Source organism: Canis aureus, chromosome 1, assembly GCF_053574225.1.
Source record: "Canis aureus isolate CA01 chromosome 1, VMU_Caureus_v.1.0, whole genome shotgun sequence".
Classification (NCBI taxonomy): domain Eukaryota; kingdom Metazoa; phylum Chordata; class Mammalia; order Carnivora; family Canidae; genus Canis; species Canis aureus.
The window spans coordinates 118270409-118503384 of NC_135611.1; the positions used below are offsets into that span (position 1 = coordinate 118270409).

General features: G+C 45.0%; 5 protein-coding genes, 5 long non-coding RNA genes and 2 pseudogenes across 55 annotated transcripts; 6 read left to right on the top strand and 6 right to left on the bottom strand.

The window, feature by feature from the left end:
- Positions 1–10360: 10360 nt before the first annotated feature.
- On the bottom strand, positions 10361–11591 carry LOC144293319 (uncharacterized). The gene is made up of 2 exons (XR_013360655.1): positions 11257–11591; positions 10361–10607 (listed from the first exon to the last, which is right to left on the bottom strand). It is a non-coding gene; the product is annotated as an uncharacterized LOC144293319 (long non-coding RNA).
- A 1007-nt stretch (positions 11592–12598) lies between these two features.
- Positions 12599–22305, top strand: LOC144287864 (uncharacterized). 3 transcript variants are annotated; one of them, XR_013355680.1, is made up of 4 exons: positions 12599–12881; positions 12973–13069; positions 13571–13691; positions 20396–22305. It is a non-coding gene; the product is annotated as an uncharacterized LOC144287864 (long non-coding RNA). The 3 variants fall into 3 exon arrangements; XR_013355672.1 differs by having other exon boundaries at positions 12599–12863; XR_013355669.1 differs by having other exon boundaries at positions 12601–12859.
- Positions 22306–29763: 7458 nt separating this feature from the next.
- Positions 29764–74651, bottom strand: ZNF599 (zinc finger protein 599). 9 transcript variants are annotated; one of them, XM_077855253.1, is made up of 7 exons: positions 74587–74645; positions 73952–74063; positions 52058–52158; positions 40483–40609; positions 38435–38530; positions 36109–36269; positions 29764–31931 (listed from the first exon to the last, which is right to left on the bottom strand). In XM_077855253.1, exons 3-7 carry the CDS (start codon positions 52109–52111, stop codon positions 30675–30677), a joined length of 1695 nt encoding a protein of 564 aa, XP_077711379.1. In that variant the 5' UTR covers positions 52112–52158; positions 73952–74063; positions 74587–74645; the 3' UTR covers positions 29764–30674. The 9 variants fall into 9 exon arrangements, with proteins under 9 accessions (XP_077711379.1, XP_077711370.1, XP_077711345.1 ...); XM_077855244.1 differs by lacking the exons at positions 36109–36269; positions 52058–52158 and adding an exon at positions 43331–43785 and having other exon boundaries at positions 29764–32197; positions 74587–74651; XM_077855219.1 differs by lacking the exon at positions 36109–36269 and having other exon boundaries at positions 29764–32197.
- Positions 42024–42916, bottom strand: LOC144287877 (uncharacterized). The gene is made up of 2 exons (XR_013355683.1): positions 42590–42916; positions 42024–42273 (listed from the first exon to the last, which is right to left on the bottom strand). It is a non-coding gene; the product is annotated as an uncharacterized LOC144287877 (long non-coding RNA).
- Positions 74652–76663: 2012 nt separating the features above from the next.
- LOC144287917 (histo-blood group ABO system transferase-like) lies at positions 76664–95113 on the top strand. Of its 21 annotated transcripts, XM_077855483.1 has the most exons (7): positions 76678–76938; positions 77598–77759; positions 78084–78220; positions 79231–79269; positions 79833–79914; positions 92737–93089; positions 93353–94445. In XM_077855483.1, exons 6-7 carry the CDS (start codon positions 93043–93045, stop codon positions 94344–94346), a joined length of 1041 nt encoding a protein of 346 aa, XP_077711609.1. In that variant the 5' UTR covers positions 76678–76938; positions 77598–77759; positions 78084–78220; positions 79231–79269; positions 79833–79914; positions 92737–93042; the 3' UTR covers positions 94347–94445. The 21 variants fall into 21 exon arrangements, 17 of the variants coding, with proteins under 17 accessions (XP_077711609.1, XP_077711551.1, XP_077711544.1 ...); XR_013355908.1 differs by lacking the exons at positions 92737–93089; positions 93353–94445 and adding an exon at positions 94650–95113 and having other exon boundaries at positions 76664–76938; positions 79830–79914; XR_013355909.1 differs by lacking the exons at positions 92737–93089; positions 93353–94445 and adding an exon at positions 94650–95112 and having other exon boundaries at positions 76664–76938.
- LOC144287982 (histo-blood group ABO system transferase pseudogene) lies at positions 79093–85305 on the bottom strand (annotated as a pseudogene). Its single transcript, XR_013355914.1, has 3 exons — positions 83753–85305; positions 81461–81568; positions 79093–80068 (listed from the first exon to the last, which is right to left on the bottom strand). The product of XR_013355914.1 is annotated as a histo-blood group ABO system transferase pseudogene (transcript).
- A 2744-nt stretch (positions 95114–97857) lies between the features above and the next one.
- On the top strand, positions 97858–120050 carry LOC144287993 (uncharacterized). 2 transcript variants are annotated; one of them, XR_013355925.1, is made up of 3 exons: positions 97858–98108; positions 98631–98742; positions 119791–120050. It is a non-coding gene; the product is annotated as an uncharacterized LOC144287993 (long non-coding RNA). The 2 variants fall into 2 exon arrangements; XR_013355922.1 differs by lacking the exon at positions 119791–120050 and adding an exon at positions 105943–106473.
- On the bottom strand, positions 112561–187350 carry LOC144287879 (uncharacterized). 14 transcript variants are annotated; one of them, XM_077855315.1, is made up of 7 exons: positions 187194–187350; positions 179671–179740; positions 154723–154877; positions 121451–121593; positions 116176–116296; positions 115836–115922; positions 112561–114785 (listed from the first exon to the last, which is right to left on the bottom strand). In XM_077855315.1, exons 4-7 carry the CDS (start codon positions 121457–121459, stop codon positions 113305–113307), a joined length of 1698 nt encoding a protein of 565 aa, XP_077711441.1. In that variant the 5' UTR covers positions 121460–121593; positions 154723–154877; positions 179671–179740; positions 187194–187350; the 3' UTR covers positions 112561–113304. The 14 variants fall into 14 exon arrangements, with proteins under 14 accessions (XP_077711441.1, XP_077711458.1, XP_077711500.1 ...); XM_077855332.1 differs by lacking the exon at positions 154723–154877; XM_077855374.1 differs by lacking the exons at positions 154723–154877; positions 179671–179740; positions 187194–187350 and adding exons at positions 121622–121837; positions 122283–122355 and having other exon boundaries at positions 121451–121514.
- LOC144287985 (uncharacterized) lies at positions 122119–191137 on the top strand. Its single transcript, XM_077855520.1, has 3 exons — positions 122119–122804; positions 189442–189558; positions 190949–191137. The coding sequence occupies exons 1-3, from the start codon at positions 122370–122372 to the stop codon at positions 190982–190984; spliced, it is 588 nt and encodes a 195-aa protein (XP_077711646.1). The 5' UTR covers positions 122119–122369; the 3' UTR covers positions 190985–191137.
- A 4353-nt stretch (positions 191138–195490) lies between these two features.
- LOC144288000 (uncharacterized) lies at positions 195491–201448 on the top strand. Its single transcript, XR_013355928.1, has 2 exons — positions 195491–196498; positions 199713–201448. It is a non-coding gene; the product is annotated as an uncharacterized LOC144288000 (long non-coding RNA).
- On the top strand, positions 196510–197231 carry LOC144295984 (glutaredoxin-3 pseudogene; annotated as a pseudogene).
- On the bottom strand, positions 199682–225906 carry WTIP (WT1 interacting protein). Its single transcript, XM_077855410.1, has 8 exons — positions 225207–225906; positions 219872–219973; positions 210636–210703; positions 210417–210479; positions 210125–210255; positions 209274–209325; positions 208524–208592; positions 199682–205558 (listed from the first exon to the last, which is right to left on the bottom strand). The coding sequence occupies exons 1-8, from the start codon at positions 225889–225891 to the stop codon at positions 205421–205423; spliced, it is 1308 nt and encodes a 435-aa protein (XP_077711536.1). The 5' UTR covers positions 225892–225906; the 3' UTR covers positions 199682–205420.
- Positions 225907–232976: the final 7070 nt, after the last annotated feature.

Genomic DNA, 232976 nt, shown 5'->3' on the forward strand with positions numbered 1-232976 from the left:
CACAATGTTTCTCTACAGAAAAATACACATAAAAACTATAACTCTGTATGCAATTATAAGTGGTTTGTGGTCACTTGGAAGCCCTAGTTAGTCTTCAGTTTAATAATTTGTTTAAAAAAAAAAAGAATTTGTTTTTAACAACTTAAGTTTATTTCTATTGCTACTGAACTCTAAAAGGAATGACCCAGCATCACCAAATGAACAGTTAATACTTCCTGAGCACTCATTATGTTCAGACCTGGTTTTAAAAGACATTACATACACTAATACTTCTTATCCTTATTTTATCCCTATGAAGCAAAAACTATTGCTACCCCCATTTAAAAAATTAGAAAAAGGAGTGTGCAGAGTAAGGAAATAGTCAACAAAACCAAAAGGCAACCTACAGAATAGGAGAAGATATTTGCAAATGACACATCAGATAGGGGCTTGTATCGAAAAATCTATAAAGAACTACTCAAACTCTACACCAAAAGAACAAATAATCCAGTCAAGTAGTGGGCAGAAGACGTGAACAGGCATTTCTCCAAAGAAGACCTACACAAGGCCAACAGACTCATGAAAAAAATGTTCATCACTTGACATCTGGGAAATACAAATCAAAACCACAATGAGATACCACCTCACACCAGTCAGAACTGCTAAAATCAACAAGTCAGAAAACAGATGCTGGTGAGGATGCAGAGAAAGGAACCCTCGTTCCACGCATGGGAATGCAAGCTGGTGCAGCCACTCTGGAAAACAGTATAGAGGCTCTTCAAAAAGTTGAAAATAGAGCTACCCCTACCACCAAGCAATTGTACTACTAGGTATTTACTCCCAAAGACACAAATGTAGTGATCCAAAGGGGCACCTGCACCCCATGCTTATAGCAGAAATGTCCACATAACTAAATTATGGAAAGAGCTCAGAAGTCCATTGGCAGATGAATGGTTAAAGAAGATATATATACACAATGGACTACTACTCAGCCAAAAAATATGAAATCTTGCCATTTGCAACAATGTGGATGGACTAGAGGGTATTATACTATATGAAACAAATCAATCAGAGAAAAACTATTATCATATGATCTCACTCATATGTGGAATTTAAGAAACAGGATCATGGGGGAAGAGGAAAAAATAAAATAAGACAAAATCAGAGAGGGAGACAAACTATAAGAGACTCTTAATCACAGGAAACAAACGGAGTGCCACTGGTGGGGAGGCGGATGGGAGGACAAGGTAATTGGCTGATGAACATTAAAGGAAGGCATGGGATGTAATGAGCACTGGGTGTCATGTAAGACTAATGAATCACTGACCTCTGCCTCTGAAACCAATAGTACATTATATGTTAATTGAATTTAACTAAAATTTAAAATAAAATTAAAAAGGGAATGTGCAGAGTATGCAGATTGTAAACATTTAGTAGTGGCAAAGCCCGAATTGAAAGCCAGATATTTAAGACTCAGAACTCCTATTCTTCAACAGCAGTGTGGTAATACTGCCCCTCACTGTTCAACGACATGTGTAAACAAACTCTGCTGTCAAATCTGAAACAAGGGCTAACAAATAACATGAAATTTAAAAATTAAAATAGAGGTCAGCCCTGGTGGCGCAGAGGTTTAGCGCCACCTGCAGCCCAGGTTGTGATTCTAGAGACCCGGGATAGAGTCCCACGTCGGGCTTCCTGCGTGGAGCCTGCTTCTCCCTCTGCCTGTGTCTCTGCCTCTCTCTCGCTCTCTCTGAATGAATAAATAAATAAATCATAAATAAATAAATAAATAAATATATATATATATATTAAAAATTAAAATAGAAAAATTGAGTACAGGACACAGACCTATCGACATGTTCAAACCTACAGTCTCGTTCCCACTTCTAAAAGCTTCCCGTAGAAGACGACTGTTATATGCCACCGAAATTATTACGCCAATGCCTATCCTGCTAAACCTGACAATGAAGCCTCAGGAGAAGGTGAATTATCTAGTATAGTAGCATCCAGTACGCCAACCCAATATCAACGCTCATCTTTTTACTCCATCAAAGGCTAAAATACAGCCCCAAGAACAAACATCAGGAGTTGTGTTCCCACAACACATTATCGAAATTCTTAGAAAAGGGATCACAGAATAAGATTTAAATGATTTGTAATCAGCAGTGAGAAATAACAACTAAAACGGTAATGAGAATATTGGGTAAAAAAAAGGGGGGGGTGATGAGAGGGACTCCATCTGTAAGGACCCCATCATTCCCTGGAAAGAAGATGCAGAGTAGGTCACAGTTGCGTGGAGTACTCTGTGCAAAGGAAAACACACGTCCTCCTGAAACAATTCAGTGAACGAAAAGGAAACACCAAGACCCGCCTAAATCTTAACTTTTAGATATGCAACTTTTAGATATTTCTCGTCTTCTGGGGTTTTTCTTTTGGAGACCACCACAATCGGAGAGGAGACCTGTGCGGCGACAGCTGTTCTTTGTGTTTTGGGGTTCGGAGTGACTCAGAAAACCACGCTGCAGGGCTCAGCGCCGCCTTCGGCCCGGGGCGTGATCCTGGGGTCCCGGGATCGAGTCCCACGTCGGGCTCCCTGCGTGGAGCCTGCTTCTCCCTCTGCCTGTGTCTCAGCCTCTCTGGGTGTGTCTCTCATGAGTAAATAAATAAAATATTTAAAAAAAAGAAAACACCGTGCAGGCCAGATCCACCGCGACCGCAGCCCCCACGCAGAGGGAAGGGAGAGCAAGGCGGGTGTCTGCGGTCCGCGCTCTGGGGCGGCCGCGCTTCCCAAAGTTGTGAAGAGCGCCCCACCCCCACCCCGAGGTTCCCCACCGGGGTGCGCTCTCGGGGGAAGGTCACGCCGGGGCTGTCCCAGCCTGTCCTCTCGCGAGCTTCTCTGGGAGGAACTCGAGGCTCTAAAGGCCCGTCCCCAGGTCAGTTCCCGGCCTTCCCGCTCGGAAGCTCCCGTTCAAAGGCTCCACTCCCGACCTCCTCCCCCCGGGACCGTCAGTCTCGGGCAGGCCGGCTGGCTGCGCGGGGAAAGGCGCAGGACCGCGCAGGAGCTCGCCGAGGCAGTCGGCCACCCGCGTCGCCCCCGCAGCCCCCTCGCCCGGGCCGCACCATCACCGCCCCGCATCCCCGCTGCGCACGCGCACGCGCGCGTCCCCGCCCACGCCCCGCACTCACTGCCTTCCTCCGCCGGAGCCCGCGCCGCCCCGTGGGCGGGCCTGAGGCCGCAGAGCTCTCCCCTGGAGGCTGACGGGGGACCGACTCCTCCGGCTTCCAGGTCCGCAGCCGCGCCCACAATCACGAGAAACAGGCTGGGAAACGCAGAGGTCCCCGTTGCCCCGGTGGCCTTTGGGAAATGTAGTCCCAAGGCTGAGTCGGCCTCGTCGCAGTTTCCTGTGGGAAATGTAGTCTAGGGCTGTAAAACCGTAGAACCTACGCGGCCCACGGACCGCCCCTTCCGCGCCCGGAGACTTCTGGGAGTTCCCGTCGGCCCTGGGATTACGCAGGCGCAGGCGTGGCTGAAGGGACGCCCCGACCCGCTTCCGCCCGCTTTAGGGCTGGGCGAGTGTGATGGGGCGCGAGGCGAGTGAGTACCTGACCCTACCGGGCGAGGCGGGCTTGGGGGCCCCTGAAGCCCCAGAACAGGGAGCCAACCCGGGGGGCACTGACCGAAGCAGCCGTCCCCAGGCCACAGTAGTGACATTTCTCGGTTGTGTTACTACTTTCACATAAAAATAGGGGGAAATAGGTATTTGGAAGTATTTCTGTAGGGTTTCGTTTTCTATTACGGAAATGTCATTAGGTAGAGCTAATAGTGGCAACTAATAATAGGAAGACAAACACGTTTGAGGAAAATGTTTCCATCCTCTGACACGGCAGCTTCTTACGAGATGTTTAAATTGTGTACGTTCAAAAAATAAAAAAATATAAAATAAAATAAATTGTGTACGTTCTATTACTGTGTGTTAAGATACGTGAACGCAAGAACCTTAAAAAGGAGAATGTAAGTACTGAAGGACTAATTAAACATACATATATTTTTTTTAGTTAAAATTTTTTTACAAAAAGAGAAAGAAAACTGATAGTTATACTGACTTACAATTGTTCTGTTTCCTTTTTTTAAAAAGTGACATGAAACACAAGTAAAAATATAAACATATATTTTAAAGAAATGTTTCTGTGTCATACATCAGGATATTTCTACTCTTTCTTCTTCCTCTTCCAATAATTCTTGTCTGAACGATCTGTAGGCTTTGTGACATTCCTATCTTATCTTTTTTTATTTCTTTTTTTTCTTTTTTAACGTAGTGGTGAACCTGAATACAGTCAAAATTCACTTCGACTTGCAGATCTGGTCATTTTTTAAGATTTATTTATTTAGGGGCAGCTGAGTGGGTCAATGGTTGAGTATCTGCCTTCCGCCTGGGGTGTGATCCTGGAGTCCTGGGATCGAGTCCCGTGTCCAGCTTCTTGCATGGAGCCTGCTTCTCCCTGTAGCTGTCTCTGTGTATGTGTGTGTGTGTGTGTGTGTGTGTGTGTGTCTCATGAATAAAGAAATAAAATCTTTTTTTAAAAAAAGTCAGATCTGCTCTTCTCTCTCTTAAAAAAAAAAGATTTATTTCGTTTAAGTATTTTATTTATTTATTTATTTATTTATTTATTTATTCATTCATGATAGAGAGAGAGAGGCAGAGACACAGGCAGAGGGAGAAGCAGCCTCCATGCGGGGAGCCTGACGTGGGACTTGATCCCGGGTCTCCAGCATCACGCCCTGGGCCAAAGGCAGGCGCTAAACCGCTGAGCCACCCAGGGATCCCCGATTTATTTATTTTTTTGAGAGAGAGAATGAGCGGGGAAGGGGTAAAGGGAGAGGAAAAGAATCTCAAGCCGACTCCCCTTTAAGCCCATTGCTGAACTGGATCTCACTACCCTGAGATCATGACCTGAGCTGAAATCAAGAATTGGACGCTTAACTGACTGAGCCCCCCAGGTACCCTTACATCTGCCATTTTTAAACACTTTGAAACACATTGGATGTCATCATAAGTTATACCTTTTTCTCAGGGAAAATGGCATTAAATCACAGAGGCAATATCAACTTGTGAAACTGGTTTCCACACAAGCAGCATCATGCATTCTTCATCCACTTAGTGAACACTGGCTGGGGTAGGCCCAGTCTGTTCTAATCTTGGGGATAGAGTGGTGAAGGGTAGCTCATGTTCCAGGGCTAAAGGCAGATCCACAAAAAGGAACTAAATGAGGAAGATGATATTAGTTCAACCAAATAGAAGTAAAGAAATTAAAGAGATTTGGGGTAACTTACATGGGATAACTGGGCAAGATGTCTTTAGGATGGGATGCTAGTACAAGGCAGGGCTGAAGTGAAGGAGCCAAATGGAAATAAATAAATAGAAAGGAAAGGTCCTGACAATGATCATGGCTATAATGAATGTCAACAGGACTACATGTTAGAGAGTAAGAGTGTCCACAGGACACGCTAGAAAAGAACCCAGGTCCTATTGCATGTTTACACCCTAAGGGACACAACACTCCTACACACTATCATTACTGAGTATTCTAAAAGGCTCCCTTTTCAAATGTAAATAAATGACTTATAATAAATGTAGATTCCCTGTCAATAGAAAACCATCTACACTTGCCATGAACAAATGGCAACTACAAAGATAAATCCAGTGAACTTCCAGACTGCCCAGGGGCCCTTGTGCTCTAGCAGGGAAGCAACAATGCTAAAGATGCTGCTCTCCCCACCTATGTTCTTGAGGGTTTTCCCTATTCTCCCAGTCCAAGAAGGCTCCAGGATTGTCCCAAAGATGAGCCCTCAGAAAAGCTGTCTCCTTGAAAAAGCATGCGGAGCCTTGCTCCCTGGGATTGGGATGCCCTGGGCACAGGGGACACACATCACACACATGTTTTCATCAGGTCCCCACAACCCAGAAGGACTTGTCATGATTTCCTTGCTAGACCAAAGGAAATGGCATCTAAAGGCAGTGAGGGGATTTACTTAAGGTTAGAATAAATAAATAAATAGAAACCCTTCCATAAACCCCCTAGATTCAGGCCCCTGGGCAGAAGTGATGGGATTCTTCCAGGATCTCCAAACCCACTAAGTGTTTTCGATTGCCCTGTTTCTTATCTTCTGCTTTATTTGGACCAAACTCTAGTCAGGCTTCTCCTCTCCCCTTTGTTTTGAGATAGGGAAGCTAAAGGAACTCTGTTCTAGAGGATCAACCTCTGCTATTTTTTCTATTAGGCCCCAGTTACTCATGTTCCATATTTTGCCTCTGAATAAGCCAAAGAAGCTATGTTCCCACTTCAAGGAGGAAGAAAGCCATTCTCTGAGTTTTGTCCTAGGCGCCAAACACCTAATAACATCTAAGAAGAACCAGATCCCATACATGTTCCAGGACACTAGCTTTAAACAAACCTCGGTTGACACTGGTATCAACACCCCAACCTTCCGTAACTTACGCACTAACGCCTACTGTTCACTGGACACTTGCCTTTGACCCAACCCTACCTGGATTCCCAAAGGAACACACAGACCTCTTTCCAATATAAATCCCTAACCCTAAGCAACCAGGCTCATTCTCCTTTCCTTTCTGAGTCTCCCAGACACTGTCTGCTGTTGTCTCACAAACAATTAAACTCTGCCTTCACTTTGGGTCCTGTTTGATTTCTAACCCATGTGAAGCCAAGGACTCTCTTGGCTGGTCCTATGGGTCATGTCCATCTGGGTCCCCAAGCTTTGAACAAGCACTAAAGGGCAGCACATGACCCCCCCTCCTCTCCATCAGCTTATCCAGAGAATTGGCTGAGGAGAACAAGACAACTTTCCTATCAAACTGGCAGTGATCATGCTTCCTCTTGCCGGTCCAACTTCCCCTTAAAAGTTTCTGCTTTTACATGAGAAAATGCTCCGCATCACTGGCCATCAGGGAAATACAAATCAAAACCACAATGAGATCCCACCTCACACCAGTGAGAATGGTGAACATTACCAAGGCAGGAAACCACAAATGTTAGAGAGGATGTGGAGAAAGGGGAACCCTCTTGCACTGTCGGTGGGAATGTGAACTGGTGCAGCCACTCTGGAAAACTGTGTGGAGGTTCCTCAAAGAGTTAAAAATAGACCTGCCCTACGACCCAGCAATTGCACTTCTGGGGATTTACCCCAAAGATACAGATGCAATGAAACGCCGGGACACCTGCACCCCGATGTTTACAGCAGCAATGTCCACAATAGCCAAACTGTGGAAGGAGCCTCGGTGTCCATCGAAAGATGAATGGATAAAGAAGCTGTGGTCTATGTAGACAGTGGAATATTCCTCAGCCATTAGAAATGACAAATACCCACCATTTGCTTCAACGTGGATGGAACTGGAGGGTATTATGCTGAGTTAAATAAGTCAATCGGAGAAGGACAAACATTATATGGTCTCATTCATTTGGGGAATATAAAAAATAGTGAAAGGGAATAAAGGGGAAAGGAGAAAAGATGAGTGGGAAATATCAGAAAGGGAGACAGAACATGAGAGACTCCTAACTCTGGGAAACAAACACGAGGTGGCAGAAAGGGAGGTGGGTGGGGAGTGGGGGTGACTGGGTGACGGCACTGAGGGGGGCACTTGGCGGGATGAGCACTGGGTGTTATGCTATATGTTGGCAAATTGAACTCCAAAAAAAAAAAGTTTCTGCTTTTGCTTATCACTCGCTATTAAAAAAACAAAGGCAGCCTTTTTCTGTAATTGAGATGCTTGCAGATGTCAGAGATCAGAGTTCTCTCTATTGCAATAGTATTTTTGAATAATCTCTCTTTATTGAAGTCTAGATTTGTTTTTATTTGACAGAAACAGGGAGAGGGGAAGAGTCCCAGACACCACACATGCCCCCTAAGTGGGAGTCTGAGAAGGTGAGGGACGATGTAGGCAGAGTGAGGCAATGAGAGGTGGGCAAATGGGGAGGGGGTGTCTGCAGCCTCGCTAGACCTCTTCCTCCCAGCTCTGGGTGGGGTGGGACCTCCACGGATTGCCAGTCTCGGTGAAACCCGAGTGAAATGCACACAAGGGACAGGGTGCCACGCCCAGGGCCCGGAGGACATCTGTCCAGTCCTACTGTCAGGGACACAGAATCTCAGAAAGGCAAAGATGTCCTTGAGGCAGCACTGTTTGCACAAGGGCGTGGTGATGGGACTCATTGCAGACGCATCCCATCTGGGCTGTGATTGGCCCAATGGCCCATGTAATATAGGATATCCAGTGATGTCGTTTTTTTCTTTTTCTTTTTCTTTTTTTTTAAGATTTTATTTATTCATGAGAGACACACAGAGAGAGTCAGAGACACAGGCAGAGGGAGAAACAGGCTCCCTGCCAGGAACCTGATGCAGGACTAAATCCCAGGACCCCAGGACCATGACTTGAACAGAAAGCAGACAGTTCAACCACTGAGCCGCCCAGGCTGCCTGAGTGATGCAGTGTTTGTGCGGATTCCTGCCAAGCTAGGAGAAAGCTTCTAGCTCCTGGGAAAGGCCAACATGCACCACCACCAGGGTCGCTGTTTTTTTTTTTTAAACAGCACATGCAGGAGGTTTCATAAACTAAAGACAGACCAATTACCCAGGGGATGATTCAGGCTACATGATTTAGGCTACATGACTCAACCCTTGGAACATCTGGGTTTATTCCCTCAGGCAAGAGTGGAGAGTGTAGTTGACATGGTTTCATGTTTGTGACATAAGGTGACAGGCTGTTATTCATGCCTTATTCTCAGGAATCAGGACAACACCTGCCCTTGCCTCAGTGTCTAGCCAGTTTCTAAGACAATCCATCAATTTGGTTATCAGATATGTACTTTATTTTTCCTCCAATACGTCCTCTCGACTATGTTCTCTGCTTTCTCTCCTAATGTCCATAGTTTTACAAACTTTAAAGGAGTCTTTCCTTTACCTTATCCTAATGCCAAAAAGGATTTGAGTAGGGAAAACACACAATAACCTATGTAGCCCACATAAATGAAATATAAATCAGAATGTTAATCCTTTTCCTAATAGCAGTTATGTTTATGATACATCTTTTTAAATGGAGAAAAATATACGGGACAAGTGCATTTTTTTCTAATTGAACCAAACAGCTGACATCTCCATTTTGGCCTTTCCTACCTCTTGCCTTTGTTCACAAATTTACATAAAATCACATCACACTTTCTCACTGAGGTGATGGTATAATATAGACTGTAGCCTTCTGCTTTTTTGACAAACTTTTAGTTTGAGCCACATGAAATTGCCATCCCTCTAAGTCAAAAGAGGTCAAATGTTTGCAATTTAATTTCGTCCAATTTAATAAAGTAAGCACTACTCAATTTAACTCAGTCACCATAATTAGGAAATTTGGGTGTTTACAAATTATTTTGTTTTATAATAAAATAATATTTTACTTATTTTTCTCTTAAGAGCCAGATATCTCAAGAGTTTCCAATTATTTGAAGCTCAAGTAATATATAATACAATAAGTCATCTGCACATACATAGTGTTTTTCTTCTTTGGATTCTTTTTAAAATATATATTAGGCTCAAGTCATACCCATGTCAATTATATTTCTAATTAAGATGGATCTGTTGCCTATTGCAGGTTGATTGTATATAATTAAGTTGAAACAAAAGTCCATGATTAGGGGATCCCTGGGTGGCGCAGCGGTTTGGCGCCTGCCTTTGGACCAGGGCGCGATCCTGGAGACCCGGGATCGAGTCCCAAGTCGGGCTCCCGGTGCATGGAGCCTGCTTCTCCCTCTGCCTGTGTCTCTGCCTCTCTCTCTCTCTCTCTCTCTCACTGTGTGCCTATCATAAATAAATAAAAATTAAAAAAAAAAAAAAACACAAAATAGAAGGGGATTAGATTTAGTCTTCTTACAACAAAGGTGGGGGGGTGCTGCCTTAAACTTAGGATGTTGCTTCTTTGCTGAAATGTAAATGGGAGCGAGAACAGCAACAAGGTTGGTTCGAATCCTGGTTTAATCATTCCCCCTGGCTCACTCTGAGAGCAACCTGGATCCATGATTAGGTCCTTCCTTAGGTTCCTCTGAGAGGGGGAAATGTGGAGGCCGAGAAAATTAAGGCCATTCCACTTTAAGTTCAGCGTTAGCACAAGTCCAGCCATCCGAGGCCCCTGGGAATAAGAGCTGAAATTTACATTATTTCAGTTACAGGAAAAAACAAAACAAAACAAAAACAAAAAAACAGCTTACAGATTAAGGTCCTAGAAAGCCCCATATTAGAATGAGAACAGAGCTCAATGCCCTTGAAAGCCCCATATCAGAATGTAAACAGAACTTAAAAAAAAAAAAAAAAGAACTTAAGAAATTCCTCCAGCCCTTCTGGAGGTCCCCTAGACCAGCCCTTAAAACCCAGCTGCAACCCACCTCGGGGTCCAAGTCCCTGCTCCGCTGTGTCGGGTGTACTTGGACCCGAGCTCGAGCTTGTAAATAAACCCTCGTGTGTTTGCATCGGTGTCGGCTCCTTGGTGGTTTCTCGGATTCGCAATCTTGGGCACAACAACACAAAGGAACGAGGATTAAGGAGCAACTTGGGTGAACCTCACATTTATTTCCTGAAAGAAGAGCAATCACTTGCAAAGCCCATAATTGATATTAGAAAAAATATGTTTTTAGATTTTTTTATGCAGTAGGGAAAGTTATTTACAAAACAACAACAACACGGGACGCTGGGTGGCTCAGGGGTTGAGCATCTATCAGCCTTCGGCTCAGGGCCTGATCCTGGGGTCTGGGGATTGGTTCCCGATCCAGCTCCCCTGGGGAGCCTGCTTCTCCCTCTGCCTGTGTCTCTGCCTCCCTCACTGTCTCTCTCGTGAATAAATAAAATCTTTAAAGCAACGATGACGACGACAACAACAGGACCTGCTGATTTAAAAATCAAGATGTTGGGTCCCTCTTGGGAAGGGGCTGTGACAGGGATGGAGCATTCAGGACTCTGCGGCACTAATATTCTTTGTATTGCCCTCAGGGTGGGATCGCTACATAGGCAGGACTTCAGTCCTTAAACTTGTGGAGGCGGAGAAAATTAAGGCCCTTCCACCGCAAGTTCAGCAGTAGCACAAGTACAGCCATCTCAGGCCCCTGTGACTAAGAGCTTAACGCCCTTGAAAGCCCCATATCAGAATGAGAACAGAGCTTAAGAAATTCCTCCACCCCTTCTGGAAATGTCCTAGACCAGCCCATAAAAACCCAGCTGGAACCCACCTCGGGGTCCAAGTCCCTGCTCCGCAGTGTCGGGTGTACTTGGACCCGAGCTCGAGCTTGTAAATAAACTCTCGTGTGTTTGCATCAGTGTCGGCTTCTTGGTGGTTTCTCAGATTCGCAATCTCGGGCACCAAACTGTATATACGTATAAAGCAATTTTCTATACTAATGACTTGTTTCTCATCTTGGTGTCCAAATGAACCTAAAGGTAGGATTCTCAAGAAATAGAATCAAACACGGGGATTATCGAGCTGCACTACACAGCACTTGTACAAAATGCTTGGGTCTCTTATTAAAATCAAAAGGTTAAGTTTAAGTCCTTAAAGACAATATGAGGGACAATTTTCTATACTAATGACGTGTTTCTCATCTTGGTGTCCAAATGAACCTAAAGGTAGGATTCTCAAGAAATAGAATCAAACACGGGGATTATCGAGCTGCACTACACAGCACTTGTACAAAATGCTTGGGTCTCTTATTAAAATCAAAAGGTTAAGTTTAAGTCCTTAAAGACAATATGAGGGACAGCAGGGGGGCTCAGCGGTTGACCGTCTGCCTTGCTAGGGCTGGGGCTGTGATCCCAGACCCCACAGCCGGCTGCTGCATGGACCCTGCTTCTCCCTCCGCCTGTGTCAGCCTCTCTCTGTGTGTCTCTCATGAACAAATAAATATCTGTAAAAAAAAAAAAAAAGAAAGAAAAAAAAAAGACAATATATGAGCAGCCCCAATCAAATAGCCAAAAATAGATCATTGAAAAGAATTAGGAGACGCCTGGGTGGCTCAGCGGTTTAGCGCAGCCTTCGGCCCAGGGCGCGATCCTGGAGTCCCCGGATCGAGTCCCGCGTGGGGCTCCCTGCATGGAGCCTGCTTCTCCCTCCGCCTGTGTCTCTGCCTCTCTCTGTGTCTCATGAATGAATAAATAAAACTTTTTTAAAAGCAAGCAAGCGAGCAAACTAAGGGGCCGTAAGACACGGGACTGCATCAGAGCAGCCCGCGGAGACACGCGGGGCGCAGGGTGAGCGAGGCGGTGCCAGCCCCGAGGGAGACGCTGCTGGGGGCGGGGGGCGGCGCTGGCGGAGGAGGCGGCGCGGGGCGCGGGGCGCTGGGCGCGCGGCGGCCGGGGTTGGGGGCTGCGGCCTGGGGCGCAGGGGACCGTCCCGCCCCCCGCTCGGCCACCCGGCAGCGCCGCCCAGCGGCTGTCCTGCGCCACGGCCGCATCGGGTGGCGGAGCCGGCGAGCGCGAGCCCGGGGCGCGAGGGCCCAACGGCCGGCGGCCAGCCGAGCCCCGGGCGCCCCCCGCCCCGTGCCCCGCCTGCGGGCGTCGGGCCCCAGAGCGCCCCCCGGGCCGAGACTGCCGAGCACGGCGGAGGCGCGCCCGGAGCGGGACCCCCGCGCGACCCTCGGGGCAGCCCCGGGGAGGACAGGGTTTCCCTCCGTCCCGCACACAGGCAGCGCGGAGCCCCCGCCGCGCCCCCCCCCCGCCACGAGCCTCTCCTGTCCCGGCGCCGGGAGGGGCCCCCGCTCTGGCCAGGGACGTCGCCCGAGGTGGAAGCCAGATGCCCCCAGCGGCCTGGACGCTGCTGTCCACGCCTCGTCCCAGCGGGCAGGTTCTCCTCACTGCTGCTGTGTGTGCGTGTGCGTGTGCGTGTGTGTGTGTGTGTGTGTGCATTCGGTAAAACCGCATTTAAGCCTTAGAACTTTGCTCCCCTTATTCAGGTGGTCGTGGCGGAGCAGCCCTGGAACCCAGCCTGGCTGGCAGAGCTCCTGAATGTAGCCACTCGGCTGTGGTGCCTCTTCATCCTGTAGGCCTCAGGTATTACCATTTTTTTAAAATAATTTTTAAAGATTTTATGTATTTATTCATGAGAGATACAGAGAGAGAGGCTGAGACACAGGCAGAGGGCAGCCCAATGCGGGACTCGATTCCAGGATCACGCCCTGGGCTGAAGGCGGAGCTAAACTGCTGAGCCCTCCAGGCTGCCCCTAAATGGTGTCTCTTAAATAGGTAATTAGTAGTACATGGGAAATACACTTTCCTCCCTCTTTCCTTCCCTCCCTCCCCCCCTAGATATATGTGGAGATATAATATATACATATATATACACACACATACATACATCGGCCCAGGGCGCGATGTGTAGTGGGTGTGTACCTCGCTAAATTTTTTACTTCTGGTAGTTTCTTTGCAGATTCCTTTGAGTTTTCTCCATACACATAGTATTTTCTGTAGATCATACATCTCTGAATAAAGTCAGCTTTACTTGTGTTTAATCTGCCTTTCTTTTTTTTTCTTTCTTACCTCCTACATTTGCAGGGACCAACAATTGTCAGCACAGCAATTTGGGGCATTTCTCTTCTAGTCGAGCCTGCAGCTGACTACATAGCTGGCTATCAGGGATCTTCTCCCACAGGCAAGGAGAGGAGATGTATTTCAGGTGGGTGAAGTATCCACCCCGGCTTAAAAGCCAAGAACTGCAACATATCTTTTTTTTTTTTTTATGTAGATCTTATAATAATTCCATAACCGGCTTTTAGGGTCCTGGCTGAAAATTACTACTTAACAATATTCACTTTTCTAGTCCACTCCTGTGGTATATAGAGAAATAGGTACAGATAAAGATGGACACAAAGATACAGACGATATATAGACATAGATATCTGTTATCTGTATGTATATATGGTTTTGGCAATGATTTTTTAGATTTGACACCCAAAGCAAAGGCAACAAAAGTAAAAATAAGTGGGACTACATCAAACCAAAAGGCTTCTGCACAAAAAAAAAAAGAAAAAAGAAAAAAATCAATGAAATGAAAAGCCAACCTGAGTGAGAAAAAATATTTGCAAATCCTATATCTGATAAAAAGTTAATATCTAAAACAGAAATAACTCATATAACACAATAGCAAAAAAACTAAATAACCTGATTTCAAAATGAGCAGAGTAATATTCCATTGTATACCACATCTTCTTCTTTTTTTTTTTTTTTTCCACATCTTCTTTATCCATTCATCTGTCCATGAACATCTGAGCTCTTTCCATAGTTTGGCTATTGCTGCTATAAACTTAAGGGTACAGGTGCCCCTTCAAATCACTATGTTTATATCCTTTGGATAAATACCTAGTAGTGCAACTGCTGGATCGTAGGATAGATTTATTTTTTAACTTTTTGAGCTAACTCCATACTGTTTTCCAGACATATATGGAAATTAAGAAACAAATAGAGGATCATAGATGAAGGGAGGGAAAAATAAGATGGAATCAGAGAAGGAGACAAACCATAAGAGACTCTTAGCTATAAGAAACAAACTAAGGGTTGCTGGAGGGGAGGTGGGTGGAGAGATGGGGTAATTGGGTGATGGTCATTAAGGAGAGCAAGGGACGCCTGGGTGGCTCAGTGGTTTAGCACCTGCTTTCGGCCCAGGGCGTGATCCCAAGTACCGGGATCGAGTCCCACATTGGGCTCCCTGCATGGAGCCTGCTTCTCCCTCTGCCTGTGTCTCTGCCTCTCTCTCTGTCTCATGAGTAAATAAATAAAATCTTTTTAAAAAATAAGAAATTGAGAGGAAAACCCACAGAATGGGAGAAAATGGGTATACTTCATATATCTCATTAGGGACTTGTATCTATATGTATTGTAAGTAACACAACTCAATAATAGAAAGATATAAACAAAAAAATAGAAAAATCGGCAAAGTATCTGAATAGACATTCCTTAGTAAGACATATAAGTGGCCAATTTGCAAATGAAAAGATGTTCAACAGTATTAGTCATCAGGGAAATGCAAATCAAAACCACAATGATATGCCGGTTCATACCAACTAGGATGACTAGAATCAAAAAGTAAGATAACAAATAAGGGTGAGAATATGGAAAAATTGGAAGCCTCAAACACTGTTAAGTAGGAATGTAGAAGGGTGCAGACACTTTGGAAAACAGTGTGTCAGTTCCTCAAAATATTAAACATAGAGTTACCCTATGTCCCAGCAATTCTACTTCAAGGCATATGTACATGAGAAGTGAAAACATATGACCACATGGAAACTGCATATGAATGATTATAGCATTATTCAGCAAGGCCAAAAGGTAAAAATAATCTAAATGTCCGTCAGCTGATAAATGGATAAACAAATTAGTGTATCCACACACTGAATAATGGGACATTATTCAGTCATAAAAAGCAGTGAAACACTGATTTATGCTACAACATGGATAAAACTCTGAAAACATTACACTAAGTGAAAGAAGACAATCACAAAAGACCACATATTATATGATTTCATTTAAATGAAATGTCCAGAATATAGACTGTGTTGACATAAAAATAGATTCGTGGTTGCCTAGGGCTTGAAAAGGTTGGGAGATAGAGTTGTGGCTGAACAGGAGGGGGTTTCTTTTCGAGGTGATTAACTGATTTTGGTGGTGATGGTTGCTGAACTTTGGGATTTCCTAAGTAACAAGAGGGATAGTTATTTTTTGTTATGTTAATAAGGGACCAACTATATCAATAAAGGGTTGGAACATCCGGTCCTTCTACCTACCTTTGGGAAGAGGGACTGGAGAAAATTGAGTTCAATCACCAATAGCCAGTGACTAAATCAGCTGTGCCTATGTAACAAAAACCCAAAAGGACAGGGTTCAGACAACTTGCATGTTTGTGAATCAGAATGCATGCTGATAAGGTGGTGTACCCGAACTCCACAGGGAAAGAGGCTCCCATGTTTGGGACCTTTCCCAACCTTGGCCTGTGTATCTCTTCATCTAGCTATTCATTTATATCCTTTAAACCCTCTACTGTAAGCTAGCGGTTTAGTAGGTAAACTGGTTTCCTGAGTTCTGTAAGCTGCACTAGCAAATTAATTGAACCTGTGGAGAAAGTCATGGGAACCCCTAATATATAGCCAATCAGAAGCACGAGTAACAACCTGAGACTTGTGGTTGGCACCTGAAATGGGGGTGGTCTTGTGGGACTCGGCCCTTAACCTAAGGGATCTGACACTATCTCCAGATAGACCATGTCAGAATTGAGCTAAATTTGTAGGACTCTGCTGAGAATTGGAGAATTGCTTGATACGTAGAAAACCTACATGTTTGGTATCAGAAGTGAAGTGGTGTGGTAGTGTAAGAGTAGGCAAGAGACACAAGAGTGTGAGTCTCCATTACAGTTGCACGTATCTGTGAATATACTGCAAGCCATTGAATTGTACACTTTAATTGGGTAAACTGTATGAGTATCTGAACCATATCTCAATAAAGCTGTAAAAAAACACTCCAAACAACTAGAAATATGAATAAGACAGAGTGAATACAGATATGAAACATATTGAACAAGTAACAGAACTAAAAACACTTTCCAGGAAAAGGACTGCAGGTCCAAATGATTTTACTGGTGAATTCTATCAAACATATAAGAAAGAAATTTTGCCAGTGTTCTGCACACTCTTTCAAAAAAACAGAAGGAAAATTTCCCTAATTTGTTCTATGTGGCCAGCATTACCCTAATACCAGACCTTAACAAAAAAGAACACAATGGATTAATAACTCTCATGACCATTGACATTAAAAATTCTTTCACAATATTTTAGAGATTTATTATTATTATTTTTAAAGATTTTATTTATTCATTTATGAGAGACACAGAGAGAGGCAGAGACATAGGAGAGGGAGAAGCAGGCTCCCCACAGGAAACCTGACACAGACGGAACTCGATCCCAGGACCCTGGGATCACGACCTGAGCCAAAGGCAGATGCTCAACCACTGAGCCACCCAGGTGCCCCTATTATTATTATTTTTTAAAGATTTTATTTATTTATTTGAGAGAGAGAGCATGAGCTGGGGGCGGGGGAGGGGGGGACAGAGGAAGGGGTAGAGAGCAGCAGACTCCCTGCTGATCAGGGGATCAAATTGCAACTTGGGGTACACAGATTTGGGTAGCAATCCAAATAGTGTCCCACTAGGAAGCAAAAATTGATTTTTTTTAAGACAAAAAGGAATGCGTGTACACATTGTTTACAAAGAATTTTGATTGGTGTTGGCAGCAGAAAACTAATCTCGGCGAAACATAACTGGTTGCTACAGCTATCACTAAGCAAAAATAGGTCCATTACTGTAGGAAATTGCAGGCGTTTGTGCAGAATCCTTGGGGGGTATTTGTGGTTTGGTTCAATTCAAGAGTTCAAGGTTCTACCTGGAGAGGACCTGCATTAAAGCCCATCTCCTTAGGGTGCCTGGGTGGCTCAGTTCATGATCTTGGGGTCCTGCAATAAAGCCCCAGGTCTGGCTCCCTGCTCAGCTGGGACCCTGCTTCTCCCTCTCCCTCTGCCCCTCCCCCTTGCTTGTGCATGCTCTCTCTCTCTGTCTCAAATAAATACAATCTTAAAACAAAACAAAAAATCCCATCTTTTGGGCTTCCTGGCTCCATTTAAAAACCCCTTGACATAAGTGACTCCATTTTATTTCACCGTTCATAGATATAGTTGGATTAATATTTCTTATTTTTTTGTTTGTTGCTTTCTTCTATGTTCCTATTTTTTGTCTTCTGCTTTTTCTGTCACAATTGAGTGTTTTATTCCATTTTCTTTCCTTTTTTTAAACATATCAGGCATATTTCACTTTTTCCCTCTTAGTGGTTGCCCTAGAGTTTACAATATACATTTACAACTGACACAAGTCTACCTTTAGGTAATACTATACCACCTCACAGGTGAGTACCTTAAAATAATAAAATAATCCAAATACTCCCTCCCATCCCTTGTATCATTGCTGTCACTCATTTCACCTATATCTAAGCATATATAACCATAGACAGATAACCACACATAATATTATTTTATTTCATTTTAATTTTTTAGAAGATTTTATTTATTTATTCATGAGAGACACAGAGAGAGAGGCAGAGACACAGGCAGGGGGAGGAGCAGGCTCCCTGCAAGGACGATGCAGGACTCCATCCCAGGACCCCGGGATCATGACCCACCCAGGTGTCCCTAGAAGGGCCAGTTCTGATCCAGAGGCCAGCACTGTCAATAACCGGGCTTCCAAAGTCACTTATGTAGCACAAATCTCATAAACAATACTCTTTAGCCTGCCTGTGTACGTGCAGGTCAGGGTGATCAGTTATGCGGGACAAATCACAGAAACCTCCAGCCATACAATATAGTTTTCCAACCTTGGCACTGGTTCCCACAGTGGTTTTTCCACTCATGAGTCTCTGGTAAACCATGATGCCCTATATTCACCTGTCTTTCCAATCCTAGGAGTAGTGTCCTTAACTCTCACAGATCTAAGAAGAGTAGTTGACTTTTCAGTCTGTTCAGCTTCTCTCCTGTGACTTTCCAGCTCCTTCAATGTGGAATTGAAAGTCCCCTCTTCTTTTTGGATGGAGTTTCTGAGGAATTGGTATTCTTAGTTTTATGTCTTTCTTACCTGCTCCCATATCCCTACCAACAACCCCTCCAGTTTTAACCTTGATATATTCGTCTGTCCTCTCCTACTATATTGTAAATTCCTTTCGGGCAAGAGAGGTCTCTCAACTCTGTTATTAGGCTCTAGCAGCACGATGTCTAGTGTAAAATCATCAACGGATAAATAATAAAATAATATGTAAAAGATGAGGGAACTGCTTATATTTTCTTTTTTTCCCAGCTTCAGTTAGTTCTTTTTTTTTTTAATTTTTATTTATTTATGATAGTCACACACAGAGAGAGAGAGGCAGAGACACAGGCAGAAGGAGAAGCAGGCTCCATACACCAGGAGTCTGACGTGGGATTCGATCCCGGGTCTCCAGGATCGCGCCCTGGGCCAAAGGCAGGCGCTAAACCACTGCACCACCCAGGGATCCCTAGTTAGTTCTTATAGTATATGAATTGTCTTAGAAAGCAGAATATTTTCAAGAGTTAAGTAGTGGAGATACAGCGGGACTCTACAGCCTGCCAGAACTGGGTGAAATTATAACTGTTGTGATTTGCTATTTTAGAGATTTAGAGCAATGCCAGATCAGTTATTTTTCCAAACAGGCTATATCTAGTAGTTCTCTTGAAGAAGGAATCTTTTCCGAATTCTTATGGAGCATGAAAACACTGCTATATGAAGCATTCTAAACCTAAAATTTCCAATAATTACAAAGCAGTGGTGAGCTTTTCTCCCCTTTGTTCTTTAAGGCAAGAGAGCCTAGATGCCACATCCATCCTCTCTAGTTGAATTATGGGTGGAGATGGTTGCCTAAATTCAAATTAAAGAGAAAGACACAAACAATGGGTGCCTGGGTGGCTCAATTGGTTAAACACCTGCCTTTGGTCATGATCCTAGGATCCTGAGATCAAGCCCCAGATTGGGAATCTCTGCTCAGCAGGGAGCCTGCTTCTCCCTCTCCCTCTGCCATTCCCCACCCCTGCTTGAGCTGTCTCTTTCTCTTTCTGTTAAATAAATCTTTTTTTTTTAAGACACAAATGACACATTTATTTTTAAAAATTATTAAGTGTGTTTTGCTAATGCACATTAGGGATGATCTGACCTATAGTGAAATCAGAGTGATGGGAGAGGGCCACCCATCTCTCTCGCCTCTGAACTTCACTTCCTCATGATTGTCATCCCTTACATTTAAAAGAGAGGTTTCAGACATCAGCATGTGCAGTTGTAAAGTGTGGCTATACCATAACCATATACATATATTTTTTCTTGTTCTCATTAATTTATCTGCTGTTCATACATCTTTGTTCTTTTATTCAACTGCGGAGGAAAATTTGACTTGTGTGAATGGTAATGTGTGGAGTCAGCCTTAACTTTTTAAAGTTCTGTGGTTCGGCAAATAGGATGTGGTATATCCTAATATATTGTAATATATAATATTATATATTTTTATATAATAATGTATATGTGTTACATGTATATTACATAATATAGTACATTATGATGTATAATTTGTCATATTATATATTATCTAATCTGGGTAAGAAAGAAAAGAGCCTGCTGAGGCAAATGGGTAATGCAAATGCAGTAGGGGACAGCTTTAGGTAGTAGCAGGAGGTCCTGCACACCCAAGAATAGAGGAAAACTGGCCTATAGCTTGAGTCTGCTAGGTTAGCAGTTGCAACCAGGTATGACATGGTTGATACTTACTGATCTCTTTCTTCTTGCCACAGGGGAACTTCTCATGGCCAGTCAGTGTGTTGACTTCGGATTCAGCCTCATCTGAAACTACACCATTTTACACATATACAAACGCCCTGAGGTATTGGGCTTCAGCTTGCTCTAAGAGGACAGAGTGTAGGTTAAGTTTGTTTGACATAACTAGAGGGGTTGAGCCTCTTCCTGTTAATGGCAATTAGTGGTCACCCACCATTTCTAGAAAGCTTTTGCTGAGACATTGTTTCTTTCAGTAGAAGAAAATGAAAGGGCTGGTGATCCAACACTTCTGTCTCCAAAGAAAACTGGGCAGGTGATAATGGTGACCCAAAGTGAGAGCGTTGCTTGCCATGCCCATGCCAGAGCTACATTTGCTCTGAAAGACAGCAACAAAAGTGCTGAAATTTGGACATATCCTTGGTGTGGTGTTCACTATTCCACATCAAAGAGAGTACTGTAAGTAGACTCCAAATGTTCTGAGTGAAGATGTGAATAGAAAATTCCTGAATTCCTATTTTCCTGTGAATTAAGATTTCCTGTGAATAGAGAATCTTCCTAAAAGTGTATGATGTTCTCATGAGACTGCAACAGATGTGCTCTGACTGTGAGTGCTGCTGCTCTGAATGAGAGAACAAAAATATCCAGAAGGGCAGCTATGGTGCTGCCTTTTCCTACAGTATCACCTGTGTTTTGGACCACATCCATCAAGTACCCTGACATAGCATTTCCAATCACAGGTATGATGCTAGCCCTTCAGACAGCAACAGATGTGCTCTGGCCTGGTGGACACTAGGTGTCTGATGGAGGACAGGAACAGATGTATCATGACATACATCTTTTAGTGGTGGAGGCTTCTCCAGTAGTAACAGGTTTCCTGTGACTAGATGGGCCCCAAGTGCTCAGACCAGATACAGGAAAAAAATCCTCCAAACAGAGTTATGGGGTCAGCCCTTCCCATTGTAAAACATGTGCTCCTTCCAGTGGGACCCAGGAGCTCTGACTGCAGATAGGAACATAAAGCCCCCCAGACACAGGTATGATGTTGTCCTCTTGGCTACAATAGATGTACCCTGGTTGGATGGATTCCAGGTGATCTGACCACAGGAAGAACAAAAGTGTCTTATGGCATGTGTTCCTTCTCATTGACGCTCTCTTGACCAGTAGTAGTAGGCATGTGATAGCTGGGTTGGCTCTGGGTGATCTGATTATAGGTAGGAAGGAAAGTGTTTCCATGGACCGATTTGCTCTCAGCAGTACTGGCCTTTCCAATTGCAACAGGGATACAACAGGCGGACAGCACCTCCCAACATGAGCTGTGGTGCTGGTGTCACACTTGGCCTTGCTCCAAAACTGAGTATTCCAGACATGAAGCTAAAGTCTGGGACATCCACAATGACCCCAAAGCTTCCACTACCCATAAGGTAGCAAATCCCATAAACCCAAATGGCTCTGTAGTAGTACCAGCAAAAGTGAGCAGTGATCTTCAGTGCTATGCATGCTGGTGGCAGCTCCAGAGCAGGAAAGAGTGGCCATACCATTGGGGAAAACAACTGAAGTGCCACCAAAAGCTGGCTGGGTGCTGACAGAGATGCCAAATTTGAAACATAGGGGTGTCAAAACACTCAAAAGCTGACTGCTTGGGTTCCAGGACTGCTATAGTATAGGCTAGGTATGTAGGTTCTGCTGGGGCTGCCGGCTTTCCCAAAGGGGAAGAGCTGTTAAAGCTGGCAAAAAGAGGCAGGAAGATAGCAGGCTGGGAATTGAGCATGGTATCCACATCGATTTCATCAGAGTCGAAGGCAGGCTTGGTTGGCGAGTCTGAAGAGTCTTGGAGTGAGGCTACTGCAGAAGCAGTGGTAGATGGACCAGAAAAAAAAAACAAAACCAGGGGCATTGAAGAGAGTGGCTTCCTGCTGCTGTCCACATAGACTCCCAACTTGCAGCTAATGGGTGATTCCTGCCCTAAAGGGAAGGGTGAAAGTGCCAGTGGGGCTGCTAGCCATAAAAGCAGGTGGGCTGGTGGCAACTGGGGCCTTTGCAGGGGTTATTTGTTCCACACTGGGAGAAGCTGGTCCCATGGGATGGAGCTCATGCAGGATCCTGGTGGAAATCTGAAAATGAAAGCCTGGCAAGGCAGAGTGGTGTTGTGTCTACGCCAGTCACACCAAGTCCAAAGCACCCGCTGAGGTCCATCCAATCCGCAGATGGTGCCCGCTGGGATGTTGAGGGTGATTGAGGAGGCAGTGATGGGCTGGCTGGTGAAGACAGGGACACTGGCGAAAGGGACTTGAAGAGGAGTCTGTAAGAAAAAGGGAGGAGAATCTACACACACAGGTGTAGGTGACTTGATTCTATGGAAGGGAGACAGAGGGATGAGGTGTTTAGGAGCTATGGTAAGAGAAGCAGAAGATCCTGCAAACATGACTGAGGGATTGGAATGCAAAGGGCCTCTATTTTTCATCGTTAAGAGGAACCTCAAAAATGGGTCAGAATCTAAAGTGAGCAATGATGGCAGCGGCAGCAAAAGGAGAGTTAGAAATTGTGCATCCCATTTCATGATCAGTATCTGGTGTGGGGGTTAAGTAAAGGGGTAGACAGGATTGGGCCCCCATAGACAAGTCAGTCAAGTCCATGACTGCTGATTTGGCAATTTCTGGAATCTGCGAGGGGAGAGTGGCCAATGGCAAAGTAACTATTCCCTGCAAGAGACAGAGGAAGGAACAGGCAGGCTGAGTGGCACTGCTGTCTAAAGTGGTCTGAGTTTTAGCCTCCAACCTTGTGGTTCCATTGGTGCTCTTTTTCTCCAAGCTGAGGTCTTCAGCAATGACCATACAAGGAAGGTAGGAGGTGGGAGCAGGCTCCCTCTGACCCCACAACAATGACAGTAGCAGCAGCAGTGGCAGCAGTTGTGGCACTGAAAATTACTGTTTAGAGAGCCCACGACTGACAGGTGTGGATGGAGAATTTCTCCTTGACAGGGTATCTGAAAGCTTTTCTCTCTTGAGATTTCTTCTTTGACTTCAATTAGGGTAGAGAGCTGAGTCAGGGGCTTTCACCATGCTCTTCCTTTCTCAACCTCTCTAGCAGCTGGGAAGAGAATATGGCTGGGCCAGAACCCCACTGCACCTGGACCACCCCTGCAGAGGCAATGAAGCCTCCAGCAGGGCTGTATGAGCTGCTGAAGGCATGGCCTTTGGGGAAGGAGCTCATGGGACGTGTGTGTGATATCTTACCTACGCTATCGTCTCCGAATAGAGATTTCCCTTCTGAGGCTCAGAATACTCCCAAAAATGTGACAACTCCACTTGTCACCAGGAGCCTAGATGCTGATGGTACATACCCACTGCTATGGGAACCCCCTTCGGGGTAGTCCTGCCCTTTGCACACTTTTCTTTGACAATCCCCTTCCTTCACACTCCTGGTGACTTCAGCTCAGTCTCCTTTAAGCAAGGATCTGGAGGGTGATTGGCTGGCCCTCGCCTTATAGAGGGGACTACCTGATTAGGTGACAAAGGAAGGAGAGTCATTGTGTGCCCTAGGAAGGATCTTTACCATTCCAGAGTGGACACACACTTTGAGGTACATGCAGAGAGCAGCAGCTTCTTCGGGGAGTCAGTCCCCTCAAGACCTTTAGAGGGTTGCTGAGGCTGCCTCATCGGATACTACCCGTTAGGGGGATGGGACACGGAGAGGCAAAGGCAGTGGATCCGGGCAGAACTGTCTAGGAAAGGGGCCAAGGGGAGGGGTAGCAGAGGCAGCAGGGCAATCTCTGCCAGAAGAGGGACACATGTGTGCTGAGGGCCAGGGACAGCACAAGCGAGAAGCTTGCTGAGGAAGTTGCCCATGAAGAAGAGTTCATGCTATTGGGTCTTGGAAGAGTCGTGTGACATTTGGAGAGCTCTCCTAGCTACCTGCTCCTCCGTGGCAAACCGTGCACTCTCCAGCCTGATGCTGTGGCATGGCACTGGAACACGGGACACCCAGCTGAGCCTACATCAGCAAAGGGCATGAGGAAAAAGTGCCAAATGGCAAGGCCCAGGGGCCAAATCCCAGCAGGACTTTCTAGCACTTCTGTTCCTGCTGCTGGTTGCAGGTGTTTGACACCAGCTGGGCCTGGCAGTTTAGTGAGACCGTTAAAGACGATAAATTCCAAGACCCTGAATGGCTGTCACCTCAGCGCCTAAATGGAGGGCAGAAACAGAGGCAACCTGTGGTTGGGGGTCACTAGCCCTCCCCCCAGTGATCACTAGAGGGCAGAGCCTGCTCAATGCCTTGGGCATGGCTTATGGGAGGTTGGGGTAAAAAAACTAAAGGTGGGGAGACTGGGGGTTGGCTGTGTCTCACTCACATGGTGTATCAGACAGTAGGGGATGGCTGCAGCAGGGTATGTGCTAAGGTGGGAGGGCAGTAAATTTACCCCAGTCTCTTCCTTTCAGGTAATGAGCACAGGAGCCACCAGTTAATTCTCACAACCTATCCCCTACCCCTTCTGTTGCCAGTAGGTCATGACTCAGAACACCACCTCCTCCAGAGGCCACTCTAGCTCCTCCCTAGTTCCTGGAGCCAGGGGCACCTTTTCTGTGGTCACTCTGGAAAGGCAAGTGTCATGAGCATCACCAGCTGGACTACTAGGTTTCCGAATGCCAGTGGAGACATGGATACTACACCACAGCACATCCTTTTCTGACAGACAGGTTCTCTTCGCTTGTTTTCACAAATTTGGTGAAAGCCTTAGAACTTTCAAGTCACACAGGTGTAATGCAGCAAGAATTTTAACCCAGGCTGTCTGATTCCAGGGCTCACGCATTTAGCCACCAGACTGTGGTATGCACCTGTATTACCATTTTTTGATACTTAGTACAGTTACATACCCTTAATGAGTAGTCACTGCCTTTGAGATCTTTTTTGGCTCAACTCGTAAGTCTACCATTGGCCACATGAGGCTTCAGTCTCAGAAAATGTACTGCAGGGATTGTGAGTTGGTAACTCATCCGTATCAAACATTTCTCAGTATGAGCCTTGCAGCAAATCATGCAGCTATGAGAGGTCTTTCAGGTTCATGAACAGGCGCATACCAGTTGTGCACTGGATCTATCCTGGCTTATAAGCCTTTTGCCCCAAGGGCACCAATATCTCTTGTAATAATTCCACAGACCAGCTTTCAAGGTCACGGCCAAGAGGAACAACTCACCAATATTAACTTTGCTAGTTCATTAGTTGGTACTTTTCCTTTAAGTCTTTAAAATTTTTTTCTCATTATTTTGTAGCAGAGTTCTAGAAATGTCAGATCATAGATCGTGGGTCAAATTTGGCCCATGGCTTGTTATTGTAATGCCAATTAGCTTGAAATGGTGTTAACACTTTTTAAATTTTTTTTTCACTTTTTAAATTTAAATTCAATTTACTAATAGTGTAACACCCAATGCTCATCTCATCATATGCCCTCTTTAATGCCTGTCATGCAGTTCCCCTATCCTATTCAGATGTTAACATTTAAAAAAAAACACCAGAATATGTGACAGACACCACTTCTGCAAAGCCTGAATTATTTCCTATTGTGCTTTATAGTGAAAGCTTGCCAACCCCTGCTGTGTACTTTTTAGTGTGCAGGCCTTACACAGAATCTCCTAATTTATTCTAGTACTTTATGAGATTTAAAAAATGCTATTGTTGGGCAACCTGGGTGGCTCATGTTTAGTGCTGCCTTCAGCCTAGGGCATGATCCTGAAGACCCAGGATCGAGTCCCGCGTCAGGATCCCTGCATGGAGCCTGCTTCTCCCTCTGCCTGTGTCTCTCTCATGAATAAATAAAAAAATCTTAAAAAAATAAAAATAAAAAATGCTATTGTAAATGTTATCTTTCAAATTTTAGTTTTCAAATCTTTGCTGGTAGCATATAAAATATACAATTGGTTTTTATATATTGACCTTGTATCCTGGAAGCATGCTAAATTCACTCCATGCTTCTGGTTATTTCTTGTAGATTTCTTAGGACTTCTTAAAAATATATTCATGTTTTCTGTAAATAGAGTTTTACATAATCCTTTTTAATCAATATGCCTTTTACTACTTCTTTTTACCTTTACATTTGCTCTGACGCTCTGTAAAATATTGAATCCAGTGAAGATAAGGAACATCCTTTCTAGGATCCAGATCTTAAGAGAAGTGTTTGGTATGCTATTAGCTGAAGGCTTTTTGTATATGTTTCATCATATCAAGGAATGCCCTCCAATCTCTATTTTGGTGGAGGTTACTTTGAAGTAATCTTTGAGCATGAAGCATTGAATTTTGTCAATTACTTCACTTAGAGATTTCAGATAATAATATGGCTTCTCTCCTTTATTCTGTAAATATAAATTACATTGACTGGATTCTTTAAATGTTAAAACATTAATTCTTGGGACAAACCCGACCCAAAATTATCTTTGTATTTGGCTGGATTATTTCCTGAAATGGTCATTGAAGAGGTTTATGTCGGGACACCTGGGTGGCTCAGTGGTTGAGCATCTGCCTTTGGCTCAGGGTGTGATCCTGGGGTCCTGGGATCAAGTCCTGTCATTGAGCTTATTACGGGGAGCCTGTTTCTCCATCTGCCTGTGTCTCTGCCTCTGTGTGTCTCTCATGAATAAAATCCTAAAAAAAAAAAAAATGTTTATGTCCATGTTCCTGAGGGATACTAATCTTTAAATTTCATTTTTAAAAATTTCATTGTTTTAACTAGGGTAATGAGAGCTTCTTTATAGAATGAATTAAAGTTTCCATCTTTGTTTTCAGAAAGTTGTGGAACCTTAGTAAAATAGCTTATACTTTTAATAATTTATAGGAAAACCACATGGATGTGCAATTTTCCTCATACAATGGTTTATGGTCATTTGTTATCCTGTTATTTTTTTTCAATCCTGCTAATTTCTATCAAATCTGCAGTGATGATTCCTGATGATTCCCTTCATTCCTGACACTGGAAATTTTTCTTTTTTTATTTCCTGGTCAATTTTTCTAGGGGTTTGTCAATTTCATTAAAACCCATTTTTAGTGTATTAATTTTTGTTTATTTTCAATTTCTGCTATTAGCTTTATCATTTATTTCTCTCTAATTTGCATATACTTTCTTTTTTTAAAAAGATTATTTGAGAGATGAGCAGAATGGGGGGAGAGGGAGAGAATCTTAAGCAGACTCTGCACTGAGTGTGGAACCCAACACGGGACTTGGGATCCCATGGCCCAGAGATCATGGACCAGAGCCAAAACCAAGAGTTGGGCACTCAATTGTGCCATGCAGGCATCCAGGGCTGTCCAGTGTTTTTAAGTGCAAAAGGCTTTCATGGACCATAAAGAAAATACGTTAAGTTAGCTGGGCTACCTTCAGTCAGGAGTTGTGCTGCTGTTGGCTCAGAGTTCAGTGTGAGTGAATCAACAATACAGCATATCCAAAAGTAGGAAGAAGAAATTCACTGGTCTGTACATGAAGCCACTCCAGAAAATGTTAAAAGTAACTTTTATAATTTGTGGTGAAGCTACAAAAAAGATGGAAAAGCAGGTAAAGCTGTGGATTTGCAAAATGAAGACCAATTTAAAAAGTTTGGGAAGGCATTGTTATGAGGCAGAAAGCCAAAATTTAGTCATGTTACGGAGATAGGGAAAATGTTAAACCTGGATCAGCTAGTGTTAGCTGGCTTGCACATTTTCAAGAGGCAATAGAATATAAACAGTGTGCAGAGAAGGCAGGTCCTGCAGATCAAGATGTGTGGAATCTTTAAAATACCTGCTAAATGTTCATACAGTGTTATGTTGAAAGCAGATTTTGATGCCAATGAGACTGACTTGCTTTACTAGGCTCTTGGCAAATAAAACCTATATAATGCAAATGGCCTCCAAACCCTGAGTCTTCAAATTATCCAGATACCATGCAATCTTGCTATTGTGTGTCAATACCAACAGCAACAGACTTTAAGTACAAACCCCTCGAGGTGTACAGAACTCCAAATTCACAAGAACTTAAAAGGAAACTCTGGTTCAGGAGTTTGACATGTAACATATGAGATGTCAGAAACATTCCAGGATTGCTTCCACAATTGCTCATCCAAGAAGTGGACTATCTCCAGGGCAAAAACCTTGCCTCCAAGTTGTATTGATTTTGAATAATGCCCCGGTCCATCGCCACAAAGAGCTTGCAAATACCCACCCCAACCTAGATGTACTTTCCATACCCCTACACAGCAAGTCTGTCATTTAACCTCTCCATCAGGACGTAATAAAGCTTTCATGGTGCACAGCATGAGGGAACTTTACAGTAAAGCACACAACACCTACAAGGACACCATCATGAGGACTATTGGAAGTCCGTCACTACATGAACTGTCAGTGATTGCGGTGCACAGCCTGGGATCATATCAAGCAGACTACTATCAGTAATGTCTGGGAAAATGGCCAGACTGCCTGTAAAACCTAAAATTTCAAAGGTTTTGGGCAGCCCCGGTGGCTCAGCAGTTTAGTGCCTGCCTTCAGCCCAGGGCGTGGTCCTGGAGACCCGGGATCAAGTCCCACGTCGGACTCCCTGCATGGAGCCTGCTTCTCCCTCTGCCTTTGTCTCTGCCTCTCTCTCTCTCTCATGAATAAAATCTTTAAAAAATAAAATTTCAAAGGTTTTGAAAGTATTACAAGAAATATAAAGGAGAGTGTCAAACATATAATGCATATCACGTGGCAAATAGTGGGAAAAGCTTCAGTGACATGAGGGAAGGTGTGGAAGAAGTTTTGGCAGAAGGGGTAGTAGAGCCCACAAAGACCTAGAAAAGATGGCAAAACAAGGCACCGAAGTCGGTGATGAGGATGGTGCTGAAAAACCAGTCTACCACTCAGTGAATAAGCCCTCTCAGAGCAGCCATAATATCAGAATGAAAGTCTGCCTTGGAAGAATTTTCCATGATGTGAAACAATGTGACCCTATCATTGAATGCAGCCTCATGCAATTTTTCAAGCCACTTCAGGAAAGAGCACTGCCAGTGTCACCAACAAGTGGCAAAAGTCAAACTCCTGAGGTAGAACTGCTAGATGTTGGTCTTCTGGACTCATCATCTTCCTCTTCTGCACGAGTACCATCAGCTACAACATTGGTTTTCTCAGGGCAAGCCACGGTCAAGAGGTTTATCCAGAGTGCACTGCCCCCACCACACAGCCCACAGCGCTATCAAAACTAGTTTTATTAAATGTTAATCTTTGATTAATTTTAACCTTTTTTTTCCTGGACTTTCTTTGCATGACTATAGCATAGTGTAGGTGTTCATATTACTCTACGGTTTACTGTGTTTATTGTGGGTACTAAACTGTGGTAACTGTATGACTAAGTTAAAGTAGTAGTGTAATAACAATACACTACACAAAATGATGTAATTGAAGTGTTTTTATAATCCTGCATATAATTTATATGAAACATTTATTAAATTCAGATGCCTATAAACAGAAAAAAAATTCCATGACAGATAATGCATTAATTGGTTGATGAAAATGTGAACCTAAATTTGTATTTCCTCTAGGAGCAGTGGTTCAGTATTCATGAATTCACTGTTTGTGATGAATTTATAGAATATGACTACAATGAGTAACAAGAATTGACTAAATATACATGTCTGTGTGTGTCTAAGTATTTCATGACTCAGGCTTCTAAACCTCTCACGAACATTTATGCTCCTAAAACTTAAAAATGACAATGTTTTAGAATAAGGAATATTCTCAAAAAATGTTGGCAGCACAGCTGCCTTCAGTGCTCCAACTCTCCAGATAATGGATATATAAAAAACACGATGCGGGTGAGGTCTTTTTATCCTCCATACACCCAATACCCCCCACTACAGCCGTAATGACAAATTATCACAACCTTGGCAGGGAAACTGGAAAGAAGCCATGTATGCTTTTCTTTTTCCTTTCTCTTCTACATCCCCTCCTCTACCACTCATTGCCCTTTTAACATACTCTTGAGATGGGTTTATAGTATAAACATAGGATTCTTGCTGACACTTTTCCCAGAGATACAACCACTGGGTCTCACTTGTGGATGATTCTCAGGGGTAGTGTAAGGGTCTAGACTGGGTCAATTTCTAATTTGACCCTTGAGATGCCCTGCCACAAAAAGCTCTCACGGGGGTGACAATTAGGTTTCCCTTCAGTATGAATTATCAGTAACAAGCAAGATATTTCTCTGGCCGAAAGATTTTCCTGAATAATTATATTCAAAAGAAAAGATATTTCACCAGTATGAGGTCACTAAAATTGACTGAAGTAAACAACCTGAAGAGGCCTTTAAACTCTGGTGTGAATTTTTCGATGGTGAGTGAAGGATGAACTGTGGCTAAAGGTTTTTCCACATTCACCACATTCAAAGGGTTTCTCCCCAGTGTGAGTTCTCATGTGTTGAGTTAAGGCAAAGTTGTCACAAAAAGCCTTCTTACAGTCTTTGCATTCATATGGTTTTTCTCCAGTGTGGATCCTATTATGACGAACAAAATTTGCAGGCTGGGTAAAGGCCTTTCCACATTCTCTGCATACATAGGGCTTCTCGCCAGTGTGAATCCTCATGTGTCGAGTAAAGGAAGAGCTGTAGTAGAAGGCTTTTGCACATTGTTTACACTCCAAAGGTTTTTCTCCACTGTGGGTCCTATTATGTCGGATAAAAACAGAGTGGTGTGTAAAGGCTTTTCCACATTCACTGCACTTATAGGGCCTCTCACCAGTGTGAATTCTCAGGTGCTGAATTAAGGAAGAGCTGTCACAAAAGGCTTTCCCACATTCCTTGCACTCAAAGGGTTTCTCTCCAGTATGAGTCCTCTTGTGCCGGATAAAAGTAGAGCGATGAGTGAAGGCCTTTCCACAGTCATTGCACTCATAGGGTTTCTCTCCAGTGTGAATCCTCATGTGTTGAGTGAAGGATGAGCTGAGGCAAAAAGCTTTTCCACATTCTTTGCACAAAAAGGGTTTCTCTCCTGTGTGGGTCATATTATGCTGGATAAAAGTGGAGCGGTGAGTAAAGGCCTTCCCACATTCACTGCACTCATAGAGTTTCTTTCCCGTGTGAATCCTCATGTGTTGAGCAAAGGAAGAGCTGTAGTAAAAAGCTTTCCCACATTCTTTGCACAAAAAAGGCTTTTCCCTAGTGTGAGTCATATTATGCTGGTTAAAAGAGGAGCGGTGGGTAAAAGTTTTACCACATTCTTTGCACTCATAGGGCTTATCTCCAGTGTGAATGCGCTGGTGCTCTGTGAGGTGAGACCTGCGTTTGAAGGCCTTCTCACACTCAATACACTTGTATGGTTTTTCCCCAGTATGCAACCTCATATGTCGAATGAAGTCTGCCATATAACGACAGGCTTTCCCACATTCACTGCATTTATAAGGCTTGACTCCAGCATGAATCTGTTGATGACGAACGAGGGCCCAATTCTTGCTAAATCTTTTCCCACATTCTCTGCATTTATACAAGTTATTCCTTGCATCTATCACAGGGTCTTTTCCTAGTCCTTGTTCATGTTCTTGTAGATCACCTTGTGCAGTGACTCGCTCCTGTAAAACCGTTAAACACAAACGATCATCTGTTTCCAAATCATCATGTTTACGGGCCAATTTCCTAGTGCATGTCTCCTTGTGGGGGTCTGTTCCTGTCCTCAAGCTCCCTTCCTGCATTTCTGATAGTTTTTCCTGATCCCTTGCTTGCCCCAACCTGGAATCCCTTGCGACTCCCTGTGTCACTTGTTCCTCAAAAGGGGCTTCCTCAGTGAAGGCCAGCTGAGAAGCAGTAAGCTCTGTGGTCTCAGGTTTTGCTTTTTCACCTGAAGGAAATCCAATACAGAAAGGTGTCTATTAGTGATAATAACAGAACAATTACTATTTGAGTGGTAGAATGAAGATGAAAATTATCCCTCTAATGCTTATGGCATTTATATACATCTTAGCCCACATTTACAATTTCTTTCTTCACTAATCCTTGGACTCTTGACATCTTTCAAAGGTAACCCAGGAAGAAAAGCTGGGGCAGGGCACAGAGAATCTGCAATGGGGATGAGTCCTCACTCTCCAGAATGGAGGAGGGTGGGCAGAGTAATGACTACACAGTGTGTAAAGACTGTGCTCTAACATCTCATGGTATGACAGCACGGGGAAGGTGCACCTAACTTGGCCACATGGGAGACAGAAAGAGGTCAGTGCCGGCTACCTGGAAAAGGTGCTATGGGAGCTTCTCTCTAAAGGAGAGTAGGAATTCCCTGATAGAGGAATTAAAAGAAAGAAACTGCAGATGACAGCAAGTACATCGTGCGGTGTCTTGAGAGAATGCTGGATGCCAGGCAAAGTGAAGAGGAGTGAGAAACTACTGGGTGGACGTACTGAGTCTAGTTCGTCTGAGTGAAGACCCCACCTAAGTAAAGACTGAGGTGAACAGACACCAAATGGATATCATCTAGATGAAGAGAATTATAAACTTACCATATTAATGAAGATCTATATGAAAAGGAAGGTTGGTAATATACAGTTGTTCTTAAATTCATCTATGCAAATAAAATCCGAACAGAGTTTTTCAAGAATACGGACAATGTGATTGTGAAATTTATATAAAAGAACAAACAGACCAGGCTACCTTCTCAGAAGAATAAAGAAGAGAATCTTGCCTTTTGAGGAATTCGGATTATGATGATTATACACATCAAGGCAGTACAATGTAGAAATAGATTTGAGATAAACTATCAAACTGTCAAAGGGAAAAACAGAATTAGGAGCTCAGAAATGGGGGTGCCTGGGTTGGCTCAGTGGTTGAGTGTCCGCCTTTGGCTCAGGTCGTGATCCCGGGGTCCCACAAGGAGCCTGCTTCTCCCTCTGCCTATGTCTCTGCCTCTCTCTCTGTGTGTCTCTCATGAATAAATAAAATCTTAAAAAAAAAAGCTCAGAAATGTATGAATTTTGGAATATGACAGAAGTAGCAGAGAGGCCCAATGAGAAAAGGAGGGGCTATTCAATAAATGGATCCAGAGAAGTGATTTCCCATACGGGGGAAAATGAAATTGCATTCCTAACCTCACCCCACACAAAAATGAACTCCAGACTGATTAAGACCTAGCTGGGATCCCTGGGTGGCGCAGCGGTTTAGCGCCTGCCTTTGGCCCACGGCGCGATCCTGGAGACCCGGGATCGAATCCCACGTCGGGCTCCCGGTGCATGGAGCCTGCTTCTCCCTCTGCCTATATCTCTGCCTCTCTCTCTCTCTCTCTCTCTCTCTGTGACTATCATAAATAAATAAAAATTAAAAAAAGAAAAGACCTAGCTGTCAAAAGCTCAACATTAACATTTAGTAAATCATAAAAATGACTATCTTTTTGAAAGTGAAAGATTTCATAAACAAGATACAAAAGCATTATCTATAAAAGAAAAGACTAGTCAATTTGACTAAACTATAACTTTTAAAAAGGCAAATAAGGGTAAGTTAATATCAGATACTATAGACTACAGAGCAAAGTAAAGAGTGAGAAAAAGAGTGACATTATAGAATGATAAAAAGAGCAATCCACCAGGAAAACCTAACAAACCTAAATCTATATGCAACAAATATCAGAGCCAAAACTGAGTTCAAAGGAAAAACAGACAAAACCACAATTACAATTGGGAACTTCAACGTTCCACATCCAAAATGAAAACTAAGCATATGTGTATGAGCTAACATTTCACAGAAGATATACATCAGCCAATCAACAAAGGAAGAGGTGCTCAGCTTTCTTGGGTATATGGGGAGGGCAAAAAGACCACAGTGAGATATCAAATTATATTCACCCAACTGAAAAAAACTTAAGAACATGACAATATCAAGTATTGGAAAAGACACAGATCCACAGAATTGTTAGTATAATGCAGGTGAAGTATAAACAGGTAAGATACCATTTGAGAAAACAGCAGGGCAGTACCTAGTGAAGTTCTCCTTTTGCTCACTTATAATAATAAAAAAATTCTAGCCCTAGGAACCCTATTAAGAGAAATTCCTACACATTTGCATGAGGACATCTGTACATGAATTTTCACAACAGCACTCTGTGGGTATTAAAAACTGGAAACATGAAAATACATGAGCACACTGTGTTATAATCATGAAAATGACTATAGAAGAAAAAAAATGAATGAAGTATACTACATGCACAGTCGATCTTAATATACTGTTGAATGAAAAATACAAACAACATAAGACAATATAAACTATAATATACTTTTTGTAAAGTTCAAAAAAAAGCATGTGTACACGAGTACAATGAAGTAATTTTTATTTTTTTGTTTTTTTTTATTTTTTAAATTTTTATTTATTTATGATAGTCACACACAGATAGAGAGAGAGAGGCAGAGACACAGGCAGAGGGAGAAGCAGGCTCCATGCACCGGGAGCCCGACGTGGGATTCGATCCCGGGTCTCCAGGATCGCGCCCTGGGCCAAAGGCAGGCGCCAAACCGCTGCGCCACCCTGAAGTAATTTTTAAAGTCCGTTTTCAGAATGTCAGTTATAATGCCATTATAAAATCACATACATAGGTTACAGGCACCTCTGTGTTTATTGCAGCATTATTTACAATAACCAAGATATGCCCTTGGGCTCAGGTCATGATCCTGAGGACCTGGGATCAAGTCCTGCATCAGGCTTCCTACAGGGAACCTGCTTCTCCCTCTGCCTATGTCTCCGCCTTTCTTTCTGTGTCTTACATGAATAAATAAAATCTTAAAACAATACAAAAACCTCTTTCGTGGTTTCTACTGAAGTTAATCATGTACCGACACCATGATCCAGCCAGTCCACGTATTTGCATATTCCCAAGAGAAATGTGCTTACATTCAACAAAAAATATAATCAAGAATATTCAACTCTGGAAAATGAACAAGGGGTAGTAGAAGAGGTGGGTGGGGGGTTGGGGTGACTGGGTGATGGGCACGAAGGGGGGCACTTGGTGGGATGAGCACTGGGTGTTATGCTATATGTTGGCAAATTGAACTCCAATTAAAAAAATACTCATAGCTGCATTCTTCACAATATTCTGAAAAATTCCCATATACCAGGAAAATGGATACACATAATCTATTCATTCACTGAGACACTGCAGGATTAAGAAATAACTCATTTTGCAACCACAGGAGGGAGCCTCAGAGCCATAATGATTATCAAAAGACAGCTGTAACAGTATTATGTATCATGAGGCTCCATGTATAAGTCTTTAAAATTAATCTACAGTGATTGAGTTGAATGCCAGCTACTTTTATAAAAGGGAATATTAACAAGGAGCAAAAGAAACCTGTGAAGTGCTGGAAGTATTTCTTGACCTGTGTGGTGGATACTTGGGTTTATTTATGTAATATTTCATAAAGATGAACCTTTAAGATTTGTATATTCACTATGTATAAGTTATACCTTAGTACAGCAATTAAAAGAAAATAGTAAAATAGAAGGGGAAGCGCAGAAGTCCTGCAGAGCTGACTCTTCCGAGAATGAGAAAACTGCTCCCAGAAGCTTGGTTGTTCAGATCAAATAGTCGTCAACAATTATGTGTTGGAGAGCCAAGACTGTTTTTTTTTTGTTTCATGCTTCCCCCAAGCGTCAGAAACTTCTATGTTTTTCTATATTGAGTAGAGAGAAAGTGAAGATACAGAAGAGGTAGGAAATAAGTGAAGACCCAAGGTCCCAGGTGCAACAGAGTCATGTACAGCTTCTTGTAATTCCTACCTCATGGTGCTTACACCCTGTTATGATGCCCTCTGGCAGAATGCTGCAGGCTCTTGATATGCTTCTAAAGAATAGGATATGGCAAAGCAGTGGAATGTAACAGATGAGGTTGTGTGTTGGTTGCATCCCTCTCGCTGGAGTCTCTCCCACCATCACTTGATCTGAAGAAGGAAGCGGACATGTCGCAAGGTGTCTCTGACGGTGGCTTGTAGTGGATCCCACCAAATTGAGCCTAGACCTCTGACCCACAGGTGAGAAACAGTAAATGAGTGATATTTTAAGCTATGTTTGTGGTAATATTAGATGGACAGATAATTAAGGCAGACAAAGTGTGACCTAGACTCTCCTGGTGGAATTTGCCATGAGAACCCTTCCACAGGGATGAGAAGGAAGCTACAGGATGAGTCTGTAAGGGTTAAAAGGCAAGAAAGCCACGTGTGAGACTCTTCTCAACGTGAAGTAGGTCACGGGCTAAATTATTGGTAGCTAGGTGTGGGGATATCTGGAAGAAGGGTGAGTGGATGGGGAAGAGGATCAAAGACAAAGAATGGACCAGAGACACAGACCAGATATGGGGACAGCAGTCAGAAATCTGTTAGCAACATTGCAGGCAAGAGACGAGTACAGCTTGGACTAGGGTGTAATGTGGAACTGACAGACCTGGTGAAGGTGACAGAGTCAGGACATACATCAGATAGAACACGATAAGAGTCAGGAATGGCTGGAGAGAGGGTATGAAAAAGATGGAGGTGTTGTGGGATCGTCCTTTTGTTCCTGGCTTTCTTGACTTGCTGAATGGTAAGACTAGTAATTGAAAATGGGAAGATGGGAGGAGTGGGCCAAATCAAGTGAAGATATAGAACTGCAGAGGGGGGAGAAGGTGTGAGACAGACATGGATGTGTAGATAAATAAATGATTGGATGAAAGTGGAAGAGGGTGGGATGCAAAGTTAGAGATAGTAATCTGCAGAAACAGAAAGGACTGTCTTTTCTGAATTGGGAAAGGAAGTTTGAGATATCATGATTCATTATGACTAACAATGCATGAATATTACAAACATAACTTTTGTTATTTTGTCATTTACTCTGGGTCAGGCAGTGTGCTATAAGCAGTTTCCTGTTATCTAATTACATTCCCAAATAATCCGACAATGCAGAAACTATCATTACTTTTTCTAATGTAGGCTAGTTTAGCAGACCGAGGACTTGTTCATATCCCTGGCTCCTTCTCCTTGAGCACAAAGCTAAGCCACATTTCCCAGTTTGATGTAACAAGTAGCCTAATGCCCAGGTCTTGTCAATGGAATGTGAATGGAAGTGATGTACGTGTGCAAGTGGATATGATTATGGATCTTCCTCAACTCATGATGGGGTTATAGCCCAATAAACCCATCTAAATGCATTTAATACAACTAACCCACCGCACATCATAGCTTAGCTTGGACTACCTTAAATGTGCTCAGTACACTTACATTAGCCTATAGTTGGGCAAAATGATCAAATACAAAGATTATGTTATATTAAAGTGCTGAATGTCTCATGCATTTATGGACTATTGTACTGAATGTGAAGAACAGAATGGCTATAAGTGTACTGGTTGTTTACCCACACGATTGCATGGCTGACTGGGAGCTGCAACTCGCTGTTGCTGCCCAGTACCGGAAGAGAGTATCGCTAGCCTAGGAAAAGATACAAATTCAAAATTCGAAGTCCAGTTTCTACTGAATATACACAGCTTTCACACCATTGCAAACTGGAAAAATCCTAATTTGAACCACTCTAAGTTGGGGGCCATCTGTATTCCCCTTCCCGCCTATTCCTCTTAGCCAGGTGGATGATGCCAGGGCATCATACTGTCAACAGAATGCACCTGGACCCCTAGAATAACTATGTGGTATGGAGTTCCCCTGCAGATCCACATTAACCATGTTGTGAATGAAAAAAAAAAAAAAACTCTTTATCTGTTGACCCACCCAGATTTTGGAGTTTATCTTTTACAGCAGAGAATTAACTTAGCTTGACTTGTATATCAAAGGTACAGCGAGATCATGCAACTTCCCCAGGGTCATGAGGCTGGTGAGTGGCCAAGCACTTAGAGCCTGATCTTACTCAGTATATTGAATCCTAACCCTAATAAAGGCAAGAGTTTGATGGGATAGAAAAACAGGGCAAACAAAGCTGGAGTACTACATCATGAACCAAGACCACAGGAAGGCCATAAATGAAGTTGCCAATGGAATTTCAGACAGTGTTCCCCTGGGTAGTCTGTCAGTTGCCATGAAACCCTCTGCCATGACACCCATCTGCCAGACTCTGAGCCACCCACCTGTATGGGTGCTTTTGGAGAGGCCTCTGTTCACTGACCACAGTTCTTGCCCATGCTCCAGTAGGTAGATCAGCTCTGGTTTGGGAACAGGATGCCCTGTGCATGGAGAAACAAATGGGGCATGGGTACACAGGTAAGGATAAAAGGTAAAGTCTCAAGTATACAGGAGTACACACCTTTCACATGCCACCATGAAACTCCAGAAAGGAAACTTCACACCTTCCAGAAGGCTGTTCCCTAATTAAGCCAGATGGATTCAACCTCTCCGTGGATCAGGACTACCTAAAGATGTCTGGTTCTGAACACAGAACGAATTAAGTCAAATCTCTGGGCATAAGGACAAAACACAGCAAGTTTGTAAAAGCTCCCCAGGTGATTCTGGTGCCCAAGGATGGCTAAACACATTGGACAAAGTCGACTGCTGGGTCGATTTACTGGTACTCAGTTGTCTGAGGTTGGCCATGACCTAAACCTGCTACCCATTCTGAAGAGAAAGCCTTTAACCCAAGTTGGGAAGACAGAGCTGAAGGTGGGGACCTGCTGCCCTACTTGCTGCTGTAGCATCCTATGGCTACTTAGAGGACAATGGCCTGATGACCTAGACCAAGGGGAGAAAGCAAACAAACACAACCAGGTTGGCATCTACCAGGCCAGGAGCCAGCATCATCTCAGGGCTTCTCACCAGGTGAAGTCATTATATTTTCCAGGTGTGAAATCAGTAGGAGGTTTTCTGGCACCTGCACCCAAAAGCATTTTGCAAAATGAAAAGGTTTGAGGACAGGAAGACTCCGAGGAGAATCCAGCGACTAAGGCACCGGGACCCACAGAAACTCCAACTGGAAAATCCTGTATTGCAGGCCAGAATGCATCCAGTTGTCATGTAGCAAATGTCCACCGATGTTTGCTAGAAACCTGGCACTGAGCTCAGTGCTGGGGCAGTGTCAAAGTCCAATCAGACCTTCCTTCATCTCTGTTATGGGACTTGGCTTCTCCTCCACCTGGAATGCTATTTCCTGTGCATCTCCTTTCAACAACCTATCACAACGGTCACAAACTAACACCACTTACTGTACTGGAGAGACCAGGTGGACACAAACCTGGGAGAGCCCTGTCATGGTAACCATTTGGATGTCTGGGAAAAGAGGGACCGTGGGCCTCCATTCAATTAATATTCAGACCGATTTCTGGGTAAACTGGCCATTTAAAATTTCAGTGGGAATATATGAATATTGAATATATGAGATTTACTGATTTAGTACATATAATAAGCACATGTGTCACATTTGCTTATGTTCCCAGTTGTATTCTAAACACTTCACAGATATTAGGTCACTTGGGCTAGGTGAAAGGTTACTACAAAAATACAATAAAATCAAAAGAACTGTATTAGTCCCAGGAAGTTCATGCTGCCTCCACAAGGCTGTGTTTTCTGAAGGGGAAATTAGCTAACAGACCCAACATCAAGCCCAGACTCTTGCAGCAACAATCGGAAGGCAAGAAAGGAGGGGATAAGGAAGTGCATTCTTAGGTGCCCATCAACGCCATTTGATGATGTGTCTGTACACCCTCTAAAATTATATCCCTTAGCAGCAGAGAAGGAAAGCATAGGCCTTGGGAAATAAGGGACAATTGTGCAGGCATCAGGGGCCAAAGAAGCCATTTAGCCAAAACTGCTGCTTAGACACCAGGAGCACTGATGTCAAATATCTGTCTGTCTGTCACCCACTTTTTGGAGAATTCACAGGTCCTGCCAACTGGGCTATGAGGACATTTGATCCAATCAAGCTGAACCAATCACCTTACCTATTATAGGAATCTGGAATAAGGACGTCAGATTGAGGCCAGCTTTTATTAAGAATGTATTTCTTATACAACAATCCCTGTTGCAGACACAGGGATATCAATGAAAAGCTTAGTCCAGAATATGCTGAGGCTGTAGAGAGACAGGAAGGTAGGTCCCAGACGCCTTCTCAATCGGCCATGCTTATATAGAAAGAAGGTGGAATGAAAGCCTGGGGGTACCAATCAGGAGAGTGTGGAGTCCTTACCCAGTGAGACCAGGAGCCCACAAGTCTCCAGCATCACCTCCCGGTATAAGGTCCTCTGGGCCAGGTCCAGATGTCTCCATTCCTCCCCAGTGAAGGTCACAGCCACATCTTTAAATGATACCAATGCCTGGAACATCAAACAGAGGTGATGAGTGGCTGTGCATCTACTAGATGAGATGAGGGCCTATTGCTTGGCCCCCAAGGGAAGTCCAGAAAGACTTGAGGCCTGAACCCCTGAGTATCTCCTGAGAACCTAGCTCTGTGCTGGGCTCAGGAGGGAAAAAGATGGTGCCTCTGACAGAATAAAGGTTGTGGGAGAGAAAAGCCTCCTGTTTAGGAAGCCAATGGAGAAAGATACGAAACCATGATAATCTTACATAGGTGGTAGGAGCAGATAGTAAGCGCTCTGGGATGTTAGTCTTAAGAGTAGAGAAAAATAATTCAAATAACAGATCCAGACATTGTGACCTATATGCACTGCTTGCCTGCATCTGGGGTTTCAGATGCTGTGTTAAAGCAACTTAAAGTCTGTAGGTCTGAAGCTAGACTCGTGGAGTTTAAATCCAGCCTCAAGGATCATGCTCCTGAAACACACATTAACTTCTCCGTCTCAACTTCCACATCAATACAATAACAGTTGAACGCTTCACTAGGCTGGTGTAGGAATTACAATATATTTTTTAAGGATTTTATTTATGAGAGACAGAGAGAGAGAGAGAGAGGCAAAGGGAGAAGCAGGCTCCATGCAGGGAGCCCGATGTGGGACTTGATCCCGGGTCTACAGGATCACGCCCTGGGCTGAAGGCAGCACTAAACCGCTGAGCTACCCAAGCTGCCCGGGAATTACAATATTCTTAAAGCCCCTCCATGCGCCCAGCACACTCAGTGCTCAATGCATGTTCACAAATTTCCTTCACTGTTCACAGCCCAGCCCATGAGGGAAGCGCCATCACCTCTAGGCTCACAAGCAGCAAACTGAGGCTCAAAACCAAGTGAGCCAGAGGTGTACATCTAATGAGAAGGGGCAGGATTTGAACCCAGGTCCCTCAGGTCCAGCCATCGTGGGCAGGCAGGGGGTGTGTGTGTCAGATTTAATCTAAGTATGACAGAGTCACAGAGGTAAATATCTTTCATTCACCAATCACATATTGGGCACAGGTATAGGCCCAGCACCGTTCTGAAGAACAGTGCCTGGAGATGGAGCAGAGAACAGGAGCTCACACTCTGGGGATATGGAAAGATCTCCAACAAGAAATTAAAGAAATGAGCAAGATTAAGTCATATGGAGCGAAGGGCTCTGAAAACAACAAAAGAGAATGAATTGACTGCAAACACAAGGGGGCTTTAGCTGGAGCAACTAGGGAAGGCCTCACTGAGAGGACACTGAAATGAGGCAGGCCAGGTGAAGAAAGATTAGTAACTAAGGTAGGTCCCGAAGGTGGTCAGGGCTAGGATAAGAGTAAACACGGTGTCATGCTGGAGAGTAACTTAAGGCCTACTGTGTGTTTACAACCCAAGAAACACAGCATTCCTGTACACTATCATTTTTTTTAAAGATTTATTTATGTACTCATGAGAAACGGAGAGGCAGAGACACAGGCAGAGGGAGAAGCAGGCTCCATGCAGGGAGCCCAACGTGGGACTAGATTCCGGGTGCCCAGGATCACGCCCTGGGCTGAAGGCGGTGCTAAACCACTGAGCCACCCGGGCTGCCCCTTGTACACCATCATTAACGAAAATCGTAATGGGAGTCACTCTTCAAGTACACTTCTTGATAGTCTTCCACAGCATCTGAAAGCACAGTGTTCCTATGAAAACTTTCCTAAGCCAAAACGGCAGTAAAGTGAAAAGTGTTGGGGCACCTGGGGGGCTCAGTCGGTTAAGCATCTGCCTTCAGCTCAGGTCATGATCCCAGGGTCCTGGGATGGAGCCCCACATATGGTTCCCTGGCCAGGGTGGGGGAGCCTGCTTCTCCCTCTTCCACTCCCCCTGCTTGTGTTCTCTCTCTCTCAAATGAATCAATAAAATCTTTAAGAGAAAAAAAAAAAGTATCCCCCACTTTCTCAAAGTTCCCCTAACTTCCATTTTACTTTTAGGAAGAACTTACATCATCACCTGTTTCTGCCAACCAAAAGGAATCCCAAGAGGATTCTTGTTTTTGCCTTACTAATGTTGTCTCTCCCAGAGGCCGGTGGCAAAATCCAAACCTTTGGAAAGTGGGGGGGGCCTGAATAAGAAAATGTGTTTAACAGGAAAACGGATTCACAGCTGCAAGCTGCAAACCAGCTTCACTTGTAAAACGCAGGCGGCATCTGCAGAGTTCAACCTGGCGACTGTCCTGCCTCCCCCGCCTGCCCAGGGACCTTCTATTCCCACCAGAGAAGCAGCAATTAAAAAAAAAACAAAAGCAAAAACAAGAAAACCACAAAAAAAATAAAAACAAACCCCGCGGCTCCCTTCTCCTCTCCGGCCGGGTAGAGGCCCGAAGGCCGCGCTGTCCCTGGGGTGAGCCCCGGAGCAGAGGAACCAGGCGAGTCCGTCCGGAGTGATGCGCTCCGGGTCACACACACGGAGCCTCTCCGGTTCGCTCACCCGAGGCTCAATAGTCGTCAGCACCCGGTATTCCGATTTTAGACCCGAGGGAACGGAGACCCAGGGCAGGGAAGGGGCAAGCCGAGGTCGGAGGCGGAAGGGGGCCTCCCCTTAGAGCCCCGGGCCCGGACGCAGAACCCGCGCGCCCCGCCGCGTGCCTCCAGGGCCTCCAGGTCCAAGGGCACGAACGAGGGGCGGCGAAGACCGAGAGGGCGGCGACCCCAGCGCGCGTGGGCCCGCGCGACCCTCCACTCACCGGCGCCGCCATGAGGCCCACGGGCCGAGCGGGACTGCGGGGAGCGGCGCCCGGCCGACCCCTCCGCCCAGCCCGCAGCCGGAGCCGGGGCCCTCGGTGTCCGCTGTGCGGACTCCCCCGCGAGCGCCGAGGCTCCCCGGCACAGGCGGCGTCGCGGCGCACACAGCAGCGCGGAGGCGGGGCCTGGGCCCCTCCGTGTCCTTTGCTCGGTCAGGACGACCCCTCCGGGAAGCGGCCTCGCCTCGGCGCCCCGACGCGGACCCGCGGCAACCGACCCGCGTCCAGGGGGAAGACGCCAGAAGTCCCGCCCACGGCGCGGCAGGAACGCCCCTCTCCGCTCGCTCTCATTGGCTGAGCGCCCGCCGTCGACGTCACAGGCACTGCCTTCTGGGTGATGTAGTTCCGGACCGCATCTCGAGCATCTCGGTAGCGCGCTTTCTGGTCTCAGGAGATACCTGGTGGTGAAGTTCCAAACACAGATGTATGGCTTGTTGTTGTTGTTGCTGTTAAAGATTTGATTTATTTATTCATGAGAGAGAGGGAGGGAGAGAGGCAGAGACACAGGCAGAGGGAGAAGCAGGCTCCATGCAGGGAGCTCCACGTGCGACTCAATCCACGGACTCCAGGGTCACGCCCTGGGCTGCAGGCGGCGCTAAACCGCTGAGCCACCGGGGCTGCCAGGCATATGGTTGGAGAACGAGCACACAGATTTCTGTGGCTAGGGGATCCCTGGGTGGCTCAGCTTTGGCCCAGGGCGTGATCCTGGACACCCGGGATCGAGTCCCACTTCGCGCTCCCTGCAGGGAGCCTGCTTCTCCCTCTCCCTGTGTCTCTGCCTCTCTCTCTCTCTCTCTCTGTCTCTCATGAATAAATAAAATCTTAAAAAAAAAAAAAAAATCCAGTGGTTCTTCAGCAGTGCTTCACCTGAAATAGGTGACGCCTTGACCTTCCTCCCTGTGCCCAGCAGTGGGATCACTTCTTCTTTCTGAACCAGTATTTACAATGAAAACTGAAGATAATTCTTGAATAGTAAGTTTATGTATTCCTCTAATTAGCTGTTTCCAACCCTGGGAATCTGTTACAAAGAAAGACCCCACTTGACTCCTACTGAGTGAAATTGTAGATGAACCATGTAGCCTAGGAGTATTTTTTTAAAAAAGAAAAAAAAAGTTATATATATATTGAGTGCATAAAATATACATAGATATTGATGACAGAGTAGAAGGCAAGCTGAAGACAAAGCACAAGCTAACACCTCCCACCCCCCCACCCCACCCCCAACCACGGCCACCCCCCACTGGCCTCCCACCACCCCACTCCTGGGTAGGATATGTGTGATGTTCCCCCAGGAAACTCTCAATTGTCCTAAAGTTAATGCTTTGCTATAGGGAAAAATAACCTTAGTTTAATAATAGCAAGGCCTGCAGTATCCTGAGGGTCTTCTTTAGGATATGAAAGTCCTTTTGGATACCTCTCTTTTTCCTTACCCCCCTCCCAACTCCCAAGTATATAATCAGCCATTCCTTACAACCCCAGGGCAGCTCTTTCTGCCCACGGGTCCTGTTCCTTGTGCTTTAATAAAATCACCTTTTTTTTTTTTTTTTTTTTTTAATTGCACCAGAGACACCACAAGAATTCTTTCTTAGCTGCTGGCCCTGGACGTCACCAATATCCCAAAACTACATCAGATCCCAGTTTATTTTATCACATACTACCATAAAATATATACAAATCTATCATAAAATGTTAAAATTTATCATACAAACTTACCCATACAAACACAGACCATACATCATCGTGCCATTTGCAGTCAAGAGAAATACAAACAAATGTAAAGATGGAATATTAAATCATAACTGCATAAAATTTACTGTAGTCCATACTGAACTGTAATAATTTCCTATCCACCTCCTGTTGTTACCGCAGTAAGCTCAAGTATAGCGAATATCCACTCAAAACACTGTGTGATGCTAATCGTTTCCATGGGAGAGTTCATGTCTCCAGTAAATTATGTATCACAATAAAAAGTGATCAGGGTTCTTGATCACTTTTCATATTTTGTGCCATACTGTAAAACTTGAAAAACACCATAAAACCCACAGAAAGTGCCACTACTAATGCTGGAAGTGCTCCCAAGAAGCAGAGAAAAGTCATTGATAAGAGAGCAGAAGGCAAGCTGAGGACAAAGCACAAGCTGAAACCCCGACAAAACCCCACCACTACCACCACCACTCTCAGGCAGGATATATGTGACATTCCTCAGGCATTCTTGGCTGCCCTAAAGCTAAGAGAAGAAAAAACAAATGGTTATTTATAGAGATTACAGTCCTGCAAGACATGAATCTCAGTCTTACATATATATTAGTGATTTACAAGAAAAAAAGCATTCTTATCAATAACCTAACTTCCAGAAGGAAGTGTAGATAAAATGTCCTTGTAACGTGCAGCCCGTTGACAAATACTTGAGGCAGACAGAGTATCCTGTTCTTTCCAGAAGCTCCCAACTGTCTTAATGTTAATGCTTTATTAGAGTGAGAAACAACCTTAACTTGACCTTATAAGGCCTCTGGGATCTTGTAAGGTCCTCTTTAGCATATAAAAGTTCTTTTGAAAACCTCCCTTTTCCTTACCTCCCCTAACTCCCAAATATAGAATCAGTCACCCCTCACAACCATGGTGCAGCAGCTCTTTCTACCCATAGGTCCTGTCCAATTTTGCACCAGACATCTCAAGAATTCTTTCTTGGCCATCGGCTCCAGACCCCTCCAACCTCACGTACATTTCAAAACTACATCATCATGACATTACAAGAAAAAGTTGAATTGCTTGATATGTATGGTAGATTGGGGTCTGTCGCTGTGGTTGCCTGCCATTTCAAGATAATTGAATCCAGTTTAAGGGCCACTGTAAAAAAAAAGAAAAGGAAATTCATGAAGTCATCACCACAGCTACACCAGCAGGTGTGAAAACCTTGCACTTTTTGTGAAATACCTTTTTAATATCAAATTGAAAATGCAGCTTATAAGTGAGTGCAGGATTGCTATAAGGAATACAAGTAGACTCTAATATGATTCAAGAAAAAGCAAAGTCATTATATAACAACTTAAGCAAAAGGATGGTGAAGGATCTACATCAAAAGGCCAGCAAAGAGTAGTTTGATAATTTGAGAAAAGTTTGGCTTTAAAAATGTCAAGATAGGGGCACCTGGGTGGCTCAGTCAGTTAAGCATCTGTCTTCAGCTCAGGTCATGATCCCGGGGTCCTGGAATCAAGCTCTGCATCTGGCTCGCTGCTCAGATGAAAAGTCTGCTTCCCACTCTCACTCTCCCTCTACCCTTCCCGCTGCCTCTTGCTCTCTCTCAAATAAATAAAAATCTTTTTTAAAAAATGTCAAGATAACAGGAGAAACAGCCAACCAAAAGGCAGCAGCTGAATTCACACCTACCATTAAGAAAATCACTGAGGGGGAAAGGTATCTGCTTGAACCAGTTTTTAACAGAGATCAAAGTGCCCTATTCTGGAAAAAAGAAATGCCACAAAGGAGAGAAGCAAGCATCAGGATTTAAGACAGGAAGGGATAGGCTAACTCAACTGTTCTGTGCAAATGCAGTCCAGTTTATGATCAGGACTGCTGTTATCTATAAAGCTGCTTACCTCAAGCCTGGAAGGGAAAAAGATAAACACCAACTGTCAGTCTTTTGGTTGTATAATGAGAAGGAAGGCCTGAGCCACTAGAACTCTTTTTCTGGATTTGTTCCATTGGTGCTCTGTCTCTGAAGTCGGGAAGTACCTTGCCAGTAAGGGGCTGCCTTTTAAAGTTCTTTAGATATTGGACAATGTCCCTGGACACCTAGAATCCCATGAGTTCAACACCGAAGGCATCAGAGTGGTCTACTTGGCCCCAAACTTAATGTCTTTAATTCAGCCCCTAGATCAGGGGCTCATAAGGATCTTTAAGGCTCTCATTACACATGGTACTTTATTTTTTTTAAGATTTTATTTATTTATTCATGAGAGACACAGAGAGAAAGAGAGGCAGAGACATAGGCAAAGGGAGAAGCAGGCTCCGTGCAGGGAGCCTGACATGGGACTCGATCCTGGGTCTCCAGGTCAGGCCCTGGGCTGAAGGTGACACTAAACTGCTGAGCCACCTGGGCTGCCCTACACATGGTACTTTATGAAAAAGATTGTTAACATTATGGAAGAGAACCACAATAGACAGAACATCAAGAAAATCTGGAAGGATTACACAATTGAAGATGCTATCGTTGTTACAGAAAAGGCCTTGAAAGCCATTCATCCCAAAACAATATATTCTTGCTGTGGGAGGGAGAAACTGTGTCCAGATGTGCATGGTCTTATGGGATTTCTGACAGAGTCAATCAAGAAAATAATGAAAATGATTGTAGATATGGCAAAAAAAAAAAAAAGGTGTGGAGGGGTGAAGGGTTTCAAGATATGAATCTTGAAGAAATTCAAGAGCTAATAGGCGCCATGCCAGAGGAATGAACAGATGACTTGATGGAGATGAGGGCTTCCAAACCAGTGCCAGAGGATGAAGAAAAAAGATGTAAAAGAAGCAGTGCCAGAAAACAAATTGACATGAGATAATTGGGCAGAAGCATTATTCAAGACTGCTTTTGACTTCCTTTATGACAAGGACTCTTCTATGATATGAGCACTGAAAATAAAGCAAATGAGAAGAAGGATTGGTAAGGTACAGAAACATTTTTAGAGAAAGGAAAAAGCAAAAAAGGCAAAAATTGTGATGTATTTCTACAAAGTTACATCAAGTATACCTGCCTCTCCTGCCTCCGCTTCCACCTTTTCCACCTCTTCTACCTCTCCACCCCTGGAACAGCAAGACCTTCCCCTCCTCTTCCTCCTCCTTTCCTCATCCATTCAACATGAAGACAATAAGGATGAAGACCTTTATGATGATCCAATTCCACTTAGTGAAGAGTAAATAATCATCATACTTTATAGTTAATAAACTTATCTGTTGTGTATGTATGTGAAAAGCTAATAACTACATGGCAAGAACCGTATGAGACATGTCATCATCATGATCATGATCATGATCATCATCTAAGTCTTTATTCTGTAGAACTTTAGGATCACCTGAGAATTTGTGAAAAAATGCAAGTTCTCTGGCCCCATCAAAATTTAGTGAATCAGAAACCCTAGGGGTGAGGTCCAGTGATCTGGGCTCCCACAAACCCCCCAGGGTATTCTATACTGACTCCAGTTTGAGAAGAAAGGATACTTTAATTCAAACCCAGTGAATAAAACTGGAAAAATAGCAATATACATCTCACTGGAAGTAATATAAAAAGTGCTTTACACAGGGTTTAGTACAGTTACTGCTCCTGACATACATAATGGCTGTTATTATCATTATCATCATCACAAAACTCTTATAAACATTTTGTGGAAGGGCAAGTCAGGGAAGTCAGGGATGGCCCTTTATAGCATCATTTGGGATATTTGTAAAAGTGTAAAATACAACCATTCTCTAGTCCAGCAAGTAGTTGCAGAGGTAATCATTAATATAGTCACGTGAGAGCACACCTTCATACTACTTGTCTCCTTTAAAAATTTTTATTCTTAAAAATAGATCTTGCAGAGGGGTTTCAGAAATTATAGGTAGGTGTACTGATTTCATAACTCAACACCCAAAAAACAAAAAAAAACACTCAAGAAATAGGCAGAAGGCACGAACAGACATTTCTTCAACATACAAATGGTCAACAGACACATGAAAAAATGCTCAACATCACTTGGCATCAGGGAAATACAAATTAAAACCACAATGAGATACCACCTCACACCAGCCAGAATGGCTAAGAAAACAACACAGGAAACAACTTATGTTGGTGAGGATGTGGAGAAAGCGGGACTCTCTTACACTGTTGGTGGGAATGCAAATTGGTGCAACTACTCTAGAAAACAGGATGGAGTTTCCTCAAAAAGTCAAAAATAGAGCTACCCCAGCAATTGCACTACTAGCTATTTATCCAAAGGATACAAACATACCGATTCAAAGGGGCACATGCACCCCAATGTTTATAGCAGCAATGTCCACAATAGCCAAAATATGGAAAGAGCCCAGATGTCCACTGACAGATGAATGGATAAAGAAGATGAAAGTAGGGGATCTCTGGGTGGCTCAGTGGTTTAGCGCCTTCCTTTGGCCCAGGGTGTGATCCTGGAGTCCTGGGATGGAGTCCCACATCAAGCTCCCAGCATGGAGCCTGCTTCTCTCTCTGCCTGTGTCTCTGCCTCTCTCTCTGTGTCTCCCAGGAATAAATAAATAAAATCTTCAAAGAAAGATGGAAGTTATTATATATATACATATATGATATATATTACTCATCCATCAAAAAGAATGAAATCTTGCCATTTGCAATGATGTGGATGGAACCAGACAATATTACACTAAGCAAAATAAGTCAGAGAAAGACAAATACCATTATGATTTCACACATATGTGGAATTTAAGAAACAAATCATACAGACATATAGGAAGGAGAGGAAAGATAACATAGGATGAAAATTGAGAGGGAGGTAAACCATAAAAGATGCTGAACTCTAGGAAACAAACTGAGGGTTGCTAGAGGGGGTTGGGCAAAAGGATAATTGGGTGATGGGCATTAAGGAGGGTATGTGATGTAATGAACACTGGGTGTTATATGCAACTGATGAATCACTAAATTCTACCTCTGAAACTAATAAAAAAAAGTTAATAAATTAGGGACGCCTGGGTGGCTCAGCAGTTTAGAGCCTGCTTTAGGCCCAGGGCGTGATCCCGTGATCCCAGGATTGAGTCCTGCGTTGGGCTCCCTGTATGGAGCCTGCTTCTCCCTCTGCCTGTGGCTCTGCCTCTCTCTGTGTCCCTCATGAATAAATAAAATCTTAAAAAATAATAATAATAAATAAATTTTAAAAAGAATCTTCCATGTCTTTTGTGCCTTGATACCTTATTTCTTTCATCACATTATCAATGAATTCCATTGTGTGTGTGTGTGTGTGTGTGTGTACATATATATATATATATATACACACACAGTTTTGTTTTGCTTTTTTGTCCATTCATATGTAAAATGACATCTGGGTTGCTTTCAGTTTAGGGCAATTATGCAATAAACATTTATGTGCAAGTTTCTGTGTAGCTATAGGTTTTCAACTCAATAAACACATAGGCTTTCAGGATCATATGGTAAAACTATGTTTAACTTTTCAGAAATTGCCAAGCTATTTTTGCAAAGTGACTGCATTCGTCAGATCGGGCTGCCATGACAAAATACCACAGACTGAGTCCTTAAACAACCAAATTTATTTTCTCACAGTTCTGGAGGCTGTAAGTCTAAAATCAAGACGCTGACAAATTTGATTTCTGGTAGAGCTTTCCTCCTGGCTTGCAGACAGCTGCCCTCTTGCTGTGTTATCCCTTGGCCCTTCCTCTTTGCTCACACAGAGAAGGAGAAAGAGCTCTCGGGTGTCTCCTCCTCTTCTTATATGGACACCAGCCCTATCAGATTAGGGCCCCACTCTTCCGACTCCATTTAACCTTGATTAGTTCCTTAAAGACCCTACTCCCAAATAGAGTCATATTAGGGCTTCAATATATGAAATTTGGCAAGGGGGTGGGGGTTCTTCCATAACTGATGATACATTTTGCATTCCTAGCAGCAACAAATGAAAGTTCTTATTGCTCCACAGACTGACCAGAATTTTGTTTTGTCAACTTTGTTTGTTTTTTTAATTGCAGCCATTCTAATAGGGCTATGGGGATAACTCATTAATGTCCTAATTTGCAATTCCCTAATGAGATACGATGTGTATCTTTTCCTGTGCTACTTGCCCTATGTGTATCTTCTTTGGCAAGGCATTTGTTCAGATATTTTGCCAATTTTTAACTGGGTTGTTTGTTTTCTTACCATTAAATATCCTTTACCTCACATATTTTGATGCTCTATTGTTAAGAACAACCCACATTAAAGATTATTGTATTTGCTTGGAGAATTGTCTCTTTTATCATTATGTAATGCCCCCTCTTTATCTCTAAAAAATTTCTTACTCTGAAGTCTGATATTAATATTGCTATTCTTTTCTTTCTTTTAGTGCTAGCATAGCATATCTTTCCTTATCCTTAACTGCTGACCTCTCAATGTCTTTATATTTAAAGTGTGTTTCTTTTTTTTTAAGTTTTTTAAAGATTTTATTTATTTATTCATGATAGACAGAGAGAGAGAGAGAGAGAGGCAGAGCCACAGGCAGAGGGAGAAGCAGGCTCCACACAAGGAGCCCCATGTGGGACTCGACCCCAGGACTCCAGGATCACACCTGGGCCGAAGGCAGGCGCTAAACCACTGAGGCACCCAGGGATCCCCCTAAAGTGCATTTCTTGTAGATAATATAGAGTTGAGTCTTGTTCTTTTTAACCCACTCTAAGAGTTTGTCTCTAATTGATATATTTTGATATTTCACATTTATTTTTTTTAAGATTTTATTTATTTATTTGACAGAGAAAAAGAGAGAGCACAAGTAGGGGGTGCAGCAGGAGAGGGAGAATCAGGCTCCGTGCTGAGCAGAGAGTCTGATGTGGGGCTCAATTCCAGGACTCTGGGATCATGACCTGAGCCAAAGGCAGACACTTAACTGACTGAGCCACCCAGGCACCACACTCCCCTCTCTCCCTCCGATAATTCACATTTAAAGTACTTACTGGGGACACCTGGCTCAGGTCGTGGTCCTGAGGTCCTGGGATCGAATCCCACATCAGGTTCACAGCCGGGAGCCTTCTTCTTCCTCTATGTGTCTGCCTCTCTGTCTCTCACGAATAAATTTAAAAAATATTTTTTTAAAAAAATAAAGTGCTTATTGATAGTTGAATTAATATCTATCATGTTTATAACTGTTTCCCAATTGTCATACTTACTCTTTGTTTCTTTTTTTATATTCCCCCTTATTCTGTCTTCTCTGGTTTTCATTGAGCATTTTTTAAAAATTTTTATTTATTTATGATAGTCACACAGAGAGAGAGAGAGAGAGGCAGAGACACAGGCAGAGGGAGAAGCAGGCTCCATGCACCGGGAGCCCGACGTGGGATTCGATCCCAGGTCTCCAGGATCATGCCCTGGGCCAAAGGCAGGCGCTAAACCGCTGCACCACCCAGGGATACCTCATTAAGCATTTTGTGTGATTCCCTTTTTTTTCTCCTCTCTTTGCACGTCTGTTATAGCTCTTTAAAAAATATTTTTTTGGTGGCTGCTCCAGAGTTCACAATTTATATTTACTACCAATCTAAGCCTACTTTCAAATGACACTGTACTGCTTCGTGGGTAGTGCTGTGACCCATTAACAGAGTATTTTCCTTTCTCCTTCCCAGCCCTTAAGACACTGCTAATGTTTATTCCATTCTGTCCCTATGCTGTAACACCCGAGACATTGTTATTATTACTTTGAACAAATTTATTAGAACACCTAAAAATAAGAAAAATAAGGGATCCCTGGGTGGCGGAGTGGTTTAGCGCCTGCCTTTGGCCCAGGGCGCGATCCTGGAGACCCGGGATCAAATCCCACGTCGGGCTCCCGGTGCATGGGGCCTGCTTCTCCCTCTGCCTGTGTCTCTGCCCCTCTCTCTCTCTCTCTCTCTGTGACTATCATAAATAAGTAAAGAAAAATAAAAGATTTTATATTGCTTTCATTTATTCTTTCTCTGACTCTTTCTTTATGGAGATAGGAGTTTCTGACCCCTACATACCATTTTCCTTTTTTCTTGGGAGAATGTTTTTTAACGTTTCTTGCAAATCAGGTTCCCCCCAATTTTGTTTATCTGAGAAAGTCGTTACTTTCCTTTTACTTTTGAAGAATAATTTTACCAGATACAAAACTCTCAGTTGGTGGGATGTTTTTCTTTCAACATTAAATATTTCACTTCACTATCTTTTCATTTGAATGGTTTCTGAAATGAAGTCTGATGTGGTTCTTATTCTTGTTTCTCTACAGATAAGTTGTTTTTCTTACCCATTCCCTGGCTTCTTTCAAGATTTTCTTTCTTTCTTGGATTTCTGAAGTTTGAATATGATATACCTAGGTGTAGTTTTTTGGTATTTATTCTGCTTTTGGTATTTATTCTATTTTTTCTCAGCTTCCTGGATATGGGGTTTGATGTAAGTGGTTAATTTTGGAAAATTCTCAGCCATTTCTATTTTAAATATTTCTTCTCCTCTTCCCTCTTTCTTCTCCTTCTGGTATTTCTATTATGCATCTATTCCATCTTTGGTAATTGTCCACAGCTCTTGGATATTCTGTACCATGTTTTTCATTCTTTATTTTCTTTGCACTTCCATTTGGGAAGTTTCTATTGACTTATCTCCAAGCTCATGGATTCTTTCTTCAGCCATGTCTGGTCTACTGATGAACCTATCAAATGCATTCTTCATGTTTTTTTCATTTTTAGCACTTCATTTTGATTCTTAGCATTTCCATCTCTTTGCTTATATTACTCATTTGTTTTTATAGATTGTCAACATTTTCCAATACAGCCTATAACATATTAGTTAATTCAATTCATTGTGTTTTATTACTTTTATCCATTCTTCACAGCTGTCTTCTCCATATCACAGTTAGTGATCTTAGCAAGTTGCCCAGTGTCATTAGTCTGATAAGGAGAGGCTGAATGTGAACCCAGATCTTCTGGTCCATGGTCTATGTGTGTTAAGCCCAGTAACAAGGCTGTGAAGCACTTCCTTTTTTTAAAGATTTTATTTATTTATTCATGAGAGACAGAGAGAGAGAGAGAGAGAGAGAGGCAGAGACACAGGCAGAGGGAGAAGCAGGCTCCATGCAGGGAGCCCAAAACAGGACTCGATCCTGGGATTCCAGGATCTGAAGGCAGGCACCAAACCACTGAGCCACCCAGGGATCCCCTGTGAAGCACTTCCATTATGTGTTGCTCTTATATTAATTTCAGCCACCCTCAAACATGTATCTGTGGACATGGGCAAAGAAGCAGAGTTATCATCATGCCCCTCATAGAAAAGGCATCTGATGAGGCTTGAAACCTGACTGGGCACTAGGGGATGCACAGCACACACGTGACCTCTCTGATCTCCCCAACCTAGGGGAGGAATTATTGATATCCCTGTTTAGACTTGAGGCCAACTGCAGAGAGAAGAATTGTATAAGGTCACAGTCCAGAAAAGGAGTACACCCGGAATCTACACTGAGTTTTGCAGACTCTACAGCCTGTGCTCATACCTGTAGTTCATTCCCTGCAGACTGTTTGGTCAGAGGATTCTGAGAAGCCCCTTTATTACTAGCACACTGGGCATGGAGGGATCCAGAAAAGTGAGGGACTGAGGCTGTGCAGAGGACAAAGGGCAATGCCAAATAATAGCTGCTAACCTATTATAAGGAAGAACATTCCCTACCTCCTCCAGAACCACCTTTGATCAATCATTCCTAAATTGGCTGGACACGGGTTGACCCCTCCTGGAAAACACATAAAGCCCCTGTCCTCCTGCCCTAATTGGATTACTACTTAAAAGCCTTCTCTCACGGGCATTGCAATGTAAAGGCTTCTGCCACCTGGTTCAAACCAGTCTCTTTCCACCATGTATCTTCATGTGCTCACATTCAATCATCATATATGAGTCTCTAGAGTGAATCTCTAGGTTGTGGTAAGATATACCTCCTAGCTCCCTGTTCTGACCCCCATCAGTGCATCAATAAACCCTCAGGGTTGGTGGAAGTGCTGTTTTCTCAAGCCAGGAGTTTCCTGCCTCAGCATACTTGACCCATGGGAACTGTGTGGTTGTGTGCATGTGGCCTATACACCAGGCATTGTGGCACTCCTATCACATTCCTATCACATTCCTATCTCACAGTCTCCATGGAGCATTTGTGTCACCATACTTGCTGTGTGGTGTGTCAGTTCCTCCATCCTCAGAGGTCCCAATGTGTCTTGCATATGTCAGCTTTATGTGTATCATATCTGTCACACATCATTCCTCTTTTGGATGTGCCATGTATGGGTTCAGGCCACTCCTTGTGTTGAAGAGTGTGAGCATCCCAATCCCCTATCGCACAGTATCCCAAGGTATATTTGGGAGGATCACAAGGCTGTACTTCGGTTTATTACAAACCTATCATACAGGGTCTCCCAAATATTCATGTATGACTCTAGGTTGTGCTGCACTGTCACTATGCTAGCAAAACACACTGTCATATCATGTGTTTCCAGGTGTGCCACCATTACACACCTGTTATATCTACGTATCTCCAAGTATTATCAATACATACCTGTCTGCCAGGAGTGGACCCGAATTATCCATCTCATCAATATTTTTTTAATTTTTATTTATTTATGATAGTCCCAGAGAGAGAGAGAGAGAGAGAGAGAGAGGCAGAGACATAGGCAGAGGGAGAAGCAGGCTCCATGCACTGGGAGCCCGAAGTGGGATTCGATCCCAGGTGTCCAGGATTGCGCCCTGGGCCAAAGGCAGGCACTAAACCACTGCACCACCTAAACTCATCAATATTTAGTTTACAGGAAAGATGGGAGAAGGATCAGCATGCTAAATCAGAAAGGTGCAAGAAGCCAAATCAAGAATGAGATCAGTTCTAATGGACAAGTAACTCAGCAACTTCAACCAATAAATAAGAATAAAAAGGAAGTAGTGGTAGCTGCCCCACACTCAATGCCACTATGTGGCTTTCCTCTTGTAGGTGGCCTGGGCCAGAGAAGGTCTGAACTGGCCAGCAAGCACCCCTCAATCTTGCCACAGGCAAAGGACTTCCTTAGCACATGGAGTTTGCAGTTCACAAACAAGGCCTGTCCCCAACCCTTCTCAATAGTTTCTCTCTACTGAACTGGTTCTGGTGAAGGTTTATCCCAGAAGACTTGTTCCCCATGTGTTCTCCAAGTGTATGATTTCTGCCTGGGATGTGTTCCTTGTCTTTCAGCTAAGAGTGAATTATCTTTTGAGACTGAGACACAATTCTCACAGGGATGGGATTTCTGGAGAAAGGATCTGTAACACTCTTCTACAGAAACACTGCTCAGAAAATGCCTCCTCAATGCCAATAACCCAAAAGCAAAGAAATGTAGGTGAAGTGCATGTTGACTTTCATGGGAGAAGGTAACCTCATCACAAATGTGTGTCTAATGTACCAATGGATGTGTTTATGTGAGTCTGCAGAATTGTCAGGAGGAGGGAGTTGGGGTCAGGCCAAGGAAGAAGCCACTGTGCAGCAATGGTCCTCTAAAGTCACAGCATGGGGATCCCTGGGTGGCGCAGCGGTTTGGCGCCTGCCTTTGGCCCAGGGCGCGATCCTGGAGACCCGGGATCGAATCCCACGTCGGGCTCCCGGTGCTTGGAGCCTGCTTCTCCCTCTGCCTATGTCTCTGCCTCTCTCTCTCTCTCTCTGTGACTATCATAAATAAATTTTAAAAAAAAAATTAAAAAAAAAAAAAAGCCCAAATTAAAAAAAAAAAAAAAAATAAAGTCACAGCATGGGAGAAATGAAGGACATAGTGAAAGACCAGATGAAGGACAAAAGGATGGGAGGGGCTACCACAAAGAGGAGAGGCATAGTCTAAAGGGTGTTTAGCACTTGTCTTGTCTGGTAGCACACAAGTGCTGTGCAGTGAGTGTGTCCTGGACCAAGAAAATCGATTTGTGTTAGAGTAGCTCATGTTCCAAGATGGCCTGGGGATATCCACATAATCTCACAACACAGTGTGCATGGGGCGATGGTGGAGAACACCACGAGGGGGCAGGGGAGAAGAATGGGAGAGACGTGGAATCCAGAGAGTTGAGGCTTCACCCTGGGTTGAAGTGTAGAAATGACAAGTGGGCAGGTGTTGAGAAGGGGGAAGGAAAAACAATAGTGACAGTAGAACAGATTCGTAGTATGACTTGAACACAGCCCTGATGTCACATCCTCTGACTTGCCACTCAGTACGGCTAGGGTCCCCTTGAGCTCAGTTTGGGTAGCTAGAGTCATGTCCACTTCAAGAAGCACCCCAGCCCTCCCCTAACCCCAGCCCAACAGAGTATCTGGGTGATGCAAGTTCTAAGGCAGGGAGGCAGTGTGTTCTCTGAAATATCTCAGATTCTTGACATGGCCAAAACAAAACTGATATTCCCACTGAAAATTATTGCCAACTTTCCTTTCTTTTTCCCAAAACCTTAGTGATAATCCCTAACTCCTTTTCTTCTCTGATCCTCAATGTTAGGAAAATCTAGCCAGCCATGCTTAAAAACCATATCCAGAATCCAACCACTTCTCTCACTTCCACAGCCTTCCTACTGGCCCAGTCACCACCACAACATAACTGGACTAATGTAGTAGCCTCAGCCCTGGTCTCCCTGTAGCCTCCCTCACTCCCAAAATCTGTTCTCCATTCTGCAGCCAGAGAGGCTGTTAAGGCCTGGGCCACATAACTTCATTGTGCCTATCCCATTGCTCCCAACACACTCAGGAAAACATTTAACCAACATCTCAAGCTGTCACTCCAGGCCTGAATTTTATTCTCCTGATCTACCAGAAGGCAAAGAGACCTGTGGTTCTCTGAACACTCTCAGCTCAGCCTCATCTTCAAGCATTTGGACATGCTGGCACTTATGCCAGGGATAACTTTCTATACCTGACTCTACTGGTGGCCAGATATAGGAACCATTCCATATAAACCCTGGCCTAGACTCAGGATCTTGGATTGGGGTTTCCATAAGCATGCTCTTAGCTGAGGCTGAAAAAGGCAACACTCTGCCTTCCTCTTTCAGCTCAGTACTGTAAATAAGGGTCCTGTGTGTGATATAATTTACTGCCATGTTTTTTTTTAGCAAGTTTGAACTTCTGCTTGGTGATTTTTATCTTTAAAATGGCCCCCCAAAAAATAAAATAATAAAATAAAATAAAATGACTCCTAGACACAGTACTGAAGTGTTGTTCCGTCTCTACGCATAAGAAGGCTGTGATGGGCCTTGTGGAAAAAACAGGTGTATAAGATAAGCTTTGTTCAGGCATGAGTTACCGAGCTGTTGGCCATGAGTTCAATGTTAACAAATCAACAATATATATTAAATAAGGAGTCTTTTTTTTTTTTTTTAAATAAGGAGTCTTTAAACAGAAACACACACAAAAGGACATTAAATAATGATCTGTTGACGAAAATGTTGTGCAAAGGCTTACAAGAACTTAATCCCTTAATTCCCCTGGGGCAGTGATTCCATATTCACTAACTAAGTGTGTGGGGTGACTTTACAGAACATAAACTATAGCACACAATGAGAATAGACGGTAGCTGATTTCCAAGGACTATTTAGGGATATGTGTACATGTCATATCATGTGTAGGTCAATGCCGGAAAGTGCTGCAGAGAGAGTAGTAGAGAAAAATAGGTGAGATGTGGAGGCTGATAACTAGGGGACTCAGCAAGAACCAGAGCTCAGAGTAAAAACGACAAGTCTACAAATGGAGAAACAAAGGTAGAAATTTGGTGTGACAAGTGGCTTTGGTATGAAATAAATGGTAAACATGGGGCAGTTTGCCAGTTCATTTGAACTAAGCCCTAACATCATGCCCTCCCCAGTTCCCCACAAGGCCTGGCCCATTGTGAGCTCCCCTAGCTGCAGCTGCACTCCTGTCTGACTAGTCAGGCACTGAGGTCTTCCCCCACTACTTATACCTGTCAGGAAACTAAATAGGACCTGGAAGACACAAGTCTTAAGGAAATACAGGGAAGGTGAGCAACTTAACATGCACAGAACATGGGAACTAAAAGTAAGTTTCACATAAAGAACTACTGAGGAAGTATCTTGCAAGCATAGCCTGGTGGTTCCTAAAAGCATTGATCATGTCAATGTCCAAACTCCTGGCACAGGCAGGCCTCAGAAATATCAGGTAAGGGGAGAAGGAAGAGCTTGGGGTAGAGAGGTGCCATGCATCTGTACATAGTCACCTGACTAGAGAGAGGCCAAGCTGGGTAGGAATCATTGGACAGACTGTAAGAGTCCTGAATCCTGAATCCTTTTCTACTAGGCTTCCAGGCAGCAGTTGTTGGGGCTGCTTGGAAGAGAAGAGTGTGAACAGCCCATTCCCGACACAACACCCAGTATAGGAAATCTAAGAATGAAGCAGTGCTCGTGCCCATGGTCTGGCCATGGGAAGGATAGAATGGTACCTGAGTAAATTGGGAAGGGAAGAGCACAGGCCAGGATGGGTTGAGAGTGAGGGCCTTGGCAGGTAAGACTATAAGTACAAAGTTCTCCAGCATCATGTCATGGTAGGGGAGTCTCTGAGCCTCATCAAGGAATACCCACTCTTCTGGGAGAAGTACACAAACACATTCTCAAACATCACATGGTCCTGCCATGACGGAGACAACCAAGCCAGTGGTCAGCCTCTCTCCTAAGGAAGCTTTGTATTACCGTCCACATCCACCCCCTACTCATGCTTCTTCCCATATCACCAACTCAGAGGAACAACAGACCCATGTGTCACTGGCATCCACTTTCTCATCGTGATGAATTGATCACAGCCCCCAAAGGCATGGGGGAGATGGTTGCTATCTAAGCTCTGGACCCTCCCTTCCTGAAAAGAACTAAATTGCCAGGTCCAATGTTGAAGATTTATCCCTATGTTTCCTTCTAAGAGTTTTGTAGTTTTATCTCATTATTACATCTATGATCCATTTAAAGTTGAAAACTTTATATGGAGTAAGGTAAGGTTCCAAATTTATATCTTTCATGTAGATATTCAGTTGTCCCATCTCCATTTGTTGAAGAGACTATTCTTTCCCCATGAAATGGCCTTGGAACTCTTGTCAAAAATCAATTGAGTGGGTTCATTCCTGGACTCTCTTATTTTGTTGCCAGTACCATACTATTTAATTACTACAGATTTTGTAGTAAGTTATTTTTTTTAAGATTTTATATTTTATTTGAGAGACAGGGAGAGAGAAGAAGCAGGGGAAAGGGGCAGAGAAAGGGACAAGTAGGGAGCCTGACTCAGGGCTTGATCTCAGGGCTTGATCATGACCTTAGCCAAAGGCAGATGCTTAACCATCTGAGCCACCCAGGTGCCTCCAATTTATAGTAAGTTTTAAATCACAAAATATGAGTCCTCCAGCTTTGTTCTTCATTTTCTAAGATAGATTAGGCAATTCTTGGCCCCTTGATTTACACATGAATTTGAAAATCAGCTTGTCAATTTCTACAAAGAAGCACTGCATGGAGATGTCCTATCAGTGTTTAAGGAGTATTGCTATCTTAACAGCATTGTCATATGAGCATGAATATCTTTCCATTTATTCAGGTCTCCATAGTTGCTTTCAACAACATGTGGGATTCCATATATAAGTCTTGCATAATGTTGGTTAAGTTTATTTCCAGGTATTTTATCCTTTTTGATGATTTTATAAATGGAATTGTTCTCTTCATTTCCATTATAAGTTGTTCATTGTTAGTGTTAAAATAAGTTGGTTGATGACAGATTGATATCTTTTCCATCAGCACTGTTAAGATGCATCCATGATTTCTTTTTTCTTATTTTTTTTTTTGCATCCATGTTTTCTGATGAAAATTGAATGTTGGTCATATTAAGAATCTCTTCAACACAATAATCGCTCCTTTCTTGGCTTGCAAGATTCTCTGCCTTGGGTTTATGGCAATTTCATTATAATGTTCTTTGGTGTGAATCTGACTTCAACCCACTTGGAGTTTTGTTGAACTTCTTGATGTATATAGATTCCTGTCTCTCATCAAGTCAGGGGAATTTTCAGCCTTATTCTTCAGATGCATAATTCTCACTCTGTCTTCTCTCCTTCTAGGATTCCCATTATGTGTCTGTTAGTATTTTTCAGATTGTCCCACATATCCACTAGGCTCTCTTGATTTTTCTTCATTCCTTTTTCTTTCTTCTCCCTAGACTGTTTAATTTCGATTGACCTGTCTTTAAGTTCACCAATGATTTCTTCTGTCTTCTCAAATATGCTATTGAAGCCCTCTGGTGAAATTTTCACTTGTTATTATACATTTTTGCTCTGGATTTCTATTTGTTTCCTCTTTATAATTTTTTATCTCTTTATTGATCTTTTATGTTTTGGGAGACATTATTCCCCTGGTATCCTCAGTTCTTAGTGCACAGTTGCCCTTAGTCCTTGAGTATGTTTCAGGGTGATGACTTAAAAAACTTTGGTTTTGATCTTCCTCAAGGACAGTTTATTTCTATATTCCTATGAATGAGCCACACTTGTTTTATTTTTGTATTCCTTGTATTTTTTGGTGGATAATGGGACATTTCAAATGTAGTAACTCTGGAAATCAGATTCTCGGTCCCTACCTTATGGTTGATTGTTGTTTTTGTTGTGGGTTTTAGTTGTATGTTTAGTGACTTTTCTAAATTATTTTTAATAGATGGTATCATTTATTGTGAGTGGTCACTGAAATCTCTGTTTCATTAGCTTAATGGTAAGATAACTATTTGATAGGGACTTCTTTAAATGCCTGAAGACTAAGACAAAAATATATTCCCTTTATCCCTTACAAATTTGCTCTGAGATGGGCTGCTCCTTCACTGCTTAGCCAGGTCTTTACATTCCTGCCTTAGCCTTCAATTCCTTTGTGTGAAGCCTAACAATCATCCAGAGAAATTTTGGGGTCTTTTCAGGTGTTTTCTAAGCATGCACTTGCCCTAGAAACGTACAAGTTCTTCTAGGTTTCCTGGTATATATGGGAACTTTGCAAAGCCCTATTGCTCCATAGATCTCCTTATTCAACTTGCTTCTTCCTAGACATTTTGCTCTGTCTACTGCATGTGATGTCTGTTCTCCCTATTCCCTGGCAGTTGTGGCTAGTATATGTTTTTAATTGTTTTTTGGCAAATGTTGCTTGGGAGGCTGCTCCCTGAGAAAATTGCAACGCTGCCAAGAAAAAGGCAAATAAATCCCTGTGTCAGTCCCTCAAAAGCTGCAGAGTGGTCAAAACACACAACCATAATTCTTTGAGAATGTGTCCATATTGCCTCCTTCCTAGAAAAGACATCCCATCTTTCTCTATCAATAGAAGACAAGGTGACATCAACCAGAAATGTTTCAACCCTAAAATTTCCATTGTCTAAAAGATCCCAGTGAAGAAAAGCCAAGACTACTTGGATAAGAATATGGTCTGTGGGTCTGAGGTTGTCTCTATTGAATAAACTCACGTTATTTAAAAAAAAAAAAAAGGAGTTTCTCAGGATTTCAACTTTCATCCAAATAAAGAATATAATCCACATTTCGAAATTGGTCAAATCCATCAAATTAATACCTACGGGATATGGATTTTAGTTGGATTCATTAAAATCTAGAGGAAAACCAAAATATACATATTAACATTTCATTATCTTTTAATGCTTGACTCACATTTCCCATTTAAAATTAACATTGAGGGCAGCCCGGGTGACTCAGCAGTTTAGCGCCACTTCAGCCCGGGCGTGATCCCGGAGACCTAGGATGGAGTCTCACCTCAGGCTCCTTGCATAGAGCCTGCTTCTTCCTCTATCTGTGTCCCTGCCTCTCTCCCTCTCTGTGTCTCTCATGAATAAATAAAATCTAAAAAAATAAAAATAAAAAATAATAAAATTAGCATTGATAATATATCCTTAGTCATGCAAATGCTTGTTCATTAAAGTAATATTTTTTAAAAATTTTATTTATTTATTCATGAGAGACACACAGAAATAGGTAGAGACACAGGAAGAGGTAGAGAGAGAAGCAGGCTCAGCGCAAGGAGCCCCACGTGGGACTCGATCCGGGGTCTCCAGGATCACGCCCTGGGCTGAAGGCGGTGCTAAACCACTGAGCCACTCGGGCTGCCCTAAAGTAATATTTCTAAAGTAAAATAAACTGGAAACCACTGCAATGTTCCATGATGGGGAATTTGCTGAGTAAACAAAGCCTTATTCACACAGTAGACTGCTCAGTGCAATAGCTTCAAGCCATTATGAAAGGAGGAGAAGGGCAGGGTGGGGGGAAGAAGAAAAAGATGAAGAATGAGAAGGAGGAAGAGGAGGAGTTGGTAATATGCTCCAGTACAATCTCTGCATTTTGCAACTTCTTTTCCAAGGAAGCAGAAAACAATGTGCTTTTGGGTGTCATGAAAAGAAAACATTTCAAAAACAAATAAAAATAAAACATATATTGGGGAAGAAAGGGGACATACTGAACATAATTCAGGGAGACATTTAAAAGACAAATGGCATTTTGGAATCAGTATTGTTTTACAATTTTTGCCTTGGGATAATGAAGCAAAACAAAATGAACCTACCATAAAAAAATTACCCTAAGGGTGCCTGGGTAGCCGAGTGGTTGGGCATCTGCCTAGGGCTCAGGATGTGATCCTGGAGTCATCGGGCTGCCTGCATGGAGCCTACTTTTCCCTCTGCCTGTGTCTCTCTGCCTCTCTCTCTCTCTCTCTCTGTGCCTCTCATGAATAAATAAATAAAGGCGTTTTAAAAAATTTGACCTACAATAGGAGTAAAAAATGGGTCATAAGAATATGAAGCAGAATTTTAAAATGATACCACACGCAATAAGTATTTTTCCTATACACACAGAAAAATTATGACCTTTTATTGTATAAAGGAAGAAATGTGATTACGTATCTGTGGGAGAATATAGCTTTAAAGCAGAAGACTGCAGACTGGCTGCCACAAAAGATGAAAAAGCTACCAGGAACATTTCTCCTACACTTAGAACAACAAAAAAGCTTGGTTGTCATCAAATTTATGATTCTTTTTTTTCCCCAAGCCATCAGAGAGCTATGACTACAGAGCAAATAACTAGCCTAAAATTTAAAAAGAGATGGTGACTCTCTTTTTAAATTTTTTTTTTTTGGACTTTTTAATTTTTTAAAGAGAGGAGTTGGGACACATGCTCGCCCTGTGTAGATGCAGTAAACTATCTAAGGTAACCAACCACCCACCCTGGTTTGACCAGACTGTCTTGGTTTTAGCACTGAGAGTCCCATGTACTGGAAATACCCTTCCCAGGACAAAGGTCCCAGTGTTCAGTGATAGCTACAGAGCTTGGCAGCAAACCCACGCACTAGCCAAAAATATATGGGCTGAAAGCAAAACTTGTTTTTAATGCCAAGGATGGTATAGATTACTGGCTATGTGTAGCTACTGTAGCTGGTCCAGTTCACACCTAGTGACTTTAGGATGAGGCATCATGTATAAATGATACCTTAACCTGATCACACCTAATGTACATAATTATTAATGAAGCCACAGAAAGTGAAACAATTTCCTTATCCACATTGATCCCACCCATATCAGACATTCTTGGCTGAGTTCTTTCCTCTTCTTGCATATCTGTCCTTGTTTTTGTTTTCTATCACTGCTTTAAAAACAAAACAAAAACAAACCATAAATTCATTGTTTGAAAACAACACATAATTTATTATCTTGAAGGTTCCTAGCCCTTGAACTTCAAAGTTCAAAGGCTCTGCTGGGTGTTTTGATAAAAACCCACAGGGACAAACTCAAGGTATTGGTCAGGGCTAGAGTTTTCATCTGGGGCCCTGGGCCCTCTTCCACAGCCACTTTGGTTTGGGTTTTGGTTTTCAGAATTTATTTCCTACTCCGAGATTCCTTGTGCTCTCCTTGTTTTTTTTTTTTTTTAAGCCAGCAACACTGGGTTGAGTGCTTCTCTCATGCTTTGAATCTCTCTTCCTTCCTTTTTACCAACCAACCAAAGAAACTACTCTGCATTGGGCTCCTGAGATTAGAATAGATCCACCCAGATAATCCAGAATAATCTCATTTGAAGAGCCACGGATTTGTAACTTGCTCCCATATACAAAATCTCATTTGCTACATTCAGCATTTTCACAGGAGTCACATCCAGGGGCAAACCAGAATGGGTTCCAAAATTCAGTAGACCATATTCCCCTTTATCTGTAAGTTTATATCTAAATCAATGTCTTTGTATAGGTTCTGTAGCATATTTCTATTTTCTTAGTAGTAAGTGTGGAATTATTTTATTTATATGAACTGAATAGTTTATCCACACAACTCAGCTAACGAGCATCCTCATGTCAATATTAGAGGCTCTAGATGCCAGGGTCTGTTACACAGCACAACTGGACTCAAAATACATTTTGTTCAAAAAAAATGTTTTGTCTAAGTTCCACACAATGTCCTTAATTGTAACAGTCTGTTTCTGAATAATGCTGATTTCCCTGATTTTTGGAACCAAATGAATCCTTTTGGGGAAGTTTTAATTTTATTTACTTGTATGGATTTTTTTCTCTACTTCACCTGATAGTCACCTGATAGTTTCTTAAAGAAACTCTTAGTATATGCATTAGTTTGCTAGGGTTGCCATAACAAAGTACCACAGTTTAGGTGGCTCAACCAACAGAATTTTTTTTTTTTTTGCGGTGTGGAGGCCAGAAGTGCAACATGAAGATGTTGGCAGGTTGGTTTCTTTGGAGGTCTCTCTCCTTGGCTTGCAGATGAGCTATGTTGTTCCTATGTCTTCACATGGTTGTCCCTCCTTCTGTGTTGTCTATATCTGAATCTCCTCTTTTGATAAGGACAGCAGTCATATTGGAATTGAGTCCACCCATGCAACCTCATTTTCCTTTTAATTATCTTTTAAAAACCCTTTCTCCAAATACAGTCACATTCTGAGGTAAGAGGAGCTAGGACTTCAACATATTTGGGGGAACACAATTCAGCCCATAACACTGTGAAATATGGCAAACATGTAAGAAATGTGAAACTATTTATGTAGATTTTAATGAATCTTTTTAACGTGATACCTGTGTAACTACCACTGAAGGCAACGAAAAGAATAGTAGCAATGCCCATAGTCCAGAGAACTCCAATGCAGTCACAATGAGCTCCTCCCCCCAAACCAAGAGGAGGTCCAAAACCTAATTTTGAAAGTTCGTATTACCCGTCTTGTTGGATACTTTTTCCTATCGTGTCTGAGATCCAAACATATAGTTTGATTTTGGCTGTTAGCGACCTTTATATGAATGAAATCCTAAATTAGGGGCTCTGTTTGGTCTCATTAGTGTCTTCAAAATAAACATGATTCACTCGTGTCATCCTGTGTATCTGGATATTCTCCATTTTCATCGCTGTAGTGCCAACAATTTACCTATCCTTTCTGCTGTTGCTGCACCTTTGTATGGCTTTCAGCTAACGGTAACATAAACATGCTGCTGTGAGTTTTGTCCATGTATTCTGATGCACATAAAATAGAGTCTTCCAAAGCAGTAGTTTACACACTTGTTAGAACAAAGAGACAAAAGCAAATAAAAGTGCAAAAGATTTATTTTCACTTAATGGTATTGTGAAACACTATCTTCAGCATGAGCTGAAGAAGCTTCTTTTTCAAGTGAACTTGGAATGTTTACGGGTTAGGCATATATTTGGTCATAAACTAAATGTCAACAAATTTCCAAAGATTGAACATATACAGTTTTTTTCCATAGACACAGCAGAATTAAAGCAGAAACCAATGACTAAGATATTTGAAAAACTACAGAGATTTACTAATAAAGGAAAACAAACTTTCACATAACCAATGGGTCAAAGAAGAAATGACAAAAATAGAAACAAAAATAATTTGAACTGCATGATAATTAAAACAGAGTAAACAAAAATTTACTGAATGTAGTAAAGCAGTGCATAAAGGAATGTTGAAGATTTAAGTTTTTATATTAAAAAAAGGTCTAAAGAGAGTGATTGAAGGTTCTATCTTAACAGAAATAGAAAGCAAGTTAAATACAAAATAGAAATAACAAATAAAAGACTAGAAAGAAAAAACATAGGGCACAGAAAATTAAACTTAGGTTGCTAAAAAGTAAATACAATGGATAAAATCTAGTAAGATTAACCATGAAATAAAGAGTGAAAATTCAAATTATCAATATCAGGGGGAATAGGTAACATTGCTACAATTCTGAAGACATTCAAATTTAAGGTGACTAGAAACACCATTATGGAAGAAAATTCAAGGTTCAAGTAGATTTCCTGGTGAATTTCATCATACATAGAAGATATTTTACCAATGTTATACAAACACTCAGAAAATACAAAAGAATGGGCCACCTGCGTGGTTCAGCTATTGAGTGTCTGCCTTCAGCCCAGGGTGTGATCCTGGGGTCCCAGGATGGAGTCCACATTGAACTTCCTGCATGGAGCCTGCTTCTTCCACTCCCTATGTCTCTGCCTCTCTCTCTCTCTCTCTCTCTCTCTCTCTCTGTCTCTCATGAATAAATAAGTAAAATCTTTTTTTTTTAATTTTTTTTTATTTATTTATGATAGTCACACACAGAGAGAGAGGCAGAGACATAGGCAGAGGGAGAAGCAGGCTCCATGCACTGGGAGCCCGACGTGGGATTCGATCCCGGGTCTCCAGGATCGCGCCCTGGGCCAAAGGCAGGCGCTAAACCGCTGCGCCACCCAGGGTTCCCAAAAATAAGTAAAATCTTTAAAGAAAAGAAAATAGACACAGAACAGAGTTTCTTCATCCATTCTATGAAGTTAACACTCCCTTCATACCACAATACAGTAATAAAGGTATGGATTAGTATACCTCATAAACACAGATATGACAGTCTTTAACATATATGGAAATCAATCCTAACCAAATTTATTTTTTTTGTTTGTTTTGTTTTAATTTTTCTTTTTTTCTTTTCTAACCAAATTTAAAAAGGTAACCTAGAATGACCCAGGGGAATTTGCAGTAGGAATGCAAGGTTGGTTTAATATGTAAGATCAATCAATGCAATTTACCATGGTAAGAGAAGGAGAAAAGCCCTCTGCATATCTCATAGCTGTAGGGGAAGTAATTGAGGAAGTTTAAATTGCCTTAAATCTCTCTGAGGGGATCCCTGATTGGCTCAGTGGATAGCGGCTGCCTTCGACTCAGGGCGTGATCCTGGAGTCCCGGGATCGAGTCCCACATCAGGCTCCCTACATGGAGCCGGGTTCTTCCTCTGCCTGTGTCTCTGCCTGTGTCTTTCATGAATAAATAAAATCTTAAAAAAAAACAAAAACAAAATCTCTCTCTAAAAAGTAGGAACTAAGAGAATCTCCTTCACCCTAAGGCAAAGCAGGGTTAAGAAGTTACCACGAGAGATTATGCCTGGACAGAAGGCTCTTAAACCAGTGGATTCTGCACCCAATTGCAGTGCATCTTGTGTCCTTGCATCTGGGACAAGAGTTCCTACACACAGTTGTGTGGTTTCCCACAGACGACAACAGGTGCCTGTGGAGGTGTGATGGCACCTGCTGATCACTGTCCTACACCTTCTGAGGGACTGGAGCCCAGCATGGTCTGTGGGTGCCTAACGAGCACAACCAATTCAGACCTAGTAGGCAGGGTGTGATCCTCCAGGGGTGCCATGGTGCTGAGCAGTCTGACTCTAAAAATGGTGGTCCATGGTGCCTGCTGATGAGGGGCCACCACAGTCAGGTAGTGGATGCGTGAGCTCTGGAATGAGACAGACCAGCTTCAAATACTGGCTTCGCTACCATTGGGGATCTCAGGAAGGTTCTGAGGGTTCAGTGCTCTTTGTAATTTGTAAAATGTGTACAAAGACGTGAAGAGAACCTGCCTGCCTGGAAGGGATGTTACGGGGTAGAGCATCTGGGCAGGTTAGGCTGCTCCATCTGCCCCGACCACAGAAAATGCTGCAGCCCACTTGGTGATACTTGGGTCTCACATGTTACCAGGAACCACAAAGGAGGCTTGTCCTACTAGGGTAGACCCCTATAAGCAGGTGTCCCCAAACCCAACCCCACACATTCCAGTGATGAGTCACAAGCATCAGGCTCAAAGTGCACGGTCTGCCCTAGAACGGGGGTAGCTAGGAGGCACTTGCTACGTTCCCAGGACCGACACGGAATCCACTGCTCCTCATGGGCTCTTCTTAAAAAGCAAGCTTGTCCCCTTTCCCCACCCAGCTCTTGTTCCCCAAGCAGCTATCACTGCCCCTTCATCCAGCCCCCCCATTTGTCTCCCTCACGTCCCCCAGTCCCTCAGTTCTCAGTGGGAGCCCATCACTGCTTCCCTGTCTCTACCCCAGGCAGTCAGCACAGCTGGAGATGTGACCTCCCAGTGCATGTCGGAGGGAGGTGTAACCAATGTGGGCTCAGCTCCCCATTTTCAGAGTCGGCCTCCCAGGGCCCATCGTTACCAGCCAATCCATCACTGGTTTTGCGGTTGCCTGCTTTCAGGCCCAGGACTTCAGCCAACTGGGCATCCACACTCGCCCCGGACTTTGATGAAATGGATGTGGCTACCATCACCCCTCCTGGCCTCCTCCTGACAGCACCCCCACCCCCGCACACGACAGCTTTGCTAGCTCTAACCTGTGTGAAATCTGGCAGCCCCAGGACAGGCTCCGGACTTCACCTCCACTGAAGCACAGCCACACGGTGGGAGCACCACTCAGTCACTTTTGCATGTGTGACACACGCATGGTCCACGTTTGGCATCTCTGTCAGCCGCCCTTGGGTGGACCCCGGGGATTTTCCCCATTTGCACAGCTGCTGATTCTGGAACAGGAGCCCTCGTCAGGATGCCCAGGTCTAGGCACAGCTCACACTTTGCTACCATCACTCCAGACCCCATTTCCTTTCAAGGCATCTGCAGCTCCTTGGGGTAATGACAGGTCTGGGGTGAGCAGGTCAGTCCTGGGCCCCAGCTCCATGTCTGAAGCACTCAGCTTTAGGACAGGGCTGAGGGGTACAATCAGCACTTCAACTCATGTTGGGGGAGGCTGACACCTGAACCCCAGAGTCCCGCCAGCCTGTAGCATCTCTGTTACAGTGGACAGACAGAGCCTCTCTTGGGAGACACTTTCCTTCTTCCCCAAAGTCAGACTACCTGGAATCCCCAGGCCAAGCACACTCATTCCTAGTGGTGGAGACACCATCTCTGAAAACACATGGGCCAGAAGACACTTCTGTTCCTCCTTGTGTTCAGATCACCTGCAAACACCTCCCTCAGAGGGGCAAGAGCACAGCTGTGTTTGGAGGTCCTTATGTTCCACCTGCAGTCTGAGCACCCGGGTTCCACGTGTCCAGAACACAGAGACCGTTCCAGTGAGAGGGCCCAAGACATAAGTGTGCTGGAGAATCAGTCTTCTCATCCGGGGTCTTGTCAGGGCACCTGGGGCCCATTTGGCCAGAGTCAACCTGTTACTGTGGAGAAGAAACCCAGGCCTGAAGATACTTCTGTTCCCGCCTGGTGTCCCACACGTCAGGGCCACCTGGCCAGGGTACCTCTGGACTGTGTCACACACATGGCTGGAGAGACTGGTATCCACGAACACCCCCAGGGCACCTGGTGCCGAGCGCACACAGGACAGGGAGTCTAGTGGGAGGAAGGAGCGCCATATCCGTGCCTGGACATACTTCTATTTCCACCATCATTCCAGGCAGCTGGGATGCTCATGGCCGGAGCCCATGTGCTGCAGTCAGAAGGGACAATGTCACTTTTAGGGAGACACCTGCAGTCTTGCCCTTCAGGCAGTTCCCTGGGGCCTTCCTGGCCAGGACGTCCCCTTTGCTTCGTAGCAGCCGACACCACTGAGAAAATATCTGTGCTGCAGCCGCTTTTCCACCTCCCTCTGAGCAGGTCCAAGATGCCTCTTCAGTGGGTCCAGCACGGAGCAGCCTTGCCTCTGGGGCAGGCTTGTCAACGGTCCAGGCAGTCCTTGGGGACACGAGGGGGGGGTGCGCCTCCCAGTGCTTTTGTTCTCAGGCAAGAACGAGGATCTCAGCAACTAGGAGGCAAGAGCCTGCCTTTGGTCCAGGGGGTTATCCTGGAGTCCCGGGATCGAATCCCACATCAGGCTCCCTGCATGGAGCCTGCTTCTCCCTCTGCCTGTGTCTCTGTCTCTCTCTCAAATAAATAAATCTTTAAGAAAAATTAAAAAAATAAATGTCCTCATTTGATTTAATGTAATACACTCTGCCAATAATCCATAACACTCACACTTCACCCGGTGAGGACTGGCTTGGTGGGGAAAAGAAAGAAAAATTGATGTCTGTTTTATAAGTTTTGAAAACTTTAAGTCAAGATCAAGCTGAGAACAATAGCTATTGTTCTCATGCTGCTTTAAAGAAACATAATGATTCTCTTTTCTGGTAAACAACTGGATAGGCTGTATTTGGAAAAACAAGTCTTCCCATCGTTTAACCCACGGAAATATGAAATTGCAAGAGTTACAACGTCCTTCAAGCTTGGCTTGCCTCATAGTTGTGCTGTGTCTCCACTAGACCTTATTGCTGAAAAGAGAATCTTTTCTAACTCATTTTACAGCCCATAGAACCCATCTGAAGATGGGGGAAAGCAAAAAAAAAGCAGGCATTTCCCTTATCTGTTACTTATCTGTTATTTTATTAAACATTTATTTGGTGGTTACCCTGCACTAGACAGTGTGGCAGATGCTAGTGATGCAGACTTTAAAGATATATATAATGTATAATATACTGAGAGTCCCACGAATAAACTGCATATTACACAGGAGGGGGGAGTGGTTGGGATTTCGAAGCAGGTGGGAAGCACATAAAACTGAGTCTGGGAGGGATGGAACTTGAATTACACCTTGAGAAGGATGAAGTGGTCAGGTAGAGAAGGAATATTCTCAGGTCAGGGAAATACCAGGTGAAAGCAGGGGAAGAGGAGCAATCATGATGCAGTGGGCACCAGGCAGTATATTCTCTGCAACCACAATAGAATTCAAGGAGGATCAATAATAATATGAGTAGAGCAGCCCGGGTGGCTCAGCGGTTTAGTGCCACCTTCAGCCCAGGGTGTGATCCTGGAGACCCTGGATCGAGTCCCACGTCAGGTTCCCTGCATGGAGCCTGCTTCTCCCTCTGCCTGTGTCCCTGCCTCTCTCTCTCTCGCTGTCTTTCATGAGTAAATAAATAAAATTTAAAAAAACTGGGGGATCCCTGGGTGGCGCAGTGGTTTGGCGCCTGCCTTTGGCCCAGGGCGCGATCCTGGAGACCTGGGATCGAATCCCACGTCGGGCTCCCGGTGCATGGAGCCTGCTTCTCCCTCTGCCTGTGTCTCTGCCTCTCTCTCTCTCTCTGTGACTATCATAAATAAATAAAATTTAAAAAAAATTTAAAAAAAAAAATAAATAAAAAATAAAAAAATATATGAGTAGAGTATCCCCAAATATCCAGAAAGATAGCAAAACATACCTTTCATAACCAATGAGGAAAATATTTGAAACCTCATGGGAATTAAAACACAAAAATTAAAAATCTGTGAGATGAGGCTAAAGCAGAGGTCTTCAGGAAATTCTGAAGCTTTACATGTTTCCATGAAAAAGTAAGAAACAACTAAAAATAATGGTTCAAGTCCATCCTAAGAGCAATTAGTTTAAATAATATCCAAGATAAGAAATCAAATTACACTGCAGAGAAAGCCAACGAAGCTGAGAGAGGTTTTTTAAAAGATTGATAAAATTCATAAGCCTCTACTGAAACTGAAGGAGAATCAAAAAGAGAAAATTCCAATGACCAACGTTAGGACTCTAAAAGGGGGTACGACTGCCCCTCTGAAAGACAGGAATATGGTAACAAAGGACCACAAACCCCTTTCAAGGAAAAAAATGTCCACTTCCACATCTTCTGTTTTTTTTTCACCTGATGAACTCTATAAAACCTAGAATGACATTATTTTATCAGTGTCACATAAATTCTTTCAGAAAACAGGGAGGTAAGTTTTGCTAACTCACTCGAGGAAGCCAGCATTACCTTCATCCCAAAACTCAGAACTAAAAAGAAAAGCACAGGCGAGTATCTCTCATAGCCCTAGATATCTTAATAACATTCTAGAAAGTTAAATCCTACCAAATATAACAGGGTGATCTATCATTAAATGGGGTTTTTCTCAAGAAGGTTAGGTTGTTTTGAGCGATTAATGCATTAATGTAGAATGACCATATTAAGAAACTGAAGGAGAAGAGTCCTAGGATCCTCTGGATGGTTGTGGGAACAGTACCTGACAACACTGAGTCCCCTTTCAAAGGAAAATGCTCAGCAAGGTAGGAATGGGAGAGTTTCTTTTGTATAATAAAGCACATGTCCACAGAAGCTCCAATCAACAGCACACTGAATGCTTTTACCCTATGAGCAGAAAAGGGGAAAGGATGTCCATTGTCTCCACTGTCTCCAGTCAACATTTTCCTGGATCTTGTAGCTGATGTCCACGGTAGAGAACTAATGCGAGACACACGGATTTCCGTAGGAGTGCCTTCCTTTCTCATAGAAAACATGACGTGCATGCAGTTAATCCAGGGGAATGTACAAAGAAACTACAAGAAGGAAGAAAGGAAGTGAGCAAGTTTCCCGTGTAAGGTCAACAGACAAAAGGCAGCCGCTTGTCTGTGTCCTACCGAGCACCAACACGTGTACAACGCAGATGAACCATACACGAACCTACACACATATCCTACTTGTGCACTGGGAAAGGTAACATTGCTAAGTCGTCGGCACCCTGAAAAGTGGCCTGTGGAATTCTGGTAGGTGATGTGGGTGCCCTGGGGTAAGGCTCTGAAGCCAGGCTACGTCCTGCACCCACCTGAGGCCTGTCTCCTGTCCTCGTACCTGGGAGATGGCTCGCAGACAGCTGTTAGTCGGCTGCAAGTCTTCCTTAGACAAGAAATGCCTGATGGTGCTGACAGTTGTGTTCCCTGCAGATGGAAAGGAAAGGAAAACTACCTGGGTTGGAAGCTTCCCCATTCAGAGGAAACATTATTGCGTACACAGTCGAGTAGGAAACCTTAGGAAGGGAGGTGATTTGAGCAAGGTGCCAGCTACAAAATCATACAGATATGTTTCCTGTAAACTAGCAATGAACTATCGAGAGCCATCACCAATCCCACACAGTTTAAATAGGAAAAGCTGAAGTATATACGAGTGGCTGCGAACTTCGTTAAGAGTCCGGTAAATGAATAGGATAGGCTCTGTGAATCCTTTACGGGCTCTCTGTCACATATTCTGTGTGTGTGTGTGTGTGTGTGTGTGTGTGTGTGTGTGTGTTACAAGTATTTAAAATTGTTAGCAGGTTTTTAGCTCCCCGGTGTTACAAATGAGGCTATGGGTTGAGTCTGGCACACAGGCCTCCGTGTTGGCTCCCACTATATTGGCCACAGAAGATGAAAAAGTCCTAAGTGCATGCAGGTCCCTGCTGTCTCTGTGGCCCCGACAAGTTACCGTCGGCAAATTGTCCGTTTTGTCGCGGACTCTGCCCCCTGAGCTCTGAGTTACTCTGAGAAATGCTGGTGCCCTGGGGCCGCGGTGCTTCCGGGCAGGGAACCCAGCTCCGGGGAGGGGCGCTCCCAGCCCGAGGTCTGCGCGGGAGGCGACCCCAGGGGAAAGCTGCCGTGGAGATGCGGGCACCGGGCGGCCCCGGCCCACGCGTGAGGGACCCAGGCCCCGAGCCCCGCGGCCCCCGACCGTTGGCCGTTGTCTGCCCCCCGCCCGCGCCCCGAGCCCCGGGACAGGCTGCGGCCACCGCGGGTTCGGCCGCCGCGACGCCTCGCTCGCGTGTCCACGAGGCCAGGACCCGTGGGCGCGCAGTGGGCTCCTCGCGCCGCGGTGCAGCCTGCGGCCCCGCATAGGGGTGCCCCGTGGGGCCTGGGTCCCCGGGGGCTGGAAGGGTCCTGGCTCTGCACCTCGTGCCCCCTGTGGCCGGCAGCGCTGTAACCGAGCCCGCAGCCCGGGGCTGCTCCTGGGGCTCCCCGGGCCCTGCTCCCTGTGCAGGCCGCACTCCCAGGAGCAGCTGCCGTGTCTGCAGAGGCAGCAACGTTTGCAAACTCTCCCCCAATTTCCATTTGTTCACCAATCTAGAGCTCTCCAAACCCAGTCCTTTGGGGTTTTTATGGAGGCTTCCTTGCATCTTCATAATTGACTAAATCAGTGGATTGTCCACTTCCAGTCTCTCTCCCCTCCTCAGACGTGGGGGTGAGATGGGGTGACTGTTCCAATTGCTTGATCACATGATTGGTTCTCCTCTTAACTAACCCTGCCCTGAGGTGAGGTCCTAAAGTCACCTTCTTCATAACAAGACACCTTTTACCTCCAGGGCGCCTAAGAGTTTTCAGGAAATGTGGATGAGAACTAAATATAACTAAGAAATATATATTTGATCATTCACATATGTTTCTTGTAAATCATTATGTGGCAGCCCTAAATCCTCACCTTGTATTCAGAACTGAGCCCAGTACAATCAAAACTGAAGTCTAGTGTCCCTATTAAAATAGTTCCTGGGATCCCTGGGTGGCGCAGTGGTTTAGCGCCTGCCTTTGGCCCAGGGCGCCATCCTGGAGACCCGGAATCGATTCCCACTTCAGGCTCCCGGTGCATGGAGCCTGCTTCTCCCTCTGCCTATGTCTCTGCCTCTCTCTCTCTCTCTCTCTGTGACTATCATAAATAAATAAAAATAAAAAAAATAAAATAAAATAGTTCCTGAGGATAATATGCTTTTACTACTTCGGTTTTGTTTTAACATATTTAATCATATGGATTAAAAAGTATCAAGGGACACTTGGATGGCTCAGTGGTTGAGCATCTGCCTTTGTCTCTTTGGCATGATCTCAGGATGGGTGATGGAGTCCTGCATCAGGCTCCTAGCAGGGGGCTTGCTTGTCCCTCTGCCAATGTCTCTGCCTCTCTGTGTCTCTCATGAATAAATAAATAAAAATCTTTAAAAAAAATTTTTTTTTAAGAAATATTGTCAGGATAAAACAGTTTGCTCCTAGATTTGAACAGATTGGGAGTTGTTCTATTTGAATGGTGGCCCAGCACAACATCCACCTAACATCTCTTCCGCGAAACCCCCGTGGTGGCCTTATCTGGCGTGTTTTTCTTTCTCATCTTTGAACAAATTGAGGTCTAAAACTTCAGTCTAGAGATATTTGGGAAGAATCCAGATAACACCCATTAGTTCCCTGCTGATAGGGAACACATCGTTATCAGACTGATATTGCAGTATTTTGCAGCTTTGGAGGTCATCTGAAATAAGGTCTCTAAATATTTGTGATGCATACTACACTATAAGGACACCTGAGGGCGTCTCTTTAAGGGGAATGAGATTCCCTCCAGTTCTCAGACCTTCAGAGCACCATTTCTCAGTACGAAGCCCTTCCTTAGCCTGTATCTGCTTGCCTGCAGTGGGTGCAACTCTGGTCTCGTGACCTGTGGGGACTACATTACCCAGGTGCCCCTGCGCGGTGTATCTGCAGCCCTGGGCCGGTGAAGGCCCTGGAGAGACGCCTTTGCGAGGAGGCGGAAGCAGGCAGGCGGGACTTCCGGCTTCTCCTGGTGGAGGTCATGTTTGTTGCCCTTGAGCCTGGCACCTGATCTAATCCTTAGGTATAGTTGGTGGAACTCAGGGAAAGTGAGCGGGAGGCACGAAAGTAGATGTGTCCCTGTTGTGCCCAAGATTGCGCATCCGAGAAACCACCAAGGAGCCGACACTGATGCAAACACACGAGGGTTTATTAGCAAGCTCGAGCTCGGGTCCAAGTACACCCGACACAGCGGAGCAGGGACTTGGACCCCGAGGTGGGTTCCAACTGGGTTTTAAGGGCTGGTCTAGGGGACCTCCAGAAGGGCTGGAGGAATTTCTCAAGTTCCGTGTACATTCTGATATGGGGCTTCAAGGGCATTGAGCTCTGTTCTCATTCTAATATGGGGCTTCCTGCCCTTGGCCTGGGCTCTGCTCTTATTCTAATGTGGGGCTTTCTAGGACCTTAAGCTGTAAGCTGTTTTCTTCCTGTAACTGAAGTAATGTAATTTCAGCTCTTATTCCCAGGGGCCTGGGATGGCTGGATTTGTGCTAACGCTGAACTTAAGTGGACTTAAAGTGGAATGGCCTTAATTCTCTCGGCCTCCACATCCCCGCTGACGGAGGCAGTTCTGGGACTTGTGACAGTGCTGCTTGGGGCGACCCCATGAGTTTGGCTGAGCCCGCAGCTCTCTGGCCTGGTTCCTGGCGACTTCCGGCTTTGCCTCACCGATGGGCCGTGCCGTCGTGTTTGCCCCGATGGACCCTGTGTTCTGGGTGTCCACCCCCCTGGGAACGCCTGCCTCTGAATCCTAGAGACGCCAAGGAGGTGTCCCTGCACACTTAGCTTTCAGGCTGGGCTCCTCTTTAGGCCTGTGGTGCCTTCCTGGCCGTCAGGGGTGCCCGTTTTTAACCGTCGGGTGACTATCCTCTGCAGAGGCTTCGAAGTGCGATTGAGTGGAGTGTTCGGGAAACCTGGGCCCTGGCTCCATACACGGAAACAGACTGGGAGCCGTGCCGCCGCCTGGGCAGTTAGGCCTTCATTGCCAGGGTGATGGTAGCCATGGAGAATTGAGAGAACTGAGACACTTGATGTGAGGTAGGATTTTCAAAGGTTCCTAAAGACGCCTCGGTGTAGAACAGACTTGGGGTGGGTAGGTGATGGGGGTGGAAGTGGGAAAGTTCAAGAAAGCTCCCTGCACAGAACCTGGGAGCCTTAGCATGAGGCTAGACCAGAGCAGTAGCCAGAGGGCCATCAAAGTAAAACGGCCGCTGGACAAAATTAAAACAAGCAAGGAAGACCATTCCAGGCCATTGCAATAGGACAGGGGCTCAACTCAACCCCACTGAAACTAAAGACAGGAGGCTTTTTTTAATTTTTATTTTTTTTATTTTTTTATTTTTATTTTTATTTTTTTGACAGGAGGCTTTTTAAGGGCTGGAGGGAGCCAGTGGAAAAGTCCCGGAGGACACCAGGTGGGGAAGTTGATCAGTGGAATCTATGGAGCATCTAGAGTTACTCCTGAGGTTGCAAATCTTTTCTTCTGTGATTAAATCGACGTAGGTGTTTTCTAATTGGTATCTACTGAAGTTAGGCTCCCACTCTCCAACAGAGACTGTGAGAGATGGGGGGCTGTGTCTCTCAGTGTTTACATTTCAAAGAGATGATTCCCACCTCTTTGAGAAAGTCCTTTCCTGGGTTTTTAATTGGGCTCGGAGAAGATCTACATATATTTCAAGGGACAGAGAAAGAATTTACAGTTGTGAGTTTCCTAAAGTAAATGCTCTAAGAAAAGGGAGGTTTGGGACCTGTAGTCAGGAAGAAACCTGAATAAAGTTTAGCCAGGGTGAGGAAATGTTAAGCCTGTCTTGGCAAGGAGGTAGAAATGATACAGTACAAGGTAAACTTTAAGGAAAGAGGATTATTTTAAGGATGGAGGACTAGCCTCTACCCACCTGCCAAGGCCTATCCTCCATACCCCCTATTTTTAACTTAATGAGCTTAAAAAACAGCATTTGTTGTAAAATTAAGCAATTATTCCCCTAAATGTGTTCTGATAGGTAGTCAATTAAAATTTTAAGTGTAGGAATTTAACAAGGTGAACTTTGAAAGCACTTAATACTTGGTTTACCCCTTAATATGCAACTAAGCAATATACTAATACGCTAAAATCAGAAGTCTTAAATGTATTTTTAAATGCATAAAGGTAGCTGGAATACGTTCAGAATTTAAAAGTCCATCACTTAATTTGGACGGAGAACACTGACAAAAGCCTTAATTTTGTGGATAGCATATACTCAGCACTTAACATGTACTAATGTGTCTGATTTCCAACACCACCCTGGGAGGTTGGTTCCCTTACTATCCCCATTTTGCAGAAGAAGACACAGAAGCACAGAGAGGTTGAATTGTCCAAAAATGACACAGCTAATGAGGTCGAACTAATGACCGAGGCTCATTTATTAGACATTCAAATGGAGGTCACCTTCCCTTGGGGCAGTGATAAAAGTTTGGATGAGCCCTTGAGACTGTACCACGGGTACTATCATTTACAGTCCTATTCTTACAGGGACCCATGGCTGCAGGAATGTTTATGGACCATGGGCAGGTAAGTGGAGGGTATCTCAGGCCCTTTCCCAACCCATCTTCACCCATACAGTCTCTGGGATTGTGGTGTCCCAGAATGCTGCACCTGCCACCCCCATGTCCGTTGGGACTTGGGCCCCTGGATTCCTCAAGGCTCAGGGTCCTGAACCGACAGCAGGGGTTGTATGAGGGGGTTTTCATTTCTGACAACCAATAGAATGCTGTGTTGAAGGCACAGAGATCAGCATTTGCAGATACTTGCAGGTGAAACTGAGTTGGCAGGTTTCAGAGAACTGCATGTTTCCCATTATGCCTGGTGGGACAGGGAGCAGAAACGCAGGGTCAGGCCTAGAATGGTAGTCTAAGAAACGCACTGTGCCTGTGTTCTGAGGATGTTCGGAATGTTGGAACATCCAGAGTAGAGGAGGGAGGTCATCTGAATCAGGTCTTAACAGACTTCCTCTGGCTGCAGACTGGGGAACAGAGTAGAGAGGAGAGTACTGAAGAGTCCAAGACTTACTGGATCAGGCTGTTGGTTGTGGAGGTGGGAAAAACTTAGGGCTTCTGGATTTGTTTGTAAAGCAGGCCGGACTGCTTTCTTACACAGAGGGTGAAGGAAAGAAGAGACAGGGATCACTCCAAGAGTTTTGGCTTTTGCAGCTGGAAGGTAAGCGATGCCATCAACTGAGATGGAAGAGTCACATGTGGGAGTAAATCTCAGAGGGAGTGTCAGGAGTTCCAGAGACTTCCAAGTAGAGCATGATGCACACATTGTGGATTTGAATGTGGGGTTCAAGCTCAAAACACCACAAGGTGATGGCCTGTGTGGGGACCAGGGTCAAGCTGTGAGTCACATTAGGAGGAGATATGTTCAGATCATGGTGGCTAAGGGGCAGAAAAGGGGAGGACCTGGCTAGAGGACTGGGCCTGTGTCTTGGGCACCCGAATGGGGTTGATGAGCATCCCAAGGACAGATGACGGGGAGTGTGGCTGTGGGGGAGGAGGTGGGTGTGGGAGAGAGGTGGGGCTAGAAGGGGGCCGAGCCTGGCACAGGGGAGTAGACATGGGATGGACGTGGAAGCACAACAGTAATGGGAGTGAGATGACAGGGAGGCCAAGGCTGGTGCCTCCTCAGCCCTCTAAGGGCTGGCCAGGCTTCTGTGGTGACCTTGTGGGGCCTGGAGAGCCTTACACAGGCTGGTAGATAAACTCAGGAGCAGACAGGAGGGTCACTGAAGGCCAGGGCCAGTGGGGAGGAGTGTTGGGCGAGGCTTGGCTGGAAAGAGGAAGGGTAAGTGTGCTGAGGGGACAGTGTGTACAGCACACAGCAGGAGAGGCTTAAGGTATCTGAGCCCTGCATGTGCTTCCAGGTGGCTGAGGCCGAAGCAGGAAAGGGCGTGGTGGAGAGGCCTTTGAAGCAGGGCTAGGGGCTTCCCCTGGCTTGTGGGCCACGCCAGGTCCAGGGCAGGAGGGATCCTGATTGTATTTGCCAAGCACTCTCTAGATGCCCAGTACAGAGTGGCATTTAGAGGCCAGGAACATACCTGGATGTGGGCTGGGGTGGAGGAGGTGGCCACGGGGGTAGGGGTGGGGCCTGGGGACAGGAGGGCAATGTGGTCCATGGAGCAATGCACTCAGTGGAGAGAGGGAGAACTGAGGGTCCCATGGCCTTGGGCTGGGGTGGAAGAGATGGTCATGACAGGGGCGCTGGGGAGGGCAATGCACCAAAAGCACAGTGTGTGAAAGAAAAAATAATTTGAACCTTACTCAAATTAAAAACTTATCCTTTGAAAAACACAGTGTTAAAAAAATGAGAAGACAAGCCATGCACCAGGAGAAAATCTTTGCAAAGCACATATGTGATAAAGGACTGGTATTGAAAATACAGAAAACTCTTAAAACCTAACAATAAGAAAACAAAAATTCAGTTAAAAAGGGTATAAAATATCAGTACAGACATGTTCCCAGAGAAGATATACGGAGGGCAAATAAGCATATGAAAGAATCAACTTCATGTATTATTAGGAAATTGCAAATTAAAACAACAATGAAACACCACTACACAGCAATTAGAATGGCCGATATCCAAAACAGAGGCACCAAATGATGGAAGTGTGCGGAGCGCAATCATGCATCGTCATTGGGAATGCAAAACAGGACAGGCACTTTGAAGACCACTTGGCGGTTTCTTACAAAACTGAATCCACTCTTACCGTATGATCCAGCAGTTGTGCCACTTGATATTTATCCGTTGAAAACATGTATGTCCACATACAGTGCTTCCCACGAATATTTACAGTGTTATTCATAATTGCCAGAACCTGGAAGCAACAAAGATGCCCTTCAATAGATCAGTGGAAAAACAAACTGGCACATTTATATTATGGAATGTTATTCAGTGATAAAAAGAAATAAGCTACCAACCTATTAAAACACATGAAGAAACCTTAAATGGATATTGTTAAGTGAAGGAGGCCGATCTAAAAAGGCTACATACAAAAAAAAAAAAAAAAGCTACATACTATATGGTTCCACATGACATTCTAGAAAGGCAAAACGATGGAGGCAGGAAAAAAGATGACTGTTTGCTGTGAAAAGAGAGGGATGGATCGGTGGAGCACAGAGGATTTTTAGGGCAGGTCCTAAATGATACTGTAATGGCGAATACATGTTGTACTTTTGTCAAAAGCTATGGAATATACATGACAGAATAAAACCGAGTGTAAATTGTGGAATTCAGTGAATCATAATGTATCAGTATTAGCTGCACAATTATAGCAAATATACCATGCTAATAGAAGAGCTTAATTATAAGGGAAATGGTGTGGAGAGGAAAAGTGGAAAGAAGGGGGGGTTGGCTGTGGAAACTCCATGTACTTTTTTTTTTTTAAAGATTTTATTTATCTGAAAGAGAGTGTGGAATATGAGTGGGGGGAGGGACAGAAGGAGAGGAAGAAGCAGACTCCTCTTTGAGCAGGGAGCCTGATGCAGGGACTAGGATCCTGAGTTTGTGATTTGAACCGAAGGTAGATGCTTAACCAATGAGCCACCAAGGCTCCCCCCTCCATGTACTTTCTATCAATTTTTCCATAAACCAAGAACTGCTTTAAAAAGTTTATTAAAGGGCAGCCCGGGTGGCTCAGCAGTTTAGCGCCTTGTTCAGCCCGAGGCCTGATCCTGGAGACCTGGGATCGAGTCCCACGTCAAGCTCCCTGCATGGAGCCTGCTTCTCCCTCTGCCTGTGTCTCTGCCTCTCTCTCTCTCTCTCTCTGTCTGTGTGTCTCTCATGAATAAATCAATAAAATCTTAAAAAAAAAAATATTAAAACAAAAACATAGGAAACCAGAAATTAGACTGTATTTCATTTTCAGCTAGATAGAAGGTGCCCCCATGAGGTTTCTGGCTGGACAGAGGTCTAAAAAAATTGGAAGGCCAGCTCAGTCGGGGAGTACAGGGGAGACCGTGGGCCAGGAAGTGAAGACCCGGCCTGCAAGACCTGCTCTGCAGCCACAGCTGGCAATCAGGTTTCTGAGATCCTATGGGAATATTTTCACCTTGCACTGGACAGAAACCATTTTTCCTGAATTATTCTCTTTTTTTAAAAAGATTTTTAATTTATTTATTCATGAGAGACAGAGAGAGAGAGGGAGGCAGAGACACAGGCAGAGGGAGAAGCAGACTCCATGCAGCGAGCCTGACGAACTCGATCCCGGGTCTCCAGGATCAGGCCCTGGGCTGAAGGTGGCACTAAACCGATGAGCCACCCGGGCTGCCCTCCTGAATCATTCTTAAGTAAGATTAGGTTGATCAGTGTTGACATGTATACGTGTATGAAAAACATACAACTTAGCATCAGAACCTTTAAATTTGGAAACGGCCCCACAATTAGTAAACTTTGCTGACTACGGAAGAGAAATAAAGTTTCCTGCTGTGCAACTTGGCCTCTCTTGTGGATGAAAGGAATACAGGACCAAGAAGATGCCAGATGTCAGGACACATGAAGGGCTTCATTGAATGGCACCAATATCATTGTTAAGTGAAAAGAGCGGGTTCTCAAGACAATTACTAACTTCCTATTATCATCTACAAGTTTTTTTCAACTGATGTGAGGCTGACAAATTGCTACTAAGTTGAAACTGACACAGAAGCAGTGAGGGATGGGGAGGTGGAGGCACCGTTGGTCTCTCACTGGACAGCTGGCAATGTTTTGGGATAGACAAGAAGACAGGTACCAGGAAAGAACGTCTTTTTTGGTGTCACCTTCTTTTAACTTTAACAAGGAAACTGAACAGATGACTTGGGTGGATCTGCTTGGCCTAGGACCAGAGCAGGCCTTCATGTGAATTAGTGCCACAGGAGGCAGGAGACTTTGTGTTCCCGAACCTCTTTCCTTTTCTGGAAAAGATCTTATCTCTGATCTCTGGTATGTCAGGAGAGGTTGAAACCACCCACCTCCTCCATCCTGAAAGGTGTTAGGAGCACAGGAAAAGAAAGGGAGGTTATACCTTCTCTTGTAAAACTGATTTTAATTTCATGCCAGGAGGAAGACTAGGGCTGCCTCACCATCACGTCTCTATTCTTTCTAGAAGCTTCCTTTGATAAGTCCCTATGTTCTGGTGATTATTCTGTAGTCACAAGTCTAATCCGCTTTATGTTAGAAGAAAAGTCTACTCCCTGATGATCCCAGATTTTCTTCAGTGTGTTATTACACATGTACTCAGGGGAGAGGACCTTGGAGGGTTTGTGGTAAAGCAGGTACTTATTCAGGTGGCTCTCATCATGCCAAATGGCCTCGATGTGGTTGGCTTGGTCGACCATCATTGCTTCGTGGCAGGCCTTGGTGAGCTTGTAAACCTCTGGCACTGACCCCCCGAATAAGGCCCCTGCATAATAAAAGTCCCCCTCATCTTCAGGAATATGGGCTTGTGACTGAGGCCGACGTTCATAGGGGAAGTCAGTCCGATTTAGCCTATAGTAGCGAAGATGGAGGGTGCCAAACAAGGAGGAGAGGATCTCCACGCCCACGTGGTCACTGAACCTCATGTGCACATCTGCACACACAAGGTAATCCACCTCCTGGTGGAAGCGCTGCTGGGAAAAGTTGCTGATCATCTCCATGCGCTGCATGGAGATGTCCTGCCAGTGGTCATAATAGCTCTCGACCTCAAGGATGATGATCTGCCTTCCTTTTTGGATGTTAAGATAAGGAACATATTCAGGCTTGTCAGTGAAGATGTAGTAGTTCACCCTGTGTCCCACCATGAAGTACATCTCTGCAGACTGCAGGAACACATTCAGGTAGAATGTCTCTTGTTCAGTGAGAAACACAGTTAATCCAACGGTGGCATTCTGGAGTGAGAACTGCTCATTCAGGATGTCAGTATTGAAAGTCCCCTCCCAGATGATGGGAGCCAGCCAAGGGGTCACAACAAGGACATCTTTCCTAGCGGGTGTTAGCACCTGGGGCTGGCGATACACCATCCTTGATAATTTTCTACTTTGCTGGCCATAGATTTTGCTAACAGCCTTGCTTGTCCCAGGTGAGATGCTTCCTAGCATCTGGTTTCTTGGATTCAGGTAGCAATAGTAAAAGAAGGCCAAGACAAGAGCTACTGAAAGAGGGAAGTTCACTTGATGAAGCAAGTTACATTTTGAGTTCTCTGAGAATGTCCTCACCTGCTGAGCCATGGTTCCACTTCCAACTCTTACAGCCTTGATCTCCTAAGGTGCTGTTAAGGGCCCGTACCTGCTCGAGGTTCGACTCACAGAAGCTTCTGGGCAGAGTGATACAGAGCACATTGATTATAAGGTACTCACGCCCTCTTTTCTCCTGAGGTCCTACCTCTGTGCAAGGCGCACCTGGAAACTGGGTGTCCAGGGTCACTGAGCTGAGTAAGATTCCCAGACTGGAAGAAGATTCTTGAGTTCAGTTCTGATTTGAGGTTGTATCCGAAGAACCAGGTAGCCAGACTCAGTCAGTGGGCCACTAGAACTTCTGGGCCAGCATGTAGGAGAGAAGTCTGGACTCCTCAAATAGGCTCTGGGAACTGGCTCATGATGATCACTGAGCAGGTCAAGGACAGAGATTGTGATGAAAGCAGGGCAGGGCCTGAATAGGGGGTTAGAGGGCTTGTGCTTCAGTCTTCTCTTGACATTTACTGGCTGTCAGACCTTTACAAAAAAAAACTAAATTTCCTGAAAGTCAATAAAGTTGAGAACAGAATGTCTTCAAGGTCACATCCAAGACAGGTGATGTGGGCCATCATTCAGAAGGCCTGATTTGGTAACAGTGCTGCAAGAGAGAGATCTTACAGATCAATGATTGTTTTCCTTTATTCCTCTTATAGTCACTTAAAATTCCACTGCGTACTTACTTTGCAGATACTAGGGCTTACACTGTGGTTAGGGTTAGGTTGCTAAACTTGTGCATTATATTGCTGACTCCTGAAAACAGGGCTGGGGGATGGGTACTGCACTATCCTCATGGTCTGAATGGGGGAAACATGCTCCCCATTGGGTGCATGGGGAGAGATGGGTGACCAGTCCACAACGACATGGCTTAACTGACTAAGTGTTGAAGCCAACTAAGCAGCCAGACTCCAGGATTGGAGTCTGATCCTCTGCCTTGCCTGTAAGTCCTGTGTGGTTTCCTTTTTCTGGGCTCTTTTCCCAGTCAGGTTGCCATATCTGTTGACCCTAGGCAGCGCCCTCAAGATGGAGCAGGGAACCTGGCCCATTGCCATTTTCGATTCACCATATTGCCAACACATATATCTCCCTCTGCAGTCCTAGGCGGTTCCAAGTATATGTCTCTTGGGAAAATAAAACCTCTGGCACAGACTTCTCCTGGCCCACTGTGGGACTAACAGTTGTTAGAAAAGAGCCCTGTGGTGTATGGGGAGCATCTGCCATCTGCACTCTGAAGCTGGCTGGTGGTCTTGTGTTGCTCTGTGACACCTTGTTTCTCCCCTCCCACAGAAGTAGGTGGTAGAGACATGGTTTTTCTTTTCTTTACTCTTTTTCTTTCTTTTCTTTTTTTTCTTTTCTTTTCTTTTCTTTTTCTTTTCTTTTCTTTCTTTTCTTTTCTTCTTTTTTACATGGTTTTTCCAGGCTTTCTGAAACCTCAGGGTGGCTATGAGTGTGTTAGGAGGAGGGAATAAGTGGGTTTTGATGAGTGTCTCAAGACTTTGACACCTTGCCTTCGTGGCCCAGTTTGTGAACATTTGTGTCATCTTGATTGTCACCCCTAGTCAATAATGCTAATGCAGTGGCAGAAGTATCAAGACAACCCACTTACATTGCAAATGCAAGAAAACTGAAGCACTGCTTTGATGAGGAAATGACCTCAGAAGATAAGGAGTACGCACTCGATGTGTCTGTGGATCTGGCTGTGTTTGTGGCTCTGGTGCCTCTCTGGGGAATTTGCGTATCCCAGGGTGGTGGTGGAAGGAACCCCTGTGCTGGTCAACTGGCACTTGCCTGAGAATCTTGGAGGTTAAAAAACCTCACAGAATGAAGAGGTAGAGGAATGGGGCAGACAAACAACAGTGGTGTAGGAAAAGACCAGGAAGAGAGATTCAGTGTGGCCTCTGACTGCTTGGACAGGCCCTGACTGCTCGGCTCCGCTGCCACCACCTGGTGGTCTCCAGGGTACCACCTGGCCAGTGTGTTACCTTGGTCTCTGGCCTTCCTCACTCTAGCCTCAACAACACGAGTACCTGGATCCTCTTCAAACTGTTACCCCTGGCCAGTTCCATTATCCAAACTTTATCCTAGCAGTGCCCCCAACCCTTTACCCATGCCTCCCTAAAGCCGTTATTTTCCCTCTTGAGAAGAATCCACCTCAACTTGCTCAGATCTAAAAGCCACACTCCAAACAAGGTGTCAGACCCCTTTCCATAAGTGTTAGCAGTGCAACTCGCTGTTTCTTACCCCTTGAGGCCTCATCATGTGTCAGGACCTTTTCTTTCAAAGATTTAAAAAAATTTTTAGGGCAGCCCAGGTGGCTCAGTGGTTTAGTGCCACCTTCAGCCCAGGGTGTGATCCTGGAAACCTGGGATCCAGTCCCATGTTGGGCTCCCTGCATAGAGCCTGCTTTTCCCTCTGCCTGTGCCTGTGGCCTACTCCCCCCCGCCCCTCCGTGTGTGTCTCTCACGAATAAATAAATAAAATCTTTAAAATTTTTTTAAATTTATTATTTTTTTAAAGATTTTATTCATTTATTTGACAGAGACAAAATGGGCACAAGCAGGGGGAGCAGCAGGCTCCCTGATGAGCAAGGAGTCCAATGTGGGGCTTGATTCCAGGACATTGGGATCATGACCTGAGCTGAAGGCAGACACTTAACTGACTGAGCCACCCAGGTGCCCTAAAGATTTTTTTAAAGATTTATTTATTTATTTCAGAGAGACAACGGGGAAGGGCAGAGGAAGAGGGAGAGAGAAACTCTAGTAGACCCCACACTGAGTGAGGAACCTTATGCGGGACTTTATGCAGGGCTCTATCCTACAACCCTGAGATCAGACCTGAGCTGGAACCAAGAGTCAGATGCTTAACCGACTATGCCACCCAGGTACCCCTCTTTTATTTTTTATTTTATTTTATTTTTGGTACCCCTCTTTTAAAGCTTTTATTTTTAAATAATCTCTCTACCCAACAGGGGAGCTTAAAATCTGAGATCAAGAATCATATGCTCTACTGACTGAGCCAGCCAGGTGCCTCCTATTTTTAGGATACAATGTACTCAAGTCCTTTATGTTAATAGAGCCATCCTTGCCAGGAGCCCTACAGAAGCCATTCGCCTGGTCTAAGTAGTCTCAGCAACCTGCCACGTCCAGATGTCTAACTGGAGGATTCCAATATTCATAGCTTTTCACCAGCAAGTGTTTATTCTTTGGGCTAGAGATTGGGCTCTCTAGAGTGTGGGGGGATGCTGCGTGGACCATGGCTGTGACTTCTGATTGGGGCTGGATGTGAATGCCTTCAGGATGTTCTTCCTCAGCTGAACTTGTTATGGGGTGGAGAAGGTGAGGAAGGTGACAGTCACACAGCTAGAGTGTCTGAGCACTTCTGTGGACCAGGACCTGCAGGTTCACATGCATTATCTACCAAATTTCAGCCTCCCAGTGATCTTGAGACATGGGAGTAATCCTCATAGTCTTACAAGTAAGGAAACTGAGACTCAGAGAGAGCATGAAGAACATCTAAAGAATGTTGCATGGCCCCCAAGTAGCAGAATCTGCTGGAGAGACTGGCTTGGCAAACTCACCTGTGCCTGTGAACATATTATAGTACCCTGGGCCTCTGATTTACATCTAAAGAATGGGAACAACACCTCCATTTCCATGGCTTTCGTGAGAGCAAAGTAAAATAATTAGTACAGAGGGGCTCCTGCCAAGCAACTTATGGAGAAAAAGAACAAAGGTTTGGTTCTTGGTTACAGCTGAGCCTGGCTGGGACCAAGAAATTGCTTCTTATGCCTCAGTTTACTCTAATCCCAACTGTGCAGTGGTGGACCAAGCTGCCTCCACATACTGTCACTACAAGGCAGGTCTTATATACAGAGCTGGGTTCCAGGGTTCCAGGGCTTTAGAACTCCTCCGATGGCTCTATATCATAGCCATGCCTAACCCCCACCACTCTCTTACAGTAACAGTATAGTAACAGTAACAAACCCGCTCAGTAACAACCCACTGAGAGCTACCCTCAGGTAGCTCTCAAAAGAGCCTGCTAGGCGTTCACCATAGGGACCTTCTCAGGTGTTTCTGTAATCCTTGTGGCAAGGAGCCTATGCGATGTACCCTGAGCTGAATATGTTGGTAGTCGCTCATCTCCTTGTGATGTGTGCTCTGTAGGTGGCAAGGGAAGGCTCTTTGCTCAGGATGAGATGTGGCTTGAGGGCTGCCCTCACCCCTCAGCTCCACTCCACATCATGGGTAGAGACTGCTTCAAAAAGGGGGTATGGAGGCACCTGGGGGGATTATTCGGTTAAGCAACTGCCTTCAGCTCAGGCCATGATCTCTGGTTTCTGGGATTTAGTCCCACAATGGGCTCCCTGCTCAGCAGGGAGTCTGCTTCTGTCTCTCCCTCTGCCCCTCTCCACTGCTCATTCTCTCTCTCTAAAATAAAAAAATAAAATAAAATAAAATAAATAAAATAAAATAAAATAAAAATAAAAATAAAATAAAATAAAATAAAATAAAATAAATAAAATAAAATAAAATAGGGGTATGAATCCCTGCCTCTGTGGACGCTAAGGGGAAGGAAGGTGGAACAGGGAGGTTGTGGGCGGAGGATCTGCACTTCAAGTACATATGAACCAGGAGGTACAATCCACTGCTCGCCCATTCCAGAGGCTTACAATCCCCGGGGCTACCGAAAAGGTACTAGCCACTCAGATGAACTGCATGGGTGCAAGGTCTTGGGTGAGTACCCTGACCTATAGATGGGTGTACGGGGACGATGGGTGCCCTGTCCAAAGATGAGGAAGAGATAAGTGAAGGTTAGTTTGTTCTCACAACATAGGTAATATACTGGCCGTTGCTCAACTTCCACAGAACTTCCTGAGGACGACTAGGCACCAGTGGAAACTCTCAGTGTTGCTCTCCCCTCTCCCTTCCTCTAAACTGTAGAATCCTTGTCTAATCTGGGGTTGGAGAAAATATCATGATAGGATATCCTGCATCTTTGATATCCAAATTTAGGATTTGGAGGTAAAAGCCTGAATTTGTCTTTTCATATGTGCTTCTGACATATCATTTCCTCCATAATCATGGGGCCCCACCCCATTTTCACCCCGGGCCTACCTGAGTTCACATGCAGCTGTAGTGGAGCCCCACCCCCCGGCAGACATATTGCCTCCTTAAACACTTGCATCTCTCTTTGACTGCTTGGTAGCTTTCTCCAACAGTGGGAGCTTGGTGGGCCATTGTCAGGCTCATTCTGAAAGTGTGGGGGTGATTAATATACACAGGGAATCCTTTAAAAAATATACACCGCCTTGATCTCTAGTGAGTCAGTTTTGGTGAGTTCCATGCTGTCTCAGGGTTCCCAGTAGGTTTGAGACCTAGTTGTTCATAGCCATGGCTTTTCTCCCTCCCAATTTCTCACTCGTTCACCCTGAAATCACATCTCAAATGAACACCCTGTCCTCACAATTTTGTCTCAGAGTCTGCTTTGGCAAGAACAGAACTTCTTATAGCAAACCAGGTACAGCTGCCTAAAAAGGAAGGAGAGGTGACAAAATAGAAGGCCAGTGAAGAGAGTAGGGTGAAGGGTAGGGACAGGGCATGGTTGTTGATCCCTCAGAAGGAAACTTGGTTGAGTAGTGAGGTTTTCTAGGGACCTCTAGGTTTATCTAGGGATTATGCCATGTAAATTCCCAAACTGTCCTCCTGCCAACGTGTTGCTATGGTACCCTTCTAACTTCAGCCCATGGGACTCCTTGGGAGTCCAGGCAGAAGGATGCACTAGCCACTTGCTCAGGGCCTGGGCTCCAAACAGAGACATACGGAACAAACTCTGGGTGCCTCCCATTATAGAGGCCACAGGACTGAGATCTGTCCCCCACAAAAGAAAAATCCTAGATCCAGTACACAACTATGGACAGTACTCCTGCCAAATCTCATGATGAAGACTGGCAGTGGCAAGTACAGTATGTGGACTTGCTGTTATCTTAGCTGGAAGATTCTCTTTGATGTCTTTTTTTTTTTTTTTCCCAAAGTATAAAAGAAGGATAAACTTATTCAAGAGAATTCTTCTTGAGGTCACTCGGGGGATGCCCAGGAAGCCTCCATCCTTATTCAGAACATTTCCCCACATACTCCCTCATGCATAAAAAGCAAACTTTTGCTTTCATGTTGGGTCATAGGGATCAGTTTTCTGTGATTGTGTAAACATTCAGGTATGGGAGACACTTGAGGCTTCAGTCATCATCCTATTTATTGTAATAAAATATTCACAACATAAAATTTACTGTGTGTTAAGAAAGTCAGTTGTGTCTTCTCTTGAAAGTAGTGATTTTATGAAGAGGTCCTGGAGGGCCCCGCGGTGGTGTGCCGTGACACTGCCCATTGTGGGCTGAGCCTGGTCTCTCTGATGTTAGTGGGACCCAGACAGGCAAGCTCTGAGGAGGTGTGTCCACAGGGGAACTTATGAACAGGTCCAAGGTGTTAGCAAAACTTGTGCTGGGCCACTAATCTTATGCTGGATCCCCCTGAAGCGCCGTGGCAGGTAGGTGTTGTGAGGGACGGTGTGGGACACTGTCATTCCTATGCATAGCTGGGCCAATGTCACAATCCAGACCACAAACAGAAGATGACCTGCATTAGAAGACACTCAGAACACACTTCCTCCCTCTCCTGATGTACTCGACACTGTTCTGAGAAGACTTTATAACCAATCCCTGGGAAACCCACTTCTCCAGCCACCACTTCTGCATGAAAGCAGGAGCAAGGTGTCCTAGGGCAGTACAACAGCACCAGCTCCCTTCATGGTACAGGTGGCAGGTTCTCCTTATCTGCTGGGGGCCCCCACCGTTTTTTGTTTTTTTTTTTTTAACCTGCTGTGGGTTCCACAGTGTGGCAGGAGAGGTCTGTGTCCAATGCTTCATTTTCTGGAAGGTACATGTTTGGAATCTCCCAGGATATCAGAGGGAGGAGATTATGAAATTGGCAATATGTTAAGGCCAGAGTCAACAAAGGGCACTGTCTGGAGGCCTCTGTTGGAGAGGCAGCTGGCATGTGAAGCCTAAGGTGAAAAACCAAAGAATCTGACTTTTAAAAGAACCCAATAAGGGAGACCTCAAAGACACCAGGATATTCTCAAGTCTGGCTGCTAAGGCAGCTTCAGCACTGACGAGCCAGCCATGTGCTCGTGGGTCAGTCACCTGCCTCTCTGAGGCTCTTTCTCCATCTGTACAACGCTAAGAACATAGCATATGTCTCCCAAGCTCTTTCTAAGAATTGAACAAGATAATGCCCATTATGCTTAGCAGTCTAATCCTAACAGCAGCGTAAGGCTAGTAACATAAAAAGCAAATGCAGGACACCTGGGTGGCTCAGGGCTCAGGTCAGGTCTGTTTCTCTCATGAAAAAATAAAATCTTAAAGTAAATAAATTCTAGTAGATCTCAGGTAATTTTTTTTTAAGATTTTATTTATTTATTCATGAGAGAGAGGCAGAGACACAGGCAGAGGGAGAAGCAGGCTCCATGCAGGGAGCCTGATGTGGGACTCGATCCAGGGTCTCCAGGATCACACCCTGGGCTGAAGGCAGCTCTAAACCGCTGAGCCACCAGGGCTGCCCGATCTCAGGTAATTATTAAGAGAATAAAGGAAAACAATTTCCAATCTGTAGACCTTCCATTCGCATCCACCATGGCTTCCAAGTCAGGCCTCTGAAGGATGACCCTTGTTAACTGTATGGATATGATCTTGAAGACAATCTGATCTTGACTTTGTGGACTTTTTGTTTTGTTTTGTTTTTTTCAGGAAACTCAGTGCTAGCTCACAGCTGTTAAATATCATAAATCCTGACCCCGTGATCAGGCTTTGGTGACTGCTGCCCTGCCCTGCTTTCATCATAATCTCTGGCCTTCAGCTGTTTAGTGATCTTCCTTGAGCCAGCTCCCTGAATCTGTTTCAGGAGCTCTGGCTTGTCTCCTACACACTGGTCCTTAAGTTCTAGCTCTCTGTTGACTTAAATCCTGACACCTGGTTTCTTAGACAGCATCTCAGACGAAATCTGACTTTCTGAAGGTCTCCTTGGATCCTGTCTTTCTCCGCGGGGCATCCCAGATGTCCCGGTGCCCAAGAGCCCACTTGCACCAGGCCCAGGCCTCAAGGTAGGCTGGGCTGCTGGAGTGGTGAGCAGGAGGTGTGAGTGTGGGTACTTTAGGGTTGGGATATCAGCTGCACTTTGCCTCAGTGAGACAACTGAGGGAGGACAGTTGGGAGAGACAAGGACCCTCATCTTGGAAGAGAGGAGAGGTGTGTCCTCTAGTCATGCAGGCATGGCTCAGCTGCTGCAGATACTGGCTGCGACACAGAAATGCTGCTCGCTTCGAGTGACCTTCCTTCTCATAGCGCTCATCATGATTTTCTTTAGTTATAAGAGTTACCTGTACCCAAGAAGCCAGAAGCCAGAAAGCACCCAGGCTGATGTAAATCTGACTGTGAGAGAACACAGGGGCCTGCAAAGTGTGAAATTATCAAGGATGCTATATCGCCAGCCCCAGGTGCTAACACCGGCTAGGAAAGATGTCCTTGTTGTGACCCCTTGGCTGGCTCCCATCATCTGGGAAGGGACTTTCAATACTGACATCCTGAATGAGCAGTTCTCACTCCGGAATGCCACCATTGGATTAACTGTATTTTCTATCAAAACATACATGATCTTCCTGAAGCAGTTCCTGCAGTCTGCAGAGATGTACTTCATGGTGGGACACAGGGTGATCTACTACATCTTCACTGACAAGCCTGAATATGTTCCTTATCTTAACATCCAAAAAGGAAGGCAGATCATCATCCTTGAGGTCGAGAGCTATTATGACCACTGGCAGGACATCTCCATGCAGCGCATGGAGATGATCAGTAATTTTTGCCAGGAGCGCTTCCACCAGGAGGTGGATTACCTTGTGTGTTCAGATGTGGACATGAGGTTCAGTGACCACGTGGGTGTGGAGATACTCTCCTCCTTGTTTGGCACCCTTCATCCTGGCTACTATGGGCTGAATCGGACTGACTTCCCCTATGAACGTCGGCCTCAGTCACAAGCCCATATTCCTAAAGATGAGGGGGACTTTTATTACATAGGGGCCTTATTCGGGGGGTCAGTGCCAGAGGTTTACAAGCTCACCAAGGCCTGCCATGAAGCAATAATGGTTGACCAAGCCAACCACATCGAGGCCATTTGGCATGATGAGAGCCACCTGAACAAGTACCTGCTTTACCACAAACCCTCCAAGGTCCTCTCCCCTGAGTATCTATGGCAGCAGCAGCAAATGGATCATATGCATGACCAAGAAATGATCTTTTCCAAAATCATAAGGCGGAAAAAATTGAAGGTCTTGAAGAAGAATTACCAACTAAAAAACTGGTGAGCAGAACTTCCAGGGAGGGCTCAGAGAGAGGCAATGCTCAGCGAGCCTGAGTCTTCCTCCAAGCATGCAAGTCTTCACTAAAACCAGTTTTAGCATAAAGGGTATGACTCTGCTTCTTTTTTCTGCCTGATTGAGGCCTGGAACCACCTCTCTAAACTTAGGCCTAACATGATCCCCTCTCCCATCCTCCTGCAACCACCAAACACACAAATTTAGGCTGGCCTGATTCTTGGATTCAAAGCACAAATTCCCAGAGTTACCACCACCTATAGCTTCTCACTGTGTGCTCTCACCACCCTTTAGGATTGAGGAGGGCAGTGGTCTCCGCTTGTTCTGACAAAGGATCAGAGATAAGATCGTTTCCAGAAGAAGAAAGGAGGCCTTCAGGCACAGATCACTACAATAAGTGTAATCAACATCTCTTACCATACATAGTTACAGTTTTTTTTCCTTTTTTTCCTTGTGGTGAGAACTTTTAAGATCTACTCCCTTAGCAGTTTTCAAATATACAATACAGTGTTATTAACCATGGTCGTCATGCTGTCCATTGGATCCTCATAACTAATTTATAACTGGAAGTTTGTGCTTTTGGTCCCCTTAATCCATTTTGTACACTCTCCGGTTCCCCCTAAAACAATCACCAATGTGTTCTCTATTTCTGTGAGCTTGGTTTGTTGTTGGTTGGTTGGTTGGTTTTTTAGATTTCATACATAAGTGAGATTATACAGTATTTATCTTTCTGTCTGACTTATTTCACTTAGCATAATGCCCAAATGGCGAGATTTCATTCTTTTTAATGGTTGAATAATATTCCATTGTGTAGGTGTGTGTGTGTGTGTGTGTGTGTGTGTATACACACCAGATCTTCTTTATCCTTTCACCTATGAAAGGACACATAGGTTTTTCTTAAATCTTGGCTATTGTAAATGATGCTGCAGTGAACATGGGGTGCAGATATCTTTTAGAGTTGGTATATTCATTTTCTTCAGTGATGACCCACAAGTGGAATTGCCAGATCACATGACAGTTGTGTTTTCAATTTTTTGAAGAACCTCCATACTGTTTTCCTTCCTGGCTGCACCAGTTGAAATGCCCACCAGCAGTGCCAAGGGGTTCTCTTTTCTCCACATCCTTGCCAACATCTGTTATTTCTTGCCCTTTTGATAGCAGCTGTTCTGACAGATGTGACATGATAGCTCATTGTGGTTTTGAGTTGCATCTCCCTGATGATGAGTGATGTTGAGCATCTTTTCATCATCTGTTGGTCATCTGGATGTCTTCTTGGGAAAAATATCTATAGAGATCCTCTGCCTGTTTTTTATTCAGATTGTTTGTTTGGTTTGCCGTTCTATGAGTTCTTTATATATTTTGGGTATTAACCCTTTTCAAACATATGACTTGCAAATATTTTCCCTCACCAATAGGCAAAAGTCTTCAGCTGCAGAAGTTGAAAACTACCTGGAAAGTTGAAGAGTCTCTTTAGGGCAGGAGGAGAACATGAAGCCACTCCTCTTTCCTGGCCTTTAGCTTCTTCATCCCAGCACATTGCCATCTGTCCACTGGAGCAAAGCAGGTCTCCCCCACATTTCCCCCAACCCCTAGCTGTCTGCCTTTGGTCCCACACTAAGTTTAGCAATTTAGTGACTTCTAGGGCCCTGCCACTTTCCTATTATCTGAAAACAGGGAAGTCACCCGGTAGCAGTCTTTATTTTTCTTCTGTGGTTGGTCAATTTTCCTAATTTTAGGCACCCTTTCTAGCTTTTAGGCTCCAATTCTGAGTTATATATTTTTCTGTGTCACTGCTGAGTAACCAATTTTCCATAAGAACAATTCTAGAAAGTATTTTCTCCCTAATGTAAAGCTATAGTGTCCTTGTGGGGCTAGGGCAGCTTCACAACCCCTGTGGCAGCTGAACAGATCCTGCCCTCAGGCCTCCCTGTCCCCTTCCTGGCTCTTCTCCCCAGCCACATCTTCAGGGTTAAGAGGTGTCCCAGAGCTGGCTATCAGTCTTTTCAGCCTCCTCTCCCGCCAAAGGCCTCACACTCGTGACCTCTAACTGCTCGCTTGGGTGCAAGGGAACACAGCTGCTGCTTCCATCATCTCCTTTCTCTTGTTCAGTTTTATTTTTTTTAAGATTATTTATTTATTTATTCATGAGATACACAGAGAGAGACAGGCAGAGACACAGGCAGAAGGAGAAGCAGGCTCCCCGCGGGGAGCCCAATACGGGACTGGAAGCCGGACCCCGGGGTCACGCCCTGAGCCGAAGGCAGATGTTCAGCCACTGAAACGTGACATTTCTCTGGTGGTTTTGTGAAGTGTGGCCATCTCCTGTTGAAACCCATATGTTGTTTAAAATGTGGACTCTGGGTGGATTGATCTGCCTCACTATGTTTTAAGTTTTGAAGAAAGTGAATTTGTGTGCGTTGTGCATCGCTCTGTTGTGTCAAAGGCATCTTATCCTCTCAGGAACAGGTAATAGGGGTTCAGCCAGCGGGGGGGGTGGGGTGACTCATGTGAGGGGATTGGGAAGCCCTACTGTGCGCCACAGATGGAGCCACTGCGGCACCTCCAGTCTCCTCATGGCTCTGTCTTCCAGGACCCCGTTGCCGCCAGCCAGGAAAGCATCTTCCCGGGGCAGTGAGCATGTTGAGGCTGCAAGGGGAAAAAAAAAAGTCCTTTTGACTTTGAATGTAAACACTTCGTGGTGATGAGTCTGTGCCTGAGCATCCTTGCTTCTGACCTGAGCTCTGTCTTCCTTCTTTTCCCTACCTGAGCTGGAATCCAGACACCTCACTGCACCTGCTGCAGTCTTAGAAGATGAGTTCTAGTCAAACAGGCATGACGTAGCTCTGAGTGCGCGGGGGTCCCCTGTACTGGGGGGTGACTGTGGCAGGCAACCTGGCAGGAGATGTCGGGTGGTGAGGACAGGTGATGTATGTGGTTGTTGAGCTCCAGGACGGGAGCCAGACAGAACCAGGCTAAATCTAGGGCCTGTCACAGACTGCTGTGTGAACGTGGACCAGCGGTTTTCTCCTCCTGAGGCTGCATGGTAGGGGTTATTGGAAGGCTGACAGTGTAGATGCCACCCCGACTTCACCAGCCCAGGAGGCGAAGTGTCAATAAGCCACGGGAAGCCTTTCTCTGCCTCTCGCTTTATTAGGACGACCTGGGGGTGCCAGCAGACACGGCAGCTGCTCCTGGGAGTGCGGCCTGCACAGGGAGCAGGGCCCGGGGAGCCCCAGGAGCAGCCCCGGGCTGCGGGCTCGGTTACCGCGCTGCCGGCCACAGGGGGCACGAGGTGCAGAGCCAGGACCCTTCCAGCCCCCGGGGACCCAGGCCCCACGGGGCACCCCTATGCGGGGCCGCAGGCTGCACCGCGGCGCGAGGAGCCCACTGCGCGCCCACGGGTCCTGGCCTCGTGGACACGCGAGCGAGGCGTCGCGGCGGCCGAACCCGCGGTGGCCGCAGCCTGTCCCGGGGCTCGGGGCGCGGGCGGGGGGCAGACAACGGCCAACGGTCGGGGGCCGCGGGGCTCGGGGCCTGGGTCCCTCACGCGTGGGCCGGGGCCGCCCGGTGCCCGCATCTCCACGGCAGCTTTCCCCTGGGGTCGCCTCCCGCGCAGACCTCGGGCTGGGAGCGCCCCTCCCCGGAGCTGGGTTCCCTGCCCGGAAGCACCGCGGCCCCAGGGCACCAGCATTTCTCAGAGTAACTCAGAGCTCAGGGGGCAGAGTCCGCGACAAAACGGACAATTTGCCGACGGTAACTTGTCGGGGCCACAGAGACAGCAGGGACCTGCATGCACTTAGGACTTTTTCATCTTCTGTGGCCAATATAGTGGGAGCCAACACGGAGGCCTGTGTGCCAGACTCAACCCATAGCCCCATTTGTAACACCGGGGAGCTAAAAACCATGCTAACAATTTTAAATACTTGTAACACACACACACACACACACACACACACACACACACAGAATATGTGACAGAGAGCCCGTAAAGGATTCACAAAGCCTATCCTATTCATTTACCAGACTCTTAACGAAGTTCGCAGCCACTCGTATATACTTCAGCTTTTCCTATTTAAGTACTGTATGGGATTGGTGATGGCTCTCGATAGTTCATTGCTAGTTTACAGGAAACATATCTGTATGATTTTGTAGCTGGCACCTTGCTCAAATCACCTCCCTTCCTAAGGTTTCCTACTCGACTCTGTACGCAATAATGTTTCCTCTGAATGGGGAAGCTTCCAACCCAGGTAGTTTTCCTTTCCTTTCCATCTGCAGAGAACACAACTGTCAGCACCATCAGGCATTTCTTGTCTAAGGAAGACTTGCAGCCGACTAACAGCTGTCTGCGAGCCATCTCCCAGGTACGAGGACAGGAGACAGGCCTCAGGTGGGTGCAGGACGTAGCCTGGCTTCAGAGCCTTACCCCAGGGCACCCACATCACCTACCAGAATTCCACAGGCCACTTTTCAGGGTGCCGACGACTTAGCAATGTTACCTTTCCCAGTGCACAAGTAGGATATGTGTGTAGGTTCGTGTATGGTTCATCTGCGTTGTACACGTGTTGGTGCTGGGTAGGACACAGACAAGCGGCTGCCTTTTGTCTGTTGACCTTACACGGGAAACTTGCTCACTTCCTTTCTTCCTTCTTGTAGTTTCTTTGTACATTCCCCTGGATTAACTGCATGCACGTCATGTTTTCTATGAGAAAGGAAGGCACTCCTACGGAAATCCGTGTGTCTCGCATTAGTTCTCTACCGTGGACATCAGCTACAAGATCCAGGAAAATGTTGACTGGAGACAGTGGAGACAATGGACATCCTTTCCCCTTTTCTGCTCATAGGGTAAAAGCATTCAGTGTGCTGTTGATTGGAGCTTCTGTGGACATGTGCTTTATTATACAAAAGAAACTCTCCCATTCCTACCTTGCTGAGCATTTTCCTTTGAAAGGGGACTCAGTGTTGTCAGGTACTGTTCCCACAACCATCCAGAGGATCCTAGGACTCTTCTCCTTCAGTTTCTTAATATGGTCATTCTACATTAATGCATTAATTGCTCAAAACAACCTAACCTTCTTGAGAAAAACCCCATTTAATGATAGATCACCCTGTTATATTTGGTAGGATTTAACTTTCTAGAATGTTATTAAGATATCTAGGGCTATGAGAGATACTCACCTGTGCTTTTCTTTTTAGTTCTGAGTTTTGGGATGAAGGTAATGCTGGCTTCCTAGAGTGAGTTAGCAAAACTTACCTCCCTGTTTTCTGAAAGAATTTATGTGGCACTGATAAAATAATGTCATTCTAGGTTTTATAGAGTTCATCAGGGGAAAAAAAAACAGAAGATGTGGAAGTGGACATTTTCTTCCTTGAAAGGGGTTTGTGGTCCTTTGTTACCATATTCCTGTCTTTCAGAGGGGCAGTCGTACCCCCTTTTAGATTCCTAACGTTGGTCATTGGAATTTTCTCTTTTTGATTCTCCTTCAGTTTCAGTAGAGGCTTATGAATTTTATCAATCTTTTAAAAATTCCTCTCTCAGCTTTGTTGGCTTTCACTGCAGTGTAATTTGATTTCTTATTTTGGATATTATTTAAGCTAATTGCTCTTAGGATGGACTTGAACCATTATTTTTAGTTGTTTCTTACTTTTTCATGGAAACATTTAAAGCTTCAGAATTTCCTGAAGACCTCTGCTTTAGCCTCATCTCACAGATTTTTAATTTTTGTGTTTTAATTCCCATGAGGTTTCAAATATTTTCCCGTTTTCATTCTTACTTCTTCTTTGCTTCGTTGGTTATGAAAGGGTATGTTTTGCTATCTTTCTGGATATTTGGAGAAGTTCTACTCATATTATTATTGATCCTCCTTGAATTCTATTGTGGTTGCAGAGAATATACTGCCTGGTGCCCACTGCATCATGATTGCTCCTCTTCCCCTGCTTTCACCTGGTATTTCCCTGACCTGAGAATATTCCTTCTCTACCTGACCACTTCATCCTTCTCAAGGTGTAATTCAAGTTCCATCCCTTCCAGACTCAGTTTTATGTGCTTCCCACCTGCTTCGAAATCCCAACCACTCCCCCCTCCTGTGTAATATGCGGTTTATTCGTGGGACTCTCAGTATATTATACATTATATATATCTTTAAACTCTGTATCGCTAGCATCTGCCACACTGTCTAGTGCAGGGTAACCACCAAATAAATGTTTAATAAAATAACAGGTAAGTAGCTGAGGGAAATGCCTGCTGTTTTTGCTTTCCCCCATCTTCAGATGGGTTCTATGGGCTGTAAAATGAGTTAGAAAAGATTCTCTTTTCAGCAATAAGGTCTAGTGGAGACACAGCACAACTATGAGGCAAGCCAAGCTTGAAGGACGTTGTAACTCTTGCAATTTCATATTTCCGTGGGTTAAACGATGGGAAGACTTGTTTTTCCAAATACAGCCTATCCAGTTGTTTACCAGAAAAGAGAATCATTATGATTCTTTAAAGCAGCATGAGAACAATAGCTATTGTTCTCAGCTTGATCTTGACTTAAAGTTTTCAAAACTTATAAAACAGACATCAGTTTTTCTTTCTTTTCCCCACCAAGCCAGTCCTCACCAGGTGAAGTGTGAATGTTATGGATTATTGACAGAGTGTATTACATTAAATCAAATGAGGACATTTATTTTTTTTTATTTTTCTTAAAGATTTATTTATTTGAGAGAGAGACAGAGACACAGGCAGAGGGAGAAGCAGGCTCCATGCAGGGAGCCTGACATGGGACTTGATCCCCGGTCTCCAGGATCACAGCCTGGGCCAAAGGCGGTGCTGAACCGCTTAGCCACCCAGGCTGCCCTCCTTTGGTATTTCAAGTATCAATTTTCTTGATGGAAAAATCATAGTTTCTAAAGTAAAAGTGTGAGCACTGAATTTTTCAGTCTTTGTATATTTGAAATTCTGTTTATTTCATATTTGTTTTTTAAATAGTTTCCAGTTTATTTCTTCTAATTATTTATGTGTTTATTTAATTTTGAGAGAGTGTGCACTCCTGCATGCAGGGGGAGGGGACAAGGGAGAGAGGGAGAGAGAGACTCTTATGCAGGTTCCATACTCAGCACAGAGTCCCATGCAGGGCTCTCATGACCCTAAGATCATGACCTGAGCCGAAATCAAGAGTTGGACACATAATTGACTGAGCCACCCAGACGCCCCTATTTCTTCTATTAGTTAAGATATTCTCCTATCTTTGGCTTGCATTTTTGCCAATAAAAAATCTGTTACTGTGATCATTTTTCCAATTTACATAAAATATATCCTTTCCTTTCCCAGTTGCATTTAAGTTTTTCTTATCACTGGATTAAGCAATCAGATTATGATAACCTCGGTGAACTTTTTTAATTTTTTATTTCTTTTAAAAATTATTTTATTAATTAATTTATTTATCTTTCCACTCAACATGGGGCTCCAACTAACAACCTTGAGATCAAGTCACATGCTCTTCTGACTGAGCCAGTCAGGTGTCCCTTAAGTTTTTATTTTATTTTTATTTATTTTTATTTTTTCCCTTAAGTTTTTAATTCCAGTTAGTTAACACATAGTGTTACATTAGTTTCAGGTGTACAATATAGTAATTCAATACTTCCATACACCACCCTGTGCTTGCCATAAGAGGTGCACTCCTTTTCTCCAAATCCTCACCAACACCTGTTGTTTTGTTGTTGATTTTGGCCATTCTGACAGATGTGAGGTGATAGCTCAGTGTAGTTTTGATTTACATTTCCCTGATGATAAGTGAAGCTTACCATCATTTCATGCATCTGTTGGCCATCTGTATGTCTTCTTTGCAGAAATGTCTGTTCGTGTCTTCTGCCCATTTTTTAATTGGACTATTTGTTCTTTGGGTATTGAGTTTTACAAGTTCCTTATATATTTTGGATACTAACCTTTATTGGATATGTCATATGCAAATATCTTCTCCCATCCCATAGGTTGTCTTTTAGGTTTTTTTTTTTTTAAGATTTTATTTATTTATTCATGAGAGACAGAGACAGACAGAGAGAGAGAGAGAGAGGCAGAGACACAGGCAGAGGGAGAAGCAGGCTCCATGCAGGGACCCTGACATGGGACTCGCTCCTGGGTCTCCAGGATCACACCCTGTGCTGAAAGCGGCGCCAAACCGCTGAGCCACCTGGGCTGCCCGCCTTTAGTTTTGATGATAGATTCCTTCACTGAATAGAAGCTTTTCATTTGGATGTAATCCCAACAGTTTATTTTTGCTTTTGTTTCCTTTGCCTCAGGAAACATCTAGAAAGAAGTTGCTATAGCTGATGTAAGAAGTTACTGCTTATGTTCTTTTCTTGGATTTTTATAGGTTCAGGTCTCACATTTAGGTCTTTAATATATTTTTTATTTATTTTTGTGTTTGGTGTAGGAAAATGGTCCAGTTTCATTCTTTTGCATGTTCCTGTTCAGTTTTCCCAACACCACTTGTTGAAGAGACTGTCTTTTTACCATTGGATGTTCTTTCCTGCTTTCTCAAAGATTAACCGACCATATAATTGTGGATTCATTTCTAGATATTCTATTCTTTTCCATTCATCTATGAGTCTGTTTTTGTGCCAGTACCATACTGTCTTGATTGTTAGAGCTTTGTATTGTAACTTGAAGTCCAGAATTGTGATGCCTTTAGCTTTGTCTTTCTTTTCCAGATTGTTTTGGCTATTCAGTCTTTTGTAGTTCCAAATTTTAGGATTGTTTGTTCTACATCTGTGAAAAATGCTGCTGATATTTTGATAGGGGTTGCATTAAATGTGTAGATTGCTTTAAGTAGTATAGACAATTTTAGAATATTTGTTCTTCCAACCCATAAGCATGGAATGTCTTTCCATGTCTTTGTGTCATCTTCAGTTTCTTTCATCGGTGTTTTATAGTTTTCAAAGGACAGGTATTTCACCTCTTTGGTTAGGTTTATTCCTAGGTATCTGGTTATTTTGGGTGCAATTTTAAATGGGATTGTTTTCTTAATTTCTCTTTCTGCTGCTTCATTATTGGTGTATAGATGTACAGATATCTGTACATTGCTTTTGTATCCTGCAAGTTTACTAAATTATCAGTTCTAGCAATTATTTTTTTCACTGGCATCTCTCCTATTGTGACATGTCATCTGCAAATAGTGAAAGTTTTACTTCTTCCTTACTGATTTGGATTCTTTTTCTTTTTGTTGTTCTGATTACTGTTGCTAGGTCTTCCAGTACTATGTCGAATAAAAGTGGTAACAGTGGACATCCACCCTGCCCCCAGCTGCAAGTAACCTTTTATTCTACCTTATATCTTTATGAATTTCCCTATTCTAGATACCTCATATAAATGAAATCATACAATATTTGTCCTTTTGCGTATGGCTTATCTCAGTATATATCTCACAAGGTAAATATTGTAGTAGGTATCAGAATTTTATTCCTTTTAATATGTATGTATATGCTGCATTTTGTTTAGTAGTTCATGTGTTGATGGATATTTGGATTGTTTTTCATCCTTTTTGGCTATTGTGAATAATGCTGTCACCATAAATGTTGGTGATCAATTATCTGTTTGAGTCTCTGCTTTCAATTCTTTTGAGTATATATCTAGAACTGCTGAAAAATATGGTAGTTCTATATTAACCTCTTGAGGAATCAAAATACTGGTTTTCCACAAGGGCTGTACCATCTTACATTCCCATAAGCATTGCACAAGGGGTTCATTTTCTTCACAACGTCACTGACACTTATTTTCCTTTTTAAAATTTCCTGTTATAGCCATCCCAGCAGTGATATCTCCTTGTGGTTTTGATTTGCATTTCCCTGATGTCTAATTATGTCAGCCATTTTTCATGTGTTTATATATTTATATATCTTCCTTGGAGAAATGTCTGTTGTTAGTCTTTTCAGTATGTTTTCATCCATTTTCATAAGGGATACTAGTCTGCAGATTTTGTCTTTCTTTCTCTTTCTTTCTTTCTTTCTTTCTTTCTTTCTTTCTTTCTTTCTTTCTTTCTTCTTTTAGAAGAAAATTACTTGCTTTTCAATTTTTTAGAGTGTCTTTTCCCTTAAATGGTCTTGGCTTCCTTGTTGAAAATTTAGGAGAATATTACTTCCTTGTTGAAATTTAGAAGAATATTACTTGCTTTTCAGTTTTTTAGAGTGTCTTTTCCCTTAAATGGTCTTGGCTTCCTTGTTGAAAATTAATTGACTATAGGTGTGAGGGTTTATTTCTGGGCTCTCTATTCTATTCTATTCTGTTCTATTCTATTCTATTGGTCTGTAAGTCTGTTCTTATGTCACTGCCATAATGTTATAACTAATGTAGCACTGTAATAAATTGTGAAGCTGGATAATATGAATCCTCCAACTTTATTCTTCTTAGGATTGTTTTGGCTATTTGGGGCCCTTTGTAATTCCATATGAACTTGGGGATTGGCTTTCCCATTTCTGAAAAAAAAAGACTGTTGGAATTTTAATTGCACTGAATCTGTGTGTCTCTTTGGAGAGTATTGACATCTTAAAAATGTTGACTCTTGTTTTCTTTTTAACATACTTTCCATTTATTTAGGTCATCTTTAATGTTCTCCAGCAATGTGTTTTAGTTTTAAGCATACAAATATTTCACCTTGGTTAGATTTATTACTAAGTCTTTTCTTCTTGTAGGTACTATTATAAATGGAAGGAGTTTCCTAATTTCCTTTTTGTATTGTTTATTGCTGTTCCATAGATACACAATTGATTTGGGGTACTGATTTTCTCTGCAACTTTGCTGAATTCATTTATTAGCCGTAGTTTTTGTGATTTTTTAATGTCAGCTGCAAAAAGATAGCTTTACAATTTCTTTTCCATTTTGGATGCCTTTTATTTCCTTTTCTTGCCTTCTAGCTCTGGGATAGAACTTTAAGTACAATGCTAAATAGCACTGTGAAAGCAGGTCTCTTGTCTTTTTCTGAGCTTAGAGGAAAAGCTTTTAGTCTATCAACACTGAGGATAATGTAGTTTTTTTCATGTATACTTTCATCATGTTTAGGAATTATCCCTCTGCTCCTAGTTTTCTGAGCACTTTTATCATGAAGGTTATTGAATTTTGTCAAATACCTTTACTGCACAAACTGAGATGATCATGTGAGGGTTTTTTTTTTTTTTTCATTTTACTAACAGGATGGATTACATTGGTTGATTATCTTCTCATTCTTGCATTGCGGGGGTAAATTCTACTTGGTCATGGTGAACAAATCTCTTAATATGCTGTTGCATTCTATTTGCTAATATTTTGTGGAGTATTTTTGCATCTATATTCACAAAGAACATTGATCTGTAATTTTCTTTTCTTTTTTTTTATTTTTATTTTTTGTAATTTTCTTTTCATGTGATTTCTTTATCTGGCTTTGGTATCAGAATAATGCTGGCCTCATAGCATAAGTTAGGGAGTATTTCCTTCTCTTAATTTTTTGGAAGCTTGAGAAGGATTTGTGTTAATTCTTCATTAAATGTTTGGTGGAATTCACTTGTATAGTCATCTGGTCCAGGACTTTACTTTGTTGGGAAGTTTGTTTGTTTGTTTGTTTGTTTGTTTGTTTTAAAGAATTATTCATGAGAGACAAAGAGAGAGAGGCAGAAGGAGAAGCAGGCTGTCTCCGGGAAGTCTGATGTGGGATTTGATCCCAGGACCCCAAGATCACCACCCAAGCTGAAGGCAGACACTCAACCACTGAGCCACCCAGGCATCCTGGGAAGTTTTTGGTTACTGATTCAATCCTTCACTTTTTGTAGATATGTTGAAATATTCTATTTCTTTGAGTCAGTTTAGATAATTTCTGTGTTTCAATTTGTCCATTTCTGCTTGGTTATCTAATTTGTTGGTGTATTAATATTATACTGTATGTTAACTAACTGGAATTTAAATAAAACTTTGGAGAAAGAAAGAAAGAATTTCTTAGTGTACAGGTTTTTTGTTTTTTTTTTTTTAAGGGTGGGGAATGCAAGAATGATGAGGAAAGGGCAGAGGGAGAGAGAGGGAACCTTAAGCTGGGCATGATCTCATGACCCTAAAATCATGAACTGAGCCAATATCAGTTGGATACTTAACCAAATGAGGCACCCAGGGGTCCCTACAGTTGTTTTCAATATTGTCTTATAATCCTTTTTACTTCTGTAGGGCTGGTAGCAATACCTCCATTTTTAATTCTGGTTTTAGTTATTTGTGTTTTCTTTCTGTCAGTCTAGGTAAAAGTCTGTCAATTCTGTTGATCTTTTCAAAGAGCCAACTTTTGGTTTCATTGATTTTTCTCTGTGTTTTTCTCTTTCTTTTTGGTTTATCTCCACTTTTTATTATTTCCTTCTTCCATATCTTTTTTAATTTCTCCTTTTTGTAGTTGCTGTAGATGTAAAGTTAGGTTTTTGATTCCAGATATTTCCTCGTGTAGGCAGTTTGTTACAAATTTCCCTCCTAGCACTGCTTTTGCTATATACCATTAATTTTGGTATGCTGTATTTTCATTTTCATTAGTCTTTAAGTATTTTGTGACTTGTGATTTATTCTTTGACCCATTTTTTTCTTAGTCCATTCAGGCTGCTATAACAAAATACCAGAGATTGGGTAGCTTATAAGCAGCATAAATTTATTTTTTGAAGTTTTTTTTTTTTAATTTTTATTTATTTATGATAGTCACAGAGAGAGAGAGAGAGAGGCAGAGACATAGGCAGAGGGAGAAGCAGGCTCCATGCAGGGAGCCCGATGCGGGACTCGATCCCGGGACTCCAGGATCATGCCCTGGGCCAAAGGCAGGCGCTAAACCACTGAGCCACCCAGGGATCCCCCCAGTGAAGGTTTATGGCAATCTTGCATTTCACAATATTAAAATTTTTTTCTTTATTAAGCTTAGTCAGGAAGGCATTCAGAAGCAAAATAGTTTTAAAGCTAGGCCTCTTGTATCAAACAGCCAAGTTGTGAAGGCAAAGGAAAAATCCTTGAAGAAAATTAAAAGTGCTACTCCAATAAACACACAAATGTGTGAACGTCAACCACAACATTCCCATAAACCACTGAGAGGGGATCCCTGGGTGGCGCAGCGGTTTGGCGCCTGCCTTTGGCCCAGGGCGCGATCCTGGAGACCCGGGATCGAGTCCCACGTCGGGCTTCCGGTGCATGGAGCCTGCTTCTCCCTCTGCCTGTGTCTCTGCCTCTCTCTCTCTCTCACTGTGTGCCTATCATAAATAAATAAAAAAAAAATTAAAAAAAAAAAAAACCACTGAGAGGCTCTAACTCTTTAATTTTAGGTAGTCTGAGAGGTGAGGAAGCTGCAGAAGAAAAGCTGAAAACTAGCAGAGGGTTATTCATGCAGCTTAAGAAGCCATCTCTATAACATAAAAGTACAGGGTGAAGCAGTAAGTGCTGATGTAGAAGCTGAAGCAAGTTATCTAAAAGATCTAGCTAAAATAATTAATGAAGATGGCTACCCTAAACAACATTTTCAATGTAGATCAAATACCTTCCATTGGAAAGATATGTCATTTAGGACTTTCATAGCTAGAGAGAAGATTCAAAATACAAGATGACTCTTATTAGGGGTGAATGCAGCTCATGAGTTTAACCAGTGTCCATTTACCATTCTAAAAATCCCAGCACTGTTAAGAATTATGTTAAATCTGCTCTGCTTGTGTTCTATAAATGAAAATAACAAAGGCTAGATGATAGCCTTTGTAAACCATTTGTTAACAACATGGTTTACTGAATATTTTAGGCCCACTGTGAGGACCTACTCCTCAGAAAAAAAAAGATTATTTTCAAAATATTGACAATACACCTGGTTACCCAAGAGCTCTGATGGAAGTGTACAATGAGATTAATGTTTTCATGACTGCTAACACAATATCCATTCTGCAACCCAGGAATCAAGAAGTAATTTTGACTTTCAAAAACTTTTTAAAGATTTTATTTATTTGAGAGTGAGAAAGGAGTATGAGCTGGGGGAGGGGCAAGGAGGGGCAGAGAGGGAAAGAATCTTCAAATAGACTCCAGCCGAGCAGAGAGCCCAACACGGGGCTCTATCCCAGGACCCTGAGATCATGACCTGAACTGAAGGCAGACACTTAAATGACTGAGCCACCTGGGCACCCTTCAAGTCTTACTATTTAAGAAATACATTTTGTAAGGCTATATAGCTGCCATTGATAGTGATTCCTCTGATGGATCTGGGCAAATTAAATAGAAAATCTTCTGGAAAGAATTCACTCTTCTAGATGCCATTCATGATTCATAATTCATGGCAAGAGGTCAATATCAACATGAACAGGAGTTGGAAGAGGTTGATTCCAATCCTCATAGAGGACTTTGAGGGATTCAAGACTTCAGTAGCTGCAGATGCAGTGGAAATAGCAAAATAACTAGAATTAGAAGTGGAGGCTGAGGATGTGGCTGGATGGCTGCAATCTCGTGAAAAAAAGGGCTGAGGAGTTGCTTCCAATGGATGAGCAAAGATGATTTCTTAAAACAGAGTCTACTCCTGGTGAAGATGGTGAAGACTGTTGAAATGATAGGAAAGGATTTAGAATATTACATAACTTAGTTGATAAAGCAGCAACAAAGTTTGACTTCAGTTTTATTTTTTATTTTTTACTTCAGTTTTAAAAGAAGTTCTACTATGGGTAGAATGCTATCAAACAGCATTTCATGATACAGAGAAGTCGTTCTTGAAAGGAAAAGTCAATTGATGCAGCAAACTTCATTGCTATCTTAAGAAATTGCCACCACCACCCCAATCTTCAGCAACTGCCACCCTGATCAGTCGGTAGCCATCAACATCAAAAGACATCCTCCATCAGCAAAAAGATTACAACTTGTTGAAGCTCAGATACTGTTCAGCACTTTTAGCAAAAAGGTATTTTTCAATTAAAGTATGTACTTTTTAAAAAAAATATGCTATTACATACTTAATAGGCTGTAGTATAAACATAACTTTTACATGCACTGGGAAACCAAAACATTCATTGGACTCACTTCATTGCAATACTTGCTTTATTGAAGTTCTATCACCAAACCTGCAATATCTCTGAAGTATAACCATAGAAGGCAATTGCTAGTTTCAAGGGGGTGATTCAACCCCAGGAATTTGGGTGCAGAACTGGAAACATTTAATTGCTTTTGAATGCTGCATATAAACCCCTTGGCTTACAGTGCAGGTTACATTATACAATTTAGGTGCACATACAACCATGAGGCTCCGTTGCTGCTGCTAACTATATTGCTTATAATTCTTTTCCTACCTACCTTTAATGCCAGAACTCTTACTTTCTTTGCCTCTCAAGTCACCCAGTCTTGTCATTCATCAATGGCTTCTTCATCAGCGATTTCCGCCCCCTTACCACAACTGCTTAAAGTCCTATTTAAAGTGACTGACTCCCCTTTGGCACCTAGCACAGAACTAGTCTCCCAGGAAGTGCTCAGTGGTAAGTGCCTTGGTTCTCTCAGGATCTGTACCAGTGACTGTACAATAGGCTCTAATAACATCTGACTAACAAAATGAATGAAGCTGCTCTAACTTTCCAGGCATCAGTGACATTCAATAACATGGTCATAACTTGACAGTGAGAGGAGCTGCATTCAGCCTAGAGGACCTTGTACTGAGAGGTGATACTGAAGACTGTTAGGCTTCTGAATTCACTGGGTAAAGCCAGATCTCTCCTCCATAGAGGGACCTGATGCCTCCTTCATTCTGCCTTTTCTCCAAAACACATCTTTAGAGCACCTTCCTGTAGCCCAGGTGAGTTGTCTCACCTTTTCCTATCTGCTACTCTTTGTATCTCCTTGGAGTATTTGGGGTAGGTAAATATATTTCTCCTGAAAATGGCTCAAATACCAAAGGAGAATTTTTCAGAAGGAAACAGGAGTGTCTTGTAAGAACCTCCAAAAAGTGATACAGTAAGTAGGTAAGAGCGACAAGCAATTAGGAAGACCTACTAGATTGACAGATTAGAAAGATGAAGCAGCCACATGAAAATAATGATGAAATTAACAGGTAATATTCAGTGAATGCTTTTGAAGTACCAGGCACTGTAAACATTTTATACCAATTAAGTTATTTATCTTCATTATATTCCTCTGAGGTGTTACCATCACCATTTATAGATGGTGAAGTAATTCGTCCAGTCATATAAAGACAGTATACTTGCAACTTGGATTTATATCCAGGGAGCACTTATGGGCATATACATGTCACACACACTCTTTTGAGCTCTTAAATGGTAGGGTGTCTTATCTATCTGGCTCACAGTAGATGCTCAGGAAATGGTTAGCAGACATGACTGAGTACGATTCTCCATCCGTGACACCATAACATCATCATCTTAGCCCAATCTTCCAACAGGATAATATACTCTTCTTCAAGTCCTTCACTATATTCAACTCTTGCTTTCTTTCCCTAGTTTACTATAATTGCAAAGGCACTTTAAGTCAAGAATTTTAAAATGTTATGTGTATTCATGTTTCTTAATTGCCAAAGTATGAATATTTGGGTGAATCCTCTCAAAATAACAAGATAACATAAAACTGTGTAGCGAAAGCAAATAAAATCTAGGGATTAAAGTACTACTTCATCTTTGTAGTATCAGTGTTTGGGAGAGCAGAGCAAGCAGAGAATGGGAGAAACAGAAAGCTTGCCATTATCCTACCACTGTATATATATAGTGGCCAGTCTATTCATGACAATGGTTCTTAATTGTTTTTATTTTTTTTAAGATTTTATTTATTCATGAGAGACACAGAGAGAGAGGCAGAGACACAGGCAGAGGGAGGAGAAGCAGGCTCCATGCAAGGAGCCCGATGCAGGACTCAATCCCAGGAATCCAAGATCACATCCTGAGCCAAAGGCAGATGCTCAACCGCTAAGCCACCCAGGCGTCCCCAGTTCTTAATTGATACCATGCCATGCTTCCTTGTCTCTCAAAGATCCTTCAACATTCTGCAGAATTTCCAAAACTTATTAATAAAACTAAATCAAAGGAAGGATAAATCCCTTTTTAAAAATTCACCATCCCATTCCAAACTCACTACCTTGCTATGGAATGTGCTTTACCTCCTGGTTTTCAGTTAAGTTAGCTCATGTATGAGAACAGACTATTTTGTCTAAAGTTGGAAACCTAATCACTCATTCCACATCAGAATTATATCAGTGATATAATTCCTTTTTAAGATAATTTACTTACAACATCAAATGCCAGAAAACATAACCTGAAATATAAGCTATATAAGTGCCCTTTACTTCCAAGTGTCCATCCAGACAGTTCTAATCGTTGTTATGTTTCACTTTCCTAGTCACAGACAGGAAACCATGGAGCCAGCAAGATTATTCAATTTATCTAAAACTTAAGACTATTTGAAGCCAGCCTCTTTACAAACCATAATTATCTGTCAGGGTTTGGTATAGAAAATAAAAGGTCTTAAGTATTTCAAAAAGACATCTATTACAAGTAACTATTTTCAAAATTGGTAGGCAGGCTGGAGGAAAAATAATAATAATCACTGGATTTATTTCAATGTAAACTCTCTTAACTATAATCCAGCTTGGAGAGGTAACTGTTGCTGTTACCAGTAATGATGCCAGCGGTAATAGCTCAAAGCCACAAAACTTGACACTAGACACAAGATCATGGAGTCCAGATGCAACAAACGTGACAGAACAAGCTGTGTACTTTGCCTAGAATGACTCCCAGAGTGCATGTGCCTGCACAGAGCTATGCAATTAGTACTCACCCTTTAGGATTCAGATTGCAAAGCACATCCACCATTAAGCCTGCTCTTATCTCTTTTCCTTGGTTATGTTCTCACTGCACTTGTAAAAATTAAAATGTGTGAAACAGACACCAAAATAATGGTATTCTTAGAACACAGATCAGGCCATTTTTCTCTACCTTAGTCTCCCACTAAAGGATATAGTAAAGCTTAATTCTTTTTTTTTTTTTTAAGATTTTATTTATTTATTTTTTTTCATGAGAGAAACAGAGAGAGAGAGAGGCAGAGACATAGGCAGAGGGAGAAGCAGGCTCCCTGCGGGAACCTGATGTGGGACTTGATCCCAGGACCCCGGGATCACGACCTGAGCCAAAGGCAGACACTCAACCACTGAGCCACCCAGGTGCCCCAGTAAGGCTTAATTCTTCAAGAAGAAAGTAGGAAATTTTGCAAGAAGTATCAGTGTCACAGTGAGAGGGTATTATATACAAATTGGTTTTATTAGAGATCAAAAACTTTATTCACACCACCTTTTACTTCTTTTGCAGCTTTAATTTTTAACTTTAAAAACATTTTTTGGATCCACTGGTTGACTAAATATCTTTACATGCCCATTAGCTAACAAAACTTCTATGTAGGACTTGAGTAAAATTGCATGCTTACTGCTATCAGAAAGGCATATTCATTTATAATCTACTCATTTGCTCTCCTGTAGAACTGCTTACAAACGGCATTATTGCAAAGAAAGATTTACACATAATTCCTACATCCTTCATGCTGTTCTAGCATTAATCTTCTGATGTCTAGCAAGATAAGAACTCTTAGTGAATGGTTTGCTACATTTCTCCTAGAGCTCTCTCCAGTGTGAGATGATATAGAATAAGGGATACACTTTAACTGAGACTTCCCACAGTTTTTATATTCGTTTTCCTTCTCTCCTGTGTGTATTCAAGAAGAGATGCATATTGCCTGTCTTTCCCATGTTACACATATTGGGTTTTTCTCCAGTGTGGATTTACTTATGCCAATTAAGGGATTAATATGGGCTAAAGACTTTCCTATGAAGGCAACAAATGTTCTCTCTACAGTATGAACTGTGATGGACAGTAAGGCTTGTACCACTGGCTAAAGACCTTCCCATATTCATTACATTCTTTTTTCCAGTATAAATTTTCAGGAAAGATCTATGGCTGAAGTGTATTATGACAAATATTGCATTCATACAGTTTCTCTCTTGTATGATTTTTCACATGTATAATGATTCACGTGGCCTAGAGACTTTTCTACACTTAGTGCACTACTGGGTTTACCTCCATTATGTATTCTCTGATGGGCAGTAAGATTTGAGCCTTTGCTAAAAGCTTTCCCACATTCGTTACATTTATATGGCTTTTCTCCAGTATGAATTCTCTGATGTACAGTAAGATTTGAACTACAGCTGAAAGTCTTCCCACATTTAATACATTCATAGGGCTTCTCTCCAGTGTGAATTCTGTGATGTTGAAGCAAGGATGACCTATGACTGAAGGCTTTCCCACAAATGCTGCATTCATACGGTTTCAATCGAGAGTGATTCCTTAAATGCATATTCAGGGATTCTGGCTGGTTGAAGGATTTCCTGCATTTTTGACATTCAAAAGGTTTTTCTTCATTATGAATACTCTGATGCTGAATAAGAAATGATAAGCTGCTAAAGACTTTGAGACATTTGTTACATTCGAATTGTTTCTCTATAGTGTGAATTCTTTGATGTCGAGTAAGGTGTGAACTACAGCAAAAGGCTTTTCCACATTCACTACATTCATAAGGTTTCTCTCCAGTATGAATTTTCTGATGGTGAATGAGAGATGACCTATGAATGAAGGCTTTCTCACATATTCGACACTCATACAGTTTTTCTTGTGTATGAATTCTCAGATGTTCAATGAGATGTGAAACACGACTAAATGACTTTCCACAGTTCATACATTCATATGGTTTCTCTCCAGTGTGAGTACTCTGATGATTAGTAAGTGAGGACACATGGCTAAAGGCCTTCCCACATTCGATACATTTGTAAGGTTTCTCTCCACTGTGACTTATCTGATGTCGAGTTAGGGATGAGCCATGGCTAAAAGTCTTTCCACATTCATGACATTCATATGGTTTCTCTCCTGTATGAATTCTCCAATGGCGATTAAGGATTGATTGTTTGCCAAAGGCTTTCCCACATTCGTTGCATGTATAGACTTTTTCTCTATTATAAGTCTCATCAAGGGTAAGAGATTTGCTCTGGCTGAAAGCTGCCATACTTTCTTTAGAATTCAAAAGTTTCTTTTCACCACCACTGATCTCCTCATTTTTTGTAACAGATCTTTTTGGTAAGCTCTTCTTAAATATATCATGTTTATGTGATTTCCCTTCAGCAGAAATTCTCTGTGGTTCAGAAAGAATAGACTTTAAATGGAAGATGCTTCTAAATGTATCGTATTTGTAAACACTTTCCCCAGTGGCACTTTCTCTAAAGGTGAGGGTCACTGGTCTGAAATGTTCTACCTGATTTTCATGCGTCCCATCTATATATTCCCAGTCGTTGTTAAAATCTGAAAATTCATGACTCTGTTTTATAGCTTTTTCTATTTTTACCATTTGGGGTGAATCTTCATCATAAATATCCTCCTTCATTAGTAATTCCTTGTTTTCCCATCTTGATTCCCAATCTGAAATATATCAAGAAAGCAAAACACTGCTTTTTCTGTACTTCTTGAAAAGAAACTTCTATGGTAAGAAAAAGCAATTTAAAAAAAAAATAGAGCACATCTCCACCCCCAAAAAGTACATGACTGACAATTCTCATATATTCAATAATTTCTGAACAAAGTTCAAATGGAGCAGAGAATAGAGACAGCTCACAAAGATGGAAACAGAGTGTAATAAGGGAAGTGAGTTAAATACAGGCAATCAATATGTGGAATAAAAATGATACTATCAGAAAAATACCACACAGGTATTCTGGATTCCAACCCAACGTTCTACTCTGTACCTACATTTATGTAAAAGACCACCTTTTGTCTCACAGCCTTGGTTCTCCAACCTTCAATTAATCTCAATGTGCTGTCAGATTAGCATGCTTAAAATGCACAATTTTTATAGTAGTAAGTACATTAAAAAGTTAACAATGAACACAATATTCTTTATCACCTCAGAAAGATTTATTAGGCTTTGTGTAGGGTCTGTGTAAAATCATATTATGTACTGGACACTAGGAAAGATTGTTCCTAGAAATCTTTTTATACATTCTTTATTTCCTCTAACACTTATGTTCACATGTGATCTCTGAAGCTCAGTTTTAGGGGAAAAGTAATTTCCCTTCTGACAGCCTTTCTTCACCTAAAATCATTGGTATATTTTTCCCTAGGTGGTCTTAAAAAGAACAACTTTATTTTGTTTCAAATAAAATAACAATTTGAATTATTATGATGGCAAAAACCTTCACTTTTGATCAGATAACATAATAAATAAAGATAATAATTTGGGATGGAAAAATGGCTGTTTTAAAATCTAAGTAAGAAAAAAAAATTAAAAAAAAATAAAATAAAATAAAAATAAATAAATAAATAAAATCTAAGTAAGGATCCCTCACTTTGTGACATTTGCAATCTCTGAAGACAGTATCCCTAAAATATCCTAAAATACCTCCATACTTTCTACAAGGATGTTTAACAAAGACCTCTCTTGCCTGATTCTCCATGACTTATCTGGAAACATACCTTTTGACGTTTTTTTCTCCACCATCCAAGGTTCTTTCCCATCCTCCAGTAAACTGATCAAATATGGCTTAGGTATGGAAAGACCTGCTTACAGGAAAAATATAGAACCTGTTTAAACTGTGGTCCTCATGGAGGAGAGGCCACCGTCATAAAAGGAACCAAAGGCAGTTTTGAAGGATGGTCACTGAAATGGGAAGACGAGCTTCAGGGAGGGCACAAAGAACTCTACACATCCTTGGGAACATGAAATAAAATTTCAGCCATTTACTCAAGAGAACTTCTAGCAATTCTGAGTAACAGAAGATTTCCCTCATTGGGGTGAAGAGGGAGATATGCTTACCTACAGAAACCAGGTTCTCATAATTCTGGACCATCACATCCTTGTATAAATCCCTCTGAGCAGAATCTAGCCATCCCCACTCTTCATGAGAGAAGTCTATGGCCACATCACTAAATGTCACCTGAAATAGCAAACATATTTAGGCTCAATCACAGCCAAGGCCACTTCTGTCACTGGTTAAGGGGTAAAATTACCCTGGCTATAGAAGAAAGGGAATAAGATTCAGTAGTTGCGGCAATGATCAGGAATCTGATCTAAGTTAAGTAGTAATTGGATGATTACATGTTTGGCATTGTTTTATAACAGTAAAAGACAAATACAAGCACTTTGCTTCAGGAGAGTTAATTCTGTCAAAGGAAGAATTCTAAAATTTTTAAAAAGCAGCGTTCAACATTTGACAGTATATAGCCAAGTGCTTATTTGTGTTTTTTATAGTTTACATGATGAGTAAATAAAAAATGATGATCCACTAAGGCTGAAAAAATGATCCAATAAATTCAGAAAAGACACTTTTAAATACAGACACATATAGAACTTATTTATTTTTAAGATTTTATTTGAGACAGAGAGTGAGAGGGAGAGCACAAGCCAGGGTGGCAAAGGGAAAGGGAGAAGCAGGCCCACCCAGTGAGCAGGGAGCCGATCGCGAGGCATGATCCCACCGGGATCATGACCTGAGCAGAAGGCAGACACAACTGACCAAGCCACCCAGGTCCTACATACATAACTAAATTAATAAACAAAAACCATTTATGGTATATAATTAAACCTTGTATTGATAATCTATAATTAAAATCATTTGAGACTCCTGGGCAAGAGGACTAAAATAGTTTCATGCCATAGGCAGTCCCTGAATTGGACCTTAAAGTAGGGCAAATAATTAGAGGACACATTTCAAGAAAAATATTCTAAGGCAATAGTACCAACTCATGATATTATTTAAAATAGCAAAACTTTAGAAACAGCTTAAACGTACAGTAATAGTTTGTTAGTCGAATTAATAATATATACAAAAAACGTAGGCATTTAAATGGCATTATTATTATCTTTCATTGGTGAAACAGACATTGGCTGTGATAAATTTTTCATTCCAAGAGTGGTTGATTCAATATTCTATTACTTTATTTGGATATTTTGCATGTATGTTCATTAGCGATATTGGTTTTTGGTTTTAAAGAGGGAATTTAGGGCACCTGGGTGGCTCAGTGGTTGAATGTCTGCCTTGGGCTCAGGTCGTGATCCTGGGGGTCCTGAGATCAAGTTCCGCGTCAGGTTCCCTACAGGAAGCCTGCTTCTCCCTCTGTCTATGTCTCTTCCTGTGTGTCTCTCTCATGAATAAATAAATAAAATCTTTAAAATAAATAAATACATAAAAAGGGAATTTACCTTTGTGAGGTGTTGGGAAACTATTAAGAATCTGCCAAGCAGAAAATCCTCTCCACAATGTCAAAAAGAGAACAGTTTTACTACTGAATAAGCATTACAGTGGACTGTAACACACTTCATAGGCAATCACTAATGAGAATGCAAGGACAGAAAGAAATCCCACCCTTATAAAACCAGGCATGTATAACCCACTACATAGATGTTTTAAAAATAAATAATAACTTGTCCTCAAGTAGGCGGACTAGGCATCATCATTTGCTAATACATTTAATCCTAAATTCTCCTGGTAATTGGAGTGGCCAGTAGTGTTAATTGCTTTTGCCCCAAGAAAAATAAAACTTCGCCCATCTGTATGACAAATGAGTAGTTAGAACTTGGAAGCCAGGAGCCTAGGCTAAGCTCCCACACAGACAGGGAGATAGAGGTGCAGCGTCCTTCATATTTTCATTTCAAAGAGATGGCTCCAAAGCCTTAAGAAAGACTTTACTGCCCTGAAAAATTGGCAGAGCCTTATTTAGCTTTGAAAAAGATTCACAAGCATCTCAAAGGGACGGAGAACATGTTTACAGTTACAAGTTTTCCTCAAAGGAAATATTCTAATAAAAGGGGGAGGGGGTTCTTCCCTTTCGGCATCAGGGAAAATTCCTTTTTCCATTTGTATTTACTCTTACCCAGGTATTAAAGTTATGGTAGCCTTATATGAATTTCAAAGTTTCCCATCTTTTCCTACTTTCTGCAATGGTTTCAAATGATTGGTTTTTACAAATCCCACTTTGATAAATCAAATTTAAAAATCAGGGATCCCTGGGTGGCGCAGCAGTTTGGCGCCTGCCTTTGGCCCAGGGTGCAATCCTGGAGACCCGGGATCGAATCCCACATCGGGTTCCCGGTGCATGGAGCCTACTTCTCCCTCTGCCTGTGTCTCTGCCTCTCTCTCTGTGTGTGACTATCATAAATAAATAAATAAATAAATAAATAAATAAATAAATAAATAAAATAAAATAAAAAATAAAAAATAAAAAAAATAAAAATCAATACTAAGGGGTGCCTGGGTGGCTCAGTTGGCTAAGCATCCAACTCTTGACTTCAGCTCAGGTCATGATCTCAGATTGGTGAGATTGATCCCCACACACATCAGGCTGCACACCCAGTGGGGAGCCTGCTTGGGATTTGCTCTTGCCTTCTCCCTCTGCCCCTCCCCTCCCGTGCATGCATACTCTCTCTCTAAAATCAATCAATCAATCTTCTTTTAAAAATCAGTATTAAGTTAATGCATGACACTATATTTTACTCCACCAATGCAAAGATATTTCATATTTTCAGTTTTGAACACATATTGATGAACATCATTGTATTTTAAGTCTAAAAAAGAAAACTCATGTAATCTGATTAATAGATACCCTTTGTTCTTTACTTAGATCAGGGCTTCTTAACCTTGGCACTACTGACATTTTAAGTTAGTTAATTCTTTGTTGTGGGAGCTGTCCCTGTGCCTTGTAGAATGTGTAGTTAGTAGCATTCTTAGCCTCTACCCATTAGACACTAGTAGCCAATTCCGCCCTCCCCCTGCCCAGGGTGTGACAACCAAAAATGTCTCCAGACATTATCAAATGTCCCCTATGGATAGGGCTAAGAGGGACAAAATCACCCCTGTTTGAGAACCACCCCTTTAGAAAATGTTTCCAGTTCCCTAAAAGATTCTCTTTTTTTTCTTACTCTACCTATACGTAAGGTGTTCCTTCAGAGTTTAGTGTAACTTCACTTCTATCTCTGCCTCCCTGGTTCCATGGGCCACCAAAACCAGTTCCAGCCTTGCTTCCCCAGGGATGTGTCAACTCTTTCTTCCCCTTCAATGCGTGGGCAACCTGGGATGTTCATTCATCTTTGTCCCCAGAAGAATTTAGGATATTTGCCCCAGCACTTATCTTAATTTCTTATGCTTTCTTACTTTTCTACCAGCCCTGTACTGCTCAATAAAGTCACTCAGTAGCCACATTTGGCTATATAAGTTTAAATCAATAAAAATTTTAAAAGATTTAAAATTCAGTTCCTGGGTCACTTTAGTCATGGTTCAAGGACTCAAATCATATGGAGCTGGTGGCTACCATACTGGACAGCACACATAAAGAACACCTCCACCACTATAGAAAGATCTCTCAGTATTGCCCTACATCATAAAGTCCTACACGTCAGTGTACACTCAAACCCATGTATGATTCTTCCTAACAGGTACTTCATAAGGGTCTACAAAATGAATCAAGGGCATTTGGATAGCTCAGTCGGTTAAGCATCCAACTCCTGATTTTGGCTCAGGTCATGATTTCAGAGTCCTGGGATAGAGACCTGCTCAGGCTCCACACTCAGTGAGGAGGCTCCTTGAGATTCTCTCTCTTCCTCTCCCTTCCTCTCCTTCTGCCCCTTGCTGCCCCACTCTCACTCATGCTCTTTCTCTCTCTAAATTAAATAAATATATCTTTTAAAAAAATGAATCAATGAATGATTTTGGGAACTAGTTCACTTTAGTTTTTACTTAAAAAAAAAAAGTTTTTCAATTCTAGTTATGTAATATTCCCAGGAAACCAGACTCTGCCCAACATGCACATATGCCACTAGTGCCTTCTGTGCATGCTTCACCTTCCACCCCATGATTCTACCCACCATTTCTTCAAAGCTTATTCAGTCAACAACTATTTACTAAGCATCTGTTTTGTACCAGATACCACTCTGGGTACTGAAAACAGTCAACAAAAAAGAAAAAAAAAAATCCCTCCCAGAAGGAAAACATGAACAATGACAACTCTGTTTATTAAACAGAGTGTATTATCTAGTGAGTGATAATCACTGCAGAAAACAACAAAGTAGTGAGGAAGAGAAGGGATTGTTAGAAAAAGTTGACTGCAGGGAAGCTTTACTGAGAAAGTAACCACAGAGCAAAGATGTGAAGGAGGAAAGAATGCAAGCTTGTACCGATCTGGGGGAAGACTGTTCCAAGCAGAGGGTACAGCAATTTCCAAGGCCTGGAAGCAGTAGCCAGTGGCTAGAGCTCACAGGGAACAAGGGGACATGGAAGATGAGATCAGAGAGGTAAAATCCTAATTGCACAAAGCTTAAGTCACTGTAGAACTCTAACGTCTGAGTTAGAGCAAAGGAAGAATTTTATTTTATTTATTTTTTTAAAGATTTTATTTATTTATTTATTTATTCATGAGAGACACAGAGAGAGAGACAGGGGCAGAGACACAAGCAGAGGGAGAAGCAAGCAGGCTCCATGCAGGGAGCCCGATGTGGGACTCGATTCCAGGTCTCCAGGATCAGGCCCTGGGCGGAAGGCGGTGCTAAACCGCTGAGCCACCTGGGCTGCCCAAAGGAAGAATTTTAAGCTGAGGAACGACAGGATGGTGACAGTGGTGGTGGCTGTGACGGTGTAACCGTTGGTCGGATTCTGTGTATATCCTGTATGTTAGATCCAACTAGAGTGTCTGAATGTAAGTCATAAGAGAAAGGAAAGAATCGAAGAGGACTCCAAATAGCTCGTGACTTGAACAACTGAAAGGATTGATCTACCACTGACTGAGACCACAAAATGCCGCTTTGACAACCAGAAAGCAAATAACCCAAAATTCCAAACCTGAATTTTTGAATTGTAATAAAAACAACAATTTTGCTCAAACTTCTACAGAGACTTGGAGCAGAAAAATGGTAGAAGACAGGAGCAATGAGAGGAGACAGCACTTTGGAGCTCTTCTGGGGGCTGCATTCTTTGCTACAGTGAGAGGAATCATCCATTCGGTCCCTAAATGCATAGGAACCAGCAAGAGACGCAAAGCAAACATTCAAGAGTCCTGCTAAGGTGTTTCGGGAAGATCCGGGGGGGACACCGACGACTTACCTGGAACATGACTTGTCAACACAGTCCTCCTTCCCAGGCTCTTGTCTTAAAGAAGAGTAGTGTCCTGAGAAGGCAGATCAAGAACACACACAAAAAGGAGCCATGAAAAGAAATGAGGCTTATCTTGCAGCGCTGGGACACATCTGCAAGGAAAAGCACACCGGGAATCACCTGCTAGGGCTGCATTCTCCCCCGGAACCAGCACATTCACCGCCGCACGTTCACCAGGTGCCAGCGGCGTGTGAAACCGACTACGACATTCTTTTTTTCTTTTTTTTTTTTTTTTTTTTTTGAGACAGACTCACAAAACAGCAGTAATAACGTTACGAGCTCGTCCGGTCTTCGCAACTACGCATGACAGACATTCACAGACGCCGCGTTCCTTTCCTAAACGATGGGAACACACACTCGGCGGTACTGGGCCAGTCTGTGGAAGGCTGCACCAAGGCAAGAGCGTCGCGCTCGAGACTGGATCGCCCAAGAACCACCGCGGACCGGGTTCTCTTTGGGTGCGCACGCCGCAAAGCGACACCCCTTTTACCGGGCGGACGGGCCCAGGGAGCCAAGGCCCTGCCGGGACCCACACTTGCCTCAGTCCCCGGCGGGCCCTCCCTGGCCCTGAAGCCCGGGCCCCGGGGATCCCGAGCCCGCCCCTCCGCGTACTTGACACGCGAGACCGCGGAGAGAGAGGACCGCGCCCGCCGCCGTCGGGAGGACGGCGCTACCCGGGGGGAATTCCGCCGCCTGCCTGAGATTACCGCGAGGCGGACGGAGGTCGGAGCCCGCACCGGAGCGACATTTCCCAGCTCCCTCCGTCTCCGCGACCAGTTACCTGCGCCTCGCACGTCGCCCCGTAAAACCACACTTCCCAGAAGGCTGCGCGTTCGCGCGCGCTTTGGGCGACGGGAGAGAAAGGCGCATGCGCCTTCACGAGGACGCGCACGCCGAGCGTCAAGAGGACGGCAGGGCCGGCCTACGCTTGCTTCTTAGGTACAGGGGCGCCCAGGGCACGAAACTACACTTCCCAGAAAGTGATGCGGCCGCGAAGACCTTCCGGGTCGCGGGTCAGCTGGCGCGTACGCCCTCCTGCGGGGCCGTGGGCAGTCCCCGGGTGGGCGTGCTCCCGCCGAAGGTCTCGGTGCTGCGCCCTGGGCCGCTCCTCGGCAGCTCTTGGGGGCCTTGGGCGTTTGACGCCCGCCTGCCCGGGACTGTGGTCCCTAAAACGCCCTGTGTCCTGGCTGTCATGGCAACAGTTGTCAGCGGACAAACGACACTCCCTGGACATTCGTGCGGCCGCGTCACGGCTGTTGACTGCCGCCGTCTGGTGTACAGGTCTCAGCAGTGGCGGCCTCAGGTAAGTGCTTTAAGGGAAAAGGCTTTACCTGCCCCCGTAACCCGCGGGGCCTGCCCCACTTCGGTCCCCAGAAGCGCGTCCTCGCGCCCCTCCCCCAAGCCCCACCCAGACGCGCCCTGGACGTACTTGGACGGAGACCAAAGCGGCCTGCTGCAGGTGTATATTGGGGTTGTCTCCTTTACTTTTTTTTTTTAATTTAATTTTACATATAATTAATCATTTCATTTTAATTTTGCTTATTTTGGAATTATACTATGTGAATTTTCTTGTATATGTCAAGTGCTTAGGTGCGTTAAGATCCACTAGACAGTGCTTCCACCTTGGCAAATCTCTCGCGGCCGTGGTATTGAACTCCTGGAGCAAGAGTAGTCTGCAAATGCAAAGCGTATTCCCATCCACGCCTTCATTGTGCAATGACAAATTGTTGTCGAAAATTGTGCCAATTTGCCCTCGTACCATAGTTTATAGTTGTTGTTTTTTAAGATTTTATTTATTTATTCATGAGAGACACAGAGAGAAAGAGGCAGAGACACAGGCAGAGGGAGAAGCAGGCTCCATGCAGGGAGTCCGACCTGGGACTCGATCCTGGGACTCCGGGGTCACGCCCTGGGCTGAAGGCAGGCGCTCAACCGCTGAGCCACCCGGGATGCCGAGTTCATAGTTATTTTGGTTGCCAGTTATTACTTGATTTTGTGACATTTTCAAATTTTGCCAATCTGCTAAATGTGAAATCGTGGCTCAGTGTGGCTTAAATTTGCAGTTCTTTTGTGGTTAAATAAGATTGAGAATCTTTCCATGTGTCTTTTGGCTTTGATAATTCCTTCTCTGAGAATTGCATATCTTTTGGTCACTGTTCTTTTAGAGCAAAGGCCTTTTTGATGTTAAAATGCAAGCTATAAGAAAAATGCAAGATTTTAAAGGAGTGTAGAGACTAGGACATTAGGGCAGCCCCGGTGGCTCAGTGGTATTTTTCATTTATTTATGTTCTAATCTTTATTATTTCTTTCCTTCTACTGGCTTTGGGCTTTGCTTGTTCTTTTTCTAGTTCTACTTTAGATGTAAGATTAGATTATTTGAGATTTTTCTTGTGTTTTGAGATATGCCTATATTATTTAATCTTCCCTCTTAGAACAACTTTTGCTGTGTTCCAAAGATTTGAGACTATTGTGTTTTTGTTTTCATTTGTCTCCATGAATTTTTTAATTTACTCTTTGATTTTTTGATTGACTCATTCATTGTTTAGTAGCATGTTACTTAACCTCCATGTACATACCAAAAATTCCAGGGGGGTTTTTTGTGGTTGATTACTAGTTTCATACTTTTGTGGTCAGAAAAGATGTATGATATGATTTCAGTCCTTTTGAATGTACTGAGACTTATTTTGTGGCCTAACGTGTGATCTGTTTTGGAGAATGTTCCATGGGACTTGTAAAGATCATATATTCCACTGTTTTTTGGATGGAATGTTCTGAATATATTTGTTTAGGTCCATCCAGTCCAATATGTCATTCAAAGTGTGGTAGTAAAGTCCCCTACTTTTATTCCTTTTTTTTTTTTTTTTAAGGTTTTGTTTGTTTATTCATGAGAGACAGAGAGAGAGGCAGGCTCCATGCAGGGAGCCGGATGCGGGACTCAATCCTGGGACTCCAGGATCACACCCTGGGCCAATGGCAGATTCTTGACGGCTGAGCCACCCAGGCATCCTACTATCAATTTATTCCTTTACGTCTGTTAGTAGTTGCATTATGTACTTCAGTGGTCTTATGTTGGGTGTGTAAATATTTACAATTGTTATATCTTCTTGTTGGATTGTTCCCTTTATCAATACGTAGCATGTCCTTCTTCATCTCTTGATACAGCCTTTGTTTTAAAGTCTATTTTATCTGATAGAAATATTGCTACTCCTGCTTTCTTTTTGCTTCCATTTACATGGTCAGTGTTTTTCCATCCCTTTCAATCTGCATTTGTCTTTAGGACTGAAGTGAGTCACCTATAGACAGCATATAAATGAGTCTTGCTTTTTTTATCCATTCAGTTACCCAGTGTCTTTTGATTGGAACATTTAATCCATGTACATTCAGAGTAATTATTGAATGGTATTACTTATTGGCATTTTGTTACTTGTTTTAGGGTTGTTTTTGTAATTCTGTGTTCCTTATTTCTTCTCTTGCTCTCTTCCCTTGTGGTTTGATGGCTTTCTTTAAGATATTCTGGGATTCCTTTCTCTTTATTTTTTACATATCTATTATAGGCTTTTGATTTGTAGTTACTTTTAGGTTTGCATATAACATCCTATGCACATAACGGTATATATTAGACTGATGATCGCTTAAATTTGAACCCATTCTAAGAGCACTAGATTTTTACCCACCCCCCCGCAACATTTTCTGTATATGATAACATACGTTACATGTTTTATTTTGTGAATCCCTTAACTGATTTTTTTTTTTTTATTTATGATAGTCACAGAGAGAGAGAGAGAGAGAGAGAGAGGCAGAGACACAGGCAGAGGGAGAAGCAGGCTCCATGCACCGGGAGCCTGATGTGGGATTCGATCCCGGGTCTCCAGGATCACGCCCTGGGCCAAAGGCAGGCGCCAAACCGCTGCGCCACCCAGGGATCCCCCTTAACTGATTTTTATAGATATAATTGACTTTACTGCTTTTGTACTTAACCTTCATACTGGTTTTATAAGTGGTTTTTACAATTTTTTAAAAAGATTTTATTTAACTTATTCATGAGAGATACAGCCTAGGCAGAGACCTAGGCTGAGGAAGAAGCAGGCTCCCTGCAGGGAGCCCCATGTGGGACTCAGTCCCAGGGCCCTGGGATCACACCCTGATCCAAAGGCAGATGCTCAACCACTGAGCCACCCAGGCATCTCTTATTAGTGGTTTATAAGTGGTTTTATCTTCTAGTTTTATTATGTTTGTACATATGTGTAAATTTTTTCCTTTCATAATTTTTTTTACTCCTGATTATGGCCTCTCCTTTCTATTCAAAGAATTCCCTTTAACATTTCTATTAAAGCTGGCTTGTGGTTTGTCTGGGAACTCTTTATATGTCTTTCTGGTTTGAACAATAGTCTTTTGGTTTCAGACTTTTTCCTTTCAGCACTTTGAATATATCATGCACTCTCTTCTGGCCTGCAACATTTCTGCTGAAAAACCAGCCAGTAACTTCATGGGGTTTCCCTTTCTCTACCTCTTTTTTTTTTTTTTTAAGATTTTATTTATTTATTCATAGAGATACAGAGAAAGAGAGGCAGAGACACAGGCAAAGGGAGAAGCAGGCTCCATGCAGGGAGCCTGATGTGGGATTCGATCCCAGAACTCCAGGATCACACCCTGGGCCTAAGGCAAGTACTAAACCGCTGAGCCACCTAGGCGTCCCTTCAGGGTGTCTTCTATGCGTTGCACACACTCTAATGTGGTTGAGCCACATTTGCCTTCAGTCCAGTCATCTGGAATGGCTCTCTTTGCTGTGGTAGGATTTGGTCCTATGCTCTATGGGGCCAGTCTGGGGGCTGCCTTGGACTTGTAGTTGGGCCTGCTCTCAACCTGTCTGCCAGAACTAGGATCACATGGAACTATATGGTGCTGTCCCTGCATTATACTCTGAGTGGGACCTGAAGTCAGACCCAGGGTCTGGCCCTAATCTGTCTGTTGAGGTTGCAGTGACCCCAAACTTCAGGGCTCTCTCTTTGTGATACCCCCTGTGAAGTTTTTGTTGGTGGACAGTGCTGGCAGTCAGATCAGATGTTTGCCCTCAGCCTACTACTGCTAGGCTGCAATCGAGTAGTATGTGGTTATCTTCTCTCCTCAGGGCAAGAGTCACTTTGGAGTGGTGCTGGCCACTGTCAGTGCTGCTTGGAGAATGAGATGGGTCAGGCATTACTTTGGAGGGACTCCTGCCCAGAGAAGCCCAGTAGAGTGAAATGGATGGACCAGATCCACAAGTGAAGGTAGGGATATGGCACATGGTGTTAGCAAGGTATTAACAGGTCTCCTTGCAGGAGGAGACTTGACCAGAGTTACTTTGGAGGGACTCCTTGCGAGTGGGGCTGGTTAGATGGGGCGTGTTTGCAGGAGAGCACTGAGGGCATGGTGTTTTAGCAAGCAAGGTGGTGACTGTTCTCACTAGTTCCCACAGGTGTCTGGGGTATCTGCATCTAGGCTGGTGGCAAGGAGAAAAGTAGTGCCCATTAGGTCTTTTGTTGAATTCTCATAAAGATCCCTGCCCTTCCAGCGCATATTCTGAGATTAGTAAATAAATCTGTATATATGCCCCAGGCACTTTTCCAACTGCTGCTTCAATGCTCCCTCTCTGAGTTGTTTGTTATGCCGATTCTTTTTTTTTTTTTTTAATTTTTATTTATTTATGATAGTCACACAGAGAGAGAGAGAGGCAGAGACACAGGCAGAGGGAGAAGCAGGCTCCATGCACCGGGAGCCTGACGTGGGATTCGATCCCGGGTCTCCAGGATTGCACCCTGGGCCAAAGGCAGGCACTAAACCGCTGCACCACCCAGGGATCCCCCTGTTATGCCGATTCTTAAAGGCAGGACTGTTTCTTCTGGCCTGGCCTCTCACAGAGCCAAGCCTGCTGATTTTTTAAGTACCTGAAGGTAAGCACCACTGGTTGTAAAAAACTTGCATTAAGCCCCACTGGTTTTCACAGCCAAATCTTATATCCTCCTAGGGCAGGTCCCCCTGTCTGGGGTGCCTGGTGGAGGGTCTATTCCTTTCCCTTCTCCCTGTTTGTGGTGTTCCTCCTGTGATGGCATCTCTACCCTTCCTGTCTTTTGCAATGTAGCCTTCTCTCTACAATTAATCATAGAGCTTGTTATGCTAGTTTTCAGTTTGTTTTCTGGGTTACTCTTGTATGACTGTTATATAGGTATATCTGTGGGATAGGGTGAGCTTAGGATCCCCCTCCTCTGCCATCTTCCCAGGCTATTTCTATAAAGCCTCTTTTAAAAATGACTCCTAGGTCTTTATCTGTACTCCAACCTTGCCTCTCCCCAGAACCCTCAGTCCATATACCTGGATTTTTATTTCCCTAGCCCATTTTAGTTGCTCATTCTCAACTCAAACTCCACATATTTCTTGAGGCCCACCCAGAGGTCTTGATTATCTCCTTATTCACTGTCTTTCACGCTCTTAATATTTAATAAATAGAATCCCCACCCAGCTATTCGCTAAAGCTGAACATCCAGATTTTTAAATTCTTTTTCTTCTTTATTCTTCTGTTGTCCTCCCTTATCCTCTCAACACATCCATTCTAGCAGACAGGGTTGTTTTCTGCCTTGAAGTGATAGGATATCAGCCTTCGTTTATTCATATCAAATTCTCACCTGAAACACTGCTGTGGCTGCTGAACTGGTCTCCATGCTTTCACCCTTGCATCCATACAGTCCACTCTATACACAAATCAGATGATTTTTAAACTACATAAATGGGATTTCATTTCACAATGTCTTTTAATGACTTCTGATCTCCCAAAGAATATAACCCAGACTCTATGTTGGCTTCCAGACCTAGTATGACTCTGCCTCCTTCCATTCTTGTCCTTGCTTACAAAGACACAAATGTGAACTCAATGGTCTGCCTTCTCTGCTTCTCATAAGCCAAGCTTATGCCCCTTCAAGCCTTTAAACAAGCCTCCTGCCTGGAGTTTCATCCTCATGACTTCACTGCTGTTCTTTCTTGTCATCCAGATCCTTGCTCCATTGCCACCTTCTCAAACAGGTCTTTAGGTCTCAAGTAGCTCTTCCTTCATTTGTGATTTTATTTATTTGGGTCCTCTCCCATTTCTTTTTGATGAGTCTGGATAGGGGTTTATCAGTTTTATTAATTTTTTCAAAGAACCAGCTCTTGGTTTCATTGATCTATTCTACAGGGGTTTTTTATTTCAGTATCATTTATGTAAGCTCTAATTTTTATTATTTCCCTTTTCCTGCTGACTTTAGGCTTTACCTGCTGTTCTGTTAGCTCCTTTAGGTTAAGTTAGGTTATTTATTTGAGATTTTTCTTGCTTCTTGAGGTATGCCTGTGTTGCTATACACTTCCCTCTTAGGACTGCCTTTGCTGCATCCCAAAGGTTTTGGACGGTCATACTTTCATTTTCATTTGTTTCCATGTACTTTATAATTTCTTCTTTAATTTCTTGATTAATCCATTCATTATTTGGTAGGATTTTCTTTAACCTCCATATTTTTGTAGTCTTCCCAAGTTTTTTTTGTGGATGACTTCAAATTTCATAGCGTTGTGTTCTGAAAATATTCATGGTCTGACCTTGTATTTGTTGAGGACTAATTTGTGACCTAGTATGTGATCTGTTCTGGAGAATGTCCTATGTGCACTTGAAAACACTGTGTATTCTGCTGCTTTAGGATGAAATTTTCTGAGTAAATCTGTTATGTTCATCTGGTCCAGTGTGTCATTCAATGAAATTGTTTCCTTATTGATTTTATGCTTAGGTAATCTGTCTATTGCTGTAGTGGGGGTTTAAAGCCCCCTACTATTATTGTGTTATTATCAATGAATTTATGTTTATTATTAATTCATATAGGATGCCTGGGTGGCTCAGTGGTTGAGTGTCTGCCTTTGGCTCTGGTCTGGACCCGGTGATCCCCAGGTCCTAGGATCGAGTCCCACATCAGGCTCCCCACAGGGAGGCTGCTTCTCTCTCTGCCTATGTCTCTATCTCTCTGTGTGTCTCTCATGAATTAAATCTTTAAAAAAAATCAATTCATGTATTTGGGTGCTTCCAAGTTGGAGGCATAAATATTTATAATTGTTAGATCTTCTTGATAGAATCCTTAATCATGATATAATGCAGACTTTGGCTTAAAATCTAGTTTGTCTGATATAAGTATGGCTACTCCAGCTTTCTTTTGACATCCATTGGCATGATAAATGGTTCTCCACCCCCTCAATTTCAATCTGCAGGTCTCTTTGGGTCTCAAATGAGTCTCTTGCAGGAAATATATATATAGATGAATTTTGTTTTTTATCCATTCTGATACTCTGTGTCTTTTGATTGGAGCATTTGGTCCATTTATATTCAGTGATTATTGAAATATATTAATTTACTGTCATTGTTACCTGTAAAGTTGGTGTTTCTGGTGATGTTCTCTGTTTCTTTCTAGTCTTTGTTGCTTTTGGTCTTCTTTCTTCCCCACTCACAGAGTCCCCTTTAATATTTCTTGCAAGGCTCGGTTAGTGTTCACAAACTCTTTTAGTTTTTACTTGTCTTGGTCTCTTTATCTCTCCTTCTATTCTGAATGACAGTCTTGCTGGATAAAGTATTCTTGGCTGCATATTTTTCCCAGTTAGAACATTGAATATATGTTGCCATTCCCTTCTGACCTTCCAAGTCTCTGTGGCCAGGTCTGCTGCTAACCTTATGTGTCTACCCTTGTAGGTTAAGGATCTTTTGTCCTTAGGTGCTTTTAGAATTCTCACTTTGCATTTTGCAACTTCCACTATGATGTCCTGGTGTTGACATGTTTTTGTTGATTTTGAGGGAAGTTCTCTATGCCTTTTGGACTTAATGTCTGTTTCCTTCTCTGAATTAGGGAAGTTCTCAGCCATAATTTGTTCAAATATACCTTCTGTCCCTTTTTCCCCCCTCTCTCCCCTACTCCTATAATATGAATATTACATATCTTTATAGAATTGCTGAATTCCCTAAGTAAATATTCATGATCTTTTTTTTAAAGATTTTATTTATTTATTCATGGGAGAGACAGAGAGAGATAGGCAGAGACACAGGCAAAGGGAGAAGCAGGCTCCATGCAGGGAGCCCGATTATGAGACTTCATCCTGGGACTCCAGGATCATGCCTTGAGCCAAAGGCAGATGCTCAACTGCTGAGCCACCCAGGCTTCCCAATATTCATGATCTAATAGCTTTCTTTCCCTTTTCTTTTCAGATTCATGATTTTCCATAATTTTTTTTTAAAGATTTTATTTATTTATTTATTTATTTTTTAATTTTTTAATTTATTTATGATAGTTACAGAGAGAGAGAGAGAGAGGGAGGCAGAGACACAGGCAGAGGGAGAAGCAGGCTCCATGCACCGGGAGCCCAATGTGGGATTCGATCCCGGGTCTCCGGGATCACGCCCTGGGCCAAAGGCAGGCGCCAAACCGCTGCGCCACCCAGGGATCCCGATTTTCCATAATTTTATCTTCTGTATCACTTATTCATTTCTCTCCAGCTTGCACCCTTGTTGTGATTACCTCTAGTCAGGATTGGATCTCGGTTATAGCATTTTTAATTTTGGCTTGACTATATTTTATTATTTATTTATTTATTTATTTTGACTATATTTTAGTTCTCTTATCTCTGCAGCAAGGGTTTCATTGGAGTCTTCTATTTTTTTTTTTCAAGCCCAGCTAGTATTCTTATGACTGTTATTCTGATTTTTTGTTCAGATATGTTACTTATATCTGTTTTAAGCAAATCCCTGGCTGTGGTTTCTTCTTGTTCTTTTTTGAGGGGAGAATTCCTCTGTCTTGGCATTTTGTCCAGATTAAAGAAAAAATATAGAGGGAGAATAAAAAATATATTTACAAATATTTTTTTAAAGATAAATTAAGAATTTAAGAAGAAAAATCATAATAAATTTTTAAAAGACTGAAGAGAAAGTTAGATCCTATTTCCCATAGAGCTGATGCTTATAGCACTCTCTGATCAGTAGATTTGGTGCTTGCAAGGGGTCTGTGTTGGTCTTCTGGGAGAGGGGCCTGCTTTGCAGATTGTCAGGTGGGCTTGCCCTCCTGGAACTGCTTCTGTAGGGGCTTGGTATAATTGGCTCCATTCTCCACTAGGGGGCGCTGTTTAGCTGCCATGGGGGCGGGGTAGGCATTGGCAGGGCCCTGCTCTTTTGTCCCTAGAGTGGAAAGCTTACAAGGCCACTCTTCAAGAAACCCCCACAAAAGTGTAAACAATTACTCTTCCCCTGTTATGGTTTCCCTCAGATCTCTGCCCTCACCCTGTCTATATCCAAAAAGCCCACTTCATAGCCTTCCTTTGTTTTATCTCAGACAACCAGCTGGGTTTCAAAATTACAAATATTAGGGACTCTTGAGGTACAGACCCAGGATGTTCTTCCAGGGGAGGGTGACATGCTTTTGCCATTTGCTGGTTTATCCCAGAAAAGCGATGGGATGACTGATTTGTGTTTGAAACTTGTGGCAAAGCACAGGAGAAAGCCCGTTCCAAAGCTTACCGCCCTCAGGCAGTGTCCCCAGAGAGCCCCTGCTGCCACTCCCAAATGCACACCAAGGAGGGGAACTGTTTTTCCCTGTGCAACTGCCCTCATTTTTTAATTTCAGGCCCACAGTTGTGTTCCAAAACTCCAGATATTAGAGATACATGCAGGCAAGCAACCACGTCAATCCTCTGGGAGGAGGTCTCGCTGTGCTGCAGCCCTTTGCCTGGTTTGTCCCAGAAATTAGCTGCGTGCTGGTGCAGTTTCTGGCATAGTCCAGCTGCAAGCCTAGATCAAGGCTGACTGCTCTCCACTAGCACCCTGTCCCTATGGTAGAGAAAGGGGCTGCTCACTAGGACCTGCTTGGTCCCTTAGCCTGGGCAAGGTCAGGCACTCCTCTCCCAAATGCACTCCAGGCTGCGCAGCTGCCTCTTCCAGTGCAACCCAAAGGATCCTTAGACCACTATCTCTGCTTCTAGGTCTCTGCCCTTGTTCCCCACTGGAGCACCACTGATGTCAGGGGACTTCTGAAACTTCAAACTCTGCTTTCCATTGTTTATAAAAACTGGCAGTATTCCACATCTCTCCTTTTCAGTCAGGAATTTTGGAGAAGAACTTTTCTTGTGTAATTCCCCAAAGGCACTTCTGTTCCTCTCTCCCCTCCTCTCCCTCCCCCTCTCCTCTGTTTGTGATCAGAGTCCCCTCCCCATCACTGCACCCACAGCTCTTCTTTCCCCCAAATCACTCTCCACCTTTTCCTACTTTCCACAGTGTGACAGGGTTTCTTTTTTTCGGCTCTAATTGCTCATTTTGATTTTTCTCTGTCCTCAGATGAATTTCCTCGGTGTTCAAAATAATTTTATATTTATCTAGTTGTGTTCAAGGGAGGAGGCAAGCCCAGGGTTACCCAATTGCTGGTCATCTTAACTCCTAGCAATTCTTTAAATAATTTTTATGTTGCCAATTTACATTTATTAGTCTAATTATTCTACAGATAATTTAAAATGTAAGCACTTAGAAATATTCTGAGAGCTGATTAGAACTGCAGTGGTGTTACAGATTTGTTGTTAAACACTGGAGTCCCTACCAGTGGGTCAGATCCAGGGACAAAGTGTGTCCGTGAGTATTATGGACTCTATCAGTGCTTTAAGAATTATTTTTATTTTCAGTATTGATGTATTTAATATTGTCTTCATTATTCAGGGTTTCAGTGGACATTGAAAATGGACTTAGAAAATACGTATTTTGGGGGATCCCTGGGTGGCGCAGCAGTTTGGCGCCTGCCTTTGGCCCAGGGCGCGATCCTGGAGACCCGGGATCGAGTCCCACGTCAGGCTCCCGGTGCATGGAGCCTGCTTCTCCCTCTGCCTGTGTCTCTGCCTCTCTCTCTCTCTTTCTCTCTGTGACTATCATAAATAAATAAAAAATAAAAATAAAAAAAGAAAAGAAAATACGTATTTTGAATATATTTTCATATTTTTTAATGCTGAGATAAATGAAAAGTATTGATTTTTATATACTTCTATTTGAGCATCATATAATAATTTGAAGTATTCATTTAATCTTCATTTAAAAAGAAGGCAATTGCATTATCTAAAACTAAACTTTTTTTTAAGATTTTATTTATTTATTCATGAGAGACACAGAGAGAGGCAGAGACACAGAGAGAGGCAGAGACACAGGCAGAGGGAGAAGCAGGCTCCATGCAGGGTGCCCTGACATGGGACTCGATCCCGGGTCTCCAGGGTCACGCCCTGGGCTGAAGGTGGCACTAAACCACTGGGCCACCTGGGCTGCCCCCTAAACTTTTTTTAAGTTTAATTTAATTTTTTTTAAAGATTTTATTTATTTATTCATGAGAGAGACATAGAGAGAGGCAGAGACACAGGCAGAGGGAGAAGCAGGCTCCATGCAGGGAGCCCAATGTGGGACTCGATCCCGGGTCTCCAAGATCAGGCCCTGGGCCGAAGGCGGCGCTAAACCACTGAGCCACCTGGGCGTCCCTAAGTTTAATTTTAAAATCTCTCATTTAGCAGTTCTATTTTCATATTCATATTCATACTCTATTGCTTGGGGTAGTCTGTGTAATGTTTTATAATATCTGCTGTAATCTCCTCACTGAAACACAACTGAATCTTCAGCTTCGTTGTCCTAATACTTCATGGTTCTTACACTAAGTAATCCAGTTTGGTTACGGTGAATTATTCTGTTGGTATTGTACTCTGAAATAATTCATCCCTATTACATCCTGAATGTCAGCATTTTCATTCAACTATAAGACTACACCTGTAAAATCATTGTTTAGTCATTAATGGAACCTTTCTTTGTTGTTTTTTTTTTTTCTATTTGAGTATAGTAGATGCACTATGTTACATTAGTTTCAGGTGTACAAAGCAGTGATTCAACAAGTTTATACATTCTATGTTCACCACTACCATTGACTATATTCCTTATGCTGTGTGTTTTATTCCCATGACTTATTCAGTCCAAAGCTGGAAACTTGTATCTCCCACTCCCCTTCATACATTTTACCCTACCTCCCATATCCCTCCCTTCTGGCAACCATTAGTTCGTTTCCTATGTTTCTGTTCCCTATATATTCTGCTTTTTGTTTATTGATTTGTTGTTGTTTTACATTCCACTTGTATGAGGTCATATCGTATTTGTCTTTTTTGGTCTTATTTCACCTAACATAATACCCTCCAGGTCCACCCATGTTGATACAGATAGCACAGTCTCCTTTTTTATGGTTGTGTTATATTCTGTTCCATTGTTTTTGTGTCTGTTTTTGTGCCAGTACCATGCTGTCTTGATGATCACAGCTTTGTATTATAGCTTAAAGTCAGGCATTTTGATGCCCCCAGCTTTGGTTTTCTTTTTCAACATTGCTCTGGCTATTCAGCGTCTTTTCTGGATCCATACAAATCTTAAAGATTATTTGTTTCAACTCTCTGAAGGAAGTCCATGGTATGTTGATAGGGATTGCACTGAATGTGTAAATTGCTCTGGTTAGCATAGACATTTTCACAGTATTCTTCCAATCCATGAGCATGAAATGTTTTCTAATTTTTTTTTGTTTTTTTGTTTTTTGTTTTTTGTTTTTTGTTTTTTTCCAATTTCTTTATGTCTTCCGCAATTTCTTATTTAAGTGTTCTGTGGTTTTTAAAGTACAGATCTTTTACCTCTTTGGCTAGGTTTATTCCTAGGTATCTTATGGTTTTGGTGCAATTGTAAATGGGATCAATTCCTTAATTTCTCTTGTTTCAGTCTCATGGTTAGTGTATAGAAATGCAACTGATTTCTGTGCATTGATTTTGTATCCTGCCACATTGCTGAATTCCGTATGAGTTCTAGCAATTTTGAGGTGGAGTATTTTGGGTTCTCCATATACAGTATAATGTCATCTGCAAAAAGCAGTTTGACTTCTCTGCCAATTTGAATGCCTTTTATCTTTTTGTTGTTTGATTGCTGAGGCTAGGACATCTAGCACTACGTTGAACAATAGTAGTAAGAGTGAGCATTCCTGGTGTGTTCCTGACCATAGGGGAAAAGCTCTCAGTTTTTCCCTATTGAGAATGATATTCAGTATGGTCCTTTTGTAAATGGCTTTTATGATACTGAGGTATGTTCCCTCTGTCCCTACATTTGAAGAGTTTTAATCAAGAAAGGATACTGCATTTTGTCAGGTGCTTTTTCTGCATCAATTGAGAGGATCATATGGTTCTTGTGTTTTCTTTTATTAATGTGATCTATCACATGATTTATGAATGTTGAACCACCCTTGCATCTCAGGGATAAATCCCACTTGGTCGCGGTGAATAATCCTTTTAATGTACTGTTGTATCCTGTTGGTTAATATCTTGGTGAGTATTTTGACATCTAAGTTCATCAGGGATACTGGTCTTTAATTCTTTTTGATGGAGTCTTTGGTTTTGGGATCAAGGTAATGTTGACCTTATAAAACGAATTTGGAAGTTTTCTTTCCAATTCTATCTTCTGAAGTAGCTTCAGTAGAATAGGTATTATTTCTTTAAATTTCCCCTGGGAAGCCATCTGGCCCTGGACTCTTGTTTCTTGGTAGGTTTTTGATAACTGCTTCAGTTTCTTTGCTAGTATTGATCTGTTCAGGTTTTCTATTCCTGTTTCAGTTTTGGTAATTTGTAGGTTACCAGAAATGCAACCATTTCTTCCAGATTGCCTAATTTGTTGGCATATAATTGCTCATAATACATTCTTAAAATCATTTGTATTTCCTTGATGTTGGTTGTGACCTCTCTTCTTTCATTTGTGATTTTATTAGAGTCTTTTTTTCAGGATTTACCTGTCTTACTAATTCTTTCAAAGAACCACCTCCTAGATTTGTTGATCTGTTCTTCTGGTCTCTATTTCGTTGAGTTCTGCTCTAATCTTTATTATTTCTCACCTCCTTTGTCATAGCTCAATTGACCACACAATTCATGTGTTCCATCATCCGTATGTTTATTTTTGTGCCAGTACCATACTGTTTTGATTACTACAGCTATGTAGTATTATCTTGAAATCGGAGATTGTGATGCCTCCAGTTTTGTTCGTCTTTCTCAAGATTGTTTTGGTGATTCGGGGTCTTGTTGGTTTCACACAAACTTTAGTATTTTTTTTTCTTGTTTTGTGAAAAATGCTTTTGGTATTTTGGTAGTGATTGCATTGAATCCGTAGATTGCTTTAAGTAATGTGGATATCTTAACAATACTAATTCTTCCAATCCATGAGTATGGAATATCTTTCCATTTCTATATGTCATCCTCAATTTCTTTTATCAGTGTTTTATAGTTTTCAGAGTACAGGCCTTACACCTGTTTTGTTAAGAGTTTATTTCTAGGTATTCATTTTAGTGCAATTATAAATGGCATAATTTTCTTAATTTCTCTTTCTCCTAATTCTTTATTGGTGTACAGAAATGCTACTGATCTCTGGGTAATAAGTATCCTGCAACTTTACTGACTTCATTTATTAGTTCCAGTAGGTCTTTTGTGGATTCTTCAGGCTTTTTAATGTACATTATAGTGTTATCTGCAAATCGTAGCAGTTTAATTTATTTACCAATATAGGTAGCTGTTTTTTTCTTGTCAAATTGCTGTGGCTGGGAGTTCCACTATATGTTGAATAAAAGTGGAAAGAGGAGACATCTTTGTCTTCCTGATCTTAAAGGAAAAGCTCTCAACTTTTCCAGCATTGTGTATGATGTTAGTTGTAGGTTTTTTGCATATAGTCTTTATTATGTTGACATATGTTCCCTCTAACCCCACTTTGTTGAGAGATTTTATTATGAATGTAGACTTTTGGCAAATGCTTTTTCTGCATGTATTGAGAAGACCATGTGATTTTATCCTTTGCTGATCTATCTATATCACGTTGAATGATTTGCAAATACCAAACCATCCTTGGATTCTCAAAATAAATCCCACTTGATCATGGTGAATCATCTTTTTAATTTATTGTTGTATGCATCTTTCTAATATTTTGTTGAGGATTTTTACATATATGTTCATCAGAGATACTGGCCTGTTCTCTCTCTCTCTCTCTCTGGCCTGTTCTCTCTCTCTCTCTCTCTCTGGCCTGTTCTCTCTCTCTCTCTCTCTTTTTTTTTTTTTTAGTTTTCTCCTTTGTGCTCTTTGGTTTTAGTATCAGAATAATGCTGGCCTCAAAAAATATATTTGAAAGAGCTCCCTCTTAGATTTCTTGGAGTCATTTGAGGAAAACAGGTATTAACTCTTACTTAAATGTTTGGATAGAATTCACCTGTGAATCATTTTGGTCCCGGACTATTACATTTTGGTAATTTTTTTATTACTAGTTCAGTTTTATTACTTGTCATTGGACTGTTTGGGTTTTCTATTTCTACCTGGTTCAGTTTGGGAAAACTGTATGTTTCTAAGAATTTATTTCTTGAAGGTTATCCAATTTGTTGGCATATACTTTCACAGTATTCTCTTACAATTCTTTGAATTTCTATGGTGTGAATTGTAACTTTACTCTCATATCTGATTATATTTATTTGGGCTCTTTCTCTTTTTTTTCTTGATAAGTCTGGCTTAATCAATTTTGTTTATCTTGTTCAAAGAACCAGCTTTGGGGTTTCAGTGATTTTTTTTTCTTTATGTCATTTATTTCTGCTCTGATCTTTATTTCCTTTTTTCTACTCACCTTGGGCTTTTTTCTTCTTTTCTAGTTTCTTTATGTTTAAGTTTAGATTATTCATTTGAGCTTTATCTTGTTTCTTGAGGTGGGCGTGCATTGCTTTATAATTCCCTCTCAGAACTTTCACTTTGTCCGAAAGACTTGAGACCATTATGTTTTGTCTCCATGTAGTTTATCTTCTTTGATTATTTCTTTGACCCATTGGTTGATATTGTGTTGTTTAGTTTCCATGTTTGTGTTTTGTTTTTTTCTAGCTTTTTTTCCTTGTGGTCTATTTCTAGGTTCATGCTATTCTGATCAGAAAAAAATGCATGGTATGATTTCAGTCTTTCTAAACTTATTGCAGCTTGTTTTGTGGTCTAATGTGTGACCTATTCTGAAGAGTGTTCCATATCATACTCTGTTGGTTTTTAATGGGATGTTCTGTATATACCTTATGTCTATCTGGTCTAATGTGCCATTAAAAGATATTATTTCTTCACTGATTTTCTGCCTGGATGATTTATCCTTTGATGTGAGATGTTAAAGTCCTGTATTATTATTGCATTACCATTAATTTCTATGTGTGTTAATATTTATGTATTTAGGTGCTTCTGTGTTGGGTATGTGGATATTTACATTCTTATTGGATTGATCCCCTTATTATGTAATGCCCTCTTCTGTCTCTTGTAATAGTCTTTGTTTTAAAGTCTATTTTGTAAAAGCATTACTAACCCAGCATATCTTGCTTCCATGTGCATAGTAAATGTTTTCCATCCCTTTACTTTCAGTCTGTATGTGTAAGTATGAGGTAAGTCTCTTCTAGGGAGCATATAAGTGGGTCTTGCTTTTTAATCCATTCCGCCACCCTGTGTCTTTTGATTGGAGTATTTAGGCTATTTACATTTTTTTTTATTTACATTTTTTTTTGCCATTTACATTTAAAGTAATTATTGATAAAGAATGAGAAGATGGTGGTGGAGTAGGAGGACCCCAAGCTCACCTCTCCCACAAATACTAGATCACTATCAAAGCATCCTAAATACTCCAGAAATTGGCCTGAAGATTGGCAGAACAAATTCCACAACTAAAGGTAGAGAAGATGCCACATTGAAGAAGGTAGGAAGTGGGGAGACATGGTTTGGGAGAGAAACAGATCATGGCCACTGCAGGGGGAGTGAAATGCATTCATGGAAAAGAAGCTGCAGTCCTAAAGAAGGGTGAGAAACTAACAGATATGAGTGCATGGGGTAAATGAATCCTGATAGCAGTTGGCTTGAAGAGCAAGAGGAACCAAATTTTGTGAGTTCTGGCAACCAGCAGAGCTTAAGGTCTGGAGTTCTAAAGATCGTTTAGGCATGGCTCAGGGAAACTACTGAGCATCGCACTACTCTTGGAAAGAAGGCAAGCAAATAGCCCAGGACACACAAGTGTAGAAACAGTGATCTAAAGAGCACCTGGGGCACACATTGGGGAGGTTATATTTGCTCATCTCAGAGCATGTCCCACAGAGGCAGCATTCTGAGAGAAGCCCCTCAAGGAGCAAAGGAACTGGCAGGCACCATTTCCCTCCCATATCTCTTGGCATAAACATATAACCACAAGTGGAAGCCAGCACAATACCTACATTTGCTACCTAACTTGCTTACGCCAAGCTTCACCCCCTACTCTAGTGAAAGATCCTGTTCCAGTCATGCCTGACTCAGTCCCAGCATGTCAGGCCTCCTTCCCCAGAAGATGGGCCTAAACACCTGCCAATGCCTTGTTTTCCAACCTAGGAGTTTTGCAGAGCTTTGATTCTGTCAGCAGTAGCAAGTGTCTCATTTCACAAACAGAACAGAGCAAACCTCGTTAAAACATGACATATTAACTCCAGGACCAAATACTGCCCACAACAGGCAGAGAGCCTCTTCAGATGACTGGCCTGAAGTATAAAGTGACCAGGACAAAACAGTTCACACACAGAACACACTAGAGACACTTCTGGAAGCATCAGGCCCTGAGGAACAAAGGACACTACATGGCAGGGCACTACAGGACCTATCCTTTTTTTTTTTTTTTTTTTTACAGGACCTATCCTTCATAAGGCTATTACTTCAGTAACAGGAAATGTAGATGACTTTCCTAACACAGAGAAACAGGCACAGAGAGACAAAATGAGAAGACAGAAGAATGTGTCTCAAATATAAGAACAAGACAAGGCCACAACCAGAGATCTAAGCAAAAAAAAAAGTAACATGTTTGATGGAATATTGAAAGCAATGATCATAGGGACTATCACTTCCAGTCTTGAGAAAAGAGCGGAAGACATAAATGAGACCCTTAACATAGATAAAGAAGAAATAAACAGATGAAGAATGCAGCAAGCAAGGTCAGAAACATGCTTGATGCAACAAATAGCAATTTGGAAGAAGTAGAGGAATGAATTAATGACCTAGAAGACAGAGTAATGGAAAATAATCAAGCTGAACAAAAGAGAGAAAAAAGAATTACACAAAACAATAATAGATATATGAAACTCAATGATTCCATCAAATGTAAAAACATGATTCTCGGAGAAAGAAAAAAGTGGACAGAAATTTTATTTGAAGAACTAGTAGCTGACTCCTTTCCAACTAGGGCCTGGCATAATGGCTCCCGCAAAGAAGGGTGGTGAGAAGAAGGGCCGTTCTGCCATCAACGAGGTAGTGACCAGAGAATACACCATCAGCATTCACAAACGTATCCATGGAGTGGGTTTCAAGAAGCGTGCCCCTCGGGCACTCAAAGAGATCCGGAAATTTGCCCTGAAGGAGATGGGAACTCCAGATGTGCGCATTGACACCAGGCTCAACAAAGCTGTCTGGGCCAAAGGAATAAGGAATGTTCCAACCGTATCCGTGTGTGGTTGTCCAGAAAACGTCACAAGGATGAAGATTCACCAAACAAGCTCTACACACTGATTACCTACGTACCTGTCACCACTTTCAAAAATCTACAGACTGTTAATGTGGATGAGAACTAATCTCTGATTGTCAAATAAAGGTATAAAACTGCGAAAGAAAGAAAAAAGAGAGAGAGAAAGAAAGAAAGAAGAAAGAAAAAGAAAAGAAAAGAAAAGGAAAGGGGATCCCTGGGTGGCTCAGCGGTTTTGCGCCACCTTTAGCCCAAGGGCATGATCCTGGAGACCCGGGGATTGGGTCCCACATCAGGCTCCCTGCATGGAGCCTGCTTCTGCCTCTGCCTGTGTCTCTGCCTCTCTCTGTCTCTCTCTGTGTCTCTCATGAATAAATAAAATCTTAAAAAAAAAAAAAGAAAATACAAGGATGTAAAATATGACACCATGTACCTAAAACATGAGAAGGGGTGGAATAAAGAATGGGTTCAACCTTAAGTGACTGCTGTATGCATATGTTCTGTACAAACTTAATGGTAACCACAAAACAAAAACCAGTAATATATAAAGAATAAACAGAAGGGAATCCAAGAGTATCACTAAAGAAAGTAACAAAGAATGTAAGCAAGAGAAGGATCAGAGAATATCTATAACAACAACCACAAAACAAGTATCAAAATAGCAATAAATACATATCTATCAAAACCTAGTTTGACTGTAAATGGACTAAATACTCCAAAAGACTCAGAGTGACAGAACAAGATCCATCTATATGGAAGAACACCTGCATGGGATCCCTGGGTGGCGCTGCGGTTTAGCGCCTGCCTTTGGCCCAGGGCGCGATCCTGGAGACCCGGGATCGAGTCCCACGTCGGGCTCCCGGTGCATGGAGCCTGCTTCTCCCTCTGCCTGTGTCTCTGCCTCTCTCTCTCTCTCTGTGTGACTATCATAAATAAATAAAAATTAAAAAAAAAAAAAGAACACCTGCATAAGAAAGCTGAGGTAGCAATACTTATACCGGACAAAATACTTTAAAACAAAAACTAACAAGACACAGACATTATAACAATAAAGGGGACAATCCAACAAGAAAATACACCAACTGTAAATATCCACCCAACATGGGAGAAGCCAGATACGTACAACAATTACTGACAAACATAAAGAAATTAATCAATAGTAATATAATAATTATAGGGGACTTTAACACCCCACTTACAGCAATAGGTAAATCATCCAAACAGAAAATCAACAAGGAAACAGTGGCTTTAAGTGACACACTGAAACAGAAGGATTTAACAGACATATTAGGACATGTCATACAAAAACTAAATACACATTCTTTTCAACTGCACATGAAAGATTCATTGGGGGGCACCTGGGTGGCTTGGTTGGTTGAGTGCCTTCAGCTCAGGTCATGATCCTAGGGTCCTGGGATTGAGTCCCACATTAGGCTCCCCACTGAGTGGGGAGTGTCCTAAGAGGGACACTTCTCCATCTCCTGCTCCCCCTGCTTGAGCTCTGTCTCTCTCTGTCAAACAAATAAATAAAATCTTTAAAAAGAAAAAAAAGAGGGCAGCCCTGGTGGCTCAGTGGTTTAGTGCCGCTTTCAGCCCAGGGTGTGATCCTGGAGACCCGGGATCGAAGCCCGACGTGGAGCCTGCTTCTCCCTCTACCTGTGTCTCTGTCTCTCTCTCTCTGTTTCTCTCATGAATAAGTAAAATCTTAAAAAAAAAAAAAAAAAGAAAAGAAAAGAAAGAAAGAAAGAAAAAGAAACATTCATTGGACTACAAAACAAGTCCCCAAAAATTCAAAGTCATATCATGCATCTTTCCAGACCACAATGCTATGAAACCACAAGCCAACCAGAAGAGCTGGAAAGAGCACAAATAAATACATGGAGGTTAAATAACATGCTACTAAACAATGTACAGGTCAACCAAGAAATCAAAGAAGAAATTTTAAGAATACATCAAAACAGATGAAAACACAATGGTCAAAAATCTTTAGAAGGGGGAGAGGGGGGCACCTGAGTGGATCAGTGGTTGAGTGTCCCAACTCTTGTTTTTGGCACAGGTCATGCTCTCACAGTTGTGAGATTGAACTCCACATTGGGCTCCAAGTTGGAGTATGGAGCATGCTTGGGAATCTCTCCTTCTCCCTCTGCCCCTCCCACTCAAGCTCTCTCAATCTCTCAAAAATAAGTAAATCTTTAGGGTGCAGCACAAGTGGTCCTAAGAGGGATGCTTCTAGCAGTACAGGCCTACTCAAGAAGCAAGGAAAAAATCTCAAAAAAAATCTCAATAAATACACATAAAGGAGTATAAGAATAAAAAACAAAACCCAAGTCCAGCAAAATGAAGGAAATAATAAAGATAAGAACAGAATTAAATGACATAGGAACTAAAGAAACAATAGAACAAATCCATGAAACCAGGAGCTGGTTCTTTGAAAAAATCAACAAAATTCATAAACCTCTTGCCAGACTCATGGGGAAAAAGAAAAAGAGGACCCAAATAAACAAAACTAGTAATGAAAGAGGAGAAATAACCACCAACCGCAGACCTACAAAATCATTAAGAGAGTTTTATGGAAAACTATATACCAACAAATCGAACAACATAGAAGAAATAGATAAATTTCTAGAAACATATGACCTACGAAAACCAGAGCAGGAAGAAATAGAAAATGTGGACAGACCAATTAGCAGCAATAAAATTAAATCCATAATTAAAAAAAAAAAAAAAAGCCTCCCAAAAAGTAAAAGTCCAGGACCAGATGTCTTCACAGGCAAATTTTACCAAATATTTAAAGAAAAGGTAGTATCTACTCTTCTCAAACTATTCCAAAAAACAGAAGAGGAGGGAAAATTCACAAATTAATTCAGTGAGGCCAGTATCACCTTGATTCCAAAGACAGATAAGAACACCAGGAAGAAAGAGAACTACAGACCAATATCTCTCATGAATATAGATGCAAAAATCCTCAACAAAATAGAGACAAACTGAATCCCACAATACATTAAAAAAAAATTATACACCACAATCAAGTGGGATTTATTCCTGGGATGAAAGTGGTGGCTCGGGCAGCCCCCTGTGGCACAGCAGTTTAGCGCCACCTGCAGCCTGAGGTGTGATCCTGGAGACCCAGGATCAAGTCCCACGTCGGGTTCCCTGCATGGAGCCTGCTTCTCCCTCTGCCTGTGTCTCTGCCTCTCTCTCTCTCTCTGTGTGTCTCTAAGAATAAATAAATAAAAATCTTAAAAAAAAAAAAAGAATGTGGTGGCTCAATATTCATAAAATAATCAACGTGATATGTCACATCAATAAGAGGATAAAACCCATATCATTTCAATAGATGCAGAAAAAGCACTCAACAAAGTACAACATCCACTCATGATAAAAACATCTGTAATGTAGGTCTATAGGGAACATACCTTAACATAATAAAGGCCTTACATGGAAAACCCACAATTAACATCATACTTAATGGTGATGAACAGAGCTTTTTCCCTAGAGCAAGAGCATGACAAGGATGTCCACTCTTGCTACAACATAGTCATGTAAGTCCTAACCACAGCAATTAGACACAAAAAGAAATCAAAGACATCCAAATTGGAAAGGAAAAAGGAAAACTCTATTTCCAGGTACCATGATACTATATATAGAAAACCCTAAAGACCACCAAAAAAGGGGGATCCCTGGGTGGCGCAGCGGTTTGGCGCCTGCCTTTGGCCCAGGGCACGATCCTGGAGACCTGGGATTGAATCCCACATCGGGCTCCCAGTGCATGGAGCCTGCTTCTCCCTCTGCCTGTGTCTCTGCCTCTCTCTCTCTCTTTCTCTCTCTGTGACTATCATAAATAAATAAAAATTAAAAAAAAAAACCACCAAAAAACTATTAGACCTGATAAATGAATTCAGTAAAGTCACAGGATACAAAACCAATATACAGAACAATGTTGCATTCCTATACACTAATAATGAATCAGCAAAAAATGAAATAAAATAATCCCAATTGTAATTGCACCCAAAAGGAAAACTTAATGAAAGACATGAAAGATGTTTACTCTGAAAACTATAAAACACTGATGAAAGAAACTGAACATGCCAGAAAGAAATGGAAAGGATATCCCATGCTCATGGGTTGGAGGAACGAATATTGTTATATACTACCCAAAGTGATCTACACATTTAATGCAATCCCTATCAAAATACCAATAGGATTCATAGAACTAGAACAACCAACCCTAAAATTTTTATGGAACCACAAAAGACCTCAAATAGCTAAAGCAATCTTGCAAAAGAAAACAAAACTGGAGATCACAATTCTAGACTTCAAATTCTCTTATAAAGCAGTAATAATTAAAGCAGTATGGTACTTGCACAAAAATAGGCACATAGCTCAATAGGAACAGAAAACCCAGAAATAAACCCACAAATATATGACTGATTAATCTTCAACAAAGTAGGAATGAATATACAATGGGGAAAAGTCTCTTCAACAAATGGTGCTTGGAAAATTGGACAGCTTATATGCAAAAGAATGAAACTGGATCGCTTTCACCGTACACAAAAATAAACTCAAAATGGATCATATAACTAAATGTGAGACATGAAACCAGAAAAATCCTTGAACACAGCATAGGCAGTAATTTCTCTACCATCAGTCATAGCAACATTTTCTAAATATGTCTCCTGAGGCAAAGGAGATAAAGCAAAAATAAACTACTAGAACTACAACAAAATAAAAAGTTTGCGCATAGCAAAGGAATCAATCAACAAACCAAAAGACAACCTACTGAATGAGAGAAGATATTTGCAAATGGTATATCCAATAAAGGGTTAGTATCCAAAATATATAAAGTACTGATCCAGGCCAACACCCAAAAAACAATCCACTTAAAAAATGAGAAGACATGAACAAACATTTCTCCAAAGAATGGCCAACAGACACAGGAAAAGATACTCAACATTACTTATCATCAGAGAAATGCAAATCAAAACTACAATGCGACATCACCTCACACCTCTCAGCATGGCTAAAATCAGATTAACACTTTGTGGGTGAGGATGTGGAGGAAAAGGAACCCTCTTGCACTGTTGGTGAGAATGCAAACTGGTGCAGCCATTCTGGAGAATAGTATGAAGATTTCTCAAAGTTAAGAATAGAACTACCAAAAAAAAAAATAATAATAATAGAACTACCTCATGATCCAGCAACTGCACTACTGAATATTGACCCTTAGAATACAAAAAAATACTAATTCAAAGGGGTGTGTGCACACCCTGATGTTGTTTTTTTTTCACCCTGATGTTTATAGCAGCATTATCTACAATAGCCAAATTATGGAAGTAGCTGAAGTGTCCATCGATTGACGAATGCAAAAAGAAGATGTGGTTATTATTTCACTCATATGTAGAATTTAAGAAATAAATGAGCAAAGGAACCAAAAAAAAAAAAAAAAAGAAACTAAGAAAAAGACCCTTAACTATAGAGAACTGATGGTTACTAGAAGGGCGGTGGGTGGGGGGGTGGGTTAAATAAGTGATGTGGATTAAAGACTGCACTTGTGATGAGCACTGGGGGGTGTATGGAAGTGTTGAATCACTACTTGTACACCTTAAACCAATATAAAACTGTATGTTAATTGGAATTAAAACTTTAAAAACTTTAAAAACATAATTATTGATATATATGTACTTTTGCTATTTTGTTTTGTTTTTATAGTTCTCTTTTCCTTTCTCCTTGCTGCTTTGTGGTTGAGGAGTGTCTAAAGCATTGTTTGGCTTTCTTTTTGTGTATCTATCATAATTCTGGGTTTGTGGTTACCATGAGCCATGAGATTCATATATACCATCCTAAATAAAGAGCATTCCAAATTAATTTGATGGTTATTTAAATTCAAACACATTCTTAGGGTGCCTGGGTGGCTCAGTCAGTTAAACATCTGCCTCCGACTCACATCATGATCCCAGAATCCTGAGATCGAGCCCCATGTCGTCGGGCTCCCTGCTCAGCAGGAAGCCTGCTTCTACCTCTTCTTCTGCCTGCCCCTCTCCCTGCTTGTGCTGTGTGTCAAATAAATAAAATCTGAAAAATAAAAATTCAAACACATTCTTAAATTTTTCTTTCTATTCATAATTTTATTATATCTAATTATGGCCATTTCTTTTCCCCTTAAAGAATTCTGTTAACATTTCTAGTAAGGCAGGGCAGCCCAGGCAGCGGTTTCGTGCTGCCTTCAGCCCAGGGCCTGATCCTGGAGACCTGGGATCGAGTCCCGTGTTGGGCTTCCTGCATGGAGCCTGCTTCTCCCTCTGCCTGTGTCTCTGCCTGCCTCTCTCTCTCTCTCTCTCTCTCTCTCTGTCTCTCATGAATGGATAAATAAAAATAAACTCTCTTCCAGTGATGCATTGTCTTGGCGTTGTGGTTTAGGCCAATGGCACCATGGTGTTTATCTTATACAGACATAAGCAGAATGTCCTATAACATTCATATCAAAAACTTATCAAAAAATGCTCCACTGAGGGCAGAGTAGAGCCACACAGAGCATCCTTATCTTTATAAGCATTTTTTTCTCTTTTTAATGCCTTCATTTTTTACCTTTTATATGTCTCACTTTGATAAACCCAGTTAGTGGCTGGGGAATACCATTGCACTTATTCCTATAAGTTTCCCCACTCTCAGCCCCTCTGTGCACATCAACAGAAACCCCCAGTCTCTAGACCCTGCTTTGCCTGCTGCACAAGGATAAAACATTTCTCCACACTGGTTAGAGCACTATAAAAGTTAGAGCTTATGCTTCTGAGTGGTGTTCATTTGAAAATTCATTCTTTTCTGAGGAAAACAAAGCTTTTCCACTAAGATCAGTAGTAAGACAAAGATGTCCAATCTCACAACTTTTCAAAGTAATACTGGAAGTCCTAGCTGCAGCAATCAGAGAAGAGAAAGAAAGAAAACACAACTAGGGATCCCTAGGTGGCGCAGCGGTTTGGCGCCTGCCTTTGGCCTAGGGCGCGATCCTGGAGACCCAGGATCGAATCCCACATCGGGCTCCCGGTGCATGGAGCCTGCTTCTCCCTCTGCCTGTGTCTCTGCCTCTCTCTCTCTCTCTCTCTCTGTGACTATCATAAATAAATAAAAAATTAAAAAAAAAAAAAAAAAAAAAAAAAAAAGAAAACACAACCAGATTGGTAAAGAAGTAGTAAAACTGTTACTTACTGCTAATGACGTAATATTATACATAGAAAACCTAAAGACTCCATCAAAAGAAAAGCTACTAAGATTGACAGATGAATTCAGTAGTTATAGGAGACAAAGTTAATATACAGAAATCTCTTGCACTTCTATACACTAGTAATGAAGTAGCAGAAGGAGAAATTAAGAAAACAATCCCATTTACAATTGCATCAAGAATAAAACACCCAGAAGTAAAGTTAACCAAGGAGGTGAAAGACCTATACATCAATAACTAAAGGACACTGATGAAGGAAACTGAAGATGACACAAATGAATGGAAAACATACATCATGCTCATGGATTGGAAGAATTAATATTGTTAAAATGTCCATACTACCCAAAGCAATCTACAGTCTCATGCAGTCCCTTATCAACAAAGTGATAGTATTTGTCACCAAACTAGAACAAATTCTGTGAAACCAAAAAAGACCCCAAATAGTCAAAGCAATCTTGAAAATGAACAAAACTAAAGATCTCAAAATCCCAGATTTGAAGATATACTACAAAGCTGTATCACTGACAGAAAAATACACAAACTATTTTTTTAAAGATTTTATTTATTCATGAGAGACACAGAAAGAGGCAGAGACGTAGGCAGAGAGAGAAGCAGGCTCCATGCAGGGAGCCCGACGGTGGGACTCGATCCCAGGACCATGGGATTACACCCTGAGCCAAAGGCAGACGCTCAACTGCTAAGCCACCCAGATGTCCCTAAAAATACACAAACTATTGAGAGTTTACCAGGATAAAGAGGTTTTACACAACAAAGGAAACCACCAATAAAACAAAAAGGCAACCTACTGAATGGGAGTAAATATCTGCAAATGATATATCTAATAAGGGGCTAGTATCTAAAGAACTTAGACAACACCAAAAACCAATTTAAAAATGGGGAGAGGACCTGAACATTTTATGAAAGAATACATACAGCTGGGCAACAGAGACATGAAAAGATGCTCAAAGTCACTAATTATCAGAGAAATTCAAATCAAAACTACAATGAGATACCACTTTCATTTGGGCTAGCATTAAATGCACAAGAAATAACAAGTATAGACAAACGTGGAAATGGGTGGAAATGTAAATTGGTACAACCATTGTGGAAAACAGTATGAGGTTCCTCCAAATATTAAAAATAGAAATATCAGGGACACCTGAGTGGCTCAATGGTTGAGTGTCTGCCTTCAGCTCAGGGCGTGATTCTAGAGTCCTGGGATCAAGTCCCACATCGGGCTCCTTGCATGGAGCCTGCTTCTCCTGTTTCTGCCTCTCTCTGTGTCTCTCATGAATAAATAAAATCTTAAAAAATAAATTTGAAAAAATAGAAATATTAGATCCAGTAAGTCCACTACTGGGTATATGCCCAATGAAAACAAACACATTAATTTGAAAAAATATATGCACCCCTATGTTAATTGAAGGATTAAGGGTATTTTTGAGCCAAAATATGTATACAACCTAAGAGTCCACTTATAAATGAATGGGTAAGGATATGGTGTGTGTGTGTGTGTGTGTATATCCAATGGAATATTGCTCACCCATAAAGAATGAGATCTTGCCATTTATAATGACATGGATGGATCGATCTAGAGGGTATTACAGTCAGTGAAGTAAGAAAGAAAAAGGCATATGCCATATGATTTCACCGACACATTTAAACTAAAAATCAGGGCAGCCCACGTGGCTCAGCGGTTTAGCGCCACCTGCGGCCAGGGGTGTGATCCTGGAGACCAGGGATCGAGTCCCACGTTGGGCTTCCCGCATGGATATGGAGCCTGTTTCTCCCTCTGCTTCTCTCTATCTCTGTGTGTGTCTCATGAGTAAATAAAATCTTTAAAAAAAATAAACTAAAAAAACAAAATGGACAAAGCCAAATTCATAAATATATAGAACTGATGGTTGCCACGGGGATCAGGTGAGGGAGGGGATTGTGAGATAGGTGAACAAGATTAAGAGGTACAAACTTCCAGTTATAAAATAAGTCATGGAGGTAAAAAGCACAGTATAGAGAATACAGTCAGTAATACTACAATGATATATGTTGATATGGTAACTCCACTTATGGTGAGCATTGCTAAATGTGTAGAATTGTGGGATCAGTGTTGTACAGCTGAAACTTGCCTAGCACTTGCACATCAGCTATACTTGAATAATTTTTAAAAAAGGTTTTAAGTGGGACACTAGTTTCAGGTATGACAAAAACAAAATCTAGCTCCACCCCCAAAAAACAAAACTCATTCTTCTAATTATTTAAGCACTTAACTATAACTAAGTGTGATTGTGGACAGAATCAGGAACAAGACAGCCTCAACCAATCAATCCCAAAATAATGTGCAACATAGCAGAAAGTGTGGCACAAAACAAGGTAAGTGTTCATTTTGCATATGGATTCAAATTCAGAAATCCAGTATTTACATGCAACAAGGAGCCAAGTAGAATTCCGTGCTTTCCTTTCAATCTTTTCCTCATGTATCCGCTCACTGTTAGGAGCCCTGGTAAATCTCTCCTTTTTAACCCTGCCTCCTTAAAGATAAGGGTTGGGGATCCTTCTATTGTCCAAGACCATTCAACTCTTCATATTAGTGAATTCCAGCTCCTATGCTAGGGGTGCTATCCTAAATGAATAAAGCATTAAAGCTGATCACTGCATAATTAAGAGAAATGTGACCATGCCTATCATAGGCAGATGGTCAAACTATATTTAGCATAAATAGGTCTCATCCTAAAATTGGATTCTGTTTTAAAAAATAACACTTTTTAAACTTATTACACAACTTGGGGAACTTAAATTTTCAGATGGCAAGCAAGTTGGACAGATGGCAGGCAAGTTGTAACACTACTTATTACAAACACATGATACTACCTTCAATTCTCACAGCATGGGAAAAAGTTTTCCTCTAGCAAGAGATGTAATATAACCCCTTACAATAAAAGTTAAAATGTGTCATAAAATAAAATGACTCAAGATCAACTGTTACAAGAATTTGTATTGCTGGTGGAGCTGTCAATCCTTTATAAATATTTTGAATAGTAATCTGGCAACCAGCACTTTAAAATGTACAATACATGTATCCTTTGACCTAGTAACATATTACCAGAATCTACTAAAAGGAACTAATAGTTTATTATACAAGAAATAAGAACTTATGGGGCTGTGAAGATGCAGAGCAGGAGGCCTTAATTGCACCTCATCCCACAGATACAACTAGATAACACATCAGTGGAAATAACTCAGGACAGTCCAAAAACTAGCAGAATAAACTCCACAACTAGGTGGAGATAGAAAAGAGAGGTGTCTAGCTGGCGTAGTAGAGCATGCAACACTTGATCTCAGGGTCATGAATTCAAGCCCCACATTGGGCATGGAGCCTATGTTAAAAAATTTTTTTCTTAGAGGCACCTGGGTGGCTTAGTGGTTGACCGTCTGCCTTTGGCTCAGGTTGTGATCCCAGGATTCTGGGATTGAATCCCACACCAGGCTCCCCACAGGGAGCCTGCTTCTCCCTCTGCTTATGTCTCTGCTTCCCTCTCTGTGTTTCTTAAGAATAAATAAAATCTTTTTAAAAAAAATTTTTTTAAGGTAGAAAAGAGACCACATCAAAGAAGGCAGGCAAGGTGAAGATGTGGTTTAGGAGCAAAATGCACATGGCCATCCATGGTAGGGAAGGGGTTAATAGCACTGAAAAGGATGAAAAACAGACTTTCACCCCACAAACCCACATACAGGATGGGTATGCATAACATTTACCTTTGAAAGCAAGAGGGACCAAAACTTGAAGAATTCCTGTAACCAGCAGGAGCTAAAGACTGGAATTCCAAAGAATAGATGGCTTGGCTCTGGGAGAGCAGAGAGGATGTTAGGAAGCAGGATCCCCATCCTTAAAGAGACAGCGCATGACAAACAGCCAATACAGGAATATCAGAACCAGCAGTTTGGAAAACCAGGAGCAGGGGGAAGTGAGAGTGATTTGCTCATCCCAGAGCATGACCTGAACAGACAGGAATCATGAGTGAACAAAGGAGCTGCCAGGCACCATTTCCCTTCTCCAACCTCAGCATAAACAACAGCTACCTGAGGGAAACAATATAGCACCAATACTCATTACCTAACTTGCCTGCCACTCCTACAACACTTGTCACCAGATCTGCCCTTTCTAGTCCTGCTCACCTTACTCCTGGTGCTGTAGACCCCATTTACTAGAAGACCAGCACAAACCCTGCCAATGCCACATGTCCCAACCTGTGTGTTTTGCAGGCAGGACCTCAGTTCCAGCAGGGACAGCTATCATTTCACAGGCAGACCACTGCACACCTTGTTAAAATGCTCCCCACTCCCACTGGGGATCAAACACTGCCCACAATAGGCAAGGAAAGCATCTGCAGACAACTGGACTGAAGGAAAAAGAGGCCAAGACTCAATAGCAGAGCACGCATAATAAACATAGGGGACACTGCTCTGTAGAGCAATAAAGGATGACATATTCATAAGACTATTATTAACATCAAAAGAAGCTTATTTTTCAAAACACAGAAACAGAGTTAGATAAAATGAGAAAACAGAAATATGTCTTAAATGAAAGAAGAGGACCAACCACAGCAAGAGAAGTAAGCTAAATGGAAATCAGTAATATGCCTGATAGAGGACTTAATTATGATAAAGATACTCACTAGAGAATAGAGGAAATTGTTGAGACATTTAACACAGAGATACAAAGGAACTGATCAGTGATCAATAATGCTATAAATTAAAAACACACTTTATGGAATAAATAGTAGTCTCAGTGACACAGGGAAGTAAATTAATGACCGGGAAGACTAATGGAAAATAACCAAGCTCAGAGCCTTCCTGGGGCTAGTAACACCACAGAGAACAAGCATAGCCCACAACTGGCAGAGAGTCAGTGCACACTACCACGGTGAAAGAAAAAAGTGACTCAGATGCGACAGGGTATAAGCAACACACATAGGATACTCTTCTGAAGGGCCAGATTCTGAACAGGGAATATTGCACTACAGGGTACTCCAGGACCTCTTTTTAATAAAGTCACTACTTTCAAGGGCAAGAAGACAGAGGTGTGCTTCCTAACAGAGAAACAGAGAGACAAAGCAAGGAGAGAGAAACTTATTTCAAATGAAAGAATAGGACAAGACTACAGCCAGAGATCTAACTTAAGCAGCAGATATAAGTAACATGCTTGATAGAGAAAAGCAGTAGGATAAGCAATAAGAAAATAGCAATCAGGATACTCGCTGGACTTCAGAAGGGTGGAAAACACGAATGAGACCCTTAACACAGAGATGAAGAACAACGTCAACTCAAACTAAATGAGAAGCATGCTTGACAGAATGAACAGCAGGCTGGAAGAAGCAGAGGAACAAATTAATGACCTAGAAGACAGAGTACTGGAAAGTAATCAAGCTGAAGAAAGAGAGAAAAGAATTATGCAAACCAAGAATAGACTTAGGGAATTCAGTGATTCCATCAAATGTAATAACATTCATATTACACGGTTCTTAGAAGAAGAAAGAGAAGTGGACACAAAAATCTATTTGAAGGGGCACCTGGGTGGCTCAGTCTGGGCTGCCTTTGGCCCACGTCATGATATAGTGATAAATAAATTTAAAAGAGACAAAACAGTAGCATACAAGGGAAACCCAATAAAGCTAGCATGGAATTTTTCAGCAGAAATTTTGCAAGCCAGTAGAACATGGCATGATCTATTCAAAGTGCTAAATAGGAAAAATCTGCAGCCAAGAACATTCTATCCAGTAAGGCTATGATTCAGAATAGAAGGAGAGATTAATAGTTTCCCAGACATGGGCACCTGGATGGCTCAGTTGGTTATGTGTCTGCCTTTGATTCAGGTCATGATCCCAGGGTCAGGCCCATGTCAGGCTCTCTGCACAGCAGGCAGTCTGCTTCTCTCTCCCCCTCTACCTGCTGCTCTGCCTGCTTGTGCTCTCCCTCTCAAATAAATAAAAGTTTGTTGTTGTTGTTTAAAAAAAAAAAAAAAGGTTTCCCTGACAAAAACTAAAGGAGTTCATGACCACTAAACCAGCCTTGCAAGAAATATCCAAGGAGACTTTTTGGTGGAAAGGAGAGACCAAAAGTGACAATATGAGCATAGGAAACACAAAGCAGTAAAAATAGATAACTTCTGTGAAAAAAAAAAAATCAAGGAAATCACAAGGTAAAAGGATGCAAAACATGACAACATATACCTAAAATTTGAGAAGAATGGTAAACAAGGAGTTCAAACTTAAAACAACCATCAACTTAATGTAGATTTATGAAGAAGTCATATATAAACCTAATAGTAACTATCAAAAAGCACTAATATACATGCAAGAAACAAAAAGAAATCCAAATATATCACAAAAGAAAATCAGCAAGCCATGAAAGACAAGAATCAGAGAGTGGTACCTGGTTGGCTCAGTGGTTGAGCATCTGCCTTCGGCTCAGGTCATGATCCCAGGATCCTGGGATTGAGTCCTGCATCAGGCTCCTCATGGGTAGTAGCCTGCTTCTCCCTCTGCCTATGTGTCTGCCTCTTTTTCTCTCTCATGAGTAAATAAAATCTTTAAGATAAATCAGAGAAATATTCAGAAACGCCCACAAAACAAATAATAAAATGGCAATAAATACATACCAATAATTACTCTGAATACAAATGAACTAAATATGCCAATCCTAAGACACATGGTGATAGAATGGATAAGAAAAACAAGACCCATCTGTATCCTGCCCACAAGAGACTAATTTCAGACCTAAACACCTGAAAATTGAAAGTGGGGGTAAAGAAACATCGTGCAAATCAATGTCAAAAGAAAGCAGAGTAGCAATACTTAAATTGGACAAAATAGATCTCAAAACAAAGTCTGTAACGAGACCAAGGAGGATACTATGTTATTACAAAGATACAATCCAACAAGAAGATAAAGCGATTGTAAATTATTTATGCACCCAACCACAAGAAAAAATCTGGAAAGACCATAAATACAGGGTGCTTAAATAACATGGAACTAAATACTAACAATGAGTGGGTCAACCAGGAGATTAAAGAATAAAAGTTACATAGAAACAGGGGTGCCTGGGTGGCTCAGATGGTTAAGTGTCTGTCATTAGCTCAGGTCATGATCTCCAGGACCTGGGATCAAGTCCCACATTGGTCTCTGTGCTCAGTGGGGAGTCTGCTTCCCCCTCTCCCTTTGCCTCTCACCCTGCTTGTTCTCTCTCTCTCTCTCTCTCTCATAAATAAGATCTCTAAAGAAAAAAAAAGTACATAGGAACAAATAAAAATGAAAACACAATGGTCCAAACCTCCCTGCTTGGCAGGGAACCTGCTTCTCTCTCTCCTCCCGCTACTTGTGTGCTTGCTTTTTCTCTCTTGCTCTCTATAATAAATAAGCTAGAGATATCACAATTCCAGATTTCAAGATAATACTACAGAGCTATAGTGATCAAAGCAGTATGGTACTAGAATGAAAATAGACACATAGGTCAGTAAGACAGACTAGAGGTCAGAAATAAACCCATGATTATATGGCCAATCTACAACAAAGGTAATAATATGCAATGGGAAAGAGTCTCTTCATCAGATGATGTTGGGAAAACTGGACCGCTTATTACCATACACACACAAAAAAAAAAACCAAAGTGGATTAAAAACCAAAAATGTGAGACCTAAAACCATAAAAATCCTAGAAGAGAACACAGGGAATAACTTCTCTGACACTGGCCATAGCAACATTTTTAAATATGTCTCCTAAGGCAAGGGAAACAAAAGCAAAAACAAACTACTACTAAGAGTACATCAAAATAATAAACTGCACAGCAAAGGAAATAACTGACAAAACAAAAAGCCCTACTGAATGGGAAAAGTTATCTGGAAATGATATATCCAATAAAGGTTTAGTATCCAAAATACATAAAGAACTTACACAACCCAAAACCAAAAAACAATCCAATTTAAAAATGAGTAGAGACATGAACAGATATTTCTCCAAAGAAAACATACAGATAGCCAATGAATACATGAAAAGATGCTCAACATCATTCATCATCAGAGAAATACAAATCAGAACCACAATGAGGTAACACCTCACACCTGTCAGAATAGCTAAAATCAAAACACAGGAGACAATGTTGGTGAGGGAAAAAGAACCCTTGTGCACTGTTGCTGGGAATGCACATTGGTACAGCCACTGTGGAAAGGAGTATGGAGGTTCCTCAAAAAATTAAAAATAAAACTACCAAATAAAATAAAAGTAGAACTACCATATGATGCAGTAATTCCACTACTGGGCTTTTACCCTAATAATACAAAAATAAAGTCAAAAAGATATTTGCACCCCTATTTACAATGGCTAAGATATATAAGCAACCCAAGTATCAATCTATAGATGAATAAAGAGGTGATACGCACACACACACACACAATGGAATATTAGTCATAAAAAAAGAATGAAATAAAAAAAAAGAATGAAGAATGAAATCTTGCCATTTGTTAAATGGATAGAGTCAGTATAATGCTAAGTGAAATAAGTTAGGCAGAGAAAGACAAATACCATATGACTTCATTCATATATGGAATTTAGGAAACAAATGAACAAAGAGAAAAAGATTCACACAGAGAACTAGTGGTTGCAGCAGGGAGTTGAGGGAATAGGTGAAATAAGTGAAGGGGATAAAGATAACATGATGAGCACTAAGTAATGTGTACAGAATTGTTGAATCATTATATTTTACACCTGAAATTGATATAACACTGCATGTTAATTATACTTGAATTAAAAAGTAAGAAAGATCTATTTCTCATCCCAATCAAAACCCAAGCATGCTTTAGAAATTGACAAGAAGAGTCTAAAATTCATATAGAAATGCAAAGGACTTAGAATAGCTGAAACAAATTTAAGAATCACAAAGTTAGAAAACCACATTGCCTGATTTTAAGAAATATTTAAAAATCATGTTAAAACTTTAAGATATTTGCAAAAATGTAGATTGAAAAAAAGTCCAGAGAAAGAGTAGCTTTTAAGATCAATTGATTTTTAAGAAAAGAGCAAAGGCAATTAATTAGAATTGGAAGATAGTCCTTCCAATGAATGTTATGAAATAATTAGGTGTCTTTTTTTTTTAAGAACTCTGATCCCAAATTTTACACAATACTAGAATTACCTCAAAATGGCCTAAAACTATAAACCCTCCATTAAGAACACAGGAGAGAATTTTCTCATGTTAGGCAAAGACTTCTTATATAAGACACCATTTAGTAAAAGGGGGAAAAAATACACTGGACTCAGCATTAAAATTTTCTGCTACAGGAGGAACTCTGTTAAGAGAACAACAACAACAAAAAATAAAAACCCAGAGAAACAAGCCATACTACATTGACAAATATCTGGTTATGGACTTGAACCTAAGTTATTAAGAACTCTCAAAACTCAGGGGACACCTGGTGGCTCAGCGGTTTAGTGCCTGCCTTCAGCCCAGAGCATGATCCTGGAGTCCCGGGATCAGGTCCCACCATCAGGTTCCCTGCATGGAGCCTGCTTCTCCCTCTGCCTGTCTCTGCCTTTCTCTCTGTGTTTCTCATGAATAAATAAACAAAATCTTTTTTAAAAATTCTCAAAACTCAGTAACAGAAGAATGAAATGTTAGCAGGCAAAGGATGTGAACACAAGCAAAGAGAAGGGTGGCAGTAAGCATATATAAAAATTCTAAACATGAGTCATTAGGGAAATACAAAATAAAGTCATACAGAAATACCACTATACACTTAACAAGAATGGCTAAAATTAAACCTGATCATATCAAGTGCTATTAATGGCACTAAAATTTTCATACACTGCTGGTGGGAATGCAAAATGGTATGAGCATTTTGGAGCAGTTTTTCAGTTCATAAAGAGATACACGTCTGCTTACCCTTTGACCCATGTGCATTTATCATTTTTAAATTTTTCGTTATTGATGTTTTGACATCTTAAAAAACTTGCTGTCCAAGAAGAGACCACGCGTCCCAGGGCTATCCTGTTCTTGAGATAATAAAGGGTTTAGCCAGGAGCATGTCTCTCATATACAAACCAACAAACCGGAGTCCAAGGCTTCAACTACCCCTTATTTAACATACTGGCTCAGACACACCAAGCCAGTATTCGTCTGGTATAAATCATCCCAGGGTCAGATACTAGACAATTAGAGATTAATTTTATGGTCTAATGCCCATGGGGATTATTCAAACTAGCCAGTCCTTAACTGTTTACTCTGTCCTGCCTTGCCCCTCCTGATGAAACTCCAATGAAGGCTGTGGTCTATGCCTTCCCCTCATTTTATCTGCATCCTGACCAACTCTGGTGCTGTGTGGCCCCGCATAGCATGGTATTCCCTCTTCCCTTGGGAAACAAAGTAAAAAATTCTTTCACCTGGCACTGACCCCGCTGTGTCGTCACTCTATCACCTCCATAAATTAAAATGCCATGGGTACAGATGAGACACTCAAGCCTTTTGCTCCTAAGTATTAACCCAAGAGAAAGATTCATACATGAATCTCCATAGCATCTATATTCATAAAAGCTCTAAACTAGAATCAACCCAAATATCTAACAAAGTACATGTAACATGGAGGAATCTTAAAATAATTACTGTGTCAGAGGGAAAAAGGCAAAAGAGTAAACATTTTGTATTCCATTTATATAAAATTCTGGAAAAGGAAGTTTATAATGAAGATAGAAAATCAATGCTCATGAGTATGGGGAACCAGGGAGGGAGGGACAGAGGGATTCTAAAGAGGGATGAGGTAATTTTGAGAGTGAAAAATACATTCGATATCATGATTATGGTGATGGTTTCATGGGCATATACATAAGAAAAAACATAACATTTTATACTTTGTGCACAGTTCATGGTACATCAATGATATCTCAATAGAGCTTTTAAAAAATAGTTCCGGATAAAAATCTGGATTTCCTGCTTCTCTTGAAAAACCGGATCAACCATAATTATCCTCATCCCTTGGCAGCAGCCCTGATTCAATGGAAAGAAAGAATAAAGACAGTCTGAGAGTCACAAAAGTCACACCTTTGGGCTATGATCTCTCTTATTCCTGTCTCCATTTTCTTGCCTGTGTAATGGCAGCTTTGAAGTAAAAAAGACCAAATAGCATCAGCTATTCAGAATACTTTAAGATTTGCTCTGCCAGCGACCTTGTCAATAAGAGACATAAATCTAGAATTTGTGAGACTATCTCTATATCCTCATCCTTCACTGTTACAGTGACCAGAATATTTTTGGAAGCACCTTTGGATGGGGGCATGTCCTCTCTAGTTTGCTTCCCAAACTCTACTAATCACACTCAGTGTGTGAATGTAATTATGGTGACCTTCAATGGCCAGTGAACTCATGATTTCCTCCAGGGAAATGGAAAGAGTGAGTAGAGAGGCCCACCTTCCCTGAGCACATTGAGTAGCCTGATGTACATTTGTCAGCCAGTATAGGTGAGATGGTTTCTGCCACAGGTACTGGCAGTGATTTAACTCTGGCATGGGCTTTGGGCAGGTCAGAAAGTGCAATGCAGGTCCCGAAAGCTTATTCAGATGTATGAGATATACCTTCTGGTTGATGGGTACTTCAGAAAGGCTACTGTCTGAACTTCTCCTTGGTGCCACACATGTTAACCAAGCAGATAGCACACACTCTGCACTCCAAAGGCCTTTGTCCAGTTTGAACATTCCAGTATCAAATAAGGAAAGGCCATTAGGGGTGCCTTGGTGGCTCAGTCGGTTAAGTGGCTTCCTTCAGCTCAAGTCATAATCTGAGGGTCCTGGGACCAAGTCCCATGTTGGGATTCCTCCTCAGTGGGGAGCCTGCTTCTCCCTCTCCCCACTGCTTGTGTGCTCTCTCTCACAAATAAATAAAATCTGGGGGAAAAAAAAAAAAAGGAAAGGCCATTAGCTTAAGGCTGTCCCACCTGTCTTTGGTGTGCAGTAAGGCCAGAGCTCTGCCTAAAGAATTTTCCGCATTTGCTACATTCATAAGATCTCTCACTAGTGTGGCTTTTCTGGTGCTGAACAAGTCTGTATTTCTGGCTCAAGGCTTTATCACATTCACTACACTCATGAGGTCTTTCTCCATTGTGAATTCTCTTATGTTGAACAAGTCTGTGCGTGTAGCTGAAGGCTTTCCCACATCTGCTGCATTCATAAGGCCTTCCTATAATACTAATTCTTCAGTGCATGATAAGGTTGGAGTAATAATTTACTACATTCACTGTACTCATATGGCCTTGCTCTACTGTTAATTCACTGGTGTACCATAAGGCTGGAGTTAAAACTAAACAATTTCCTACATCTGCTGCACTCATAAGGCCCTTCTCCAGTGTGGACCCTCTGGTGTTAAGCAAATGTGTGTTTGCTGCTATAGGTTTTCCCACACTAGCTTCATTCTCCTGTGTGAAGTTTTTTATGTGGAACAAGGTAGGCCCTTCTGATGTGGTTTTTCCCACATTCACTGCATGCATAAGGTTTTTCTCCAGTGTGAACTCTCTGGTGCTTAACAAGCCTATTTTTGTAGCTAAAGGTTCTCCCACACTCAGTGCACCTTTCTTGCCCTTCTCTAGTGTAAAAGACCTCCCTGCACTCAATGCTTCTGGGTGCATTCCCTTTGCTATGAGTGGTCTGGTGCTGGAGAAGGTCCAAGCTAAGGAGGAGCTTCTTTCCACTATCCCCACAGGTGAAGGGATTCTCTGACACGTGGACTCTGCGATCTTTTTTTTTTTTTTTTTAAGATTTTATTTATTTATTCATGAGAGAGAGAGAGAGAAGCAGAGGGAGAAGCAGGCTCCATACAGGGAACCTGATGCGGGACCCGATCCCGGGTCTCCAGGATCACGCCCTGGGCTGAAGGCGGCGCTAAACCGCTGAGCCACCTGGACTGCCCTGGACTCCGCAATCTTAACAAACAAAGCCCACTTTCCATCCATTCTGAGGTGTTTCTCTGCACTGTGCCGCTTTTGTCGCTGGTGAATACTTACACTGAGCCAGAGCTGACTCCCATGTGCTGTGCTACATAGGTAATTTCTGCCTGGGGGATATTTCCTGGTGCTTAACCAGGTGTAAAATGTCTTGCAAGACTGGGTCACACATCCCACAAGGATAGATATTCTGGGTGGTTGGACCTGCCTTGAGAATCGTGAGTTGTGACATGCCTTGAGAGTGTGTCTCCCCATCCTCCACTCAAAACTGACAACCTGAAAGCAGAAAAATGGTGAACTACACGTAGACTTCAGTGGGAGAGGGCAGCTCCATCACTAAGGTTTACCTTACAAACCCAGGGATAAGCACACAGGTCGGGGGGACAAGGGGCTAAAGTTAGGGTGAGGAGGGTCTGTCACACAGTACTGAGCCTGCAGGGCCATACAATGAAGAACATACATGCGGAGGTCTACTGTAGGCAAGAACAGCAATAGGATGCAGCACAGGACAGAGGCTGGGTCTCCCAACTCAATTCTCTACAAATGACTCAGCAGGGGCTTGTCTGCTGGTGGCACATGAGTGATGTGTAGAAGGGTGTTTGGACCCTGGAAAACCAACTGCAACCCAGTATCTGTATTCATGAACCACTTAGGATATGTGCACATCTCACAGCCCATTCTGTGTAGCCCAGTGTTGGAGAGCACTTCAGAGGGAGCAGTGGAAAGGAATAGGGAAACCTGGAGGCCAGACACGGGTGGATTAGCCCTGGCCAGAAGTCAGAGGAGGAATGATAACAGGGCAGAATGTCAAGAGTGGCACTAAAAGACAGAAATGATTTATGGCCAGTCCTTGATATGAATACAATGGTGGGCATTGGAAAGGTTCCTGGTATGATGTGAACCCAGCCTGACACTGAGCCATCTCCCACTTCCCAGGGCCAGCCCCCCTCTTGCTGTGACTGGAGTCACATCTGCTTTATCAGGCACCCATGTCTCTCCCTGTAGCCCCAGTTGGACAACTATGCATATCTGGGAAGATACAAGTCCTAAAGGAAGGACAAGGGAGTGGACAGCCCTGGCACAGAGCGACCCGCTCCATGACAGACCACAGGAATGAAAATGGAATATTACCAAAGAACCTTGGAAGAGTGTCTACAGGAATAGCTCAGTGGTGCCTACGAGAAGTGATACGTCAATGCTTTCCATTTCCGGCCCACTCAGACATGGGGAAATGCCAGCTACAGAGAACTGGCTAGAATCCGGAGCAGAGCTGCAATGAATTTGAACAGTCACTGCCAGAGTGGGGCCAAGTCTGGTGGGATCCAACTGGTTTCACTGAAAGACTTCCTACCCCCATATCCTTCCCTGCACATCTTCAGGGATGCCCAAGGGCTTGGGGAGAGGATGGGGAAGTGTGATCTGCCCGGCCAGGCACCCACAGTGCCTACACAGGAAAATTTAGAAGGGAGCAATGTCCACAGTCTGGCTGTGAGAAGGAAAGAGCAGCCCCTGGAGAAATGAGGAAGGAGAGAGCCCCGTCAGGGATGCTGGGGTGAGGGTGAGAGACTTACCCAGTCCACAAGTGCAAAGTTCTCTGGCATCACATTCCAGTACAGGAGTCTCTGAGTCCTTGGAACAGAATAGAGAATCCAGAAGTGGACCCTGAACTTTATGGGCAACTAATATTCGATAAAGGAGGAAAGACTATCCATTGGAAGAAAGACAGTCTTTTCAATAAATGGTGCTGGGAAAATTGGACATCCACATGCAGAAGAATGAAACTAGACCACTCTCTTTCACCATACACAAAGATAAACTCAAAATGGATGAAAGATCTAAATGTGAGAGAAGATTCCATCAAAATCCTAGAGAAGAACACAGGCAACACCCTTTTTGAACTCGGCCATAGTAACTTCTTGCAAGATACATCCACGAAGGCAAAAGAAACAAAAGCAAAAATGAACTATTGGGACTTCATCAAGATAAGAAGCTTTTGCACAGCAAAGGATACAGTCAACAAAACTCAAAGACAACCTACAGAATGGGAGAAGAGATTTGCAAATGACATATCAGATAAAGGGCTAGTTTCCAAGATCTATAAAGAACTTATTAAACTCAATACCAAAGAAACAAACAATCCAATCATGAAATGGGCAAAAGACATGAACAGAAATCTCACAGAGGAAGACATAGACATGGCCAACATGCACATGAGAAAATGCTCTGCATCACTTGCCATCAGGGAAATACAAATCAAAACCACAATGAGATACCACCTCACACCAGTGAGAATGGGGAAAATTAACAAGGCAGGAAACAATAAATGTTGGAGAGGATGCGGAGAAAAGGGAACCCTCATACACTGTTGGTGGGAATGTGAACTGGTGCAGCCGCTCTGGAAAACTGTGTGGAGGTTCCTCAAACAGTTAAAAATAGACCTGCCCTATGACCCAGCAATTGCACTGTTGGGGATTTACCCCAAAGATACAAATGCAATGAAACGCCGGGACACCTGCACCCCGATGTTTATAGCAGCAATGGCCACGATAGCCAAACTGTGGAAGGAGCCTCGGTGTCCAACGAAAGATGAATGGATAAAGAAGATGTGGTTTATGTATACAATGGAATATTACTCAGCTATTAGAAATGACAAATACCCACCATTTGCTTCAACGTGGATGGAACTGGAGGGTATCATGCTGAGTGAAGTAAGTCAGTCGGAGAAGGACAAACATTATATGTTCTCATTCATTTGGGGAATATAAATAATAGTGAAAGGGAATATAAGGGAAGGGGGAAGAAATGTGTGGGAAATATCAGAAAGGGAGACAGAACGTAAAGACTGCTAACTGGGAAACGAACTAGGGGTGGTGGAAGGGGAGGAGGGCGGGGGGTGGGAGTGAATGGGTGACGGGCATTGGGGGTTATTCTGTATGTTAGTAAATTGAACACCAATAAAAAATAAAAAATAAATAAAAAAAAAGGAGTCTCTGAGTCCTATCCCTCAGGAGTAGCTCCCACTCCTCCTGAGACAAGCCCACAGCCACATTCTCAAAGGTCACTGCAGCCTACCATGATGGGGAGAGCAATGTCCCTGAGCCACCTCTCACTGCGACCTTCAGTCTACCCACCAAACATCCACTCCCTGCCCCCTACCCCAGCTCCAAAACTCACAGGATCTGCAAGGCCCAGATGCCACTGGCACTAACTCTCCCCTCTGTCCTACTGATCACTGTGTCACCGCGTATCATGCCCACACGGGCATGAAGGCAGATAAATGTCATTCAAGCACTGGGCATGACATGAAAGGCCCCACCTCTCTTGCTAGCACATTCCTCAGGGGTTCCCACAGCGTGTGCCTCCCAGACACAACCAAACATGGGCTCAGCTTCCCCTCTTAGGCTGCTATGAGCAAGGCCATGGGACCCTCAGTTCTCCCTCTCTCCACTGAGCACATTGCTCCATGGACCACATTGCCCTCCTGTCCCCAGGTCCCACCCTCACTCCGTCATGGCCACCTCCTCTACCCCAGCCCACATCCATGGTATGTTCCTGGCCTCTACATGCCACTCTGTCCTGCCAGAGAGTGCTTGGCAAATACAATCAGGATCCCTCCTGCCCTGGACCCGGGGTGGCGCACATGCCAGGGGAAGCCCCTAGCCCTGCTTCAAAGGCCTCTCCACCACGCCCTTTCCTGCTTAGGCCTCAGCCACCTGGAACCACATGCAGGGCTCAGATACCTTAAGCCTCTCCTGCTGTGTGCTGTACACACTGTCCCCTCACCACAGTCAACCCTTCCTCTTTCCAGCCAAGTCTCACCCAATACTCCACCCCACTGGCCCTGGCCTTCAGTGACCCTCCTGTCTGCTGCTGAGTTTATCTACCAGCCTGTGTAAGGCTCTCCAGGCCCCACAAGGTCACCACAGAAGCCTGGCCAGCCCTTAGAGGGCTGAGGAAGCACCGGCCTTGGCCTCCCTGTCATCTCACTCCCATTACTGTTGTGCTTCCACGTCCATCCCACGTCCACTCCCCTGTGCCAGCCTCAGCCCCCTTCTAGCCCCACCTCTCTCCCACACCCACCTCCCCCCCACACCTACCACTCCCCGTCATCTGTCCTTGGGATGCTCATCAACCCCATTCGGATGCCCAAGACACAGGTCCAGTCCTCTAGCCAGGTCCTCCGCTTTTCTGCCCCTTAGCCACCATGATCTGAACGTATCTCCTCCTAATGTGACTCCTAGCTCCACCCCTGTCCACACATAGGCCACCGCCTCATGATGTCTCCAACCTGAATCCTGAATCCTTCCTTTAACTCCAGACCTATGTGTCCAGCTATTCACTCAGTGTCCACTACAACATCTCAGACTCAACATGGGCAAAATTGAACTCCTAATAATCCTAAATAGAACTCCTACTCACTTCCCCACCTCTCAGCTGATGGATCTCCCCCAGCTGCAAAGGTCAAAATTTAGGCTTATCCCAAACTCCTCCCTTTCTCCCTCCCCTTCCACATCAGCTTCTTTGGACCTACTGTAAAAACAAATCCAGAAACTGTATGTTTTCTCCACAGCCGCTACTGTGTTCCAGCCACCAACCTGGTCCAGTTGTCCCCATGCTTGTCTAGACTGCTTCAGTGGCCTCCCTCACCCCTGTGTCTGTTCTCTACTCTGCAACCAGAGAAAGTCTATCAAGACCTCCCCTCTTCTATACCAAATCTTCCAAGGTCGAAGTAGAGGCACAGTTCCTCAGCCTGCGATTTCAGGACCTCCTGCATCCTGGCTGTCTGGTCCCACCAGTCATGAAGGAGACCTGTGGCTGTCACTCTGTCTCACCTGCAAGCCCGTGCACATGGTGATCCCTATGCCAGTAATACCTTCTACAAGACAGTCTATTGGTGGCCAGAAATCAGGACCTCTCCAAATAACCCCTCACCTGGGTTCAGGATCCTGAGTCTGAGGAGAGGCCTCAGAACCAACAGCAGTAGAGTGGCTGGCATGGATTCCTGGAATGCATCCCAGAGATCATAAATGGGAGATGGGGCAGGTGAGGGCCTGAGACAATATTTACTCACCTGTGCATGGCTCCTAAGTGCTTCTGAAGCCATGGAAACATGTGAAGAGAGTGAGATTGGGAAGGAAGGGCATGCATGTTGGAGTCCCAAGGGCTGACCCAGTCTAGTGCCTTCCCTGAAGCAAGGTGACCTCCAGCTGACTCTTTAAATTCCTGGGCTTCAGGGATGCCTGGGTAGCTCAGCAGTTGAGCTTCTGCCTTCAGCCCAGGGTGTGATCCTGGAGTCCCCGGACTGAGTCCCACATCGGGCTCCCTGCATGGAGCCTGCTTCTCCCTCTGCCTATATCTCTGCCTCTCTCTGTGTGTGTCTCTCATGGATAAATAAATAAAATCTTTTTTAAAAAATTAAAAATAAATGAATAAATAAATCCTGGGCCTCAGTCCTTGCTGCTGCCTCTTACTAGCTGTGTGACCTAAGACTAGATAGAACCCAATCTCCCTGTGGCTCAGTGTCTTCATCTATAAAACAGGCATAAGAATGGAAGCAACCTTGGGATACCAGGGTGGCACAGTTGGGCATCTAAGTCTTGGTTTTGGTTCAGGTCCTGATCTCAGGTGCAGAGTCTGCCTAGGATTCTCTCTCCATTTCCCTGTGCCCCTCCTGCTCATGCTTGCTCTCTCAAAAATATATATTTATATTTATATATATTTTTTAAAATGGCAGCAACCTTATAGGACTGGTGGTTTTTTTTGTTTGTTTGTTTTTAAATTTTATTTATTTATGATAGTCACAGAGAGAGAGAGAGAGAGAGAGAGGCAGAGACACAGGCAGAGGGAGAAGCAGGCTCCATGCACCGGGAGCCTGATGTGGGATTCGATCCCAGGTCTCCAGGATCGCGCCCCGGGCCAAAGGCAGGCGCCAAACCACTGCGCCACCCAGGGATCCCCAGGACTGGTGTTGATATCAAAAGTATTAGTGTATGTCAAGTGCCAAATGTAAGCTGTTACTGTCCACAGAATTAAGGCTTTAAGGTTTTCAGGTCAAATGGTTTGATGGGTTTTTGAAAGTTTGGACTTGTGTTATACGTAACTTTTGGGCATTTAAGAAAATGTAATATTTAAGACTTTTTAGTGTCTTAACATAGTGCTTTGTGGTATACTGCGGTGTGAGCCAAATGTTAAACGCTTGCGTAGTTAACTGTTAAACGCATACATGTGTGTTTAATTGCTTACCTGTTACACATTTAGAACTGATCACTTAATGCTGAAATGAATGGTTGTTTCATAGCAATTCCTAAATTCAAAATTAAGAAGGCACTGTGCTGGCTGAGTGGATGCTAGTTTTCTATTTTTAAAATATCTCGTAATTGCATCTGTTCTCTCAGCACTACAGCTACCTCTCTGGTCCAGCCCTGTGGTAACTGCCATGGAGTCTGTTGCAGTAGCCTCCACAAGTCACCCCATCTCCACTTTCATCAACCTCACCTCCACCCCTACTCCCATCTCTGAGCATCCTTAGGAATCATTTAAAACTCGAACTCTGGGATCCCTGGGTGGCTCAGCAGTTTGGTGCTTGCCTTCGGCCCAAGAGCATGATCCTGGAGTCTCGGGATCGAGTCCCACTCGTGTGTGTGTGTGTGTGTGTGTGTGTGTGTCTCATGAATAAATAAATAAAATCTTTAAAAAATAAATAAAACTCAAACTCAGCTCCAGTGTCTCTGTTCACAACCCTCTATGGCTACCAGCGCCCTCAGAACACAAGCCCAGATGCTCAGCTGACTGCCATTTAACATGTGGCTCATCCACACGTGAGGTTTCCTGTGGACAGAAGATTCGTCGCACCTCCATACTTCTGCACATGCTGGTCCCTCTACATGTAACCCTGTTCCAGTCATCACGGGGTGTCAGAAATGGGGACTACCCCCAGGAACGTTGCGCTGTCCTGAACAAAGGGGAGAGGCTGAGGATTCAGAGGTGGGATCCAGACAGGTCAGGGCCCTGGACACATAGCATCAACCTGCGCGAGGTCTCTCAATGAGGCTGCCGGAGAGTCTGCGGCTTGGTGAAGCAAGGAGGAGTGGGCGACTTAGGTTCAGCCAAACCCCCCACCCCAGCCTACCCCCCACGGGGAGTCACAGCAAGCGGCGCTCTCAGACTTGCCTCTTTGAGCGAAGCACAAAGGAGCCTCCACACAGTTTTCCAAATCAAAACCACAATAAGATCCCACCTCACACCAGTGAGAATGGTAAAAACTAACAAGATAGGAAACAACAAATGTTGGAGAAGATGTAGAGAAAGGGGAACCCGCTTGCACTGTCGGTGGGAATGTGAACTGGTGCAGCCACTCCGGAAAACTGTGTGGAGGTTCCTCAAAGAGTTAAAAATAGACCTGCCCTACGACCCAGCAATTGCACTGCTGGGGATTTACCCCAAAGATACAGATGCAATGAAACGCCGGGACGCCTGCACCCCGATGTTTATAGCAGAAGTGTCCACAATAGCCAAACTGTGAAAGGAGCCTCGGTGTCCATCAAAAAATGAATGGATAAAGAAGATGTGGTCCATATATACAATGGAATATTACTCAGCCATTAGAAGAGACAAATACCCAGCATCTGCTTTGACATGAATGGAACTGGAGGGTATTATGCTGAGTGAAGTTAGTCAATCAGAGGACAAACATATGGTCTCATTCATTCGGGGAATATAAAAAATAGTGACAGGAATTAAAGGGAAAAGGAGAGAAAATGAGTGGGAAACATCAGTGAGGACAGAACATGAGAGACTCCCAACTCTGGGAACAAGGGGTAGTGGAAGGGGAGGTGGGCAGGGGATTGGGGTGACTGGGTGATGGGCACTGACGGGGGCACTTGACAGGATGAGCACTGGGTGTTATACTGTATGTTGGCAAATTGAACTCCAGTAAAAAAAAAAATATACCAAAAAATCTGAGCACTCTTAATATCTGATTAGGTTCCTCATCCTCTATCATCTCCCAGGTCATGTCGATCACCTTGACCTATATTCAGCAAGAACCCTGTTAGATCATTTTAGCCAATACCTCTAATGTTTCCTCTTAGTAATTTTCGAACCGCTGACCCCCCTCCCTGCTTCTTGGCTATAAATTCCCACTTGCTCATGCTGTAAAATAAAAATATTTTATTTATTCATGAGATACACAGAAAGAGAGGTAGAGACACAGGCAGAAGGGGGAGCAGGCTCCCTGGAGGGAGCCTGATAATGGGACTCAATCGCAGGACCCCTGGATCATGACCTGAGCCAAAGGCAGATGCTCAACCACTGAGCCACCCAGGCACCCTTGTTTAACATTGTTATATTTAGGGATCCCTGGGTGGCGCAGCGGTTTAGCTCCTGCCTTTGCCCCAGGGCGCGATCCTGGAGACCCGGGATCGAATCCCACATCGGGCTCCCGGAGCATGGAGCCTGCTTCTCCCTCTGCCTATGTCTCTGCCTCTCTCTCTCTCTGTGTGTGTGTGTGTGACTATCATAAATTTAAAAAAAAAAAACATTGTTATATTTACTCCCTACTTAAAGAATGCTCTTACATCCCTACTGCATTCGAGACACTACTATAGGTGCAAGGAACACATCAAGATCCAAAGAGACAAAAAGACCTTTGCTTTGATGAGGCTTACATTTTAGTCAAGTTAAATAGAGAGTAAACACGAATGGCACACTGGCAAATTATATTTTATATGTGATAAAATAGTAAGGAAAAAAACATTAAAGGTGTTTAACTGGAAATATTTTAAGAGTTTGCAGGCATAGATTATAAAGGGAAGACCTCATTAGTAAGAGGGCATTTTAAGGAAAGATTAAAAGAAGTGAGGGTCTCAATTATGTAGGTATCTTCCAAGATAACTAGGTAGAGGAAACAGGAATGGCAAAGACCCTAAGTTCAGATAATTCCTGTTCCATTCTAGAAGAAGCAAGGAGGGTGGTATATGTTCAACCAGGTGAGTGAGGAGTATAGAAAGAGGTGAGTAAAGGATCTAACAGGAGCCAGATACATATACCATGGCAGGCCATTTAAAGGGAATTTTTATATATCACCAAGTGAATTGGGGAACCCTGACAGTGAATTGGGGAACCCTGACAGGAACAGAAGAACAGAACCTGTCTATATTGTTAATAAACTATTGTGACTCCTGCCTTGAGAATTGTTAGAAGCAGGGATTTAAACAGTAGAAGGATAGGACCTGTTCATGACTCCTATCAGGCGTTATATCATGAATGAGCATTAACATTAGAAATGGAGAGTGAAGGGCACCTGGGTGGCTCAGTAAATTAAGCCTCTGACTTCAGTTCATGATCTCAGGGTCCTGGGATGAAGCCCACACTGAACTGGGAGTCTGCTTGGGATTCTCTCTCTCCCTCTCCCCCTCCTCCTGTTCATTCTCTCTCTTTCTCTCTGTCATAAATAAAAATAAATAAATAAATAAATAAATAAATAAATCTTTTTAAAAACAAAACAAAAAAAGAAATGAGTGCACTCAGAGGAATAATACACCCATCCAAGTGAGTGGGAATGTGCTTCTGATCAGGCGGCTGCTGCAGTTATGATGAAAAGTGTTCACATTCTTTATGTATGTTGAAAAAAAAAAGTCCAACTAGGTTTCTTATGGGATTGCATGTGGATTGTGAGAGCAATTAACTTGTTGCAGGACAGTGTCTCACTTGCAGATACCTCTGAAAACTGTGACAGAATTATAATCATACAATTGTTTGATAGAAAAATACAAACATTAAAGAGAATCGTGTGTTTGACGTTGTATGTCTCCAATCAGAAATGTGATCTTCCTAGCAATAAATACAAACTCATTAATTTTTCCAATGGCAGATTAAAGTAAATTATCATTAGCATTGCACTTGACCAGTGTGTTTACACACTGTTACCGATTGTCTCATGTTTATTAACTTTAGCCCCTCAATAATCCTGAGTGAGTGTTTTGTGTTCTCATTTTAGAATGTCTGTGATCGTGCACACGTGGGTGGTTACCCAGCTCTAGCTTCTCAGATGGCCCAAATGAAACCAGTCTCAGCCTCCTGTAGCCCTCACTGTATCATATTACAAGAGGCACCAAGGATAATTCTTAAGTTCTTGGCCTGAGCAACTGGTAAGATGCATTTACCATCAGCTGAAACAAGGAAGCTGTAGATGAAGGAGGTTTGGAGAGAAGCTCAGGATTTTGGTTTTCCATGTGTTCATATTGAGATTCTTGTGAGACATCACAGTGTATATGTCATGTAAGCAATTCACTCTATATGACCAAATTTGAGGAGAGGGGTCTGGACTGGAAATATAAAAGAATGGTTTCTTATGGTTCTATTTCAAGTCATGATTCTGAATGAAACCATTAAGAGAATGAGGAAGGATAGAGAAGGGAGAGAACAAAGGATGAGCCTGGTCAAATGCAATGCTAAATAGTTGTGCCAGTGGGATAAACTAACAACATCATGTTGGGAATTCTAAAAGTGATAGGAAAAACAGAATAAGCAAAGTCATAGAAGTCAAGACTGGATTTAAAAATTTCTTGGGCCCCTGGGTAGCTCAGTTGGTTAATCATCTGCCTTTGGCTCAGGTCATGATCTCAGGGTCCTGGAATGGAGCCCCATGTTGGGCTCCCTGCTCAAACGGGAGTCTCCTTCTCCCTCTCCCTCTGCCTGCCACTCTGCCTGCTTGTGTGCTCTCTCTCTCTCTCAAATTAAATAAATAAATAAATAAATAAATAAATAAATAAATAAATAAATAAATAATCAATCTTTTAACAAAATAAAGACATCTGCAGGTAAAGTGAGGGGGGTGAAAAACCATTTATCATGCCAATGGACATAAAAAAAAAAAGCTGGAGTAGCCATACTTAGACAAATTAGATTTTTTTTAATTTATTTATTCATGATAGAGAGACAGAGAGAGAGAGAGGCAGAGACACAGGAGGAGGGAGAAGCAGGCTCCATGCCGGGAACCAAACGTGGGACTTGATCCTGGGACTCCAGGATCACGCCCTGGGCCAAAGGCAAGCACCAAACCGCTGAGCCACCCAGGGATCCCCGAAAAATTAGATTTTACATCAAAGACTGTAACAAAGATAAAGAAGGGCACTATATCATCATAAAGGTGTCTATCCAGTAAGAAGATCTAATAATTGTAAAAATTTATGCCAAATATATAAATCAATTAATAACAAACATAAGGAAACTCATTGGTAACAATAAAATAATAGTAGGGGACTTTAGCACTCCACTTCCAGCAATGGACAGATCATCTAAGCAGAAAATTAATAAGGAAATTATTAATGATAATGGCTTTGAATGACATACTGGACAAGATGGACATACAGATAAATTCAGAAAATTTCATCCTAAAGCAGCAGAATACACATTCTTTTTGAGTGCACACGGGACATGCTCAGAAGAGATCACATACTGGGTCACAAATCAGGCCTCAACAAATATAAAAAGATTGAGGTCATACCATACATGTTTTCTGACCACAACACTATTTTTTTAAAAGATTTTATTTATTTATTCATAGGGAGAGAGAGAGAGAGGCAGAGTCACAGGCAGAGGGAGAAGCAGGCTCCATGTAGGGAGCCCGACGTGGGACTTGATCCCGGATCTCCAGGATCACGCCCTGGGCCGAAGGCAGGCGCTAAACCGCTGAGCCACCTAGGGATTCCCTTTTTTTTTTTTTTTTTAAGATTTTGACCACAACACTATTTTACTTGAAATCAACCATGAGAAAAAAATTTAGAAAGACTATAAATACATAGAAGTTAAAAAACATTCTACTAAAGAATGAATGGGTTAAGCAGGAAGTTGAAGAAATTTTAAAAATACGTGAAAATGAAAACACACAGGTCCAAAACATTTGGGATGCCGCAAAAGCAATCCTAAGAGGGAAGTATATAACAATGCAGGCCTACGTCAAGAAGCAAGAAAAATCTCAAACAACCTAACCTTACACCTAAAGGAGCTAGAGAAAGAACAACAAAGCCAAAAGCCAGCAGAAGGGAAATAATAAACATTAGAGCAGAAACAAATGCTATAGAAATAAACAAAAACCAGTAGATGATTGAAACTAGGAGCAGGTTCTTCAGAAGAATTCATAAAATTCATAAACCCCTACCCAGACTCATCAAAAAGAAAAGAGAAAGGACCCAAGTAAATAAAATCACAAATGTAAAAGGAGAGATCACAACCAACACCACAGAAATATGAAACAATTCTAAGAGAATGGTATGAAAAATTATATGCCAACAAGTGTGGAAGAAAGGGATAATTTCTTAGAAACATATAAACTACCAAAACTGAAACAAGAAGAAATAGAAAATTTGAACAGACAGATAACCAGCAAAGACACTAAATCAGTAATCAAAACTCTCCCAACAAACAAAAGTCCGGGCCCAGATAGCTTCCCAGGGGAATTCTACCAAACATTTAAAGAAGAGCTAATATCTATTCTCCCTCTGCCTGTGTCTCTGCCTCTCTCTCCTTCTGTGTCTCTCATGAATAAATAAATAAATAAATAAATAAATAAATAAATAATCTTAAAAATAAAATAAAATACTAGCAAATTGAATCCAACAGTTCATTAAAAGAATCATTCATCACGATCAAGTGGGACTTATTCCTGGGCTTCAGGGTGGTTCAATATTCACAAATCAATCGTGTGATACACTACATTAATAAAAGGAAGGATAAGAACCATATCATCCTCTCAATAGGTGCACTTAGAGCATTTGACAAAGTACAGCATCCATTCTTGATACAAACCCTCAACAAAGTAGGAATAGAGGGAACATACCTCAAAACCATAAAGGCCATATACAAAAGACCCACAACTAATATAATCCTCAGTGAGGAATATTAGAGCTTTTCTTTGATGGTCAGGAACAATACAGGAATGTCCACTCTCACCATTGTTATTTAACATGGTACTGGAACTCCTAGCCTCAGCAATCAGACAACAAAATGAAACTAAAGGCATTCAGATCAACAAGGAAGAAGTCAAACTTTCACTATTCACAGATGACATGATACTCTATATAGAAAACCTGAAAGAGTCTACCAAAAAATTGCTAGAACTGATTTATGAATTCAGTAAAGTTGCTAGACACAAAATAAATGTATAGAAATCTGTTGCATTCCTATACACAAATGATGAAGCAGCAGAAAGATAAATTAAAGAATCAATCCCATTTATAATTGCACCAAAAAGCATAAGACACCTAGGACTAAACCTAACTAAAAAGGTAAAAGATCTGTACTTGAAAACCATAAGACAGCTATGAAAGAAACTAAAGATGACACAAAGAAATGGAAAAAATTCCATGCTCATGGATTGAAAGAACAAATACTGTTAAAATGTCTGGACTTAAAAAAAAATGTCTGTACTCCCCAAAGCAATCTACACATTTAATACAATCCCTATCAAAATACTACCAGCATTTTTCAGAGCTAAAACAAACCATTCTAAAATTTGTATTGAACCACAAAAGACCCCAGATAGTCAAAGCAACCTTGAAAAAGAAAAGCAAAGCTAAAAGCATCACAATTCCAGATTTCAAGTGATATGGCAAAGCTGTAGTCATCAAAATAGTATGATACTGGCACAAAAACAGACATAAATCAGTGGAACAGAATGAATCCACAACTATATGGTCAATTAATCTTTGACAAAGCAAGAAAGAATATCCAATGGAAAAAGATCTCTTCAACAAATGGTGTTGGGAAAACTGGACAGCCACATGCAGAAAAATGACACTGGACTACTTTCTTACACCATACACAAAAATAAATTCAAAATGAATGAAAGATCTAAATGTGAGACAGGAAACTATCAAAACCTTAGAGGAGAACACACGTAGCAACTTCTTTGACATTGGCCGTAGCAACTTTGTACTAGACACATCTCTGGAGGCAAGGAGAACAAAAGGAAAAATGAACTATTGGGACTTCATTGAGATAAAAAGTGTCGGGGGATCCCTGGGTGGCTCAGCGGTTTAGCACCTGCCTTCAGCCCAGGGTGTGATCCTGAAGTCCCGGGATCAAGGCCCATGTTGGGCTCCTTGCATGGAGCCTGCTTCTCTCTCTGCCTGTGTATCTGCCTCTCTCTCTCTCTGTGTCTCATTAATAAATAAATAAATAAATAAATAAATAAATAAATAAATAAATAAATAAAATATTTTAAAAAGAGAGAGAGATAAAAAACTTCTACACAGCAAAGGAAACAATCAACAAAACTATAAGACAACCTACAGAATAGGAAAAACTATTTGCAAATGACATATCTGATAAGGGGCTAGTATCCAATATCTATAAGAACCTATCAAACTCGATAGCCAAGAAACAAACAATCCAGTCATGAAATGGGCAGAAGACATGAACAGACTTTTTTCCAAAGAAGACAGGTGGCTAACAGACACATGAAAATATGCTCAACATCATTCATCATCAAGGAAATACAGATCAAAGCCTTGGTAAAATACCACCTCACACATGTCAGAATGGCAAAAATTAACAACACAGGAAACAACAGATATTGGTGAAGATGTGGAAAAAAGGGAACCATCTTACACTGTTGGTGGGTATGCAAACTGGTGCAGCCACTCTGGAAAAAAAAGTATGGAGGATCCTCAAAAGTTAAAAATAGAGCTACTCAAAAAAAAAAAAAAAAAAAAAATAGAGCTACTCTATGATCCAGCAATTGAACTACTGGTATTTACCCAAAGGATATAAAAATACTGATTTGAAGGGATACATGCACTCTGATGTTTATAGCAGCATTATCAACAATAGCCAGATTATGGAAAGAGCCCCAAATGTCCATCAACTGATGAATGGATAAAGATGTGGTATATATATATCCAATAAAATATTACTCAGCCATTGGGACACCTGGTTGGCTCAGAGGTTGAGCATCTGCCTTCGGCTTCAGCTCCTTGCATGGAGCCTGTTTCTCCCTCTGCCTATGTCTCTGCCTCTCTCTGTGTGTCTCTCATGAATAAATAAATAAGATCTTTTTTTTTTTAATGTTTGACACATTTGTCTTTTTTTTAAGATTTATTTATTTATTTATTTATGATAGAGAGAGAGAGAGAGAGGCAGAGACACAGGAAGAGAGAGAAGCAGGGATCCCTGGGTGGCGCAGCGGTTTGGCGCCTGCCTTTGGCCCAGGGCGTGATCCTGGAGACCTGGGATCGAATCCCACATCAGGCTCCCGGTGCATGGAGCCTGCTTCTCCCTCTGCCTATGTCTCTGCCTCTCTCTCTCTCTCTGTGACTATCATAAATTAAAAAAAAAAAAAAAAACAAAAAAAAAAAGAGAGAGAAGCAGGCTCCCTGCCAGGAGCCTGACATGGGACTCAATCCCAGGACTCCAGGATCGCACCCTGGGCCAAAGGCAGGCGCTAAACCGCTGAGCCACCCAGGGATCCCCTAAATAAGATATTTTTTAAAAATATTACTCAGCCATCAAAAAGAACAATATCTTGCCATTTGCAATGATGTGGATGGGGCTAAAATGTCCTATGCTGAGCTAACATGTCCTATGGTAAGCTAAATAAGTCAGAGAAAGACAAATACCATAGGATTTCTCTCATACGTGGAATTTAAGAAACAATAGACGAATGTAGGGGAAGGGGGAAAAAAGAGAGGGAAGCAAACCATAAGACATTTTTTTTTTTAGGTTTTATTTATTTATTCATAGAGATGCAGAGAGAGAGGCAGAGACACAGGCAGAGGGAGAAGTAGGCTCCATGCAGGGAGCCTGATGTGGGACTCAATCCAGAGTCTCCAGATCACGCCCTGGGCTGCAGGCGGCGCTAAACCGCTGTGCCACCGGGGCTGCCCACCATAAGACATTCTTAATGACAGAACAAATTGCAGGTTGGAGGAAAGTGGGTGGGTGGTGGGCTAAATGGGTGATGGGCATTAAGTAGGGCACTTGTTGTAATGATCAGTGGGTGTTATATGTAAGTGATGAATCATTAAATTCTACACCTGAAATCAATTTTACCATATGTGTTAGCTAACTAGAATTTAAATAAAAACTTGAAATAAAAAAATAAGACCAAAATCATACTAAGTTTCTTTCCCCACCACAGTGGATAAAACATGAAATCAGTTAACAGGAGGAAAGCTGGAAAATACACAAATATACGGAGGTTAAACAACATGTTCCTGAACAATCAACAAGTCGAAAAATCAAATAGGAAATCAAGAAATATCTTGAAACAAGTAAAAATAGAAGCAAAACGTTTCAAAACTTATGAGATCCTACAAAAGCAGTTCTAAGAAAGAATTTTATAGCAATTAATGTCATGTTAAAAAATAAGAAAGATTCCAAATGCACAAACTCACTTCACAACTCAAGGAGCTAGAAGAGGAAGAACAAAATAAATCCAAAGTTAGCAGAAGGAAGGAAATAACAAAGATCAAAGCAGAAATAAGTGAAATGCAGACCAGGAAATCAATAGAAAAGATTAATGAAGGGCAGCCCGGGTGGCCCAGCGGTTTAGCACCGTCTTCCAACCCGGGGCCTGATCCTGGAGACCCGGGACTGAGTCCCACATCAGGCTCCCTGCATGGAGCCTGCTTCTCCCTCTGCCTGTGTCTCTGCCTCTCTCTCTCTCTCTCTCTCATAAATAAATAAAAAGTTTTAAAAAAAAAAAGATCAATGATACTAAACACTGGATCTTTAAAGAATAAAATTGACAAACCTCTAGCTAAACTAATTCAGAAAAAGAGAGAGAACTTAAAATCGGAATGAAAGAGGATATATTATAACTGATACCACAGGAATACAAAAGATCAAGACAAGTTCTATGAAAAACCATACACTAACAAACTGGAGAACCCAGATGAAAAGGATAAACTCCTAGAAACATGCAATCTACCAGGACTGAATTATGAAGAAATAGAACATGTGAACAGATCCAAAACAAGTAAGGAAGTTGAATAAGTAATTTTAAAAAATTCCCCAGGACCAGATGGTTTTACTGATGAATTCTAACAAACATTTAAAGAATAATTAACTCCAATCCTTCTAAAACTCTTCAAAAAAATTGAAGAGGAAGCAGCATTCTCAATTTAATTTTATAAAGCCAGCATTATCTTGTTAACAAAACCAGATGAGGAAACTACTCAATTCAATAAAACTGCAGGACAGAAAGTGAACACACAGAAAACAAATGTGCTTCTATACACTAACAATAAAACAGCTGAAAAATAAATAATAAAGAAAACAGTCCCATTTACAATAACATCAAAAACAATGAAAAGCTTAGAAATAAATTTAACCCAGGAGGTGAAAGATCTGTATGCTGAAAACTACAAAACTTTGATGAAAGAAATTGAAGAAAACATGAACAAATTGAAAGCCCATGTTCATAGACTGGAAGAATTAATACTGTTAAAATATCCATATTACCCAAAACCATCTATAGATTCAACGCAATCTCTATCAAAATTCCAGTGGCATTTTCACAAAAATAGAAAAAATAATTCTAAAATGTGAAGCCACAAAAGACCCAAAGAGCCATAGCAATCCTGAGAATGAAGAATAAAGCCAGGGGCATCATGCATTTCCATCTCAAACTATGCTAAAAACGACAGTAATCAAAATGGTATGGCATTGGCATGAAAACAGACACACAGACAACAGAACAGAATTGAAAGCCCAGAGCAGTGCCTGGTGGGTGGCTCTTTCAGTTAAGCATCTGCCTTCAGCTCAGGTCATGATTTCAGGGTTCTGGTGATCGAGTCCACACTGGGCTCCCTGCTCAGAGGGGAGTCTGCTTCTCCCTCTCCCTTTGCCCCTCCCCACTGCTCATGTGCTCTGTCTCTCTCTCTCTCATAAATACATACATACATAAATCTTGAAAAAATAAAGCTCAGGAATAAATCCTCATATATATGATCAACTAATATTTGACAAGGGAGCCAAGAATATACAATGGGGAAAAGATAGTCTCTTCAATAAGTGATGCTGGGGCAGCCCTGGAGGCTCAGCGGTTTAGTGCCGCCTTCAGCCCAGGGCATGATCCTGGAGACCCGGGATCGAGTCCCACGTGGGGCTCCCTGCACGGAGTCTGCATCTCCCTCTGCCTGTGTCTCTGCCTCTCTCTCTCTCTCATGAATAAATAAAAAATAAAAAAATAAAATAAAACAAATGGTGCTGAAAAAAGTGGATATCCACAATGCAAAAGAATGAAATTGGACCCCTATCTCACACCATTCACAAAAACTAACTTGACATGAACTGTTGAATTATACTGTGCACCTGAAACTAACATAACACTGTATGTTAATTATACTTGAATTAAAAATTAATTAATTTGTGTAACATGGATTAAGGACTAAACATAATACCTGAAAGCTTGAAATTCCTAGAAGAAAATAGAGGAAAACTTCCTTACGTAGTAATTTCCTGGATATGACACTGAAAAAACAGAAACAAAAGCAAAAATGAACAGTGGGACTACATCCACTTAAAATCTTCTGCATAGCAAAACAAATTAACAGAATGAAAAGGCAACTTATGGAATGAAAGAAAATACTTGTAAATCATCTATCTGATAAAGGGCTAATATCCAAAAACTATAAAAATAACTCATACAGCTCAATATTTTAAAAACCTATTTTTTAAAAAAAAAAAAGAACAGAGAAAATGAATAGGCGCTTTTCCAAAGAAGACATACAGATGGCTGACAAGTACATGAAAAGGTACTTGAATCGCTGATCATGTACACACACACACACACACACACACACGCACAAACTGAATATTTTTCAGATATGAGAAAGAGGAGAAGCCTGTCATTTGTGACAACCTGGATGAAACTTGAGGGCATTATGCTAAGTGACATGTTAGACTGAGACATACTATATACATTCATTTATATGTGGAATCTGAAAAAGCCAAACTCAGAGAAACAGAATGGTTCTGGAGGTTGAGAAAATGGGAGATATTGGTCAAAGGGTACAAATTCCAATTATAAAATTAACAACTTCTAGGAATTTAATAGCATGGTGATTATAGCTAATAATACTATATCACATACTTGAAAAATGCTGTGATGTCTTAAATGTTCTCACCACACAAAAGCAATGGTAATTGCATAATTGGACAGAGGTGTTAAATGGTATGGTGGTGATCATTTTGTGATATGTAAATGTGTCAAATCAACACAGTATACACCTTAAACTTACATAATGTTATATGTCAATTATATCTCAATAAATTGAGGGGAGAGAAGAGGGGAATCATAAAAGCTGCCAGAGAAAAATGAGACATTATATACAGGAATATTGTCATAGAATGACAGCTTAATTCTCATCATAAATTGTGGTGTACAGAAAACATTTTCTAATATTGGCATTTAGCGCTATAAATTTGTCCATAAGTGCTAGCAGCATCCCACAAATCTTGGTGACGGTTCTTTTTTTATTCATTAATTTAAGAGAGAGAGAACAAGAGCAGGGGACGGTCTGAAGGAGAAGGAGGAGCAGACTCTCCACTGATCAGGGAAGCCTGATGCAGGGCTCAATCCGAGGACCCTGGGATCAACTGACTGAGCCACCCAGGCACCTGATGAGTGTTCTTTGATTTTTATTCAGAACAAAATATTTCCTAATTTCTCATTTGATTTCCTTTTTCACTTTTGGATTGTCGAGGAGCATATGATTTAATTTCCCAATATTTGAACACTTGTCAAATATCTTTTGATTATTGACTTCTAATTTAAATCCATTGATTCAGAGAGTATAATTTGAATTATTTGAGTGATGCTAAGTATATTATTGGATAATGTGTCAAGTTTAGTGTTGCCTTAATCTTCTATATCCTATCGATTTTTCTGTCTGCTTGTTTTAGCAATAATGGAGAGAGAAATGATGCAGTCTCTATAATTTCAGATTTGTCTACTTGTCCTTTCATTTCTATTGCTTTTGCTTCATATAATTTGAAGCTCTGCTATTAGGTGCAAAAATGTTTAGGGTTGGTATATTTTCTTGTTGAATTGACCCTTTTATCATTATGAAATAATCTTTCTTATTCCTTGTCTTTGCTTTGATACGTACTCTATCTGGTGCAAATGTAGGAACACTGGTTTTCTTTTTCTTGGTGTCATATCTTTTTCCACCTTTTTGTTTTTAACCTATATTTGTCTTTATATTTAAAGTGGGTTTCCACGGGACACCTGGGTGGCTCAGTGGTTGAGCATCTGCCTTTGGCTCAGGGCATGATCCTGGGGTACCGAATCAACTCCCACATCGAGCTCCTTGTGGGGAGCCTGCTTCTCCCTCTGCCTATGTCTCTGCTCTCTCTCTCTCTCTCTCTCTCTCTCACCCAGGCACCTGATGAGTGTTCTGTGTGTCAGGCTCCATGCTCTCTCCATGCTCTCTCTCCCTCTCCCTCCACCCCTCTCCACTGCTTGCATGTGCACATGCTCTCACCTTCTCTCAAAAAATAAAAACAAAGTGGTTTTATTTATAGTATATATCTTTAACTTATCACAATCAACATACAAGTGATATTATATCCCTTCATATATAATATTTTAAAATACCACAAGAACAGTAGGCATCCATTTCTTTTCCCCTGGCATTTGCCCATTGTGTAATACATTTTATTTCTATACGTGTTATCAATCTCAATATATATTATTATTCTATTCTTTTAACAAGTCAATTCTATTCCAAATGGAATTTTAATGTTTTTATACAAGTTTTTTATAAGAAAAACTTATAAAAGTATTATATTCTCTGTATGTATATAAAATATATAATAATGTATTATATATTATAAATATATGTAAATATACATATCCTTTGGAAAGTCTGTACTCTGAGTTTATGAAAATATTCTATAATTTTTTCTAAGACTTTTTATGGGATTTTTCGGTCTCATTCTTTAAATATGTAAGTCTTTATCCTGTTGAAAATTCCCGTTCAATAGTCTCTTCATTTATTTAAATTCTGTGTATATTTGTCCTTTAGGAGGAATTTAGAGTTGCTTCAATATTCAGTAATTCAACAGATATTTAGTGAAAGCCAATTCTGTGCCTTGAAAATTAGTACCGGGTTTGGAGATTTAAATTTGGAAGTTGTGGATATCACTAAGAAAATGAGTGTATGTAGAAAAGAGATGCAAAGAAAATGATCCTTGGTAAAAGACACAAATAACCAGAAAAGAAGCTGAGAAAGATCCTCCAATAAGGTAGAGAAAAAACAACAGACTATGATATCAGGAAAGTCAAAAGAGGGCAGCCCCGGTGTAGCGCCGCCTGCAGCCCAGGGTGTGATCCTGGAGACCGGGGATCGAGTCCCACATCAGGCTCCCTGCATGGAGCCTGCTTCTCTCTCTGCCTGTGTCTCTGCCTCTCTCTCTCTCTCTCTCTCTCTCTCTCTCTCTGTGTTTCAAATAAATAAATAAATAAATAAATAAATAAATAAATCTTTAAAAAAAGAAAAAAGGAAAGTCGTGGGGGAGGGTGGTGGGAGGAGAGAGATGTCATGTCAAGTAGATAATTAACTGTTGAAACTATGGCAATGGAATCGTTAGTCCACATTAATCCACAAGAAAAAGGCTTGGCAGGCCCATCTTCTTTTCTTAAATATTTGCTCATTTTGTTCAATGCCATTTTTTAAAAATCCATTCTTAAAAACCATTTTTTAAATAAAAAATAAAATTTAAAAATCCATTCTTTCTCCATAATTCAGTAAGTCATCACTATAATATCTTAAACTATCTTTGAGTCTATTTATATGTTCTCCATCACACTGACCATCTCTATACTAAAACTAGACAATTAGTCATAAATATATACCCACGTTATAATACCTAGTGAGAAAGATCCTGCTCATAATTCTTATTTTTCTAAATTTTCTTGCTTGATTTCAATTCAAGAATGTATTCTTTTGGATAAACTTTAAATCAATCCTCTCATCTTGCAGAACAAAGATTTTTTTTTTCTTTTAAGATTTTATTTATTCATGAGAGAGAGAGAGAGAGAGGCAGAGACACAGGCATGCAGGGAACCCGACGTGGGACTCCATCCCAGGTCTCCAGATCAGGCCCTGGGCTGCAGGTGGCGCTAAACCGCTGAGCCACCGGGGCTGCCCAGAACAAAGATTAATTTAGATGGATTTGGGAATAGTTGATATTTCTAGTGTCAATTTATCTCATATAAGGATATGATTTAGCCTTTTATCAATTCAAATTTTATTTTGTATTTCTCAATAAAATTTTAGATCTTTAGTATGACCTGAGCAAACACTTAATATTAAGTCTAGCGGACTTGGTAGGTATAAATATTAAGTCTAGCGGACTTGGTAGGTATAAAATCCAGGTGTAAAATGAGCAGACAGGTGAATTAAAATGTTTAAGTTCAACTATTAGGCCAGAGAATAAGAGCTAGAACTCAAGCCTCTAGCCTGTTAGCATGTCCCAAGTTCAACACTCTGAATATGACCTTATTATGGCCCAGGAAACTAAAGTGATGTCACCTGGAGCACCTGGGTGACTCAGTGGTTGAGCATCTGCCTTTGGCTCAGGGCGTTATCCTGGGGTCCTGGGATCGAGTCCCGCATCAGGCTACCTCCAGGGAGCCTGCTTCTCCCTCTGCATATTCCTAAATATTCCTAAAATAGGAATAGGAATTTTGCCTGTATCTCTGCCTCTCTCTGTGTGTAGAATGAATAAATAAATAAAATCTTAAAAAAAATAAGAGATGTCACCTGCTATGCTACTTTTTTTGTGAGCCATACTCACTGAAGCCCAACACTGCTCTAGTCTCTAGGAAATATATAAAGGTAACACCTAGTTCTTGCCTTGTAGCTTCCTAAGTAGCCTACTAAATACATATAATTGCCAATTTGATGCTCTTGGAAGTAGGCTCATGAACTTGGAAAAGGGTTCATGAACTTGCCACAGGTTCCACATCCTACAAAGATTTAAGAGCTGGGCTCCCCATGGCAGCAGCATTCCCTCTGGGTTAGTTTCTTCCATCCACTCCCCTTCTCCCTTTCTCCTGAGCCAAGATTGTGTGGTGGTCCTGGTTCTACTAGCAGAACCCAAGAACAGCAGTGGAACAGGGTGTTCCTGCAGAAAGGTTGGCCTCCTCAGAAGACATCCTCCTAAGAAGCAGAAAAGGGTGGATGCCACTGGGAGATGGGGAGGACTTGTGATAAGCCCATTCAGGTTATCGCTTGAGTCCACCCTTCAACAACCAGGGTAACATGTAAGGGGCTAGAGGCTCTACAACGTGACAAATGCCAGAGTCAGCAATATGCCACGTGGACAACATTTCTAACCTTCCTGGGGTTACATAGATGTTATTTAATTCATTTGTCACACACAGTCCTCCTTTTATTTTTTTTATTTTTTTTTTTTACAGATGAAAGAATAGCCTGAGAAAGATGAAACCACTCTTACCTGCTCCTGATTCGGCCTGACTCCCATCCCCATGTTCTCAATAACCACACAGGTCACCTCCCCTCGCCACGTCCCAGGACCTCCTGCCAAGCCTCACATGTTCTCTGCTCAGCACACAGACACACGGCACACAGAGCTACACTGCAGTTATTTTATTACAGCCAGCCTGCTAAAGATGAATTAGGCAAAGATAGGTGTCTGGATTCCAGCTTCAGGTATGAAGAAAGGAGCGGGAGGATGGAGCTCAGATCGGGCATTGGTGGCAAAGATTCATCTCCCCAAAGGGGCTATGTGGAAGGTCTCCTTCAATGAGTCCACTGCTTCATAGATGCATTTCTTGCTGGTGGTGATGGTAGTCTGGGAGAGAGGAAGATGAGGAGCACATGGCAGAGCTGTCCATCCTCCCCGGGCCCCGCCACTCCTCATCCTCAGTGATTCAGCTCCAGCTCCAGCCAGGACCTCCGGCCCACAGACTGACTGCTGGAGAGGGAGCTGAAATCGGAACAGGATAAAGGATGAAGATGACTCCCAGGTCACCCACACACAGGTGTCAGGAGGGAGTCTGAACAACAAGCCAGGAAAGCAGAGATCAGAAGATTCTGAAGGGTGTGATGGAGGCTGGGCCTGTGCGAGGAGCAAGGTGGCTGAGTCTGGGTCCACGTGATGTCTCCTGCACCTGAGACCCACCTGTCAGGTGTATGGCACATATGGAATATGGATGTGTGTGTGTTGTAAACAATCTCATGTGCCTGTGGCACATTAATGCAAGAAATTCCACTTCTTCATAACCTCTCATCTTGCAGAATCAGCCCTTATGGGAAAATAGAGTAAGAGACAGATTAATCAAAATCTACATAACTAGGGCGCCCTGGTGGCTCAGTCGGTTAAGCAGCTGCCTTTGGCTGGGATCATGATCCCAGGGTCCTGGCATAGAGCCCTACATCAGACCTCTGCTCAGCAGGGAGCCTGCTTCTCCCTCTCCTCTCCATTTGTACACACACTCTCTCTCTCAAATAAATAAATCAAATCTTTAAAATATATATATACATAGGGCAGCCCGGGTGGCTCAGCGGCTTAGCGCCACCTTCAGCCCAGGGCCTGATCCTGGAGACCCGGGATCAAGTCTCATGTCGGGCTCCTTGCATGGAGCCTGCTTCTCCCTCTGCCTGTGTCTCTGCCTCTCTCTCCCTCTCTGTGCTTCTCATTAATAAATAAATACAATTAATATATATATACATAACTGTGCAACAAGAACAATAACAGAAAAAGAGAGTTCATCAGGAAATAATACACTGATCAGCCCTGGGGAGCAGATGTGTGTAGCAAGAGGCTGCCTTAGGAGCTCCAGGCCCCAAAATAACAGAGTACAACTTCTGGCTTTAAGCACTGAGATGATAGAGATGGGAAGTAAGACTCGGAGCCAGAGAACAGCCATCAAAGGGGGTAAAACAGGCCAAAACCCAGAAGCCTTACGAGTCCAAGGAGACCCTTCCCGAGAAGGCGGTCTAAGGGCAGGTGATCAGTTTCAATATTCCTAAAATAGAACCGACACGACCCCTCCATGCGCAGCAGCTGAATTAAGGACTTTTTCTTTCCTCCCAAAGGTTAAAATTCTACTCCTGCAAGGCGGGCTCCCCTAACCTAGAAAAAAATTCGCAAGGGTCAACACACTTTCTATGTTGCACTGATGTCCATCCAGCTGTGTATAAATTGGCACAAAAGGGACCTGTGTGGTAGAAGGATGGGTTGGATGTGCGTGTGGCAGGTGGCTGCGTAATATATGCCGTAGGGTGGAGGAAAGGCTTGTGTGCTTGATTGTCTGTAGCTCTTACTGTCGTGTAGCCCCCGACTGCTGTGTCTATTCCATGTGCCATCTGTCAACAGGCTGCATGTGTGTCCTCAGGGTGGGGGTGGGGGAAGGATAGTAAGTTACCATGACAATCAAATCCAATATCTTGGCATCGAGTCCCTTCTCATTGTAGCAGTCCTGGATTTTTCCCATGGCTGCTTTTTCTGCTTCAGTAGCATTGGCTAGTCTAAGGGCCGTGTTCAGCGGAAGCTCCTTTCCAATGGCCAAAGTACCAAAGACCGAATAGAAAAGGGGGCAGGCTTTCGCTGGAGACAAACAGAAAACACCTTAATCACCAGGGTAGGAGACTCCTGCTTCCCCACCACCTGAAAGTAATTCACGTATCCAGGCTCTTCTGACTCACCTTCCACAGGAACCCCCCACTCTGGGTTGCTTACATCCCAGACAGAAAACATTTTCTATGAGCACTCTCAGCAGAAGGGAAGGGAGAGGGGCCCCTGGCTGCTGCCTCCAGGCATAGCAGCCTGCCCGCTCCGACCTTCAGCTAAGCCCCACCACCCCCAACAAACCATCCCCTACTGTGTGCACAACTAATGATCCCTCCATCTCCAAACCTCTTCCTCCATTCAGTCACTGAAAACCTCTCACCCATTTCGATGCCCAGGTCTTGGGTCACCAGCAAGGTCAACACGAGGAATGTCCCCTTCATAGTGTCAACTGCCAGAATGCTCCACTCAGGGCAGAATTTCTGCTGTTTTATGAACTACTAGCTCCCTGAGCCCAGCCCACATCCTTCCTAGGAACTCCAAAGGCCTGTGGGCAGGGACCTGGCACATGTCGCTACCTCAGTCCTTGGGCTAAAAGCCTCTTGGAGAGGATATGGTTTTTCCTTTGCCAAAGACCAAGAGGAGCTGACATGTCTAAGTGTTTCCATCCTGAACCAACTGCTCTGTCGTCCCAGCCCCAACTGTGACCCTTGTTTCCTGCTACTCCTTCCCCCAACCCATCCTGGCTCCAAATGCAGCACTCTCCCAGAATGTGCAGATGAAAATCACAGGAGGGTTCAAGCCTAAGTTTAAGTCCTGGAGTTAAGTATGGGGTGCTGGGCCCACCTAGAGCCTCTTGAGCACCTTAACTCTGCAGTCTCTAGATCAAGCCCCGAGGATGGGTGGACACCATCCTTGGGCTCTGAAGCACTCCCTACTAGGGAAGTCTCAGAACTCCTGGCCAGGAGGGCTTCCTCCAGGGCTGACTCCAATTTAGGATCATGTTACCTGCTTCCCTCTCACTCTTAAAAGAGTCCTGCGCCTCTTCTTAACTCCCAGTGGGTCCAGCCTTGGCCCTGTCTCGCCCTCTTCCATCAGTGAACCTGGTCCCAACAGGAGCTTGGGCTTAATAGCCCATCCAGAAACATCAGTGAGGAGTTGTGGAGCTCTACAGTTTGTCTCCCGTGTCCACTGTGAGCTGGAGCTCTGTAGACCAGTGTGCTAGGTCAACCAGAGATGGCAACCAGTCTGCTTAAACCCTCTCGAATTAAACTCAACCTTCTACTCTAGGAGAGTAGTTTACTGGCACAAACAAGATGAGATAGTCCATGAAAATTCTAGAAGGAAGCTCCCAGTGGCCAAATCTGGAAGAGTATAAGCAGCAAAAGAAATAATATAGTATTGGAGGATAATCCAAAGTAAAAAATTCTGTAAGTCCATACTGATATAAATAAATAATTTACTAAATAAACAAATGAAGAGAGAAGAGACATATTCCTCACAGGAACATTCCAAATAATGCACTTTCCCTTCAAGAGGTGGAGCTTATTGCCCTGCCCTCCTGGGGAGTGGCTGCACTTAGCAACTCATTTCCAAAGAGTAGGGAAAGGGGAAAACCATGCAGAAACCTAGCAAACCCAACATTATTCAAATGATCAAGGCTAATATAACCAGTGGTAAGACCTATTGATGTCACGTATGCCACAATGTGATGTGACACCTCTTTAGTGTCTCCCCCCAAAACCAAGGTCTGAACCCCAGTCTAATTTAGAAGAAAAACAGCAGGCAAAATCAGCTTGATGGACATTCTATAGTACCTGGCCAGTCTTCAAGACAATCAAGGCCATGACAAACACGGAAAGACTGACAACTTCAGAAGAAACCTCACAAAAAAAAAAAAAAAAAAAAAAAAAGAAGAAACCTCACAATCAATGCAGTGTGTTTAGGATGTGAATTAGCTTCTAGAACACACAGAGGGCATTAAAGGACAAACGGTGAAATCCAAATAAAGATTGGAGTTGAGTTAGTAGTAGTGTGCCAGTGTCAATATCTTGGTTTTGACAAATCTTTTCAACTTTTCTGAGTCTAGAATTACCCCAGATAAAAAATATTTTAAAAAAGCCACATTGCATACACTGCAAGGCCTTGTCCAGAAAGTTCCCCTTGACCTCAGCAAATATCCCCACATTCGGAGATACCTCAGATAGTTTTATGGCACCCAGTGGGGCTGGATGGACATCAGCGTGCTGTGCTACTCCAGCTCTCCAAACTCTGGCTTCCTCCTCTCACATCATCTCACAGAGCTGAGGAGGACTTGAAGGAAGTCCCAGTGAAGGACGGCAGACATACAACCCTTGCCCGTCCCACACACTGAAATTCCGTTCCAGTAGAGAAAGAGCAAGTGTCCAATCTGGGGCATATGGTGCTCATCTTCCCGGGCTGATAGGTGCCTCGGAACCTCTGAAGGACATCTGCCATAACCAGAGCCTCTCATGAGATGACCTTCATAGGTATGGCCTCTGGGCATCATGACTGGAGTCGCTCCATGATAACCGCCTGACAGCTGGAGCTCAGGACTGGGTGCCTCTTAGCCAAGAGCAGTTACCGGATGTGAATCCTGTTTGGCATAGGGCTCCAACTGGGGTGATACAACTTCTGTCTTACCTTCAGCTCTGGGTTTCAGCAAACCCTATCCTGTCACAGATGATTCAGAGAAAAGGCCAGACAGGAGCCTCCAGCGAGTAAGCGTAAGTAAAAATGTTCTTGGTTACCACCTCCTCAGGAATGGGATAGTCCTTTTGTTCATCTAACAAACCTTTGTGAGGCACCTGCTATGTGTCCTTGTCCGGGGGAGGTGGCAGTGCACCCAGCAGAGCCCTTGCCCTCTGGGAGTTCAGTATGCATCTGAGAGGGAGTGGAAGACCCCCAGTGAATGACAAGGAGAGCTATGGAGGGCCATGAAGTGGGGGAGAACTGTGAGTGCTGTGGGGGAAGGGGGGCTCTGACCTAAGGGGTCAAGCAGGTGGGACAGTCTTTCTGATAAGGTGACATTTGAAGAGACCTGAGCAATTAGGTCATGAATCGTGTACTTGGAGGAAGAACATTCCAGGCAGCGGGGACAGCTCATGCAAAGGCCCTGCTGCACACACACAGCTGGAACACAAAGCCCTTGACCCCTGGCCCAGTCAAGAAGTGGAAAGGAGACCAGTGAGGGAGGAGAGAATGGGAAGAATTCGGAGGCAGCAGGCTTTTGGTAGGGCCCTGGCTGCACGAAGCACGAGGGCTTGTGGGCCACAGAAACGGCTTGGCCTTTCCTCAGACTCCATCTGTGGAGAGGGAATTGCGTGAACGGTACAGAGAAACTCAAAAAAAGACACTGGTTGGGGAAAAATGACCTTTCTGAGCCAGACTGAGGTGCTGTCCAAGTGACCAGGTGCCAGGACTTGGTCAACAGATAAGTAGAACCTCTGGGCTAGCACACAGGGGAGGATTCAGGGCTCCAGAAACGGATTCAAAGGACTGGTTCGAGGGAGGCCACTTGAGCAGGTCAAGGACAGAGATTTGATGCAGGCACGGCAGGGGCCACCAGGGAGTGGCTTTCCTTTGGCATCTACTAGCTGTGAGACCACGAGCCAAGCACTGGGTGTCCCGAAAAATCCGTAAGTTGAGACCAAACACCGTCCTCCAGGTCACGGGTCAGGAGAGGCCGACACTGGCCCTGATTTGGGAGACTCTCCGCCCCCTTCCCCCGTCAAGCCAGGAAATTTCAGTTCTGAAGCTTCTGGACAGAGCCCTGGAGGTGCGGAAGGGAGGCCAAGTTAGCGCCTCCTGTTGACTGGGGGCCTCAGGGCCTCGTGGGCACACGCAGCTCCGCCCTCCCCGCAGCCTGGCGGGTGTCCCCGAGAGGCCGCGCCCCTCCGCCCGCGCAGCTATAAAGGCGTCGCCCCGCAGCACCTGCCACCTGCACCATGAGGCGGGTCGGGGCGCTGCTGCTTCTCGGGGCTGCCCTGCTCCTGGCCTCGGGCGGAGGTGGGCGCGGCCGGTCCTGTCGGGGCAGTTGGGAGAAGGCGGGGAGGGGAAGGCAAGAAGGGCCACGAGGGTCCCTGGAGGCAGTGGCAGCGTCTCTCTCTGTTCCAGACTGTAGGATCTGCCCAGCCGTGCGGGAGGATGTGAGCCTGTTCTTGACGGGCTCCACCGAGGACTACGTGGACAACGTGGCGCGGTACCAGAGCAGCCCTGTGATACTGGAAAACGCGAAACGACTGAAGGAGTGCGTGGATGGGAAAATGACAGACGGCGACAAGCAGAATGCCCTTTCGGTGCTGGTGGGTTGGCTCCGTGTCTGCGCCTCTGGCGCCTTCTGGGCCTCGCTGGGGCCGGGGCGGGGCGGGGGCATCTCTCTTCTCCACCGAGGCCCTCCCCGGGAATTCAAGAGGAGAAAGACCTCATGGATGGGCAAGTAGGGGGGATGGGGTGGGGAAGACTCAGCCCAGCCCTTGAGCCCTCGGGCTGGCCCTGGCCCTCCTGCGTCCTTGGCATCGCCTGGCCTCGCTCTCAGGCCCTCAGCTCTGGCCTCCCTGACTCCAGCCTCTGCAGCACGTGAGCCTGCATCTTCCTGGGTTCCCTTACCTTAACTTCCCTATTCCATCTCCCCCCAAGACCCCCATTTGTCTTCGTTCCCTCAGTCCTGGAGAGCCATTCTGTGCCTCACATGCCAGGAGGGGGGGAGGGCGGAGGGGGGCAGAGGGGAGGGGAGAAGGCAGCTTCCAAAAGCCCCCTCTGGCCCTTCCCAGGCCTGCAATGCCCCGAGTGGAAAAGCACGGTGCCCCCTCCCTGTGCTGTCCCACGAGTGGGAACAAGCTACTGCTTCGGCAGCAAGCGTCCACGGGGCAGCCCCAGACTCCCAGGCGCCCGCAGGTGCAACGGAGCCTGCCAGGACCTTCTCAGCACCTCTCTCCATCCCGCCCCAGGACGCCCCCACCCCACCACGGTGACCCCCCTTCTTCACTCTGCTCCACTGGATGAAGCTTCTAGGCCCACCCTGGGACTCTCTCGTGGTGCGGGAGATTGGGAAGAATGTACCTTTGCCTGCTCAGATCCAGAAGCGCCCCTGGGAACAGGCCTGCAGGCCCCTCCCCACGGCGTGTCCGGCCAGCACGGCAGAGCCGCGTGTGTCACACCTGCAGGCCTCACCAGGTGTCCCGACCTTCTCTTTGCAGGATAAAATATACGCAAGTGACTTGTGTTGACGGAGCCATGTGTGCCGCGGGGGGGCCCCCAAGGAAGTCACTTAACTGATCACCGGCTAAGTCATCTCAGCAGCCTGCCACATCCGGTGTCTTGACTCGATGATTCCAGCAATAAAAGCCTTGCAATCCAGGGACAGCGGCTTGCTCCTTGGGCTGGTCTTGGGCCGGACGGAGGGGGTCCCAGTGCGGCTGCGTGTCCACGCGGTCCCACGTTCTTCCCACACTGACTCCCTCGGGGAGTGGTGATGACCTTTAGGACAGCCAGAGCAGCGGGGGCCCCTCGGTCACGGGCGGTACCCACCAGGTGTTAGGTAACATCTGGGAGCTCACAAGCGAGGGCCCTGGGGCTCAGAGAGGTCACTACCTGCCAGAGGTGACCCTGCTTGGGGGCGACAGAACCTGCTGGTCCCACACCCCTACTGCCCAGCCCCTGCGGGACTCTGGCTCAGCTGGGATTCAGGCTCAGCCAATGCCCCGCAAGCCTTGGCATAGAACAGTCTTCGTCTGGCCTCTGATTCCCACCTATGAAACAGAAAGGAGTCCCCTGTCCAGGGCCTCTTTGGGGGGGCCGGGGGCAAATCATGGGAGGCGGCCCGGTCCTTAGCACCCGACCCCCCAACCCAAAAGAGAAAACCAAGGGTCAAAGTGCAAGTGCTGAACCTGGCGGCCTCTGCCGCAGTTCCCCGTGGATTTAGCCGCCTCGCCCTCTACCACTCAGGGGGGCGGCGGGGTCCTGGAGCCGCAGGACCCCCCCAGGCTCGGCTCCACGCCACGGTTCTGGAGCCTTCGCGGGCCCTGTGCCCCCCGTGTCCCCCGGCCCTGACCCACCGCCCGGCGCTCCCCCGAGGCGTCCGCTGAGCTCACACCGCAGGCCGCCCCTCAGGAGGGGTGAGGCCCCCACGGGGCGCCCCGCTCTGGAGCACACCCTGGGGGGCCACCCTGCCCGCTGTGAGCGCGGGGCCCACCGTCTGCCCCCCGGGGTGGCTGGGGGCTGCTCCCGAGGTGGGAAACTGCCCCGTGATGGCAAGTGGCGGCCGGGGCGTGAGCAGGCGGGGGCAGAGACCCCTCTCGTCGCCTGGCACATGTGACCCCGGGGCTCCGCACCCCCTCTGCATACTGAAAGGAGAGCCGGCCCCGCGGGGATGAGCGGTGGGGGGGGGGGGCTCTCCCAGTGTCGCCACGGCCCGCAGCAAGTGCAGGGAGCCAGGGGCGCCGGCCGGGTGAGGAGTCGGGGATGGGCATCTCGCTCTCACGGAGCCAACCAGTGTCCCCACTGCTGCTCAGCTCCCGGGGGCTCCCGGCACCCTCCCCCCACTGCCTTCCCCCCCCTCCGCAATCTTTGGCTAACCTGGGGCCAGGGTGAGAACTCTGGGGGGCTCAGTCGGTTAAGCCTCTGCCTCTGCTCAGGTCATGCTCCCGGGGCCTGGGATGGAGCCTCGCATCGGGCTCCCTCGGTCCCTCCCCGTCTGTGCGCTCTCTCTCTCTCTCTAATAAATAAATAAAATCTTTTTAAAAAAACCAAGTTCAGGGCAGCCTGGGTAGCCCAGGGGTTTAGCGCCGCCTTCGGCCCAGGGCTCCCTGCATGGAGCCTGCTTCTCCCTCTACGTGTGTCTCTGTCTCTGTCTCTGTCTCTGTCTCTGTCCCTCTCTCTCTCTGTCTCTCATAAATAAATAAATAAAATCTTAAAAGAAAAAAAAGTTCAGATGCCCTTCTGAACCCCATTTGGACATCCAAATCCCAATGGCTTGAAGGGTACGTGTCAGAAACTTGAGGGTATTTTTTCTGCTTCTGATTCTGATGCTCACCGGCCCTTGCCTCCGGGATCGTAAAAGCCCTGCCCCACCCCCACAAAGTCCGACCTGCGCTCCCTGAGGCTGGGGCAGATGATCCCCCCCTCCTCGGACCCCTGCATCACTCTTCAGGTTTCCCAGGCCTTCCCTGCCCCCAGGGGCTGTTGAGCCGCTCTTAGGCTCACAGGCCAAGCCTCCAGCAATACAGACCCCCCACCCCCCAGCTTTCTTTTTTTTTTTCTTTTTCCTTTTTGTTTCGGCCCAGGACTTGATTCTGGAGTCCCAGGATCGAGTCCCACGTCGGGCTTCCTGCATGGAGCCTGCTTCTCCCTCTGCCTGTGTCTCTGCCTCTCTCTCTCTCTCTCTCATGAATAAATAAAATTTTTTTTTTAAAAAAAGGAAGTCGAAAAATATCTTGAAACAGATGAAAATAGAAACACAACACACCAAACCTGTGGGATGCAGCAAAAGCAGTACTGAGTGGAAAGTTTATAGCAATAAACACCTATATTAAGAAAAAAGAAAGACCTTAGGGCATCTGGGGGCCTCAAGCAGTTAGGCATCTGCCTTCAGCTCAGGCCAGGATCTCAGGGTCCTGGGATCGAGCCCTGTGTCAGGCTCCGTACTCAGCCGGGAGTCTACTTCTCCCTCTCCCTCTGCTCCCCTCATCCCCACTCATGCTTTCTCTCTCGCTCTCTCTCTCTCTCTCTCTCAAATAAATAAAATCTCCAAAAAAAGAAAGAAGATCTCAAACAATTTATAAAGGAACCAGAAAAAGAACTAAGTCCGAAGTTAGCAGAAGGAAGGAAATAGAGATCACAGAAGAAATAAATGAAATAGAAACAACAAACAAAAAAATTACTGAAATTAAGAGCTGGATTTTTGAAGCAATAAACAAAACGGACACACCTTCAGCTAGAGCAGGACCAGGTCTCCTATGGAACTAGTCACACACCAGGTTGAAGCCAAGCCCAGCCAATCGGGATGATCACAGAGACAGTTTGCCATCCTTGCCAACACGTCAGGAGTGTTGCTCCTCCTGCTTATCATTCTTTATCACTAGGTGGCCATCAGCAAGCCTAAGAAGCAGGAATGCAAGCGATGCTTGCTCCGCTCCAGGCTTCCATAACACAATCTGAAACAATATGGAGGGTGTAAGGGGCCTTCACATTTCACTTCTTCATCCCTTCTTTTTTTTTTTTTTTTTAATTTTTAAAAAATTTATTCATTCATGAGAAACACAGATTGAGAGAGAGAGAGAGAGAGAGGCAGAGACACAGGCAGAGGGAGAAGCAGGCTCCATGCAGGGAGCCTGACGTGGGACTTGATCCTGGGACTCCAGGATTACACCTTGGGCCCAAGGCGGCACTAAACTGCTGAGCCACCCAGGGTGCCCTTCTTCATTCCTTCTACCCGTAACCACATACAAACCAACCACATCTGGATTTTTTCCAAACAATTTTTATATCCTCAGTCTTTCTTAACCCCATGCAACAAAAAGTTGCCACTGAGGAGGGCCCAGTATAGGGGTTGTTTTCTACTCCCTCTCCCTCAATATCAAAGTATATTTTATTTTACTTTATTATTATTTTAAAAGATTTTATTTATTCATTCATGAGAGACACACAGAGAGAGGCAGAGACACAGGCAGAGGGAGAAGCAGGCTCCGTGCAGGGAGCCCGACGTGGGACTCGAAGCTGGGACTCCAGGAACATGCCCTGAGCTGAAGGCAGATGCTCAACCGCTGAGCCACCCAGGCGTCCCTCAACATGATATTTAAAGTCCCATCCAGAGCAATCAGGCAAGAAAAAGAAATAACAGGCATCCAAACAAGAAAGAAGTAAAACTGTTGCTATTTGCGGATGACATATTATATAGAGAACCTTATACATTCCACCAAAACAGAACTAACCAGCAAGTTCAGTAAAGTTGCAGGATACAAAAGAAATGTACAAAATGTGTTGTGTTTCTACATACTAATAAACTATCAGAAAGAGAAATTAAGAAATCCATTCATAATTGTATCAAAAGGAATAAGATACCTAGGAATAAATTTAACCAAAGTAGCAAAAGACCTGCCCACTGATGTAAAAGAAATCGAAGAAAACAGGGGCACCTGGGTGGCTTAGTGGTTGAGTATCTATCTGCCTTCAGCTCAGGGTGTGACCCCAGGGTCCTGGGATCGAGTCCCACATCGGGCTCCCTGCATGGAGCCTGCTTCTCCCTCTGCCTGTGTCTCTGCCTCTCTCTCTCTGTGTCTCTCATGAATAAATAAATAAAACCTTAAAAAAAAAGAAATTGAAGAAAATACAAATAAATGGAAAGACACCCATGCTCGTGGTTCAGAAGAATATTGTTAATATGTCCATACCACCCAAAGCTGTCTATAAATTTACTCCCGGTCTGGTGGCAGCAGCCTGCCCTCGGGCTGCTGAGGCAACAGGGGTCACGGTGGAGGTTGGCTTGGCCTGACACTTTGAGGAGCTGCTGCACCTCAGAGCCAAGTCCCTCCTTGTGCTTTATTTTTAGGCACCATAGGCTCCAGAGTGTACCCAGATGAACAACTTAATGGCAGAGTGAGCCAAAGAACACCCCCAAGTGTCGTCTATAAAGCTGGAACCTAAAGCTGTTCCTGACATACCTAAAAGGTATGAAATGAGTTCCCACTTTTCTGTTTTTCAAGAATTCTCAGAAAACTGACCGATTAGATGATGCACACACGCAAGAGTTGATCCAAAAAGTTCAGGGACATGCATCTAGGTGGTTCCTTTCCACCTAGCGGTAGGAAGGATCCTAAAGATGTCAACCAAGCCTGAAGAAATTCACCCAGGCTGCTCCCTGCAGGTTGTTCATGACAGGAACTCTTCAGGAACCATGTGGCGGGTTCAGCAAGCAGATGGCAGACATTCTTAACGAACATAATTTTTGGTTTAGCAGATTTGATATCCTCTCAGGTGAAGAAGTTCATCAGGTCCTCAAAACTTACTCCAATTGGCCCATCTATTCCCAGCTCTGTTCATGGAGAGCTCAGAGGAGGGCTTGACTGAATTAAGGATCCAGAAACCTCTGAAGAACTAGATACAATTTGCCTCCACGCTCTCAAATTGGAGGAAAGATCCAAAGTACTGGCAAATAAAGCTTCTGTAATGAAATGTAATGAAAAACAACAGAAAGCAAAATGTGCATTCAGCTAACAAATTCCAGAAATACTAAATAGTACCAGTGTTGACTATGAGACATTTGATGATATATTAGAGAATAAGAATTTCGATAACAATTAAAAACTCAAATCGGCCAACATACTCTCAGCTGTATGTGGAAGGGGAGCTTGTTGGATGAGTGGGTATCATTAAGAAACTGAAAGAAAATTACAGTTCATGACTTAGTGGATCAGTGGTAGAAAAATGCTTCTTACCCAGTTACAGTTTGCGTAGTTTCCAAAAGTTGCGCTAAATAAATGTATGTTATTTTTTTCTCCAAAACCGGAATACGACAAACATCTCCAAATTCAATGTAGTTAATAATTAAATCCTAATCCCTATCAAAATTCCAATGGCATGTTTCACAAAAATAGATAAAGCAATCCAAAAATTCATGCGGAAGCACAAGAGATTGAATAGCCAAGGCAATCCTGAGAAAGAACAAGGCTGGAGGAACCACACTTCCTGATTTCAAACTATACTACAAAGCTGTAGGGATCAACACGGCATGGCACTGGCAGAGAGACAGACACCTAGATCAATGGAACGGAATCCAAGGCCCAGAAAGAAACCCGTGCATGCACAGTCATTGCTGATATTTGACAAAGGAGCCACAAACACTCAATGGGGAAAAGATAGGCTCTTCAACAAATAGTCTTGGGAAAACTGGATATTTATATGCAAAACAATGAAATTGGGTGCCTATCTTATACCACTCACAAAAATTAACTCAAAATGGATTAAAGACTTGGGATGCCTGGGTGGCTCAGTGGTTGAGCGGCTGCCTTTGGCTCAGGTTGTGATCCCAGGGTCCTGGAATGGAGTCCCACATCGGGCTCCCCACAGGGAGCCTGCTTCTCCCTCTGCCTGTGTCTCTGCCTCTCTCTGTGTGTTGCTCATGAATAAATAAGTAAAATCTTAAAAAGAAACAAAGAGGGATCCCTGGGTGGCGCAGCGGTTTGGCGCCTGCCTTTGGCCCAGGGCACGATCCTGGAGACCCGGGATCGAATCCCACGTCAGGCTCCCGGTGCATGGAGCCTGCTTCTCTCTCTGCCTCTGTCTCTGCCTCTCTCTCTCTCTCTCTGTATGACTATCATAAATAAATAAAAAAATTAAAAAAAAAAAGAAACAAAGAATATTACCCAGCAACCAGAATGAATGACTACAGCCACACATAAGCACATGGATGCATCTTTAAAATGTAAGACTGAAAAAAAGATAAAATAAAATAAAATGTAAGACTGAGCAGAAGTACACACAGAAAACATACAGGGTGATCCGATTAATATAAGACAGTCCTAAAGCATTCAATACTAAATAATACATTGTTTAAGGGTACGTGGTAGCAAAACTATATAGAACAGTACAGGGGTAGTCAACACATGACTCCATGTGCTGGTTATGCCCGAGAGGGGAGCTACAGGGGGTCTGCCCGGGGTAAGGGCACATGTGGGATCCAGGTTGTATTCTATTCTCAAGCTGGGAAGTAGATCCACTGGCATGTGTTCTTTTCTTTAAATTATACATAGATGTTTTCTAGTCTCAGTATACATGATCTATTTCTCAATATAAACTGAAAAAAGAGAGGTACCTGGGGGGCTCAGTGGCTTAAGCATCTGCCTTTGGCTCAGGTCATGATCCCAAGGTCCTGGGATGGAGCCCAGCACCCAGCTCCCTGCTCATCAGGGAGCCTGCTTCTCCCTCTGCCCCTCCCCCTGCTCATGCTTTCTCTCTCTCTCTGAAAGAAATAAAATTCTAAAAAATCATAAAATGAAAAAAGACAAGAAAACCATGACTCCATGTTGGACCTTGAGAGCAGCACATTTCCTCCTGATGAAGACATAGGGAAAGGTCTCGCCCCAGCCCTGAGCAGGATGGGGAAGGGAGGTAACCAGGACCACACTAAGGGGGCTCAGAGCAGCACCAAGGGGTGCGCTGAGCCCCTGTGGCACGAGAGGAAGGGAAGAGATGGAGAATTGCCATGAGACCCAGGGAAGGACCGACACAGGGGGCTGCTCAGAGGGCCCTGGCCCCAAAGACCCACCTCCCACATGGACATGGTGCCAGGGGTGACATGCAGAAGGTCTACAGCCGGCTCGGTGGCCCCTTCTGAGGGGGGAGCTGACCTGAGTCAGGGACACCACTGTGACCTCAACATCTTTCTGGAATCACAAAAGCAAGAGCCTGGAGGTCTTCACACATCATGCCCCGGCCCAGTGTCCTCTCCTGGCAGGTGGTCCTAGCTGTGCAGTGAGAGGTCTCATGGACACAAGGTGTGCCCACACCACTGCTGAAGTGACACGGACACTGCCACATAGGGACCCAAGTGCAGTCAAACCGCAGAAATGCCCGATCCTCTTTTCGCTCACCTAAGTGATAAGAGTAACTCACTTTTTTTTTCAGACTGCGGTAAACCTTTTATTACAAATTACAATTAAACCTCTCCATAACATCTCAGACAGTCTCCAACGCCATTTCACGTCTCTAACAGAGCAGAGTGGGCATCAACACACGGCTGTACACAGCAGGTTGTAGCTCCGGAAACTACCGTTCAACATGTTAAAATAATGGCTGTGGATTTTTTTTTTCTTTTCTAGTATCATAAACATATGCTATTTGATAGTATCTGAATTTAATTTAAAACATTTATTTTTGCAAACAGAACATAAAGCTTCTGAGGTGAGCATCTAAGGGAGAAAGGAAGTCCTGTTATGAAGCCAGGCCCAAGCGAGACCCCACTTAAAATCCGCCAGCATGAACTTGAGAACTCGGTCCTCCGTTCGTCAGGGTTAACCTGGGTTTTGATGGAATGGGAACCACACTGCCTCCCGGGGCTTCTTCAGTCTTGCCTTCCTGAGAGGAAGACGAAAACAGCTCTCTCCCTTTCTCAACTTCCTTTCTCAGCCCCAGAAAGCCACCACCACATGGCCAAACTCGCTCCAGAACAGGACCATCGCAGCTCCGTAGGCTGGTCTGTCAAGAGGCTCCAGGCAGGAATGGTTTCCACAGGGAGCAAGTCGATACCTTGGAAGCCTCAGACCCGTGGGACTGGCCGGGGTGTGGAGCAGCAGTTAACCCCAATCCGCTCTCTGGTCCGGAGCTTCCTCTGGAGCCAGGCTCTCAGGGCAGCCTGGATCCGCTCGAGCTTTTCTGCCAGTCCGGCTCCTTCAGCTCTGTCTGCAGCCGTCATCCTTGTGCATCTGCCTGTAGATCTCCACTAGCGTTTGGAGTCCTAAGGCTCATCTTCCAGTGGCACTGAGCTGGTCTACAAGGGAATCTGGGCATTCCTCACCCGGTGGCGATCCGCATCTCTCTGGTCAGACAGGAGGTCAAAAAGGCCCCCTGGTGACAGTCCTCAGCTCCCATTCACGGTGCCACCACTGGATGCTTCCCCATTCAGCACAAAGCTGTTGGCGCCCCCAGTTTGCACCATAGTGGCTGGAGGATGAATCTGCGAGGCTAGCTGTCCCGGTGAGGTCCAATAAATGACTCCTCCCGGAGTCAGCCCCCTCCTCCAGGGTCTCCCCCAGGCTGGGGCAAGTAACGGAGCTGGGAGCTCCTGGGTGGTGGTGCAATCAGTTTCAGCACGGACTCCCGAAGCTGGCCTGCAGGTGCTGCTGGGCATCTCCAACGCCTCTATCCTTCGGGACCTGGAGCCACCACCCCAGTCTACATGGGGGCACCAGGACCTCCAGAAGGGCTGCCACGGAGTCTCGGCTACTTCCCCATCCACCAGACAACAGTAACTCGCTTTTACTGAGCATTTGTCAGGCACCTGTTAGTGCTCTCAGAGCCTCACTGACCCACTCAACCAACTCAACCCTGGGAATGCCCATGTGGGGCGTACATGCTCTCACAGACACGGGCAGGGAGCTTTTGCCCCATTGCTGCCCTGCAACAGCTTTACTCAGGTCACAGTGATCTCCATCTTTCCCAAACCCCCGCTGCAGGCCCTGCCCTTTTTCTGCAAGGCTTCTCCGATGCCACCTGTCCACCCTCCCCACCCTGCCAGCCTGCCCCACTAGCCACCCCTGCTCCAACCCCCTTGCCGAGTTAGATGTGGGGCCCATTCCCTTTTCTGTCTCACCCTCCTTCCCCGTGATCTCAGCCACGAACACCTCTGTATCTACAGCTCTGACTTCCTCCCTGAGCTCCACACTTAAAATACCCAACGGCCTGTGCCACATACACAGGGGCGTCTGTCTTCTGCCTCCATGTGGCAAAGTGGAATTTTCAACTTACACTCCCACACAGAACCTGTTTCTACCACATGCTTCCCCTCCAAGGAAGGGGTAAGACACATCCACTCAGGTGCTCAGTCCAAAAGCCAGTGAGTTATTCTTTGTTTCCCCAATCAGACCAAATACGACTGTTTTTAAATACTTAAAGAAGGAGGAAGGGGAGGGGGAGGGGGGAGAAGGAGGAGGGGGAGGAGGAGGGGGAGGAGAGGGGTGCCTGGCTGGCTCAGCCAGAAGAGCATGCAACTCTTGATCTCGGGGTCATGAGTTCGAGCCCCACGTTGGGTGTTGAGATTACTTAAATAGAAATCTTTAAAAATAAATAAATAAAAAAGAGAAAAAAAGGAAAAAGAAGGGGACAGAGAGAAAAGGTGGGCCCACCTCACAGCTAAATGCAATCCTTCCCCCCTGACCCCTAGCGGTGAGACACCCCCCCCCCACTCCCACCCAGGGCTCCTGTGGTCTTCCCCTAGGACCTGGTGGCTCCTCACTCACGAGTGGTCCCTGACCCCCATACACGACAGCATGGGCCACCTCTCTGCTCCCTGTCCCCATGGTACCTCCCAAGGCTGTCCTCTGCAGGAAAGGGTCAACCTGTAACACCCCCGCCCAGGCTTAGGGAGGGCAGCCCAGCAGTGCTGTCGGGGCCAGAGAAAAAAAGATGGAAGGGGAGAAGGCACCTTGCCACTCCAGCTGTATCCCTCTTGGGTTTTCCAGGTTCCCTGGGACCCCACACACTTCCCCAGCTGTGTCTCCAGGAACCAAGCACTGGGTGAGTGCCTACAGCCTCAGAATGGTCCTGCTATCCCAGGAGACACTGTCACACAGAATCCCTCCTGGGAGCCTCCCCACCACCAGCCAGGCCACATGGGCCCCTCCCTCTGTGAGCCCCCCACCCAGGCCTCCTCTAAGCAGTTGCCCTGTCCTCAAGGCATGGACTCCTCCCCTAGTCGGGGGACCCACCACATCCACTCAGGGTGCAGAGAGACCACGCAGCATGCAGGGCCAGGTCCCCCAGAGCTGTCCTGGGTGGAAGGTCACCAGCAAACCTAGGTGCTGCCCCCACTTGCAGACTTGGCCTCAGATCCCAACCCACAGCCCTCCAGGAGCCCCTGCAGGCCGAGGCCACTCCTACCCCCAGAGCTGCAGGAAGCAGCTGCTAACCAGAGGTGAGAGGGGGGCGAGGTGAGAGAGCTGGTGGCGAGCACAGCCCCACTCGCCGCTGCTTCACCCTGTTACCGCCACAGACTGGCCCACAGACCCCAAGTCACTCCTGGGCCCACATGGCTTCTGTGGGTTTCCACGCCCAGCCCCTCCCAGGGCCCGTAAACACTGCCCCAGCTGCCCACCCCTTCTAGATCCTCCCGAGCAAGGCCACCAAAGGCACCCAAGTTCATCTGCAGCTCAGCGGGTGCTCATCTGTGTTTCCTGGCCAGAGAGGGACAGGAAGCACTGACCAGGAGGGGTCAGCACCGTCCCCTGCAACCCCAGGACCATGAAGACACCCCGCGCCCATGAAGACACCCCGCGCCCTTGAACCACTCCCAGAACCCTCCAAGAGCCCACCATCCCAGACACACACACACAGAGCAGGGGACCCAGCACTCAAAAGTCTGGGCCTTGAGGCAGGAGTACTGAACGGCGGCCCTGGCACAGAGGCACAGCTGGGAGTGTACTGCCTGGGACACACCCGCACACACCTGATGTGCACAGTGCATTTGTGTTCAGCTCCTATTCCTGGGTCTTCATATTCCTTCCACCCGTGGCTCCTCCACTGGGCAGCTAAGGCTGCGTGTGAACGTGCAAAGCAAGGTGGTGGTGAGTCCTGAGCTGCGACCCGGAAGGCCAGGGCAGGTGTGGCTCAGGCACGGGGGAGACACAGAAGCGAACCGCGCAGACACACCCTGGCCTGGAGGGCTCACAGTCCAGTGAGAGGACAGACACGAACGGGATACACAGAAGTACAGCAGTGACAAAGGCGCAGCTAGTATCACCAGGCGCCAACATCAGGGGAGGCAGCCCAGGGGCAGGTGGGTACAGGTGGGCACCCCCGGCGGGGGGTCATGGGCAATCTACGTGGCTCAGAGTCCAGCTCTCCCACGGCTCCCTCGGTCTCAACAACCGTCGGGGCAGCACTAACTCCTGAAAGTGGCCTGGAAGATGCTGCTTTTGGCAAATGAGCGTGGAGAGCATGGCCCAAAATTCTGGGTTTTCAGCGACGTGTAGTAACTGGAGAAAAGAGGCCACTGTGGCCAGAGATGCGGCCACTGCCCCCCACCCAGGGTCACGCGCTCCCTTGCTGCGACTTCCAACCAAGTGTGGCACACCAACTGGGGTGGGCTCGGCTGGGAGGACTCGGGCCCCCCGCCGAGGGAAGCATGGTAGCCCGTGGGCAGTGCGGACAAGCGTGCCTCCAGGGCCCCCACGAAGGGAGAGAAAGGAGGAGGGCTGAGTATGCAGCCAGGAGGGACCGAGGCCAAAGCCGCCTGGACATCAGAGGCGAAAAAGGGGGAAGCCTGGGAGGCCCTGGCTAGAGAGCAGAGCGGCCGGCTCAAGAGTAAGCGAGAGCCAGAACCAGCCCCCCCTTCCTGAAACGTTCTCGCTGGGATCGCCTCCTCCTCCTCCGAGAAGCCTCCCTGATCTTGCCCAGGTCAGTCCCCTTCTCGGAAAACAGCTTTCCCGTCCCAGGGCAGCCTCTGCCTTTAGGTACTTGGTTGCCCAACACCCAACGACCCGGGGAGGTGCTTCTTCAGTCCTCCAGGGGGCCTCCCAGCTGGGCCCTGGCGGCACCCCACTGTGGCACCCTACTGCCGCGCCAGGGCCTGATCCGAGTCCCACAGCCTTGCTTCCCTGGCCGCGACCTACTGGCCCGACCCTACCGGCAGAGAGACCAGAGAGACCGCACCTACTAGGGGAGGGCAAGGCCAGGAGCCGGGGTGGGGGTGTGAGGGGTGAGGGGGGTCCGGGTATGGGGGGGTCCAGGCACAAAGGGACTTAAGTCCAAATATCCAGAGGCGCCTCTGGCCGCAGGGCCCCCCCAGGGCCCCCCCCCCTGCAAGTCCCCGCTTCCCAACCCTGATGCGTCGCCTTTCAGAGAAAGGGTATTCTCCTAGTTTCCCCAAACCACATCCCATTAGGCCACTGCCCTTCAGACAGCCCCACAAACAGAGCCCCACGTTATTCCGAAGCCTGACAAGCAAACACCTACTTTGGGATTTCAGAGGGATTCATACAAAAATAGTTTAAAAACACATTTTTTTTTTTTTTTATCCCCTGAAACGGAGCTATGCGACCTCCAAAGGGGACACCTGTGAGTTTCTTGTAATTTTTCTAAGAAATAACAACCGGGGGCCAAGTTTGCTTTTTTTAGAAGAAAACTATATTCTTTTAAAGAAAATGAAAATATTCTCAAAGGAAAAACTTAATTTAAGTCAAATCATACACTTTTTGTCGAGTAGCGGGTGCCCGGAGCCTGACCACGCGGCCGGGCGCCCCCTCGCGGCCTCTGTCCACCGAGCCCTGCGGCTGCAGTCGCGCGAGTTCCCGCCCAGGGCTGCAGGGGCCCAGGATCGGGTCCCCCGGGGCGCGGGATCGGGTCCCCCGGCGGGGCCGCGCCTGCAAACACCCGGCGGAACCCCGGGGGCCACCCCGCGGCGGCCGAAGGCGGGGCTCCTCCGCGGCCCCGCCCCAAGGGGGCCCCACCCGCCCGGGACCCCCACCCGCCGGGACACGCGCGCCCTCGGGCCCTCGGCCAGGCCCCCGCCTGCTAGACCAGCCCTGCCCCGAGGGCGCTCCGGGAGGGAGGGGGCCGGCCCCGCACGCCGCGCCCCTGCACGCGGTCTGGGTGCCCGCCCCAGGCGGAGGGGCGCGGGGGACCCGGGAACGGCAGGCGTGGGGGGGGGAGGGAGGAAGGGAAGGAGGGGAGGGAGGAGGAGGGAGGAGGGAGGACGGAGGAGGGCAGGGCGGCCGGCAGGCACAGACGGTGAATAAATAGCAGCAGCTTCGCCGGGGGCCGGCCCCTCGGCCGGGCGGGGGGCGCGGGGGGCGCGGGGGGCGCGGGGGGCGGACGCCCGGCTCCGACACGGCCCCGCCCCGCCCCGCCCCCGCCCCGCGCGGCCCCGCCCCGCCCCGCTCAGAGCTCCGTGACGTGCACGGCCGAGGGCAGGGGCCCCGGGCCCAGGCGCCGCAGGTGGCAGCGGCGGCACAGCAGGTGGCCGTCCAGGGGGTAGCAGCGGCGTCCGTCCTCCCCGCTCAGCTGCAGCCCGCAGTCCTAGGGAGAGCACAGCCGGCGGGTAAGCGGGGCGCGGGGGCGCCCGAGGGAGGGCGGCTGGGGGGCGGCCCGGGAGCCGCGGCGCGGAGGGGGCGGAGGGGGCGGCTCGTAAGGACCCGCGATGGGGCGCGGAGGGGGCGACCTCAGGGCGGGGAGATGAGCGCGCACCCCACGCCGAGGGGCCGCTGGGGCTGCCCCACCCCGCACCCCCCACCTCCCCGCGCGCTCGGGGCTCTCTCCCTCCCTCTCCCTCCCTCCCCCTCCCTCTCCCTTCCTCCCCCTCCCTCCCTCTCCCTCCCTCTCCCTCTCTCCCTCCCTCTTCCTTCCTTTCTCCCTCCTTCTCCCTCCCTCTCCCTCTCTCTCTCTCTCTCTCTCTCCCTCCCTCTCCCTCCTTCTCCCTCTCCCCCTCCCTCCCCCTCCCTCCCCCTCCCTCTCCCTTCCTCTCCCTCCGTCTCTCCCTCCCTCTCCCTCCCTCCTTCTCTCTCCCTCCCTCTCCCTCCCCCTCTCTCCCTCCCTCTCCCTCCCTCTCCCTCTCTCTCTCCCTCCCTCTCCCTCTCTCCCTCCCTCCCCCTCCCTCTCCCTCCCTCCCCCTCCCTCTCTCCCCCTCCCTCTCCCTCTCTCCCCCTCCCTCTCCCTCCCTCTCCCTCCCTCTCCCTCCCTCTTTCTCCCTCCTTCTCCCTCCCTCTCCCTCTCCCCCCACCTCAAAGAAATTAAAAACAGCAACAAACAGCGCCTCCCAGGGAGCGCAGGGAGCCCAGAGAACCAGAAAAGAGAAGTGGATTCAGGCGCCCAGACTCCCTGGGGGGGGGAGGGGGAGGCGGAGCTGAGCCGGAGGGATGGGGCCCAAGTTAGAAAAAAACCCAAACTGGGTGGACCCGAGGGCACAGCGAAGAGTCTCAAGAGTCTCGGAGGGAGGGTCCACGGCAGAAAGCCACTGAGAGCAGGACAGTGACAACCAAGAAGTGCCTTCTGCCCCCCCCACAGGGGTCCCCTCCTGCCTCCCCCCACCCAGGGGTTCCCTCCTGCCTCCCTCGCCCCCACACACACAAGGGTCATGGAGGGCAAGGCCACCACACAACCTCTTCCGTCCCCTCCCCAAGGAGCCCCCTCTGGTCACACTCCCACCACACCCAGGGCTACCCTGCTTTGAGGGTTCCGCAGCCCTGACCCCAACACCTGTCCTGCTCGCACCGGGCCCTGCCGCTAACCACCACACACCAGGGAGGCCTGGGGACAAGGGTCTCCCCGGCCCTGGCGCCCCACCCCTGAAGCCTGCCTTGATCGCCTGCTCTAGTGCTCGGAGGCCCCAGGGGGACCCCACGGCCCCCAGGACAGCAGACAGGACGCCCTGTCACTGCCACGGGGGAACTAGGGCGCCTCCTTCCCGGGTCCCGCAGCAGGATCCCAGTTCCCGCTGGGCCGCCTGCCCCCACCAGGGCCACCTGCTTCCAGGCCGTCCCCTGAGTGCCACTGAAGCTCTCGCTGACCCTCCCTCCCGCTTCTCCCTGGGGCTGAGGCCCGACATGCTGTTCTCGGCTTTTCTCCCACCTCTTCTGTGCTCACTCGGCCTGGCCTCCCCGTATGGCCCCTCAGCACCCCTCAAAGGTCGCCGTTGCTGGGCTGTGCTGGGCCCCTCTCCTGCCGCTGCGACTTCCCTGGGAGACTCCCTCGCGCCCTGGCCTCCCCCACACGGGCCTCGGGCCTCGGGCTTCCAGCCACGCGGCAGCAAGGCCTGGGTCTCATCCTACGTCCCCTGCTCTGGGTGCGAGATACGCGACACGGACCCTCGGGCCCTGGAGACGGGGGAGCAGCGGGGTGAGCCCTACAAGTGCGCAGGTGACCACCTCACGAGGTTCTCCAGGCCCCAAAGAGGGCCCACTGTCCTTGAGTTGAAAATTTGGGGGGGCCCAAACCACTGGAGACCTCGGGGGAGAGTATCAGAGAAGAGAGACCTATGGGTGCCCCGACTCCCAAATTCCTAGGCCCGCAGCCAGAGTCTGAACTCCAGCCCGTGTAGCTGCTGCCCCTGGACTCGGGCGTCCCCGGGGCCCCAGATGAGGGCACCTCTCCGCTCCCCCCCACGCCCTCACTTTCTCCAGGGCTCCCCGTGGCCACCTCCTAACCCCCAAACTGCCCTGTCCGGTCACTGACCAAACCCAGTCCCTTTTAACTGCCTGGCGAGCACGCAACCCCACGAGCCACCCCGAGCCAGGACCGCAGCCCCGCCGTTCTCCGCACGGCCAAGAGCCCCCTCCCCAAAGTGCTCCTGCCACCGTGTCACCCTTTTCCACCGCCCCCAGGATCAGTGCGTGGTCCTCAGCCTCACGTCCCAGCTCCTGCCAACTCCTCCTGACTCAGCTGCGCACCTTCGCCCTGGCACCGTCTTAGCTGGGGCGTCCCCCTCTCCTGAAAGCCTTCCCTGATTCTCCAAGGCCTCCCACCTACTCCGACAAGTCACCGTGACTGCGGTAACGACCTGTGTAGACGTTGCCAGAGCACTCATCCCTGCTGCAAGAGTGGGGGCTCCAGGCTCATCCCTGTGCATCCCCAGCACCCCACCCCCTGGAGACCCTCAGTAAATATTTGATCCAATAGGAAGTGGGCTGAGGACATAGCTTGGGGAGAAGGGAGAGGGCCCCCTGGGGCGGCGGGGAGTGCGGGACAGAACCAGAGCCGGGGAGCTGGGCCCACAGGACACCGAGAGAAGTGGACACCTGCGTGTGGGCACCTGGCTGGCTCAGTTGGTTAAACGGCTGCCTTTGGCGCTGGTCGGGATCCTGGGGTCCTGGGATCGAGTCCAGTGTCGGGCTCCCTGCTCAGTGGAGAGCCTGCTTCTCCCTCTCCCCGCCCCCCCACTCGTGCTCTCTCACAGATAAAAATCTTTTTTTTTTTTTTTTTAAAAAAAAGGGTCCTACATGGAGGGGGGCTGCCCAGCCACCAGCATTCCGGGGGGGCCCAGGCTCACCTCACAGTGGTAACACTCCACATGGTAGTCTCTGTCCATGGACACCACACGGATGGTCGTCTCACAGCCCTGGAGGAAGAGACGGGGTTCGGACACAATCAGCAAATTGGGGTTTGGGGCGACCTGTGTGGGGTGCACACACCACACAACACGGCCTGGTCGTGGCAGGTGCGCATTCGTGCCCATGTGGACCCTGCCTGTGGTGCTCCCACGGCGGGCAGAACGGGCATCGGCAGGTGCACACGAATGGATGTCCCCCCGCAGCGACACCCAAGAGCACGCACACGCATCCGTGAGAGCTGTCACGTGAGTGTCTACGTGTGTCTACATGTTCTTTTCAGTTCTTTGCAGTCAGGAAGGGCCACCGCCAGTCCTGCCTCCCCAGGCACACCAGCCTGGGGCAGAGCCAGCGTGGGTGGAAGGCACGGTGCCGGAGAGCCCCCCCAGGATGTCTCCTGCACAGACTGCAACCTTCTCTCGCCTGCTCCCCCCACCACCTCAGCCTGCAGGGCGAACAGACCCACGGAGCCATCCTTACGTCCGTGGGCAACGGAGCTGAGGGCCACCACTTCTAACTCTTGCTAGGACACACGGGCGCTTATGGGCACAACACAGCCCTCGGCCCTGAGGGATACGGGGCAGGAGCATCTGCTCCTCCTCCCCCGGGGGCCCAAGGCCTGGGGCCAGCCTGAGCAGAACCAGGCAAGGCTGGGCCAGGCACCTGGTCATCTCCACGTGAGTGGTTCCTACCTGTGCAGGGAGGATGGGACGGGCACAGGAGGCACATTTTGGTGCAAAAACCCTGGAAGAATAAAGGAAACCGGGAGTGACCCCTGAGTGGCCAGAGGCCAAGGGCAGAAAGGCAGACCCACCCACCCACGGGAGCCCCTCGACATGGCCCCAAGCCTCAGGACCCCTTTCCTTATGTGGACACACTGCAGGGGGGCAGCCTCTGCGGTGCCTTCTGGGCCTTTCATCTGGCTCCCCAATTCACAGCCACCCCATCAGCTCCTCCGGGATGGCTTCGGGTTCTCCTTACCCTCTCCCCTAATTGTCCGGGGGGGGGGACTCCCCTAGCTGAGACCCCCACAAAGCCCAGCTCCACAGTGAGTACTCGTGATCCATGCAGGGCACCAACCCCACGCGCGGCAGCCGCACGGGACCAGAGCTCAGCAGGCCGGGCCTGGAGCCACAGCTGGGGGAAAGGACTGGCTGCTCACGTGGACGCCAGCCGGCCAGGGAAAGGACTCTGCAGAGGCTCCAAGCCCCCCCCCCCAGGGAGGTGGTCGGCCCCTGGGAGCAGAGGGACAGGTGCAGGTGGGGCAGCCAGGAGAGTGTCCCCGCCCCGCCCCCACCGCCGACTAAGAAGACGGAACATGCAGGCAAAGGCAGGGAGAGGAAAGAGACGACTGGCGCTGAATCATCCAAGAGAGGGTTCCAGACAGATCCAGGCCCTGCGCCCACCACTGAGGACCGACTGATGGGGAGGCTGGAGGTGGAAAGGCCAGGAATGGAGAACCCAGACAGGCAGGGGGGAAAGATGCTCCCGGGGAGGCGGGAGAAACGGCGGGGGTCACCTGCCCCACGGCGCCGGGACTCACGTGTGATAGTCTCTGACACAGTAGATGTTGTTCTCCACGTCCACTGTGAAGGGCACCCCGTCCAGGCACTCGTTGCACACCGAGCACCGGAAGCAGCCTGGGTGATAGGACTTCCCAAGGGCCTGCAGGATCTGGAGGTGGGAGGCACTGAAGGGTCAGTGCAGACGGAAGGCTCAGCACAGCCCCCGAAGAGGCTCTGGCTCTGAGCCCTTGGCAGGTCTGCAACAGGTGACGGGGGGTCCTAAGACCGCTCTTGTCAGAGGGGCTCCAGGAGGCTGGGGGAGGGTCTCACCATCTCCATGATGAGGTGTCCACACACGCTACACTTGTCGGCTGTTTGCTGGAACCCGGAGTACTGACGGGACACAAGGGATCCAGAATGTTAGGTGACAAAGGGGCACTCGCTGCCCAGCCAGCACCTGCCTCCCGGCCCCAGGTCTCCCTGTGAAGCAGGAGGGCCCCCTCCCCTGCTCCCACCCAAGGCACCAGCCAGGGCCCAGCTCCGGCTCACCAGGAAGTCCTCCTGGCAGTAGACTTTGTCACCCACATTGTAGAACGCCTTCCCTCGGAGTCGTCTCCCTGCAAGGACGGGGATCGAGAAGGGGGCCTTGGGCCACTGGAACCCAGCGACGAGCCCCTGGTTCCATTTCTCAGGACTCTTCTCCAACAGATGAGAAGCAGATTATGGGCAAATTTTAACATTTCCCTTTATTAGTAGGTCATTACTATTAAAATAATAAATAGGGGATTGGGATCCCTGGGTGGCTCAGCGGTTTAGCGCCTGCCTTTGGCCCAGGGCACGATCCTGGAGCCCTGGGATCGAGTCCCACGTCGGGCTCCCTGCATGGAGCCTGCTTCTCCCTCTGCCTGTGTCTCTGCCTCTCTCTCTCTCTATCATAAATAAATAAAATCTTAAAAAAGATAAAGTAACAAATATATTTTTTAAATTAAACAGAACCCACTGACAGATTGTTGTAAGAGGTTCTCAAAGCAAATATATAAGGAAGTGCTTTTCATGTGTAAACTGCTGTTCTGGTCAATTTTTAAAAATACATTTGCTGGGGCGCCTGGGTTGCTCAATGAGTTAAGCGTCTGCCTTCAGCTCAGGTCATGATCCCAGGTTCCTGGGATCGAGTCCTGAATCGGGCTCCCTGCTCAGTGAGGAGTCTGCTTCTCCTTCTCCTGCTCCCCCTGGTTATACTTTCTCTCTCTCTGTCAGAGAAATAAAGTCTTTAAAAAAAAATACATTTGTGGGACCCCTGGGTGCCTCAACGGTTGAGCATCTGCCTTTGGCTCAGGTCACAATCCCACAGTCCCAGGATCAAGTCTCACATCAGGCTCCTCGCAGGGAGCCTGCTTCTCCTTCTGCCTCTGTCTCTGCCTCTCTCTGTGTTTCTCATGAATAAACAAATCTTAAAAAAAAAAAAAAATTGCTTCAGGGGTGCCTGGGTGGTACAGTCAGTTGACTCTTGGTTTCAGCTCAGGTCATGATCTCAGGATCATGAGATTAAGCCCCGCATCAGGCTCTGTGCTCAGCAGAGTCTGCTTGAGATTCTCTGTACACCCCCCCGCCCATGATCTCTGTCTCTCTCTAAAATAAATAAATATTTTTAAAGTGTTTTTTAAGGGGCAGCCCGGGTGGCTCGGCGGTTTAGCGCCGCCTTTGGCCCAGGGCGTGACCCTGGGGACCTGGGATCGAGTCCCACGTCGGGCTCCCTGCGTGGAGCCTGCTTCTCTCTCTGCCTGTGTCTTTGCCTCTCTCGCTCTGTGTTTCTCATGAATAAATAAGTAAAATATATTTAAAAATAAAAATAATAATTTTTTTAAAGATTTCATTCATTCATGAGAGAGACAGAGAGACACAGAGAGAGAGGCAGAGACACAGGCAGAGGAAGAAGCAGGCTCCATGCAAGAAGCCTGATGTGGGACTCCATCCTGGGTCTCCATGATCATGCCCTGGGCCAAAGGCAGGTGCTAAACCGCTGAGCCACCCAGGGATCCCTAATAAAATGTTTTTTAAAAAATCACTTCAGGGATCCCTGGGTGGCGCAGCGGTTTGGCGCCTGCCTTTGGCCCAGGGCGCGATCCTGGAGACCCGGGATCGAATCCCACGTCGGGCTCCCGGTGCATGGAGCCTGCTTCTCCCTCTGCCTGTGTCTCTGCCTCTCTCTCTCTCTCTGTGACTATCATGAATAAATAAATAAAATCTTTAAAAAAAAAAAAAAATCACTTCAGTGGGACTCAGAGCAGACGTTCCAGAATGAATTGTCATAATCTGTGAACATTAGAAGTATAACTCTCACCAGTTAAGGCCCTCGTGAAAGGGGTGTTCCTGTCAAAACAAGAGCCCCAGCAGACCTGCCTGCTGTTAGAGGCAGCCCACCGGAGTCAGGAGAAAAACCACAGCGCCTAACCAGGAACAGGAGGGAGCCTCCTCCCCTGATAAAGGGCACCTGCGAGAAACCGTGACCTGCCATCAGACATTAGGGGGAAACATTAGAGGCTTTTCCTTCCCCTTAGGATTCAGCATGGGACTAGAGGCCCTACACAGTGCAATATGACAGGGGAAAAAAATTAAAAATTGGAAAGGAAAAAGTACAACTATCTTTCTTCAGGATATGATTGTGTTATATAGAAAATCATAGGGAATCTACCTGAAAAAAACCCTACCGGAACTAATAAATGAGCTTAGCAGGGTTGTAGAATGTGAAATGTGAAACCAAATATATTTGTATATCCTGTAATGAATGAGTGGAAAAAGAACTTACAATTTTTAAAACTGCATTTATAACAGCCTCCCCCAAACCCTGCAAAATATTGAGGGATAAATTTAATAAGAGATATGTGTGACCCTCACTCTGCCAAACGAGACTTTGATGAGAGGAATTTCAAAAGACCTCCATAAATAGGGGATCCCTGGGTGGCTCGGCAGTTTAGCGCCTGCCTTTGGCCCAGGGCATGGTCCTGGAGTCCTGGGATCGAGTCCCGCGTCGGGCTCCCTGCATGGAGCCTGCTTCTCCCTGTGTCTCTGCCTCTGTCTCTCATGAATGAATGAATGAATGAATAAATAAATAAAATCTTAAAAAAAAAAAAAACCTCCATGAGTAGAACAATCTACCGTTGCTGGAAGACCAGCTCCCCCTTGGGTCTCTCACACTTCTGCATATGTTACAGGGTACTGGCAGCTTTCGTTCGGAACTACCTCCCCAAGGACATCTGTGGAACAAACGGCTTAGAAAACAAAGATGGCTTATGTCCCTCTGAAGTCGAAAGCAGGTTTGTTTGCTGTCCAGCTTATACAGATAATGTGCTTCTCAGAAACACAGGTCACATAGCGTTGCTGGCAGCCCACTATAAAACATGAGGGCTCCCTAAGCTCAGGGCTTCCAGCCTTTACAGAGACCCACTGCTCTGCAGCACCCGCCTGGCGCCCCCTGCGTCACCCCCATGAGACTTGAGGGCATGCACAAGGATTCAAATGTGAGGCTCATCCTGCCTGCAGGGCTGTGAGCTTCTGCCCCAGGAGACTCATGTCTTCAGTCAGCATCGGTGGAACAGTGGCAGACAAACTCATCAGCTTGCACGTAGGGAAAAAAAAAAAAAACCTCTCAGTCCCTGACCATCATCTTCGTGGCTTCAAATGTTCTGTCATCAATTCTCCCCAAATTGATTTGTACGTGCAACACTACACAATTAAGATCCCAGCATTCTTATTTTTTTGTGGATACTGACATGCCATTCTACTCTGTTTCATTCTTTTCTTCTTTCAAACCCTTGCGTTGAGGGCTGCCTTCCAATTCTAAAATTTATATAAAAATACAAAGAACCAAAATAGCCAAATAATCTTGCAAAAGATTAACAATTCTGGAAGACTTACACTGCCTATCTTAAGACTTCAAGTAATCAAGACAGTGTAATATTGGGGTAAGGAAAGACCTAAAGATCAGTGGAACAGACCAGAATGCAAAAATAGACCCATAAATATTTCAATAAACACACAAGTTGGAAAGCAAAGTCTTTTCAGCATATGGTGCTATGACAACTGAAGGGAAAAAATGAAATATGGAACAAAAATGAAACTCAATTCCTCACCTCATACCATACACAAAAGTACATTATGAGGGGTGCCTGGGTGGCTCAGTCGGTTAAGCGTCCGACTCTTGATCTCAGCTCGGGTCTTGATCTCAGGGTCGTGAGTTCAAGCCCCATGCTGGGCTCCATGCTGGGCATGGAGCCTACTTAAAAAAAAAAATACCATGAGAATATATTCATAAAACATACATCTGAAAAAAACTTCTACTCAGAATATATATAGTCTAAGTAATAAAAGACAAGTAACTCTCAATTCAAAAGCTGAGCAAAAGACCCGGACAGACTTCATAAAAGAAGATATAAATGGCCAAGAGGCAGACAAAAAAGACGCTCAACCTTATTAGTCATCAGGGAAATGCAATTAAAACCAAGAGATACCATTTCTCATCCATTAGAATGGGTGAATTAAAAAGACGAAAATACCACTTGTTGGCAAACACATAGAATAACCCAACTCTAACATTTCTAGTGGGAGTATGAAAATGGCACAACCCCCTTTGGAAAAGTTTGGCAGTCTCTTATGAAGTTAAACATACACTTAGCCTATGACCCAGAAATTCCACTCCTTGGAATTTACCCGAGAGAGAAATGAAAACATTTGTCCACAGATGACCTGTACGAGAATGTTCACAGCACAATCTATCAGTGTGTGAACGTACCACAAACTGTGGTATGTTCATACAATAAAATTCTACTCAGCAATAAAAAGGAGCGAGCTACTAATACATGGGTGGGGGGGCGCCTGGTTGGCTCTGACGGTAGAGCGTGCAACTCTTGATCTCACGGATGCAAGTTGGAGCCCCACATTGGGTACAGAGGTTACTTAGGGGACTCGGGATCGAGTCCCATGTCAGGCTCCCTGCATGGAGCCTGCTTCTCCCTCTGCCTGTGCCTCTCTCTGTCTCTGTCTCTCTCTCTCTGTCTCTCGTGATTAAATAAAGTCTTTAAAAATAAATAAATAAATATTTTAAAAAATAAAAGCTTAAAAAAAAATACTCCCCGGGGAAATCTCCCTCCACACAGACCTCACCCAATTCCCACAGGCTGACCTCCACAATCAAAAATTACAAAACCATGTGATGAAACAGAGTGTCATGGGTGCCTGGGTGGCTCAGCGGTTGAGCACCTGCCTTCGGCCCAGGGCATGATCCTGGGGTCCCAGGATCAAGTCCTGCCTCAGGCTCCCCACGGGGAGCCTGCTTCTCCCTCTCTCTGCTTGTGTCTCTGCCTCTGTGTGTCTCTCATGAATAAACAAAAGCTTTAAAGAATAATAAAATAAAATAAAATAAAATAAAATAAAATAAAAAAAAATCTCATTAATATACCACACCACCCCCACTCGAATGGTGGAAGACTGACGATGCTACCTGCTGGTGGGAAAGAGGAAAAACTGGAATTCTAATACATTGCCAGTGGGATAATACATTGTTTTGTCTACTGTGGTAAACCGCTTAGCAGCATATATTAAAGTGACACAAATGTTACTCCAGGACCCAGAAACTCCATTGCTAGGAAAAAAAAGTATAGGAGTGCCTGGCTGGCTTAGTACAGCATGTGAGTTTTGATCTCAGGGATAGGAGTTCGAGCCGCATGTTGAGTGTAGAAATTACTTAAAAAGAAAATCTTCTGGGATGCCTGGGTGGCTCAGCAGTTGAGCATCTGCCTTCGGCTCAGGACGTGATCCTGGAGTTCTGGGATCGAGTCCCACATGGGGCTCCCCGTAGGAAGCCTGCTTCTCCCTCTGCCTGTGTCTCTGCCCCGCCCCCCCATGTCTCTCATGAGTAAATAAATAAAATCCTAAAAAAAAAAAAAGCAAGACACTATCAAAAATGTTGAGGCAAATTTTGAAAAAAGGACCAAAGGAAAAATAAATAAATATTTTTTTTAAAAAAAAGGACCAAAGAGAACTTCTAGAGATAAAAGAAATCCAATTAATGCAATGAAAAACTCAATGAAAGAGTTCAGTAGGAGGTTGAACGCAGCTGAAAGGTTTGGTGCCTGCCTTTGGCCCAGGGCACGATCCTGGAGTCCCGGGATCGAGTCCCACATCGGGCTCCCTGCATGGAGCCTGCTTCTCCCTCTGCCTGTGTCTCTGCCTCTCTCTCTCTCTCTCTATGTCTATCATAAATAAATAAATAAATAAATAAATAAATAAATAAATAAATAAATCTTTAAAGAGAAAAAACGCAGCTGAAGACAAAAATAAGTGATCTGGATTCTAGTTTCTGTAAGACAGATCTGAGGAAATTAAACAGAATTGGAGACAGAGAAATGGATAATATGAGAGGAAGAGATTAAGAGACCCAATAGAATAAGAAAGTCTACTACTCCGAATTTGAATTCTAGAAGTAAATAATAGAATGGGAGAGAAGCAATTTTTGAAAATAAAATAGCTAAGATTTTTCCCTAAATTGATAAAAGACCTGAAACTTTAGGGACACCTGGGTGACTCGGTCACTTAAGCATCTGCCTTGGGCTCAGGTCATGATCCCTGGGTCCTGGATGGAGTCTCGCTTGTGCTCTTTCTTTCTCATTCTCTCTCAAATAAATAAATAAAATCTCTCTCAAAGAAAAAAAAAAAAAAGAGCCGCACACTCTACCGACTGAGCTAGCCAGGCATCTATATATACATTAATGAGTTTTTTAATGTGAATCCGGCCTAGTCGTCTTCAAATAAACTCAACTTGGACATAATGTATTATCTTGATTATACACTGGTGAATTCGGTTCTGGAGAAAAAAAGGGGAATAAAATAACTAGTACACACACAAAAAAAATTCCCAGAACCAAGGGGGCAAATCTCCAGTCTCGCAGGGCTCTGTGTGTGCCCAGGACAACCGCAGTGGTAAAAAGCCTACACCACACATAAATAAAACACACAAGCTGTATCGTCCAAATTCAAGAGCACGGCTGCCGTTGTATCGAGGTCAGTGACACCACCTGGAACTGGGCAGCACACGGCCTTGCCCAGAGGCCACCGTAGCCAGGACTTGTGCAACGTGACAGTCCTCCCAAGAGCTCCCCAAAGGAAAACCCGGAGCACGCACACACAATCGTGAATCAGAAGGGCATCAGAACGTAGCAGCAACAGTGGCCGCTGGAAGGTAAAACTACGACCTCAAAATGCTGAGTGAGGGGCGCCTGGCTGGCTGAGGCCTTGGGGAGTAGGACTCTTGATCACAGTCAGGGTTGTAAGTTCAAGCCCCAAGTCAGATGTAGAGATTCCTTAAAAATAAAATCTTTAAAACACACACACACAAACACACACACACTCAGTGGCTCAGTCTGTTAATCAGCTGCCTCTGGCTCAGGTCATGATCCCAGGGTCCTGGGATCAAGCCCCGAGTCTGGGCTCCCTGCTCAGCAGGGAGCCTGCTTCTCCCTCTCCTTCTGTTCCTCCCCACACCCTCATCCCTACTCCTGTTCCTGCGCCCTCTTGTGCTCTTTCTCACTCACTCTCTCTCTCAAATAAATAAATAAAATCTTAAAAAAAAAAAGATTAAAAAAAATGCGGAGTGAAAAATGTTTCAAATTTAGGAATCTATTCCAAACTACGATGTATGAGCATAGAATAAAGGCATTTTAGAGCAGAATTCAGAACACTGACCTCCCACGTGCCCTTTCTTAGGTAACGGGAGCAAAATCTCGTAGGCAATGCTTCACAGCTTTGATTCTTTCTTTCTCCTCCACGTTGTTCAGTAGCCAACCTTACCTCAGACAGCCTGGTTCCTTCAAGGGAAGCCTGAATCCACTCCCCTTATCCCTCGATGGGCTTGATTAGTATAAAGATAACTCCTCCTCCCTTATTACGGTATTACTCAGAGACGCAGGCAAGTCGGTCAATCAATCATCACACTCCCCACCGCCAAAAAGACTGGCTCAGGAATGGATGTGTGAGATGCTCTGGCCAATGACATACAAAGAGATATTTGCTAGGTGCTTTCTGGAAAAGAAATTTCCAAAAATGTGACCGGAACAGATGTCCCCTCTTCCTCCAGACCAGCGGGGCACCAATGGAAGTCTCAAGCTGCCTCAGACATTTCACCACCCTAAAAGAAGCTGCCCCAAGGCAAAAGCCAAACCCAAGAGAAACCGAGCCAAGCTTCTCATAGGGCCTGAGCCACTAGATCAATCACAACCTGAAGCCAGCCCTTATCTCTGGGTTCCCAGTTCAGGGAGCCAAAAAATATTCTGAGTTTAAGCCTCCTCAGCAGCATCTCTGTTCTCCCCAGCTAAAAGCTTCCAGGAAAGAGTGGATTCAATGCAGGGAGGATACAACAGGGCAAAGCAATGAATGGGCACTCCACAGGGGTCCAGAGGGCCTCCCAGTGGAAATTCAGTAGGATGCCTTATATAATGGGGCCTGGGGAAGGAGGTGGAGGGACAAAGATAGGATGAAACAAGCCAATACAAGGGAAAGAAAAGGTTAAAAAAGGAAAAAAAAAAAAAAAAGGAAACGTAAAAAACTACAGAATGTGATCACAGTATAATTTTTGGCTCTGCCGTGAATTTTTAAATACTCAAAGTAACATAAACCTGGCTTATTGACTTAATCACAACTTATTTATTTAATTTAATTTTTTTAAAGATTTTATTTATTTGTTCATGAGAGACCCAGAGAGAGAGAGAGGCAGAGACAGGCAGAGGGAGAAGCAGGCTCCTCGCATGGAGCCTGACACAGGACTCGATCCCAGGATCCCGGGATCATGACTGAGCTGAAGGCAGATGCTCAACCACTGAGCCACCCAGGCGTCCCTTGACCACAACTTATGATGGAATTACACTCAGAAAACTGGAAGGAAGAGAAGTGGGCAGTGTAAGAACCTGTTCCTCATCTGTCAAAGCAAAAATAAGTCTGAAAATGGCACATCCCCACCCGCACTCTCTGAATAAAGAAATAAATAAAATCTTTTTTAAAAAAGAAAAAGAGACAGCAGTGTATGATTGTTACAGATGCAGGGATGTGTACTAGATTCTAGAAACTGCTAAAAAAAAAAAAAAAAAGTACCAAGCAGTTGCCTCTGGGGAATGGGACCAGAAATGGAAAGAGGAGTGGTTTCTGCTATGGCAAAAACAGCTTCTCAGGACACTCTGACTTAACACTGTGCGTGTACTACACTCCTGTAACATAAAATATTAAAGTGCTTAGTATCAATAAATGAAAGATATTTGCTTCGGGGCAAAGCTTGAAGAAAAGAGGGTGGAATCAAGAGTGAAGATTTATTAGGTTGGTTGGATAATAGCTACTTTTTTCTTTTTAGAATTTCGTCTAGGTTAAATTATAACATTTTAGTTGATACTTGGGAGAAAAACAATAAGTAAACTGCAGGGAAAAGAAATAGCAGCCCCACGCCCAGGCAGGAAGCACAGTTCTAGCACCACGCGCCCCACCCAGGCAGCCAGGAGACATGGGGCCCCAAGGCCAAGGGCCCGAGGGGCAGCCTTTCCCTCTGGCGGCACAGGGCTCCCCTCCTGGTTCCACACCTCCCTCCCCAGGGCCCAGCGGATCTCCCCGGGGGGCCTGGACCTCCCAAGCAGGCCAGGCCCAGAAGGAGAGGGGCCACAACTCAGCCTCCTCCACACTCCACCTGGGCCAGAGCTGGTAGCAGGTGCTGGGCACTTAGGTGTCAGAGGGCAGAGGAAGAGGTCACCTACCACAGGAGTCACAGGTGAAGCAATCCGTGTGATAGAGGCTCCCCATGGCCTGGCAGGCCTGCCTCGCTCCGTAGATGCCAAGCCCGCACTTGATGCAAATGCCTACGGGAGAGAAGCAGGAGAGGTCAGCCCCCGACCTAAGGCTGCCTCACCTGGGGCCGATGAGCTTCCCAAGGCCTCCATCGCTCAGGTACTAACAGCTAACAGCTAACGTGGGAACCACGAGGGTGTCCTGGGTTTGTGTCTGCTGCTCTTTGAGATTCAAAGAAGTAAGCAGAGTCCCCGGCACCGCCCTTGGCATCAAAATACCAACGACACGCAGGACGCCTGGGTGGCTCAGTCGGCTCAGCATCTGACTCTTGGTTGTGATCTCAGGGTGGGGAGATCGAGCCCCACGTCGGGCTCCCTGCTCAGCTCAGAGCCTGCTTGAGCGTCTCTCCCTCCCTCTGCCCCTTCCCCTGCTCACATGCACCCTCAAGCACACGCTCTCTCCCAATAAATAAATAAGTAATCTTTAAAAATAGTAAGGACATTTTTAATAAAGACTTTATTTATTTGAGGGGCAGGAGAGCACGAGCAGGGGGAGAGGGAGAGACCGACTCTCCTCTGAGCAGGGAGCCCGATGCCAGGCTCGATCCCAGGACCCTGGAATCATGACCTGAGCCGAAGACAGACATTTAACTGACTGAGTCACCCAGGGGGCCCCACGAGTGACACGTTTATACTTGAGAGTCATTCTGAGCCCCTTCACCAGTGACCAGAGTCTTGGATTGATAGAAAATCCTTCCTGCTGTCTATGAGCCAGAAAGAAGGGACACCTGGGTGGCTCCGTGGGTGAGCATCTGCCTTCAGCCCAGGGTGTGATCCTGGAGACCCAGGATTGAGTCCCACATCAGCACAGCGACACTGCTGGCCTGTCACATGTCCCACGGTTTAGGGGCTGGAGATCCGGCCACGCACCAGGGAAGTCCCCGGGCTCGAGGAGCCTCTATGCCGGGGAGGGGGGTCACGGGGGACGGGTGACCACAGGTAAGCGGTATCTCCAGTGGAGACAAGCGCTGTGGGGGGACGTAAGGCTGATGAAGTATATATCTGAGCGTGTGAGCTTTCAATAGGATGACGGAGAAGGCCCCAGTGCCAGGGTGACATTTGAGCTAAGGTCTGGACGAAATTGGGGAGGAAGGTGCCACCTGGGATTACTGGGTGGGATGAGGGACGCGCCTCTAGCAGCACAGGCCGGGGTGCCCAGCAGTCAGGGGTGCGTGGTAAGGAAAAGGGTGACCAGCAATGGCAGGACGAAGCCAGGCACTGGTCCCGGGGGGACTCCTGGGACCCAGAACGGGGCGCCCAGCCTGAAGTCCGAAGTTCCCTTCAGCGCCCCGGGGTGTCCCATCCCTCCCAGGGCCGGGAGACGGGCTCCCCGGGCCTTCTAGACCCTAATCTCCCGGCTGCTCCAGGACGCGCTGCCCTCACGCTCTCCCTCCGGTCTCCCCCAGAGCTCTGGGGTGGTGACATCAGCCACGGTTGCGCCTGTCCCCGTCCCGCCGCCCGGGGTGGCCGCGTCCCGACCGCGGACCTCCCGGCCCGATGCTGCTGGGGGCCGCCGGCTACTCCTCTGCGGCGTCGGGGGCCTGGCGCACCCCGGCCCCAGCTCTACTGGGGGCTCCCGGGCCTGGCCTCCCCGGGCCGGAACGTAAGGGAGGCTGACGGCCCAGGGGGGACCCAGGGGGCCCAGGGGGCCGGAGAACAGAGCCGCGGGGTCCCCGCCACGCCCGGCTGCTGGGGGAACGCAGGCCCAGAACCGCTAACGGGTCAGAATTTTCAAGAGAAGCTGGAAACCGAGATCCGTCCCTGAAAGGTCACCCCGGGACCTCAACTGCTGACTTGGAGGTTTGGAAAACGCAGGAGGGGACACAGCAGGCCCGCGGGGCTCCACACGCGGCTCCACGCCCCCCACCCCCGCGCCCCACCTGCTCTCGCCCCCGGGCCCGCTCGGGGTGTCCAGGGTGCGCGGGTCCCTCCGACTCTCAATCGCAGCTCCTCTGTTCTCCCGTTTTGGCTCCATTCCCTCCTCTCGGGCCCCCCTCCCCGGGCCTGACGCAAGTCCCCAATTCTCCTCCCAAAGGCCACGTCCAGGGTGTCCTGCAGCCTGGCCCCCAACAGCCCACCGCTTCTCCTTCTAAAGTGAAAATGACCCAGGCCCTGCCCCTAGCTCTTGTCCCCGGGCTCTGGGGTTACCAGAGGCCACGCTGAAGAGCGAGAGTCCCCAGGCCGTGGAAGCAGCGCAGGAGGCTGTGACTTTGTATGACTAGTGTTTGCTCCGGTTTGGGTTTTTTCTAAATATGCGCTTGCATCACTTTCATAAAAAGACACCGAAGGGACGCTGGGGTGGCTCAGCGGTTGAGCACCTGCCTTCAGCCTGGGGCATGATCCGGGGTTCCCGGGATCGAGTCCCACATCGGGCTCCCCGCAGGGAGCCTGCTTCTCCCTCTGCCTCTGTCTCTCCCTCTTTCTCTCTGTGTGTCTCATGAATAAGAAAAAAAAAAAAGACACCGAAGGAGGAGAACCAAGTGCACAGTCTCCACAAAACTCAGGGAGCGCAGCATTTTGAAGAGGGTGGACTCTACCGATGGGATGGTGAGACCAGGCCTGGCAAACGCCGGCGGGGCCAGGGTGTCACCAGGGTCCTATGCAAGAGCTGGCTCGGTCCCGTGAGGGGGGACAGAGAGCTGAGCCTGAAGGGGGGCAGGTGAGCAAGGCAGTGCCAACCAGGTGTGGCGATGGGAGGAGGTGAGCACGCCAGCGAGACGTGGTGGCCACGCAGGGGTGGGTTTGCTTCTTTCTCCCCTTTTTCTTTTTTTCCCCTTTTTCTTTTAATGAAAGACCCTTGATATACTTACAACCAAAGAAAAAGATCAATGGAAAGAGGAGAGCCGAAGATGGAGGAGGTGGGGTTGGAGGCGGAATGACCCTGGTCCTCAGATCTGGACGCGGACTTGACACCCTGAGGGTACCAGGCCGCCTGCATGTGCCGACCTCAAGTTTTGCAGCAAAGCACAAGGCAAGTGCAGGAGCCAGAAGGGCACGAAGATGACTGAGGGAATAAAAGTGGGATCCAACCAAGGCTTAGGGCCACGCGACGGGTGGTGCCCAGATCACAGAGGTTCAAGACCAGCACCCCGCCAGCCGGTGTAGCAGCAAAAAAGGGTGCTGGGGCACTGACTGGGGGTCGGGGTTCTGCAGAGCAGAGGTCATTTGAGGAAACTGAGGCACCAGGGAGACCAGGTGGCCGTCTCAGCGAAGCAAAAACAGAGTGTGGCCCTGGGAGGCCGTGGTGGCTCCAGAGGAGGGAGGGAGGGAGGTGGCCCAAGTTAAAAAGATTCTGGAAAAAGAAAAAAAAAAAAAAAGAGGTTCTGGAAGCTTGAGGCTGTTGGCTGGCTAAGGGCCGCGGAACTCTGTGAGGAGAGACGGGAAAGTTCTAAAGATGTAAATGAATGGAGAGAAGGCCCAGGAGGTCAGTGAGCGTCAGGGCCCCGGAGAAGGGGGGACGGCAGGAGAGGAAGAAACACCCTGCGGGGGTGGACTCCCGCACACGGCTTGAGCTCATGCTACCTGCACGCTTCCTTTTGCAGAACTTTGCGTTCTTCAAGGTGGAGTGTGTGAAAGAGCCACCTTTTAGAGCTCCAGAAGGCCAAGTATCAGCACTAAGTCATCAGCAATTCAAGCCGATAGTTGCCCGAGTTTTTCGAAATTAGGAAAATGTTCCCTAGATCTGGCTTCCCTTGGGGAAAAAAACAAAATCAAAAAAAGATCTAGCATCACTCGCCTCCCACCCCTCGGGGCCCTTTAGAGAGGATGACCACCGGCCTCTGAGGTCTCGGGCCACCCGCCCTCCACCGTCCCACCACCTGCTTGGGTCCGGCCACCTCGCTTCACACAAAGATGCCATCAGCAGCTGCAGAGGCCCTGCGGCACCCACCCCGCCCGGGGCCCTGCAGGGGGGGACAGGAGACCAGAGCACCGGAGTCATTCTCTCCAGAAGACCCCCCCCCTCCCCCGGGTGCACCTGCCCTGCATGAGAGGCGACCGCTCCCTCGCCCATCTCTGTGCCCCCAAGGCCACCTGACAGCAGCCACAAGACCTACCAAACTGTAGATTCTCACCCTAACGCCCCACCCTCCGAAGGGCCTGAAACCCTTCCTGGCGCCCCCTCCCAAAGGCGACCCACCCGTGGCCCAGTCACTCCCTTGAACACCTGGGCCCTCCCAGGCGGCCACCCTGGGAGCCAGGGGTGCAGCGCAGGGCTCCCCGCCTCCCCGGCTCACACTCTTCCTCCGCCTGGACTGCCCCCCAGGCCTGGCCTGGCCCCTACACACCCTCCTGTGTCGAGATCCAGCTCGGGGCGGTCCTGAGCTGCCCGCAGGAGCGAACGCACGAAGCACACGGATGGGGCGCGGAGTCCCCTGGGCGTGAGAACCCCCCCACCCCCCACCCCCGGCCAGGTGCCTCGTCTTCCTGCTTCCCTCTCAGCGACGCAGGGAGGGTCCTACGAGGTCTCCTCGCGGGCCAGGGTCAGCCTGGGGGATGCGGGCCAGGGTCGGCCTGGGGGATGCGGGCCAGGGTCGGCCTGGGGGATGCGGGCCAGGGTCGGCCTGGGGATGCCGGCCAGGGTCGGCCTGGGGGATGCGGGCCAGGGTCAGCCTGGGGGATGCGGGCCAGGGTCGGCCTGGGGATGCGGGCCAGGGTCGGCCTGGGGGATGCGGGCCAGGGTCGGCCTGGGGGATGCGGGCCAGGGTCGGCCTGGGGATGCGGGCCAGGGTCGGCCTGGGGGATGCGGGCCAGGGTCAGCCTGGGGATGCCGGCCAGGGTCAGCCTGGGGGATGCGGGCCAGGGTCGGCCTGGGGATGCGGGCCAGGGTCGGCCTGGGGGATGCGGGCCAGGGTCGGCCTGGGGATGCGGGCCAGGGTCAGCCTGGGGGATGCGGGCCAGGGTCAGCCTGGGGATGCGGGCCAGGGTCAGCCTGGGGGATGCGGGCCAGGGTCAGCCTGGGGGATGCGGGCCAGGGTCGGCCTGGGGGAGGCGGGCCAGGGTCCCCAACCCGGCTGGGGCTGGCGGGGTGCAGGCCGAGCAGAGGCCCGCGCTGAGGGCTACGGAGGCACGATCCGTTCCCGGCCACGACCTACCCCGGGAACGGCGGGCGCCGCCGCGGCCCCCCCCCCCCGCCCCCGGGCCTTCCTCCCCGGCCTCCGCGGGTCCCCCCGGGCCTGCCCCCCCGGTCCGCGGGTCCCCCTCCCCGGCCTCCCCCCGCCCCGACGGCGCGCCGCCCGCCGCTCACCGAAGTAGTCCCGCGCCGTGCGCGCCTCCAGCGCCCGCTCCAGCTCGCGGGTCAGCGCCTCCAGCCTCCGCTCGGCCGCGCTCGGGCCGCCGTCCCGGGCCGCGGGCAGCTGCAGCGCGGGCAGCGGGAAGGCGGCGGGCGGCGCGGGCTCCGGGGAGCGGGCGGGCGCGGGCCCGGCGCCGGGCGGGAGCAGGTCGGCGTAGGCGCCGGCCGAGCCGCGGGAGCCGAGGCTGGACACGCTGGAGCGCGCGCTGCCCCCCGACGGCGGCCCGGGGCCGGGGCCGGGGCCGGGGCCGGGGCCGGGGCCGGGGCCGGGGCGCGGGTCCGGGCGGCCGCAGCGCGGGCTGCCGTGGCGCTGGTCGAAGCCCAGGCTGATGCCGCTGGAGCGCGCGCTGCCGCCGTCGGAGGCCGCCAGGCTGGCCCTCGGGCTGCTCGCGGGCTGCGCCGGGAGCTCGGCGGCCGCCGTGCGCCGCGGGCCTCGCTCGGGGCCGCCGCCGCCCTTCCCCCTGCGGCCCGGCTTGGGCGCCGCCTCGTCCCCCGGCCCCGGCCCCGGCCCCGGCCCCGGCCCCGGCCCCGGCCCCCACCGCCCCCGGCCCGGGGAGGCGCCGCCGGGCTCGGGCTCCCGCAGGGCCAGCCCGGCCAGGAGCAGGGCCGCCTGGTCCGCGGCCGCCCGGGAGCGCTGCATGGCCCGGCCCGCGGCCCCGGCGCGTCACCTCCGCCTCCGCTTCCCGCCGCCGCTCCGGCCGCGCCGCCGCATCGTCCGCCCCGAGCCCGGAGCCCGCCCCGGGAGCCCTGGGCGCGGGGCGGGGCGGGGCGCGCGCGGGCCGGGGTCGCTCCGGGGGCCGCGGGCTCCGCGGGGAGGCGCGCGCGGCGGCGGCGGCGGCGGCGGCGGCGGGAGGCGCGCTGCGAGCCCGGGCCGCGCCCTCCCCGGCGGCCGCGGGGCGGAGGGACTCCTTTGTGGGGGAGGAATGCGAGGAAGGACACGGCGCTGCGGCCTGTGGAATGCGGGGGGAGTGGCGGCGGCGGCGGCGGGCGGGCGGGCTCCGGGCTCCGGGCTCCGGGCTCCGGGCTGCGCGCTGCGGCCACCGACGGCCCCTCCGCCTCGCCGGCGCCGGCCGCCCCCGGACCCCGGAGGACCCCGGGCCCTCGACGGACCCCTGGCGGCGCAGCGGCCCCGGGCGGGGGGTGGGGGTGGGGGTGGGAGGGGGGCTGGAGGCCGGGCCCGTGGGGGCCGCTGTGCGCAGGGTCCCCACCGCCACCCCACCCTCACCTCCACCCGTACCCCCACCCCCTTCACCCCCACCTACCCCCAACCCCCCTCACCCCCACCTACCCCCACCCACCCTCAACCCCCACACCCTCACCCCCACCCCACCCCCTCACACGCTCACCCCCCACCCCACCCCCACCCCACCCACCCTCACCCCCAACCCCTCACCCACACTCCCTTCATCCCCTTACCCCCACCCCGTTCACCCCCACACCCCCACCTCCTACACACACCGTCAGCCCCCCTCACCCCCACATCCATGCCCTCACCCACCCTCACACCCCCACCCCCACCCCCAGGCAGGCCGGAAGCAGCCTCAAGCTCCGCGCCCTCACCCCATCCCCACCCCATCCCCCCTCACCCCCCACACACACCCTCACCCCCAACCCCTCACCCCCACCCACACCCCCACCCCCTTCATCCCCTTACCCCCACCCCCTTCACCCCCACTTACCCGCACCCCCCCTCACCCCCTCACCCCACCACACCCCCTCACCCACCCTCACACCCCCACCCCCACCCCCAGGCAGGCCGGAAGCAGCCTCAAGCTCCGCGGGGGCGGGGAGCCCAGAGGCGGGGGCCACAGGCGGGGCGGGGGGGCGCACCCCCTTCTCCCCCCAGCTGCCCTCAGAGCCTTTGGGGGGCGCCAAGGAGGCAGGCCCTGGGACACGGTGGAGCCCCGGGGACCTCGCCGGGGGGAGGGAGGCGAACGAGGCACAAGCTACAAAGCCCTTGTGGTGTATTTCAAACAGCTCGTAGGGAAGAGCGAACGTCACCCGCCGCGCGCGACCTGCTGTGGCCCCAGGAAAACCACTCGAGTGGGGAAGGGTTTCTCTCTTTGGCAGGAACCGCCCCCCCAAAGGCTCAGAGAGTTTCAGGAAGGTCGGGGAGGCAGGGAGCCTGGGTGGGGACGGTGGTGGCGCAGCCTGACCAGGGGGGACCTCGGGCCTCGACGGTGCGAGGCAGCCGAGCTGGGGGTGGGGGCAGGTGCAGGTGGACGCAAGCGTTTTGGGGGAGCAAACACCCAGAGGAGCCATCCCATGAGAAATGATCCCCGCTCGAAGACCAGCAAATTAAAATGGCCAATGCAACATCGCCTGTCACCCAGCACATTACCTACTATTTAAAAATGGGAGCATTGGCAAGACTGTGGCCCGGCGGGCGTGCGTGTCACCGCGCGAGGGTAGTGGGTGCCTCCCGTCAGCAGGAGCGATTCCGCGGTCTTAGTGTCATCAACAAACCAAAGCGCTCTTATGCGCAGCGATGCTCGAGACTGTTCTGGGGAAGGCGTCCAAACTGCAGACGGTGACGCAAGCACAAGTGTTTCTCCTCCTCTTGACGTAGTCCATCCAGTCCCAGGACGTCTGGCCTGCTGCGAAGGACCTCTCCGCCCTCACAGGTAGTTCTTAACCCTTTCATCCCCACCTGCCCAACCAGAGCCTTCAACCAGACTTCAGCAGCGTGTTGGAGTCAGCGACACACATTGCCTGCTCTAATGGTAATTAATTAATTAATTGATAACGAATGCCCACAAACCATCTGAAATGTCTGCTTTCTCGCTCCCACCTCCGCTAAGGCCCTCTCCGCCCTCCACCGACGTAGGGATGTTCCCCGCGTTCCCCTCTCTCTGCGGCCTCTTCCTTCCTGGGCCCGGGGTGCGCTGAGAGCTGTTCAACAACCAGTGCTCTTGGGGAGAATCGTACCAACCGGGAGCCCCGGTTTGTAGCATTCAGCAGTACCACCGTGGGCAATTTCAAGCGGGTTACTGCGTGGAGTGGGGAAGAAAGGAGTATAATCACCTCTCCGAAGCTAGTAGGAGCCGGTTCACGACACAGTTGTGGGGTTCTGTCTCTCATCCCATGCTCTGGGGATGGGGACACACTCAGGGCATGTTCAGTCTAGTTTCACACCAAGTCCTAAACCGTAGTCTTTTCCTTCCAATTCCCCAGAGGCCGATCCTACACAGAAGGTCTACACTAACGGGGACTTCAAGATCCCCCCTCCTGTCTCCCTCAGACCCCCTGTAGTGTCTGTATTGTCTGGACCCCCATTATGCACACAAGTCAGGAGTTTCCCCAGTCTTAGGACACACTCAGATGCCAATCAGGTGTGGCTGTTGAACTTGGGTTCCTAGGGAAGAGGGATGGCGGCACATGGCCAAACTCCCCGTGGAGGAGTTTCTGGGATCCACTCCTCTCTCTCTCCAGCCTGCAACGATCTTTACCCTCATAAAATAGTGCTTCCTGGGGAGAGCAGTGGGGAAGGCCACCCGTACCTCTCGGGCTCAGCTCCTAAGAGCCAGTCTTCCCACGCAGACCCAAGGTGTGTTCTTTGTGATGCTCCTCTCCTGGCAGGACATCTTACTGGGAGCTGTGCCTAAAGGGATTTTTCCATCTTCTCCTTGGAGGCCCGGCTCTTTCAACCAGACTTGCATCCACCAATTTCCCCTGGTCCTGGTATCCCCTTCAGGGACACAGGAGGGTCAAAGCATTGACAGCTGAAACCATGGACAGGCTTGGCTCCCCAATCTAACAATCAGGGTTAGGATCCGATGATTACAGCTTGCTTCCTTCATCGGGGAGAAAGTGGCCACCTTGGAATGACCTTTACTTTACTATCTTGCCCTGTTTCCAGGAAAGGGAATTTGTACACAAACTTTGTCCGGGGCCAACTCCCAGCCATCTGCAGTTCCATGGGCCAGGACATTTGGGGATGCTGCTTCGTACAGATTTGTTATATTTTTTGGTAAACATTTTACTTATTCATGAGAGACACAAAGAGAGAGGCAGAGACACAGGCAGAGGGAGAAGCAGGCTCCCTGCAGGGAACCCGATGCAGGACCCCATCCCCGAACCCCGGGATCACGCCCTGAGCCAAAGGAAGATGCTCAACTGCTGAGCCACCCAGGCGTCCATTAGCACATTTTTGAGCAGGAAGTTGGGTGTTCATGATTTTTAGTGCTGCTAGAAGTTGACAGGAGCAACTGGGAAGCCGGACAACACACGGGAACCCCATCCCACCACCACCTCTTGCTGCGTAGGTAAGAAGTTTCTGTGAACACCAGCCCTTAGTGTCTTACTGCTTTCAAAGATTTCTACCCAGGCCGGCGAGGTTGGCAAGGTCTTCTAAGTGTAGCATAGTGCAGAGTAGGGATGCAGTACACGTTTATAGGACAAGTGAATGACAGCGTGCACAAGGAGTACACTTTTCTGGGACAGAGAACGTGAACTGTTGGTGTGTTTCAAAGTAAAAGCCCAAGGGACCTACTTGGAGCACTTGTACTTCTAGTAAAATTTTCCTCAGAGCCCTTTCCTGCGTAAGTCATCACTTGCTGCAAGATTGAAAGTTTTTAATTTTTTTTATTTTTTATTTTTTTTATTTTTTTATTTTTATTTTTTAAATTTTTTTTTAGAAAGTTTTAATTTTTTTAAGAGATTTATTCATGAGACACAAACAAGGCAGACACACAGGCAGAGGGAGAGGCAGGCTCTGTGCAGGGAGGCTGATGTGGGACTCGATGCCGGACCCCCAGGGTCACGACCTGAGCCACAGGCAGACGCTCACTGAGCCACCCACATGCCCCAGATTTAGAGTTTGTAAAGCTGAGTCAGATATTCAGCAAAACCCCCCAAAAATGTTATTTTATCAGGAAAACATATCTTCAGGATAGTCAAACTGCACAGCATCATCACAGTTCTGTAGTTCAACTCAGATGATCTTTTTTATTGAGAACAGTTCAAAAATTTCTCAAACTTTTGGCTGGAATTTATTTTAAATTAGATGCAGGGGAAAAAAGTTCTGTGTGCAGAATGCAAATAATGTATTCCCAGCATGAAAGGGTCTATAAAAATACTTCTCTAAATATATCCTCCTGCAAATGGTCAAATGGAGATTCCAGGCCTTTACTCCTTTCCCAAGTCACAGTGACTAGAAACATCTGTCACATTTTCTCCCCTGATTTGGGTTATCCTTTACTTCCTTTTAAGTTTCTATTTTCTTCTGTACGTTACAAAAGGCTAGTAGGAAGCTTACATCTGCCAATGTTCTTTGGCCACAGAGCAAGTCCACTTAGACATGTGTGCCACCCATGGGCAATTTCCAGGAACAGGAACATCTATTATGAACCAAATGTTTTCTGGAACTCCTAAGTGAACCATTAATCTACTGGGAGCAACTTGGCTCTCATCTGAGTTCTCTGGAGGATCAAATGAAAGAGAATTCTTCCTAAATCACAGCCTAGCAACAAGAATGAACAAAGCGGACTTCATCAATCTTGGACCCAGGAATCACTGCAACACTTTTTCATGCCAACTTATATTTTTAATAATCTTTATTGCCTTTCTGATTTAAATCATAGGATATATTCATTACAAAACTTGAAAGTCACATAGGCACAGAATGAAAATACAGACTATATATATCTCTCTCTCCACTTTTATTACGAAGGCTTTCAGAGAAAAGTTGGATAGTACAATGAACATATGTAGGCTCCACCTAGATTCAATAAATGGGTAACTTCATCTTTTTCTTCCTGTATTGTGTATTTTGCTGAGCCATTTAAAAGTTGTTATGAAGCTTCATCCCTAATATTCGAAGAATAGACACTGGCCTACAAAAGTACAAGGATGTTACCATACCTAAAAAAATACTTCCATGACCACCATATCCCATTTCCAATTGTCACAAGAATTGCTAAAGTCACGTATGTTGAACTTGAGTTCGAGAACATCCCGTATTCTGTACTTGTCCGTTTCTTCCTAATGTTTAGCTTGCTCCTCTTACCCCCCCCCCCCCCATTTCCTGCCAGCTGGAAGTTAGGTCTAGAAGCTGCATTAGGTTCAGGTTAACATGGTTTTTGTCTCCATGCTGCTGACTGAGTCTATCATCTCATTGGGAAGCACACGTCCCGTTGTCCCGTTCCTGATGCCAGGTCTGAGTAGGCGATTACAGTGGTGACAAGACCAGCACATGGTCAAAAGCTGATTTTTTTTTTCCCCTTCTGCGAGTTCTCTGTACAGCAACACTTGAGCACCGTAAAGATTCTGTTCCTCAACAACTTTTTATGAAAGGTTTTGGCATCCACTAATGTCTGCTTGGTTATTTAAAGGGTCAGGCTGTATGTTAAAACACCAAGTCCTCTCATGCATGCCAAGTATGCAGTATGCGGACTGATCTTTGGGACAATAGACTAGATGGTAAACCTGAATCACCAGACCGTTCCCATTAAGGCTGGAAGATGGTTTTCAGACTGTATTTCAGGACAGAGCTGCTGGGGAAAGGCCCCTGACGAGTTCTGCATCTAGCTCCCCAACTGAGAAGACAACTTGCACAGGAGAACCACCAATACCAGGCCACATCTAAAGTGTCTCCATGCTCCAGGGGTGTGGAGGCAGCTTGGATCTGCTCAGTCTACTGGGTCCCTTGCATTGGACCAGCCTTGCTGATAAACCCTGATTTTATAGAAACAGGTACAAAATGGACAGAACCTGCTGGAAAAGGTAGTTATAAGAGTTGTTGCAGAGGTTAAAAAAAAAAGAAAGAAAAAAAAAAACCACTGGTCTCCCAAAACAGAAACCTCACTCTACAGGTCAAACTGGCACTTACTGCCATGTACATATAAATGGAAAAGAATAAAAGAAATATATAAAATGCTGGAAAAATACATTGATAATGAAGTCTAAAAGGGTCGTATGAGGTTTTAGGAATGGAATTTCAAAATTGAACATGATCACCAGTGACCAACCAGTTAACCGAAACATTTCTGAGAGGTGGATTTCCAGAATATTTCATTATTGTCTGTTACATAGTTTTATAATTTTGAGACTTTTTTTTCGCCTGGAGGAAAATGGAACATCTTGTAAGACTCTAAAGGCAAAGAGAACCTCATACACTCATACAGTTGTAGGTGGGATTCAGCTAGCTCAGTGCTGTATCTGAAGGCTGGAAGTCAGTCCATCCTGCAGGCATCAACCGGCAGGCTCCTGAGGGCGGAGTCTTGTTCAACATGATTTTTCTGAAGGCTTTGATTACATGCTGAATTTACAAATGATACAAAACAAGGAGTAAGAGTTAATAACCTAGATGGCAGAGTAAGAACTATACAAAGGAGAACAAAATGATGAACCAATAACTTGAAATTTAATCGACTGCAGCCAAAACCACCGAAGGTTGGGGTATAGAATGGGGGAAAACAACTCCAGGGGTTTCTGTTATCTAAAAACTCAAGGCACATCTGTGTGAGGAGAGTACCCCCTAAGGGCCAAGGTCCTCTGAGGCCAGCGGCAGAGACAGGGATGCTGATCCATCCAGCACTGGTCTGGCCACATATGTAGGCTGGAGTTGGGCCCTAAATGGTACACACTCAAGAAGGGACTCTGATGAATTGGGGGTGGGGGTGGGGTGGGGAGGGGCAACCCAGAGAAGACTGTAGAAGAAGACTCTCCCCTGCTCTGGAATCTCAAATCCAAGGTTCTAAGTTCCTGGGGCTGGGCAAAGATCAC

Coding starts and splice junctions, on each gene's coding strand:
- ZNF599 (XM_077855219.1), bottom strand. CDS start 52,111: ATGTGGGATTCGATCCCAGGACCTCAGGACCACGACCTGAGCCAGGTG. Junction 38,531..40,482: donor TGGGCTCCTGGTCTCACTGG/GTAAGGACTCCA, acceptor CTCCATGCACAG/GGCATCCTGTTCCCAAACCA. Junction 32,198..38,434: donor CTCCAAAAGCACCCATACAG/GTGGGTGGCTCA, acceptor GATTTCCTTCAG/GTGAAAAAGCAAAACCTGAG.
- LOC144287917 (XM_077855425.1), top strand. CDS start 93,258: ATGGCTCAGCTGCTGCAGATACTGGCTGCGACACAGAAATGCTGCTCG.
- LOC144287879 (XM_077855332.1), bottom strand. Junction 115,923..116,175: donor TGAGAACCTGGTTTCTGTAG/GTAAGCATATCT, acceptor TTTTCCTGTAAG/CAGGTCTTTCCATACCTAAG. Junction 114,786..115,835: donor GGAGAAAAAAACGTCAAAAG/GTATGTTTCCAG, acceptor GATATATTTCAG/ATTGGGAATCAAGATGGGAA.
- LOC144287985 (XM_077855520.1), top strand. CDS start 122,370: ATGCGCCTTCACGAGGACGCGCACGCCGAGCGTCAAGAGGACGGCAGG. Junction 122,805..189,441: donor CTCAGCAGTGGCGGCCTCAG/GTAAGTGCTTTA, acceptor TGTTTGGCATAG/GGCTCCAACTGGGGTGATAC. Junction 189,559..190,948: donor GGAGCCTCCAGCGAGTAAGC/GTAAGTAAAAAT, acceptor TCTCTGTTCCAG/ACTGTAGGATCTGCCCAGCC.
- WTIP (XM_077855410.1), bottom strand. CDS start 225,891: ATGCAGCGCTCCCGGGCGGCCGCGGACCAGGCGGCCCTGCTCCTGGCC. Junction 210,256..210,416: donor GACACCTCATCATGGAGATG/GTGAGACCCTCC, acceptor TCCCACCTCCAG/ATCCTGCAGGCCCTTGGGAA. Junction 205,559..208,523: donor TGGAGTGTTACCACTGTGAG/GTGAGCCTGGGC, acceptor TGCTCTCCCTAG/GACTGCGGGCTGCAGCTGAG.